This window comes from Equus quagga, unplaced genomic scaffold (genome assembly GCF_021613505.1).
Source record: "Equus quagga isolate Etosha38 unplaced genomic scaffold, UCLA_HA_Equagga_1.0 203_RagTag, whole genome shotgun sequence".
In the NCBI taxonomy this organism is placed as follows: Eukaryota; Metazoa; Chordata; class Mammalia; order Perissodactyla; family Equidae; genus Equus; species Equus quagga.
In genome coordinates this window covers 8950178-9236128 of record NW_025798627.1, presented here as the reverse complement: position 1 = coordinate 9236128, position 285951 = coordinate 8950178, and the positions used below count along the sequence as shown (strand labels likewise).

General features: G+C 37.2%; 5 protein-coding genes and 1 long non-coding RNA gene across 13 annotated transcripts; 4 read left to right on the top strand and 2 right to left on the bottom strand.

The window, feature by feature from the left end:
• Window positions 1-50092: 50092 nt before the first annotated feature.
• Window positions 50093-59544, top strand: LOC124233502 (asparagine synthetase domain-containing protein 1-like). Its single transcript, XM_046650647.1, has 5 exons — window positions 50093-50179; window positions 51960-52013; window positions 54686-56241; window positions 56530-56711; window positions 59193-59544. The coding sequence occupies exons 3-5, from the start codon at window positions 54778-54780 to the stop codon at window positions 59476-59478; spliced, it is 1932 nt and encodes a 643-aa protein (XP_046506603.1). The 5' UTR covers window positions 50093-50179; window positions 51960-52013; window positions 54686-54777; the 3' UTR covers window positions 59479-59544.
• Window positions 59545-62597: 3053 nt separating this feature from the next.
• LOC124233475 (ankyrin and armadillo repeat-containing protein-like) lies at window positions 62598-128716 on the top strand. Its single transcript, XM_046650591.1, has 23 exons — window positions 62598-62862; window positions 64676-65311; window positions 73733-74170; window positions 75966-76129; window positions 76772-76875; window positions 81678-81858; window positions 83219-83438; window positions 89512-89713; window positions 92302-92510; window positions 95417-95521; window positions 97192-97433; window positions 102378-102546; window positions 107685-107926; window positions 108098-108251; window positions 108335-108496; window positions 113630-113736; window positions 115659-115781; window positions 118794-118952; window positions 119661-119778; window positions 121930-122039; window positions 123790-123986; window positions 126612-126658; window positions 127929-128716. Exons 2-23 carry the CDS (start codon window positions 64711-64713, stop codon window positions 128174-128176), a joined length of 4302 nt encoding a protein of 1433 aa, XP_046506547.1. The 5' UTR covers window positions 62598-62862; window positions 64676-64710; the 3' UTR covers window positions 128177-128716.
• A 65-nt stretch (window positions 128717-128781) lies between these two features.
• Window positions 128782-141676, bottom strand: LOC124233473 (probable tRNA N6-adenosine threonylcarbamoyltransferase, mitochondrial). The gene is made up of 9 exons (XM_046650589.1): window positions 141317-141676; window positions 140326-140566; window positions 135778-136165; window positions 134755-134959; window positions 134530-134678; window positions 133582-133712; window positions 133391-133462; window positions 131822-131927; window positions 128782-129194 (listed from the first exon to the last, which is right to left on the bottom strand). The coding sequence occupies exons 1-8, from the start codon at window positions 141396-141398 to the stop codon at window positions 131849-131851; spliced, it is 1347 nt and encodes a 448-aa protein (XP_046506545.1). The 5' UTR covers window positions 141399-141676; the 3' UTR covers window positions 128782-129194; window positions 131822-131848.
• Window positions 141677-141745: 69 nt separating this feature from the next.
• LOC124233476 (uncharacterized) lies at window positions 141746-146211 on the top strand. Its single transcript, XR_006887062.1, has 3 exons — window positions 141746-141970; window positions 142213-142331; window positions 146199-146211. It is a non-coding gene; the product is annotated as an uncharacterized LOC124233476 (long non-coding RNA).
• Window positions 146212-149642: 3431 nt separating this feature from the next.
• Window positions 149643-161741, bottom strand: LOC124233474 (ORM1-like protein 1). Its single transcript, XM_046650590.1, has 4 exons — window positions 161613-161741; window positions 159766-159946; window positions 154443-154594; window positions 149643-151069 (listed from the first exon to the last, which is right to left on the bottom strand). Exons 2-4 carry the CDS (start codon window positions 159937-159939, stop codon window positions 150934-150936), a joined length of 462 nt encoding a protein of 153 aa, XP_046506546.1. The 5' UTR covers window positions 159940-159946; window positions 161613-161741; the 3' UTR covers window positions 149643-150933.
• Window positions 161742-161815: 74 nt separating this feature from the next.
• LOC124233514 (PMS1 protein homolog 1-like) lies at window positions 161816-245656 on the top strand. 8 transcript variants are annotated; one of them, XM_046650664.1, is made up of 14 exons: window positions 161816-161909; window positions 162676-162798; window positions 167803-167956; window positions 171171-171353; window positions 180429-180531; window positions 191076-191239; window positions 209147-209263; window positions 216469-216591; window positions 217155-217298; window positions 217482-218374; window positions 233785-234264; window positions 237141-237271; window positions 241941-242101; window positions 245294-245656. In XM_046650664.1, exons 3-14 carry the CDS (start codon window positions 167825-167827, stop codon window positions 245456-245458), a joined length of 2796 nt encoding a protein of 931 aa, XP_046506620.1. In that variant the 5' UTR covers window positions 161816-161909; window positions 162676-162798; window positions 167803-167824; the 3' UTR covers window positions 245459-245656. The 8 variants fall into 8 exon arrangements, 7 of the variants coding, with proteins under 7 accessions (XP_046506620.1, XP_046506624.1, XP_046506625.1 ...); XM_046650663.1 differs by having other exon boundaries at window positions 161851-161979; XM_046650667.1 differs by lacking the exon at window positions 161816-161909 and adding an exon at window positions 162105-162123.
• Window positions 245657-285951: the final 40295 nt, after the last annotated feature.

Sequence of the window (285951 nt, the reverse complement as noted above, 5' to 3'; positions counted from 1 at the left end):
GTAGTAAACTGAGAATAAAGTACTACAGTAAACAGTATCCCAGGTCTCACTTTAAATGATGTATTATGAGTTAAGCTGAAATTGAGTATTTTTTATTATCGTTTTGTTGACTTCTGAAACAGCCCTTATATGAGAATCTAGTGTAGCTCAATGGAAAGAGTTTGAATAATTTTGAAATCAGATGGGACCTCAATTTCAGCTCAGCCGCTTAGTAGTCGTTTGAGGCTGAGCAAGCTGGTTAAGCCGTTGGAGCCTCAGTTTGATCATCTGTAAAATGGTGTACCAACACCCACCCACCCCCCCGCGCCCAAAAGTGTTTTGAGGATTAATGACATAATGCACATGACAGCATCCAGCACAATATGCTCAATAGAACATAGTCAAGAAATGTGATAGTTTCCTCTTCTTCCTTTCTTTGGAAATCTTAAGTTGAAAGAATGGTCAGTAAGTAAAGAAAAATTAAATTAAGTAAAATGTGTTTCTTCTGGCAAGAAAATTTTATAGGATAATTTTAAGAATAAGTTAGCTTTCAGGGCATATACTAATGAATTTCCCAAGAAAAAACATACAGTATTTGACTCTGGCAATCTTTAGAATTCAGTTGTACTAATGCAATTGGTGCTGAGATTTATTAAGGCCTTAATGATCCATATATAAAAGTAGATTTTACATTCCTATAACCTGAATTATTTTCTGCAGTGATAACAACAAAAAACCCATAGTTAAATGAGAGAACAGTAGATAAAGAAAAAAAACATTTAACTTTTGTACTTTTGGGAAGAAACTGAGAGTTTCTCAGAAATATTTTGTCACCTCCAAAGCTCTAATAGAGATTATTGGGAGTGGAATGCTGGAAGAAGGCAGGTGAAGGCTTTCAATTAACTGTTGGAAATACATAACTTCTAGATCTTGGTTAAACAGCCCTCCTTCCCGCCCCCTGCACCCCACCCCCCAACCCTCCTGAGACCCAGCCTTCCCTGGAAGCCTCTGAAAAGGCCCGACAAGAGAAAGGAAAATGGAGGAAGGAGGAGGAGAGGAAGGAGACAGCTCTATCTCTTCCCATCAACCTAGACTATCCTTCCATTGCTGCTTTTGGCCGAGCCAGTATCCGTTTCCATTCAGGCCTCCTGAAGAGAGGAAATGGCTTTATTTCTTTTCTTCTTCTTCTAAAAAATTATGTTAGAAGTACATCTCCCTTATACCACCACAAAAGCAGAAGTATATAAAGCTGAATGTTAAAGTCCTACCTAATCTCACCTCCCAGATTGGACTTTTTGGTCTTTTTACTATGAATATCATTTAAAAAAAATAGATGATAGGTAGATAGAATATAAAATATATAGTTTTAAGGAGATCAAACTGTTCTATAGCCTACATTTTTCCACTTAGCAAAGCAAAGATATCCTTCTATATCAATATTCATTTGTTCATTTATTTATTAACACAAATTTATTGAGATCCTACTACATACTAGGCGCTCTTCCTGGCACTTGGAATAAGCATACATTTAGATCACTAAATCCTCACATCTAATAAAAGGAATTTTTTAAAATTCAAACTGATGAATTAATTGTGTCTTATTAAATTTTGTTTTGTTAACTTCAAGGACCTAAATTTTATTCTTACTTGATATGGGCCAGTGTAGTTTAGAAAAGGAAGGCTTCCTCTGAGGCCCTAGTGTCAACTAGGAATCTCATAGAACCATTGGCTTTAGACCCTCAGAAACCGTCTTGCACATCCCACTTCCACGAGCAAATTGATCTGGTTTTATCACCACTTTCCCCTAACTGGAGGGTCGGGGGGTAGATAAGGCAGATCCCTTGCAGCACTCCCAGCTCACAGACCTCACTTGTCATAGGATTTCCTGGTCCACCTTTGAATTCTAGAGACAAACAGGAGAGGAATTACAGTACAAAAGTTAAAACATTTGATTGCAGAACTTCAAAGCTAGAGGAGACATAAAAAAAAATCAGGTAGTTCCAGTCTTTCATTTCTATATAAGGAGACCTAGAAATGACACCAGCGAGCCTGATAATTTGCATATTCATTTAAATAGAGCCCTTGGCTTCTATTAAATGATTAAATCGTATTTCCTCTTTAGCCTTTATGCTCAAGATTACAGAGCAAGACAACTGAGACAGCGTCTAGCAATTCTAACCATACCCCACTGTTCTAGAAGCTATTCAGTGGTTGAGTTAGGACTTAAACCCAGACAGTGCAATTCCAGAGACAAGGCTCTTAACTAGCACTTTCTACTGCCACTTACAAATGGAGACCTTTGCAAATTGCACCTCCCTAAATCTCAGTTTCCACATCCAAAGAATAATTCTTTCCTAGAGAGGTTGTTATAATCATTGATCATGTGTGTATAGTACTTTGTCTAGAACTTTAAAGAACCTGGGATTTTACCCTACATGCAAGCTAACAAGTTAGTCATGGATGCCAGCAGAAGGCATGAGACTCCTGAGTCAGAGAAAAGGACAATTTATTACTCACGGCAATAAGAGTGCCAGAATATCAGCATTTGTACCAGTCCCTGGAGCCCTAATTCTGCAGGATGATGCAAAGAAGGCCAGGTGTCACCTACACTTGCAGTGGGTTGTATTATAGGAGAGGAAACTCAAGTTTAGTGAACTCAACTATTTTATGACGGGCAGTAAAACTGACTTCTGCTCTGGTTTTCTATGAGCATTTGTTTCCATCTCTCTTGGATAAAGACCTATAAATAAGACTTTTGGGACATATGGAAAGTGTATGTACAAATACCCTGAAGAGAGTCAGGAACACAGGCAGGCAGTGGCTCTGCTCTCGAGACATGCAGAAACATGAGATACGGGTTAGAAAGCATATAGTAAATGGTCAATAAAGAGCAGTCATTATTATCAAAAACATTATTGCCTAAGACTAGCCCTGGACAAACTATTAGAGCATGTATTCATTTTAGGGAAAGAATCAAGGATCTTGAAGGAATGTTACTTCCTACCTGCTTTCATTCCTCTAAGTTGCATGCATCATTCTATAGACATACCCATTTTGGATTGAAAACAAAATCTCCTAGGAGATCCCTAGGAGACAGGGAGTCAACAGATAATGCTGAGCGTGGTAATAGCGACTGCTTGCCTGACACTTGCCTTCGGTAACACTTCCCCACATAGAACTATGCAGTCAAGTGACAAAGTTGAGGACATCTATGATTACAAGTCACAAGCTTAAGCTCAAGCTGTGCTCATAATCAGCTGCCTGTGGACAGCAAGATTTTGCTCGTGCTCACGGAGCTCCAGCCTGCTCATGAGCTTCCATTTCTGCCCTACGGATTTTGGACATGCTTAGTCAGCCCCTGCAATTGTATAAGCCAATTTCTCGTAAAAGTCCATATATATGTATATCCACATACATACATAAATATATACACTACTAGTTATGCTTCTATGGCCAAACCCTGAATGACACAGAATTTAGTACCAGAAATGGTGCCAGGGGAACAGAATTTAAGGATTGGTTCTCTGAGCTAGTCCTGAGTTTTCTGGAATTGGTTCTTTAACCTAATTATATTTAAAGGCCCTAAAGATCCTACTTCCACTGGTAAAGTGGGCATGGGAAAAGGCTATGAGGAGAGGGTAGAGACGGAGAAGGTAATTCGGCCACTCAAGGTATGGACTGGAAACCGGAGGGGGTGTGATCACACAGACCTTCAACCAACCCCTCAATACTAGATTCATGCCTTACCCCACATTTTTCCTTCTCTGGTGCCTGCAAATCCTGAGTCTACTGAGGTTTGCAGCGTGAGATGGTTTGCTCCTTGAATCCCTCCCTGCAGGCACGTAAGCTGATAACCCTCCCACTGTTCAGTCAGTTACCATCCCTCAATCAGATTTCTAATTTCACAGATTGGTGACATCTCTTGTATTTTCTTCCAGTCTTATTATTCATTTAGTTTTAGTGGTATTCTGAAAGAGAAAAAAGATAAAATGTGTTCCATCAATGATGTTTTACTGGCATTCCAAATTCTTATTTTAGATGTGTGTCAGGACTAGATTCATTTTCTCATTAGAAGGTATTTATACAGAGATCCGAAGTTTTAACCACATTTCCAGTTGTTGGCTTGTTTTTGCATGCTGCAGTTACTAGGTGATTGAAGGTTTACACTATCGTGCACTGAAATTACTCGTCAGATGACTTCCCTGTATGTTATGTGAAGGAAATTCATTCAAAATAGACCCCAGAGCTGACTAGAGAGCAAGGTGGACCCATGTCCGGACCCTCAAAAGCTCACTGAGTGCCAGGCACCAACACTGTGGAAATATGATGTGGAAATTGTGCTCCTCAAGTGGTGAAGGACTGAGACAGCTCTAGAGGGTCAGAAAGCTTGGCCCGAGGGGACTCAGCACAGCCTCCAAGAGATGGGAGGACATGAAATCCAGCTGGATGGCTTCCTCTATGTTGTTTTTAAGGTGATATTGTCAAAATGGCAAAATGACAATAATTTTTAAGGTAGGAGATGGGTTCATCGGAACTCATTATATTTTTCCTGTGATGTGGATGTTTGAAATTTTTCATAATAAAAATTTAAATAATTAAAAGATGATGTGTGCTTCTCGATGAGAGGGAGTTAGAGTCAAGTGGTCATTGTTTTAATTTGGGACTAATATAAAACCTAAAGAAAAGTTGCATGAATATAGGCCCATGACCCGGATTTGCCCTCTTTTAACCATTTGTCTCTTGGACTTCCTTGCTCACTCACACTCTCTTTCTCTCTCTCTCTGTCCAGATAGATAGATAGAGAAATAGATTTTTTTAAACATTTAAGGGTAGGTTGCATATATCAAAGCCCTTTACCTATAAATACTACAGTTTCTATATGGTTAAAAAAAGATATTCTCTTATATACACACAGTACACAAACGACAATAAATTTAACATTTGCTATACAATTTTATCTATTGTTGCTTTCAAAATCTTGTCAATTTACACAATAATGTACACAATAAGGTATTTTCTTTGCCATCCAGAACGTGATCTAGCAGGACACTTGTATTTGGTTTTCATGTCTCCAGACATTACCGAAAAATTGTCAGAATCATGGATCAGCCACTGTGCTGGTCATCGCCATTCCAGGACCCCCTGTGTCCCCAGTGGGGCGCTGCCAGCCTGGGTGAAAGAGACCTGGTTCCTCAGACCCCCCTCCCCATGTCCCAGACTTTGTCTTTAGGGATGCATTTCATCAAGTCAGCAAGAAAGTCTTCCATCTCCTCTGAGAAGGAAAATTTCTATCCAAGAAATGTTTCTGTACAATTAGAAAACATTAATTAGTCCACATGCTACCACATGCTCTCAAGAGGATGGTCTCCATTCTCTGTTTCTCATCACTGAGGATATTTATTCTTTCCAAACATACTTGCTCTTCTAATATCCGGGTGCTCTCTTCTGTGGTGCTGTGTCTGGGATATTGTTTAGGGAATCTCAGCAGCTTGGGCTTGGAGGAAAGAAGCAGTCTTCAGCCCTTACTGAGTGCCTGCTTTGGCCTCTCAGAGGTGACCGGGGTCTGGGGAGGAGGCTGACCTTGGCTTTGCTCACCCTGCCAGCCCGGAGGTATGTACAAGGGTCACTTTCCACCACTGGCGTATGAATTGGATTCCAAGATTGATACACAAAATTGACTCCTGGCCTGAGCTGGCTCTCCCCACCTCTTCTCCACTCCCTCACAACCACACCAGCTCTTTTCCTGAAAATTGTGGCTTTTTTCATTTTAGAGAAGGTCTCCAAAATCACTGAACCCAGAGCTGTGTACACACTGGGTGGGGGTTTGTGCGGTGGGCAATACTGCTGTGTTGGATCCTGGGCTGGGTCAGGGCACAGCTTAAGATTAGAGTAAATTCACTTAAGAATCTGTCGTGTTTGTAGTGTTAATCTGTCTGGGAAGCAAATTTTAAAGATGACAAATAGGTCTCCCTCTGAAGGGGGCACCCTAGGGAAGGAAAGTCCCTCGCAACTGGGTCTCTTCAAGGTGCCCGATTTGATGACACATCACGAGACTGAGGTAGTAGCCTGCTATCAATGGCAGAAGTGTCCACGGTGCAGCCTTTCTGCTAGGGGAAAATGAGGCAGAGAGTGAGAAAATGGTCTGGGATTCAGCAAATAAGGAGAAAGGAAGAAGAATAAAAAGGAAGAATGATCCAGCTGGTGGGAAAGAAGGGGAATGTTCCCATTATCCCAACCACGTCCCTCCACACACATACACAACTTGATCCAGGCCCCACTTCTTTGAGGCTCATCAGGCACTGTGAACATACTGATGCCATCCTAGAGAAAATGTACAAGGACCTTGTCTTTGAGCACAAGATAACATTTATAGGAATATTGTCAGGCGTGACACGGTCCTCTTCCCTCTCTGGGGAAGGTGACCCTGATGTGTTCCTTCCAGCAACACTTAGTGATGATGTGCGGGACATGTACACAGTCTGATCATCAGGGTTAAAGTGCTGCCTCGTGATTTTCAAGCTCTTGGTGGATCTCTGGTAGATCTCCAGAGACACCTTCAGTTCATGCAGGACATGTGAGTCATATACCTTGCTCTCATCACTCTACCCAAGCTCCCAATTCATGTGCCTAGAACAGCAACCTTTATCTTTTACAGAGAGAGCCAGTCTTATAGAGGAAGCAAAGCCTACAGACCAGCAAGACTGATTCCAACACTTAATAATATAGCAAATAATACTGAACATCCCTCACCTTATTTTATTCTAATAACTTAAAATTCAGAGAGACGGAGTTACCCAATAAGTGAAAAATCCAGTACTAGAGAAACTCAGATGTGACCGCCATCGTGAGGATCTTTCCCATGAACCTATAGACCGAGGACAGCTAACTAAGGGCTGAATGACCAGTCTGGGGACACATCCAAAGTCACCCCTGGTCCCAAGATTTTTTCTTATCTCTAGAGATACACAGGCGATGAGGCAATCAGACAGGACTGAAAAACATAAGACGCTAGTAAGGAGGGATCCCTAATCTCACTCTGCTTCTCGCACCACGCTTCTCCTTTCCAAGATCCACCCAATACGAGGAAGAAGGAGGGCAAACTCATTAGCTAAATGTTGGAGGGAGAGATGAAGAGCTATTTCTCTTTTAAAATAAAGTTTTCAAGTACTTTGTGCCCAGAGCTAGTGCTCCTAGTGTTGCTCAGTTCCAAGGGTCATTGTTCACTTTGTATAGAGTTGTGCTCCAAGAGATGATATTGATATAGAATGGGAAGAGGGCCCCCTGGAGTTACAGGATCCCAAGCCCTACACCCCACACCTAACACAAGGCCAATCAAAATGTATGAATGGACTGGCAGCTTGGGGTGGAGTGGCTCTGGTGTACATATTTTTGGGGGTTGGTGTTTTAATGTTACAACGTCATAAATTTAACAAATTTATGGCAAAAAATGGTATGTTGGTGTTTTCATTTATAGTTTCCATAAGTTTACTGGCCATTTGTATTTTTAAATGAATTTCCTGTTCATTACCTTTAGCTTATTTTTCTATAAGATTGCTTGTTTTCTTTTTTTTTTTACTGTTGATTGGCAGGATTTTTAGAATTTTAACCTTTTATCTCTTACATGTTTCAACCATGTTTCCCAGTGTCATGTGTAGTTTGACTTTGTTTTCAGTCTTTTGCCATATAGAAATTTGACATTTTTATGCAGCAAGTCTGCCAAACGTTATCTTTTCTGGCACTGTTAAAAATTCAGATGGTTTTATATACCAGACAGATAACACAAACAAGTGAAACGGTCCAGGAGAGGACTAGGTGAGCTAGAAAGCAAGTTGTTTTTTCTTTATAGTAAGCAGACATTACTTATTTAAACTAAGCGGGATAACGCCGAGATTAAGGACACGGCTGAGCTGGTTTTCACGTGCTCCCTGAGCTCCGGCCAAGGTGCCACAGGCCTCGACGGAAGGCTGTAAACAGTCACACTGGGCTTGAGATGCCTGGAAAGCACACTGTGGCTCTGAAAGGAGCCTCTAATGACTGAACGGAAGAAGAGGTGACTTGCCGAGGTTGGGACTGGCCATTCCTCACAGGTCCACTTCGGTGAAGAAGCACTTTCTTGGTCACCCGGCTTTGATGCTTGGGAGAGCAGGCAGTGCAACACGAAGGTCGCTCATCACTAACTATCTCCAGAAACTGAGAAACTGCACTGAAGTCTGTCTGTGGTGATTATGAGTAAATACATTTTCCCTCTCTTTTATACTCAGTCTTTCACCCTTTGCCTAACTAATTTGTGCTCCTTCCAGTCCCATCTTAAGACTTCCTGTAAGCTTTCCCTGACCTCTCCCAGTCCACCCCATCTCCCCGTGCTTTGATGAGCCTCCTGTGTGCCCCATAGCAAACTGCACTTTCCATGTCACAGCATTTACCACTTCAGAAGATAAGGGTCTATTCACACGTCTATCTCTCTAACTACATCATATGCTACCTAAGGCAAAGACAGCTGCCTGGCTTGTTCATGATGATATTCCCAGCACCTAGCCTAACACGAAGGAGAAGCTAACACTTGTGTGTGGCATGAATCAACAGTGTGCTCATGGCTCTGTAGGAAGTACTGCATCTCATATCTCCATTCTGCACAGGAATTTAGAAGGCACGCTGGATTAAAGTGGTCGTCTACGCTGAGCCAAGAAACGCCTTCTGGCTGGGCAGTGACACAGCCTATGTCTCCAACAGAAATTTGGAGAACTATGAAAACAAACATGTGGTATTTTGAAACTATCTCCTCGTAATCTGGGGAGAGCTCAATTTTCATTCCAGAGAATTATCCCTGTTACTCCCATTGTTTGTTATTTTTTAACTTGAAAAGGAATCAAAATGCATGTTAGGAATACAATCCATGCTGGGAACACAAACTGCTAAACAACATCAGGGGCAGGAGCAGGGAGGAAGAGAGAGAAATAGAAAAACGACAGGAAAGTAAAGTGAATAAAACAGCATTTCAAAACATTCTTCGTCTGAGATAACAGGGAGCTATGTGACGCTGGTTCTCATGATGTAAAACATGTGATGTTAGCTGATCTTCAAGAGAAAAAAATAAAAGCCTTTTCGATTTGAATCTAGACTTTTCTTTGGATACGAAGTAGAAAACAAAGTATTATCTTTCTTTTTCCTTAGCAGGGATGTCCGCCAACCAAAAAAAGGAAAGAAAAGGAAAAAGACATCCTGAAATTTAGTTTTCATGAACAGGATTACACTATATAGGCCAAACATAAATACTAGGAAACAGCGAAAAGATAGGATGAACAGGACACCAGCTTCAGAATGAAAAGAAAAACTTTACCTGTCAATCTTAATGATTTTTAAAAAAATTTTTAATGCGTTTATGGGAAAAATTAGGTCCTTCTCTACTCGAGGTGAGTAGTTACTACTGTAGGCACTCCAGGGGTATCTGTATAGCTGACCCCTTCCCACTCTCCCTACCCACCCCTCCCAGCACACACATCTGCTACCACCATAGTCCCCAAAGGAAAGACAACTCTGAGACACCGTATGATGCCCCTCCCCAACCACAGCTGATTGAATCAGGGTAGCATCTTCCCCCACTACACCAATCAAGCATAGTCTCAATTTGAAGCGACAGACACTGAAGGCAATTTGGCTTTAATTTATTCCCCTTTATAGCCAGAATAAATTTCTGCTGCTCGAATCTCTAACTTAAATACAATTCCATTGCAATATAGCAAAGAAAGAACAAAGCAGGAGGAGAGGAGGGGGAAGGAGGGAAAAGAAACATACTAAGGATTTACACAGAGTTGAAATAAATGACACTAACCCTGGATATGTTCTCAAAGTGATTCAGTACATTTTGACCTATTGAAAGCCAAATCTTGTTATCGGGATTGGATACTTATAGATACTGAAAATATATACTTCCAAGCAATTCATTGGTCTTGAAATTTCTAAAATGGGTTTCACAGCTTCAATAGAAAAATTTGTACTATATCAGTCAGTCATTATAAAATTGACCATGAATTTTGAATTTAACTATGAATCAAGATGATAGAAAAAATTGAAATAACTCACTTCCTTTGGAAAATATAGAATAAAACTGAAGGCAACAAAGCGATTTCCAAGAGTATATAGCTATTTTTTAAATACAAAAATCGATTAATAGGTAATGATATAGTATACTTAACTGAATTCTAGGTAATCCATCACAAGTAATTACAAAATTCATACTCATTTAGTCAAGATTTATTGAAATCTACTATATGCCAGGCCTTCTCTCAGGCCTTCTACTGGCAGTGATCAAAATCAACATAAATCTCTGCCATGTGGAGCTTACATTCCAGAGGGGGAAGATAACAAGTAAAATGGATAAAATATGCAGCACAGTCTGTTATATGGTGATAAAAGTAATACGGAAAAAACGAAACAGAAAAGGGAATGGTCAGGAAAGTCCTCAGTGAAAAACTTACATTTCAGAAAAGATCTGAATAAGCCTTTAAATTTATCCATGTAGTCTAAACTTTTAAATTGAAGTGACACTTATTTTATGAAAACAAAAACATGAGGGGTAACTCTTCCTTGGTAAGGGTAAACTTTCTGTCCCCAGGGTGAGGAGACCTTCAAGGTGATGTCACTGAGCCTTTGTCCACCTGGCAGATGCCATCAAAGACCTGTGACACCATCCCAGACTCCCGGACTCTCTCAGACAGAATTAATCACCCCTCCTCAGCGGAGGCCTCCTCACTATGTACGTCTTCCCCAGTAAAGGGTGGTCTCCTCGAGGTCTTTTTTGGCTCCGTTTCCCCCACATGCAACACAGAACTTACTCGTTACAGGCACTCTAATTTTTTTTAACTGAACAGGTGTCCACGCTCAAAGAGTTAACATCAAACATAATTATAAAACACGCCACTCAATATTGGTCAGATGATCCCTGAATGAGAGAACAGGGAATTCCTGACTGGATAAGTCTGCAGGGGCTTCTCATGGTCAACAGGAAAAAGGGTTCAGAGACCTTAACCAGGCATTCAAGGCCTGCAGCAGCTGGGCCTTACCCACCTTCCCAGCCTCCTCTGCCACCACCACCCCAGTGCTCTCCTATTCTACTCATGCAAACACGCTTATCATCCCCTGAAAACCAAGTCTCTGAGCTTCTGCAGGGGCTGTTCCCTTTGCCTGAAGTTCTTGTTCTCCTCCTGTGTCTGGCAAATTCCTACTTCTCTTAAGAAGCTGTTCAATTTTGTTTCCTCTGAAAAGCCCTCCCTGACTTCCCCAGGTAGAGTTACTCTTGCCTCTGAGCTCCTATATTGCCTTTTCCATTCCTCACCACAATATTTATCACATTATGGTGAAACAGTTTCCTTGTCCGGTTTCTCCACTTGACTGAGAGTTCTTTGAGGGGACAGACCATTTTATTGATCTTTGTACCTTCAGTGGACAGCAGCAGTGCCAGCCAAGTAGTAGTTACTTAATAAGACTTGGTTGAGTGAATACTGAATAGATTTTAAACATTTGCCTAAGACCATCAGCTGGGTACTGTCAGAGAGAAGACAAGGAAAAGTGTACTTTTTCCTTTACTATACCATTCTGCATATTGGGTCACGCGGCTCACATTCTAAAAGCATGCAAATCTAAACCAGGCATGTCATTTACCTAAGAAGCACGGATCTCTGGAAGCCTTGATGGTAGAACACGTAGGATGTGCTATTTCATATGGCATTAAAGATTCAAAATACAGTCAAAATTAGCAATGTGAATAACTAAATGGAAGAACTTAAGCGGTTTTAACTGGGGATGCTTGGCAATGTCTGGAGCTTTTCTTGTCACAATTTGGGAGATGGAGATGCTACTGGCACTTAGTGGGCAGAGGCCAGGGATGCTGTTAAACATCCTACAAAGCGCAGGACAGCCCCCCACAGCAAAGAATTATCCAGCCCCAAATATCAATAGTGCCGAGGTTGAGAAACTCTGACCTAAGCCTTTTACTTCAAAAGACTATAATTCTTTTTACAAGCTACTATAATGACATTGAAAGTTATGATGGGCTCTTATATAGATATGACTGCTTCCCTAGTCAACTTCTAGGAGTGCACAACTTCTAAAAATAATTGTAAACGTTGTACTTTGAACTGAGGGACATGCCAATCTCGGGGAAAAGGGTAGGGCTGGGCTTTCATGTTCCACATTTGATCAGTAGCAATGTGAACTCTGCTAAAACAATTAGATCGTGATAATCATCATACCCAATATCAGAAACACTTGAGTGAGCTATTAAGAAACATTAATTAAAGTATTATTGCTGATAAAATGGATGAGACTTTGGAAAGAACCACATAGCTACTTAGCAACAAGATTACCAACCTTTGGAACATTTTAGCAACGCATACAAGACTAGAGTAGTTTAAAAATAAGGAAATACATCAAAGCAGAATCAGAAAATGTGACTCTATGACGACACCTCAGGGTAACTAGTCACCCAGCCCCCAGAAATATGTCAAGAATCTGAGGAGGTGGCAATACTCCAACCCTACCCACTTTATTCCAGTGACAGAACAGAAATGTGGTACAAAAGCAAATTTCTATTTCCGTCTCCAGCTTTTTGGTGACAATATTTTGATCGTCTAGAGGTGATCTTCACTTAGGTTTCCCATTGACATACAAAATCTAACATTTCAAAAACTAAGCTTGTCATTTTCCCATCATAAAATGAGAACTCTTGCATTATTTCCAATGGCATCACCCAACTTCTGAGCACCCAGCCTCACAATTCTGTCATCTTGCATTTCACCGTCTATTCTTCAGTCTCAACATCCAGCTATCCTCTGGATTTGTATCACACAATGTCTTTCAGATTTGGTCCTTTGTCCCATTTATTCTCTTTTTAAAGCCACTACCTTAATACCACTACCTTATCATTTATACCTAGGTTATCTGTAACAACCTGAGATGGTCTCCTATCTTTAGTGTCTCCCTGACTCACTCTGCTTCACATGATAATGTACTAACAACGACTACAGCCATACTAATGACGAATCTAGGCTGCTGTAGCTTGTGGGTTTATAGCTCAAGTCTGGAGTCAGAGCACCTGGATTTCAGGCACTTAAGTATATTAAGTCATTTAATCCTTAGAACAACCCTTTGAAGTAGCTATTATGATTACCCCCATTTTATAAATGAGAAAACTGAAGTGTAGAGGGTGGAAATCATTTGCCCGAGGACACACATCTAGTAAGCACTGAGCCAGGGTTTGCTCCCAGTCTGTCTGACTCCACAGGTTGTGCCCTAACCACTGTTCAACACTACCCATCCTCCAGCCTGTTATTACCCAGGGCTTGTTGAGTCCTACATCCACACACAAAGGTACTCTCCATACATCTATGTGTATAATGAGCTGGGTCCTATAAATCCAACTCATTTTCACTTTCCTTATCATTTTTTCCTGTAAGGGGCTAGTCGCCTCTATTTTATTTTGTATATGGTAGTAAATTGTTTTGCAACTGTCCCCAAGTGGCTCCATGTGTTTATATTTTGTCTCTTCACCTGTTTAAGTTTTTTAAGAGCTTGTTATTCTTCTACAGTCTTCCAAAGTACCTAGTATAATATCCACGAGTATTAAGTGCTTTAACACTAATCTTTTAATTACTTACATGAAAACCTTTTACAAATAAAAAAATATATAATGAATTTAGGTCAATACCTATTCTTGTATTATGAAGAATATAAAATCCAAGTTAGAGATTTCCTAACAGATAACCAAAGCAAACTAGATTTGGAGATCCTGAAAATAGTAAAATCTTAAAGCTTCATTTATTAATGCCAAATACAAGGACTGAAAAACCAAAGACTTTATTTTCCCAATTAGTATAACTGGTCTAGTCACTTCAGAATACTGCCCAGCTCAGGGTATAAAAGCTCCCAATACTTTCAATTCCCTATGCCACTAAATTGCAATCTAGATTGAAAGTCAGCAGTGGTGGACAGGTCTTACTACTTGTAAAGTGGCAGCATCTGGGCAAGAGTCTTGGGGAGAACAGAGACTAACATCTTGCTCCACCCAGGACCACCATCACCACTGTGGAATAATAGCTGCAGCAAGTCATTATCATAGGTCTTTGGTTGGGCTTGTCTATCTTCAGAAAAGGGAACGAGACCAGAGGCTTTACCAATTAATGTAAGCTTCGACCTGTTCATTGCTTTAATAGTTTAATATTTCTGTCTGTATACGTAGAAGAGACCAGGCTCATAGGCAATCAGTTTCTTGAATTAATGGATGGGTTCAGAAATTATATCGCCTTTACATAACAGTAATAACAATAATATGGATTGACAATAGAGCATGGTGATTAAAATCCAGCCTTCTAGAGTCAGACTGCCTGAATCTACACACCAGCTCTTTGTCCTTGGAAGAATTACTTAATTTTCAGACTCTTGGTTTCTTCACTTGTCAAGTGGGCCTCATAAGAGTAACTACCTTCCACGGGACTTCTGAAAGGATTAAAGTAGAAAATAAATGTTACACACTTAGTATAGTCCTAGACATCTTAAGCACTCTGAAAATTGTAGCTATTTTTGAGTGCCTACTTTACATCTACTCTATATTGAGGCATTTCTCCAGGGTTTCTCAATCAGTATAATTGACATTTTGGGCCAGGTAATTCTTTGCTGTGGGGGTTGTCCTGCACATTGTAGGATGTTTAGCAGCTGCCTGGTTTCCACCCACCAAATGCCAGTTAGCACCTCCCCTGTCATGACTGGGGAGCAAAATCAGCCCTGGTTGAGAGCCAGGACATTAAACTGAGCTCTTTACAAATATCTTATTGATTCCTCAAAATACTCTCACAAGGTAGTACGTCGTCAGTATTATCTCTATTTTACAAGGAACGAATGGCAGCTCAAAGATGTTACCAACTTGCCCAAGGTGACCCACCTGCCCAAGTTCAGGTGCCTGCACAGCCTTGGCCGTGCATTCCCCTCCCTAACGCAGGGGATGCTTGTCTTCAGGCCTCTCTCTTGGCTGCTCACCCACAAAGGCACTACCTGTGGGTAGAGGTCACAGGAGGACCTTCAGAGGATAATAGTGAAGCCCAACCTCATCTCCACAGGGGCATGAGACAATCTCAGGAATCCTCATCTCATGCCCATAACCCCCGAGCCACAGTATTTCTACACAGAGCAACAGCGTTTTGGTAAATCCCATCTGGAGTTGGTAAATAAGCAAAAATGGCATTATTCTAAAAACACACTTAAGCATGTGAACTAAAAATATATAAGGCCCCATCTTTAATTCCTCCCTCTTCCTCAGTTTCCCGGTCAAGTCCCTCTCAAAGTAATACAGATGCTCTTCCACTCAGCTTCTTCTTGTTTCTATGAACTCCACCTTATCCCCAGAGCCCATACCCCAAATGCTTCAATGGCTGTCCCTGGGCCACACTCCAGTTCATTGAGCATCCTGTTGCCAGACTAATCGTCTGCAGTAATTAACTTCACCAAGTTACTGCCCCACTATAAAAGCACTAATAAATCCTTATTCTCTGAAGCATCAGGTTTAAATTTCACTAATTGACATTCAAGGCCCTTGAAATGCTATTGCTCTTTACCTCTTATCATGCTGTCTCTCTAGCCCCCACCCCCTCCAAACTCCTCTCTATCCTGCCAGTTGGCTGATAGAGGTCCTTACTTCTCTGTGCCCCTCATCCTGTGGCTTCCAGGTTTGGCAATGTTATCCCTTCTCTATGCCTCTCTGTCAAAATCTTGGCCACTCTTTTAGGCCCAGCTCAGGCTGAAGCCCCTCCGCAAGGCATTCCCTGACTACTGAAGCCTCATCAAGACCTTTCTATTTAAAGGTGTTCACAGTCCTGACAGTCTATCCTATGCCACCTAGCACCTTAATTTGACTCTCTGGTATCTGCTAAAGTTTCACGCTTGCACAAACACATTATAATTCTGTTGCATACTGGTACCATATCTCACATTTACGAGCTGTGCTCAGAGAAGGTCCTCAGTGAGTCTTTACAGCTGACCCCATGGAAGCCTCCTGCTGCTGTGGGAATAGAGGCAGTGATTCACAGAAATGTGTGCCCTGATCTTATCTTTACATCTGAGCTCCAGGCCATAGGAGGTCACCTCATATGGTTCTCTGCTACTTGGAGACACCATCCCTAGCACACCTGCTTCTTGCCAACTCATTTAGAGCCTGAGTCTTCTGTTGGCCCTTAGCTTTCAGGACTCCTAGACTCCTTCTCTTATCAGCACACCTTGACTTACTTCTGCATCAAAATCTTTGACACTGACCTTCTTCCTTGGGAGTAAACCCAAATCACCATGCTGAAGTTAGTTCTTTATGGCCTCTTTACTGGTATCCCTGGAAATAGAAATTATTACATTACCTAAGCCAATGATTCCTGAACATAACTGAGGATAAGATCACTTGAGTGCTTATATAACATTCCAATTCCTAGGCCTTAACAAGCATCCCAGGTGATTCTTATGATGAGATGAGTTGAGGAGACACTGATCTAAGCTACTGGGTAATATTTTTCCAGCTGATCTGATGCAATATTTAGGTTCAATTGCCAATCAGAAGTTAGGCATCCTGGAGAAAGAAATCATTGATTTCAGGGGCTTAGCAGCATTCTTCCTTATCAATTTCCATTTTTCTAGCTATTAATATAAGGAAGCATGTTCTACTAAATGGACCACTAATATAGAAACCAACCATGTGACCTTGAGCAAGTCACTTAAGAACTCTGAGCTTCAATTTCTCTCTTATAGAAAAAAGGAGGGTTGGACCAGAGCAGTAGTTCTCTTTCATGGGTATACGTTAGAATCACTTCAGGAGTTTTTAGATCATCTTCTGCAGGGATTCTAATTTAATCGACCCAGATGATTATGTTGTATAATTGAGGTTAAAATAAAGTGAACTGGATGATTTTTAAGATGTCCTCCAGCCCTGAAATAACTCTGATATAATAACACTATCATTTTTTAATTCTTGTGTCAACTCTAGACATTTTTTCATGCCATATGTAAAAATATATTTACTCTTTTTTTATTCTACATTTTTTCAATAATATCTTTGTTAGGTATTTGATGTTCATGTGGGAAGGAGGCTGAATAATTCTAAAATATTCTCATGAGTTATTACTACCATGCAAAAAAATTCTGGAGTGTAATAAAGTCTTTTAAAATCTGTAGGCCCAGACATGTGAATAGCAACAACTCAGCTGCTAATTAAATCAAAAAGAGGGGTAGACCTACCCAATCCTTCAGTATTTCAAGTAATATTTATTTTTGAGTGCCTGCTATCTACCCTCTCCCCTGCTGGTTACTGGGGATACAGCCATATGCAAGAAACACAGTCCAAGTCCATGTAGAAAGATAAACATTGTACAAATATTACAAAGGTGATTAGGATCACAATGGCACACAGAGAGCTGTAAGAATCCATAAAGGGGACTTAACCTTCTCTGCGAAGGAAGGGCTTGTAGGAGATAGCGAGAGTTAAGGTGAAACCTGATAAATGAACTGGAATTAAGTGTATGTGTTGGGGCAGGGTGAATAGCATGTTGCAAGGAAATGGGGTGGAAAGAGCTCGGAGTGTACCAGGACAGAAAGAAGATCAAAGAGGCAGGAACTGGCAAGTGGAGGGGAAGGTGGCACAAGTGGAGGGCCATGTAAGAGAGTTCAGAATTTATTCTAAAATACCCAGGTAAGAGAGTTTAGAATTTATTCTAAAATAACCAAGTTCAAGAGTTTAGAATTTATTCTAAAATAACTCGTTTGAGAGTTTAGAATTTATTTTTAGAGCAGTGAATAATTTAAGTAGGGGGATGAAGTGATCTGACTTACATATTTTAAAGTCCCCACAGTGCTTGGAGTACAGAGACACCTGAGTGGGTTCAGGGGGAAAAGGCTATCGCAGCAGTCAGGGGAAACAGGGTGGACTAAAGTGATGTGAACAGAGAGGGAGAAAGGTGAACAGGTTCACGATGTCATCTGAGGAGACTCGGGGATTGGTTATGGATGGGCTGTGGGAGGTAGGGGAACTTAATGAGTCAAGGTTTCAGACCTGAGTAACTGGGTGGATGGCCATACCATTTACTGAGATAAGGAACCCTGGAGGAGGAGTAGACTCAGGAGAAGGACACAGTGACCATGAAAAACCTACAGAGGTCTTGATTAAAATGGGTCTGAAACTCAGTACAGACCAGGACTAAAGTTACAAATTGAGAGTTGTCAGCATATAGATGATAACTGAAGTCACCAGAGGTGGATGAAATCACCTACTATGTGCTGGGGGCTATGGTAGGTGCTAGGACAACAGATTCACTGTGCTCCAGTGAGTCGCAGTCCAACAAATGCAACTGGGTGTGACTAAGGGCTGAATTTTAGTTCAAGTGCCATGAAAACTACCCTGGAAGTCCCTAGTATTGATCATAGTAGGTATACCCTTCTCTGCTCTACTCCCTAGAAGCATATCTCCCAATTCAACCCCAAACTAGAAATTCTTCTAAAAGTACACTGGCCTACTTGTTCTAATCTATACTTTGTTGAAGTGGACTTCAACCGAGAATACTGCTTAAGTCACTAAGAGAATTTACTTAAATCTTAAAAATAAAATTTACAAGTTGAAATATATTTACATTTAATATCACACCCTTTTAAATATCATTGAATGTGAAAATCTAGGGAGCAAATTGCAGATTTTGTGCTTGGTCATTCTCATGGTGATGTGAACTTCACAGTTTACAGGGCTATGATCACAAAGCCCAGCGTGTGTTAGGCCTGTGCCACAGGTAAGTCAGGCCACAGTCTAAGGGGTTCTTGGGACATGGACTGCTTTTAAATGTACTTTGTAGCTTGAAAGAGCTCTGCACCCAGCAGCTAAGCCTTCTGTTCGAAAGTTCACTTGATACCGGGAATAATGACCAATAAACCTAATGGAGATTGACATTTCTGAGATCTGACCCTTCTCCAGGTATCCTTTTCCCTTCCTCCCTTCCTTTCTCTCTCTTCCCCCACTTCTTCCCTCCTCCCTTCCCTCTCTCTCTTCATTCCTTTAAGCCTCCCTCCCTCTTCTCTTTTTTTTCATTTTCCCTTATTTCCACAAATAGTTTCTGCCTCAAAGCTTTCATGGAATGAGACAAGGACTACATATATAATCCACACTGCACATGCAACAATGCAAAGTGGCTCCTCTATGCAAGGCACCTCAACAGAAGCACAGCATTAACATCAGAAATGGAAGAGACCTCATAGATCATCTAATCCAACTCACCCATTCTACAGATCAAGCGGAAACTTCTGTTCCTCTGATGCACTTGATAACCATCTTAAGGTTTATTTGGCCATCCTGTCAGCCTTCACACAATAATGGCAGACGCTATTCTGTATTATTTTATGAGTCAGCAGGCTTACGACTACACTGACCGATACTGTTAGCCACTACACACATGGGCAATTGAGCCCTTAAAATGTGTCAAGCCTTAACTGAGATGGGCTGTAAAATACACAATGGATTTTGAAGATAGAATGAAAAAAAAGAATTTAAAGTAGCTCATTAATAGTATTTATATTGATTACATGGTAAAATGACATGTTTTAAATAGATTGGGTTAAATAAAATATACTATTAAAATTATTTTTACCTTGTTTCTGTTTACTTTTTTCAATGTGACTACTAGAAAATTTGATATTAAATATGTAGTTCACCTTTGTGACTTGTGTTATGTTTCTATTTAACAGAGCTGTTCCAGAATAACTGTGCCTGTCCCATATAAAGTTGTTCGTTGGTTAGCTAACATTACAAGCCTTTATAATTTAAGTTTCTAAGCTCATCCAACGTTGACAGATTTAAAAAATTCATTCACATCCACAAAAAAATAGGTGAATCACACATCCCAGAGGGTCCATGCTGAGAATTTACTGGTCATAACTAAATAAGGCCAAAGAATTTAATGATTTGTCTAAGGTCACATAGCCTATTAGTACAGAGATGATACCAGGACCCAGGACTATTTGCTCATTGTCCTTTTATCATAGGACAGTTCAATGAACAAAACTGTGCAATGGTTTTCAATGGCTGCAAACTGCTTTCAGTTGAATTCAACAAGGATTTGAATGCCTCATAGGTGCCAGGCATCGTGCTAGGCAGCAGTAATTGGAGGGTTTCAGTTTTATCACTTTAATGTCTAACAAACTTCCCTTGAGTTATAAATGAAAAATAAAATTACTTTCATCATGTTTTTCTCATATTTATAACTTAAACAAGACTGCAACTGTGTGGGCATGTTTTCTTAATTTCCAAATTCCAAACTGAATATTTGATCAATGTAAAAAAGAAGCTGTTAAAAATTCCCTAGGGCCACCCCCGGTGCCCTAGTGGTTAAGTTTGGCTCTGCTTCAGCAACCCAGGTTCAGTTCCCGGGCATGGACCTTTACCACTCATCTATCAGTGGCCATGCTGTGGTGGTGGCTTACGTACCAAAAAAAAGAGGAAAATTGGCAACAGATGCTAACTCAGGGGAATCTTCCTCAACAAAAGAAAAAAGAAATTTCCCTAAAATGCAATTATATGTTCATAAAAAAAACACTGATTTTTACTTTAAGAAATATACATTAAAGGCATTACCAAATTTTTCCTAAAATAATCTTCTTTTGATTATAATTTAAAGCTTAAAACTGAAATGTACTATTATTCTTTCCATAAAGGGCCAGATTTTGACATCTATTGATATCATTATATGGCCATGTGGCTTATAAAAACTCATCTGTTACTAAATAGTAGATTTTAGGTTTTTACTATAGGCAATTCTTAGAAATATCCTTGATGAATTTATAATAATTGTGCTTTATCCAGAGTAATTCTTGGTTGTGAGTATACTAAAGGAACTACTTGCTTTAAACCTCTGGGACACTGTTGCTTGATTCTCTTTTTCTATTAACTTCTTGGTTTTGTCTATTTGTCATTTATGTCATCAACCAGGAAACTCAACCTTGTAAGCTTGCAATAAATTCTACTTTGCTATGGTCTTCTTCCAGTTTGGTGATGGATTCAAATTATTAATATTTTAGTTAAATTATTCATAAGTATTGGGGGGCTATTTTTTAAAAATCAGGTTTTGGTATTTAAACTATGCTAGCTTCATAAATTAGAGGTGTTCCCATAACCTTCTATGAATCAAACTAGCTCAAATACAATCAGACTGGTTCAATTTTGATTCATACTAGTTCAAAATTGTGCATCTTTTGTAGGTTAGGAAGAAGTCAGTAGTAAAATCACTCGGGCCTGGTGCCTTTTAAAATATATTCTTCAACAACCATTTCCATTTCGTCTATATTCATTAATCTTTTCCTGTTTTTTCCTTTTCCTGGGTCACTTTTATTTATTTATATTTTGCCAGAAATGGTTTTCTCTAGATTTTCAAATTTATTGCCACTGTATTACAAATAATATTCTCTTAAAAGATTTTCCTTCGATTTCCTTCATATCTCCATTCATATGCCCTTTCTCATTCCTAAATTTATATCTTCTAATTTTTTTCTTCTTTCCTTAGTCAGGCTTATTAATCTTTTCCAAGAATTCAAATTTTTATTTTATTTCCTTTTTTATTAATTTTTAAAAATCTGTTTCACAATTTTAAATTTTATCTTCATCAAATCTCTGTTCATACCTGCTTTGGGTTGTTTTGTTGCTCGCTTTTTTAGTCTCTTAATTAATGTGAATGTTTAAGTCAAAGCATTTCACTGTTCCTACTTTGAAAATAACTAAATAATGTTTTAAATACTCAGGTAGGGGAAGGAAAAGAGGATGATTAATGTTTCTTGTCTTTTATACTCTTCCATGTCATTTGATTTCTTGCCAAAATATAATCTTGCTTCTGTAGTTTGACAGAAAAACAAAACAATAAGGCATATTTGTTATTTGTAACTTATTACCTGAAGTCCCACAGAAATGGTGTTGAGTAGGCAGGGGAAAATCTTCATATCTTATAATCATTCAATAATGACCTAAACACTATAAAATTTTCTCTATTCAAAATCTCGGTCCCTCCTTGACCCCTTGTCCTCAATCATGAAAAGTTAGTCTCTGGCTAATGGTGGAATGTTAGAAATACCCAGCATAAATATATAAAATGACAATTAATTGCAAAGTGGTATTACTAAGGTTGCAAAGCTGCAAAGTGATGTTTCATGGACCACTGGAAAAGCTTTGACTACAGAGAAAATCAGCAAGGCTTACATATAGTACTATAGGTGACTCAAGAGACAATGCTTTGAACATCAAAACAGAGCCAACTTTGGGAAAACTGATGAAGTATGAAGTTCTCAAATATCTTTGCAAAACTCATATATTGTGATTTTTTCTTGCGCCTATAAAAACCAACACAATTCATTCTTTGTTCATTCTAAAAATTCCAGTATAGTTGTCGTGTAACCAAAATTTTGTTAAATATAAAATAATATGAATTTATTTTCATAACTTAGTTTCATTTTTCAAAGTGATATGATCCAAAGTTGTTTCTTTAAATATTTACTATAAAATTTCTGTTTTCATTTTAAATATATTCACTTTTAAATAAACTTTTCTATACCAATTATTCCATTTGAACATTTAGCAACCTTCCCAGAAACAATAAGAAAAACTACGTTTCCCTCTTCATATGGTGGAGTAAGAAGTAAAAAGGAATAAAGAGAAAAAACATCCAGAAGCAATTTAATTGCTTCCTAGTTCCTCCCAACCAGGCCTTCCGCACGAAGTTTTATTACTTGTTTTTAGCTGAATTCCCAAGACAATAGGCAGTACACCCTGATACCGTGATAGCATATCAGGAGTGTAGGTCCCAGAGCCAGGCTGCTTCTGTTCAAGCTGCACTTTGCTACTTACTGACCGCATAGTGTCAGCAAGTTAACAACCCCTCTGTGACCTTGTCTGTAAAATGGGAGGATACTAATTGCACTCACCCCTTACAGTGTTGTTATAAGGATTAAGTGAGTTAAAATATGTAAAGTTCTGAAATCAGTGCCTGGACTACAGTGATAAGTTCCCAATAAATTCAGCCATTGTTATTCACATACCTATGTTCAAATGCCAGGAACAAAAGCACATACCTTTAAACGTGCAGTTGGATTAATCATCCCTGACTGCTTTTGTTTCACTGGAGTAGATACATGAGAGTTCATTATATCGTTGCTTAAGAGTTTCATCATATTTTGGTTACCAAGTAGAAAAATTAACACTACATTTCCAACTATTTCATTTAGTAACAACAATAGATTATAACAGACAATTGATCTTAAAAGTAGAGATTATAAATAAATCTTTTTCTATTCTAACAACATCATCCCTATTACCTTTTGGTTTGTTATACAACTTAATTTAAATTAGAAAAACCAGTAATTCCAAAGAATAATAGAACTATCTGACAAAATTATATTATCTAACTCTCTCCACACTCAGAAAAGACCCTGAAATCTTAGCAGATACACAAGATCCTTTGCTATTAAGTAGTGAAACACCAGAATTCAACTGCTTTCCAGTTGCACAAAAAAAATGACAAATATGTTTGTACCTGTGTGGACTATTCCATTCCTTATGGTTTTTTTCATCCCTTATATTTACTGTTTTATTCAAATACATTAATTATCGCAACACAGAATTTTTTAAAGAAAACTGTAAATTACCTTTAAAATTTAGGTTATATTTTCCTAGAAGTCACATTGGTGTATCAAATCTATTCAACTGTACCTGAAAATGTTTTGGTTGATTATTTAAAAATACATCCTAATAATTTGTTTTAGAAGCTCCAGGTTCTCTCTGGAGAATTTTTTTTTTTTAATATATGCCTTCTTTCCCCATCAACATGCCTTTTTTCCAAATCCCCAGAGCTACAAGTATAACATTCTGGTTGGTTAGGAACTAAAACTATTCACCCATACTTCTGGTAAATATTTAATAGTGACATAGTTGCCTGACAATAGTCAGAGTCTCTGCCCTCATGGACATAAGCTAAGCAAGTAATCCCACAAATAAATGCACAATTACCAAGTGCTATAGATGAGAAAGAAGAAACGGGGCCTAATTTAAATCAGAAGGTCAGGGGGCCAGCCCGGTGGTGTAGTGGTTAAGTTGGCATGCTCTGCTTCGGTGCCCAGGGTTCACAGGTTCAGATCAGGGCACTGACTTAGCACTGCTTGTTGAGCCACGCTGTGGCAGCATCCCACACAAAACAGAGGAAGATTGGCACAGATGTTAGCTCAAGGCCAACCTTCCTCACAAAAAATAAAAATAAAAGTAAATAAAAGTAAATCAGAAGGTCACAAAAAACCTCTCTGGATCTAACAGTTAAATGAAAACCTGAAGAAAGAATAGGAGTTAACACCAAAAAGAATGAAAGAGTATCCTGGGCCAGATGTGTGAAGGCCTTGGGGTACTATCCAGGTTGGTTCGTTGTAAGAAAAAGACAAGTTAAACAAGAGTATAAGGAAGGAAATGAGTGGTGGAAGTTAGTCTACAGCTGTAGGTGGGACTTTGTAGCCATCTAAAGGATTTCTTAATTTATCAGAAGCCATTAAATGGTTTTCAGCAAGCAAAAACAATAAAAATAATGATAGTTAGCAATGACAACCATTTTCTAGTTACCATGCTCAGTGCTTTAAATGAATTATCGCCTTCAGTCCTCACCCAACTTTGAAGTAAGACTACTTTTACCTCCATTCTACAGTTGAGAAAACTGAAGTTCCAAATGGTTTGGTGATTTCCCCAAACTCACTCAGCTAGTGAGTGGTATGGGATATAAGTCAAGACCATGTTCTTAACCACTACTGTGGAAGGATTTTGATTGATTGATAGATAGATAGATAGATGAGCATATGGGATATGTTAACTCTGAGATACATGTAAGACATTTATGCCAAGATATAAAATGAGCATTTGGATGTACAGGTCTAAGTCTCAGAAGAGAGCTGTGGTCAGGCTCAAGTTGAGCAGTTGGCATTTAGACAGATTAAAAGTCACAGGAATGGATGAAGTCGCTCAAGACCAGGGTGTAAGTTAGGGAAACAAGAAGGCCTATAACTAAGTCCTAATTAATTCCAACATTTAGAGATTGGATACGGATAGTCAAAAATGTCTAATTTGGCTAAGAAAGCAAATAAGATAAGGATCAATCCAACCTATCACGTGATGTCTCTCTTTAATAAATCTGAAAACATTAGTGTAAGGCCACAAGCCCAGCTGGCCTAGGGCGGAAGGATATCTTGCCGAGAGACTGAAGAAATGACGACCCGAAGACTGCGAACGAGACATATAGGTTTATCGAGTCCTATTTACAAGAGCGTGTCCAGTGGCGGCCGGCTGGACAGAAGTGTGCACCCACAACCTCCCCCGAAGAGAAGCTTGCTTAAGTAGGCAGAGGAACAAAGGCTGCATGCTTGCCAAAGGGCTGTCCCTGGTAGACCAGCGTTCCCAGGAACAGTAGCTCACATGGAGGGGATCTGTGTCGCCGTAAGATGCGCTATTCTCGTGCAATAAGGGAGGATCCAGGCTGGCCAGGCCCAAATCCCGGTAGCTGGGCTGCCTGCCCAGAAGGGAGCCAGGAGGACACGCGGTTGCAATGGGCCTGGGGGTTTCTGCTGAGCAAGCAAGGCCCAGGCCCTACAACTGGCAATTACTCAGTTTTTACCTCTGACAAATCTTGGTCTGGCTACCTGTTTACTCTGGTTTAGACCTGATTAGGGAGCACAGTCTTCATGGAGGCACGTCAAGTACATAGCAGGAGAAAAGCACTACGCCACTACCCCAAGGCAGGCACCGAATGGACAGCACAGAGGGCAGCTGGATGACATAACCACCAATAGCTACCCCACAAGTGTAGCAGACCACCTCCAGTCTGCCTAGTGCTTACCTAACCTGCAGAGCCCAGAAACCACAACCAATAGCAACACTCAGAAAGTTTGCTTTATTAGCAGGGGACAGAGATATAAAGCAGTGTTTGAGCCTTAAAAGATCTCTTATTCCATTTCTCTTCCCTCTAAATTTCATCCCCCAGAGACTGGACTATGTTGCGCTGTTCCCTTCTTGGCAGTTCAGTATTTTCACTCAATGCTACTTACTAAGAGTAAAAGACTATGGTCTCTTACTATTTTTATTTCTCTTTAACACCTAGCATACCTTCAGCAGGGGTATAGAACTTTATTGTTTGTTTTGAGACTGAAATAGATGCTATTATTCCCATTTTATTTTTGAGGACACTGATTCTAGAGAAATTAATAAATTATCCAAGATCCCAAAGCCAGTAAAAAACTGGTCTGGAATTCAAGCTCAAGTCTAAAATTCTCATAGGGTATATTGCTATACTGTGCCCCATATGTAGGTGTATAGTAGTCAATAATCCCATAAATGATAAAGCAGTATGGTTCATAAAAGCAAAACATGCCTAAAATGATTAAGGAAACTGTGATATGACAATCTGGTGGCAGGTATATAAGCAAAAAAAACAATAATTATATGCACTACATCTATATATGGACATTGTTGGTACACGAAAAGTTTATATTAAAATCATTTCGTTTTTTAAAAGGCTGAATATAAAATAATGTGTGAAAACTATCTACAACTATCTAATTTATATGCTGTATAATTGTGTGTGTATATACATTCATATGTGCTTAGAACATGTTAATTAAAATGTTAAGGGGCCGGCCCCGTGGCCGAGTGGTTAAGTTCTCACACTCCCCTGCGGCGGCTCAGGGTTTCGCCAGTTCAGATCCTGGGCGCAGTCATGGCACCACTCGTCAAGCCACGTTGAGGCGGCGTCCCACATGCCACAACTAGAAGGACCTGCAACTAAGATATACAACTAGGTACAGGGGGGATTTAGGGAGATAAGGCAGAAAAAAATATTAAAAAAATAAAATGTTAAGTATTCTAAGTGTTAAGTATATAAATTATTTCTTAAAATTTTACACAAAAAATGAATCAAAGCATGGTTCTAACAGCATGTTGATAATAATTGAGTGACTATTCAGCGCCGGGTTTTTCAGGATATTTTTGATGCTTCCAAAAACACTATTAAGTAGGAGCTAATATGCCCATTTTCCAGAGGAGAAAATCTAGGCTTAAAGAGATTAAGTAATTTGTCCACGTTCACTCAGCAAGAAAGTCCACAGTGATGTCAGATGCAAATCTAGGTGTTTCCGTACCACAGCTCTCTTCACTTCCTATGCCATGTTGCCAGACGCGGTGCTACTTCAGTCACTGCTTTCCCATCTGCTAACTTAGGGCTGTATTAACATGCTCTTCTACCAATGTGTACATTCTCTCTCTCTTAAAATATTATGTTTGCATTATGACTTTAGTCTTGCTAATAAGAATACATCATTAGAATGCATAATTGTACGCCCTGAATATGGACATTTGCAAATAAAAATAAATAATTCTTCCAGAGGAAAATAAAAGACTTGACCCTCTTATTTCCTTGCAGTATGGTCTTCAATGAGTCATTAAATTTCTTTGAGCTGCAGATTCCTCAGCTATAAAACAAGCAAAATAATACCCTACTCACAGGATTACTGAAGATTAAATGAAATGGCATATGCTAAAATACTTGTAAACTAGAAAGTGTCCTACAAATACACATTTCTTTTTCTTCAACTTATCCAGAAACAATGGAAAAGTGTCTGTAAACTAAATTCCTCACTGGATAACATGATAGCATGGCTACTTTTATTGTACAGTTGAAAAAACACTTGATTTTTCTTCTGAAGATCTTGTGTTCAAGGTGTGGTTTCTAAACAATCAACAGTAGAAAGCTCATGGAAAATCCTTTAACTCTCAGCCTCAGTTTCCTGACATACAAAATAAAAATGATATCTGTCCAGTCAATTTTAATGGGTTGTCCTGAGGATCCAATAAATTAGTAGATGTTAATGTATAGTAAAACATTCTAGAAAGGCAAGCTATTATTTTTTAATAATGCCTTTTCTCTAAACCCAGCTTGAAAATGAAAATTCAGAAACCCACTGTGGGTGATATTATTTGTATTTTAATCTTAAACCTCTAAATTGAGGCACTTCTATAAGAAGGTCAAGAAGGGATATGGTATCGGTTAGCTCTTTTTACAGTGAAATGATGTGGCAAATATCTTCTGAACCAGTTAAATTTTAATTGCTTGTACATGGATGATTCTATAGTGCTTTGCTCAGATAAGTGCTTAATAAATGCTTGTGGAATTGAATTTACTGAACCAAAAAACATATTTCCTTCTAATAGACCTAGCAGTGTGACAATTACTAGTTCCACCATGCAGAAATAAATTATGATGCCTGTAAATAGCAGCTTCACATGGAATTGATGAAATAAAGTTCAGAATAAAGTATTCTATATCCATTTGTTATTGTTTCTTTGTTTCCTTTGTGTTCACTACAATACCATGAATATTGACAATAATTTTTATAATTTACCTTGAAGCTGATAGTTTTAAAATAGCATTTTACTTATTACATTTTCTCATTCCACCTTTCTGAAATTTCCCCAGTTCTTCAAAGCCCAAATCAATGCCTATCTTCTCCATAAAGTCTTGTATACATGCTCAGAATCACATTGACTTTTTTAATGCTATTTGACTATTTATGAATATATTAGTAGTAGTATTGGCATTTTAGTTTCCAGGATCATTATCCACTGTTTTTTCCAAGATCACTAAACTTTTCTTATTCCCACAATTCATCTCTTCAAAATAGCATTATAACAAGATATAAATACAAAAGACTTCACTTGGAGTTTAAAAAGCTATGTTGTGTTAAATATATAAAACTAAATGAGTAATTATTAAAACTAAAATAACTTCTGGATGTAATGTTCTCTCACCTAAACAACTTTTTAAGTTTTTCTGTAACATTTTCCAATTTTTATCCCTTTATATAAATAATTTTCACATAATTGTAATAATTTCACTCAACAGAGACATTTTATATCTCCACACTATTCCATGTGTCTAGATATCTTATTTTTAGTATAATGACTGCATAGTATTTCACAGAGATAAAGCCATAAATTATTAACCAGCCCTGATCTGTAATTTAACATTTAAAGTATTTTCAGTTTTTTGCAATTAATAATAACTCTGTTATGAACATTTCTTTACACATAGCTTTTATTTCACTTTTAAATTGTATTCTAAACAGTACACTGCTATGCTAATAATGTTTAGCAACTGCCTTCTGTGGGGTGAGGGCAAGGTGGAGTGGAAGAAACCCTGATTTGCCAATTTTTATGGTGTACACACTCCAACAATGGTCAATTTCAAGCTCCAATGGGCAATCAAAGATTGAAATAGAAATCAAGGCAAGAGCAAGAATAATCACAAAGTAAAATGTAAAACATACCAACAACCCGACAAAATGAACATGAGCCAAAAATTCCCCATGCCCTTTGACCCTTAATTCTATAACTGAAAATTCAGCCTTAGGAAGCGTGATGGCTAGAGCCAGCTCAAACTGGCTGATTGTTAAATTTTCAGGAATTTTATAAGCTGGTTGTTAAACGTGACCACTATTATAAATTAACATATAAATTTCCAATTAAATAAATTATATTTAAAACAAAGTGAATACTAAAAGCTCATCACGTGCTAATTTTTTTTACTATATTTTACGATTATCTATGCTCTTCAGGTTTTTACATCAATAGTGCGTGACTGCACATTTCCTCCCGATTCTGCATTCAGTGATCTCATGTTGGTGATAAAGAACAAGGTATTAATAATTATTTTCACTTGTCTAACTATTGAGTTCAGAAGTTTAGAGAATTGTCAATAGAGAGAAAGAAATTACTGTTTTCCAGTGGACTGAGACAGTGATCACATAGGTAAGGACGTAAGAAGGTGGTAGGTGATTTTCTATCCTAATAGAGCAGAGTTAGGTCTTTGGGGAACAAAATAGTAGAAGAATGATAATAGGAAGTGAGGAAAAATGTGACTATTTTGATGTTCTCAGAAAGAAGAATGTGGTTCTTAAATTCGAAGAAGGCTAACCTGGAACTGAAGGTATTGATAGGTCATGAATATTTCAATTGTCTATGATGATTACAGCAGCAAGATGGCAAGACCAGGGATTCCAGAACTGTGCACTAAGGTGCCCTGGGGTGTCAGACAGAACTCACGGGGCACCAGGGGATGTTTTAAATTTTTGAGGGAAAAAATAGTAATACGTGACATCTGTTGGACATGGCTTGAACTAGTTGCTCAAGGTATTCATAGTTTCAACATTAGATTGCACTATATTTCTTTTGATGATGTCATCTCTTTGCAAAGTTGTGTTTTTGGTGGTTGCTGGGATAAAGAACAAGCACCTTGTGAAAATCAATAAGGAACAGGAAATGAGGGTGGTGGTGTCCAATCTGATCCCAAGGTTTGAGAAGTTCTACAGTGCCCAACAGGCATACACATCCCATTAGTAATTGTGTTTATTCAAGAATAAAATTAAAATGTTATTTTCTAGGTCAATTTACATGGATTATTTTTTTTTCAAGTGGCCACTAAGTTGTTAAAATACAAATAGTTGTTAAGTTGTTTGGATCTAACTACTTACTGAAAGGAACTGTTGGGGTTTTTGTTTGTTGGTTTTGGGAGTTTTTCTGGCTTCAAGGACAAATAAAAAAATTATGGAGATGCTAAGGGTGCTGTGAACTGTAAAAGAATAGGAACTTCTGGCACAGGCATCAAACTCATCAAGAAGAAATGAGGTGGGGGGCTGGCCCCGTGGCCGAGTGGTTAAGTTCGCGCGCTCCGCTGCAGGCGGCCCAGTGTTTCGTTGGTTCGAATCCTGGGCGCGGACATGGCACTGCTCATCAGACCACGCTGAGGCAGCGTCCCACATGCCACAACTAGAAGAACCCACAACGAAGAATACACAACTATGTACCGGGGGGCTTTGGGGAGAAAAAGGAAAAAATAAAATCTTTAAAAAAAAAAGAAGAAATGAGTGGGATTCTGGGTGCAGAGCACCACAGAACATAGCCATATTAATTGCAAAAGATAAATGTTGTATTAAACATATGAAGAGGGATTAAAGGTCAGAAGTGAAGTGTAGGACAAAGAATAATAAGTAATGATGTATGCAGCACTACGTGTAAAAGCAAAAGAATGGAAACAACCCAAATGTCCCCAAATAGAAAGCTGACTGAAGCAACTATGGTCCAACACATGACGGAGTACTGGGCAGCTATAAAAACAAACGAAGAACATTGCTATACACGACTGTGAAATGATCTCCAGGATACAAATATTAGATAAGAAAATCAAAGTGGAAGAGAGTATGTATAGTATGTCGTAATTTACATAAAAGAAAGAGGAGGATATGAATATATACGTAAACATTTGCTCATAAGAAAAAATTAGAGAGAATTTTAAAAAATGATTATTAGACTTCAAGCTTCCATTTAGGTTGTAGAAAGGCCGACAGAAAGTCATTCTCCCACTTACAACAACAACAACAAATGGAGGATCTGGAAAATCACAACTTTTCTTGAATGCATTGGAGAACTGAGTTCACAGGGCAACTAACTAAGCCAAAATATAAGGCAAGTCAGGAGCCTTCACTGAGAGTCAGAACACAAGCACTTATCCGGGACACAGCCCACCAGACACCAGAGAAGCGGGGAGGAAGAACTCAGCTAAAGTTTTCGATGAATTGCTAAGAGTCAAATGTGCACTAGTGTGAGAGTACAGAACGTCTGGGAACCATAAATATGAGCAGAATTTGCAACCACTGACACTCACAATGAGGTGAGGCGAGAGGTCCGAGCAAGCCTTCCTCATGGCGCAGGTCTGGGAGAGGGACAGTCTCCCTGAAGACACAGACAAAGCTCGAGAAGAGACACACACAACCTGAACAGTGCTATATCTGTTAAAGAAATCGAAGTAATGTTTCTTTAAAAACCATCCAACAAAGAAAACTCCAGACACAGATGACTTCACTGGCAAATTCTACGTGATATTAATAGAAGAAATAATATTAATTCACAAACGCTCCCAAAATATAGAAAGGAAGGAACACTTCCCAACTGATTTTATGAGGCCAGCCAGCATCACTCTAACATCAAAATCAGAAAACATACACTGCAAGAAAATAAAGCTGCAGACCAGCAGCTCTCATGAACCTGGATGTAAAAATTCTCAACAAAATACTAGCAAATTGAATCCAAAAAAATATTAAAAGGTAATACATCATATCCAAGTGGAGTTTATCCCAGGAATATAAGTCTGGGTCATCATTCAGAAAGCAATCAAGTTAATCGATCACATCAACAGACTAAGGAAGAAAGTATCTGATAAAATTCAATATCCACAGGGCTGGCCCCGTGGCGCAGTGGTAAAGTTTGGCACGCTCTGCTTTGGCAGCCCAGGTTTGTAGGTTTGGATCCCAGGCGCAGACCTATACCACTTATCAGCCATGCTGTGGTGGCGACCCACATACAAAATAGAGGAAGACTGGCACAGCTGTTAGCTCAGGGCTAATCTTCCTCAAGCGAAAAAAAAAGAGGAAGGGGCTGGCTTGGTGGTGCAGCAGTTAAGTTTGCATGTTCTGCTTTGGTGGCCTGGGGTTTGCCCCTTTGGATCCTGGGTGCAGACCTACACACTGCTCATCAAGCCATGCTGTGGCAGGCATCCCACATATAAAAAAGTAGAGGATGGGCATGGATGTTAGCTTAGAGCCAGTCTTCCTCAGCAAAAAGAGAAGGATTGGCAGCAGATGTTAGCTCAGGGCTAATCTTCCTTAGCAAAAAATATATAAATAAATAAATAAAAATAAAATTCAATATCAATTCAACAAACTGTCAGCTTTTGCCATCTAATAAACGACATCTACAAAAATCCCTATAGTTAATGTCATACTTAATGGTGAATTACTGATCACTTTCTCCCTAAGATTAAGAATAAGGTAAAGGTGTGTGTTCTCACTACTCGTAGTTAGTACCATAATGGAGGTTCTAGACAGTGCAGTAAGACAAAAAAATAAAAAATAAAACTATCTGCTTACAGTCAACATAACTTTCTACATAGAAAGTATCTACAAAATGTTACTAGAACTAATAAGTGAGTTTAATAAGGTCACAAGACACAAGATCAATCTACAAAAATCAATCATATTCTATACACTAGAAATTTATACATTTTCTATAAACTAGCAGTGATCAATTGTAAAGTAAAATAACAACCAAAAAACTGCCATTTACAATAGCACCAAAAAACATAAAATATCTAGGTATAAATAGGTGCGAAGATATGTATTGCCAAATAGGTGCAAGATACTTATATGGAAAAGCAGAAAACGGTAATGACATAAATATAAAAAATACCTGAAAGATATACTGTGTTCATGGATTTGAAGACTCAATACTGTTAATAAGTCAGTTCTTAACATTGATCATGATCTATAGATTCAATGCAATTCTAATCAAAATTCCAGTAAGATTTTTGGTAGAGATCAACAAGCTGGTTCTAAAATTTATATGGAAAAGCAAAGAAATTACAATAGCCAAGATAATTTTGATAAAGAGGAACAAAATTGGAGAATTCATCCTATCTGATTTCAAGTCTTGCAATAGAGCTACAGTAATCAAGACAGTGTGGTACTGGGGACAGTACAGATATTTAGATCAACAGAACAGAATTAAGAGTCCAGTAACAGATTCACACATATACAAACAACTGATTTTTCACAAGGGTTTGAAGGCAATTCAGTGGAATATACATAGTTTTCAACAAATGGTACTGGAACATTTGGATTTCCATATGCAAGAAAATGAAGTTCGATCCATACCTCACTCCCATAACAAAAATTAACTCAAAATGGTTTATAGGGCTACATGTAAAATCTAAAACTATTACACTTCTAGAAAAAAAACAAATAAATTGGACTTCATTAAAATTAAAAACTTCTGCTTTTTGAAAGACATTATTAAGAATAAAAAGACAAGTCCTAATAATCACCAAGACAAAAACTAACAAATGTTGGAGAGGGTGTGGAGAAAAGGGAACTCTCATACACTGCTGGTAGGAATGCAAACCAGTGCAGACACTATGGAAAACAGTATGGAGATTCCTCAGAAAATTAAAAATAGAAATAGCATATGACCCAGCTATCCCACCACTGGGTATTCACCCAAAGAACTTGAAATTGACAATACAAAGAGAACTATGCATCCTTATGTTCACTGCAGCACTATTCACAATAGCTAAGACGTGGAAGCAACCCAAGTACCCACTGACTGATGATTGGATAAAGAAGATGTGGTATATATATACAATGGAATACTACTCAGCCATTAAAAAGACAAAATTGCCCCGTTCACAACAACCTGGATGGACCTTGAGGGTATTATGTTAAGCGAAATAAGCCGGACAGAGAAAGACAAACACTGTACAGTTTCACTCCTATGTGGAAGATAAGCAAACATACAGACAAAGAGAACAATTTAGTGGTTACCAGGGGGAAGGGAATTAGGAGGTGGGCATAAGGGGTGAGGGGCATATTTTTATGGTGATTGACAAACAATAATGTACAACTGAAATTTCACAATGTTATAAACTTTTATGACCCCAATAAGAAACAAGACAAGTCATAGACTGGGAGAATCTATTTGCAAATCACATATTTGACATACGACTTGTATTCAGAATGTATAAAGAACACTCAAAATTCAACAATAAGAAAACATACAGGCCCCATATAAAATAGGCCAAAGATCTGAACAGGCAATCACCAAAGAAGATATACAGATGACAAATAAACATATGGAAAAAAAAATGTTTGACATCACTAGTCATTAGAGAAATGCAAATTAAACCACAATAGGATACCATTACACACCTATTAGAATGACTAAAATAAAGAATAATAAATGGCAATAAATAAATAATAAATGGCTAAAATAAAGAATAATACTGATTGATGATAAGGATGCTGAGCAATTGGGACTCTCATACATTGCTGGTAGGAACATAAAATATTAGAGCCATTTTGGAAAACACTTTCTGATAAAATTCAACATACAGTTACCATATAACCTAGCAATCCCACAACTCAATATTTACCCAAGTGAAAGGAAACTTATATTCACACAAAAACCCTTTCATGAATGTTTACAGAGGCTTTATCTGCCATCCCCTAAAACTGGAAATAACTCAGATAACTCTCAACTAGGGAATATATAAACAAGCTCTGTTACATTCACACAATAGAATAATACTGAATAACTTACAAAAAGAACATTTTACTGATGTGCTCAACATCACGAGTGAATCTTAAATATATATTTCTAAGTGAAAAAAGCCAGACTCAAAAGACTTTACATGTACAATTTCATTTTTATGACATTCTGGAAAAGGCAAAACTATAGGGACTAAAAACAGACAAGTAGTGGCCAGAAGCCGGGGGTGAAGCACAGGGAATTCACTAGGGTAGAGGCACTTTCGCACACCCTGATTGAATGGTTGTACGATTGTATGCATTTGTTAAAACTCAGTGGACAGGACGCTAAAAAGTGTGAAATTGTGCTTTACTTTTAAAAAAGAAGGGGGCCGGCTCCGTGGCTGAGTGGTTAAGTTCGCGCACTCCGCTGTGGTGGCCCAGGGTTCGGATCCTGGGCGTGGACATGGCACCGCTTGTCAGGCCACGTTGAGGCGGTGTCCCATGTGCCACAACTAGAAGGACCTGCAACTAAGATATATAACTATGTACGGGGATGGGGGTGGGGGTGGGGGTGGGGGTGGGGGGGTTGGGATATAAAGCAGAAAAGAGAAAAAAGGAAAAAAATTTGACAACTGTCTATAGAGGGAGGGTGGGAAATAGAGTAGAATAAGCAAAAATAGGAGCTAAACTTCCCTGAATACACCCTTTTTGGTATACTTATTTTGAGACCATGTAAATTTTTACGTACATATAAAACAAAATTTTAAAAAGCAATATCTAAAACCTGTCAAGAGAAATTACGTTAAAGCACAGTAATTTAACTGTATGCATTTAGTGAGATATTCTCCAAAAGCAAAAAGAAATCATATTGTTGGTAGCAATGTCGGTATTTTTATTCTGAGACTATATATAACATTAGTGAGGTTAAGTTAAAACCCTATGGTCATGAATTGAATTGGGGGTCACGTTTTAACTTGGAGGTTCTTTGCTTCCATGAGGCTTGAGAGACATGTATTGTAAAAGCTGTCTTTCTGGGCTGCATATGTAAGACTATGTCCTTAGAGATGAACTGGGTCTTTGACTATAAAAGAGCTTTTAAAATTCTAATTCCTGGAAAGTTTATTAATAACTTCTGTTTGAGCATTCCATATCCAAGGGAGTTTCAGTGTTAGTTTATGTTTCTTCATTTGATCCTAGCCGTATTTAAGTAATCCTTTAGGGAGCTTCACAACAGTCCTATAATGCAGGTGCTTATTATTATCCTTATTTGTAGATGAGGAAATTGAGGCACAGAGCTCATGAAACTTGCTCAATAAATTAGAACTATCCAGTAAATTAGACAGTGAATCAGAACGATCTCAAACTTAGAAGCTAGGATTCCACTTTTTTTTTTATATAAAATCTTTTTTTTTTATTAATGTTATGATAGATTACAACCTTGTGAGATTTCAGTTGTACATTTTTGTTAGTCATGTTGTGGGTACACCACTTCCCCCTCTGTGCCCTCCCCCCACCCCCCCTTTTCCCTGGTAACCACCGATCAGATCTCCTTATCAATATGCTAATTTCCACCTATGAGTGGAGTCATATAGAGTTCGTCTTTCTCTGACTGGCTTATTTCGCTTAACATAATACCCTTGAGGTCCATCCACGTTGTTGTGAATGGGCCGATTTTGTCTTTTTTTATGGCTGAGTAGTATTCCATTGTGTATATATACCACATCTTCTTTATCCAATCATCAGTTTCTGGGCATGTAGGCTGGTTCCACGTCTTGGCTATTGTAAATAATGCTGCGATGAACATAGGGGTGCAACAGACTCTTGAGATTTCTGATATCAGGTTCTTAGGATAGATACCCAGTAATGGGATGGCTGGGTCATACGGTATTTCTATTTTTAACTTTTTGAGAAATCTCCATACTGTTTTCCATAGTGGCTGTATCAGTTTGCATTCCCACCAACAGTGTATGAGGGTTCCTTTTTCTCCACAACCTCTCCAACTTTGTCACTCTTGGTTTTGGATGTTTTTGCCAATCTAATGGGTGTAAGGTGATATCTTAGTGTAGTTTTGATTTGCATTTCCCTGATGATTAGCGATGATGAACATCTTTTCATGTGTCTATTGGCCATATTCATATCTTCTTTTGAGAAATGTCTGTTCATGTCCTCTGCCCATTTTTTGATCGGGTTGTTTGTTTTTTTGTTGTTAAGCAGTGTGAGTTCTTTGTATATTATGGAGATTAACCCTTTGTCGGATAAGTGGCTTGTGAATATTTTTTCCCAATTAGTGAGCTGTTTTTTTGTTTCAATCCTGTTTTCCCTTGCCTTGAAGAAGCTCTTTAGTCTCTTTAGTCTGATGAAGTCCCATTTGTTTATTCTTTCTATTGTTTCCCTCAACTGAGGAGTTACAGTGTCCGAAAAGATTCTTTTGAAACTGATGTCAAAGAGTGTACTGCCTATATTCTCTTCCAAAAGACTTATTGTCTCAGGCCTAATCTTTAGGTCTTTGATCCATTTTGAGTTTATTTTGGTGTGTGGTGAAAAAGAATGGTCAATTTTCAATCTTTTGCATGCGGCTGTCCAGTTTTCCCAGCACCATTTGTTGAAGAGACTTTCTTTTCTCCATTGTAGGCCCTCTGCTCCTTTGTCGAAGATTAGCTGTCCATAGATGTGTGGTTTTATCTCTGGGCTTTCAATTCTGTTCCATTGATCTGTGGACCTGTTTTTGTACCAGTACCATGCTGTTTTGATCACTGTAGCTTTGTAGTATGTTTTGAAATCGGGGATTGTGATTCCGCCGGCTTTGTTTTTCTTGCTCAGGATTGCTTTAGCAATTCGCGGTCTTTTGTTGCCCCATATGAATTTTAGGATTGTTTGTTCAATATCTGTGAAGAATGTTCTTGGGATTCTGATTGGGATAGATTGAATCTGTATATTGCTTTAGGTAGTATGGACATTTTAACTATGTTTATTCTTCCAATCCATGTGCAAGGAATGTCTTTCCATCTCTTTATGTCATCGTCAATTTCTTTCAAGAAAGTCTTGTAGTTTTCATTGTATAGATCCTTCACTTCCTTGGTTAAGTTTATCCCAAGGTATTTTATTCTTTTCGTTGCGATTGTGAATGGGATTGAGTTCTTGAGTTCTTTTTCTGTTGGTGTATAGACATGCTACTGATTTATGCACGTTAATTTTATACCCTGCTACTTTGCTGTAGTTGTTGATTATTTCTAATAGTTTTTCTGTGGATTCTTTGGGGTTTTCTATATATAAGATCATGTCGTCTGCAAACAACGAGAGTTTTACTTCTTCGTTACCTATTTGGATTCCTTTCATTTCTTTTTCCTGCCGAATTGCTCTGGCCAGCACCTCCAGTACTATGTTGAATAGGAGTGGTGAAAGTGGGCACCCTTGTCTTGTTCCTGTCCTCAGAGGGATGGCTTTCAGTTTTTGTCCATTGAGTATGATGTTGGCTGTGGGTCTATCATATATGGCCTTTATTATGTTGAGGTACTTTCCTTCTATACCCATTTTACTGAGGGTTTTTATCATAAATGGGTGTTGGATCTTGTCGAATGCTTTCTCTGCATCTATTGAGATGATCATGTGGTTTTTGTTTTTCATTTTGTTGATGTAGTGTATCACGTTGATTGACTTGCAGATGTTGAACCATCCCTGTGTCCCTGGTATAAATCCCACTTGATCATGGTGTATAATCTTTTTGATGTATTGCTGTAATCGGTTTGCCAAAATTTTGTTGAGGATTTTTGCATCTATGTTCATCAGTGATATCGGCCTGTAGTTCTCCTTCTTTGTGTTGTCCTTGTCAGGTTTGGGGATCAGGGTGATGTTGGCTTCATAGAATGTGTTAGGGAGTTCTCCATCTTTCTCAATTTTCTGGAACAGTTTGAGGAGAATAGGTATTAAGTCTTCTTTGAATGTTTGGTAGAATTCTCCAGAGAAGCCGTCTGGTCCTGGACTCTTGTTTTTGGGGAGGTTTTTGATTACCGTTTCTATTTCCTTACTTGTGATTGGCCTATTCAGATTCTCCATTTCTTCCTGATTCAGTTTGGGGAGATTGTAGGAGTCTAGGAATTTGTCCATTTCTTCCCGGTTGTTCAATTTGTTGGCATATAGTTTTTCATAGTATTCTCTTATGATCTCTTGTATTTCATTGGTATCTGTTGTGATTTCTCCTCTGTCATTCCTAATTTTATTAATTTGCGATTTCTCTCTTCTTTTCTTGGTGAGTCTGGAGAGGGGTTTGTCAATTTTGTTAATTCTTTCGAAGAACCAACTCTTTGTTTCATTGATCCTTTCTATTGTCTTGTTTCAATATCGTTTATTTCTGCTCTTATTTTTATTATTTCCCTCCTTCTACTGACTCTGGGCTTTGTTTGTTCTTCTTTTTCTAGTTCTGTTAGGTGTCGTTTGAGGTTGCTTATGTGAGCTTTTTCTTGTTTAGTGAGGTGAGCCTGTATTGCGATGAATTTCCCTCTTAGGACTGCTTTTGCTGCATCCCAAATGATTTGGTATGTCGTGTTCTCATTTTCATTAGTCTCCAGATAAAATTTGATTTCTTCTTTAATTTCTTCAATGATCCATTGTTTGTTGAGAAGCGTGTTGTTTAGTCTCCACATTTTTGCACCTTTCTCTGCTTTTTTCTTGTAGTTGATTTCTAGTTTAATAGCATTGTGATCAGAAAAGATGCTTGATATTATTTCAACTCTCTTGTATTTATTGATGTTTGCTTTGGTTCCCAAAATATGGTCAATCCTTGAGAATGTTCCATGTGCACTTGAGAAGAATGTGTAACCTGCTGTTTTTGGATGAAGTGTTCTATATATATCTATTAAGTCCATCTGGTCTAATTTTTCATTTAATTCTATTATTTCCTTGTTGATTTTCTGTCTGGATGTTCTGTCCGTTGGTGTTAATGGTGTGTTGAGGTCCCCTACTATTATTGTATTGTTGTTGATGTCTTCTTTTAGTTCTATTAAGAGTTGCTTTACAAATTTTGGTGCTCCTGTGTTGGGTGCGTACATATTTATAAGTGTTATGTCTTCTTGGTGGAGAGTCCCTTTTATCATTATATACTGTCCCTCTTTATCTTTCTTTATCTGTTTTGCTTTGAAATCTACCTTGTCTGATATTAGTATAGCGACACCTGCTTTCTTTTGTTCATTATTAGCTTGGAGTATTGTTCTCCATCCCTTCACTCTGAGTCTGTGTTTGTCTTTGGGGCTGAGGTGTGTTTCCTGGAGGCAGCATATTGTTGGATCTTGTTCTTTGATCCATCCTGCCACTCTGTGTCTTTTGATTGGGGAGTTCAATCCATTTACATTTAGAGTGATTATTGAGATGTGGGGGCCTACCACTACCATTTTGTGTCTTGTTTTCCGGTTTTCTTCAGTTTCCTTTGTTTCTCGTCCCATGGTTTAATCTGTTCTGATGTAGAGCTGCTACTCTCTGTTGTTGTCCTTCTACTTATCTCCTCTGCTCTTGGTTTTGTAGCCCCTTTCCTTTTTTGGATTTTTCAGGAATGAGGGTTTTCCTGAGGATTTCCTGAAGAGGAGGTTTGTGGCAATGAACTCCCTTAATTTTTGTTTATCTGGGAAAGTTTTTATTTCTCCATCGTATTTGAAGGATATTTTCGCTGGGTAGAGAATTCTCGGCTGTAGATTTTTGTCCTTCAGATTTTTGAATATATCATTCCACTCTCTTCTAGCCTGTAAAGTTTCTGCTGAGAAATCTGCTGATAGCCTGATGGGGGTTCCTTTGTAGGTTAGTTTCTTTTGCCTGGCTGTCCTTAGTATTTTCTCCTTGTCGTTGACTTTTGCTAGCTTCACTACTATATGGCGTGGAGTTGGTCTTCTTGCATTGATAAAGTTTGGAGATCTATTGGCTTCTGTCACCTGAAGATCCATCTCTCTCACCAGATTTGGGAAGTTCTCAGCCATTATTTCTTTGAATAGGCTTTCTGCCCCTTTCTCCTTCTCTTCTCCCTCTGGTATACCTATAATCCTTACGTTGCATCTCCTAATTGTGTCTGATAATTCTCGGAGAGTTTCTTCATTTCTTTTTAGTCTTGCTTCTCTCTCCTCCTCTGCCTGCAGCAATTCTATATTGCCATCTTCCAAATTGCTAATTCTTTCCTCCATATTATCGGCCCTACTGTTCAGAGCATCTAGATTTTTCTTAATCTCCTCTATTGTGTTCTTCATTTCCAATATTTCTGTTTGGTTCTTCTTTATCGTATCAAACTCTTTTGTGACATAGCTCCTGAACTTGTTGAGTTGTCGGTCAGAATTCTCTCTTAACTCATTGAGAATTTTAATGATGGCTGTTTTGAAGTCATCATCATTTAGGTTATATATCTCATTTTCTTTGGGATTGTTTTCTGTGTATTTGTTACTTTCTTTCTGTTCTGGAGATTTAATGTATTTTTTCATATTGCTTGATGTTGTTGATTTGTGCCTCCGCATGGAGATAGAGTTTAGTTGCTCCTTTCACTTGTTTCAGCTGCTGCGGTGGGGGAGCAGCTGTTTATACTGCACCAACCAGGAACCCTGTCCGCAGTTGCTAACTGGGCCTGGGCCCCTCCTCGTAGCCACAGTGGCCCTTTGGACTCCCTCCTCTGCCGTGGGGGCCATCACAGGGGGGCTTCAGGCTGCTGGTGCCTACTGTTGCAGCCCACCTAGATGTGCTCTCTCCTTAGGGTCTGCAATGGTGTTATGGGCTTTTCCAGCGGCCAGGGGTGGGATCACTTATATTTGTCACTCCGTTGCTGTCGGCACCCACAAAATCTCACTTGTCCTCTATGGGTCACAGGAGAGCTATTGGCATCTTCTACAGTCTGTGGTTAGTTCACCTAGCTATGCTGCTTTTGCCCTGGGGTCTTCCAGCCTTGTGGCTGGCGGCTGGGTGCCTTCTACTGGTGCTGTGCAGAGGCTTTCCCTAAGGCTGCTGTGAGCCTGTAGGGTTTCCCCTTAGGCTACAAAGCTGGGACTTTGGAACTCACCCCAGCCCCAGTCCTCTCCGAGATCTCCGGCAATCCCTAGTCCCAAGGGGCGGGCAACGGCAGCTGGGGGTCGCCCCACCCTCTGGGATTCTCTCCGGGCCTCTCCCGGAGCCGTGAAAGCTGGGCGTGGCCCCTCTGCTATTGGCAGACAGAGAGTTTTGTCTGCTGTCCGGGCGGAACTCCGGCGCTTCCCCTCCAGGTCGCAGAGCCAGCCTTTGAAACTTCCCCCAGCCCCGGTCCTCTCCGAGATCTCCGGCAATCCCTACTCCCACAGGGAGGGCAACGGCAGCTGGGAGACCTCCGTACCCTCAGCGACTCTCTCTGGGACCCTCTGGGCGCCGCGAACACCAGGCGGGGTCTCCCCGCGGGCTCAGGTGTGCAACTCCAAAGTTTCCCTCTGTGTTTAGGAGTAATTGCGGGGGGTTTAGGTAGGGTTCTGGTCACCTGTTTCCACCATCGCTCCTCTGTTGTGTGCTCGCTCCTGCCCTAGATGTGTGTAGATCCTCTGGGGGCGTCCGTTGGAAGAAAGCCGCTTGCGGGTACTAGGCTGCTCGGTCGGGGTCGGAGAGTTTTCACCTATTTCCACATCCTCCCGGAGGAAAGTCCGTCCACCTTCTGATGTTTAGTCGCGTGGGTATCTCAGACGTCCTGAGATGCTGTCTGGATATCCTTTGCCAAGCGATAAGTGTCCAAATAATTGTAGACTCGAAGGGGGAGAGACAAAGAGGACTACTCACGGCGCCATCTTGGATCTTCCTCTCTAGGATTCCACATTTTTAGACAAGAATTTACTTATCCTGGGGTGTTCAATAATTTCCTATCCATACAGAAGAGGAAACAATGGAATTCCATAGGATCTTTGTTGATGCTGTTGTGTTTTGTTTAGTTTATCAACTGCAATCAGATAAACATTCATGATGAGGCCTTTTAATCAGAAATTATAATTTTAGAATCAAATACAGCTAGGCATAAAAAGTAAAGAAGAAAAACTGAGATACTGTGGAGTTCAGAAACAGAACTTATCACTCTAACAAAGGGCTATAAAATAGTACGTCAGCTTCAGATAGCTGGTTTCAGGTGCCTTTAGTTCCCAGTAAGGACACCCTTTTGCCCACCAGATCTTTTGTAGTTCTTCCCTTAATATGTAACCTTCCTCGTGTATCAAAAGGAATATAAAGCTTAAGTTACTATGCTTAGGAAGTGCATGAAATAGTTTATATTTTTCAAGAAAACAGAATTTATTAATAAAAGAATTCCTGATCTGAATAATGAAAAAACGGTTCAGGGTCTTGGGAGTCTCATGATAGAAATTTTCATGGCTAGATAAAAGTTTCTTTAGTTCAACCAAACACTTTATTTAAACCACGTAGCTTGTAGAAGAAAGCCCAATTATATTCATAGGGAACTCTACCTAGTTGTATTTCCACTTGACTCTAACTAAAATCACAATTAGTTCAAATACTAGCACCAGTGTATGATGATAATTCCTGGTTCTCCAAACAAAACAGTCTGCCAAGTTCTAACTGCCCAACTTCATACTCTTTCCCCGCCTCCCTCTTCCCCTGCTCCGTAGATGCATTCCTTCTTCTGCAAAAGTTATCCTGTGGCCCTTGTTTCAAGAGGCCTCAACCACACAGGCTCAACTATAGTGGCAGCCACACCTATAATGATGACATTAAACCAGCAATAAGTACGGCTTTGGTCATCCAGAATTTAATCTCAGTCTTGCGCACTCAACTTCCACTATAAAATCACTGGGAGCCACAGACACATATCCATGTGTTGTCTTGTTTTGTTTTGTTTTAGAAGGGCAAGCCAATAACCACAGCACAGCAATGCGTTTAACACTCAAACAACAGAACCTACAAGCAAACCCAGGTAAAGGGAACTAACTTGCTTGCTTACACTGTGCTAAAACAAATAGCATTTTCCTGGCTAGTTGATTCACAAAGAAAAAACATTCAAGACATGAAAGAGTTATATTGTTGCCATAAACATATTTTGATTAATACCATTGTAAAATTTTAATAGCTAACAATCAGAACGGGGATAAAAATACCCAGCTACGAAGAGCTCTGTATTATAACGAGGGCATTCTATAAAGAAAAACATTATCTGAATATGTAACTATCACTAATACACCATTTAGACTTTATTTTTCCATGTTGATGCAATCAGATGGACACATTTCTGATTGTTTTAAAAGGATCTAAATGCCTAATCCCTCCTTGCAACACTTCAGATATTAAACATTTCATAACTTCATTTAACTGACTCAGCCATTCACTGCAATCTAACCCTCAGAGATGGTTATGTCTAATTTTGCTTCTTTAATAATGTAGACCAAAACTTTTAAGCACGTCCTTAGTCTTTAGGAAAGAGGTGGACTAAGGCACCCAGAGGACAGAAGTTATAGAAGATGATAAGATCATTTTAATCAACCATTTTCATAACTGTCGGATATGTAAAGATACATGGGCAGTATATGAAGCATCTTTCCCTGGTGTCATTCACAAGCCACACTGACCACTAGACTGTAAGACAGAACTACGAACAAAGGAAGTCTTCAAATCCAGTTGGTACAAGAGCAAGGCTGAGACTAGAGAAGGTGTATGAGGTACCTATGGTGGAAAATTTAAGGAGGCACTCACAGGACCCTAAGAGTGAGTGCATCCTTAAACTATGCACTCTAGGCACCTTATTTGCCTCACCCTAGTCCCTGTCCTGCACAAGAGCTCCAAGGTGATGTTGGCTGCAGGAGCCAGGAGTGCCTGATCTCCAAATTCCATAGCTGAAGCTAAGCTTCAGAACCAATCTTACTTCAGGTAGAAGGAGTTTTCCCACCTTCAGCCCAGTGCTTGGAGACTCAGCCATTTCCCTTAAGGGACCAAGACCAGCCTGGTGTGCTTCCGGATGAGGACTAAGACTCTGCCTCCTCCCTACAAGGCCCATGTGATAAGAACCCAGCAGTCTCCCTGCTTATATACACCAGCCCAAAATCTCGGGCCCTGACACCTCTGACAGAATTCCTGATGCAAATCACCTACTTAGATTACAATATTACTTCTCCCTTGATTTTACCTTCTCTTTATTTGGTCCCAGAATCCATCCCAGCTCCCACCACATGCAATTTCCAGTTCTGTCTGCTTGCTAAGACCACCCTGTGACCTGCTAGTCTAGGCTTCTTAAAAGAGTCTGTGGCTCAGTCTGTCTCTTTACAATTGGCTCCCAGTTAGTCCTACCCCATCAACGTTAACAGAACCATCCAGTTATTGTGACAACCAAAAGTGCCTCCAGCCCTAGTCCTGTTGAGAAACAGTGGAAGCAGACGAGAGCTCATATCTTCAATGAGAAATGGGCCAAGCATTTCAGAGCCTGGTTCTTTCCATGCCAATGGTTCATAAACCTTGCTTGTGTCAAACTCGTCTGGGGGAGCTTCTGATGTATCTATTTAACACACACTTAAAGATAGTGCTTACTATGTGCCTGAAGCTGCTGTAACACTCTACAAATATTAACTCACTTAATCCTCATAACAACCGTTTGAGGTCTGCACATTATTACTCCCATTTTACAGATCAGTAAACTGGGATTTGGGAGGTTAATGAGATACCCAAAATCTAATAAACGTAGAAGCCAAAATTTATTTTGGTTACAGGGTAAATGGTAAGCACCATGTTATGCAGCAAACAATCGTATGGTATCCCCAAAGATCTGATTCAGTAAATCCGGGGAAAGGACTGAGAAATTTGTACGTACCTGAACAAGATTTTCAGGTGATTTAATATACTGAGAAGGGCACCCACCTAATAACTGATATTTGGGAATCACAGCACTATTCTACTCATTTGGGACAGACAGGAGGAAACTTACGTGGCTAGAAATAAATCTGTTTTAGAGTATACTGAAAAAGCAAGGAAAAACAGTGGTTGAGGGAACTACTCATTCAAAACCTTAAGCCAGGCTAATAATACACATCGCTTCATAAAATGGTCAACAGTGAACTATGTATTGTTAAACAGAAAGGAATATATTAAGAATGCAGCATCAGAGGAAGAGTATAAATAGCATTAATAAACATGAAATTATCCTATTAAGTAGGCTACACAACAGCAATGGATTTAAATGAAAGAAGGAAGAACAGCCTCGTTAGTGGTTTGGGGGGCTGCAGATGGGCAGTCGTGAACCAGTTAGACAAGACAAAAGATACCAGGTAACCCTAAAGTGTGACTTCAAGCAATACAGGAATTATAGCAGCTGAAGGGGAAAATAGAAGCAATTGGATAAACATGAAAAAATAAGATAAAATGTGAAAGAAATTTGAAGACAGTTTAGCACCATGCTAATATGATTATCACCACTTTGCAATGTTATGTCATCTTGAGGGGCCCCTGTAAATACACAGAAACATCAGAACCAGGCAGAGCCATAAGCAACAACCCACTCCTGAAAGGAGGTTAACAGCTGTAGACCCATCAGCAGTGTTTCTAGCCACTCAGAATGGAAATGACCGTGAATCAAAGAGTCAATTCAAACATTAACCAGAGCTCCCACTCTGCCAGCCACTGCCATAGAAGGTGGGATACAAAGAAAACTAACATGCTGGAAGCTCAGTCTCTTCAGCTTTACAGACAAGCCTCACCTTCACCTCCAAGCACTAATTAAAGTGACATCCCCCGTGTCAGGAGACGTGTAGTCCTATTCCCACCAGCTCAATTGTAGCGAACCCTAAAGGTTTTGGCGAATGGAGCCAGGAGATGGGTTACCTGAATGCCAAATTTTAGTTTTTAATTAACACAATATTTGGCAGTAAAGTTTTTAAAAAACAATTATCTTGTGAATAAGCCTTCAAAACTGAATGTACTTTGCCAAAGTCTTAACGTATTTCAGTTTCTTTTCAGGGTCACGTATTATAAATCAAGGCAAATAAAATCCACTTTCATCAAACCTTCTCCAATTTGCTATCCTTCCTCAAGTTTCCTCTTTCGCTGTGCTTTTTTATATTCTGGAACACAGTGATACTTTACTCTAGAACTCTCTTTTTCTTTGCAAAACAAGACTCGTCTCATTACCTTGCATTCTCTGTTATTCTTGCCCCTAAAATGATTTTAGCCACTCATATTAGTTGTAACTTTTAACCAATTTGATAACTTCTGTTTCACAGAAAGAACTGGAGGCAGATAATTAAGAATTGTCATATGCAAGCATTTTAGCAGATAAATAAAGCTCATAAGTACATATAACACAACTGTCTACAGCCACACACATTCCCTTTACACCTTCTGAAAGTGGCAAAAATGAACACGTCCATTAACACAACCGAAAAGAACAGCTATCCTATGGCATATAAAAACAAGAAGCAAAAGTATACAAACTTAAAATTATGCTCTCATTAATCAGTGTTTCAGGATTCAACTTTTAAAAATAAATTACCTAGTTATCTAACAATTAATCATTAATTAACTCAATTTAATATTATCTCAAAGTTTTAATTACCTAAGGATTTTGGAAATGTTTAAACTTATGTGATACAAAACATAATTACTGTTGATCTAAAAAGTTCATCTGAATAACTACTCATTTTAGTGAACGCATATTTACATTTTTCATAACCTTAAATTTTCCGGAGCAGTAATGCTAGCTTATTTAATCAGTAAACCAATATACAGAGCTCAGGAAATTCCGATTAGCTAATCTCTTCATGAGAGAACAAATCTAAATGTCATAAAAAAGTACCTGTATTTTACTTAACATTGATAAATCATAGAAAAGACATATAATTGCCTTTTCTTTCTTAAACCAAAATTATTAATCCAGCCTGATTTCCCCAAAGACTCGCCTTAATTACATAAATTTGGATTCTTCAAATGTTTCTAGGACAGCAGTTTTTATAAGAAGGACTTTTTTTCTTGAAAGTCTAGCACACTTAAAGTATTAGAAATTCTGGGCTTTTTTTAAACTTGTGGATTTACACAAGTGCATATGTATGTCTACAGACCAATCAAAACAGAGAAACAGAGTTCCTTTAATTTAAGAGACATTACAATGGAATTCATCAATACCCTCCAGAAGCATGAAAACATTTTACATTCACATAGCAAGATACCAAAGCTATCCTAAACTGTAGACACACAGAGAGCTTATAGCTCCAGCTTTACCACCTCAATCCCAGGTTGAAAGTCAACACAAAAACTCACCAGCCCTTATCTCAAAAAGCTGTTCTCCTCCCCAGTGAGCACAAAATTCTTAATTAATTTGAGCTCATGAAGGACAAAGAAAAAGACTAAAAAACTGATTCATTGTCATCTCTCTTCTAACAGAGACTAGATCTCCATCATCCAACAGGTATCACCAAATCGTTAGACCATAAAACCAAATTCCCAATCATTGCTGCTACCAATGTTTAATAACTGAGCCATGCACAAATCAGAAACAAAAACAAAATTGTTAAAAATAAGTAAAAATTAAAAATAGACAGTAAAGGGGTCGGCCCTGTGGCCAAGTGGTTAAGTTTGTGTGCTCCACTTCGGTGGCCCAGGGTTTCACCGGTTCGAATCCTGGGCACGGACATTGCACCACTCAATGGGCCACGCTGAGGCGGCGTCCCACATGCCACAACTAGAAGGATTCACAACTAAAATATACAACTATGTACTGGGGGACTTTAGGGAGAAAAAGGAAAAATTTTTTTTAAATCTATAAATAAATAAAGTTTAAAAAAAAGACAGTAAACAGTTCTATAATCACTTTGGATTTACTGTAAGAACCAATAAAAGAAATGCCTGGGCTTAACCCATAAGGTACACTTCTTTTGCTATACAGTTTGGCTTCATCACGTATGCCCACTTGGGTATCTCCATGGAACCTTGAGATTTCTTATATTAAAGCATAATTTTCAAAAATGTAAAATGTCTCTCATGCAAATATAAAATGAACATATGTCAAATTTTTATTCAACTCTAATTAATGATGGAACAGGTAAGATGTTAGGACCAATCCAGAGATTATGAGAAGCTAGGCATATATAATAAAGAAATGTTAGGATAGGATTGCAGAGTTAGATATAAAACTGCTTAATATCTTACGGAACAACAAGTCATAACCTACAGGGTTATCTGGCTCACCAGATAGAAACTACTTGCATCTCTGTCAGACAAAAAGCTGTAAGTTAACCTCTGCCCCTACAGAATTGTAAAATAGCCCAGTCAATAGAAAGTCAAGCCCAGAAAAGCTCTGAAAGAACACTCAGTAATCTCTTGCCTATTTACAAGTTTTGGATAATTTTTCTCATTGGAGCGAGATATTGCAAATATTGCATGGGACATACACTGAAAAATCATTCATTTATCTGAAATGCATATTTAACTGGGCATTCTGTATTTATCTTTTAACCCTAATAAGTTAACAAAAACTTTACCAAATCTCTACAGCTCCGTTGCCAACAATATATCCCTTAAATCTGTGCCTAGCTTCATATCCTTGCCTAGATAATAAATATTAAGTGTATTTCTACCACGCCTCTCTTCTTTATATTTACCACTGGGGGGCGCATATAACTCACAGTCTACTGGATGCGAGGGACTGAACAGACCACAGCAGTGTTTCCACTTCTGATCCGCTAGGGGACCGTTCGGGAAACTCTCAGATTTCACACCCAGGTTCTGCTCTTGCGCGCCCTAAGCATCTGTGCGCATGCGCAGAACTGCTCCAACGCGAGATTGGGACTGCGCAGGCGCTCCAGTGAGTGTGCAGAACCTATTGGTAGGACCCAGGGTGCAGGGGAACCGAGGAGGTGGGGCCGCTGGGAGTGCGCATGCGCTGGGGCTGAGGAGGCTGAAGGCCGCGGGGCAGCCGAAGCTGTGCGTGAGTGGTGTGCTTCGCTCCGTGGAGATGCCCAGCCGGGGGGCGCTCCCGGAGGACGGCGCCGGGCTGGTGCCTACTGACAGCTCGGCCCCTCACAAAGAGGATCTTAGCAGCAAGGTGAGTGTGGCACGAGGCGGGAGGGCCCGCAGGCTCGGGACGGGGCGCCGCTCAGCCCCAGGGAAGGTCGCCGGGGCCGCGTGGACCACTCTCGGCTTTGTCCAACTCCTTGACTCTTTTTATTCGTCGCACTGGACAGGTACAGTTAAGGGAGACCCTGAAGCTTGCCCCGAAATTAGACCCAGGTGGCAGTGGGGCGGAGATTTGGTTAGGATTTTTCCTCTCTACGCTTTAAACTTTTAGAAATACTGCTCACCCTAGATTCGCTGCCGATACTCTCCATCTCAGGAAATGTCGCCACCAACCATCCAGTTGTCCAGGCCAGTGATTTGGGAACCATCCTTGACGTCCATCACGAAGTCCTATGGGTTCTGCTTCTAAGGCTCATTTCAAATATGTCGCTTTTTCACCGTGTACACTCTCACCATCCTAAACCAGCCACCGTGGTCCACCGTCGGGAACCCCGCAAAGACTACCCAACTGATCTCTTGTCATCCATCGTTACCTTCTTCCATTCTTTCCTCCGCATTAGCCAGAGCAATGATCCTAAAACTCGTATTTGATCGTCACTCCTCCACCCAAAAAAGGCGGGGGAGGGGAGCCAGTATAACCGAGATCTTAACTGCCATAAAAAGACAAAACCTTTAAAAATATATTGGAGACGGGGATGGTTATAGCTATTCAGGTATTAGATGTCCTACAGTCTACTTTGGCTCTGTCCCAAACTAACAGTGACATTTTGGGCAAGAGTCTAATCCCTCTTATCACAGTTTCATTGTTTGAAGTAAAGTGAAATGTATACCAGACATTCCTAAAGTGAATGGAAAAGCAGTGTTCAAACATAGCTCTCAAGGAGGTTATACATTCGGTTATGGAATGCGACTCAATCTGGTCAGTCACTGCCCTGTCAACTGGAGAGACACAAGGGTACACTCTTCTGGGGGGTGAATTTTCAAACCCCGCATAGCCCACTCTGGATACCACCATAGCAAGCCACTTAGACTGATGTATGACAGATCCCTGAGGCATGTGAGGTAAGACAAAGATTATAAAAACTGCTTTTAGAGGCACTGTTGACACTATGTAATCAGGCACGTTCAAAGAATAACGACCTTTACTGAAAAGAGTTGGAAAAAAACTTAGTTTCCGCTTAGTTGAGCTCTCTCCTACTAATGAAAAGTGAGGCCTAGTTGAGCAGTGCCAGCATTGTGCTGGTCTTTGAGATACAAAGGGGAATGAAGCAAACATGGAAAGTGATGGGTCTTCCTGCCCCAGGTAGGCATTTAGTACTACTTGCTGGTTCTGAATGTCTGGCTGCACCGTTTAGTACATAAATCGTGAAAAGCATTGCTATTTGTGGGGAAAAAAGTAACTAACCCCTCACTCCATTTGCTGGTTGTTTTTTGGGTTTTTTCCCCAAAAAAAGCTAAAACATAAAAGAAATCATTGAAAAACTAGTATTACTTTTGGTGCATCTTGTTTATTTTAAATAAAAGGTATAAACCTTGTTTAGTAACTTCGGCCCTTGCCTGGATGCTGGTTACCGACGCCAGACTCCCTGGCTGGGCTCAGTGGGCTGGCTAACCCTTGACAAGTCTGAGCACTGTTTCCTCCTCCAACTTTGCCCCACCTGCACCCCCACACAGACTGTGGTTGAAGGGAGTCTCTGAAGTCACAGACTGCCCATTATAGCCCCTTATCCCATCTCTAATTTTAAAGGGCCCTCACTGAGCATACTTTGAAAACCTCTGGTTTAAGATGTTTTTCTTTATTTCAATAGATTAAAGAACAAAAAATTGTTGTGGATGAACTTTCTAACCTGAAGAAGAACAGGGTGAGTTATTAGAGTAACTGAATAGTATGTGGGAGGTTTCATTATACCTTATTAACTATATAGTGAAGTTATAAGAATCATATGATTTATATTTATATTAAAACTTACAAGATTTCAGGGGCCGGCCCGGTGGCGCAGCAGTTAAGTTTGCACGTTCTGCTTCAGTGGCCCAGGGTTCCCCAGTTTGGATCCCGGGTGTGGACATGGCACCACTTGGCAAGCTGTGCTGTGTTAAGCATCCCATGTATAAAGTGGAGGAAGATGGGCACAGATGTTGGCTCAGGGCCAGTCTTCCTCACAGCAAAAAGAGGAGGATTGGCAGCAGATGTTAGCTCAGGGCTAATCTTCCTCAAAATAAATAAATAAAAGTGAAAAAAACTTAAAAGATTTCAGCATCTTTTTAGTTAAATTGCAACAGCGAAAAGCATCCAAGATTTTATAGATATATATATCATATAGATATCTGTAAATTAATCATAGTTGATGATATCTTTTCTCCATCATGTGCAATTCACATTACCTTTGAATCAAATGATACAGATTGTAGTATGGTGTCTTTGAGCTATAATCAATAATGTTATTTACTTTATACTGGAATTTGGTGTTTTCTTTTGAAATGAGTTTTATATTGAGAAGAGAGGAACTGTTTCTTTAAATGAATGTGGGTAATTGTTGAAAAAGCAAAAAGGATAAATACTTCCCCCCCCAAAAGTGTTTTACAAATCTTCCAAGTATTTAGCATAATTACGTAATGCCATTTCCACTAATGTATTCATAACAAGCAAGCTACTGCTTCATGTGTAGTTATATTATCAAAAATTACTTCCTTTTTTTTTTTTTTTTTTTTTGCTGAGCAAGATTAGCCCTGAACTAACATCTCTGCCATTTTTCTCTATTTTATATGTGGGACACTGCCACAGCATGGCTGCCAGGAAGTGTGCATCCATGCCTGGGATCTGAACCCATGAACCCACATGCTGAACTTAACCACCAGACCATGGAGCTGGCCCCAATAATTACATTTTAAGGTCAGGAAGAAATGATTTTGAGCCCTTTAAAGCATTTTAAAGATAATTTGAGGGGCCCGGCCCCGTGGCTGAGTGGTTAAGTTCACGCACTCCACTTCGGTGGCCCAGGGTTTCGCCAGTTCAGATCCTAGGTGCTGACATGGCATCACTCATCAGGCCATTCTGAGGCAATGTCCCACATAGCGCAACCAGGGGCACTCACAACTCGAATATGCAACTATATATTGAGGGGCTTTGGAGAAGAAGAAGAAGAAAAAAAGAGATTGACAACAGATGTTAGGTGTCAATCTTTAAAAAAGAGATAATTTGGTAGCTGACAAGTCAGACATTTCTGATACTGTCACTTGTGGAATATTAGAAATTAAGGCATAATTAATACAAATTTTCTAGAGGGAAAATTGGCAGAATGTCTTATTGAAGCCTTAAAACTTTGTAACACTTTGACCCAGCAGTTCCATTTCTAGGAATTAATACTTAGGAGAGAATCATGGGAATGCACAAAGATTTAGTTTCAAAGATGTTCATCACAATGTTGATTCATAGTAGTGAAAAGTTGGTGACAACTGTCTAAAACTTGAGAACTCACCAAATAAACTGTAATATGTTATACTCATATAGTAACGTTGCAAAAGAACACTACTGAGAAACAGTATTCTCAATATAATGTTCATTGATAAAAGCAAATTATAAGTCTATAGTTATAGGAGCAGCCTTTTTTGTTAAATAGGAACTGTATTGTAGTATATGCTATAGAGAGAGAAGAGGTTCACCTCAGTGTTAACAGTAGCAGTTTCTAGATGGTGGGGTAATAGATGACTTTTGTTTATTTATCTGCATTTGCTAAGGGATTGTTCTGAGCACGTTACTAAAGTTCAAGAATAAGCAATAACACGGTTCAGAGTTTGGACATCTACTTTTTCGATCAAATCGTGATATTAGCCTAAATTATGTTTTGCAGAAAGTGTATAGGCAGCAACAGAACAGCAACATATTCTTTCTTGCAGACCGAACAGAAATGCTTTCTGAAAGCAAAAGTAAGTTTCTTTGGTATATTATTTGGAAACACACAGAAAGTCTTTTGTAGGCTTTCTGTAGAAATTTATGGTAGCGCCTGAATTATACTATCTATATCTGAATGTTTAAATATATTGGGTGGTGTACCAGTTAATAAAATTAATGCAGTGGTTTTTCTTCCACTAAGCCTTCCAAAGATGAGTCTACAGTAAAAATAAAAGCAATTAAAAGTACATAAGATGCATTTAGAAAGCAGTAATTATTAACGTGTTTGGAGTCTTAGACAGATCTAGGTATGAAAAACTGTTCTACCACTTTCTACCTTTGTGACTTTGAGTGAATTACTTTGAGCCTCCAAAGAATTGTGAGATTTAAATAAGATGGTATATATATATATAATACGTAGCCCTGTGCCAGGGCCAGAATAACCATGAGATAAGCAGAAACTATTTTCCTACGAGGTAAACTTCCGTCATTAGAAGCTTGTTGTAAATTACTGTTCACACTAACGCGGTGCATATACTCAAGTGGTTTAGTCTTGGTAAATAGCCTATGTTGCCCTATGAATTACGTGGTAAAGGTCCAAGAATTTTTATTTTACTTAATATTTCTTCTCCCCTCCCCCCACAGATATATTAGATGAGCTGAAAAAAGAATACCAAGAAATAGAAAACTTAGAGAAGACCAAAATCAAGAAATAGTCAATTTGATTTCACAGAACAATGTGCGGCATTTGTTGTTCTGTAAGCTTTTCTGCTGAGTGTTTCAGCAAAGGTTGGAAAGAGGATTTGCGGTATAATCTTGAACGACGGGGACCCAATAGTAGTAAGCAGTTGTTAAAGTCTAACACTAACTACCAGTGTTTATTTTCTGGTCATGTCCTCCACTTAAGAGGTGTTTTGACTGCCCAGCCTGTGGAAGATGAAAGAGGCAATGTGTTCCTGTGGAACGGAGAAGTCTTTAGTGGAATAAAGGTTGAAGCTAAAGAGAATGATACTCAAATAATGTTTAATTATCTTTCCTCTTGTGAGAATGAATCTGATGTTTTGTCACTCTTCTCACAAGTCCAAGGTCCGTGGTCTTTTATATATTATCAAGCATCTAGTCATCATTTGTGGTTTGGTAGGGATTTTTTTGGTCGCCGGAGCTTACTTTGGCATTTTAGTAATCTGGGCAAGAGTTTTTGCCTCTCTTCAGTTGGCACCCAAACCTCTGGAGCAACCAGTCAGTGGCAGGAAGTTCCAGCGTCTGGTATTTTCAAAATTGACCTCAAGTCTACTTCCATTTCCAAATCTGTAGTTTTAAAATTGTATCCTTGGAAATGTACTTCCAGGGAAAATGTTATCAAAGAATGTGTTAATAGCCTGACTCAAATTTCAGCAAACTTGCAAACATTTGTCTCAGTGATTGCAAATGAAGCCAAACTCTGTCTTGAAGAACCTGTCGTTCCTTTAAATATGATGTTGCCACAGGCTCCATTTGAGATTCACTGTAGGAACATTTCCTGTCTCCCACCGACAAGAGAGACCCTTGAGGTCTTTCTTACTGATGGACGCAGGAAGGAAATAGTTCACCAGTTCATCGATGTCCTGAGTATCGCAGTCAAGAGACGTGTCTTGAATTTACCTAGGGATGAAAACCTGACACCAAGTGAAGTTTCCAAAACTTGTGATAGGAAAGCAAATGTTGCAATCCTGTTTTCTGGGGGTATTGATTCCATGGTTATCGCAACCCTTGCTGACCGTCACATTCCTTTAGATGAACCAATTGATCTTCTCAATGTGGCTTTCATGACTAAAGAAAAGACCATACCAACTAGTTTTAACAAGAAAAGTGGAAAACAGGAAAATCGTTGTGAAATACCTTCTGAAGAATCCTCTAAAAATGTTGCTCCTGCTGCTGCTGCTAGTCCTGATAAACAGTTCAGGGTACCGGATCGGATCACAGGGCGAGCGGGGCTGAAGGAGCTGCAGGCCGCTAACCCTTCCCGGACTTGGAATTTTGTTGAAATTAATGTTTCTCTGGAAGAACTGCAAAACTTCAGAACAACTCGAATATGCCATTTAATTCAGCCCTTGGATACGGTATTGGATGATAGCATTGGCTGTGCAGTGTGGTTCGCTTCTAGAGGAATTGGTCGGTTAGTGACCCAGGATGGAGTGAGATCGTATCAGAGCACGGCAAAGGTATGGCCCGGGGTTTCTGCTCGGAAGAATTTGAGACCTAATGTTAACCTTAAAGCTTTTACCATTTAGGTTGCCAGAATATAGCATATTTTAGTTCCATTTAAACTATAACACTGTATATATGACTTTTAAAAATTGGGCATATTTTACTATTTTGTGACTTTGTCCTGTGTTTTTTCTCTGGAAATGTTATCTTTGAGGTGATAATTCTTTAAGCTTTGCCTTTAGTTACTTTCCTCACTGGATGGAGCTAACCCTTCTCACGTGGCTTTCTTTCGCCCTTTCTAGGTGGTGCTGACTGGAATTGGTGCCGATGAGCAGCTTGCAGGCTATTCTCGTCATCGCGTTCGCTTTCAGACTCATGGGCTGGAAGGATTGAATAAGGAGCTCGAGATGGAACTGGGTCGAATCTCTTCTAGAAATCTTGGTCGTGATGACAGAGTTATTGGTGATCATGGAAAAGAAGCAAGGTAATTTTAATTATCTGAGTGTTACTGGGTAATTTTTTAAAAACAGTGAACTCTAAAAGGAGATTTTTAGGTTACTTTTTTTTTTGGAGACTGTTCAAATAATATCTTGGCTTTTATTACAAACACAGTCAGTCAGAAGCGAAGCTGCGGAGGATCCAGAGCAGCAGTTTTCCAGAACCCGTTCTCCAGGAAATGCCTTTTCAGTAATTTTCAGAGATGATACCATGATGTGATTGCTTTTAAGACTACAGTGAAAAAGACTGTAAAACTGAGGTAGTGAAACGCTGAGAGAGGGTATTTAAAGGGTTTGTTCCGTTTTAAATGTTTGCTTTCCTCCCAGTAAGGGCGTAGACCCTGTGCCCAGGCTGTCTCCTCCATGTTATGGAACCTGGCTTTGTCTCTAAGACGTTTCTGTGTGTGTAGAGCTATACTGACTTAAGTGGTGGTTCTAGTACTGGATTCCCGTCTGTTCAATGTTTTTGGGCTTTTTTTTTTTTTTTTTTATGAAGATAAGCCCTGAGCTAGCATTTGTGCCCATCTTCCTGTGTTTTATATGTGGGACACCTGCGACAGCATGGCTTGACAAGCGGTGCGTAGGTCTGCGTCCAGGATCCGAACCAGCGAACCCCGGGCAGCAGAAGCAGAGTGTGCAAACTTAACCACTGTGCCACTGGGCTGGCCCCTGTTGAAAGTTTTTTAAACACGGTTTAGTCATATGTTACAGATTACCCAGAACCTTCAAAGAGATCAAGGCGCTTTCATTACATATATTCTCTTTTTAATCTTGGGGATTTATTTTTACCTACAGTGTGTGTCTGAAGGTAGTAAACAAGTGCTTGAACATTGCTTTTTAAAGCATTAAAGGTAAAAGGAAGATGTGTCATTTAGTTAGAAAAAGCAGAAATTTATTGAAGTGGGTTAATCTGGTAAGTGGCAGTTTATTGCACGGGCCTGCCTGCTCTGAGACGCCACTGCTGCTGCCTCTGCGTCAGTCGTCCTCCTTCCACTGAACTGTGGCTGCTTTGCGCACTTGTCATTCTTAGGTTGCCAGTTCTGACACATGCACAGTTTTGTCTACTGTATCATTATTCTGTCATAATTTTCAAAATTTCTTTATAATGAGATAAATAATGCCCCAACGCAGTCTGTAAGATGTTTTCTCTTTTAAGGGTGTGTGTGAGAGAGAAAGAGAAATTAAATCCATTTCTTCAGCTAGGTCAGAGAAAAGGGGGTTTATTTTATTCATTAAAAGTGGCTAATTCTGCAGGCCCCGTGTGATGCCCTCAGGTAGAAATGCATATGAAGAATGTCTAAAACAGCTAATACAGAGTTGTGGTTTAACAAATGCCATTGTGGTGGCTAGATTTAAATAATCAATTTATTATGTATTTTGGCATACGTATTAACAGTAATAATAGATTACTTTTTAATAGATTTTAATAGATTATTATATGTAAATTAATTTGTTTTTACAATTAATTCATTTTTATAAAATATTCCATTTAACAAATACCTTTACCCCTTCCAATTGCTCTGAACTAGAATAAAATGTAATGAAACAACACTAATGTAACTGTATTTGCATTTTGATGAATTCGGGGGGTAGTCTTAAAGTATGTTAAACAAAAGAGAACAGAATTTTATTGGAACTAGGGAAGCCAAAAGGTCAAGAAGTTTGCTTTTTTTTTTTTCAGGAAGATTAGCCCTGAGCTAACATCTGCTGCTAATCCTCCTCTTTTTTTTTTGCTGAGGAAGACTGTCCCTGAGCTAACATCCATGCCCATCTTCCTCTGCTTTCTATGTGGGACACCTACCACATCATGGCTTGACAAGCAGTGTGTAGGTCCACACCTGGGATCCAAACCAGCAAATCCTGGACTGCCAAAGTGGAATGTTTGAACTTAACCACTGTGCCCTGGGCCAGCCCCAGAAAGTTATTTTTTTAATCTCATACTTTGTTTTGTTACACCGATTTGTCACCATTTAAATGTTTAAGTGTAATGAAGCGATTTTGATACCGTTGGTAAATGTTTCACAAGGTCAAGATTGTAGAGCCCTTCTATATTGGTTTCCTATCCCTAAAGTTCAGTTTCTTTGGACATGATAAAGAGCAGACAGAGACTGAATAATTCACTGAAGACCATGCTTGTTTTCAAGGCATCCCCAAAGGATATCTTGAGAAACAATTTGAAATTATTTCTTGACACCATAGACTTAATTTATTTATCTATTGAGGCAAAATTTATTTTGTAGCATATGTATTAAAATCAGTCACGTGTTGTGAAATACCTTTTTAATGTGATTGAATTTTAGCTGTAAAATTGCGTAAATAACCAGAATATTTTAATTGAGCAAAGTAGTGCCTCCCCAAAATTAATTTTTTATTGTAAATTTTAACATGTTGAATAAAATGTAAAAAAAAAAATCATAACACATTGATTTTATTTTTCTATACTGGTTATATTTATCTATTTATTTTAGATTTCCTTTCCTGGATGAAAGTGTTGTCTCCTTTCTAAATTCCCTACCAGTTTGGGAAAAGGCAAACTTGACTTTACCCCGTGGAATTGGTGAAAAACTAATTTTGCGTCTTGCAGCAGTGGAACTTGGTCTAACAGCATGTGCTCTTCTGCCGAAACGTGCCATGCAGTTTGGATCCAGAATTGCAAAAATGGAAAAGAATAATGAAAAGGCATCTGATAAATGTGGACGGCTCCAAGTCATTTCCTTAGAAAACCTTTCTATTGAAAAGGAGACTAAAACATAATATTTTACAATGTAACAACATTTACTGAATGATGATAATAGAAAAATAAAACACTGTGCTGCTTTATTATTGTATAATGTAGTGGTTTTAAAGTTCATTACGTGGCTTTTTACTTAACTATATGGTTTATTATAACCAATTTAGTCAAGTTGACACTGGAGAGAGAGAGAGATTATATTTGAAAGAACATCTTGAATATTTTAAACTGTAATACTGACATTGTTTTGAGCTCTTACATGGTAGTGTCCTGCCAGCAACACTAAAAGAAGGCAGCTTTTACTGACTCTTCATGGTGGCTACATCCAGAAATAATTTGTTATTGCTGTTGTCTGGGGCCTGGTTTAGGCAGGGCCCTATTTAACAGATAAGAGAACTAAGGTTTAGAGAAATTATACAATTGGCTTTAGATTCACACTCCTGAGCAATAATACTTGGTGCTTCTATTACATCTCTTTAGGCAGCTCATTTGCCCACTCTGAGAACTTTTGAAGACTGTTTTAAACATTCTCCTGTCGCACAAATCTCCAGCCTCTTCTTCATTGCCCCATTCTCAGCTCTTGACATGGGCTTTTCACAGAGAGATCAGATTCGTCAGGCCAAGAACTGCCCCCACTTTCCAACACCAGAACTTCTAACTGACCTGTAGGTAGCCCCAGCCTTTTCCCCCTTCTTGCCATTAGAAAGGGAAATGCGTCGATCCAGCCAACAAAACGCTGTGCCTCCACTTGTTCTCTGTATCCCAACCCTTCCTGCCTTTCAGGAACCTTATGATCTTCTCTCTCCAGTATCTTCAGCCTCCTCTCTGTAGAATCCTTCCTATCATCATCTAAAATGTTCTGGTCTATACCAATTTAAAATGCATGTCCCTGGTCCTACATCTTCTCTGCTTACCTCTCGCCTCCCATCCACACTCACCTCTCCACTTTTTCACTCTACTCCACTCCAACTTGACATCCACCCACGTTATTCAGTTGTGTCCACCATACCCAGGTCACTGGGATCTATCCCCAATTAGGGCTGACACCCTTTTTGGATCTGGACATAATCATAGTAGGAAAGGAATTTTAGGATACTGACAAGCCTGGCAAGACTTTCACATGCCCTGAATTTATTCCCCGGTAAATGTAATGTTCAAATCAGATTTAGATATTACCCGAATAACTCATCCCTCTACCTGAAGGCAAACAACTTCAAGTGTCTGTGTGATCCTGAGCACTAAATTGACATTGCTCATATCAGGAGCAGATAAACTAAGAGGTTTGCCCAGCACCATAGAGTTGAATATAACACTAGTTTTATAATAATAATATAGTTTAATTCTAAAAACAGCTATTATTTATATAGAGCTGACCATGTGCCCGGCACTATTCCGTGAGCTTTACATGTATTTAGTCAGTTGAACTCTAGGGTATCTGCTCCAGCAGGATACTCTCTCTGCGTGGTTTGTGTGTGTGTGTGTTTTTTTCAGTCGCCAGAGGGCCTGATTGTTTACAAGCTTCTGGCCATTCAATCCCATAAACTCTGGGATGAAGTTCTATGTTAATCCTTAAACAAAGGAACAATCTTGCCCAAGATTTGAGACACTTAGAACAAACCATCTGAGTACCAGAACAAAAACCTTTTAAGTAGAGGCATGTACACAGATTGTTTGTAAGGACAAACATGCAAATCTCTTAAAGAAGGCAGTGTCTTTTTGACATCCTTTGCCCTGGTACAGCAATCATAAATTTACTAATATTCAGTACCTCTATAGCAGGTAAAATAATGACATGGTTGGAGTAAGAGAAATTCTCCCCCCAAACAGTCACCAAAAACCTCCATGTTGCTAAATTCAGTGGAAAAGTTTCAGTTCTCACCTCCCTTGACCTAACAGCAGCATCCAAAGATGTTGGCCCTTCCCTTATTCGTGAGACACTTCTCTTGGCTTTTGAGACCAATCTTGGTTTTCCTCCTGCCTTCCTGACTGCTCACTCTGTCTTCTTTTTGGACACCACCCTCTCCATCTGACCTTTAAATATTAAATTTCTCAGGTCTCTATCCTGGGTTCTCGACTGTTCTCTGTTCTCTCTTGACTTCAGCCACTCCCCTGGCTTCAGTACCCTAAGCCTGCCCAAGTGTATACATCTAACCCAAGTTGCCATTCTTAGGCAGTCCTGTATATCTAAGGCATATCTGACACCCCTACTTGGTTTTCTCACAGGTACATCAAGGTCAACATGTCCACAGCTGAACTCTCACTCCTGCCATGACCCTCTGTTGCTCCTGACAGAAATTTGGGTGTCACCTAGACCACCACCTTTTTCAACCCTCCACCCCCATCTAACCTGTTACCAATAGGCCACCTCATTACTTCTCAAACCCATCCCCAGCTCTCCATCTCCACTGCCACCGCTCAGCCTGCACCTTGCCTCTACTGCCACCAGCCCACCATAAACTTTTAGAATAAAGTTCAAAACCATTAACCCAGCAGCCTGCATGAACTGGCCTTCACCTACCACTCCAGCCTAATTTTGTGCCCACATCTCTCTTGTTCTCTATCCAAGGTTTTCTTCACTTTCTCAAAAATTTCAACTTTCTTCTCAGCTCAGTTCATCACCTGTGGTTCCCTATCTCTGGAAAGCTACTTCAACTCTTCGCTTGGGTAGTTCTTTTTCATCTTCCAGGCTCGGCTTAAAAGATCACTTCCTCAGGGCGGCCTTTCCCGGTCCTTGGTCTTGGTTAGCTTTCCTTCATGTGCTGCCATTACATCTTACACCTATCATACTGTTTAAATATAGTCGTGTGATCATCTGTCTAATTGTCTGCCCTGTTGCCCAGGGTCTCCACCTCCTAGCACAGTGCCTGGCTCATAATAAGCGTTCCATACACGTTTGTTGAATGAAGCAATAATGATGGCGGCGGGATTCCAACTCAGGACTACCTCCCAGCCTGGCGCATTCGCCTCTGCCACTCCGTTTTTGTGTTTCCGCAGAGCCAAATCCTGAATGTAGAAAGAGAGCAGCACAGCGCAGGGAGCAGGAGGTGGGACTGAGTTCCCTGGGGAGGGAGGGAGGGGCATCTGTAGGGGAAGGTCTGAGCACAGGGGCCCCTTGGGGCGCGGCCCCGGGACCAATGACTTCGTCCCGCGCCCGGGCGGCGGTGGGTCGGGCCTGGCCGTGAGCCGCGGACGGCAAGGAGGCCTCCCCAGGCCCTCGCCTCAGGAAACCCCCGCTCGGACCTCCCCGCGGCGGCTCCCCGCCTCCTGCGCAGCGGGGCTCCTCACGGTGGGGTCCGGCCCAGCGAGAAGCCACTGGAGACGATTACTGTCCGCGGCCCCCAGGAATACTCCGGGGAGCAGCGTGGACGCAGCTTCCCTGTCCTAGACAAGAAAACAGTCGTTTCAAAGTAGGTTTCTTCCCTTTCCTTGTGCTTTCCCCTCTCCCGTGTCCGTGTGGGCACAGGTCTTGGACCTGAGTAGGGACAGACTTGGGTTGCTTCTGATTCTGAAGATGTGAAACCTTAGGCACGTTCTGCAGCCTTCTTAGTCCCCATCTCTGTGTCCATAAAGCGGGAATACCAACGCCTCTCTTTGAGCTGGGTTCTCAGAAAGTGCCTTGCTGAATTAGCAGCAGCGGCATCGCCTCTAACTTTTCAGAATTGCAAATTCTCTGGCCTTAACTCCAACCGATTGAATCAGAAACTCCAGGGTAGGGTCCAGCAATCTGTTTGAACAGGCCCCAGGTGATTTCATGCGAGCTAAATTTTGGGAGCTGCTGTATAAGGGGACAATTAAATGAAATAAATAAAATATTGTGTATAGAGAGCCAGGCAAATAGTCGATGCTCAATGAATAGTCGTTATAGTTATTGTTATTCCAGGAACAGGGAGGCATTCAGTTGCACAGAAATGGAAAGTTAAGCAGGCACTTCTTGTCCTTCCTTTTCTTTTAAGCAAGTCTTTTCTTGCTTAAAAAAACCCCTAAAAACAAAATAAACATGCAAAAAAGTCTCTCCAACAAAAAAGAATAGGTATGCAACAGTAGCTTCTCATATATAAACTTAAATTTCTTTTTGACATATTTCTTAGTATCTTTTGACTTCTGTTGAAAAGTAGGACATGATTAATGTTAACGACTTTACAGTTTTAAATGTTTTAAATCAAATTTCAACTTTCTTACGCTGCAATTAGTTTAAGATTGAAAAATGTAATAGAACTACATATGATCCCAGCAATTCCACTTCTGGGTATTTATCCTAAGAAAACAAAACCACTAACTTGAAAAGATGTATGCACCCCCATGTTCACTGAAGCATTGTTTGCAATAGCCAAGATATGGAAACAACCTAAGTGTCCGTCGATGGATGAATGGAGAAAGAAAATGTGGTGTACATTTACAATGGAATGTTACTTAGCCATAAAAAAGAATGAAATCTCGCCATATGCGACGATATGGACGGACCTTGAGGCATTATTCTAAATAAAACAAGTCAGACAGAGAAAGGCAAATACAGTATGACCTTAATATATAGGAATCTAAAAAAAAAAACCCAAGCTCATAGATACAGAGAACAGACAGGTGGTTGCCAGAGGCAGGGTTGGGGGTGGGCAAAATGAATGAAGGAAGTCAAGAGGTACAAACTTCCAGTTATAAATAAATGTCATGGGGATGCAATGTACAACATGGCAAGTATAGTTAATAATACTGTATTGCATATTTAAAAGTTGCTAAGAGAGTAAATCTTAAAGGTTCTCAGGGCTGCCGGGTGGCATAGTGGTTAAGTTTGTGGCTCCGCTTCGGTGGAGGTCATGGGGTTTGTGGGCTTGGAGTCCTGGCGTGGACCTACACACCGCTCATCAAGCCATGCTGTGGTGGCATCCCAGGTGCAAAGTGGAGGAAGACTGGCACAGTGGGGACAATCTTCCTCACCACAATTCTGTAACTATATATGATGATGGATGTTAACTAGACTCAGTGTGGTGATCATTTCAAAATATATACAAATTATCGAATCATTATGTTGTACACTTGAAACTAATGTTGTATGTCAATTATGCCTCAATAAAAAAAGTTAAAAAACAAAAAGTCTGAAAAATGTAATGGTTGACCATAAAAGAATTCATCTAATAAAGATGAAGGTACAGATTTATTTCTCGAGAGATCTAGCTTCATTACCATGGCAAATTTTATTGCTTGTCTTTTCCTTTTTTTTCATTGCAGAAACTTCAAAAAGGACACAATAGAATTAATTAGAAATGTTAAGATTGCCCAAGAAAGGATTACTTAGATTTGATCAAGTTCAAGAGGAAGAAACCTACTTGGAAAATTTAACAGTACAGAGAAATGCTTCTGCTTTTTTTGAAAAATATGATCGGAGTGAAGTACAAGAATTGCTCACTACTGTACTAGTTAGCTGGTTGTCTGCCAAAGAAGATGTCCGCTCTCAGTTTGACGTCCCCTGTGGAATTATGACTCAAATGAATAATGTCGGCTTTTCCACTGCAATCCTGCTGACTCCTGTGGACCCCACCGCCCTCTTAGACTATAGAGAAGTCCATCAGATCATAAGGGAGTTGGCTGTTGGAATTTATTGCTTAAATCAAATTCCTTCAATCAGTTTAGAAGCTAATTATGATCAGAGTTCTTCTTGTCAATTACCTCCAGCTTATTATGATACCAGAATTGGGCAAATTCTGATCAATATTGACTACATGCTGAAAGCACTATGGCATGGAATATACATGCCCAAAGAAAAACGAGCCAGATTCTCTGAACTGTGGCGTACCATCATGGACATCGATCCAGATGGGAAGCCTCAAACAAACAGAGATATTTTTGCAGAGTTTAGTTCAGCAGGTAAGAGAGTTTGACACATTTTATTTTTATTAGAAGCCATTTTTTAAATTTGAAAGTAATTTATCTGGGCTCAGTTTTATGTATTTAGCTGCATTTCTTAAAAGAGATCTTTTAAACTCCTAAGAATCTTTTCAATAAAATTTTAATTTTTTTCAGTGTCACCAAGAATTATATTTTAAGTCAAACATCTTGCCGCTTTCATCTTAATCTCCAGTTTCTGCAAAATGTATCAGATTCAAAATAACCTGATGGAGAGTTTTCAGTTTATATTTTTTGTCTTACAGGGCCTAGCTAGGAAAATCAGTAATAGAGCCAAGAGTAGAATTGGAGTGCAATGAGAAAAATCTCCAAACTTGAAAACAAAATGATTGCCAGATTGGTTAGCCATGCACTTTGCCGTTTTTATAAACCTCAAATGTGACAGATATAAAAATTGAAGTTAAAGATAGACATGCATCAGCAACCCGAGCTTTGGTTTCCTGAATCTTTATTCCTGATTCACCTAACTTTAATTCCTCCCTCCTGAGGGCCACACTTCTCTAAAGCCTGTAAATAAGCAATAGATACCATTAAGTCCTGGTGCATCTCCTTCAGCATATGTAAATTTTTTATTGAAGCTTTTTTAAAAAAGAAATTTCCCATAGTTCCTTGCAGCAGGCCAAGTGGAATGGGGAGTGAAATGGGAAATGTGTGCCCCGGACAGTGTTTCCAACTGCTTTCATTAATAAAATATATCTAATCACTTTCGAAATAGATTTCCAGAGTTTGTGGGCACAGGCTTAAAAATAAGCCTCAATTCTGGTAAAAATATATTGGAATGTCACTTGACTGGAGGAGAGAGCATGGTGATAGATTTTATATAGATTTTATTGTATCTGAAACTGAAAAAGGATGACAGCTCATCCTTCAGGAATAAAATGTCACCCCAATGGTTCCTTTCTTAGCTATTCTGAGAACAAATCTGTTTATTTGTGTAGTGCATGTAAATTGGTTGCACATTATGGTGTCGATATTCAAAAATATAATATTTTCAATCTTTATTGCACTTATTTTATATGTAATTTTAATACGGCAAGAAGCTTTTGCATAATCTTACTAAAGCAGAAAAGGATTAATATTCTCCCCTAATTAGCCAGATTTCCCTTAGCTAAATAGAGCTAATAGAAGCTTTTAATGTTAAATCAGGTGGAAATGAACCACATTTATCTGAAATGGACATATAATTGAGAAAATTATCTGAAAAAAAACTTTAGTTTGTCAATGTAAATCTGGTTACTGAAGAAAATACCTTGAAAACCAAAGTAGTTGTTTGTTACGTTCTCAATAAAATGTAGAAGTATTATGATCATTTGAATATTTAATGCAGTTAATATGGTAAGTTAGTATCATGGAATTGTTTAATGGTTTTCTTTCCATATTTTTTTCTTCTCTGTCATTGATAGCTAAATCAAAAATTATATACACACATGTACATAATATATGTTTATAAAGAACTCTGGATTGATTTATTCATTTTACAAATATTCATTTAGCTTTTATTTATTGCTGAGACACAAAAATAAGTCTGATGTTAAGAAAAAGTAAACAGTAATCTTAAGTGTAAGCTCCATGAAAAAAAGGTCCTTACCTGCCTTGTTTATCCTGGTACATTTAGTGTCTAAAACAGTGCCTGACACATAGTAGGCATAAACAAATATTTATTAAATTGCATTAAATGAATTGAATTGAATTAATGAGTAATTACATGGAGCAGGGGTGTCACACATCTTGAGAGAGTTTCTACCATTACCGGTGGATCACGTTGGAGATTAAGTCTAGCATGCGTGTCCCAGAGGAACTTTGTAAACTGAGGGAGCAGCCCTCAGCAAGGGTATCACAGGTAGATAATACTCAAAGTTTTGACTGTCCCCAAGTGTCCAGTAAGGATGGTGTCTAGGTACAATGGCCGCAATTGGGTAGTCCTTCCCCCACCACCGCCTTCAGCACTGCGCACTGTTGAGCACTTCTGAATCTTGGTTAGGACCTGAACCACAAAAGCGTCTGTTTGCCAACTATGCCTTTTACTGTTTCTGTGGCTGGACTGCTGTGAAGTTCAAATGCCTGAGAATAAGATTTGCTTGGTGACAGTAACACAACTTGACTCACCTGCTTTGGGTTGGGTTTCTAGATGTGTTATTTCAGGTGGCCTAAGTGTAGCAGCAAGCAGTAGTCTCTTGAAAATGGTACCTCTATGTCTCAAAGAAAGTTTAGATAGCTAATAGCTCTCATTTTCATTCAGGGTAAAGTAATCGACTTCTGTTGAGAGCAGACTCTAAGAGTGGTGAGTTTAAGGTAGAAATTCTTCTCCTCTGGGAGAGAATTATTCAATCTGTGGTGTTGGTGGAATCAGCACTAATACCATCTGGCTAGGTCCAGAGTTATATAGGATTGGAGGGTCCCTGGCTTCTAAAACAGTACGGCTGAAACTGGAACCTCATAAATCCTCTCTTGTTCAGGACTTTGGGGGTGATTAGGGTGAAGAAATGCAGAATATTGCCATTAATATCTGGTGAATTCTACTAATGACTGGTCTGGTAGTTCCCTCTTAAATGCCACTGACACTTTGGCATCATGTAGATGCATTTCTTGAAGAGAACATGGCATGGTCAAAGTCTTAAAGCATTCACCCAGAAATGCTATTATTGCTGTTAGTTTAGGACTTCCAAGGCTAGCTCAGGTCATGTAGATAAAATGTAGCTAAATTAAGAAGTCCTTTTAATGGTTGATAACCCTTCTATCCTGGAAGTTGTCCAGTAATCCATTTGCTTATCACTAGTAGATGGCAGGGAACATTGTACAAGCCAGGTGATGTCCTCATGTACTTGAATTGGCCAGGATGTCTCTGGAAAACTAAGTCTTGTGGTTTGCCCTTCCTGATCGGGATGATGGCAGGAGCTTTGTGAAGATCTGAGCTCCGTGGAGGTTAAGGATCAGCAGGAATGGATAGTGGTTTCCAACAATGTTAGAGCCTTGACAATCCCGACAAAAATTGGGTTTGCTTTTCTTCCTTTTTACAAAGATTACTTGGGACTCTCATTGGAGAGGAGGTGGGACAATGAACCATGATTCCAATCTGGCATGTGTCAAGCAAGGCCGGAGGTGACAGATTTGACTGGCAAAGAAACAAAGAGTTTTTTTTAGATTCAGATATCTAGGTGGAAATTTCCATTGTAGAAGTCAAATTCTGGAGAGTGATCAGGGTTAGAGGTACACATTGAGGAGCCTTTCACATATTAAGGTCACAAGATCCTTTGGATCATCCAGTGAGAGCATCAATAAAAACAAGAGACATGGCCATGGCAGGGGAGCACGTGTCCTGTTGTATAACTAAGGATAGAGGGCTCCTGCTTAGTTGATGACAAACTCACTTACATCAAGCAACTTCATGACCCACCATCTGGTCTATTGGTCCAAGCTGTCCATCATATCTGAGGCCATCCTCCATAAGAATTCCCTCACAGTGGTGCTCCTGGTTGAGGGGATCAGAGATGCATAGGAACATTCTAATCAAGATGTAGGTGGATGGGGCCGGCCAAGTGACACAGCAGTTAAGTTCGCACGTTCCACTTTGGCAGCCTGGGGCTCACCGGTTTGGATCCCGGGTGCAGACATGGCACCGCTTGGCAAGCCATGCTGTGGTAGGCATCCCACATATAAAAAGTAGAGGAAGATGGGCGTGGATGTTAGCTCAGGGCCAGTCTGCCTCAGCAAAAAGAGGAGGATTGGCAACAGTTAGCTCAGGGCTAATCTTCCAAAAAAAAAAAAAAAAAGATGTAGGGAGAGTGGGTGAGCACCCAGAAACTAGTGCTGTCTTCTTTCCATTGCCTACATTTTCAGGGTGATGTTTAAAATATTTAACCACCAGTGCAGCACGACAACAGAACAGACATCAGCCATAATGCTGAAACAGGGTCTCAGAGACCTCCTGCTTGTTATCTGTACCCTTTGCTGGATCATGGAGCTTTCTAGGCTATCCCAGGGTGGGGAGGCATTCAAAGAGCTCTGGGCTATAGCAGTTCAATTGACCAAGCAATGTGGAAGGCTTCAATATTTTAACAACCAGTGTGGCCATGTTGATACATATCAGATAAATATCAATCCTGGACATTTCTACTTAATTCTCCTTTCCTGGCTGGGAACCCATGTCTTGACTTTTGTGATTCAACCTCTAAAATATCTCAAAATCATCTGTTTTGGTTTGTCCCCACTGCAACACTCTGATACAGAACACTCTTTTCTCTAGCCTTACCCACTGCACCTGTCTTCTGACTGCTCTCTTTGCCTCACATCCTTTCACTGTATGTTAATGAAGCTGGAAATCTTTCCAGATCCACTCACTACACCACCGTGTGCCTTGGGACAAGTGTTGTGTGTGTTTACACCAAAGCACTTTGTGATATTGGCTGCTGGGCCATCAAAGATGAGCATCATACCAGGAGCAGAGACTTTCTTCTCCCTCCACTGCACTTTGGGAGTCTGCTGAAGAACCAGCAGCATCAGCATGCTTCAGGCACTGTAACAGTGGTATAGTGCAAACACTGGTAAATGACCAAGCAGCACACACACTAGACCTGTTAGAGCAAAAAACCCCAACAGAGGGAAAACTCACAGAGGTAGCAGCAGCAATAGGTACAGGTGCCCCATCATGCAACACACCTGGAGCATCACTGTGAAATTTTGCAGGGCCAAGCGCCAGACCCGGGGAAAGGGACTCAGGCCATGGAGCGTTTATGCTACATGATTAAGGAAACGCCAGGTCCAAGATGACGATGCAAGAGCAGTGTGTGTTATCCTAGGCTACCTCCCAAATTAGAGCCTGAACTGAGGACTTAAGTCAGGGTAGTTTATGGGAAATGACTCCAAGGAACAGGAGTGAGGGACAGGAAAAGTGACTAGACCAGGAGGGAACATCAATCCAGGGATGTACTGTTGAGCTTTCACCAGCTGGCCATCTGGGGTCCATTTTGCTTGGACTCTCTGAGGAGTCACATACAATAGACTTCAGAATTGTCAGCCAGAGGGATGGAAGAGGGGAGCCTGTAGCCAATGCCTCCTCTCCTCCGCTGTTCAAAGGTTGCATGGGGGTGAACTCCCTGGCACTTCAAGATTTGTTCGTGTATCAGAATGACTGGATGGGTTGCATCAGGAGTCCAACACAGCAGCGGCAGAGAAGCCCCAGGGGAAAATAAGGGCCATGTGGTGCATGAGAGGCAAGGTGCAGTCAGGTTATATCTGTGTGGAGCTGGCTGATTCATCAACAGCTAGAGTAAAAAATACGGTCTAAGAAGAAGTGAGGTAGGGAACAAAAGGTGTCTGATATACAGTGTGACTCTTGGAAACCTGGCTCCGGCTCTGTCCTCCCAGCTTAGTCCTTGTAGTTGCAGCTGTATGATGGCAGGCTAGCAGCAAGAGTCGCTATATAATTGTTCGTATTTGGGGAAACAGCACTTCCTCTCTTGGCAGAACTGGGAGACTGGATTTAAGTCTTGCAACTGACCATGTGATGGCCTTAAACACTGCTCCAGTGGATTTCCAAGGAACTTTGCAGGAGGCCAGCTCTTTTTCCGGGAGTGCCGACTACTGGGAATCAGTCTGGCCAAATTAAACTTTACCTCGCTGATAACTTTGCACTGTACAAAGCCAAAAGGAAACACAACTCTTCAAAAACAGTAGCAAAGGCAGTAGAGAACAGAGCACACTAAAAATCTGTTCATATCCAGTTTTCTGAGAGGAGATTTTAATTAGGGCAAGTCCCTTGATGTAAGTAATTCCTGGGTTCTTGGATTTGTTGCATGAAGTTTGGGGGATGAGAGAAAGAAGAAAAAGATATTTTTGTGGTAGCAAAATGGGGAAGGGGAACTTTTAGTTTAAATCCTAGAGAAAGATATGACCTTATTTAATACCACAAGCTGGTAAAGTGAAATGTTTATTTTTTATGCCCCTGTCCTTTACCTGAAATGTCCTTCTCCCTGCCATTCACCCACTCTTTCACATTCTTCCCCAGGTTATTGATAGTCATTTTCTGAGACTTGATTCAAAGACAGCCTCCTCTATTTTGTGCACACTATACCATTTTGTATTGAAATTATTGCCTTCACCTCTGTCTTCCTTATTAGACCCTAAGCTTCTGCTGGAAAGCACAGTAAAGTGTGTCTTTTTTATCTTTAAATTCTCAGCACCTTTTACGGAGCTTGGTACACAGTAAACTTTCAATACATGTACAAATTAAATTGTTAATAACAGATAGAATGTAAGAGAAAAGGAATTGTGGGAGACTCTGGTTTCTAGTTTTTGAGGAACTGATAGATAAATAGCACCATTAACTGTAATAGGGAATGAAAGAAAGTGGATTTTGGGGAGAGGAAAGATGAATTTAGTTTGGAAGTGCTTCTGTGACATTCAGGTAAAGATATTTATTAGGCATGGAGAAAGAATCTGGAGTTCAGGAGCAAAAGCAGGGCAGGAGATAAGACTAAAAGAAATTAGCATAGAGGTGAAAACAATGGAATCTTCTGTTTCCCTTCCCTCATCTTTCAAATTTAGTTATATCCAATTTTTGCTTAAATCTTTCCTCGTTTTTTACTTTATTATGACTTTGTACATCTTCCTAGCTGATTAGCATAAAGTGCTATGATCACACTTCCTTTCTTTAATAACTTTTTATTTTTCGTCACATGAACAATTGTGTCATTTTTAAAATTAACTTCGTTTTCCATCACTAACTCGGCCCCAAACTTTTGAACAGAAATACCGACCTCCTGTCAGTAAAGTGAACTCTCAGGAAGTGCACACAAACGTGTCTCTGGACACCTTCATCCTCCTGCTTCTGTCCGAACCCGCTGATTCTTCTCTAGGCACTTTCCTCTACTGCTCTCCAAATTCCATTCTCCCATTCCCCGCCCTCCCTCCTGCTCTCCCTTCCCCTGCTCCTTCTCCCTCCCTCTTCACTCCATTCTCAGTCTCTCCTCTGAGAGGCTTTCCCCACCTGCCTTCGGTCCTTGCTGTTTGTTCTCCTGTAGCAGTGAGGCAGGAGCAGGGCTTGCTGCCTAGCACGCCCTCACTGCAGGGTGATCAGGAAGAAACCTTACCTTTTCCGTCAGGAGCCCCTCCCCACACACTATATCTGTAGGTCTTTTCTCTTAGACTGGTCTGTTTCCTCCAGTCTCCTGCCTGGAGGGAGGGCGAAGACTGTGGGACCAGAGGAGGAGAAGGGGCTGTGTGTCTCCCCATTCAGGACACAGATTCTCACTTAACCTGGTCGTCAGCACACGGCTTCACAGCCCTTTTAGTGAGGAAGGGAAGGAGCTGTACTATCTGGGAATCTCCTTAATCAGGACTTTGAACCAATCCTTTTTTTTTTTTTTTGAATTCCAACACTGTGACTTGTTCTTCAGAGGTTCCAATTTCTAAGCCTTTCTGCTATTCTTTGGTGAGAATTGATTTGCTGCCCATTGGTTCCCACCCACCCAAGCCAGAAAGTTTTAGAGGTATCAACAATGCTATGGCTTATATTTAGATTTTTTTTTTAAGTCAGAAACATTCTAATTTCTTTATATTCTCGATAATTTAACTGGCTCTTTTGCAAAAGGGAGATGAATCATAGCGGCCATTTAAAAAATCCAAGAGTATGCTGGCTTTTTAAAAGAAGTAGATTTGAGGAAGAATGGAAGGGGCACATTGATGGATTATTTACACTTTAAGGCACCTATGTTACAAACAAACTCCACGTTTTCCACGAAGTCATATTTTATGATTCCAAGCAGTTTTCTCAAGTCTAGATTAAGGGTAACGTTGTAGATGTAACTATCTTTAGAAACACAATTTGACAACAAGAAAGTCCTTAATTTCGTCATAAATGGGAAGAAAATGTAACAGGAAATCTGTCATTTGTAATAGAGTAAAATTGTTTTGTTTCTTATGATTTCGTCATGCTTAGTGAGCAAGTAATTTCTTTGTTTATTGTATATGTTTAACTTCCATTATCAGCAAAAAGAAGAAATGTATAATACAGGGACTGAAAAAGCAAATTATGCTTTTAACTCAAGAAAGAAGCTGATTCTTTGCTTAAAGGAAGATCATATTTTCTTCTTCTTCCATGTTTTCCTTGATTAAAGATGGGACATGTGGAATTGTGGTTTTTTTCCTCCAAAGAAGGGAAATTTGTTTTCTTTTAATTCCACAAGCTTGCATGTTTCTTTACCCTGCTTTGTTACCACGCATCCATCTGCTTTTCATCTTTAACAATTATATTGCTGTCTCATTATTCCTTTACTGTCGTGTTAGGAGGAATTCAAGATGAAACTCTGTGTTCAATCTGCTATATTTACGTAGAAGCCAAATATGAAGTTTTCACTAGCTAAAATTTTTCTTTTTTATGTGAAGGTCTGATTGATATTACAAAGGATCCAGACTTTAATGGAATCTATGACGAAGACATGAATGCAGATCCGACATATAATCCCAACAGCCCTGAAGAAAAAGCTGTATTTATGAAATATGCTGAAAATATTTTGCTAAAGTTGACATTCAGTACCACACAAGTTCAACAATGTGAAAATGTTTTTATATTTGAAACAGCCTATTGGCTTACGAATGCTATAAAATATAATCAGGATTATCTTGATATTTGTACCTACCAGAGACTACAGCAGAGATTATATCTTCAAAAAAAGGTTATTCAAAAACACTTTGAGAAGAACAAAGAAATCAGAAGAGGGCTAGGATACCTAAAGTTAATATGTTTTCTGACTCCATTTCTACTGAGTTTAAAAAAGAAGATGAAAGTCCCATATTTAAATAGTCTGCTTCAGCCTTTTTCAGGTAAGAGTATCATCAAAATTCAAATTTAAAATATAGATATATGGGGCCGGCTTCGTGGCCCGAGTGGGTAAGTTCGCGCGCACCGTCCGCTGCGGCAGCCCAGGGTTCGGATCCTGGCCGCGGACATGGCACCGCTCGTCAGGCCACGTTGAGGCGGCGTCCCACATCCCACAACTAGAAGGACATGCATCTAAGATATACAACTGTGTACAGGGGGGGTTTGGGGAGATAAAGCAGAAAAAAAAAAAAAAAAAGATTGACAACAGTTGTTAGCCCGGGTGCCAATCTTAAAAAAAATAAAATAAAATATATATTAAATTTACACTTAAATTCAATTTTGTTTCCAGTATGCAGGTCTAACCATGTAACCTAGCTGTAGCCTGTTAGAAGGAAACAAACAAAATTTAATGTCTCCAAAGTAATTAAAAATACTTGGTATATGTACATAGTACTTGGTATATATTTATACCAATTATAAGGGCTGTTGAAAGACTTAAAACGAGTTCTGAGAAAATGAGAAACAGGCCATGTTGCTGGTGGGACAACATTGTGAATATATCATATCTCATCCAAATTACTCTTTAAATTCAATGCACTTCTACTCAAAACCTCTATCGTGTTTTTCATGAAAGTTTATAAATTGATTCTGAAATTAATATGAAGCACTAAAGGATCATATATGCTCTTACATTTCTGAAAAAGAGATGGAAACATATTTTAAAACTTTAGTAATGTATTGGCACTGTAATAAACAAATAGACTCATGTAAGTGAACAGAGAGCTGAAAGAGGACCATGTTTATATGGAATTTGGCACGAATGTAGTGCAAACTATTCCTTCCACTCAGATTAGCAAGCAATTTATATATTTTCTTTGGTGCCCAATGTAGGTTTATTATAGTGGGCTTTCTATTCAGATGGCAATTTTCAGTAGAAGTTTTGCAAATCATTTAATTAAATTTTGTATCATGAGAATACAGATGGTGAAGATTATCATCCATGTCTGTGAATTATTTAAGACTGGACTCACGACCATGCTTGTCCCACGTGCAGGTTGGGGGACAGCAGGTGTATGGAACTACCAGGGCCTTGCTTAAAAAGCACGTTAGGTATATGTGTAATGTTTTGTTACCTAAATTATTGAAGCAACTATGACTAAACGTTAATAGTTAATTCCAGATGGTGAGATTAGGAAGTTACATTATTCTTTGTAATTTTCTATACCTTTTATATTTCTCAAAATACAGTATATACTTTATATTGCTGAAACCACATTCTGCTAACAAGTCAAAATAATTGAACAAACCTAATCCTTACTGAGATTTTAGAAAATTAATTTTTTTAAATGTTATATGTGTGGTTTCATTACTTTTCAGAAAAATGGGCTGGTTATTTTTGTCATGTGAGAGATACCCCCCTATTTCTTTTTAATATCTCTTTTTACCTAAACTAGCCCGGGTGAGTTTTTGTTTATTTAACCAAGGATTCTTTAAGGCACAGTGTGTCAAATCTCTTCTGATAATCGAAGGTAAGATATTAATCTTGAGCTCACACATAAAAATCGGTAAGTAGCATGATGGTTTGACTATTTTGAAATGTTTGTACAATGAAACCTCAGAAAATGCTCAAAGCATTTTCTAATAGCATAAATAATTTTATAGACTGAAATTGCCCAGATTTTCATTTCGTGTGGATTTTTCCACTTTGTTTACGTGAGTGAGAATCTAGATCTCCAAAATATGATTGTTATGTGCTTTTTCCACTTTTTAAATAAAAGTTTGTTTTCATTTTTGGAGATGACAAGGTCAAGACAGAGCGAGAATTGCCTCCATTCATTTATGGACGAGATTTTAAATGCCAGAATTTTCACTACAAAGAGAATCAGTATTTTCATGTTCATGGAGGAATTGAATTTGATATCAGCACCCCTTCAATTGAGAATGCTTTGGAAGATTTTCAGGTTTAAATTATTGTTGTTCCTGGAATGTTTTGTCGTTTCACAACTCTTTTATCCTACTCTCCATCCAGAAAGAGTCTCTGGTGGTACAGGCACTTGGCAGCTCTCCAAATGATTATCTTCCCAACTCACTAATTTTTCCATACATTCTGTGACATACATGAATTAAGTCTAACTATTTCCAAGGTACTATGTTAGATGTCAAAGACAAAATGATAAATAAGCTAGATACAACTATCGTCCTTGCAGAGTTTACAGACCTCTAATGGACCATATTTGCCCTAGAATAGTTAACCAAAGAGTTCAGTAGAAATCCCTGAATATTTCACTACATGTTCTTCCATTTCCTCAAAGATTAGTATCAGAACAGAGATCCTCCAGAGTTTGGGAACAATAATTCTTCATCTGGAGTTTAGTATAAACATTATACATTTCAATTGTCATATTGTCTATATTGTATCTTTCCTTTTGTGTTTTTTCCTCACTCCCAAATTAGGAATTGGATACACGCAGTCATTATTAGGGTCTTGTGGGATTTTATGTTAAAAATTTGTCACTTACATGTTTAAAATTTTATCTAAAAGAAGTCATAATTGTTTAGATTTGTTTAAAGATATGTTTTTAGTAACATAACTCATATTTTAGAACAATTTAGAAAAAATACGGGATTGTGCTGCTAATACATTTGCAGAAGATTCAGGATACAAAGAATATTACTCAATACCAGTCATGGAATTTAACGGAAAAAGGTAAGGAACTTTCAGTAATTATTCACAGTAACTGGAACTTGTTGAAAGTTAGCAGAAAACAAGGAAAGTGTTGAAATGCAAAGGCCTACTTAAAACCTCTGTATGGAGATCCTAGAACAATAATATCCACCATGAATGATGTACAAACTCAACAAACTAAGTTATATATATATATTATATATATACTATAAGTAAATATATATACTATAAACATAACTGTTATGTTTATTACTTTATAAGGTTTGATACATTCTGTATAAAATTATAGTGATATAATTAGCTCTTACAATTAACACAGTGGTTAAATGGGGATGGAGGTAAGGATCAAATCCTATGGGCCCACTGAAAGCGGTGGACTCAGCACATACCCCTTCATTTCCATAAGGAATATGATTTAAAATCCTCTTCCTCTGCTGGGTCTTGTTATACCTGTCATCTTTTGAGCAATGTGTTTCTCTCAGTATTGCTAGGGTCCTTCATGTATTGTGTTCTTGGATTTTCATATCTTGGACACTGAAGTTTGGAAATATGGGAAATAGAGCTCAGAGGAGACATTTGGGTTGGAGGTAGAGACTTGAGATTTCAAAGCATATAAGAGAGGTTTTTGTTTTGTTTTTCTTAAAGGCATGTAAGTGTTTGAGAGGATAGGGCCAAGTCTAGAACTCTGAAGAAGAGCAGCTTTTAAATGGGGTAGGGAGAAGCAGAGGAGAGAGCAAAGGAGAGTGAGAGGAATGCTGCAGGCAGAGGAGGACCAAGAAAGTATGATAATATAGAAGCCAAATGGGGAGAATTTGAAAAATATGGAACTAATCAAAAGCATCAAATTCAATAGAGAAAAAGGCCAAATCAATTTGATACTGAAGAGAGCCCTCTAAATTTGGCAGTGACTTGGTAAGAGAATTTTAGTTGTGGCTATACAAGGCTGTATGTATTGAGTTGAAGGGTAAAGTTGAGGAGAGTCCATGGGATGTAAAGAAGTAAAGACACAGATTGCAAATTTCTTTCAAGATACATAGCAGTGAGGGAAATAAGAGAAATAAGGCAGAGGGAGAAGCAAGATAAAGAATGAAAGGTGGATCTTTCCATTGACTAGTGCCTGAATGCACACATGGTACTAGAGCTGAAGTCAAAGACCGTGTGGCTAACGACCTCCATGATATTGAAGACAATTAAGCAGCAGATCTCATGCCTCTGGAATGGACAGTTGGCATGCATCTCCCTGGAAGAAGAATCTCTCGCTCAGGGACCCAACACTATTGACATACCCCATGTACAGTCCTTCCCAAGCGTAATAGTGTCCGGGAGGCACCTCTGAATAAAGCTTTATTCTTCCAGGTTCTAATGTCTGGCTGGACACTAATGATCCTGGGAATGCAGGGAGGCAGCTGGGATGAACGCTGTTGGTGAGAGGTTGTTGTGAGTGAAGGAATATTGTTGGCATAAGCACATCGCCGTGGCACTGTAAGGGATCCAGTCATGTTGTTGCAATAGGATGTCACAGTGGAATCGTTTCTCTAGTTTCTGATTAATGCACAGCATTTGGTCATCGGTGTTGGTGAACTGTAGACAGATGGACTTGAATTTGCAGGCTTTCAAAACCAGCATAAGCTTGTTTCCCAAACCCAGCCAGCATACAATAACAGTAAAAATCTCAAGTGGAGTAATAATCAGTATTTTCCTGGCTCCTGTACCAATTACTAGAGAACATTCGGTTCCCTGTAAAATCCACCCCCACACAATTATTCCTAGGAATCTCATATGCCCATAGATCAGCTCTCCGAGGTAATATGAGACATCTTCAGTTTCCTCCTTTCATGCCTGAGCTCCCTGTAATGATCCACCACTGGGCCCCTAGAGCCCAATAGACACCATGAAGGCAACTCAATACTAACGCCATTGTTGTCTCTGGCACTGCTGCTCCTGGTTGTGGAGCTGGTGTCGCCTTGGGGCTGGCTCCTCCTGATCCCTGCTAAACAGCATGCATCAACTGTGACACATGTTGGAGCCAATCCAATGAAATAGGGAGAATTTCTTTCCTTACTTATTTTATTGGTTTCAAAGAAGTACTAATAATGAACCCCTAATAATTTCGTGCAAAAACATCTCTTCCAGTCATTTTGCTTTCAGTTGTTCCTTTCTGTAGTATAGGGATCATTCTATGTTGGTGCTGGACCAGAGAATAATCTGAGTGATGGAAAAACATGCCATCTCAAAATCTCCCTCTTCTTTGATTTTAGGGGCATTTTATTGTACCAACTACGTGTATCTTGATGTTCTCTTTCCTCAGAGTGATTTATTTCCTAGGAGACTCTTGGTTCCTTATGAAAATAGGACCAGTTCCACTGGCTCTCCAGGCATACCCAGAAACATCTAAACCCTAGATTCATTTTTGGCTCAGGTTGGGTTCTCCCACTGTTTCAGAATCAAAAAATAGGGGCCACAGTTCAGATACCCAGGATTTGGCTGTCCATAAAGGCAGAAGAACTCATGAATTATTAAGATGACAATGATTGAAGAAAATAGATGACTAAAATGTCCTATTTGGGGGAGAGCATACCAGCATCATGATACTGTTGTAGACGTTAGGAGGCAGGTCAGAATAACTTAATGTGACAGTGGCATGTCAGGGAAGTGTGGTATTAGAAGCTCCTCACCACGGTCCCTAAGCTGGGTGCAGAATCCCAGGCAGAAGAATATGGAGGGAGTTATTTTAAAAGCGAGGCCCCCTTAAAGTCCCTGCACTACACTTAAGGTTTGAGTAAGAACAGTGGTATGTCTCTGTGCTGTACTTGGATGAGGGCTCCCTCACAGTGCCGCCATCTGGGCTTTCTGGGCTTCCAATAATCATCTCTGCGTGGGCCTGTGTATCCAACCTTAGGGGTCACAGAATCCTGTGGTCAGAGACTTTCTCAGGGTACAGCGACTTTTACCACCTCCTTCTTCAGTTTCTAGGGTAGGACAGCACCCTGCTGGTTCTGGATGTTTGATGTACTGGATGACTAAACTGAATTTCCAGCCCACCTTCCCTTAGTATTTGGTGAATTTATAAGTCTGTTTCATTGCTTAAGCAGTGATCCAAGAGTACGTCACGGAGGACCAGGGCCCCAAAGGTAGTTAGTAGCTCCTGTTCTCATGGCCATTTAACACAGCCAGGGCCAGTTCCCTGAAGAAGTACGTGAAAAGACAGAGTTTGCTGGTGTTGAGATTCTGTTGGAGCAGGATGATACAGAGCCGAGCCAAAGATCAAAGGACATTCTCAGTGTGATCCTCGTGGAGGGAGTCTTGTGGGACTTGGAGTGTCTGTTTGTGGTGGCCACTCTTATCAGTGTACATAATACTAACGGAAGGTGAGCTATATTCTTCTAGAAATTCAGTTTCATTATCCAATACACATCAAACATTCACGTCTGACCTATACAGCTCCTTAAGGCCCTAGAGCCTATAAACACTGATTTAAAGCCTTCAAATCTGAGTAGGATTCAGAATACCTGCCCCTTGGTTTTGGAAGCTAGTATCTGGTAAGGTAGGTAAGTCTGCATTGAGGAAGGTGGCACCTCCAACAAGTCAGGACCCGTGGATAAAGTGACCACCACCTGGCCTGGCACTATACCTGCGAGATACAGGTGAATACAACCTTTAGATTATATTCTGGTGGTCTAGTTTCCTTTTGGGAGGAGGGGATGGTGGATAGGAAGAACGACAGCCTCAAATAAATGTGAACAGGTCCTCAAACTTGCCTCCATCCGTGTAGAGGTCTACTGTATTCAGGAAACGGGTTGAAATAAAGGTCAAGGAAAGGGAGTGTTAGCCTCTGACCAGTTCATAACAGAATGTTTCCTTAAGACCTTCCTTTAACTGACCCGTGGGGCTCAGTGATTCCCCCTCAGCTTCTGGGCAAGGAGTTTCCTTAGCACAGAGAGACTCCAATTCGCTTCCCTGGACATTAGTATGATGGAAGAAACTCCTCAGCACCCGAAGGAGAACGGATAGTCCCTGAGTAGCAGAATGAGGAGCCATAGGAGGGAGTGGCCACTGTCAAGAATACTGTATTTACAACAATCAACAGTTGCATTTAGAGCGGAAACCCAGGTAACATTAAGAGGCCTCCCACCGGCAGAGGTCGAGTCAGCTGCTGAGGCGCTTACTGCCAGAATCTGGGGATGGGAATGTACCTCATGGGCAGAAGTGGAGGAAGGCATCATTTTCTTTTACCTGTGATGATAAGCAACCCCAGGGAACAGAGTCACTCAAAATTTTGTCATTTTTCCATTCCAGTGTGATAGGGATGGAGGCCCTTGCCTACCTGTGTCTCAGGGACCTGGGGGTGGGGGTTTCTCTAGTCTACTGCAGCAGTTAGTAAAAGTCAAGGAGCATTGCCCAAAGCATCATTCCAGGTCAGACTCAAGGTAAACTCTTGAGCAAGCAAATGTAGACATAACTAAATAAAAAGTGTTAATACATAAATTTATAAGAAGAGAGTAAGCAAATGGTTAGAAGGTAAACCCAGAATCCTTCAGCCAGAGTTGGAATTTCCAGTCACTTTTAGACAGTGCCTCTTGTCACTGGCATGGGAAAGGCAGAGTCAATTAGAAGGACCAACACGGAGAAGACATTTGTTATACAATAACTCAATTAATAACAGTTGATAACCATGTTATTAAAATATTTACAGTCAACTTCAATTGAAACTACACTTTGTATTTAATTGTTATAGAAAAATAAAGTTTTGCCAGCATAGGAAAAGAAAGTAGCAAATCACTTCAAAGTCAGAAAAACTTATCTTTTTTCTTAATTTTTTATAGCTATTATGTGATTTATTTTGAATTGGAAACTTTCTATCAGCAACTATATAAGACACAATGGTGGGGAGCCATAAATGAAATAGTCAACAATCTGAGGCTGAAAAGACTTCCTCTGACAGATGCTCAATTACACGAACAATTCAAGAAAAAATTTGGTTTCAAAAAATCTATGAAATGCAAGGTATTTCAGTGGTTACCACATAATGTAGTGTAAGGAATTATATATTGTAAATAAATATATGTCTAAAACAAATTTTTATCTTAGGGACAAACAATAGGTTAAATAAAGTCTTCACTATGAAATGAAAATTCCATATTTTGGTGGCTGAAAAGCTGTACACTTCTGGATTAGAAATTTCTGGCAGAGTTACAAAACAAGCTGTTAATGAACTGGATTGTGATTAATCTTAATAATGGCTAATATTTATTGAATGCTTGTTTTGTACGCCGGGCCCTATTATAAGTCCTTTCAACCGAGTTTTCCAAGGCACTCGGTACTATTGTCATTCCTATTTTACACGTGAGAAATTTGAGGTACGCTGAGGTAAGGATCTTTCCCAAATCACAGAGCTGGTAAACAGCAGAGCCAGGTTTCAGTCCTGAGAACTAAACGTAAGGAGCACACTGGCATCCTGAGTCAGACTCCACATGGCTTCAAGGAGCCTTGACTTCCGGGATCTGGAACTGATAAATTAAGTGGTGAGCTCACCACTTTCAAAGGGTACACTGGTATCTACTTACCATTTACTTGTTTTAATTCCATAAATTTTAAAGTTTAATAACCTGTTAATTGAATTTTAAACTATTAAATAGAATGTCTCAAAGAAAGCGCAGCGTTTTTACCTCTCCATTTTGAGACCTAGAGCAAAGGAGACAAACTGTATTCCTAAAGTTATATATTTCGAGTTTCCAAACTTCTAAATGAGATTATTGTTAAATGAGAAAAGGAACCAGTGATATCCGGTTGCTTTTTTTTTTTTTTTAATATTGGCTCTGAGCTAACAACTGTTGTCAATCTTTTTTTTTCTTTTTCTTCCCAAAGCCCCACAGTACATGGGTGTGTATTCTAGTTGTAGGTCCTAGTTGTGCTGTGTGGGACGCTGCCTCAGCATGGCCTGATGAGTGGTGCCGTGTCCCTGCCCAGGATCCAAACCAGTGAAACCCCGGGCCGCTGAAGCGGAGCGCCCGAACTTAACCACTTGGCCACAGGACCAGCCTCTCCATTTGCTTTTAAAGTACTTCAGAAATATATTTGTCTACCCTGTTTTGTCTTCAAAGAAGGATCTACAGCTCCTCCTAAAAAAAGAAGAAGAAAAAACTTCCCAAAAATATTTTTTAAAGTTCTCAGTGTTTCTATATAGCTCTAACAAACTTAATCATTGCCCAGTGAGACACTTTCCTCATGGATTTTGTGAAAATTCTACTGTAATTGAGCACCAATCATGTCATTGTATTAATACATTTCGTTGTCCTTTTTTCCCCTTAAACCAAATTTTGGCGAATTTTGAAAAAACTAATTCTGGGCTTCTTAATAATTTTAGAGCATCCCATTTGGTATGAAGTCTGCTGTTGAAAGAGGATTATCTGCTGTTTTCCATACATTTAGCCGTAAAACCTCCAGCTCAACGATCAATGTCTCAGATGAGGCAGGTTATGCTATTTTCCATCATGCCGCTTTACATAACAGAGTTCCGATTATCTGCCAACTGTGCAAAGCCAACTTCAACGTCAACCAGAGACGCTTTATTATGTATAGCCAAGGTACCATAAAGTCTTTAAGTCTAAAATGTTTTCCTTTTACTTACCCCTTCCTATTCAGCATTAACAATGCATGCTGATTTTAGAGCAAGGTTAAAATTTAGTATTGGTACCTAGAGCAAAGGTGAAGTTTTTGTTTCATTTATCTCAGAGGAGCTCCTTTTAGTTTACTACGAATCCCCTATTGCTCCCTTATATAGTGTTATTTATTTGTTTATTGCGTCTCCTTCAGTTGAATATATGCTCCATAAAGGGCAAGGATGTGGTTGAATTTACCATGGTATCCTCATGTCCAGAGGAAAGCCTGGCATTAATGGGTGCTCAGGAGTAGATGTTGAGTAAATTCATGGATGACAAATGCAGAATAGCATTTGATAATCACTGGCATAATTAATATACAGTGATGTACTGTAGAAATTCAGAGAAAAGATAAATAAAGATCCCAGCAGAACATCCATTTCTTATCCCAGGGTTCTCAACCAGGGAATAGTTTCTTCACACTACATAAACATATTTAATAATAAAAAATTTATAATAATAATTTTTATGATTAATAACCCCTTAATTAGTTAATCTAGTTTAAACTTTAAAAGGCATTTTATCAAATTATTAGGTATACATACATATTTACATATTCATTGGACTAAATGTAACTAGTATGAAAATAATAAAGTTGAAGATGAAAGTGGAGAGTCTCCATAACTGAAGAGAGAAGTAGAGAGAGAGTATCAGGAATGGCTGATGCACCAATATTGGCAATGAGAAATGCGATTTTATGTTTTACTAGGTCAGCTATCTTAATAAGCTGTGCTAAATTTGCACACACCAAAACAAAATGTTCTGCTTTAATCCTATTCGCTAGTAATAAATTCTGTACGCTATCAGTATGATTAAAATGTTTTGATATTAAGATGTTTCTATCAGCTCAATTGAATATTCAATACAGAATGAACCTAGTTAAAATAGAGCACAAATTCAGTCAAATTTAAATGCAATGGGTAAACTGTTTTGTAAGATGTGTTATATTTCAAACCTTTTTGGTGTGAAAAAAATCTCTGGTAAATTAAAGTTTCTCATTCCTACTGTGACAACTTGGATTTCCATTTGCTGAGAATTGGGTAGATTTTGAAGTATGGAAAATGTACAACTCTACTGGCAATGTCTATGTGTCATTACTTAACTGACACAAAAATCACAGCCCCAGTGTGAGTTTTGACCAGCCACTTGAGAGGCAGCGTTTCCAGGTCGGCTCGGACGCAGGGTCAGGTGCACCATGCCCAGGTGGCTTGACTGAAAGTTGCACTCAATCCTATTTGATGTAATCCCGCCGTCTGTATCTAAATATAGTCATTTTGTTCCTATTCATGAGTCTATTTTGATTAATTTAGGAAACTGGATTATTATTATACTATTAATAAAAAATTATTTATAGACATAATTAAAATAAATACAATTATTGTTATATTAATAATCATACTTCTGTGTGTATTCTCTTTTAAAACAGAGTCATCCAAAATGGACGTGAAAAAAGAAAGAAATGGTAAGAAATAAATAAAATATTTGGTGCATTTTAGAAGGTTATTGCATGTATTAAAACTTTTCTTATAGTATATAATCTGCAAAATGCTCTGTTTCATGATAATGTCGCTTAATGAAGTTTGGTATACATTTTGAAGCAAAAATTTTTTCAACCAATGGTTCTTTAGTCATATTACTCTTAAGTTTTGGAGGTTTTCTTTCTTCCTTCCTTCCTTCCTTTCTTTCTTTCTCACTGTGGAATTTGCTGTCATCTCTACTTATTTTTATAAAATCAGGCTCAAAAGTGGGTTTTACACATTAAAAAAAAAAAGCAGTTAATATAATTTAGATATGCTGCCACCTAGTGACAGTAACAATCTGAGGTCTGAGGAATGAGTCACTCTTGACTGAGGTAAGAGACTTGACCTAAGTATTGGATATGGAGAAGGCAGAAAAATTTTAAGAGGCTATACCTCTTTTTTTTTTTTCGGTGAGGAACATTGGCCCTGTTGCCAATCTTCCTCTTTTTTTGTTTTTTCTCCCCAAAGCCCCAGTGCATAGTTGTATATCCTAGTTGTAAGTCCTTCTAGTTCCTCTATGTGGGACGGCAGCTGGGCATGGCTTGATGAGCGTGCTGGGTCCACACCCAGGATCCTAACCAGCAAACCCAGGGAGGAGAGGCAGAGCAAGCACAGTTGACTACACCACAAGGCCGGCCTGAGGCTATGCCTTCTATATCTCCATATCTAAGAGACTGTACCTTCATATTCTATGTAATTCAAGAACTTTATTTTATTTTTTTAGCTCTAAGCTAACTGCTGCCAATCCTCCTCTTTTGTTGAGGAAGACTGGCCCTGAGCTAACATCCATGCCCATCTCCCGCTACTTTATATATGGGACGCCTACCACAACATGGGTTTTTTGCCAAGCGGCGCCATGTCTGCACCCGGGATTCGAACCGGAGGACCCCAGGCCGCGAGAAGCGGAACGTGCAAACCTAACTGCTGCGCCACCGGGCCGGCCCCAAGAAGAGTTTATTTTTAAAGAAACTATTTACAAAGGCCTGAACTTTGTAAGAGGAGCCACCTTCCGTGGGTGGAGGAACGCAGCTAGCCTGAGATGACCTCAGAGAGGGAACCTCGGAGAGAATGAGTATCCTGACCTCATTCTCTTCCTTTCTCCAATCTCCTGCCAGGGTTCCCCATTGGCAGAGAATGACAAGCCAAAGGGCTGGGGATGCTAAATCTGCAGGGGAAGAAAGCAGGGAGGGTGCTAAAGGGAGGTGAGTGGACCTGGAGGGGAAAGAGGAAGCTTATCCCACCCACCTGCCCTGTAGGAATTTGCAGTTGAGTAACAACAGTGGATCTCCTACATTATTGCTCTTTTTTTTCTTTTCTAAGTATCACTTGTGGCAACCTTGGATAGTATTATTTATTTGTTTATTGCATTTCCCTCTCTTGAATATAAGCTCCATAAGGGCACGGATTTGGTTTACTGTGCCATGGTGTCCTCGTGTCCAGAAGAAAGCCAGGCATTAGGAGGTCCCATCAGGAAATAGCTGTTGAATGTTGAATAAATGCATGGCTGGATGAATGCAGGGGAGCACTGGACAATCACTGGCATAATTAATTTGCAGTAATGTCATATAGAAATTCAGAGAAAAGAAAGGTAAAAATGGCTTTCAGGTCCCAATAGAGCATCTATTCTTTAGACCAGGGTTCTCAACCAGAGAATAGTTTCTTCAGACTACGCCAACCCCTCCAGAACTTTCTTGATTCTAGCTTGTCTTCGGGCAGTGTTTCTCAGCTTCAGCAAGCACTCTTGACATTGGGGACAGGACAGTTCTTTGCTGTGGGGCGCCATCCTGTGCACTGTAGAATGGTTAGTAGCATCCTTGGTCTCTACCGGCTAAATGTCAGTAGGAACCCCCACCCCAGTTGTGACAACCAAAAATGTCATCAGACATTACAAATGCCGGGGAGGGGGAGGCACTTTATCTCACCACTCTGGGATAAACTTTTAAGTACGTAGGGACCACCCAGGGATCTTGTTAAAATGCAGATTCTGATTCAGAGGGTCTGCATGGGAGCCAAGATCCTGCATATCTTTAGAGCAGGAAGCGGGGGATGTAAGAATAGTACTCCTGCCCCTGGGGTGTGCTGAAATTTTGGGGGAGGAGGGTGGAGAGGTGAAGGAGAGGGCAGCGGGGAGGCTAGTGTGGTTTAAAAGAAACTCTTCAGGTCATTTTGATATTTGTCCTGCTGAGAGCAGCTGATCGCATTTCATTGATTGAAATGGACCAACCTGTTCTGTAGTCTTATGATTAGGTCTCAGTCTTTCAGAGAGCCTGTGGTATCGGACTGTGAACTTCGACCTGCTTCTCAGTCCATCCTTCCCCCTTAGGTGGGTCAAGATGGCTAGAGCGAGCTGAAGTTGGGTGGGTTAGGTTCTAATAAAACCGCAAGTTAGGCTCTCGTCAAATAGTTTCTCCTGAGGACAGACAGGCCTTGTTAAGAGAGACAGAATGCTCTGGTGTATTTCAAAATGCTTCCTTTTCCCCGCCCCCTGCTGGAAACACGAAGGAATTTTTCTCTGATAGTCACTGTGAGGACCTGGTTGAGCTCCTGGAGGTAAAACTCAGTGAAATATGGGGGTTTCCTGTGACTTGGTCCCCCTGGAGGTTTAACCTCTCAGACTTGCCCACGCTGAGCCGCCAGCAATTTGTCAATTACAGTTCAGGTTTTTCTACACCAGAACTGGTTTCTGTGGCGGTTTCTGCTGCAGTAAGTTGTGATTCTCAGCCTGTTTGTCCCCTCAATTCTGGGGACAGCATTTTTGCCCTGTGACCTTGCTTCTCTAACGGATCTGAGAAAAGTTGTTGATTTTTCGGTTTGCTCAGCTTTTTACTTGCTGTTAGGATGGATTAGTGACCTTTAAGCTCCTCTCATGCCGGACCAGAAATTGGAAGACTAAGCAGTAATTTTAAATAAATAGATTTGGGTCAGGTGTTATAGACTATCGAAGGTTATGATATAAAATTTAGACTACTAAGGCAGGCTGGAAGCCATTGGAAGTTTCTGAGTTGGGAGAAAAACAGTGCTTCACTGAGGAAGTACCACTTTTAGGCCGAGGAATGAATAACAGTTAGCTAGTTCCTAGCTGGGAAGTGCTTTTTGGGAGATGGAAGCTTTCAGACAGCTGGATTAGCCCGGGGTGACCGGATAATTCATCATCCAAATCAGGGGGTTTTGAAAATGGAGGGGGCACTGTTAATAATTATGCTGGGGCGACAGGCATAGACCTGTACTTACCTGGGCAACCTGGGATAGGTGGTCGTACCCTATGTTTGAGGAGCAACAAGAAGGCCTATATGAAGAGAACAAGGTGTATAGGTTGTGGGGGCTTGTGGGGAGAGGGGCAGGTAGCTGGGGTTCAGGTTACGTTGGAGCCAGCAGATCCTTCTCTTGTACTCATGATCAGATGGCCTTCAGAAGCCACAGAAGAGTTGTAAACAAGGAGGTGAAAAGATCAGATATACATTTTGAAAAAATGGATTGGGGAAGGGCAAGAACAAAGGGGGGGATATCAGTTGAGAGGTAATTATGGCTTGGAGTAGGGTGGTGGCAGTAAAGATGGGTTCTAGAGATATTTAGACTTGGTGATAGACTGGTTATGGAGATGAAATGAGAGGGAGTTGCCAAGGAGTCTTTCAGGTTTCTGGTTTGTAGAACCGGCTGGATGATGATAACCTTCCCTGATTTAGGGAGCAGTGAAAGAGGACCACGTTTGGAGAGAAAGATAGGAGTTCAATTTTGAATATGTTAAGTTTGAGGTGGTGCAGGGAGATGCCCCGTGAGAAGTTGGAAGTCTAGATCTGGAGCGTGGAGAAGAAAGCAGAACTAGAGAGTCACCAACTTGCAGATGGTAAATGAAGCCGTTGAGAAGATAAAAAGGCCCAAGATAGAGACTTAAGGCTCATTTAGACATCGGAACAATGAGAAGGTCCCAAAGGAGACTGTGAAGTGGTAGTCAGAGAAGTAGGAGAAAAAGGGGAAGATATCATATCACAAAAGCCACGGGAAGAAACTATTTTAAAGAGGAAGAAGTGGTCACCTTACTGGTGAGAAGTAAGTAAGATGAGAATTGAAAAACACCCACTGGATTTAGTGACATAGAGGCCTTTTGTGAGCATTTTTTTTTTTTTCAGTTTCAAAGGATCTTATCTCCTGCTACAAAACATCTGAATAAAATGGGGAATAATTTAAACAAGAAATAGTTTATTTCATCACAAGACTATTTTACACCTTGACTTAATTTTTAAAATATTTAATATTTTCAATGTTACTTATTCTTAACTTATAAAGAAGTATTGATTTGTAATGATCAGACATCCCGACTTAAATAAAGAAGTACAGAATTGCTTAAATTAATTCTTTTAGTGCTTATCTTGGAGCTATTATTTCACATAATTCTAAGCTCTGTGGTTGGATGTCAAAAAAGCATGTTTTTTAGGAATGTTAAATCTTTGACCCCGGAAGTAATTGTCCATCCCTTCTAGGTCCAACACCTCTACACCTGGCTGCGCAGGCTTGCTCATTGGAAACAACCATCTGTCTACTCTGTTTCAAAGCCGATTACACACTTTCGGAAAAAAGAGGCTGGATGCCAATTCACTTTGCTGCTTTCTATGACAATATCTGCATCATCATTGCCCTCTGTAGGAAGGATCCTAGTTTACTAGAAGCTGAAGCAACCGCTGAGTAAGTTATTAAGCATTCATAAAAATATAAATTTCTGCTTTCATGGCTTGCCCCAAATGCTGACACTAAAAGGAATGGTTATTATGAATGATTTGGGAGGCTATGTAAGGCTTACTCTGCTGTCCTTTCTGGTTGCTATCTTCTCTATCACTTATCTTTAGAATTTATAAAAATGGGAACTTCTATTAACCTATGCATGTTTTCTGGAAGAATAAGGAGTATGGCCTAGGAGGTTTGTCCCAAACTTTTCCCCATAGTGTGGTGCTACAGATTAGTTTGTCAGGTTTACCACTTAGTGCCATGAAAGAAGCCTGAGACTAGGGAGGAGAAAGTTGCTCTAAGTTGAACCCTACACAACCAGGAGGCAGTCCAAGGGCTCCAGACCACAGTAGATAGGCCTTAGACAGCCGGAGAAATATCCAGTGCTATCCAGAAGAGAAATATATTCAAAAGAAGAAAATAACTTTGCAATAGGGAAATATCCCAGTCTTCTGTTCGACAGTTTAGCTGAGTACCAACCTTTAGGGAAGAGGTATAACTTCTCCTGAGGGTGCATTCTTGGCTAGTAATCTAAAGACCAGCTTATTATTTTGACTATCTGAATCTGATTTATGCAGAGTTTCATTCAGATATTTCTGCCTCTTCGTGTAACCTGTCTATCCTTATTCAGTGAAGAAATTAATCTTCCCTCTTGGCTGAGGCAGAGATATGTGTGGAGAAAGCTTCTGGAAAACCAGGGTCTCTGGTTAATAGATTCTCTGACTAATAGATTCTGGAAAGATCCGTGGAACGTGGAGATCTGAGTTCAACTCCTGGTCCTGTCGTATTTTGACAGTGTGTCTTTGAGCAGTAGGGAGCTAAAGGACTGGGTGGATTGTAAAAGATGAAAGAATTGGATGTCAGAGGTAGAAGTAAGAAGCTATCTGTGACCATAAGAAAGAAGCAAAGGATTAGTGGAGAGGACAATTACCAAGGTTGAGATCTATGTGGACCTAATGAGGAGTGTCACCATGCTGATGTGTACAAATATGGAGCATAAATGAGGGTATGACAAGGAACTGAGAGATCAGAGCACCGATGGTAATTAGCATGGATGCTGAAGTCATTGACCATAGGAGGAGGCATGTTGGTGAGGTGATACATGAACCAGGATGGTGGAAAAGGACCCAACTAGGAAGGGGACAATGGCAATATGGAGCTGGAAAGGGTAATATAATTTATTTTACAGCATATTTTTCAAATGAGGAAAATCAGAGTAATGGTGTTAGAAGTAAAAGTGGTCTTTATTCCTACCACTGAGTAGGAGAAAGCAAGCAAAGGGAGAACGGTCTTGTTAAAGTAGAAAAGATAGATAGTGAAGAGACATTTACTCAGAAAGGAGAGTTTCCCCAGGGCCCAGGAAAAAGTAGAGGAGAGGCTTGGGGCCAGCTGGATGGAGGTGAGACTTCAAGGACAGGCAGCAAGAGAAGGAGGTTTCCTGAAAAGAGGAAGGCATGAGTATAAGGATAAAAAAGTAATGTTTGAGGCAATCTGATATGGTGAAAAGAGAAGGAGGAGGGAACTATTATCAGGACTGTGCTAAGCACCTTGTTCATCCCTTACATCAACAGTCAGCTGATTGCTGCTACCCTCATTCTTTTGCAGATGAAGGAAGTAACCCAGTTTGCTTAATTAAGGTCACATTGCTAGTCAGTAGATCTATTAGTTAAGATACAGGTGAAGCTGCTGTGACAAAGAGACCTAAAGAAATTTGTAGTTTAAACAAGGTAAAAGTGTAGTTCTTTTTCATGAAGTCTGGGTGGGTGGTCAAGGGCTGGCACAGTGGCTTGACAATATGAGGGACCCAGACTCCCTCTTTTGCTTTTTCACATGTGGTTTCCATATCCTGGTACAAAATGGCAACTCCTGCTGTCATTATGCTTGTTTTCCAGCCATGAGAAGAAAGAGAGAGGAAAAGTAATGACACACACCTTTTCTCTTTTAGGGAGTTGCCAGGTAACTTCTACTAACATCACACTGGCCAAACTTAGTCGTGTGGCCACACCTCTCTGTGAGGGAAGCTGAGAAATGTAATCCTTGGCTAGATAGCCACGTGTCCAACCAAAAGTTCTTCATTATCTAAAAAGCAGATCGTAGGTTTTTGAGAAAAACCGTTAGTTTCTGCCACAATGAGGAAGCTGGGATTTTAGAACTGGACATGAAGTATAAAGAAATGGGTTGGAATACTACCTGAGCCTCAGTTTCATCATTTGTAAAATGGGCTGATAATACTTGCCTTGCTTTTTCCTTCGCTCATAAAGTTGTTGTAAGGATTGGGTGAGATATTGTGTTCTAAGAACTTTGTGCGTTATCAACTTCTGAACAAAGTGTAAGGCATGATAACTAAGTTGGGAGGGAGGGTCAGGACAGCCCAGGCAAGAGAGGCAAATCTATTGACATGGGGAATGTACAGAACAATATACACGTAAGGAGGAGAAAGTGATCGTACAAGTCAGACTTCCTCTAAGAGCAATTTGGGTAGTTTTACAAAGAGTAAATCTGACACTATGTGTGTGCTCAATTATTATGACATGTTCCTTCATTTTTAGGAATCAGTGTACACCACTCTTACTTGCTGCCACTTCAGGAGCACTGGACACTATTCAGTACCTATTTTCTCTTGGTGCTAACTGGAGAAAAACAGACATTAAAGGAAATAATATAATTCATTTATCAGTGCTAACCTTTCACACAGAGGTCCTCAAGTATATAATAGAGTTAAATATTCCTGAACTCCCAGTTTGGAAAACTTTGGTAGGTGAGTATAGAACACATAATCTCTTCATAAATAAATAATCTGATTATTACTCAGTTTAATTATTGATACTTACTCTGAAATAAAGCAAATAAAATAATACGTGCATATATTTTAAACATTTAAAAATCATAAAATAAACATTTTTGAGTTAAAACCAGAAATGCAAATCATACTGAACCATTTTTGTGTGTGCAAAAGTAGTTTTATTTCTAAATTAAAATAAAAGAATAATAGGCCAAAGAGACTATATTTTACACAATTATACTTATTTTTATTTTTCAACTTTCTCCAAAAGGATATTAAAATTATTTTTTCCCGAGGAAGATTAGACCTGAGCTAATATCTGCCAATCCTCGTCTTTTTGCTGAGGAAGACTGGCCCTGAACTAACGTCCGTGTCCATCTTCCTCTAGTTTATATGTGGGACGCCTACCACAGCATGGCTTGCCAAGCAGTGCCATGTCCACACCCGGGATCTGATCCAGTGAACCCTGGGCCGCCAAAGCAGAACGTGCACTTAACTGCTGCGCCACTGGGCTGGCCCCAGGAAATTAAAATCTAAGTGGAAAAGACTGTGTCCAATTTACTCCTCACCTCCTAATTTTAGAGATAGATCCAGCAACATCTTTCCTAGTATTTTGATAAATCTTTTGTGAAAAATTCTGTTCAAGATTTTTTTCCGAATTTGTGTTAAATCTAGTCAGATATATGGTAAAGGTAAGGGTTACTAGGCCAATTGAATGGACACATCTAATTTTGCTCCCTTCCAAGACCACACTAAAATTACATGGAGATTAAATAATAATAACACCAGCAGCAAACAAGCATTCAAGAGAAAACAGGAAAGGATGCAACAGCAATAAAATATTGGAAATAGATAGGCAAGTCTTAGGATTTAACAGACCGGAGAAATCATTGCAAGCTAACAGTGAGAAAGCTGAGAACCTCTCAGACTCACTCCATAAATCTTCAACAGGCTCAAACACTGGCTGTACCGGTCAGGAGTGCTCTCTGCAGAGGCTCACTTAGGAAAGACCTGAAGATGCTAATGGGGGAATTCTCCCCAACAAACCGGATACTGGGAGTCTGACCCAAGAGAAGAGCAAAGGGAATTTCAAAGATGGTAGATAGCAAAGGGAAATCTCAGAATGGAAATTGTGTGTCCAGACCAAAGAGAAAATGTAGGAGGAATTACCAATAGGTACAAAGAAACCTAAGCAGATGAAATAAAATAAGGAAATTCTTACCTCCAGGAAAAACAAAAGTAAGAAAGGAGACACAGCTGTAGTAGGCTACAGTGCTTAGCAGTGAGTAATATCTGTGTAGGCTTTGTAATTAAGTATTGGATATTCACTTGACTAAAACCTATAAATATGGGGAAGGGGAAGCAGAGAAAATAGCAGAGCAGTGTTAAAAGAGCTAGTTTCTCATTTACCACAACATGAAGTCAATTGATGATGTCTAAAAGTGATATAGCAAAAGATAACAGTGTATATAAATATTTAGAAATATGGAGATATGTAAATCACAGAAGGTCTAGCGAAAGAGTCCAAAGTGATTATATCTGGAGAGATGAACTCAGAAGAGTGGAGAGGATGGGGCAAAGAACCACTATATTTTGCTACAGGCCTTTTAGTAACACTTAACTCTGAATCATGAGCATGTGTTAACTTAATGAAATAAAAACTAAAGCAGAAAATGCAACAAATTGGAGAACGAGAACTGATATTTTCCCCAACAACTCATTTTAGGATGGGATAAGATATATGTAAGATTTTCAATCCCATTCTACTGATTCAAGTCTGAATAACTGGTTTCAAAACTGGCTCAGTAACTGATTTTGCAATTTACTGGGTACTGGGAACACATTCCATGTATATCAGCCCCAAAAGATATTGGAAGGTGTGTTCAAGGTCTATTTGTGTGCATACATATCATTATATCTTAGTCTTTTTAGGAGGAACTAAGAAGACCATCCTGTTACTTTTAATAGAGTAACACATTTGAAATACCTTTCTAGTAGGCAGCTCTGCCCTCCAGTGGGAATAGCCTAATGGCACAAAAAATTCCTGACAGCCACTCCTTCCCACAGCCATTGTTGGGAAGTCCTGATAATGACACAAACACAACAATGACCAGTGAGCATCTGGCCACTGCTTCTTTGCTCCCTCCTCACACTGCTAATTTCCCCTATTGGTAAAAGAAGAATTAGAGTTTATTAGAAGTTCACAGGATTATCTCTTGGAGTGGAAGCTCAGTTTTAGAAGAGAGTGCCATGGAGTGATCTAGCCAAGGTTGGAGTTAGACCCAGACTGGTTATTACAGAGACTGGGTGAAAAAAGATGAGGAAAGAATACTTCTACATGGTTTTTCTTGCACCATAGACATTGTTTAGAAGCAGGTGTATTTGTATTATCTCCTGACTAGAGTGTAAGTTCATTCAAGATTTTTAAAAACATATCTTCTTCATGCTCAGGAAATGTATAAATCCTCATATATGATTTAATGGATATTGAATTTTTATTGACAATAACGAGGTTTACTTTGCCATCCTTGAAAACTCATATTCAAATTTTATTCAACAACTGATTTCAGGCAAGAGAGAGGTGTACTATTTTCCAAGTGAATTTGAACCATGTGACCAGCTGATCTAAGTCATTCAGACCAAAGATAAAGAATTTCAGGATTTTTCGTACTCATTATATAGATTCTAAACCTCCAAGATCATGGGTGTATGTAATCTGTTCAAGCCCCTCACATGCACAGAGGGGAATTTAATGAATGTGGTTGGTGGTGAAGGTGGTGATTCAACTCATGGCTTCATTTGGCCTGTACAGAAAAAGCAGCAATCATTCCATTCCCTCCTATGAAATTACAACATGTATTTTTCTGTTGGATACTTACCAGAAATGTTGCAGTGCGAAAGCTATAAACGAAGGATGATGGCCGTCATGTCCTTAGAAGTAATTTGCTTAGCAAGTGATGGATACTGGAAACATATTTTGGATGCTGGTGATGTAAAATCTATTAACTATCTTTTGCTTATGATATTTTATAGAGAGCTATATTATGTTCAGTCATTCACTTTAAATGTATTTTTAATTGTGAAGGAAACTTCCTAGTTGATTTAAAATTTCTAGTTTTCTTTTTTCTAAGATCACTTTCTTTACCTGTCAATCTTATATTTTATTTTTCATATGAAAGCTGCATATCAAAAGACTATATAAATTCCATTTCTATAAAAGTTTTCAAACTAAAATATGCTATTAAATTACTTTGCCATACTACCTCTTATATTTACTTTCACTTAGAAATTACCTCTATTCCGTATTCACACAATTTAATTTATTAACAATAACAGTTACCGTGTCAGGCCTGGGTTTGTAACTAGCTCTGCATTTAGAACTTAGGCTAATTGCTTACCCTCTCTAAGCCTAATTTCCTCATTAATAAAATGGTTCCTACCTCATAGCATTGTTTTGAGAACAGCACTGTCCAATATAACTTTCTGAAATGATGGAAATGTCCTATATGCACTGTCCATTATGGCAGCCTCTACTCTAATGTAAATATTGGGCACATATGAGGTGCTTCATAAGAGATTCATTCATTCATTTGTTGAATGAGTAAATGAATGAATGAAAAATTATTATAGGTAGCCCCCTAATGTGTTCCCTAAAACGTGTACAAAAAGCTCTGTGTCCAAAAAGTGAACCACAGATAAATAAGTCACAAGGGAGTTTCATTTCAGGTAGCTACATACATACATATATACATGTGTACATACATACAGCCCTAATTATACACACTATATTTTCCAGTGTTTTGTGTGTGTTCTATAATGTGCTCTTTTCTTTTACATTGAACTGATGTAAGTGTAACAGCGTCCAACTGAAGCCAGATTTTCTATTTTTACCATGCCCAGTGATTTCCATCTTTGACCAGTTGTAATTAATGAGGCAAAGGTTGCTTTTTACCAGATTCAGCACTTTATTTTTTTTATTATTATTATTTTTTTAAAGATTTTATTTTTTCCTTTTTCTCCCCAAAGCCCCTCTGGTACATAGTTGTATATTCTCCGTTGTGGGTCCTTCTAGTTGTGGCATGTGGGACACTGCCTCAGCGTGGTGTGATGAGCAGTGCTATGTCCGCATCCAGGATCCGAACCAATGAAACACTGGGCCGCCTGCAGCAGAGAGCGCGAACTTAACCACTCGGCCACGGGGCCAGCCCCCTCAGCACTTTATTTTTAAGTTGCTTATTTAAAATATGGGTAAAATATAATAAAATACTCAAATAATTACACAAAGAATGCCACACAAATTTGATGCAATAACCAAAACTGAACTCTACTATATAGTCGCTCAAAGAATTTATTTTTCAGTTATCTTTAGCCAAAATTCAGTGTTTAAAGGTAGCTTTCATAGGTTACCAATATGAAATGTATGACTGTGTGCTGTGTGAAAATCAAATGTGTGAACAATGAGAGCTGCCTCTACTGCAGACAAGACAGAAAAGTGCATTCATGTAGTTTCAAATGATAATTCTATAAATATTTTATAGAATCATTTGCTAATTGTTTATATGGCAATGCCCATGAGCATTATGTAAATCTTACCATGATAAATTGACTACAAATGGTTACAAATAATTCATGCTTTTTCTTGATCTCTTCATTGCAGGCTCCATTCCTGCCTTAATCAGTCTATTAAAAGGTTCCAAAATAAAATTACAGTGCAAAACAGTTGGGTTATTGAGTAATATCTCCATCCACACAAGTGTAGTGCGTGCTATAGTAGATGCAGGAGGCATTCCAGCTCTGATCAACCTGCTGGTTTCTGATGAACCTGAACTACACTCTCGCTGTGCTGTCATCCTATATGATATTGCTCAACTTGAAAACAAGGATGTTATTGCCAAATATGTAAGTTCTTTTCATAGAACATCATTTTGACTGACAGACATTCCCCTTATATAGAAGCTAGAAAGAGACATACTCATGTTATTATGCAGTGGCAAAACTCTCAGGGAAGAACTCCAATCTCAATGAGGATGGTGAAGAGGAAACCTGCCACAATCCCATGAGTACCAAAAGTAAACAAGAGCAAGACAGTACAGAGCAAGCACAGCGAAGGGCATGAGCTTCTGCAGAGTTGTCCAGTTCCCTGTCTGCAAGTCTCACAAGGGGACACGGTGGACCCAGATGGATGCTACCTGCACACTGGGTTTGTGTCACATCTGAAGAACCTTGAGCTTAAGAAACCTATCACTTTGGTAGTGACCAGTAAGCGAGCCTGTTCTTTGTATGGAGGGAGACATAACCACACCTTTCAAAACTGCTAGCTACATAAAAATCCTGAGGAATGGCCCAGGTGAAAGAGCTGTTACAATCTTGATACACTCACAATACAGGTAGGAGTGCAAGAGGCCCAGGGAGGACTGTTTCTCAACAAAAGTACCCGGGATGACACGGAAGGCAGGCCAAGTGCCTACTTAGCTCTAGAGGATGTGGTTGCTTCTTGCTGTTTATGAGAAGATATTACAAGAAACACTACCATTTTGGCTATTTCCATTCTGGCTGGGAAATGTCTAATTGTGTACCAGAAAGAATTAGAAGAAAATTATTTTTTGTGAACACTAAGCAATCTTTGCAATGCTATATTTCCTTACATAAAATCCATCTTATTATGTCTGCTAATGTTTTATTTAAGATCTTCTAATATCTATTTATAAGTAAGATTACTTTTATAGTTTTATTCAGGTGATACGTCTTCATTATGGATTGAGTCATTTAGCACTATAAAATGTACCCTTTTTTTAATTTTCGAGGAAGATTAGCCCTGAGCTAACATCTGCCGCCAATCCTCCTCTTTTTGCTGAGGAAGACTGGCCCTGAGCTAAGATCTGTGCCCATCTTCCTCTATTTTACATGTGGGATGCCTACCACAACATGGCTTGCCAAGCAGTGCCATGTCCGCACCTGGGATCCATGTGCACACCTGGGACCCGAACCGGCGAACCCGGGGCCACCAAAGTGGAAGGTGCAAACTTAACCGCTGTGCTACCGGCTGGCCCCTAAAATGTACCCTTTTTGTCAAGTGTAATACATGTGCCCTGAATTCCAGCTTGTCCAAAATTATGTTTGTGATCTGTTTCTTTTATGCTCTCATGTTTAATTTGGCTTTGCCCATCCTTTTCTTTTTAACTTTTCTGAGTCATTTTATTTCTTGTTGGTTGATTTGGTATCAACCATTTGGAAAATATATTAGAAATATAGACACCTCCAGACCCACTTCCCTAGTTAGTCAGTTAGTCTAATTCATTTAGATCTTATAATCTGTAATGATTCTGATAATTACCCAGAGTTAGGATAAATTTGTCCCTTGTATACAGTATATTTAAGTTTTGCTTTGTCATTCACTTTTTATTGAATATAGCTGATTTACATTTATTGATGTGACATGTTTCATCTTAGTTCTGTCATTTTTTCTTGTTGTTGTTTTGATCTTTTACTCTTTGATCAGTGTTTTCTTTCTCTTTTTTTTCTTTCTCTTTAAAGTCTGGGACTTAGACATCAATGTTACTTACCTATTTTTCCTGAGACTTGGTGTAACTTTTCAACATGCAAATTCATCTTCTTTTATTTTTGGAATGTTTTCTTGAATTCTATCTTTAAATATGTTTTTTCTCTAGTATTCTTTCAGTTCATTCATACAAGTACTTTGTGAGAGTTTACCATATGGCAGATGCTATTCTAGATGCTGGGGTTATAGCAGTGAACAAAACAGCCCAAATCCCAGCCCTCGTGGAGCTTTTATTCTAGTCAGGGATAACAAGACAATAAACAAGGCAAATAAGCCAAGTATATAGTATGTTAGATGAGAATAGGTGTTAAGGAGGAAAATAAAGCAGGAAGAGGGGAGGGGAGAGCTTGGTGAAAAATACTTCACTAAGAAGTTGGCATTTGAGTACAGACCTAAAGTAGATGAGGGAGTGTGCCATGTTTTTCTGTTGGGAAGAAGTAGGCAGAAGAAATGAAGTGAATGAAAGTAAAAAAAGTAAATGAAGTGGGAATGTGCCTGGCATGTTCAAGGAATAGCAAGAAAGCAAAAGTAGCTGAGAGGAGAGAAATAGGAGACACTTCTAGCTGGGTAATGGTGGACCACATCATGTAGGGCCATGTGGGCAATTGTTAGACACCCTGGCTTTTACTCTGAGTATGTTAAGCCATTGAATGATTTTGTTCTGGGAAGTTCCATGAAGAAATTTACATCACTCTATTTTCTGTGTTGCAAGGGTGGATGCAGCAAGACTAATTAAGAAGCTAATGCAGTAATCCAAGTGACCGATAATGGTGTCTTGAAATGGGGTGGTAATAGTGGAAATGGTGAGAAGTCATCATATTCTGTATTATTTTTTGAAAATTGAGTCACCAGGATCTGTGGGAAAGTTGAAAGATCTGGAGGGAGCTCAAAAGAGACTAAGAAAGAATGGCCAGTGAGGTAAGAGGAAATCTGAAGAATCTGTTATCCTGTCAGCCTAATGAAGAAAGTGTTTCAAAGAGGAGAGAATGGTCAATAGTGTCATATGCCCTTGTAAGACCAAAGTCAAAAATTGGCCATTGAATTTATTGATTACTGAATTAACTGACCACATCTCTTTGGGAACACCAATTATTTGTGTATCGTATCACCTTTTCTTGCCTTATATAGCTATCATTTTTCTCTCTAGTCCATTTCTACTCATTGTTTCATTTTATTTCATTTTTTCTCAATCCTGTCCTCCTTGTTCCTTGCTATGTTTTTTAGCATTGTTTCTTTTTGTGTGGATTACAATTTGGCTTTTCTTTCTCTCCATATCTTTCCTGAGCTTTTCCAGCAAGTGTTTCATCTCCCCTTGTCTCAAAAAATCTTCCTTGAGCACTGGTGTCTCTCCTGTGCACTTTTGTTTTATAGAGGTGATAGCTTCATTAATTTTTTCATTGATAATAATATACCACTCTCGCTTACAATTTTCTTCTACTTTGCCACAATGTTTGTTGGATGAGCATTCTCCATCTGTCAAAAGCTTTTCCTTTTTTTCCTTATAATATGTTCGGATAGATCCTGCTCTAGTTCCTTTTAGACCATTATCCATCTTTGAATTAGGTGAGTTCTTTCTGGTCCAGCTATTTGCAGGAAGTGTATGTGGGAAAAGGCCCAGACCCATGTTCTAGGCTAGCAAGAATATGACTTATGCCACAGGGTTGTCTGCAGGGGTCCTTTCAGCTGTACTTTTCCCTAGCCAGCCGAGACTGGTGCATAGTACCTCACAGTGTAGATTCTGTTTCCTCCACAACATGAAGTCCATCTCTTCCTTTTTACCTCTCAAATAGACTACTCCTTCCAAACATATCTTGTTGGTATGATTCCTTATTCATCTTTGCCTTCCTTAATTTTTTAAATTTATGCCAAATTGGTCCACAAAAGAGTCTGCTGCCGTCCTATTGTTCCAGACAGGGAATTGTGTGTTTGTTTTTCTGCCCCTCAAAGTAGAGCCTCTCATTTTGGAAAACGGTGCTCTGCCAGCATTTCCTGTGGCCAGTGGTCGTGGAAGATCTCTCTCATCCCTGCTGGAAACTCATACACATTTATTACGATTCATCGTTAAAGATGTCTCCTAGCTTCATTGAAAATGTACGTTTCTGCTTCTTATCTTCCTTAATAGTCTCGCATTATTTCTGTTAGTAGGGATAAATGCCATCTTTGCTCCATTTAAAATTTAAAAATTATTTGTTGTTAGTGCCATTAAGTGGATTCTGAGCAGAGTGGAACCCTGCCTGGTCTTTTTGTGCCATCCTCGCACCTTCCGGTGCTATATCAGACAATGCTCTGCTGCTGTTCTTAGGGTTTTCATGGCCAATTTTCTCAGAGTAGGTGACCAGGTCCTTCTTCCTAGTCTGTCTATTCTGGAAGCTCAGCTGAAACCTGTCCGTCATTTGAAATACCGGTGGTATTTGAAATACCGGTGGCATAGCTTTCAGCATCACAGCAACACACAGCCAACACAGTATGACAACCGACAGACAGGTGGTGTGGTTCCCTGACTGGGAAGCAACCCCTGGGGCGCAGTGGTGAGAGAGTCGGATCTTAACCCCTAGACCACTAGAGTTGGCTGGAAATTATATTCACATTTAAAAATAATATTTTGTGTTGCACAAATATAATTAGCAATTACCACTGCAATGTCTACAATGGCAAATATTTCCAAATGGGCATTGTATTCAATTGATCTTACTCAGTTGCTTCACTTTTTAGGCATTTATTAAATGTTACAGTGAACTTGCAGCTTCAATTTATTTTGGCAGAAAGGAGGTTATTTTAAAATATATTTATAGGGGCTCGCCTGGTGGCACAGCGGTTAAGTTTGCACCTTCCGCTTCTGTGGCCCGGGGTTCGCCAGTTCGGATCCCGGGTGCATACATGGCACTGCTTGGCAAGCCATGCTGTGGTAGGCGTCCCACATATAAAGTAGAGGAAGATGGGCACGGATGTTAGCTCAGGGCCAGTCTTCCTCAGCAAAAAGAGGAGGATTGGAAGTAGATGTTAGCTCAGGGCTAATCTTCCTCAAAAGAAAAAAAAAAAATATATATATATATATATATTTATAGAATACTTACCTTTATATTAAAGCATAAGATATGCTTCAAGTTATATTAGCTATCATTTAATGTGCCATATCAGTAGACACATTTGTTTGTGGGCATTCATTCTCTCCTAAATAAGCAGATATTTAAAGTAAGAAAGATTATAGACTTGTGTTTCTAAAAAAAAAATTGCACACATCTTAAATAAATTCAATTGTAATTAATTTTTTTGTTTATTTTTAGAATGGGATCCCAGCTCTGATAAATCTCTTACAGTTCAACATAGAAAATGTGTTAGTAAATGTAATGAACTGTATACGGGTATTATGTATAGGAAACAAGGACAATCAAAGGGCAGTGAGAGACCATAAAGGCATCCAATATCTTATCACATTCTTGAGTTCTGATTCAGGTGAGCCTCTATTTCTGTATTATTTCAATGTGACCAGGTATATTAAGTGAAGAAAACACAGGTTTGGACTTGTCCTATATGAATAGATGTCCTGGATTTGTCTTAGAATGGATCTAGACACATGTAATATTACCTAAATATCTGGAACGCTTAAATTTAAACTGCTGGGCTTATAAAAGGAATTGACTCTCATAGTTTTTAAAAGATATTTAAGTAGATATTTTTATAAGTGGAAATATCAGCATGAATAATGAAAATAATGCAGTCAATATGCCCCGGGACTCGAGTAGATGTCTCCTTGTGTGCATAATACACATATTGATCATTGGAAGCTATTTTTCACGTTCCAACAAGGACTTCAGATTAGATATTTGATCTGCTATTAGATATTTGATACCAAAATTCAAGGTCATCAGGTCATTAGGCTAATTATCAGATCCTGAAGTGCCTATCAGTACCAAGAACCCCAGAAGCTCCGAGGTAGTTTCTGCAGCCACTGCAAATGATTTGCTGGATTCTGTAAGAATTATCTCATTCCAGGGAGCATGCACATAACAGTGTAAGCTTCAGATCTATGGTTTTCCCCACATTCGGAGGGATAAAAAAATGGGAGATAAGCTCATCTGTTTTTCTTCCTGCTCAGTTTATCATCTGTCTTTCTATTCCAGTTCTCTAGGAATAAATATGCAATAAATATGTTGGTTAAAATGTAAGACAAGCTTATGGATAAGGGGATTATTTCAGAGCACTTTCTTTTACTATAGAACTTCAAATTTAAGCATCTTCTAAGAACCACTATAATGTAGTAAATCATTTGAAAGTCCTTTCCCTTCTTTACAAATTCCTAAGGTTATCTGCTCTAAGGTTCCCTCCATTATTAACTATGCCCTACTTTATCATTTAAGAGAAGCGTTAGAGAGAGCCAGCTTGTATGCATATTTTAAGCATAGACGTTTTACTTGTTTATAATTGTTGTTTATTTTATTCTTTGTGTTTTATCTCCTTAATCAAAATTTAAAGACAGGGACTAAATTTTCCCTATCGTTTGTCTTCCTCCCAACCTCAGATGCTTGAACAAATCACAAATTATCGAGGCAATTTGAATAAATAAACAATAAATGAATTCATGAATCATTTCTTTTTGGGGCTCTTGCCTTATCTGAAACCTAAATCAAAGTGATTTATCCTATATTGTAATTTATATTATCTTCTCACTCCAAGGAAGACAAAAAACTCAATTTTGAAAAAAAATTTGTTTTTTCTCTCCATTTATAATTTATAAATCCTACACTTACAATTTTAGTGCTTTAACAAAAAAGTCTCTTGAATGTTAGCTGAGTTGTTAAGTGGTACAGGATCACGAAAGCATTTTATTAATTCTAATATCTTCTTAACCATTCTGAACTGCTCTAAGATTTTATGCATTAAGGTAAAATGGCCCCAAAGCAGATTCACGTGCAATTTCTTGAGGCTATAGATTTGTTAACATCTCCTTAGTCTTAACCCCTCTCTCCAGGGGTTCCTCAACCTTTGCCGAGCTGGGATGGTTTTAGGGCTCTGCTTCACCCATCTTTAGCTGCCTGTTTCATAGTCTTCCACAAATGTCTGCGCACATATGCATGTTTCCATTCCTACAGTGCTTCTGACTTCGTCTTTTCTGTGGCACACAATTGTCCTGGTCTGCGTTATTAACAAAGGTTTCTATGATACCACCAGGGAAATTCAAATATTAACAGACAGCATACAGAATGCATTTCAGCTCCAAACCATCTGAGCAAAACTTAAAGAGCCCCCTATCCTTCTGAGAATGATTATTCACACATTTTGCTGCAGAAATGTGTTTTCTCCAGACTCTTTGGGTGTTATATAATATAGCATATCTACTCATTAACTTCTAAAATCTGAAAACTTTGGAATTCTGATCCCAAAAGTTTCAGATAAAGACTACCTCCGTCATTAGGCTTATTCCACCCAACTCTTAAAGTTGGAGTTCCTTGAGCGTCTATCCCAGGTCTGCAGTGTTGTTTTCACACAGCACACTGTCCGTAAGCAATCTCACTAATTCTTGAGAGCTTGTTATGGTTATAATCTGTTCTTCCCAGTTCTCTATCCAAATCCCCGAGCTCTCCTCTGAGCTTTGGGGCTAGTTTGGATTACTGAGGTGCTAAGTAAAGACAGCCCTCTCCCTTTAGAATTTGGATCCATTTGATAAATAGACGCAGAAATCAAATAGAGATCAAAACTTCAGCCTTATTACTGGAAAGCTTGCTTTAAGAAAATGGCAAAAAATGCCAAAAAGAACCTAAGCCATACATTTTCAATGACTCATTCTTCAAACTAAGAAATTATTTAACTCACTATTCCTTTTACGGGAGGAATGAATAAGTTTCCCGAGTGGGAGGTGAGAGTAGGAATTGCTACTTTTTGGACCGATGCAGGAATATGGGGTAAAAGAACGGTTCCTCCAACACTCTTAATTTTGTCAACCTATCGTGCTTCACAGCGTTCCAAGTATTACTAGAGTGATCTATCTAAAATGCAAAGTTGGTCATATCTTCCCCTCCTTTAAATTATTCAGTGGCTCCTTATCACCCAAGATAACATCCAGATTTCTAGCATTGCCTATAAGCCCTTCTAACCTTCCTACTGCAAAAGGAAATGACCTGCCTATCACTTCCTTCCTCTCTTATTTTACTCTCAAGTAATATTGAACTTATTGCTATTTTCTATTTCTGGCCTTTGAGCTTGCTCCACAAGGTTAAGAACTTTATATTGTTGGTTGGCCACTGTCTCTTAGTGCCTAGGACAGTGCCTGGCATGTAGTAGCTACTCAATAAAATATTTGCTGAATAAATAAATAATTGAATGAGGAAAATATTCACAATAAATAATTAATATATTTGATATAAAGTAGGTATATAGATTGATATGAACAGTAAGGCCTTAATAGATAGTTAATCTGAATAGATAGTCTATGAAAGAACAAATGCTAGATTTAGAGAGTCTGGCTGCTTGAATCTAAAAACACCTTTTTTAGCCAGCCCTGATGGCCTAGCGGTCGAAATTCGGCTTGCTCTGCTTCAGTTGCTTGGGTTTGGTTCCTGGGCACAGAACAACACCACTTGTCTGTCAGTGGCCGTGCTGTGGCGGCGGCTCACGTAGAAGAAGCAGAAGGACTTCCAACTATAAACAGCTATGTCCTGGGCCTTTGATGGGGGAGGGGGAAGGAAGGAAGGGGGAAAAAAAAGGAGGGAGATTGGCAACAGATGTTAGCTTAGGGCAAATCTTCCCTGCAAAAAAATAAAAATAAAATAAAAGCACCTTTCTTTTATAGTTTTGACTTTTGGAAACATATTGCTGTCTTACATTTTAAAAAAAACATTAATTCTACAAGGCCACAAGGGGGCAACTAAAATTAAAAACAAACAGAAACAAATGAACCCAATTGTATTTAAATGAAGTAGATAACTAGATTTGAAAAAAAAAAAGAAAAAAATACAAATATCTTTTGAACACAGTGCTTTTCTATATTTCCTCAGTCTAGGGGAGAAAAAAACCCTGCAAGCATATCTTGAATCTTGAATTCTTCTTATTAGATTTGTATTTCATACTGATATGAGTGAAATAGCTCTGAACCTGTATTATAACAAATGAAATGTTATGAACAAATGAATAATGTGTTGATACTATTGGGTTCTCACTGTGAAAATGTACAGAATGTGGGAAGGTAATAAAGAATCCTGTGGGGTTGGACTGGAATTGGAAAATTGGAAATCTATGTTTTCCTAGACTTGTCTGCTAAGAGAGTCTAAAGCAGTCATACTCCAGAAGCAATGAACACACTTAGTACCCAAATCTTGATTTCTAAATACCATTCCTCATTAAAAGAAACCAGAGCTTCTTGGAGAAATGATTGATTCCAGGGCTGGGGCAGAGCAGGTATGTGGTGAGTCTGAAACATTGTATTATGACAGAAATTAAGAAAATGCTAAAAAAAAAAAAAAAGCAACTCTGATGGAGGTATATCTAAAGGACACATGGGCCAACTTGAAGGACTCCACTGGCCCTTCAAGTTGCACAGTCTTGGACACTGGCCAAATCTTGGGCAATTTGAGTATCAATACAAATAAGGAAATTAATGGATTGTCACTCATTGAATAAAACAGAAATCCAAGAGCTCATATGGATAATTAGATAAACAAGAAAATAAATAGGAAAGTAGGGAGAGCTCTTCTTTATAGTAGAACGCCACCTGACAAATGTGAAGGGAGTGGTAGATTTGGAAAATTGATATTTTGCAAATATCCTAGTAAAGATTGGTTTGAGCAAAAATTGTTAATTGTTGCTATATCTTAGAGGCGTTCTCTGACTTATTTTTGTAACTTTTCTGTAAGTTTTAAAGAGAACAAATGCAGCTGGTTAATAAGCATATATGATAATGTTCAGACTTGCCAGTAATCCAAAATACAAAATAAAATGGCACCATTTTTTGCCTATCAAATTAGTAAAATTTATTTATATATTTATTATTAATGATAATATTTATACTTGAAAAGATACAGTAACATTGATACTCTCATACTCTGATTATGGAAGGGTAATATGCTATTATCAGTTTTGGAAAGCAATCTACTGAAATGTATTAAGTTATTACAGTAACCCCTAGGACTCTATACTAAGGGAAAAAGAATACAGACAGGAAGGAATGCCTTATGTGCCAAGATTTCTCCTAAGCATTGTTTAAAATAGTGAAAAGTTGAGAAACAACATATATTTTTAAAAATGTGAATGGCTAAGGAAATGTGGTACACCATTAATGGAATATTTAGGAGACAGTGATGTTCATAAAACATGGGAAAGTGTTTTACTGGTAAATTGAAACACAGGATATTGTGTTTATAGTACAACTATACTAAATATGTCTATGACACTATCTAAATCTATAGTCATAAAAAATAGTGTGTGAGATTAAATGAAATGTTTGTGTTTGAGTGGTGAGAATCTGGACAGTTTTATTTATTTTTTCTATATTTTCTAAATTTTCTATAAACTCCATAAATTTGATTTTATAATATGGGAGACTAGTGATAATAGTCTTTTTAGAGATTTATTTAACTGGTTCTTGAATTCATTTGAAGACATGTTGAAGGCTGTATCTTCCGCTACAATTGCTGAGGTTGCACGTGACAATAAGGATGTTCAGAATGCTATGGCTATGGAAGGAGCCATCCCTCCTCTGGTGGCTCTCTTCCAAGGGAAACAACTTTGTGTCCAAGTGAAGGGTGCGATGGCTGTGGAATCACTGGCAAGTCACAATCCTTCTATACAGAGAGCATTTCTGGAAAAATCGTTAAGTAAATATCTTTTAAAACTCCTCAAGGTAGGAATTTTATGTTTACTTGTCATTATTCTTAGATCAAATATTCAATATTGAATTTAGTTAAGTGAAAAGAAAGCTAAACCAATTCTAGAATAAACATTTTGTAAAACACGCATTCCTACAGTGTTCACTAAATGCTCATTGAATGAATGGAATATATTTCTTCAATAGGCGTTTCAAATAGATGTGAAGGAACAAGGAGCTGTAGCACTTTGGGCATTGGCAGGACAAACACTGAAACAACAAAAGTATATGGCAGAACAGATTGGGTACAACTTTATAATAAATATGCTTTTGTCACCATCAGCGAAAATGCAGTATGTTGGTAAGTTATTTTCTATGCATAAATCTGCATAATATAGAAAGGGCATTGGAGTATCAGACGTGTTTCTTGCTTTTCTTTACCAGGAGGTGAAGCAGTCATAGCTCTAAGTAAGGACAGCAGGATGCATCAAAATCAAATATGTGAAGGGAATGGAATTTCACCATTGGTTCGCTTACTAAGGATTAGTAAGATAGCTGAAGGCACACTTCTGAGTGTCATCAGAGCAGTGGGATCCATTTGTATTGGTTTGTAAATTTATTCTCAATTTTTAAAATATTGATAAGATATTTCTCTTCCCCTCTATCCCCACTGTTAGAGCCCTAAACCATATTTAATCTATAAAAGGCTATTATATATATTTTTTATTTCTCCAAGATCTGAATGGGTAAAAGTGGTGTAATTAAGAATTTTATAGCGGTCTTGCTCTTGAACTCTGGTTAGAAAGGGAAATGAGGACAGTGAACCTTGGCTATTTTTACTTAAAATCTCATTTTTTAAGTTTCAGAGAAAAATATTTCTTCTTTTGAACCTCAAGAATGATATGTTTTTGAACATACAGAAGATTTTCTAATGCTGGGGTACATTTTTTTTTTTTTTAAAGATTGGCACCTGGGCTAACAACTGTTGCCAATCTTCCTCTTTTTTTTTTTTTAAGGATTGGCACCTGGGCTAACAACTGTTGCCGATCTTTTCTTTTTTTTTCCTGCTTTATCTCCCCAAACCCCCCCTGTACACAGTTGTATATCTTAGTTGCTGGTCCTTCTAGTTGTGGGATGTGGGACGCTGCCTCAACGTGGCCTGATGAGCAGTGCCATGTCCACGCCCAGGATCCGAACCCTGGGCCGCCGCAGCGGAGCGCACGAACTTAACCACTCGGCCACAGAGCCGGCCCCCATGTTTTAATTCTAGTCTTTCTTTAATCATTCTTTGTTCACAAAGTGACCACTAAGGCTAGTCGTTCCTTTCATGGCAAAGGAATTAACATTTTGGGATATCTGAAAAATGTGGACTTTTCAGTGATTGACCTACCAAAAATAAAAATTTGTGTTCTTTGCTGACCTTCATGAATGTATAGGGCTAATTGTAGACTGCTTCTTATAGACAAGAGAAAAAAAATCTTTATTTCTAGTTCATTGTATTTTCTCAAAAACTAGTCTAGCTGGATAAAGAATGTAGGAATTTGTTCCAAAAAAATTTTTTTCCCTCCTTGCTTGAAAAAGCTACTTTGCAGAAATTCATTAACTGTACCAAGGCAATCAGTCAGATAAAAGAATGTTTCTTTTTTTTAGCCAGATATTACAGTATAAATTATAGATATTTCTAAAATTCTAGTAAATGATAACATATACACAAAGATACCTGATATATATGTATGTACGTGTGTGTATTCAATTTCTTCTCATTAGTTCACTCAAAGCTGTCCACATTTGCTGTAGACAAGGGGTTCTCTGGTAGAATTACAGAACAAAACTCTTGCTTTCAAATTCACCAGCTTAGAATGTTGCACAAACACACACCCCTTCCTTTTTCTTCCTCATCATGTGCATGTTTTCTTCAACTTTCTTGAACATATGAGCATGTTTAAAATAGCTGTTTTAACATCCCTGTCGCTAGCTCCTGCATCTCTGTCATTTCTGGGTCTCTTTCTATTGGTTGATTTTTTTCTGATTATGAATCATATTTTCCTGATTTTTTGCATGCCTAGAATTTTTTAAATGTTGGGGGTTTTTTAGTTTTATTGACATATAATTTACATGTAATTAAATAGTTAAATAAAATAAGCAAGAATAAAATATAAAAAAACATTGAAGGGTACAGTTTGCTGAGTTTTGACATATGTATTCAGCTGTGACACCATAACCAATTAAAAAATGAATATAATCATCACTCCCAAAGGTTTCATTGTGTCCCTTTGTAATCCCTCCCTCTTTGCACGTCTACCCCCAAATAACCACTGATCTGTTTTCTATCACTATAGATTACCTGCATTGTCTAGAATTTTAAGTAAATGGGATTATACCGATGTACTCTTTTTTTCTTCTTTCACTCAGCCTAGTTATTTTGAGATTCATCCATATTATTGTGTGTATCGATAGCTCACTTCTCTTTTAATGCTGAGTAGTATTCCATTGTATGGTGTGATGGTTAATTTTATACCTTATGATATATATACATACATATGTATCCTGTTGGTTCTGTTTCTCGGGAAAACCCTAATAAATATGAATATATATGACTTGTTTATCCATGCGTACACTGCTGGACATTTAGATTGTTTCCAATTTCTTGCTGTTATAAACTTTTATGAACATTTGAGTACAAGTCTTCATATATACCCATGTTTTTATTTCTCCTGGCTAAATACCTATTAGTAGGATTGCTGGGTCATATGGCAGATGTATGTTTAACTTTTAAAGAAAATGCCAGACTATTTTTCAAAGTAGTGTTACCACTTTGTGTTCCTACCAACAGTATAAGAGAGGTCCAGTAGCTTCAGATCCTTGCCAACACTTAGTATTATAATTTTAGCCATTCTAGTGGATGTGTAGTAAATGTCGTTGTAGTTTTAATTTATATTTTCCTAATGATTAATCATCTAGAGTATCTTTCCATGTACTTATTTGTCATTGTATATCTTCTTTGGTAAAATGTCTGTTTGACATTTTGCCCATTTTTTAAATTGCGTTGTCTTATTGAGTTGTAAGCATTCTTTATATATTCTAGATATAAGTCTTTTGTTAGACATGTGTTTTGCAAATATTTTCTCCTAGTCTATGGTATGTCTTTCCATTTCTGTAACAGGGTCTTTTGAAGAGCAAATGTTTTTAATTTTGATGAAGTTCAATTTATTGATTTTTAATTTTTTTTAGCTTTTTGGTTTTGTGTCCTCTTTAAGAAACTTCTGCCAAATGCCAGATCATCAAGGTTTTCTGTTTTCCTCTATATTTAGATATGTGATCAATTCTGAGTTAATTTTTGCATATGACTGAGATTCTTTTTTTTTTTTTTTTGCATATGGCTATCCAATTACCTCAGCACCATTTATTGAAGAGATTATCTTTTCCTCCATTGAATTACCTAGGTTCTTTTGTGCAAATTAATTGACTAGCTATTTGTGAATCTCTCTCTGGACTCCACTATTCTAGTTACCTATATGTCTATCTTTATGCTATACTCACTGTCTTAATTACTATAGGTTTACAATAAATCTTGAAAGCAGGTAGTATAAGTCCTTCAACCTTACTATTCTTCTTCGAAGCTGTTTTGGCTATTCCAGGTCCTTTGTATTTCCATATTATTTTAAAAATTAGCCTGTCAACTTCTGAAAAATATCTCCTGTTATTTTGATTGGAATTGCATGAAATCTATAAATAAATTTAGGGAGAACAGACATCCCAATAATATCAAGTCTTCCAACCCATAAACATGTTATATCTCTCCACTTATTTAGGTCTTCTTTAATATCTCTCAGCAAAATTTTATAGTTTTCAATATACAATTTTTGCACATATTTTGTCAATTTTATCTTAGGTATTTCATATTTTAAAATCATGCATAAGAAATTTTGATTAAATGCTGGACATTGTGAGTTTTAATTTGACAGATGCTGTTTCTTATTTTCCTTGAAAGAGAGTTAGGCTCTGTTCTGGCAGGCACTCTCCTTGGGATCAACTTGATCCTTTTGCAGTTTGATCCTTCTGCAGTAGCTTTTAAAGTTTGGTAGGACAAGTCTAGGGCAGACTTTACTCTGGAACTAACTTAATCTCACTGTTAAAAAGATGATACCTTTCCGAGGTCTCGATCCTTTGTATAGCCCCTTGTGTTATAAGGTATCTACATTCTGGCCAGTAGGAACACAAACCATCTCTAGCCCTGTGTGAGCTCTGAGAACTGTTCAGCCTACTGCTTGTAGTGGTTCTTTTCCCAACTTAATGGAGTTTCATCCCATTATTAACGTGAAGATTCAGTCAGAGATTTGAAGGTATTTTCCTTATACCACCACCATCATCATTATCGTAAACATTATTATTAAAAACACTCATTTTTTTTGACCCCACCTCTGGCACATTCACCCGTTGAAATCTCCCTACGTATCCTTTTCCCACCTACTCTGAAGTAAGCACTCCTTCTTCGGCACTTCAATTGTACTTTTCTATACCTCTGTTAAAGCACTTATTGCACGGTATTGAAATCGTGTATTTAAATAGTTGCTTCCCCTAGAGAATATAAACTCCTTGAGGGCAGAGATTCTAATTCCTCTTTTTAGCCCTACTTCCTACCTCAGTGCCTGGTGCTTTAGGCATTCAATACCTGTCAGCTGAATGAAGAATATTCATGTAATCAGTGTTTGTGTACATCGCCAGGTAGCCAGCAAGGGAGTAGGGAACAAGGGAAACAAAAGTGTTCTTTGCTCCCACTTTCTTCAAACTTCCCCAGATCAGAAGTAGGTGGCTTCTCTTCATTATTCATAGAGAGGCCCAATCTTGTATTTATATTTAAGTACATAAACCCACTGTACTTATGTTGTGACATTTCTTGGCAATAGAACAGAATTAAACATTAAAATTAAAATTGGTCATACATATCCACTAGAGAGAGATGACAACGTTTCTTCATTGAGATTAGGCCTACAATTTAAAGTAGTACATTATAAAAAGAGACAGTAAGATTATCTTTTTAGTATGTTCATTTAAGGAATCCAGAAATTTTAACCAGGTGATTTGATCTAGTCATTTTTATAAAAATAAAGTTTCTATGGAAAACAATAGAAATTATAAATTTAAGTACTTGCACATAATAATTCTTCAATAAATGATAGCTATTATATTGTTATTCCTCGATAGTCTGGCGTTTCTAATTTCCTTGTTTTGAGACTATTAGAAAACCATTCATACTACTTTTTTTTTTTGAAGATTGGCACCTGAGTGAACATCTGTTGCCAATCTTCTTTTTTTTTCCTTCTTCTTCTTCTTCTTCTTCTTCTCCTCAAAGCCCCCCAGTACATAGTTGTATGTTCTAGTTATAGGTTCTTCTCATTATGCTACGTGGGATGCCACCTCAGCATGGCCTGATGAGTGGTGCCATGTCTGCACCCAGGATCCAAACAGGCCTAAGTGGAGCGTGCGACCTTAACCACTCGGCCATGGGGCCGGCCTCGCATCCATACTTCTAACAGTAAATTTTCCATGTTTATTCACTTTGCCTTTGAAAAATTAATTCAGGTAAAATAGTGTCGATATAGCATTTCCTTTTGCAATTTACTAAGCATATTACGCTTGACACTTTATCAACCAAAAATATCAAAAACAACCAAAAATAACTTTACCATTTCCAAGATGGAAAAAAATATTACCTGATTGACATGTGAATTCTTACAGGTGTTGCCCACACAAGCAATCCCACTAGTCAACAATTTGTTGTAGAGGAAAATGCCTTTCCAGTACTTATTCAACTACTGAGAAATCACCCTTCTCCTAACATTAAGGTATATATAAGGTTTTAAGATTTTGTTCTGATACAGGAAAAACTAACAGAAATATCTTTTTAAGAATAATTGTTTCTTTATGCAAATTCACAAGTATAAAAAATATTTAATCTTTTAAACAAAATCTTAGAAGTTTTAAGCAAAAAAGCTGCTACAATGATAGTAGTAAATTTTATTAAAATATGATTTCTTCAAATATAGTATTAAAGTCTTATGTCCTTACTTATCAAACACGTTTTATTTCTCAGATATTTGATTATTCACAGAATTTCTTCCAGGTATTGGTTGCTAAAACTGGGTGCGGATAACGAGGATGTGTGATTTATGTAGCAACACTTGTCAAATGTAAGGGAATCCTGACAGCGCTACACCATCAAAACAGCCCTGCCTTCTACCAAGCAGCCTGTGTTGGCTGGCAGCGATAGTTTTCTCAAGGGTGGACATTACAAAGAATTACTGTGACTTGTTGAAGAGTCCTTCACTCTTCCATTTACTTCTAGTAAAATGTCTTTAACAAAATGACATTCACATCTATTCAAATCCTTTAACCAAGGCTTTGGAAATTCAGGACATCTACAGTTAGCCAGGCAGGAAATTATAACAACAAAAAATAAATTTTCTCTTCAGAATTTAATATAGGTTCTGTTGGAAATGAGAAAATAGAAATAACATGGGAGGAAAATATGTAAGTAAACATAGCATTATTTCTTTTAAGGAATATCTTTGTTACATAAAAGATGTCATACATTATGTGGTTTTTCTGCCTGTGAAAGAGATTATTTTATTACAGGAGTTGATTAAGGAAACAAAAGGAAGGAGCATATGCTAGCAATTTTTTTGGCTTGAATTATATGTAAAAACTACACTGACTTTGAAAGTACAAGTAAATTTCATAAGACTATGGAAAATGCTACGTAAAAATACATTTTTATTTTAAAATGCACATTTTGATGGCAAAAGTTTACTTCACTTGCATCCACCTATATTTCAGTATGTTTTCACTGAGTTCTTAAACTTGTTAGAACATAGATACGTTTCAATACTTTTCTTCAAATAAGATTCCCTACTAAACAAAATATTTTTGCAATAATAATGCTTTTCAAATTCATAACATTTTACATAGAAATGCATAACGTAGTACTTAAAAAAACTTATCTGTTGAGTCCCAATAGTAAACAAGTTTCATTTACTCCTCGAAGGACTTAGAATGTGCATTAATGACTCCAGAACTACGTGAGGGAAAGCACTCTTCAGTCCTACTCTCCAATGCTTTGCTTCAGTTCATAGGCGTCCCATTAAAGCCTTACAACTCAGTGGTCAGCAGCTAACAAGATGTTCACAAGACCTTCTTAACCCATGACAGGGAATTAAAAAATAATTTTTTTAGATGTGGAAGGGATACAACTATGCACTTCAGATAATACATAGATAATACCTCACATGTCCTGCTGGGCCTGGCTGCCTCCCCCCATGCCCTCAGATGCAGCTGTGTGGTTGTGCTGGCACACAGAAGGATATTTTCCCAACTGTTAAAAATTATAAGGGACACTCCTCCAGAAGTTGTGTCACTCTAAATATTGGTCAGAGAATTGGAATCAATGGATTTTTTTTTTTTTTTGGTGAGGAAGATTCACCCTGAGCTAACATCTGTGCCAGTCTTCCTCTATTTTGTATGTGGGATGCCTCCACAGCATGGCTGATGAGTGGTGTAGGTCTGCACCTGGAATGTGAACTTGCAAATGTGCGTCACTAAAGTGAAGTGTGCGGAACTTTAACCACTCGGTCACAGGGCCAGCCTCCCTCAATGGATTTTATAGTGTCTTGGAATTAGAATATCCCATATAAATGTTTGTATAAAGAAATATGTCATTTGATAAACCATGGGTGAAAAATAAATTAATTTCTGAAAACTACATATTTAGGTTGAAGTGGCATTTTCCCTGGCATGCATTGTCCTAAGGAATGATGTGTTACAGAAAGAATTACAAGAAAATGAAGGATTTAAGTATGCTGATGTCCTTTATCTTCTTCACTCACAAGATAAGGTAATATGTTTACAAAATGTTAAAGCTCATTTAGAAGAAAATGGTTTTTAGACCACAGCCTCAAATTATCATCAAGTCTTTTTCACGGTAATATTTAAATGTATTACTTAAGAAATGTAAAATCTCCTTGTTAGGGCCTTAGTTTGTAATGAGGGAATAATATTGTTCCATATTTTTCATAGTTGTCACATTCCATCTTTAAAATATAGCAATTTTCATGCTTGGTGAAGAGCCAAAAACCAAATCTCTCTTGGATAAAATTTTAACCTAATTTTATGACCTTTCAATACTCAGCCATCTGCTTCTTATTTTATTAAGAATATTCTAATATCTTATTCTAGAGTGGTGCTCCTCAAAGTCTTTATTATGAAGGAATAGCTTTTTCCCAGCAGTGTGTTATGGGGAGATAAATTTTTAAAAACCAAACTTTAAATTTTGAAATAATTTTAGACTTTCCAAAAGTGTGCAAAAATAGCACAGTGTGTTCTGACATATCCTTTGTCCAGCTTTTCTGGATGTCAACGAGGAAATTAAAATGGATACAACACCATTAACTAATCTGCAGACCTTATTCAAATTTTGCCAATTTTCTCCCCAATGTCCTTTTTCTGTTCCAGAATCCAATCCAGAATCCCACATTGCATCTAGTTGTCATGTCTCTTTAGTCTCCTTCAGTCTGTGAAACTCTGTCCTTTGTCTTTCATGATTTCAAGTCTTTTCATGATTTTGACATTTTTGATGAGTCCAGGCCAAGTTATTTTACAGAATGTCCCTCAGTTCGAATTATCTGATGTCTTCTCGTGACTACATTGAGGTCATGGATTTTGGCAAGACTACCAGAGAAGTGATGTGGTCTTCTTTACTCACCCTCCCAGTGCATCATTTCAAAGGGTACATGATGTTATGTCTCGTAACTGGCAATGCTAACTTTGGGTACTTGGTTAAAGTAGTGTCTACCATATTTCTTCACTGTAAAGTTACTGTTCTTCTCTTTGTAAGTAACAAGTATCTTGAGGTGAGACACTTGGAGACTATGCAAATATTCTGTTTTGCATCATACTTTTGCTCACCAATTGAGCATCCACCGATGCAACAGTGATTACTGCAGCATTTGCCTAATGGAGATTTTTTTAAAAATTCCCTTCTTCTTCCTTCTACATGTATTAATTTGTATTTAACTGTAAAGAAGAGCTGTTTCTTTTAAATGCTTATTCTCAGTTTCCGATTGTCAGCCATTTTGTGGATGGTCACTGATCCCTGGGCCACACTTTGAATAGCACTAACCCTGAAAAAACTCAGGAACTTTTGTTGTCTACAGTGCCTTTAGCAATCGGGGAAGGAAATTACAACTATGTCTCTCTCAGTTCTGGGAGATTTTGCAGGAAGAAAGGAGGGTTACAAGAGGAGAAATGAAGTCATTGCATTATTTTTTTTTAATAGAGAATTTTACTCTACTGTGGTACACAAAAAGATGGAGAATTGCTGAGGTAATTACATGGGGAATAATAGGTTGAGGACGCTGAATTCATGTCTGACTGACTCTCTGAGCCACCTTTCTTCCCTCTCTCCTCTTCCTTTCACATTTTACTCTCACTACCCTAGTCCTCAGGTACACGCCTTCTTCTCCCTTTTCTTCTACTGCTCATTCCACACTCACTCATTCTCCTTTTCCTCCCAGCCTCTTACCACCGGCTTCACTCTCTGGCCCTATTCCTTTGACTGTACCTAATACCTTTCTTCTCGCTTATGGCCAGGTGACTACTTTGTGCGTACTTAATTTTATTACAGAAAATTTCAAACATATATAGAATGAGAGAGTAGCATAATGAACTTAAATATTCCCATGACCCAGCTTCAGCAATTATCAACTCATGGCCAGCCTTATTTCATCTAAATACCCTCTCACTCTCCTTATATTATTTTTGAAGCAAATCTCAGGCATCATATAATTTTATCTGTAAATATTTCTGTATGTACATATAGCATTTTTCTTTTTTTTTTGAGGAAGATCAGCCCTGAGCTAACTTCTGCTGCCAATCCTCCTCTTTTTGCTGAGGAAGACTGGCCCTGAGCTAACATCCGTGCCCATCTTCCTCTACTTTATATGTGGGACGCCTGCCACAGCATGGCTTGATGAGCGGTGCCATGTCCACACCTGGGATCCGAACTGGCGGACCGCCCCCCCCCCCCCCGCCGCCGCCAAAGCGGAACGCGCGAACTTAGCTGCTGCGCCACCGGGCCGGCCCCCGTATAGCATTTTTATATAATGATTAGTAGTGGCAGAAGAAAACTCACTAAGATTAGTAGTTCTCTCTCTCTCTGTACTATACTGTTCAAATAAAATAGTGAAAATAAGATTTAGTGATATAATTCTATCTTTTGGATCTTTCTGGAAGACCTACCATACGTGTTCATCTTTGGCAAGTAGGCTGACTCTAAGGGAGAATTTGGTTTTGCTCTATTTACCCAGTCCCAGAATGTTAAAAGGTGATTTTTAAAAGTAAATCATTTTTCTTTTATTCCCTGTTAGAATATAATAGAATTTTACAAGTGATCTTATATTAAAAGATGATAGAGATCATCCCACAATGCATAAAATACAACATATAGATAGCATGCTATACAAGGGAAGTTTTGATTTATCAACTCTACTTTGAAATGTTGAAATGGAAATAAAAATATGTTGAAACAAAAAAGTTGAGGGTCAATGAAATTATGGAGTTTCCTGTTACTGTTTAGGTATTTATCCACATAATCAGTAATCTAACATTCCCTTTGAAAATTAAAATTTTTCCTCTTTTCTTCTTCCTGATATCACAACTAATTATCTATTTTCTCTGTTCAGTAACATTCTGGGGTAAGTTTATTATCTGTTTTTACTGATAATGTCATCCTTTACTCCCAGATATAGGAATGCAATATATTTTAATGGGCAAGAATTCAAAACCTATTAACTTGAGCAACATAAAAAAGAAATAAGTTAAAGATAATGCATGTTTCTCCTATTTCTAGGATATTTGTTTAAGAGCAGGCTATGCATTAACCCTTTTTGCCTTCAATAATCGCTTTCAACAATACTTAATACTGGAAAGTGGAATAATGACCATATCAATTTTTGAACCTTTTCTTGAATCAACAATTGAAACTGAGAAGGTGATGGCAGCATTTCAGGTATAAAACTAGAGGTTAAAACTTCAAATCAATAACTATCTCTTTTTAGTGAAAACTTAAAAATTAGAAAAATTTTTAGATCTGGAAAAATGTTTACTGGTTTGTAGAATTCACAGTAGTTTTTACACCAACCCCCTCAACCTCATAAAAACTCTGTTATCTATGCGAATTTCTTCATTTATATAGAATTTTACAAGTTACAAGGAGCTTTTGCCTTATACCTCATCCGATGCTTATTACAACCCGGACAGTTTGATAGGCAGACCGTAGTATTTTCCTCCCCCACCTCTACAAGGAAATAGGTAGAAAAACATGGTAGCTTCCAAGCAAGTTTTCTAACTGCAAATCTTTAACTGATCACACTGATTCTTCAACCTGCGACAACTATATGTATCCGGGTTCTTCTTAGTCATATTCTTTCTCTTCTGTTTCTAGCCTATGACCTTTAGAAGTATTTTCTATGAACCCACATGTCAAGGACGCAAAAGTTGCAAACACTGTAAAAAGAAGAATATGGCCTATTATAGTTACTGCAATGATCAGACAGGGACAAGTACTCTAGCTCCTCCCCTCCCACCGGCTTCTCTTCTATTGAATCATAACCAATTACCCCTCCTAGCTTCCTTAGAAGTACCCCAAAAACATAAAAGCTTAATAAGAGAAGCTGCGTAGAAAATGTTCAATGATTCTATGCTTTTTTGTTTTTAGATTATCATATTGGCTAAAGTCATTATAGATGTGGACCACATTACTTTGTCTGCAAGAGGTGTTACTATTTTAGTTGACAGCCTGTATTCAGCTCATTCTGCTACCACTGCCTTGACAGGTAGGAAATAAGTAGAAGCTAATTGTATCCACATAAAACTATTTTCAAAAAAATGTTTTTTGTAATATGAGCAATGACAAAATAATAAGCCTGATGCTCTGTCACACGGTTTGAAGAATGAACTCACGTAAGCCCACATGGAACTCCACAGTAAGTCTACATGGAATAATGGGAGTCTACTCTGCGCCCCAAATAGGAGCAGAGTTAACCCAGAACATGGCCTTTTTGATTTCCTAATTACTTTTTCAAACGCTTATCATTTTTTCCAGAATACAAAATAAGAGTTCAACTATGAGCTAACAACAAAATTAATTTACACACTGATTTATAATAGTGGCAGATTTATACTGATATAGCTCTGTCTTGTTTCCTTTTGACCAATTGTGCACATTTTGCTAACATGTCAGAGTTCTCTGCATTGCTATGTAATATAACAAAGCAAAATGGCCCAATAGAGTTCTTGACACACTTAATGCTAATTATGTAACTGTCTACTCCAGACCTGACTCTCCAGATGATCAATAAGTTAACTAACTTGATATATCACTCTCAGCGCAACAGAAAACAGTATCAAAACGACAACCACGTGGAATGACTACCACCAAAAAACAAATAAATAAGGTATTTGTTTTTTAACTGAAATGGATCACTGAAGGCAACAAAGGAAATTGAAGGAATGAAATGGAAAGAATTGAAGCAAGTGGTATTGAAGGAAAATTCAAGCAAACACAAACTTTCTGATGAAACTAGTTGGGAAAAAGACATTTAAAAGTAGTTATTACCTATATTTTTATCTAAATAACATTCTTAATTCAATGTCATAGTAATTCTATGACTCCGAAAAACAATTATAGTGGGTTAAAATTTTACTCCACAAACTCTTGTGTGCAAGAAATGCCATATTATACTAGTTTCCAAAGATTCATTTCCCCAGGCTGGTAGGAATTGAATCTCAAAAATTACTAGACTTTCTTGGCACTCCACCATCAGAGTCATATGCATGTCCGGGCACCTCAAGCAAAGCAGGATATTCAGGCCACAGGTATGATGTAAAACAAACGACGTGCTTAATGTCCAAGCTGACATGGTTCCCTGAAGAGGCTCCAAAAACACAGAAGTTTTGCAGAGACAGGGATTTATGTTGCCAAGTGTCCAGTTTTCCTATGTGCGCCACTTAGCCATTCCCACTCAAAGCACCTGTTCCTGCTATCTCCTTCCTAGTCAGATTCTCTGCCCTCCTCCATTTGTTCCCCATTTCTTACTCCCCATCTTTAAAGACACCTCTCTCCCCTCCTCCTAGCATAATGCCTTCTATAAACTCAGGCTTTTGAAAATATAAGCCTGAAAGAAAGGTTATCTTTAGACAATTTTTGCTCCAGGTCCTCCAACCCAGCCCTCCCCAACCTGAGGCAATCAGTACACAGGGCTTCTTGGCTTATAATGGAGGCTGGAAAAAAATACAAGAAGAAAAACCCAGTTAATACCTCAGTAAAGTATCCACTCACAAATGTAAAAATACATTAAAATTTGTGTTACATTTATTCCAACACAGCAAGAATATTGTGAAAGAATATCACATGAGAGTTCTAAAAGAAAATCAGTACGAATGAAATAGTTTTAAGTCGGCAGCTGCACATTTACTTAATTACTGGATCACTTTATTACTTTCAACCCCCAAAACTTCTTTTTACAGCAAGAACTTCAATAATTTTAAACTTCAAAAAGCAATACATTGCTTGGTTTAAAAATACCATTAACCTCTTCATAACTCAAAGCCATCTGAACTGCAAAAACGACATATTAAATTTTCTAAGGGTAGTTCAGTCATTATGTTCATAGTCATAAAACTCTAAAACCTCAAAACAAAATATATTCTGAAGCCATGGGGAAGAAAACCTGTGATTTTCAAAATTCCCCACTCTTAAATAAACCTATTTAACTTTTACTGTTTGTGACAGAAAACCAAACCATAATTTTGGGGCAAGTTTATTCTACATTTAACATATACATGCTTTTTCTCAGCACTTCTTCATTAACAGAGATGTCTTGTGACTCAAACCTTTTTAATACTATGTGCAAATGAACAAAAGCACAGTATGTCAGTTTATATCCATTAAATAACACAAGCATTTTTTCTTGTTTAATTTCTAGGGAATTTAATAGCTAGCCTGGCTCATTCTAGAGCTGGTATTCCAGAAGCATTTACCACATTAGGGACAATCCAACGGCTCTGCTATCATTTGTACTCAGAAAAAGAAGAGGTAAAAACAAAAGTGATTCTAAAATTGAATGTCCTAAAAATATAAATTTGCCTCTCTCTCACTTCTGTGGGCTAATTTCTCCAGAGGTTGACTGTGTTATGTAATAGCTCATGTTACTAACTCAAAATTAGATGATTTTTCTTGTACTACATCTGCCATCCATAATTTTGGTACCCACAAAAATGTGCACATTTGTTTTAACTTGAATATTGAAGATTCAATCTACAAATAATTACATCGATGATACAGAAATTTCTAATTAAAATATTTATAAAATATCTCACAAAAGCTGGTTAGTTTTTGTAATCTCACTAAGTCATTTCTCTAGTTCTTTGTAATGAATGAAAGTGGAATCCCTTGGACAGTTGTGTGAAGGCCAGGCTGCCATGGTAGTGGTTTGCCTGAGTGCTCCCCTCTGCTTTTCCCTAAGGTCTGAGGCAGGGTTTCTCTAGGGGACATCGGAATCACCTGGAGGTGATTGCTGGGCTCCATTCCCAGAGTTCCTGATCTAATACATCTGGTGTAGGTCCAAAATGCTTGCATTTCTAACAAGTTCCCAGAATCTAAATCTGCTGGTCCAGGGACCATACACTGAGAACCACTGTTCAAGCATGGAAGATATATGGGCATATACAGTAATCAGATGCCAACGTAAAGACCAAAATGTCAACCTTCTGGTACCCCGCATGGGATGTTCACTCTATGACATTTCTTAGGCCACCACTAACAGATTTTCCCAAGAACTGCCCAGGAGTATACTTTAATGAATCATATGAACAACCTAATTACTTCAGGGTCACAAGCAGAGGGTATTTCCTTCAAAGAAGGAAAAAACTACTTTGTTGGAGTCCTGTGGCCTGATACCTGTCCATGTTTCTTTGTTTTTGCAAGTGGGAAATTGAGTTCTTTGCTGGGTCTGAGTGGCCTTTTTTTGATGAGGAAGACTGGCCCTGAGCAAACATCTATTCCCAATCTTCCTCTTTTTGCTTGAGGAAGATTGTTGCTGGGCTAACATCTGTGCCAATCTTCCTCTGTTTTGTATGTGGGACACTGCCACAGCATGGCTTGATGAGCAGTGTGTAGGTCCATGCCCAGGATCCAGGCCTGCAAACCCTGCCGCTGAAGTGGAATGCATGAACTTAACCACTATGCCACCAGACCAGCCTCATGAGTCATATATTCTTAACTTACTTTTCTCCTATAGTTTCTTACTTGGTTTCCTATTACAATCACCTGAGCCGTTTGGAAAAATCCCGATGTCCGGGCTGCACCCCAAAATAGAGTTTCTAGGGGTGGAACCCAAGCGTGAGTAATTTTCATAGCTTTTCAGGTGATTTCAATGCACAATCAAGACTGAGACTCACTGTCACAGTACAAGCTCAATGGTTCTCACCCCGGCTGAACATTAGAATCACCTGTGACACTTTAAAAACGATACAGACGCCCGCATTCTACCCCCAAGAGTCTGATTCATTTGGTGGACTTTCTCTTCGTTTCTTTTCTTTTTTAAACTCCTGGTGATTCTAAAATGCAGTTGAGACTGAGAACAACTACTAGGAATGGATAGCAGTTGACAGCCCTCTATAAAAATATAGTCAGGTTTCCACCTGTGGATTGCCATCGGTTGACATACCTATCTGCTGTCCATAGCTACAGAGACTTTCCTGCGAAATATCTAATGAGAGCACTGGGCTAGACATTTTACGAACAAATCTCGTGGTTAAGGAGGAACTGTTTCTTTTTCATTTAGGTTCGCACAGCTTGCTCCTGTGCTCTTGGCTACTTAACTTACAATGCAAATGCTTTCCGCATCCTATTAAAGGAATGCAGGAATAAGCCTAATCAGTTCCTTCGTATAACAAATAATATCAGCAGAGATGCAAGTATTAACCCAGCATTTTTAAAGGAATTTCAAATGCAACAAAGAGTGGGACTTCCTTCCTTAAGGTATTGTGCTTATATTTGAAGTTGCAGTAGTGAAATTATTGATAGAGGAGCTTTTAAGGAAGTTTAAGGAACGTCATTGAAATGATATGAATATATGCCTTCTATACCAAAGGATAAACTTCATTCTAAATGTTCATTGCCAAAGCCTGTTTTAATTCCAACTTAGCAACAGAATTGTGAGTGCAGACAAGAATACAACCAGATCTTGGGGATCCTGTCCGGCCGGGATTATTCACATTTCAGGAAAGTTTTTGGGAAACTGGTTGCCTCCAAGTCTGACCCAGGGAGCCATTTTGGGGTAGACTGGGGTACATTTGAGAGTTCTGCGCTAACCAGGAACACCATAACTCTGGCATCAAATAGGACTTTCGGACTTGATCCAAAGCTAGGCCACACTCCCAGGGGGGGAGACGGCTAAATCAGACCCGGTGGCTGGAGTAATGGGAAACGTTGCCAGGCATTTATTCAGTGTTGTAGTTTCATCATGAACTTAAATTTCTGAAAAAAGAGAGAAGATGAGAATCTCATTACAATGGGCATACTTTCTCTTCTTCCATAGATGTAGCTGAATTACAAGTCTTTGCAGTAAATAGTGCTATTAATATATAGGAAACAGAGCTACTCAAGATAAATTATTAACTCTACGACAAGAGAACAGGATACAACAGCATATCATAGTTCTATAAATCAATTTTAAGTACAGAGAAAACTGAGTACATCTTCAGAGTCACTTTAATTTTAATTCTTTGAAAAACTGAAAACCCCAAACTGATTACCTAATTTTATATAATAAGCCTGGGAAATCTACATTATAATTGCTGTAATTGACAATGTTAAAAAATAATATTTACTGGTTCAAAAAATTAATTTAGGATAAATAATGGAAGTATTATTTTACACAGTCACTCCCACAGCTAGTCCATGTGGCAAATTTTGGGGAATTAGAAAAAGGTGCCCCTTCCTCAAGACTCTTTACTGACATGTACTGGAAAATGGTTGTAGTAACTATACAAATCTACGATGACTATGAGGTGAATGACTCCCCTGGAGTTGTGAACACCCAACTTTCAGGATTATAAGCAGTGACCAGTGGTTAGTAAACTTGTAAGAATGGGTACCAGGTGAAGTGGAACTGGTAAGCAAATAACAATCACTCCCATAATTAAGAGTGCTATGCACTTTCCTTAGAGCATTATACGGACTATTCCTTTTAATTTTCATAATAATCCTATGAAGGAGTTTGGTTTAAATGAAACTACAGGAAAGATTATTACGATAAGTTTGGAAATTTTGGGATAGATAACCATATCCTTCCACAAAATATTTCTTGATATCACTACTGGAAACAGAAAGTAGATTGACTGTGGCTGGGATCATAATAGCATTTTTGGGGGGAGTGTATACCACTTCTCTATCCCCATGGCCCCATCCAGCCCCAAGAAGGGCAGATTAGAAGGGTCCGTGGATGTGTAAGTTTTGAAGTATGCAGACAGACATAATTTTATGGGTGTTAACTGATCCTGCATAAAATAAAAGTAATCTGAGCCTAACACTAGGCTAGTTTACCCTATATCCATGATACTCCATAGCCATGAAGTTGGCATATGAACAGATTGAAGCCGGAGCCTCATTAAAGTTGTCAGCAGCAAATGTTCCTCTTTAAGTTAACCAGGAATACATTTGTGATAACCACCTTTAATATATTAACTTCAATCAAGACTTATATTTTATTACCAGGGAAATTTTGTAATAATTTATTTATATATTACATGTATAGGATGTTGATTAAAATAATACTTCTTTTGAAGACACACATACATACACACACACAATATTCACTTAGGTACATCTTGCTATTCTTTGCCTTGAAATAGTTCATTAGTATTCCATTGCCTTGAAAATAAGGTTTTAAATTTTCTTGTTCTTTTTTTTTGGTGAGGAAGATTGGCCCTGAGCTAACATCTGTTGCCAATCTTCCTCTTTTTGCTTGAGGAAGGTTGTGGCTGAACTAACATCTGACCCAATCTTCCTCCACTTTGTATGTGGGATGCCACCACAGCATGGCTTGAAGAGCTGTGTGTAGGACCGAACCTGGGATCCCAACCAGTGAAACCCAGGCTGCCAAAATGAAGTGCATGAACTCCACTCAACCACTGCGCCACTGGGCGGGACCACTCTCGTATTCTTAATACATAAAATGACTTGATCTTTATTCTCCAACCTTATCACCCATCATGCCTCCAGATGCCTTTAATTCCAACACCAGACTACTTAGTGCCCTCTGAACATGCTATGCTGTTTTACAGTACTGTAACTTTTCATATCCTATTCCCTCTGTATGGAATACCCTCCCCCCACATCCATTTGAAGAACTATTTTCTTCAAAACCCAGCTGAAGTGTCTCTTCTTCCCTGAAGCTTTCCCTGATCACTTCAAGCAGATTTAATGTTCCAAATGTTCTGAGTGATTAAGTGAGTAAATGAGTGACTATAAAATACATACAAGTAACATGCACAGTTAGTACAGGTAACATGTATAAATTAGCCTTAGGCATTGAACATGGTACCTGGGTGTACTAAGTCTCATATATTTCTAGTTTTTGTAATAAAAATGTTTTCCTTTCAGTCTGGAGAAAAATGGAGGGCCATGCATAATTCCTGTCTTTAAAAAAGGTAATTGATTTTTCTTTATCCGTGAGCTCTGAGATACCTTCTAGCCCTGAAACTTTATAATTCTGTGTTCCATTTCTAAAAATCCAAAATGTCCAGGATACCAAAAAAGAAAAGTTTAACTGTGAACTTTTGCTATTGTAATTCTGTATACCTAAAATATCTTCTCATTTACAAGCCCATGTTAATCAGTTCTTTTAAGGTCTTCCGTACTAACATCACTTGACAGAAATCCCTTCTTTGTTTTTTCTCACAAGCCATGCATAGAAATAAGTCATTATTGAAACATGTAAGTATGACTTAAATTCTGATCTTGCTATTCTTCTGTTTCATGTATAACTCGTCTACCCCGTAAGTTCTCAGGGCAGAGACCATGTTTTCTTCCATGGATGCTCTGTACAGTTTGCACACAGTAGACAGACGATGGCTGAGTCGCCTAGGCCTGCAAGATCAGAGTCAGATCTTACATGTTACTCATCAATTCCTATTAGACATGCAATAGAGGAGATCAATTACTTACTGTTTCACATATATGCTTAGTGCTTGCTCATGTGCGCTTAGTGTAGGACCAAGATCAGTCTTACTTGGTATACTGTCCTATAGACAAAAGCAAGGATAGAACCATTCAGGCACAAAAGGAAAGGTAGAGAATAGGGAGAGACATAAAGGGAGAGTAAAGAACTTCAGTTATTCAGGGAGTATATGGGGGAGGCTAGATTTCTGAATACATGGGTAGAAGAACGTCTGGGGTTTTTTTGGTATAGCTTCTTTAGTATCAGAGTAACTTACACAAAAGAATAGTCAGTCCCAATCTTTCTTCACTTTAATGCTGGTTTCTAAACAACAATCTGTGTACCAGTAATGGTCTGATGAAGTTTTCACAGGTTTGTGGTAGCATAAGAAAAAACAAGGACAATGTAGCAAGTTTCTGATAAAGTTAATTTTATTCAATATAACGTCTGTCATTTTGAGATAATGCCTTTGACACTTTCCCATGGTGTTAAACTATCCCTTCTTTTACAAAATGTTTAAAACAGCTGGCATCTGTTCTTTTATTAGTGCCAACATGGCATAATAAAAAGCTGGCAACCATATATTGGCCCCGACAAGCTTTTGCTCTATGACATCTAAAAGTGTGGAAGCTACTGATCTGTTCTCTTAGTATGTTTTGGTGATGTGAAGAAAATAGAACTATACAGAACTGAAAGCAATGAGACTATACTTAGAGCTCTTAGGCTTAAGAGAGATTTAATTGTGGTTCTCTAATTTCTAGGAAAAGAACACCGAAGAAAATTAAAGCCTAAAATTCAACCAAGGGATTCTTTGACTTTAATACCTCCTGTAACTAACTTCATGGGGCTCCTCAAAACAGTAGAAAAGACGACTGTTTCTCATAATATTTTTTCCTTTTCATCTGCAATTTTATCGGATGTCATAAAAGTATCAAGACCAAGAATAGTGTTTTTGAGTCAACTTGGGAAACACGTACAGAAAGCTAATCCTGAGCCTGCAGAAGGCTAATAAAAGCATTTTAGAATGAAAGGATTCCTGAGCAATCTTTTTAAAATTTTTATTTTTAATTGTGATAAAATATTCATAGCATAACTGAATAATCTTTTTGAATGTAAGTTCTTGATATTGATACTTCACAGATTTTCCTTAACCTGACTACTGAAATTTAACATCAGGTCAGAATTGTGGTTTAAAAAAATAAATAGAATTTTCTGTAATAGAATGCCTGCACTAAAAACTATTAAAACATAGCAACTGACATGAGCAGCATAATTAGTATATTTATCAAGTGTTAGAAACATTTTTAAATTAGTATGCTGAGCTAAAGAGGCCTGATTTAAAGTAGGCCACATGTTAACACTCACTATAATACCTTGAGATATTTAATAATAAATACTACAAATGCATGAGGCTTCTAAAACCTGAAATGTATACTTTTAAAACATTGTATTTCAAAAAAATGTAAGGGCCAGCCCCTTGGCTGGGTGGTTAAGTCCACATGCTCCACTTCAGTGGCCCAGGGTTTCTCTGGTTTGGATCCTAGGTGTGGACACAGCACCGCTCATCAAGCCATACTGGGGCGGCGTCCCACACAGCAGAACTAGAATGACCTACAACCAGAATATACAACTATGTACTGGCAGGCTTTGGAGAGAAGAAGAAAAAAAAAAGATTGGCAACAGATGTTAGCTCAGGGCCAATCTTTAAAAAGAAAAAGTGAAATCATTGCTCATCAAGTACAAAAGTATGGTTAAAAAATGTGACCACCAGTGTTGACCATTCTCCAAACTTAGAGAGTATCTTTGGTTTGTAGCCAGAAAGGGTGATACTCTTTGTAGCTTAGAATCACAGGATGTCGTTGCCCAAGAGTAGTGTTTCCAGTAGGTCCAAGTTTTGATGTATGTCTGCTTCTTCTATTTTACAGCAGCAGATAGATTTGATACAAAAGCAAGCTGGGCTTCACTGTGTCCTTTAAAGCCCCTCCTTTTCTCTGTCCACTTTGCTCAACTGTCTCCATACAGTCTACCTGGGATGCATTGAACATATATATTAATTAGCACTTATTTTCCCCAACATGCTTTAACACAACAATAATGACAGTGATGATAGTAGCTACATGTTCTTAGGGCTTTCTATGCGCCAGAGTCCAAAGCCTGTGCTCTTAACCACTGTGCAATAAGAGACCTCTTTGATCTTCCAATTCAATTCTAAATTAGCTTAATTGCTTTGTGTCACAGCCTTCTGGTTGATGGACTAAAATATACGAATTGCAGGGGGAAATGGCATATTTTATACTAGAAAGGGATAAATAATTCAAATGATAAGAAACTGTCATTTTTCCAGCACCATTACGGATAAGAATTCATATCAATGAAAATAACCTCTGTAGACACAAAAAAAGGCCTTTACACAGCAAAGTTTGAAATGGCTAAAGACTATTTTATGAGTATTTTCAGGGTTGAGGATCAGGGTTTCTTTGTATTCAATAACATAGACATTTCCTGAGTATCTTGGCTTAGCTAGACCATCCTACCACGCATAAAACTTACAGTATTTCTCCTAAAGTATACACCTCTAGTAAAGATTTTTATTACCCTGCATTTTATTTTTATTTTTAAAAATTATATATAAGATGAGAAAGGCCTCAAGATACAGAGGGTTTCAGCAAATGGCCTGCCTTTTACATGTACCATAAGCTAACTTTGGCACATATGCTTGCGAATATAGAGTTCAATGTTCTTCCTTCATCTTCCTTCCCATCTTTCTCTCTCTCTTCTTTCCCTTCCTTCCTTCCTCATGGCTAAGTACTGAAAGGCCTAAGATATGGAATGCTTACAGAATTTGCTCATTTCCTTTATCTGTAGGTTCCCTTATTTATATCATGAACTCAATTTTGAAATGTGTGCTTGTAGCATCTGGAACAATTTTGATACTTTGAAATTTTAAGAACTTAGATTATAGATATCCTTATTTTATAATATTTGTGATAGTGAGAAGACATTTTGGTCAGTTTTCTTACATAGTTTATATGCACTCTGATTGTAATAGCCACAAGAAATAATTACACTTCTCTGTGAACTCAGATTCACATGATACAGAACATAAATCCAAATGTAAAACGTGAATTCACAGTTTCTTATAAATGATATTTACAAGCCAATTCTATTACACCTATACTTCAACATCAAAGAAAGCAAAGCTTTATAAATATTGGCTGTTTCTATATGTTCCCTCATATAAATTATATTTTCTATTTTCAGGATAAAATGGATGATCATAAAGCAATACTCTATGATCATAATTCTAAAAAAAAGAATTACTTATAGAATTTCCCAAAAGGGAGGTCACCTTAAGGTAGAATTAAAATAAGAAATCTTTTCAGTCTGTATTTTAATCCTTACCCCTAGTTTCTCAATAAAGCAAGTCACTAATCAAAAAGTTAACAACTTGGTCCAGTATGGATGACATAATATAAATCTCTACTGGTAAAATCTCTCAAAGGACATTAAATAGTCAATAGCATTGGCCTCATATTCAAAGGACAGTACATTCAGTTACTTTAGGCAGAAAAAAAGTGATAAACTGTCATGATATCTGCAGAACTAGGTTTCAAATTTGTAGGAAATTTGAAACAAAGGAAATTATTTTAAAAAATCCTTTTCATTTATTTTCATTGAGTAAATACAATTTCTAAAATAATGCACGTGAATATATGTGGTCAACTGAAAAGTGCAATACACACTTGAGGGATTATTTGCATGTCACATTTCTTAAAATCTTAGATAGATTTTTTCATGTTATTTATTTACTTATTTTGAGGAAGATTAGCCCTGAGCTAACATCTGCCACCAATCCTCCACTTTTTGCTGAGGAAGATTGGCCCTGAGCTAACATCTGTGCCTATCTTCCTCTATTTTCTATCTGGGACGCCTGCCACAGCATGGCTTGATAAGCAGTGCATAAGGTCCGTGCCTGGGATCTAAACTGGCAAACCCCAGGCCGCTGAAGCAGAGTGGGCAAACTTAACCACTATGCCACCGGGCTGCCTCCTTAGATTTTTTTTTTTAACCACTTTGAGGTATAAAATCTTAGCTAGATTTTAAGAAATGTATAGACATGCCATTTGCTTCAAGGAAGATACCTAATAACATATTTTTATAATTAATAACATACATTCTGTTAGAAAAAGTCACCTTTTGTCTTGATTTAGACTTCTCTGATTTGACATGACTTTGATCTGGCTATCTTTCTAAAATTGCTCTCTCATTAGAAAAGTGAGACTAATGTTTCAGCAGAAGCCAAAAAATAGCTCCTACTATCTTGAGATGGGAACGAGGACAAAGATCTAGGCCTGTAACATATGGGGCCAGGATGCAGCAGAATTACTGTATTCCTTCCAAGGTTTTTCCTTCTACTTGCCAATATCAGTACATTCTTATCCCCACAAGATGTTTTACTTTGATTTTTGATAATAAAAAAATCTGTACTCTCTTATAAGACTATAACATATTATCACAGTCTCTCAGAAAAGCAAGTTAAATATCAAACATGAGAAAAGGAGTATTAAAAGAAAGTTTTGTTAAACAATTAATATTATATATGTCTTCTACAATTTGATATACAAAAAATCAAAACTTATCATTGAAATACTACCTTTAGGGATTTTATGAAAAGCAAAAATCAAATCTTCATGTTTAGTCGTGGTACTTTGATGGCAGCTTCTCCAACTTCTTTTGATATATCTACTCCAAGAGGACATCTGCATCATAATCAGACAAATCACATTATTTCAAATATTTGCTTCCTGATCTGTCTCTAGTTCTGCGGACTATTTGCTTAGAATTCTGATAAACAGTATACGTATCTAATGTATAATTAATCATATGTGGTGATGGTTCTTGAATACCTACAAATACAGTGGGACCTCAAACCAGAATAATGAGTGAAGGAAGACCAGTTCCATTAATGAGAAATCTAAATTTGGAGATTTTTTTTTAACCACCTTGAGGTATAATTGACATGTAAAAAGCTATACATATTTAAAATACAGAACTTGATGAGTTTGGGGATTGAGATGTTTTTGAAAGAAATAGTTCTATTGCTCTCAAATACTGTAAATAAATTAAAAAATAATGAAAAATGTCTTATAATTCTCTACAAAGCTAAAAGGATAAAAGCAGTTTACCATACAGCTAAAGTCAAACCTGCATCCATTCCTACTTTAGAAATTCCCCAGGTTGCTATTGATTCTTCTCTGAGGTTTCAAAAACTAGCTTGCTCCTTTTCTACCTTCCTTTGTCATTATTCGAAGGAGATGTCTTGGATCCTACCCTTTTTCTTTGTTCTTTCTCAGTAAATACTTTGGCCTCAGATTTCTGTTTTTTTACAATGTTGCCCAATATAAGAATTCAATTGGACGCTAACCTGAAACAGCCATCATTTTCAGCCTTAAGGCTGCCACAAGAAGGTACCACTGGATCAGACAATATATTTTACCTGAGGATAGGCCATTAACATAGGGGATTCCTTCTGCCACTACTAACTAAACTCTGTTCATTTATGATCAGTCTTAATAGTCTGTGGTTCATGTAGCTATAGCTATGGACTAAAATTGCTGAAAAGTTTTAAAACATCAGATGAAACAATGTTGAAAGTAGAATTATGTTAGATTATAAAACAATCATCCTTTACTATTTTTACAATTCCAGAATTAACTTAGATCAGAACTTGGTAACAAATTGAAAAACTGTGCTATTCCTTGGAACTTTGATTTGGGAGAGGAAATAAAGTTTGCAGAAAACAGCTTATCTTTTGGCCATTTCTCAGCTGCCTGTGGAGGAACATACTCACAATCCACTCTCACATCTGAATGCTCTTTGCACATTTTCCTTAAGTTTCCCTTCATACCAGCTGGTCCTGAAATGGTCCTGATACTGCAAAAGTCTAGGCCATGAATATAGTTTCCATTCTGGTCCCAAATGAGGGAATTCATCACCCTTACCCACTGCCTGTTTCCAAAGTATGATTTGTCAAAATTTTTATAATTTGATACTGTAGTAGAAATATTTCTTATAAGGTATCTATCTCCTAGGTTCATGAAAGAAACTAATGTAACCTTTCTTCAGTACCACCAGAATATCAATGAAAACTTCTTATATAAAAACAAAATCTAGGTTCTGACTTTTATAATGCAACTTGCATAAAGATTATGGTACCACGTACTTTGGTTCATAGCGGATGCCTTCTGTGTCATGTAAAATGCCCAAGCCAGCACGTAGTCTTTCAATACCATTCCTAAATAAGAATCATTAAAATAAAAAAATAGCACAAAATTTAAAGGAAGATTTAGCATGATGAAATGGCAACTAATATTTCCATTCTTATTAGTGATGCACATACATCCTGTGGCTTACCATGCAATCATAATGCCATTGTCAGTACACAGTTTGGGAGGAGGACACAACAAAGTGCATTGTGTTGCATTTGTTACAATTTCCAGAGCTTTTCGAATATATAAGTTACTTGCAACACCTCCAGATACAACCTGAAGGAATTGAGAAGACCAAAATTAGCAAATATCACATACCAATATGAACCAAGCTGTTAGCTAAACCTGGGGAAAATATCAGCATTATACAATCAGAAAATATCACATTTTGATGGATGGGTAATGAGCAAGTAATATATCTGTATAATAAAAATCTGGAGAAGAAAAAAAATCACCAACAATTTCAATATCAGTATACAATCACTACTATTATTTTTGAACATTTTCTTTTAATCTTTTTGCAATTTACAATCATCATACAATATTTCAGACCCTGCTGTTTTTAATTATAAGCATTTTTTATTTTACATAATTCTTAAAAAACTATTACGTTTGATATTCATGTAATATTCCCTTTTGTGAACCTCCCATTTAAATATTTTATCACTTTATAGTTATCAAAAGGATGAAGTTTAAGATACAGTTAAACAAGAAGTTTATCAAGGCTTTTAAGCACAGTTAAGGGGATTTCACCAAAGGAACATAATTTTGAAGGAAACTAGCCTATTTTTCTAAAAATAATGATAGTCATTACTGCATTTCATTTCTTATTATAAACTTTCTTTTAAAGTCAATGAGAAGATGCAGTCTTGGACTTTTTTGCCACACAGGCTGTACAGATGTCCGATTAAGTTGCCATACATTTACAAGAAATGGCTATTAGTCTTTATTCTGCATAATTTCATACTGTCAGGGCTGGCATATGGCAACTAAAGACACTTTCATCCTATGTACAGGGTCAATCAACTCTTAAAAGAAAAGTAACATACTGTAAAGTGTTACTACTATCCTAAGGTGAGATGACAAAACTTACCAGTACTGCATTACTTTGGCATAACAAGTCTCTCTGCTTGCAAAACAGAATGGCACGATGTGTTCTTTTTGCAATGTGGCATGCTGTTGTGTGCTGTACTGCAGCAGCAATGTCTGCAGCTGAAGACAGGATTTGCCCCTTCTCAATACCTGCAGAAATGAAAAAGTATTTTTAGGCACAAACCAGGATTACTTATTTGTCCAACTTTACTAATTAAAAATATACCTTCCTCTTTTTCCTTTTGCATTATTATCCTATCAATAACATGTTGAAGTCCAGAAAAAGAAAAATCACAATTTTTAGCACGTTGCATAGGAGGTTTGAAATCAAAATGCAATTTATTTCCTTGTTTGGCCAAATGTTCTATAGCCTTCCCACCACTCATGGTGGAGCACTCTGGATGTTTTATTAAAGAAAGTCTTCTTGCTACCTATCAAAAACAAAAATTTTTGTAATGAGTCATAAAATCGCAAATTTTGAAGCCAAGATGCAAAGGAAATGAATGTTACTAAAAAAAACAAAACAACCTAGGTGAATAAGATATGCTATACTTTTACAAATATGGACTATGGCTGGTGGTCAGTAAAGATAGACAATCTTGCTCCTTCTGATAACCTGGTCAATAGTGGCCAATCACAGCCTCCCTATCTACTTTTGCTTATCTATTGGGGATGGAAACTAGGTTTGAAGTTGACAATGATTGCTTAATGATGAACTTCAAAAGTAAGAACCTGTCCTATTTCTTCTAATCCTTTCAGCTATTGGCAGCAGGTTTTTTTTTTTTTTTTTTTTGTATATGGCAGTAGGCTCGGTAGGATTCTAAAACAAAAGAAAAAGAAATCTGCTTGTCAGTGGTATCAGCAATTGTGACATTTAATCATAGAATTTGGGCATCTTTAATGTCCTTATGTTACCTTTCTATATCCTCTTATTTCACATTTTTACAGTACTTTACACTTTACAAAGCACTTTCTTTTGATTAAAAATATAACTGCATCTGCAAACTATTTGAACCTTTATGTACTGATGTAAACCTCTTACCATCTTACTTGGAATGGGTAAGAAGGAATCTTTTTAAAGCTATGTACTACTATTTTTCTTTTTTTTCTTACTGCAAAAATTTTTTTCAGTCTAATATGATATTATTCAGAAATATTTAGATGAACGATAGTAGTACACATATTACTATTTAATTGAAACAGATACTTTAACAAAAAAGAATGGAGAAATTAATTCTTAAATAATTACCTTGTCAAGCATGTCACCTGGTGCTATGTCCAAAGACTTTCCAAGAAGCAGAAAATCTGAAACTCCTCTAACTAATGCCAATAGACAATGACCTCCAGAAATTAAAAGAACTAAAAAAGGAAATTCTACTTTATTTGTCAACCTAATAGTAAGTGCATGAGCCTCCATATGATGAATGGGAATGAAGGGCTTTTTTAACTGGTTTACCAGTTGTAAGCTAAATGATAAGCCCACTCCCAAGCTTAGAGCAAGTCCTGGTTTTGTGGTAGTTGCAACTGCTGAGAGTTCACTTGGAGAGACTTTACTGGCAGAGAGAGCTTCTTGCACTATTCGTTGAATATTTTCTCTGTGAAGCTGTTGAGCTACCGGAGGAATAATCCCACCTGTTCTGAAAGAAATAAAAAAAAAACAGCTTTTTATAATTTTAAGATTGTAAAAATAGAGGAAGAAAAATTATACATTACGGCTGAAGGCATGTTTTCAAATTAATCATTATATAGCTAAAAATGTTAGTAAGTCAAGTATTTTCAAAAATGTATGCCTTATAATGCAGCACACTATAAGAACTCAATATGCAGAGAATAAGGGTAATGTCTCTAACTTTTAAAAATTGTGCATGACAAAGTCCTATGGATTTGTTTGCTGATGAATGAAATCACCAAAATAATCTTGAGAAGCATTCTAGGGAAGAAGTGTTAAACAAGGAAAGGAAGAGATAAAACTGGACTTTAGGAAAACTAATCTCTCTGCAGACAGGGAGATTTTTAAGAGGTTATTGCAAAAATATTTGTGTAAGGTGATTACATCTTAAACTGGGTGATCATGGGAATGGGAAGAAAGGGACAGAGAGCCTTGAAAACTATAACTAAGCGGATATAAGGAGAAGGGGGACCAAGACATCAAAGATGATTCAGATACTGAGCTGGAGTGACTGGAAGAAAAAAATACTAACAGAGAGAAACATGAAGACAGTTTTGTGAAGAAGATGAGTTTATTTTTAAACACGCTGCACTTGAGGTCATGGAAGGACAGCAGACTGCCTGCAATCCTGAAATAAAGTTTGGGAATCCAGGGCTCAGAGTTGGTAATTTTGATTTCTGGTCCGTGTAGGACAAGCAGTAGATCACTACTCCAAATATCAACAATTAGGAGGCAAAGTTGCAAATTTGCCACAGTGTGACTGATTTACAGAGAAGCAGAGCAATAAAATATAGGGTCTGCAAGATGCACCTCTAATCTAAAAAAAAAAATCTTCAAATATTTGATGTTGCAAGATCTGCTAGTTCTACACACAGAAATGAAAATCCTTGGTAGGAGCATTCAATGAGTATTTATTTAATAGTTAAAATATGTACTGTGTCAGGCAATGAGGGAGATATTAAAAGAAATAATCTTATTTCAACACATCCACCTTGTAATACCATTTTCCTTAATTCTTCAAAGCTATTTTCCTCTTATATTCTTCAGTTCTGCTAATGGCATCAATAGCTTCCTAATCACTTGCGTTTCAAGGTTCATCTTTATCTCCTTTCTTTCTTTCACTTTCCACATTTAATTATGTTTATCACCATTCCCACCAAGTTCAAAAAGCTCTCATTATCTCAATCTATTCAAAGCCTTCTAACTGTACTTCCCTAGATACATTCTCTGATCTGTGGAGTCCATTCTATATTGTGTTGCCAGAAAATAAAACACGGTGCTGACCCCATCACTCTCCAACTCAAAAGCCTGTACTTTCTTGGAATTTGGGAGATGTTAAATCCAAATCCTTTCCCTCCCACTTATTTCTTCCTTCTCCCACTTGCCTACCTCCCCCCTTCCTTTCTGTGCCTCTTCTATATACGTTATCTGCCAAGGATTATGCTAAGCACCGGAGACAAAAATGATGAATAAGATCATGGCTTTCTTCCCAAAGAATTAATGAGCATATATTCCTGTCTTACTTTGTATACAGTACAGAGACTAGGTGATTAGGGAACAAAGCTAATACAGAGACAGGGAGGGGCCGGCCCCATGGCCGAGTGGTTGGGTTTGAGCTCTCTGCTTCAGTGGCCCGGGATTTCGCCAGTTTGGATCCTGGGCGCAGACATGACATCATTCATCACGCCATGCTGAGGCGGCGTCCCACATAGCACAACCAGAGGCACTCACAACTAGAATATACAACTATGTACTGGGGGGCTTTGGGGAGAAGAAGAAAAATAGAAGAAGATTGGCAACAGTTGTTAGCTCAGGTGCCAATCTTTAAAAACAAACAAAAAAAAGAAGCAGGGAAACCATTTAGCCTCAAGCCTGGAGCCAAGAGTCCAGGCAAGAAACAATGAGGGCTTGAACTACATCAACGGACAGGGAGAGGAAAGTTTCAAGAAATATTTGGGAGGTAGATTTACTATGACTGGAGGACTGATTTGGATAGAGGGGTGAGGGGGATATCAAGATTACCCTTCAGGTTTCTGACTTGGAAGAAAGGAGTGCCCTCCCAAGCAGTTGTCTATTATTGCACTTTCCATGCTGTCTTACAATGACCTGTTTACCTGTCTTTCTTCATTTATTTATAGTAGTGATAGAAGTACTATTATTACCAATAATAGGTAGCTTTCACTGAGCCCTTGCAATTGGTCCATAACCAAACTAAATGCTTTAAAAGAATTCACATTTAATCTTCACAACAATATTATGAGCTAGTTGCCATTTTTATTTCCATTTCACAGATAAGGAAATTGAGGCACAGAAAATTGTGCAAGGTCTCAAAGCTAGTAAGTGGCTGAATCAGAATGTAAATCTATACTCTAAACCACATTATATACTAAGCTGCTCAGAGGCAAACATCATATATCTTAGTCATATTTGAATGTGCAGTGCCTCAAATGTTGCCTGGCAATTGTAGGTATTCAATAAACGCTAAGATGAGCTGCGTGGATGGCACCACACAGGCTATTCACCTGTGCATTCCTCTCAAGTGACCTTTGTGTCAGCTAAACTGAATGTCTGTCCAGGACTTTCTCACCTCTCTGCCTTTCTGATGATGCTCACTCAAGCTACAGTATCCTTTCCATCTCCATTCATTGAAGCTGAACTATCTTTCAAGGCCACTGAGCACCGGCAACGTGTCAGATGCTGTGCTGGGTGCTAGGCATAGTGTAGTGATATAGACACAGTCCCTGTCACCGTGGAACCTACAGTCTATTGGAGAAAGATTATATATAAGTAAACAAATGTATAAATTATGAAAAGGATTATGAAGAAAACATGCAGAGTATGGTGATATAGAATAAACAGGGTGGGAGTACCTAATTTAGATAAAGTGGTCAGGGTAGGCCTTTCTGTGAAGTTAGCATTTATATGTTCAAATGTCCACTACACTCAGAAATACTGAAAGGACTGTGGAACTGAGGCATGGTAATAATACTTATTGTTGGCACCACTTGTTGATGCTCACTTTACACTGCCTTGCACTGTTAACTTTCCTTGTAGGTCTATGTACCATGTCTCAGAGATTAGGTTAAGCTTCTTGAAGGCAAGGGCTTTCTAGTACTTCACTATGCCTTATTAATGCCTACCACAGTCCCTTCCACATGGTATGTAACACTTAGAGGCCTATTCCCCCTCTTCACATATATTATTTCTATTTCTAGTATTCTGTATTATTTTTGTTCTCCTCTCCACAATCGTATAAGGCAGGTATTATCATTCCCATTTTACAGATGTGAAAGTAGAATCAGAGAGGATAAGCAACTTGCCTAGTAAGAGCCAATACCAAGTGCCTAATCATGATTCAGATACAGGTCTGTGATCTCAAAATACCAACTTTTTCACTATTCAGATGTTGTAAATTGATGGCTTGAAGGCATAGTTGATCTGCACAGTATTTTAATATATTTTGAATTAGTACTAATTGTAAAAATCTGGAGATATTACAGTAACATTCTGGATTTCCATTTTCTTTTGAAAATTCTAATGATCAAATAACACAAGGCCTACATTCCTGCATCACAACAGCTGGCAGGAGCTGGGTAGTGACCTCTTCCAGATATTTTCCACTTTATATCCAGCCCACTTATTTATGTAACCTGCCCGGTGGTCCTCTGGAAACATCTGAGTTTATAAACCTTGCACCATTCTGTGCTTTAATTCAACAGTATATTATTATTTATGTAAGTGCCAACGTGAATAGGATCTTTTTTTCAGTGATTAACAGGCTAGAGGTTGAGTCATGCTTTGCTAGGACTTCAGTTGAGACCATGAAACATACAAGTTGACAAAAGACGAGAACTCATTATTAAGGGGAAATCACGGATAAATACTGGAGTCAGGAATGAGCTTAGCTTCTTTTTGGCAACAGGATTAGCTAAGGTTGGGACCTTATTATGGAGAGCTTATAAGCCAGGTTGAGTGGTTTAACGTTTTCTATAGCAGTTATTAGAAGCTTTTGCACAAAAGAAGAAATTGGCTCCTAAAATTTAACTTTTATATATGATAAATACAAAAGAATTATTTCATTTCACTTCTTTCAAAAAAGTGGAAACTACCAAGATAATGTCTACTTACTTTAAATGAACTTCAGTTTGGGAATGTATTGCTTCTCCCAAAACATTTCCAGTTTCATCCACCACAGCAGCTGCTGTATCATCACAACTGGTTTCAATTCCCAAAACTAGTTTATGAAAAAGTCGTTTTCCAGGATGAAAATGAAAACTTCTTAAAAATTCACAAATTTTCCTTTTTGATGGCGTAGAAAACACTCTTGCTGTCTTATTTAATATTAGCATACTTACGCTATAGATAATTCCTGGAAGAGAATTAAAGAAGCAAACTTACCATTATTTGGAACTGACATTAGCTACTAATCCATTCAGTTAAGCAAAATTCTGAAAACTTGGTTTATTTTTCAATATATAGTTTTATAAAATTGTAGGAAAGTTTTGTAAAAACAAAAATTTTTTTAAAGGCTGTAGCATCCTATTAATATAAATAACAGTATACATGAATATAATGCTCTTTAAGAGGGGAAACAAAGAAGTAAAATACAAAATTTTTTGGTATTACTATTACTTCCATGCTGTTCTTACCAAACTATTCATTATTCTTTATAAAAACAGTTCATATAACAGTACAATAGTTGCATAAATAGTCCTCCAGAAAATGCTATTTTTCGATAGCTAAAATTAAGACAAAATATGGCTTTAAAAAATCAGACGATAAAGGCAAAACAGAACAGATAATATATGCATTCCTATTTCCATTTGGTTGGAAAACAAGGGTTCACATGAAACACAGACACAAGATTCAGTCGTCTAGTTTAGTAACGTGTTCTCACAAAGCTCACCTTAAAAGAATCACATCTCGACTAAGACGACTGCAAACTAATACCTATTTTATCCATTAATGACCATTTCTTGAATTAAATCTCATTTTTGGCAGGTTTATCATAACGGGGATCTCCCCAAATCCTCCCCCTTCCCCCCAAATAGCAGTCTCTCAATAAAGCACCCTGGTATTTTCACACTGCCAAGTATCTGGTTTCATGCCCCCAAATCACCTGTTCTAGAACTTTCTGGATGTTTAAGTAGACGCTTTCCAGACCATGCTAATGGACAAAATGGAAAAAAGAGCGAGTACATATTGGAACTTTTATTGTTCCAGTGGGACAGAGAGCATCCAGGGATTAGAGACGAGTGGCTTATTCGCAGAGGACAGCTGCGGGGCGTGCAGCCGACACAGGCACACCCCGAGAAATTAGATTTGCAGTCACTCAATCTAGGCAAGGCAGCCTGTGCAAAGCACTTCTCTTTCGGGCTAAGAAGGCTCCCAGGACAATGCAGGGGACTTGGCCATCGCTGGTCTCTGTCTGCTCTAAGAAGGCAAAGGGCTCGGACTGGAACCGCTTTTCCAGGTGAGCGAAAACCTCAGTGGGGAGAGAGGTGAGCCATTTCACCCACCTTCCTCGTGAACAACAGTAGCTAGAGCTCGGCTCCTTTCCCTAGCAGAGTCGACCAACTGCCCTTCCTCAGGCGGGGAAAGCCCGAGCCTGGCGCCCTGGAAGTGACGTCATCAGCACGGTGCCAGCGTCGGGTTGCCAGGGCCCGCAGCGATTGCCCTAGACAGCGTCACTCATCTCAGGGTAAACATCAGCACGAAGGCTGCCTTTGCTAGCCGCCGTGTGTGCGCTCACGCATTTCTCCCAGGTTTATAGGTAAGAGGCCTTCTACAGCGTCACACGGCTGGTGACTGATCTAGCTGAGGCCGAACACAGATTTGTCTGACTACACAGCATTAAGTTCTAAACACTACGCTACATTAAAAGAAATGGTTTTTGCCTTTGGCTGGAATTTGGACGCCACTGTGAGAAAGGATGGGGTAATTATTCGTTATTCCACTTTAGAGGAACTATCACCAAATCTAAAGGTTGTGACCTGAGATATTTAACACTTTCAGAGACATCGAGTGGAAACTAGGGACGTCCCCAAGGACTTGTACACGGTTCCGAGGAAACGGAAGCGCTTCCGGTCGGACAGTCTAAACCGTTACTGCCACTTCTTCAGTTGGAGCATAAGGTGTGAGGATGGCCCGTTTCTGTGCTAAAGATAAAGGGAGGGGGTGGTGGTAAATATTCCCTTATCTTAAAGAATTATCCTATTTTCGTAATGGGTTATATGGTCTTTGCTTACTATGTATGCAACCTTCAGCATAGTGTATACTCATTCTTGCACCTCGTCGTCTTTTTTTTTTTTTGCTTTTATTGGTATGTAAACTTGTTACGATTTCTTTGCATAGATTTATCCCAAGAGTCTTGCTTCTTTTCTGCTAGGCTTTACGGCTTTACTAAGCAAGGACCTTATAAATACAAGGTTGGACAGGGCTGGGACATACATCTGTGCCTTGCAAGGTGTGAAGCTCTTGGTATAAGATGAGTAAATCACAGTTAGGAAGTCACAGTTACAGTCTAGTGGTAGATACAGATATGCAAATTTGTAATTAACAAAATAGAGTTTAGGTGGAATTTGTTTTTCAAAAATTTTATTTGTGTGACAATAGTTACTCATAACTAACAATCAATTGGCGCTTACTATGTGCCAGGCACTATTGCAGTTAATTTACTTAATCCTCACACCAACACCACGAGGTAATTACCGTCCTCATTTTACAGATAAGGCAACTGGGCCACAGAGTTTGGGTGATTTGCAGGTCACATAGTTTAATTGCAGAGCTAGGATTAGAAGTCAGGCCATCTGGCTCCAGAGTCCGTTTTCTTAACTGCCAGAAGATAAAATAACTCATATTTTCCCTAGGGTGTGTTGTTGACCCAAAAGAGGAAAAGGAAAAATTAAGACCTAAAGGTTAAGAAAAATTAGTCATCCTGTCTGATTGCATGTATGTCACAGGTTATTTTCTGTTATACACTGGAATCTAGCCTGGACATAAAACCTTTCACATCTGGTCTTGTTCATCTTGCAACTTGAAATATGTTCAGCAGGTGTGTCCCAGTGCTCTCCTGTACTGTCAAGTTATCCCTGTTGTGTGTGTCAACGTCACTGGTAGATTCCTCATCTAGACACTCTTGGCTGGTGTTGAATCTAAATGCTGCGTTATGTGAAACAGCACAACTCTAGGACACATTAGGAAGGAATTTCATTCTTCCTTTGATTGAGTGCGTGTGAGTAGTAGAAAGAAGTGGCACGCACACTAGTCCTACATATTTGGCAAGTGAAGGCCCAGATCTTCCATGTTCTTTACTGTACCAGAGGAGGAGTTATTAGGGGAAAGGCATGTGTGCTCTCTGGGGTCTGTCTGGGCTTTCGTGGAGATCATGTCTTATGGTTTGAATGACACTCAGGCATTCTCAATGAAATATGGCCTAACCACTGTAACTTCAACTTGAATTGAGAGTTTCAAATGAATCTAAATACACTCATTTTGTCTTTGCTATTGCCTGTCTAACCCTCCATTTGTAAACTTTAGAGGAAAATTATATACAGAAGAATCTTTACAAGACTCATTCCCTAATTGTCTTACTAAATTGAATTTTATTTTCATTTATTGGTTTCTTTCCTTTGTGCTGGGAACTTTGTTAGTTGTTAAGGATGATAGGTAAGATCCACTACCTATCTTCAAGGATCTGAATCTAATAACAGGCAATTGCAATACAGCATTATGGAAAGTGTGCAGAGAGAAGTTGCTTGGGGAAGGAGGTATAGGCTTGCCACAGATGTATCCACAGTCTAGCAGGACCTTGGTGTGACTACTGGGTTTCAACATTGGATTCTTTTCTAGGTTTGAAATTGGTGTATAAGATCTGGAAGTGACTGGACTCTGGGGTGCTGAGTCACACACTCAATTTGCTAAGACACTGCTATGTAAAAACCATAAAACTAATGTACTAATTTATGAGAAATACAACAATGAAGGAGCTAGGATAGTTGAGTTTGCTGGTCTGGACCTTCTCTGTGTTGACCAAATTACAATGAAAGCCAAATCCAAATTATTTTAATCAGAAGACCGTTTGGTAAATAGGGAATGGAGGCAAGAGAAATGAGTTTGTTGCCTTTAATGGCTAAGGTTTTAAGCCTGATTCACCCCTTTCCACTTGAGTCACAAACCTGTCGTAACGTTCTTCGTAAGTTGGATTGCAGTAAAAATACACTGTCATTTGCCTTTCTAAGTTTCTTTGCTGACAAATATCTCTTTTGATGTAGAACATCCTTTCATCAATGGTAATACTGTTGATCAGATCTCATCATTGGAAGATATTTTGCTTTTTGTTTGCTGAGCCATTATACTTATTTTACAAATTTAGTCTCAGATGATTTTTCTTTATTGTGGTAAAATACACATAACAAAATTTATCATTTTAACCATTTTTAGGTGTACAGTTCACTGACATTAAGTACATTCACATTGTTGTGCAACCATCACTACCATCCATCTCCAAAACTTTTTCATCTTCCCCAAGTGAAAGTCTGTATCCATTCAACACCAACTCTCCATTTCCCCTTCACCCCAGCCCCTGGCAACCACCATTCTTTCTGTCTTTTATGACTTTGACTACCTCATATAAGTGGGATCATACAGTATTTGCCCTTTTGTGACTGGCTTATTTCACTTAGCATTAATGTCAAGGTTCCTCCAATGTTGTAGCATGCGTCAGAATTTCCTTCCTTTTAAAACTAATATTCCATTGTGTGTATATACCACATCTTTTCTATCCATCCATCTGACAATGAACACTTGGATAGCCTCCACCTTCTGACTATTGTGAATAATACTGCTATAAACATTGGTTGTACAAATATCTTTTAAAGTACCTGATTTCACTTCTTGTGGGTATATACCCACGGGTGGAATTGCTGGATCATATGGGAATTGTTTAATTTTTTAAGTAATTGCATACTCAGATGATCGTTTTTTTCTTTGCTGAGGAAGATTAGCCGTGAGCTAATATCCATTGCCAATCTTCCTCTTTCCTTTTTTTTTTTTTGCTTGAGGAAGATCAGCCCTGCCTAAGCTAACATCTGTGCCAATATTCCTCCACTTTATATGTGGGTCACCACCACAGCATGGCTGATGAGTGGTGCAGGTTTGCACCTGGGATCCAAACCTGTGAAACTGGGCCACTGAAGTGGAGCATGCTGAACTTAACCACTATGCATGGGGCTGGCCCCTTAATTTTTTTGAGTAATTGCCATACTCAAATGATCTTATTTTTCAAGTGTGTGGGCTCTATGTGTGTTTTGGCAGGGGATGGAGAGGGTGAATCTCTCTGTTGCACCCATATAGTCCCTATGAGTGTTAAGTGCCATGATAGAAGCATATAGTTTGATAAAGCATAGGAGGGACAAATGTTTCAAAGCAGGATCGCTGTATCAGATTTTCAGGTAGTAGGTGGTATACTGTAATTTTCCCAGGCAATGGCCAATAAATCATCTGGCTTCTCTGTTCTCACTTAAAAAATTATAAAATGAAGAAAATAATGCATGCTTATCTTCTTGATAATATGGTCAACATAAATATAGAATTTTTGCAAAATTGAAGTTTAAAAAAATTGTCAATAAAAATAACTACAAAATTAAAAAGTCAGAAAATTTATATACTATAAAATTCCTCATATTTTATATTTTAAAAAGAGTTCATTTTACAGTGTTCATGATGTAGTTGCTTTACTATAGTTCTTGTATTTGAGAAGAATGCATTTTTATCAACATAATTATGCAGTTAAAGGACATAAGTGATAAACTTTGCTTATCTGCTAAACTTAAAATTATACAGAACTTTAGAGCTGCAGATTGAGTCACTTCCATAACCATTAGTTTTTTTTATCAAGGGCTTGAATGAGTCAAGAAATGAAATAAATTACACTACTATGCTGAACATAAAAATCCAAATATATTTTTACTGAATTATTTTTTAATTATGAAATATTTCAGATTATGAAGCAGTATCAAGAATAATGCAATCAACTTCTGGGAACCCAACACCCAATTTAAGAGATAAAACATCACCCAATACTGCTGAAGGCTTCTGTGTACTGTATACCGAAGATATTCAGTATTCTAAATTTGATGTTTATAGGTGTCATGTATTCAAATTTTAAACCTTATAACAAACTACCTGCTGAATCATTTTTAACTGGAACTGAAATTAGGGAGTAAAATAAAAACCTGAGACATCTCACTACTTTTCTTTTTGCTATCAAGCAAAATGAAGGAGAGTTTATCTTTCCTATTCTCTTACTTGCATTCCTTCCCTGTCCAGTGCTACTCCCAACTTCCTTTTAGAGTATTTTACCTAGATCTGTTTCCCAAGAACTGAACCTGTTTACATTTCCTACACCAACATGTAGTAACCATCTAACTGTTTTGGGGATTACTGTTTTCTATCTGTCCTGGTAGAAAGATTATTAAACTGCATTAGTCTATACTGGGTTGCTGCATGTCTTCTTCAGGATTAGCATGAAGGTATGGTGGGGTCATATTTACTGGTGACATATATTAATATGGGAGACATAATATAGGAGAAATATATTGCATGACAATCAAGATTCAACTTGAGGTAGACAAGATGAATCAATAGGCTAAAATCTAACAAGATGGGGTTCTATACTAAAAATAAGAAATCTTAGAGTTTGGTTTAATAAATTCATTAAATAAGTATATGAAGGGAAAGCCATCATTTAACAACACTACATGTTGAAGACTTGAGGTTTTAGTGAGCATAAAGTCAATCAGTGATATGTGGTTGTCAAAATAGCTAAAATGATATTAGTCTGCATTAAAAAAAAGTATTCAGAACAAGGGAAGTTGTACTGTTGTACTGACATCACATTCTCAACCCCTCTTTTATTAGCTCTAGTGCTGTGTAATAATAAATTGCAACTGAGAGCAGAATTACCAGGATAGCGGGAGAAATTTGAAACCATATCATATGGAAAATGGTGAAGGCTCTGGTAATGTCTGTTCAGTTGTGCTAAATTTTGCTATGAAAAATGGGTAGTGTAGACCACTCTCTATGGCATTGACTCCCTCTTCCTGATGGCAATAATGTCTTCTATGGAAAAGTGCCTTCTTTATCCTCAAAATATTAATAAAAGTAGCCTGGAAATGAGCTCGGTTCAAAAAAAAAAAAACCTGTTGATAACAGTTTAAAAGTTATCTTTAAATAGTTGAAGAGTTATATAGAATCAGGATTAGATTTTGGCTCAATGTAAAACGAGTTATAAATTCCACTACAAAAGTGCAGCCTTGTACGTTCTATTTGTATCCACCTTTATTAGTGCTAACACAGAACTGAATGAAGGAGTGGTGGTGAATGAAAATTCAAGCTAAGGTAGGGGGTTGAATTACATAGCCTCTAAGGTCTTTCCAACTCTTAGTGTCATATAGCTCTCTAAGGCTGATTTACACAGATATTTGTTAAGGACATATTGTTACACCCCACAGGATTTTTATAGTTTAATAGACAATGGTGCTATAAACCTAGAAGATACAGGTCTATGCTTATAAAGAAAAGAGGACAGCGCAGGTCAAAAGGACACAGGAGTCAACTTGGAAAGTTCCATTGGGAACTTTGGCTTCCAACAGTCAAAGCTGGAGGACAAATTGAGCAACATATTAACAGTGATACTAACGGATTACAAACCAAACAATAAAATATTCATGAGTCCATAATAATGCAAAGATTGAATAAATAAACGGAGGAAAAGGGAAAAATCTTCCTTACAGAAGAATTGCAAGAAATAAACGTAGAAGGAATGAGGGAAATAGAAAACCACCGTTGGAAATCCATAGTAATAATTGCTGCAGGAAAGATTCGCCAATGAAAGCTATGTCTCTTGCCTTGAAATTGGGAGCAATGATAGCATTGCAGCTGATTTTGTTCCAAATAATAGTCACTATAGATTTTGTTTTTAAAAAAAAAACCCAGCTTTGTTTTTTTTTTACATTAAACAGTACAAATTTGTGAAATTGAGAACAGTTTCCATATTTAACACAATCATTCACCTAGATGTTAAGGCCAAAAAACCAGGAGTCATTTTAGTTCCCTGCTCCCATCCCGCATTCAATACATCAGTGTCTTGTGAGCCGTACTTCCAAAGTATATCCCCACATCTGACCAGCTATCTCCCTAATCTGAGCTATTTCTTGCTTGTAGTAGCTTCCCAATTATTCTTCCTGCTTCTTATTCCCTTACAGTTTGTTCGTAACATTAGCCAGTAACCTTTTATTTATTTTTTTTTTGAGGAAGATTAGCCCTGAGCTAACTGCTGCCAATCCTCCTCTTTTTGCTGAGGAAGACTGGCCCTGAGCTAACATCCGTGCCCATCCTCCTCCACTTTACACGTGGGATAGCTACCACAGCATGGCATGCCAAGTGGTGCCATGTCCACACCTGGGATCCGAACCGGCGAACCCCGGGCACTTGTGCACTTAACCGCTGCGCCACTGGGCCGGCCCGCCAGTAACCTTTTAAAAAAAAATCAGATCCCTTTAATTTCCTGTGTAAAACTCTCCAATGGCTTTGTCAGGCTTAGAATAAAATTTGCTCACTACCTTGGTCTATAAAGTCCTGTATGATATGACCCTTATCTACTTCTCTGACCTCATTTGCTACCATTCTCATCCTCCTTGCTTACTACTCTTTTCTAGCCCGAGTGGCTATCTTGTTTATCCTCAAACATGCCACCCTTATTCCTGCCCTAGAGCCTTAATATTTGTCATTACCTGTGCTGGAAGCCTCTTCCCCCAGATCTTTGTACTGCTTGCTCCTTTATATCAGTAAGGTCTCTGTCTAAATGTCATCTTAATTAGGATCTTTAGGGAAGACCCTTCTGAGGTAGGCTCCTCTGCCTACATGAAATAAATGTGTTTACTCATTTTTTATCTATTCTCCAACCTGAATGTAACCACATAAGGGAAAGGACTTGGTTTGTCTTGTATACAAACTGAATCCACAATACCTAAAACAATACCCACAGTAGAGTGGGCCCCCAAATATCTACTGAATAAATATTTTTAAAACATTGAAGGGCAAAAAGTGGGGAAATATAGCAGAAGGTGTGTATCAGAGGCAGATTGCTATCTCTGAAAACTGTGCAAGAAATATAAGCCTTTTGAGATAAAGTGTTAACATGAAGAAAAACAAAGGGATATTTTTAACTACCTTAATTTTACAAATTCAGTTGCTTAAAAAAAACTTGAAAAATGTAAGTCTAACTTTGATGACTGAATTTGGAGAGCTTTTGCAATAAAAAATTTTATTGAAGTATAGATTACTAGTTATTTAAGAATACATGGGAAAAGACACACATACAAAGGCATTATCATACAACTGATTTCTAAACTCAATAGTTTGGAAATACAAAACAATGATCATTACACCCAAAAGTCAGTTTATTGAAAGAAACTGATTTTTAAATTGGTTTATAACTTTCACTCATTTTGTTTACGCACGTTACTTTGTTTTTCAGTTTCATCCCACATCAGCTTTGTTTTTTTGACATGTTTACTTCTCCAAGTAGTACACAGTTATTTCTTGCAATTAATGTCAGCAACTAATAGGAAACTTCTCTAAGTCACAGGAATTCAATATGGTTGCTGCTTTGGAAATAGTTACCATTTTGGGTTATTTACACTAAGACTCATGTATTGAAAGGCAAAATATGAAGATTGAGAGCAGGAGGACTAAGAAAAGACGATGTTATCTTTTACTGCAGACCTGCTAAAAAAGACTCCATTATTTACTTCGGTACTATTGCTAGAGAAGCAGTTTCTGCCAGACCACAGGTTGGCTATACAGTTGTCCATTTTAATATTTCCTTTTCTAAAGAATGGTAGACTTTAACAATTAGATTGCTCAACCAATAAACAGAGACCTTTAAATTACCATATACTTTAACTGCATGAAATAAATTATTTTCTTAATTCATTTAGCAGCTTTGTGTCTGGAAAGGCAGCAAAAACCACTTTGTTCCAAAATTAGAAGGCTGACTCAGAGGCTGTTTGTAAGGTGCCTGGCTATCTTCTATCACCACTCAGTCATGAAAGTGGACCTTCATGAACTCAGTAACTTAATAAATGTAAAAATGACCTCATCTATCAACACACAATGTTGAGCCAGCAAAACCAAAAAATACACTCACAAGTTCGGAACTGGCCTGTATAAAACAAGAGGGTACATATCCTCTTATATAAGACAAGAGGAATATGTATGGCAATAAAAACAATCTATAATAAACTTGAAAAGAGATGATTCTGGTTTACATGTAAGTCTGCTTAAACCGACTATGACTGAATGATTGGAAATTTTCTTCTCCTAACATAATGCCCATTCATTCTAAGCTCAGCTGGTCTTATTTTCTTATAAATCTCTTATTTCCTTGGATTTATCTACTACTCCCCTCACTTTATAGCCATTTAACTTATAAGCTGGGCCTGCCCAGCCTGCCTATAAAGCCTCTCTTCAGAAATATATCAGATGCATTAAACAGAGGCATCTTCTAGTAAACATCTGCACTTTAAGACAGCATATGAAGAACCAGCATTTGGACCTCCAATGTAAATACCTCTCATTTCACATTATCATAGAAACCGTGCAGTTTACTAACCACTCCTTCCTTACAGGAAACTCAGTACCTGCAAAAATTTTGGTCAGTTTCAAAACATTTCAATACTTATTAATTCCAAAGATCCGAACACCATGTAGCTGTGGCATTTTGGGAATTAACACACTCAGGAGAGAAGCTGTGTTTAGGATGAAGTGAGTTGGATCATACTTCGTATAGAAACTTGCCAGAAAATATCTGTAGAAATAAAAGTTAAGAATGTAGATAACATCTGAAAATGAAATTACTTAGAATTTTTAAAAAATTTAAAGGTAGAAAAAAGGCCACTGAAACATAAATACCTAAAGCAGAACTATTTTTGAGCATTAAAACAAGAGGAAACATTTTTGTTTGGGGCCCTAATTTTATTTGGGATTTAAAATTTTGTGTAATGGAGAGGCATATATGTACATTTTGCATTTCTGCAATTATATTAAATGCATTTAATAGAATACGTTTGCTACCTGGCATCTTTTAAACCATGAGGCTTTCAAACTAGAATTTATATGCTCACTGAAATTTCAGGTGTAGTTTTGTATTTATGTGGATGTTTCTGAAGAGAAGATCCAGATCCAAAGTAGCCATCATATTCTCAGTGTTTTGTGACTAATCAAAAGGGTTAAGAACCACTGCTGTAAAGCTGTGAAAAATGGGGTTTAGTGCATTAGTACAATTTAGTATCTTTGAAAGAAAACAAATACTTTATTGCCCTTCTGATGTTCTCATTTCTATATTATAGTTAAACAGGTCTATAACCAGTTTAACTAGAAACTTGAAAGACACTATTGTAAAATTCCAGCTGTTTTGCTATAATTGAACATATGTACATATTCAAAGACATCCAACATCTGAGAATTTGTTTTAACAAGCCTCAGCCCATAAATCATCGAGTTGAAATGTCTAGTTTTACCCAAGGGGATAGCAGAGTGCAGACACATCATCTCGCCACTAAAGAGTATTTTAATATAGATAGGATGTAAAGAATAAAACATCAGACCTTACTTCATCATGACTAAGAAGTTAGTGTGCATATGGGTGTTGGTCTAATTAGTACTTTTAAGAGTACACAGGAAAGTATTCTAATAGTCTTTCCTCCAAGTAACACCATTAGTTTCTCATAAGGGGAGATAAACATCTTGTGTAATATGGTTAGAAAAGAATAGCTATTTTCAGATACAACTAAAAACATCACAGAGCTATATACATCATTTTCTGAACCATCTAAATTGAGAAATTCTATCATCTTCCACCTATTTCACAAACTATAGTCAGAAAATTCTTTCTTGAGAATAAACTGTATTCCTCAATCTTTACCTAAAACACTTTCTTCCTACTTTCATATACTTGAAGACTGTTTTCATACTTCCTTCACTGAGTAAGACAGGTTACTACTTGAATTTAGTACGCTCATTTGATTTCCCATCATCATTATGGGTTTAACCTATAATCTGATATGTTGGAAGTAATACACCTTCTTGGAATGGCTTCTCCTTATCATACCATACCGTATGTCCCCTTTATGTCTTTTAATGAAAACCAATTGTGTGTGTAGATTATGTGAAAATTACTTGACTCTTACAAAAAACTGGACAACCCTCCAAGGGGATGCAAAACCCAGGTGGGAATCAGTGTGATGGTGTTTATTGGCCAAAGGGTATACTAGAAAGAGACGTGTATTAGAAGCCAGTAGTTTAGAATATAACCTGGGCTCTTGACTCCAACTATCTGGAGCAAGGTAATGCATTTGAGTCTGTTTCTTTATCTAAAAATCTGGGATAATACTGCAAGCCCCACCTACCTGAAAAATGGTATCACATAAGAAAATGTGAAAGCACTCTGAAAAGTATCAGTGCTATATAGATGACTTTAATGCTGTTTTTTCAGTTATGTAAGAAATTTAATCACAGAATATTTGAAATCATACCTGTGGGTCAAAAATATATTTTTAGAAATATGGATGTTGTACACAGGTACATCTTAGTTGAACTTTTTTTGTGATAGCTCTCATTGAAAATTCAGTATACGTCAGGCTTTTTACCTGTATTATAATGCAATCCTCAACATTTTATAGATGAGGAAACTGAGGCTTTCAAGAAAAAGGCCAAAAGTCACATAGCTGGAAAGCAGTAGAACTAAAATCCAAATTTAGGGCTGTTTGAATAAGCATTATTCTTGTTATTGCATTTATCTTTGTTACACCATACAAATCATTTTTCTTTTGATGTTAATTTTACGAGACTAAAACAATTAAACATTTAAAAAATTTCCTCAAAGTGCCATAAATATAAGGAAAAAGAAACCTACTACTTTATTATCAATGCCTTCCCTTACTTGAACATCTATCTGAAACATCTCCCTTATGTCCCAGTTTAAGGAATTCTAATGCCTCCAAGAAATCTTTCTAGCTACTCCAGACTGCACTGATTCTATGATGTATATATTACTATGTATAAGCTATGTGCTATAGAGCGTTTGACTAAGATATATGTAAAACATCTATGATATGCAAGCAACTGTACTAAGTGAGAAATTCAAAGCAATCTATGCACTTATAAAATCTTTGCAGAAATAAAATAAAACATTTATAATAACAGAGAAATAATACAAAGTGGCATAAATGAGGGATGTATAACAACTACTATGGGGGTTCAAAGCAGACCATTATCATTGAAGGATGGGTGCTAAGGAAAAGACCTCACTGAGGAAGTAGAATTCAAATCCTGAAAGAAGAGTAAGGCAGGTAAATTAAGAAAGGAGAAGCCATTTCAGGTAAGAGAAATGATTTGAACAAAAGCATAGAAATAGGACTATACCTGAAGTAACCAAGAAATGCTGCTTAGAAGAGCTTGACATGGTAGGAGTTGGGTGGGGGTAAAATTCACATAAAGGCAAAATGAGGTAATACCATTTTGTGGAGGGCTCTGAATATCAAGTAATAGAAAGAAGTTAGATACCAGATACAAGGTTAGATGCTTTACAGATAGATTTTATCTCATTTATTTCTTACAGCATCAGATTGAGTTAGGTACCACTGGCTAGAATTTTATTTATGAGCAAACCAATCTGGCTGAGTGATGGATACAGGATTCAACCCAATGTTCTACAATGACGGCCTAACCTCTCTTTTCTCTAAACCATACTATACTGTCTCTCCCAAGGAGTTTGAACATCCAAATGGTGCAGGTGGAAAATGAAATTTACCTGCAATCATCCAAATCCTTGTTTAGGGAGATTAATCTGATAGTCGAATATAGAATAACATTATGTGTTTAGTTTGCTTGTAAGCCATTTAAGGACATGAACCACAATATATTTGACCTGTATATCCTAGGATGTCCAGGCATACTGATGAGCATGTAATGTTGTCTCCATATGTTATTGACTGAAGGGAAAACTGGTTTATTACCAGCTTGTTAAAAATTTTGCCTGTATTTTATACTCTGTCTGAGGTAGCTATTTATTGATAGAGCTTTTCAACAAAATACTCTGTTTCTAATTCAAATTCATTCTAATAAAAGGATAGCTTCCTTTCATCCAATCTTCCTTATAGCTAAAAATTTCCACCACTTACAGAATTATTGGAGAAATTGTGAAAAACTTCCGTGAAGATGTAAACTGTACTCCATAGTCCAGTTGTTCCCAGTGAGTTAGGAGCCTTGCTTTACCCTGGTCAGGAGTTTCAAAAGGTGTTCCTTTTACTGCATGCAAAAATACATACATCCCCTGGAAAACAAGCAAGGGGATAGATAATCAATATTAAATACAAAATTAGTATTTGTCATTAAGCATTAAGATAGTTCCAGTCTGTTTGTGACAAAGGATGTGATTTAACTTAACGAGCTTAAGTTTTAAGGTTTCATATTATTGTGAAAGTCTGTGGCCAGTTTCTTTGTAGTAAAATAAAACTTCCAGGGGCATATAAATATTATTTGGTGAAAACCAGTAAAAGGTCAACCAAAAGTAACCGGTTTTATCTCTTATTAAATTGAAAATAAAAAGTAACATCAGGGTAGCTTCACATCAATACATTACATCTTTAACACCTTTCCTATTAGGAAACAGGATTACCTTCCCCAATGTCTAGCAAAGTTTAGAGTGTCATATTAGTAAATCTGATGATACTTATAAAATGATAAAAATATACAAATTGATAAATAATAATAATAAAATAAAACCTCTGTATCAGGGGAAAAGGGTTTTGAAAATATTTAATATTAGGACCGTCTTTGTCTCACTAGTTCTTTTCCAAAACAACATAGTTTGATGTAATAGGTATAATATTCAACTCAATTCACTTTTAAAATCAGCTCTGTGCCTCAATAGTGTTTCCTTTAAATTAGTTTTTACAAATCAAAGTAAAAACATTACTAAAAGCCATTCTATCCAGTGATATATTTAAACATCTAATTTTGTGGTTAACTAGGGGAAAAAAAATGTATACTAGATTTGCTTTCCTTGGGATTATAATGCCCACTTAGATTGATAGGTGGTGATTCTTTGCACGATTACTGTCTGAAGCACTGGTAACAGAATAAAGCCTAAATATCATCATGAAACAGTTTTTCCCACTTGAAGTCAAGATGTGATGTCATTTTTCCCCCTTTAACTTTTAATAAATATATGGAAAAAACAGAAAAATTAGTGATTTGAAATTTTTATATTATTATACTAGGTTAAGAGAGCCCTTCTTTTCAAAGCTTAGTTTACTTTCTAGTTATTCCATTAGGCAATTCAAAAGTTGTTTAGCTGCAATAACACCTAAGTTATAGAGGAACAGATTCATGCTCAATTGGATTTAATTCAACAAACATTTAATAAGTGGCTTTTATGTTCAGGACACAGGACATGAATGCATATATGAAACGGAACAAGATACGTCAACAGCCTTGAAAAAATTCAATCTTCTAAGAGATTGTAAGGAGAAAAAACATGCATAAAAAACTAGAAGGTAGGACAGAACTGCTATCAGAGGTACATTCAGAGTACTCAGGAAATGCAGAGGAAAGAGACATTTCTCATTGCTGAGGCAAAAGCCTTCATTCTATCTTGTCAACTACCTCATTCTTGAAGGTTCAGCTCAAATGACTCCTTAGTGAAGCCCTCCTCATTAGTAATAATTAACCTTCTGCCTACATGCTTGTATAGAATTTTATTGAAAATATTTTTATTATAGTACAATATATTGTGATGGAGTTGTTTGCATAATGTTTGTTTTCACCTTACACTGAATACCTCAGGAACAAGGCCTGGTACATAGCAAGTATTAGATATTAAGCAATGATGACGTTAAGCCAAGGAATGTTTATTCTGTAAGCACAAGGAAAACATTTTCCCATGGGCTTTAAAGGAAACTATGAAACAGATATTGTATGCTTTCAAATTCTCAGGAGTATGTGACCCAAAAAAAGTTAGCAATCTCTACTCCAGACCACATATGTGCTAGAATTATCAAAGAGAAGAACAATTCTCTCGTCATTTCCTTTAAACCACATGCACTTGCCAGTGTTTAGAATATAATATTCAGTTTATTTCATATATCCTTTTCAATGAAATAGAATAAAATCTTATCTGACCATGTATCTTCCACTCCATTGTTTTCATTTTTAATAGTTTTTCTATAAAATTTTAGTGATGGATGACTTATACCCACACCAAAAGAATTAAGAAAAAAGGATATAGCTCATGTTTATTTAGGCCTTAACAAATATTTACTGACTCAAAATGAAGAGAATTCTCATTTATTTTAAAAGCTAGACTAAGACTTTTGTCAATATTAATACCTCTAAGTGTAAACTGTAGCACTGAATAAAAACAATCACTATAAGTTTCTACTGTATGGTTCAGAAAGGCAAGGACTATTTTTTCTAATTAGGGATAACAATTAGATCTATTTTCCCCTATTTAAAAGCATTCGGTATGTATTTCACATTTTTAATTGGTTTAATGTAGGCTATCTTCAAAAGAAACTTAAATTTGGAGTCATGTAATTACTACATCTGTGGCTGGTTAGTTAGGTTCTTAGTGTGGTGAACTAATAAGCTTCCCTATGTTGTCAATTACCTCTCCTTTGTCCATGGCCAGAGACTGTGCCTCTATCTCAGTCAACCAACTTGAAACATGAAGGGGGCCAGGAGAGATGACTTCTAAAGTACATTTACTACATATGCCATTGGAGAAGAGAAAATTATGTGACAATATAGACTAATTTATTCAGCAAACATTTAAATAGGTCTTTAGAGAGAGAGAAATGAAAAAATAAAAAAGCTATACTGCTAATTATAAAACTATGGTAAACACATGATAAAAGAATGGAGCACGGGAATTTTGTAGCTTCCTGGAGGAGCTGATACTTGAGTAGTTTTCCTGGACAAGCAAGAATCAGCCAAGCAGAGCAGGAAGGAGGGAGGGGTATTAAAATAGTGGAAGAAGAGCTTAAGTCAAAGCAGTAAGGTGAGAGGAAGACGATTTTCATTACTGTTAGAGCTTAGCTTGTGTGTGGAGATGGGTTGAGATAAAACTGAGTCCTTTGCTTGCCTCTGCACTATTATCAACTGGTCTTGTATGCCACACAAGTAACTTAACATTTTATTATGAATGCAATGGGGAATCATTGAAGGACTTAGGAGTGTGACTTGAGCGGACACACATTTTAAAATATCACTCTGCCAAGTTGGAATGGAGAAATAGAGAAGGGGAGTATCAAGGAGACCATTTGATCTATTGGGGTAATCCACCTGAGAAAAAAATAAGGGTACAAATTACAGCAATGCCAGTGGGGATCAAGTTGAGAGACATTAAAGCAGTAAACAGACAGGGCTTTGACTAAACGTATGGAATATAAAGGAAAAGGAGTTACTCTAAGACTAGGGTGACCATATATCCTAGTTTGCATGGACAGTCCAGATTTATACCTAGCCTCGTGGAGCAGTTATTACTAGAGCCCCCTTTTACTCTCAAAACAGTCTCAGTTTGGATGATACATTATATTCATCATTTTACCTTTGACATTGAGCTATCTGGCTTGGCTTACTGGGCAGACAGTAGGACCTTTAGATTAGATTAGGAACAAAATCAGAGGGATAAATTATGAGTGGTAAGGGATCAGAAGTGAGTTCAATTTATACTTGTTTGGTTTAAGGTGCAAGGTGATCTCACAATATTAATATGGGCATCATAATTCTACAGGGAGAAACTGAAAATACGAATAGACACAGTAACCTAGATGGAATTGATAGCACAAGAAGAACTGAAGAAAAGAATCTTGGGAACAGTGGTAAAAGAGTCTTAAAGACAGGAAAAGAGAAGGAAGACCACGCAAGAGGAAATACAAAAGGAAAGATCAGAAATATATTTAGGAAAAAGGGAACCCATGGAAGCCAAAGGAAAAGAATTTCAATAAAAGGGATAGGATTAGTGTCAAATACTTCAGAGAAGTCACTACTATTTAAAAACAGTGTTTGCCCTATCAAAGTCTATCACATAAAAAGGACTCAATGGACATTCACTTACTTCTACCTACCATATCATTCTAGTCCTACTCGAGTCAACTTTAAAGCCTTTCCAGAAGGTATAATATAAATAACAATTTTTAAGAATCTATTTCTCTCACATTTTTCTGTCTTAATGTTCTAAGTTCTTCATTTTTTGGATATCTTTAAACAAATATATAGTTAATCTGAATTCAACTAAAAGTCATAATTAACCATATTTCTTGCCTTTCATTTTATTTTAATAGGCTGTTAAAGACAAGAAAAGTCAGTATCAAGGTTTTTTGTTTTTTTGCTGAGGAAGATTTGCCCTGAGCTAACATCTATTGCCAATCTTCCTCTTTTTGCTGAGGAAGATTCACCCTGAGCTAACGCCTGTTGCCAAACTTACTCTTTTTGTATGGGAGCCACCACCACAGCATGACCACTGACAGATGAGTGGTGTAGGTCTGTGCCCGGGAACCAAACAGAGGCTGCCAAAGTGGGGCACACCAAACTTAACCACTACTCCATTGGGGCTGGCCCTGGTATCAGGGTTTTTTTTAAATAGGCAATTTCCAGGGCTGCATAATATGGTTAGTGGAGTCCATTAAACTCCTGATACTTTGTAGAGCTATCATATAATAACACAACAGCAAGAGTCAACATGAAGAACTTAAGGCACCATAAGATCCTGAATCACATAAGATATAATTGAGCTCAGAATTTCAATACTGAAGGAGGAAAGTATGCTTATACAATTTGGAAAGACTTAAGAAGGATTAAAACCAGATGTCCCTATTAGACTCCAGTTAGCCAAAAAATATATTACTTCTTCTGAAGCATTATGGTTAATCAATATATTATAGTAGCTTCAATTACAGTCTCTTGTAATTTTTGCTAAAATGACCTATATTCTAGATTCTATAAAGCAATAGAAGGAAAAAAGTCTTACTCAGAAAAACGGCCCAATGTTTACATATAAAGAGTAATAGAAAAAAATATAGTCCTATCCCACATTAGAATTCTTCAAAATTGTCATATATACTAAAAATCACTGAACCGTACACTTTAAATAGTGAATTTTATATTATGTGAATTATATCTCAATAAAACTATTAAAAAACTGTCATGTGTTTTTCTTCTTTATAACATAAAACTTTAAGCTTTTTAAAAAATTGTTTAAAAAATACACATAACATAAAATTACCATATGAACCATTTTTAAGTGTACAGTTCAGTGGTATTAAGTACATTCACACTGTTATGCAACCATCCCCACCATCCATCTCCAGAACTCTTTTCATCTTGCAAAACTGAAACTACACCCATTAAACAAACAATAACTCCCTGTTCCTTCCTCCCCCAGTGCCTGACAACCACTAAACCTTAAGCTTTTAAGTGTTTAGTATAAGGTGAAATTCTTACCAGATTATGTATAACGTTTGTTAAGGTCCAAGCAACAGGAACACTGAAGAAGGGAATGCTGAGTAAGACAATATGAAGCAAGCCAACTCCCAACGCATATGTCAGCCACATACCCCGGCTGTTCATTACACGGGTATTTGGATTCACCTCGCTGTGGGCAACTCCAACATTCATGTTTGCTCTGTAGGAAAGCAATGATATGAATCAATCTGGTATAACTAGAAACCTAAATTCTCCTAATTATGACATGACAAAATGAGTGTGTTACTAGGTTTTTTTTTCTTGGTAGTTCTGAAATAGAACAAACACACTCTCCAGAATATGCTACTTGCAGATGCTGATGAAGTCAGTAAAGAATTCTTAACATCTGACTTTACGGTAAGACAAACAAGACTTATTTTTTAGGGTTCTCATTGGAAAACATAAACAGTTAAAATCCCTTTCCTAAAGCGTGTCTTCTAGCATACTGGTTTTACTAAATGAAATAGGCAGGAAAACTCACACTGAAAAAGAAAACCTACATTTCCTTATATCATGAGAGCAAAGTGAAATCTCAGGAGCTTAATCTACCAACAGAATAAACTAATAACAAAAAAGCAAAGCTGCCCCAGCCAGTGTATCCTGAGTAGCCAGACTTTTACATCTAACATAATGTATCCATAAAGAGTGGTGAGAGTTCGAATCACTCCTTTCTGAATACTGAACCTGGGAGGAACATAGAGTAGTGGAAAATTTACACGGTCAAGGGATAAAGTTTGTTTCTCAATCTCATGATACAATTAGGTTGAAACAATGAGTCTTCTCTATATTTTAACTCTAGTCAACTCCCTAAAACTTTATTTATTTTTTTAAGGTTTCCCTTTCCGTTTTGCATTCAAGATGAACACGAAAGAAGAGCTAATAATAGTTCGCAGTTTTTTTTTTTTTAATGATGATGTTTGCTTGGGTCTAAGAATCCCTTAACAAAATAAAATTGTCCTGAAGAATACCTAATCATCCTGGTAAAAACCAACCAGTGAGACTGGAGGGGGAAAACAGGGCTAGATTATAACTGGAACAGCTCTGATTTAAAAACACATAAACCCTTTCTTACAGAGTTGACCTGAGAGAGGAATTTCTTATAACTACATCCAACAAGTGTTTCCGGAGCACAATGTCCTCTTCTCCCCCCAAAAACCTAGGGAGCACGCATCAAAGCATCAAGGCTTACGGTGATGGAAGTTGACTACACTGGGGAAAACTCTCAAATTTACACGTGTAAATATTTCTTCTAAACATCCACAATGTATCATTTTTATATGCTGTAAATAATACTTAGTACATGCCACCACTCAAGATACTCTTCCCACTTTCCACAAGATGGAAAAAAAAAATGTTCAAAAGAGGCTTAAAATTTACATCTGAGCTGGAAGGCAAAACTGGCGCGGTACTGACCCTGCCCCAGTTCAGAAAACCCTTCCAGGGCGTCTGCCGCGCCACTTCGGGACTGGCAGACAATGACTTGAGACAGCGAAGGACCTCCTGGCTCCGCGGCGACCCCCCTGGGGACTCCCCCGCCCGCCACGGGCAGCCTTCCCGGCGCCCGGAGCTCCCGGCCAGGGGAAGCTCAGCGACAGCCGCGGCTGCTACTGCCGCAGCGCCTCCCTCACCTGCCCCTTCCTTCGCGGAGCTGCACATCCCGTCAGGGCCGGGGCACTGCGACGAGGCTGGGGGGCTAACCTCGGGGGTCCCTTGGCCGGCACAGGCACAAAGGCCACTCTTCCCGACCCGGCCACCCTTTCCCCCTAGGCCGACCCTGGCCGCAGCAGCTCCCCACCGCCGCAGGCAGCAGCACATCGCACACTCACCGGCCGCCTCGCTCCCAGCAGCCGTCTCCGAGCAGGACCAGCCCGGCGGCGACGGCGTCTCCTCAGGGCCGAACGCCTGTGCCGGCCCCGGCGCAGCGCGGCACTGCTTGCGGAAGCTTTCCTAGCCGGACGCGCGGCCAGGGGATTGGCTGCAGGCGGCGCCAATCACACGTTCTCCGGCAGGGCGGGGCTAAGGGCTGCGCGCCCGCTGCCCGCCCCGTCGCGCGCGCGCAGGGCGAGTCTCTGCAAGGCCGGGCCTGGGGTCCGGCGGGACCCTCGCTGCTCCAGTAGTGCATGGTACGTGCCCACGTCGCGCGAGCAAGAAGGTGGTGTCGTGTGGCTGACGAGCCTTCATTCTTAGATTCTCGTAGGTTCGAGGGCCCCCTCCCTTTCACTTGGTCGCGGTGGGCGGCCCCTCCCCCTCTGCGGGCGGGAAGCGGCGAGGCAGGTCTGGCGGGCGCGCGCACGTGGAGAGCGGGCTGCCGGCGGGGCTGCGTCCCAGGAGCGGCAGGTTCGGCCTCTCCCGACTGTGTGTGTTTAGGCACAGCCAGTTCCCCGGGTCCTCTGGGTGCGGGACTTAAAGTTGCCGTATGCCGGGCGGACACTTGAACCCCTGACAGCCGTAACTCGTCTTGTGAGTAGGTGGCATTTTATAACGTTATACGTGTGGCATCGTCCAAGTGGGGCAAGCAAACTCTTTTCAGCTAACCATGATTTTTCTGGGTTCATTCACAAGCCAGAGACAGGCACCTGTGTTACATACTGAGGAAATGTGGATTTCAAAAACTGCTTATTTGAGAACGGGGAGGAAAAGTCAGATAATTTGGCGTCATCTTTGAAATCGAATTTCGTTGCCTTGGAGAACACAAAGTTTGTGATTTCGAATGCTGAAGTAATTTTCAACAACATTTCCAAATTGGCATAAGAGAACGTTGACTATATCTTGCATTTCTTTGGGCTCTATGAAAACAATCGGGTTAGATTTATTATGTTCTGTAAATAAATCATTTCCTTGTGTTTTCTCTAAAGTCTATGAGTTCTCTGATGTCTGTCTCTTTTTTAGGTACTCTGTTGTCCTTATCTGACTTTCCTGGTCCTCAGTACTCTTTCAGGAGTATTTGATTTCCCTCTCAGGAAATATGGAAGACTGATTCCTGACGTTCTCAGACGTTCTATGCTGTGACTTGTAAGCATGATATCAACCATTCTACTTTTCAGGAGATGCCGTTTCATACACATACAGTAGAATGCTTGCTGTGTTCCAGGGGTTATGCAAGGGATATGAGATGAATATAAAATCTCTATCCTTAAAGAACTCTGAGCCAGGAGGAGGGGACAGAAAAGCAATAGTTAGAATAACCTGTGAGGAATTTTGAGTTGGAAGTAAGGAAAAGGTGCTATGGGAGTACAAAGGAAAGAATGCATAGAAGTCATAGGTAGAGAAAGGGAACCTTGGGAGCTAGGAAAGGAGTGAGTGCCACCTCATTAAGAGAGATGAGCTGTATAGTACGACTGGCCTAGTGTGCATTTGAAGAATAATAGGATGAGATTAGAAACATAGGCAGAGGTCCAATTGTTAAGGAGTTGGGTCTTTACCTGGTTAGCAGTTGGGAATCTTTATAAAATTTTAAGTAGGGTAGCAACATGATGAAAAATAAATTACAGAAAGAACCCTATAGGTGGTTGAGATTAGAGATGAAATATCAGGTGGTTATTGCAGTAGTTCAGGGGAGAAATATTGAGGGGCTGAACAGAGGCAGTAGCTATAGGTATAGAGAGGAGAGACCAGTTTGAGAAATATTTAGTAATAGGATAGATGAGACTGGGTAGCAGGGTGTAGAGAGAGAGAAGAATTTCTAGGATGGCTTCAAGGTTTCTAATTTTGCCTTGTGAGACTGCATGAACATGGCCTTTGGCGTCAAACATGCTAAGGTATGCAAGTGTGCATCTGTCACTTACCAGTTTTGTAATCTTGATCAAGTAGCAAGCTTTTAAATCTCATTTGTGATAGAGGAGTGATAGTATACATAGGATTGTTGTGAGGATTAAATGGGGTAATATATATAAAGTTGCTTATGTTAGCTATCATTTTTATTATAAAACAATAAGTATAGGAATAAAGTTAGAGAAAGATTCTGAGATCGATTTGGGACATGTTAAGTTTAGGGTGCCTCCAAGCCATCTAAATGATTTTATATAGAAGGTAGTTGGAAGTAAGGCCCTGGAGTTCAGAAAAATGTCTGGTTAAGAGATACAGATGAGGTAGTGGATGATAGAGAAGTTAGTTAAAATAGAGTATATAAAGGGAAGGAGTTAAGGCAATGGTGACTTGCTGGGAAGGAGGATGCTCTTGCTAATGTTTACATTGCCATGAGGAAGGTGCTGATAAAATTGTTTTTTGTGGCCTTTCATTAATACTCATGAAGTGCTTGCCATGAGTGAAGTACTCTGATTATTCTGTGTTGCATCCAGAAATATATAGCACATGATTCCCTGGATTCAAAAGTTGTATAGGTCAGGACAGGACGGGATAAGTATCCCGTGAGGGATGTAAGCCAAGTTGTTTAGGAATGTAGGGGGAGGGAAGAATCATTCCTGGTTGGGTGATCAGAAGGGACATGTTAGAAATGTTATTGGAACTTGGTCTGGAATGATAATAGGATTGCATTAGGAGAAGGTGGAGGTGCAAATAGGGTGGGATTGCTGGCAAAGGAGTATTGAAGTTTTTGACCTTGGTCACAAAAGACAGTGTTATTAAGAGAAACAGCAAAAATTAGGTGGATGGCATGAGGAGGGGAGCAGGAAGATAAATTCTGTTTTACAAATATTTATTTTGAGGTAACTGATATTAATGATTAGAAATGCTTGTCTTAACTTGGGGAGAGAGAGATCATTGTTGAGGATGTAGATTTAGATATTATTGTGTAACTAAAGCTTTGGGTTTTAAGATATCTGAGAAGAGGAGAGAGGAATTGGGCAATGCCCACATTTCTGGGAAGAGAGTGAAGAAAACACGAAGAGATCAAAGAGGTATAGATGGAAAGATTCTTGAGAATTAGGGGGTATCATCAATGTTATGTGCTTCAGGTATGTCCGGGAACATGAGTCCTGAGAAAAGAATTTGATGATGTAAGAGATCATTGGTGAACCTGAGGAGAACAGAATCCTGACGGTGGTTTTGGTATAAGCCATTTTGCAAGGGTTTTAAAAATAAGTTGGTGATAGAGAATTGGTGACAGTGAATATAGGTTATTTATTCAGGTTTGGCTATGTAAAAAAAGAAGATAATCATTGGGGTAATAGGGTTGAGGGAAGAATTTTTTGTTTGTTTTTGCTTCAGGCCAAGATGCCTGTGGGACGACTGGATAAAGAAACTAGATGTAAGTGTGCTATAGCGTAGGAGGAAGAGACGTTGACCTGAGCCTGAGGGAAGAAGAACATGGGTAGAAGTGCAGACATTTTAAGAAACCAGAAGACACGATGGGGTGGAGGAGCTAAGGTGTGTGTGAAGATAGAGTTCATGCTGTAGACTTGATCTCGGTTAACTAGAAGAATGAGAGAGATTGGGATGAAATTAGGGACTTGAGGGGAAAAAAAATAGACGACTTTAGAAGAGGGATCGTAGAGAAAGAGACAAAGATGATGACATTAGTAAGGAGATTGCCCAGAAAGAATGAAGGTTAAGGTGAGGCTAGGTTTATACCCCAAGGCTTCATTGATCAGTATTTTTCTCAGATCCTTGGGATTCTCAAACAAAGGTAGAAAATTTCTTGAATGCAAGCCTAACCTCATGCCAGGCCATGGGTTAGCCCCTTTGGGGACAGGGGTTAGAAGTGGTGGGGAGTTTATTCATTTGGGAGTTTGGAGGAACTCAATTAAGTCCAAGTATCCTAGGATCTTTTAGCATGTGTGTGCCAAACATTGTAATCAATTATATACATTATCTTATTTACTTCTCAGCACAACCATATGTTATTATTATTATCCCCATTTTGTAGATTAGATGATTGAGTTTTAGAGTGTAATTTTAATTTCCCCAGCATTATATAGTTTTAGTGTAAAGGCTAGGATAGAACCAAAAGCAGTGTGATTTCAGAGCCTGCTTTTTTAACTACTACTTTATCCAGTGCTGTCCTATGGAACAATGTAAGCCACATATACGATTTTAAATTTTCTAATAGTTACATTAAAAAGAGCAAAACAATAAAGTGAGATTAAGTTTAATAATATATTTTATGTAAACCAGTATATCCAGAATATCATTTTATCCTGTAATCAATGTAAAAAAAAATAAGATTTTGTATATTTTTATGCTGAGTTTGAAGTCCAGAGTATATTAGCACATCTCAATTTGGAGTAGCCACGTTTCAAGTGCTCAATAGCCATGTGTGACTAGTGGCTACCATACTGGACAATGCAGCTCTACAGCCTTACCCTTGAGGCCAGTCTGAAGCTTGGGGAGAATACAGAGGGTGCCTTTTGTTTATGACAGCACTAGTTTGTGTGAATGTTACGACAGTGGAGCAGCCTGACTGTCTACTATTTTCCTGACTTATTGGGAAGAGCCTCCCAGCCCTTGAGAGCCACAAAAACTCTTGAGAAGTAGTTGTTCACAGTTACTCTCCTTAAAACTAGGTACCCCAAAACTAAATCAAATATATAGATTAATTAGAAAGTAATTGTTAGAATTAAAAAAGAATTCCCAACATTTCTTTACATAGTCATCTCTCATCATCATAATGTACATTTTATATGGCCTTATCATTTACACAACATTTTACGTGTGCTTTCTTTCTTGATCCTCACAACAGACCAGTGAGGCATTATCTCCATCTATCCAGGTGATGAATTGATTAGAAAGTGATTTAAGTCATTTGCTTCAGTTTACATGTAATAAAGATGAACCCCAAAACCTGTTCTTTAGACTCCAAATCTGGTATGTTTTTCCACTGTGCTAATCAGCTTTGCCTTGTACAAAGCAAAATATAGTTATATTTATGAATTGTGAACAGTTAACACCACTCAGAACTCAGTATATTTACCTCTTCCCAGAAATGCATCCCTTAAAATCCTGTGTGATTGTCACAGTGGCTATACTCCATTTCTTGCTCAGTTACTGACTCTTACTTTAAGTGACTCTGATTGTCTTATATCTTATGTTGCCTGAGAAAGAATCTTAAATGGACACCTTTTTGGTTGGTTTGTTTGCTTGTTTTTGGCATTGCTGTTTTGTTTGACCCTAGATTCCATAGGATCAAATCATCTTGTGAGCATGTAACTAGTCATGGTAAATTAAGGAAGTATCTAGGGTCTCCCCCCGCGCCTTTATTTGTCAAAGGAAATCTTGACTCTATAGGGGAATTACATGTTGTCAAGCTAGCGTTTTTTTTCTTTTCCTGAAATCAGACATTAAGGCAGATGCAAACCCCACTCCCTGCATATTTTACATGAGAGATTTCCATGTAAGATTTTTTGTTTCTTTGTTTGAAATAGTTTCAAACAAAGGGTTTCATGGCTAAAACAATCACTGGCAGAGAGATTTTAGACATACAGGTTGGATCGGCATGTAAAGGACCTTGAATACTATCACAGAGATTTGAGCTTTATTTTATTTAGGCTTTAGGGAACCACATGATTAGAATAATGTTTTAGATAGACTAGTGTAGAGGATAGTTATCTGATCTATCTGGGATCTGGCTAGTTCAGATTAATAGTAATTCTAGGTTCTACATATCCTAACTCCAAAAGGGCTAGATAATTGAAAAAGACATTGTAACTCATCAGAACGTGTGGATGACTAATAATGTTTAAGTGAGACTGCCGTTAAGGCACATAACTGACTGACGTCCACATCCCAAGGTGACAGCACCACTTGGTCATTCCTAGCCAGGCAGAGCATATATTACACTTATTATAGCACAGTAGTGCTTATTCTTCAGTTATTACCATAGTGTGATTTACCAACTAACTTCTCTGTGCCTTAGTCTTATAATAAGGAGATGATAATGGCATCTATTTCAAAGAGTATTTGTAAGAAATAAGTGATTTAATATTGTGCGTGCTTACAGTAGACCTGCTCAATACACTGAGGCTCAGTAAATGTGAGCTGCTCTTATTATTGCTGTTGCTGTCAGTTCTGTTAGGAATGTTTAACGATTTTTATTTTTACAACTCTATTTTTATCTTCTAGCTACTGCGTGGTAAAAGCTAGAATGAAACAGTTGCCTGCAGCAACAGTTCGCCTCCTTTCAAGTTCTCAGATAATCACTTCAGTGGTCAGTGTTGTAAAAGAGCTCATTGAAAACTCCTTGGATGCTGGTGCCACAAGCATAGATGTTAAACTGGTGAGAGTCCCTGAGGAGCCAAATACCTTTAAAGCAAAAAAGGGCAGGACAAATGTTTTCTCCTTACAACTATTACCTTTCTTTTCTTTCTTTGTACCAGTAAATTATTCTTAGGACATTGGACCCTTTGGTTTTGTTTGTTTGTTTGTTTTTAGCACTTTTTTTTTTAAGATTGGCCCTGAGCTGACATCTGTTGCCAATGTTTTTATTTTTTTCCTTTTTCTCCCCAAAACTCCCCAGTACACAGTTGTATATTCTAGTTGTAGGTCCTTCTAGTTCTGCTATGTGGGACGCCGCCTCAGCATGGCTTGAGGAGCAGTGCTAGGTCTGTGCCCAGGATCTGAATCAGCGAAACCCTGGGCCTCCGAAGCAGAGTGCAGAACCCCACCACTCAGCAACAGGGCTGGCCCCAGGACGCTTTGTTATTTTAAGAGTAAATTCTTAGAAGTAAATTTTAATTTGTGAACATTAGTTGATTAGTTTAAATCCACATTAGTAACACTAAAGGAAATTATAAAAGCAAACTTATTTAGTGCTCCATCACCTAAAACATAAATTTAATTTATCTGTATTTTCTATTAATATCTATCCTTGGTTATTCATATTTACTTGCTTTATATATTCTCCTTTGCACCTTTTCACCTAATCGTATTTTAAAACCATTTCCCATGTTGCTTCGTAGTTTTCACATTTTAAAATTTAAGTGCTGGGGCCGGCCCGGTGGTGCAGCGGTTAAGTTCTCACATTCCGCTTCAGCAGCCCGGGGTTCACTGGTTCGGATCCCAGGTGTGGGCATGGTACCACTTGGCAAGCCATGCTGTGGCAGGCATCCCACATATAAAGTAGAGGAAGATGGGCATGGTTGTTAGCTCAGGGCCAGTCTTCCTCAGCAAAAATTGGAGGATTGGCAGCAGATGTTAGCTCAGGGCTAATCTTCCTCAAAAAAAAAAAAAGTGCTATGTATTAAATAATTTGAGTTAATGTGACCTATCACACTCATTATGATTTATTACAATTAGTTTGTGTCTCCCTCCCCTGTTATAAATTACTAGCTGATAAAATAAGGTCTGTATTTTTTCCAGTTTTGTGTCCACTATACCTGGCCAGTACTTGGCACATAAATGGTAAATAAATTTGTTTGAGTGACTGTAAGAATACTTTTTTTGGTAATCATTTAATTATCAGACATTTATGTTATTTCTAATATTTCAGTATTAGAAATAATAGTGATACAAATATCTTTGTAGGAAAGAAACCTATGCATTTTGTATATATGTTTGTATATATAAAATCCCAGTTGCCCCTTATAAAAACTCTGAGAATTAGCTACTACTATACCCATTTTACAAATAATTAAGGTTCTGAGAACTTGTTCAGTGATATAATTAGTAAGTAGTGGAGCTGAGGTTGGAATTCAGGTCTTTCTGACTCTAAAGCCCAGTCAAGATCTTTCCTCTATGCCAGTGTCCTCACACTGTTTGGGGGCATTAGAATAATTCAGAGAGTTTGTTAGGGCAGTTACTGGGCCCCAGAACTTCAGATTGTAGGTGGGGCCCAAAAGTTTGCTTCTCTAACCAGTTTCTAGTTGATGCTAAGAATCACTGTTCCATACCATATCAAATCTGTATTTTGTTTCTAAATAAGTTTTATAAACATGAAAAGTACTTATTAAACCCAAAGAAAGACAATTTTTCTTAGACGTTTCATATAGTCAATTCAGTCTGATTAGAATACAATTGGTAATAATTAAACAGGATTAGGTAGTTATATCTGACAGATTTCACTTAAGAATCTTAGGTGGGCAAATATGTATCTTGTTCTCAAAGTTCTCTGAAGAAAAATAGTTTTTTAAAATAGTGTTACAAAGCAAACAGAAGTTCTCCTATGAAAGTAAATTACACCTTTTTATCTGGCTATGTATTTTAATCTCTTGACGTTTTTCAGTTTCTCTTTCTCTGCTTTGTAGAGTTTTAAAGTAAACGACTGTGTTGCTTTATGTATTAAGTCCTGTTTTATTTTGCTTTCATACAATAATAACTACCCTGACTAGGAATATTTTCATGATTAGTTAAACAGGTTGGTATTATTTTACACATTTAAACTGATCTTTGTGTTATTTTAGTCAGATGCCTGGAGTTCTTATTTATGTTGGAAGATTTGCATTTCTGCAGTTAATGATTTTTCTATAAATGAAGCAGAGAAGCTATTCCAAGAATGTTAACTTAATTTTAGATTGAGAGAGAGATGAGGAACTAAATCTTAGGCATCTTCCCCCCAACACCTTGTATATCTAATTTGTCTAAAAAGTACCAACACATACAGTATTATATAATTTTAGGCTATTAAAAGGATGTGATATTACTTTAAATACTACAGTCATTGTAATTGTAAGAAGACTTTTTCTCCCTTTATGACTTACATAAATGGCCACACACATAAAACTTTGTGAAGTCAAGCTTATGACAAATTTACTACCAAATTTAGAATGTAGTATTCATAGAAAGTGTGATCACTATAGGAATTTAGATTTTATTTTTATTATGTTTGTGTATGTTTAGTATTAGACTGCAAATACTAAGCTATGAATTGAAGTTTGGTTTTTTTCCCTTGATTCCCAAGTTAAAAACTCACTGAGATTGCCAAATTAGTTGTATTTTCTCAGCAGTTGCCTGTTAGGTGACTAGTTGCAGAAAGAAATTTTGAGTTATAATGTAGTAAATATTAAAATTTCTTGTGAAAGCAGTAAATAGTTGAAGGGAGGAATTATTGAAAGTCAGGTTGAGTAGTGATAATTGCTAGACTCTTGGTGGGAAGAACTAGGTGGTGGTTTTGGTGCTCATGGTATCCTGTTTTATTTGTTTGCAAGATTACATATACAAAGGTATATATCATTTAGAAGAATTTTTTTAGTCGTTTAAACATAAATTTAGACATAAATACCTATGATACTGAAACAATTCAAGGGAACCTTAAAGATCAGACCAACTTCCTTATTTTACGCTTGGATCTGAGTCCAGGGAAAACAAGGGACTTCCCCGTTGTACCATAACTAGGAATGAGTAGACTTAAGAAATTCAACTCTTGCTTTCTTAATGTTAAGTTTCCATAAAAGATAAATAGATGACAAAATTATTTCACTTGTGTTTCTTTCTGTTTCTAAATGTTGTAAGTTTAAAGCCATTACATAGTAAAAGTATTTTTTAACTTTTTATAGGAGAACTTTGGGTTTGATAAAATTGAGGTGCGAGACAATGGTGAGGGCATCAAAGCCATTGATGCACCTGTGATGGCAATAAAGTACTACACCTCAAAAATAAACAGTCATGAAGATCTTGAAAATTTGACGACTTACGGTTTTCGTGGAGAAGCTTTGGGCTCAATTTGTTGTGTCGCTGAGGTAAGGTAATTTATATAGACTGTTTTAGTGATTTTATAATCACGGAATATTAGAATTAAGAGAAAACCAACCCAGAATTTGGCAAAGAGTGTGGGGTTTTTCTTGTGGTACATATATATAACATAAAATTTACCATTTTAACCAGTTGTAAGTGTACAATTGAGTGGCATTAGGTACATTCACATTATTGTGCAGCCGTCATCACCATCCATCTCCAGAATTTTTTTGTCATCCCAAACTGAAACTGGGTACCCATTAAATAATAAGTCCCCCTTCTCCTTTCCCCCTATCCCCTGGTAACCACTGTTATGCTTTTTGTCTCTCTGAATTTGACTTTTCTAAGTACCTCATTTAAACGGAATCATACAATATTTGTCCTTTTGTGTCTGACTTATTTCACTTAGCATAATGTCTTCAAGGTTCATACTTGTAACGTGTATCAGGATTTCATCCCTTCTTAAGGCTGAATAATATTCCATTATATCTATAAGCCACATTTTGTTTGTCTAGTCACCTGTCGACATCTGGGTATATTTGGATTGTTTCCACTGTTTGGCTATTGTGAATAATGCTGCTATGAATATGGGTGTACAAAGGTGTGTTTGAAACCCTGCTTTCATTTCTCTTAGGTATATACCCAGAGGTAGAATTGCTAGGTGATTCTGTTTAATTTTTTGAGGAACAGCAAAATGTGTTTTGTAGTGTTAATGTTTATAAGAAGAAATAGTGGTTTAGTGGCCTATTGTCTTGGAAAAAATGTATTAAATAAAATTAAACAGATATCTTACCTATAATCACTTTTCAGAGCCTTTACTAAAGTCTGTTGTGAATCTCTAAGGTTGGTGGTTTATAGTAGGTTCATTTTCTGCACCTACTTGACTATGAAACCCTTTTATTGAGAAACATATCACTGTTTTTTTCTTGTTTTGTGCAACAACTTTGGAAATACCACTCTAGTCAGTACAGATTATTAGATTGTGCTCTAGAGATGCAAATTGACTTGGCCTACCCTCTAGCTAGTTAGAGGCTGATTGGGTCCTAGAACTTTGCTCTCTTGACTGCTTTTTTGGTGCTTTTAATGTCTAAACCCCTGAGTTCAGTGCCTGACGCACTCCATCGTGTAGTATCAATTATACTTCACTGCCTCTGCCCTACATTATATAACTAGTTTGTGGCAAAGCTCATCTAGAACCTTGATCTCTTCATTTCCATCTATTTCAGTTATGTTTTATCCCATGACTCCATACTAGTTTCTTTGTGCTGTTCTGTTTCTCTGTGTATGTTAAGCTCTGTATTATAGTGTGATAGTATCTGTGTCCTAGTGAGTGACATGGTAATTGTGAGGGTCTCTTTAGCTATCTAAGTTTGCCCGGTAGCTGTATAACCCTTCATTTGTGCTTAGTATGGCAGACTCTAATTAGGTGAGAATGCTCAGATGCAATAAATAAAATGGTAGGATTTTATACCTTTTGTCCCAGAAAAGTGGCAGGGACATGACATGTTAGTCTCTCCTCATCTGGTCTCTGGACATCTATTTAGTAGCCTAGTCTCCCCAGCAATGATACATTCTTCAGGCTTATTGTGGTCCTTTGCTGAGTGCTGGCATAGTGTAGGGTTTTTCCTTCTTTTTGTGAATAGGGTCCCAACTCGGTATTCATTTACTCTTTGACTTTGCGGCTCTGTAAGGTGATGCCTAAGCAAGAAAGAAAAATTGTGGGTTGAGGAGGAGCTGGAGTTTCAAGTGGGCGATTTTGCTGTTTTAGCACAGAGGACTAGGAGCCCTCCCTTGTTAGAATCTAGATGTTCAGACATCACTAAAGGAGGAAAGACCTTGTCATTCCTTAAGTGCACTTGCTTAAAACCTTTGTGCAAAAACTAGCACACTCTGTGCTGCTCTTACCTTTCTCAGCACTTGCTTTATTTAGAGTTCACTGAGTCTCCAAATAGATTTTAGGGAAGAGTGACTGGAGGGTACAAGGGGGCATTGCCCATCTTTCTCCCCAGGGACTGTACATGGGAACCTATGGCCCTAGGCTCTTGTAGAGTCTGTTTTTAACATGGGATGAGATGTGTATCGGAACCTGCAAAGCCCCCAGTACTGGTACTATTATATGACCTCTCAGTGGCTATTTTAGAAATCATATAATTTGTTAGAGAATGTATTTTATTTTTTAGCTGTTGTCCAAACTTGGCAGGTAAATCTTTAAGCTTTATTTTGGCAGTGTTTTTGAACAATATATAGTCTGGCATTTCTATGTTTTCTAAGATGTGTATAACCTTTCAGAACTGAAATTGGTCATTATCAACTTTGTCTGCTAGGTGGCAGCACTACACTTAGTCTTCTAAAATATATTGTACATAAGCCATATGATTCATCCAAATCTTCACTATAGTTCTCATTTTAGATGGCAGTTTTGCAAGTCCTTGTCCAGTGGTACTCTCTGTTTCTTTATTTGATTAGTTAAACCTGCGTGATAACTAAGTTTATCATTTTGTCTTTTGTTTCATTTTTGAGGCATTTGAATGCCTTCAGTATAAATACATAAAAGAATTTTGCTCATTAAAGTTACAAAAGGAGTAAAAGAAATGTCAAAGTATCACAATAGTAATAGGAAACTATAAACTTTAAAAAAGTTATTTTCGATTTAAACATTGCAGTGTCATTTGTCAATCTTAGAAAATATTAACAGCACTTTATGTACTGTCTTATGAATCTCTGGGAAAATCACACGTAGATATATGTGTGTGTGCACACACACACAGCGCAATGAACTTTTATATCTGTATACTCCAGATCCAGATATGGACTATTGTCAGCACCCCTGAAGGTTCTTTATGCCCCTCCCCATGAGTACTGGGAGGTTCTCTCATGCTCCGTCCCAGTCAGTCAGAGGTAATAGCTATTCTTACCTCTATCAACGTAAATTAGTTCCACCTGTTCTTGAACTCGCTCTAAATGGAATCTTACAGTAAGTATTATTTCATTACAGACAAATTGTTTGATGATTTAGGTTTGATTGTACCTGAAAGCCAAAGGAAGTATAGAACTGGAAGCGACCCTGGTAGTAGTAGTGGACCCTGGTGCACTGCCCAGATCCCCCACTTGGGGACTGAACACTCATTCCCCCAGCTGCCAAGAGTATTGGTGACTGAACACTCACAGCTGAGTCTCCCTCTGGAGATTGCCCTTACGTCAGCTGAAGAGAGTTACCTTACTCTCATCATCCAGCGCAACCTGCATCCAATGGCTGGTTGACGAGGGGTTGTAAGGTCTCTGTTCCAATTCAGAACAACTCTGCTATGCTTTGTCTGCTCCAGACTGTCCCCCCTTGTAAGTGTGGCACAGCCCCACTTCTCTTTCTGCCCTGCCCTCACAAGTGACGATCCCAGCAGCACTCCCCAATAAATATCCTGCTCACTAGTCTTTGCCTCAGTCTGCTTCATGGGTAAGCCACCCTGCAATAGGTCTTCTAAGGTTCAGTCTCATGTTACTGATGAGGAAACTGAGGTCTTGTGAAGCCAAATGCCAAGTCTTCTCACTCCAGCTTCAAAACACAGTCTAATAATCAGTCAGCTAATATTTCACTGTCTACTGTATGCAAGTGCTGTGCTAAGTAGTTTACTTCAGAGGAACTATGCACAGTGAAGTAAATGGAATGTGAAAATTGTGACCTATTTAGGGACACATAGTATGTCCATGGTAAAGCCAAGAATTCAGTTCCAATTTCATGCCTCCCAGTACTTGGTTTTTCACAGTAAGTTAGTGCCTTCTTACTAGTATGGTTAGAGAGAGATTTATAATTTAAAAAGGACCTCATTAAAACAGTAAATATACTCAGGCCTGCAGTGGTAAGCTTAATAGGTTATCAAGCAGTAGTCAAGTTGAAACTTACGTGGGAAGATTTCTGAATAGTATTTCAGAAATACAGAAAGTAATATATGCTTGTCAAGGTCAATTACATTTAAAAATAAATATTATTGTTATTCAGGAAGAGTTAATGTTTTGAGGGGGAAAAGCTTCACTTTTGAAGCTTACTGAATATTCTTCACCTTTCAGAAAGAATTGAACTTTCATGTAGAGTAGAAGGTGCATATTTATTTTAAAGGCTCCAGTTTATTTTGAAAACTCTGGATGGAGATTGCCGTTACATAATAAAAATTAATGATTTGGCTATTTTATCTGCCAAACTAACTGATGCAGATAATTTTAAAGTCATAGAGATGTAAACCATCTCAGGCTTAGTATAGTGATGATGTGTAATTGGGATATAGTTTTGTCACACTATTGAAACAGCCGTCACCCAAAACTCCAATTGTTGAAATTATTTTTTGTTAGATTATTTAAAGATGTTAATAATTTTAGTTATAAAAAGAAAAAAATTAAGTAGACTTTCAGCAGAATTAGCTGGAGAAATTTAAAATATATCTATTCTATATTCTTTATTTATATACTTTAAAAGAATGGGCAGTTTCCTAATTTGTCAATTATGAAATGACTTCCAATCTTAGAATTAAACACTCCAAAGGAGTAAAACATTCTTTTCATATCTACAAAGTATCCTATTGATATTTAAAAATAAATTTCTGCCTCCATAATCTGTGATGAATGTATCTGTGACTGACACAAATTGACCGACATGGCTTTTTTTTTTTAAATCATATCATCAAGCATAACTTCTCTTGAAATTTATTATTTGTAGAGCAATAATTTGGGGATATTTGTCGTTCTTTGATGTTAAATTCCTCATGCTGATTACTAAGCATACTGACTAGAGTGAGCTAGAAATAGTGAAAATCCTGTTTTGACCTGTTCATAAAATTTTTTCTGAAGACCGTATATATTGTTCCTATCACATAATAAAATACCCATAATAAAATGTTTTGTTTCTTTTTAGGTTGCTGTTTTTTATACGTTATATTAGAAATTATCTTTCTCCTTTCAAAGAAATGTTTAAGAAACTTACATAAGTTTTTTGAACTGGATTTTAAATAGAAGCTAAATTATACCTTAGTTTTAGGAAGATTACAGAATGGTTTTGTTGTCTTAGAATCAGAACAAACTTTGAATGAGGAGTCAGAGCCTAATTCTCATTCCCAAGTGTTTGAATATGAGACTTGACCATAAGACGGGTTAACCTTTCTGAGTCTTTTTTTTAATGTCTGTAAAGTGAGAATAATGATTTGAGGGTCAAATGAAGTAGTACATATTAGAGTATTGTGAATATTATCATGTGCCATACAGATGAATGTTATTTTTACCCCGGACTTGAATGTGAAAAGTAGTGTGCGGCTGTGTCATACAGGTGATGATGTCATCAGCTTACCCATTCCCTTTTCAGCAAGTGGTTTTTCACCTCACCTTTCAAAGTTCATGCAAACTCCTCACCATTTTGGGAAAATCCTTTCTAAAATTTAACAACCATTCCTAGGTAAATTCCTTCTGAGTCTCACCAAAGGTCTTTTTTCTATAGCATATGTTTATTTTTTTCTCTTGTTTTTTCCTGGGAAGAATTAGAAGAGTTGCCAGCCATCTACTGCATAATACTCATGTTTATTGATTCATTCATCCAACATTTTTACAGTGGTTACAGTGCACTGGGTATTATTCTGATCTGTCAAGTTCATTATACATAATTTTGTGATGAGATTGTATGGGGTCTGTAGATTTATTGTTGTTTTACTTTACATTAAACCTCTGTGGCTTAAAGTGGGCGGAATGACTAGCTCATTCTGTTTTGAAGATGGAAGTTGAGATTGTCTTATTTGTGGGCTCGCATATCTGTAAAAGGGTAGGGGGAAGCCCCCAGCATTATTCTGATGGTCCCTGCCTCCTGCTCCAGTGTAGGGGACCTCTTCTGTCTCTCGTAGCCATGTGGTTAAGCACAGGAGTTTTTGAAGCATCTGGGATATCTTGCTTCCTAAATGCAGTCTCCTCAGAGGTGGTAGAACTCTGTTGAGAGGAGAAAAGCGGGGACCAAGATCCCCTGTTGCTAGTCTCCCACAGTGGAGTATCAGGGAGAAGGTTCTGAAGTCAGAGTGCTTAATATAAGTGTTCAATTGTGTGCAGGCAGGCAGGCATACTCATACGCAGAAAGGAAAAGACAGTTCAGTCATCCAGGCAATATCCATATTTCACCTGAATCTTGACAACCGTTAGTTTTCAGACTCTTGTTTCTGTGCCCAAGTGTTCATCTAAAAGTTAGCAAAAAAAAGAAACAATTAAAAATCCCTTTAACATAATTATCTAAAATGAATTTTTGTCAAGGGAAGATTTTTTTGTATGAATTTCTAGGATATTTCCTAAGTTTTTAATTTACTTTTTATCTAAAACATTGAGAAAAATTGTGCTTATCTGAAGTTTAAATGCTTTTATGTAATTTTAACTTTCTAATAGTATTATAATTTCTTGAAACTCAGTAACTGGACCAGAGTCAGTTTTTAATAACTGATAGCTAATATAACCTCTAAGGTTCTGTAAAGACTTCTAAAACTTCTTTTAAAATAAACTTCTCTTTTCAAAATTCTTTAAGTTTCTATTTCTTCTCTTGACACACTGGACTCACTCACTGTCACAGTTCCTCACTGTCTCTGGTAGGAAGCACCAGTAATAATTTGCAGTATTAGAGATGCTTCTGATGGAGGTACTGCAAGTTCAAATGCTAGCTGCTGCACAGCTAAAACATTCTGAACCTGTGCCTGGTCCAAAAAAAGGTTTCCTGCCCAGGACACAGGGTCATATGATGAAGTGAGCTCTTGAAATACAATTCCTTCCTCTGAGGAACACACTGTATTTCATGAATTTGTGAAACATGCTTATGCGTGTTATCCTTCACTGTCTTTAGCAGTGAATTGCAAAGCATTTCCGATTTAAATAAATTTTCATGGAGCTCTATACATTGTAATTTAAAAAATTTTAGTGTTGGAAAACAATATTGTGTTCTATATTTTTTTACTTAACATAAATATTACACTGTAACCACTAAGGTCCTCTTTTGCCTTTTAGTACTTCAGTTTGTTCATCTAAGCTGCAGTATTACTGTTCACTAATGTGTTTAAAGAATGAACAAGTTAGTATCTGTAAAATGCTTTGAAGTAGTTACAGCAAAAATCCATGTAACCTTATAAAGTATTAGCATCATCTTCATCTTATCATCACCCTCCCCTTAAAGATGATAGTGTAATCATTTATTCAGGACCATCGAGCAAATCGCTGGCAGAGTTAGTACTAGAACTCAGAGTTCCAGGGCTGCCTTTGCTCAGTGACACCAACTTTAAGTCAGGTGGCTGGCTCTTTGGAGAATAGAAATAGAATTCAATTGACCTTGGCATTTTGGAGAAGTGGTTGGTTAAATGTAGAATTGTTTTTAAAGGGACAATCATGGAGTAATTAAATTAGAGACAGGAAAGGAAATCTCTAGCAATTTCTGTCCTCTTTTTTTTGTACAAACGTTACTAGAAGAAATCACTATTTGACACAACAGAGTTGGGATGTAGTAGAAAGATTAAGGTTAGTTATCAAGCCAACTTTTTAAATTATACAACTTTTGATCCACAGAGTATATTTTTGGAAGAAGTAGAATAATCACTTAAGAGTATACAGAGGCTCACAACTTGGTTTAGGTACAGCTTTTTTGGGGAGTAGTTATCACAGAAATAGTAGGTTGAGGCAATATCCCTAAAAAGGATTTTATGGATGTCACCCTCAGAGAGAATCTACTAGACTCTACTAGTACTGTGAGCTAGAGAAGCCATATTTTTTCTTGGTGATTCTGGTAATTCTCTGCATGGTACCCGCATCTTCCATAGAGCCATATGGCCTACAATAAATCAGTGAATGGTTAAGACAGCGTGACAGAATCATCAAATGTAGACCCAACTGGACCCAGGTGAGTTCCAGCAGTAGAGCTGGGTCTTTGCAGCTTCTTCCTAAATGATACAGGTTGATTTTAAGATAGTCAACTCTGCTAAGTCCAGGGATGGGCAAGAAAGGTTGCTCCCAATTTTGGGTCATCGTTGCTCACCAGAAGTGTGAGGAGGCTACCTTTTTCTGAGTCCACCCTGCTTTCCTTGCCAGCATCCCCACTCCTCACCTCTGGTATTTTCTGACAATGGTATGGTTTGCTATTATATTCTCCTGCTAATCTCATGAGGTAGGGAAACAGAAAGCTGAGGGTAAGGGTAGCGCAGAGTACACACATTCCGAATTTTATATTTTTATGGAAACATTTTCATGCTGAATGAAATCCTTTCTTATACTTACGTGTTCTAATGCTAAGGTTTTTTTAATTAATAAAAAATTTATGTTTAAACAATGAGTTCAAAGCTTGGATTTAAGAAAAAATCACCCATAGATATGTATGTGTATGATTGATATTTTTTTATTCTTTTGAACCATTAACTTGAAATACGTAAGTGCCGTTTTATACAGAATGTAAAGGAGGGAATGATTACATTACAAAAGGATTATTCAGTTTACCAGCAAATTTATGGGAATTGTCTTGGGGCTGGTCCAGTGGCCCGGGGTTTGTGGGTTCAGATCCTGGGTGTGGACCTACTCACCACATGTCAAGCCATGCTGTGGTAGGCATCCCACATATGATGTAGAGGAAGATGAGCACGGATGTTAGCTCAGCACCAGTCTTCCTCAGCAAAAAAGAGGAGGATTGGCGGCAGATGTTAGCTCAGGGCTAATCTTCCTCAAAAAAAAATTTATGGAAGTAGTCTTAATGGCAAGCTGCCTTAATACAGTTGAAGTATTTGATTTTACAGATGTAAGTCATATAATAAAAATAGTGATTTCGGGTATACTGATTTGTGTAAGTGTCTTAAAATTAAAGTGAAATACTCAAAACACAAATCAGTAATTTGCAACAAAAAAAGTAGAAGCTGGCCTATTGCTTATTAGTGTAACTCTAAGGAATATTTCAAGAGAAGTGGTCATAAGAACTTATCAAGTAAAACTTTTAAAAATCTTTAATAAATATAGAATGATTATTTTAAATCTACTTTGATAATGAGCCCACTGCAATTTCAAAAATCATAATTTTATTAGAGGTTTTTTTTTTATTATTCTAGGTCTCAATTATTACAAGGACGGCTGCTGATAATTTTAGCACCCAGTATGTTTTAGATGGTAGTGGCCACATAATTTCTCAAAAACCTTCACATCTTGGTCAAGGTAAGAGGGTAGCTTTGTGGTGTTCTTTGCATTTTCTGTCTTAATTGCTTATCTAAAAAAATTGTTACTACTTAAATTCAAATGTATTGCTTCAGGCTCGGTCCTAGTAATGCCTAGTTAACTTGCAGGTGAACATTCACCCTTTGCTTTAGCCATCAATCTCGTAAATACTTAGAGTTGTTCTCAAGAGGAACTGTGTGGAAGACTTTGGACAACAGCATGGATTAGTTAGTCTTCTGTAAAAACTGTAAGAGCAATTATTTTACTATTGCTAGATCACTAGTGTCTTTATGTATGACAGATAATATTTTATTGAAATACGTAAAACATTTTTGATTTGGTAATCATGGTAATAAACCATAGCATCAAGATATTATGATTAAATAAATAATTTGAAATCTATTTATTTGTGGAAAACTTCAAACATATGCGTAAGTAGATGGAGTAGTGTAGCCGTCACTCAGTTTTAACAATTTTTATTAACTCGTTGCTAATGTTGTTTCAGTCTAATACTCTCACCCACTTCCTCCTTTTCTGTATTATTTGAAGCAAATAAATATATTAATTAGTGTGGCTGTTTGTCATTTAGTTTTTTAGTGTTTTATACACTTATGTAATTTTATTGTATTTTAATCGACGTCTTATATTTTTAAGTTCCTCTACTGTTTACTTCCAAGGGAAAAAATATCTCTTCAGGCTTGAGTTTCACATATCTCCTTTAATCTTTTTCATACTGCTAACTTCTGTTAATGGGATGTTTAAAGTTGAGAGAATATTCAAGGTATGACCTCTTTAGAGTCATGTTCAAAAGAATTATTAGATCTGAAAAGGGACTTGTGTTTTGTTGTTGTTTGCCCTCTTCTTCTCCAATTTGTACTATAAATTTATTTTTAATTTTGTAGTCCCTCATTGTAATTTATCAAAGTACTGTATTTTTTCTGTGGTTTCTTCCCTCCAGTTTTAATGTTAAATTATTGGATTTTTTCCCAAATGATTTCTCTTTTTCTTGATTGAAATTTATTTTCTCCTATCTTAATACTGATACCAGATTCTCTCATTCTTTCTCTTATTTTATAAATCCTCAAATTATTTACTGATTACTTTTGCCTGTTAAGAATTAATATTTTGGTAACCACATAGGGGAAAGAAAATAATAGGAGCTCCTAAGAAAACACACTAACATTTTTCTCATTTATTCAGTTAATAAAAATGAGTTCATCTAATAGCTGTTTAATTTGATATATAATAATATTGTGCATATTTTAATTAATATAATAGATTATGATTATTTTTCTTTTTTATGTATTGAAGGTTAAGACAAAAAGAAGGCATTTTTAAATGTGGTCCCTCTCCAGGAATGTTCTGACCCCAGTTCTTAGGAGTTCAAATTAGGAAACCATTAGGAGATATTTGGGTGGATTTCCCATAGAATACTTTGAAGTAATTGAGTCACCTTATCAAACTTAAATGTATTTATTTTTATCTTAGTAGTAGCCAGTCTAATCTGGATGGCCAGTGGTTCTGCATCCCTCATATGTCTCATGCTTTTCCATATTCATCTCCCTGAGAACTATAAAGTAACAATCCTTAAATATAGAGTCCTTCTGATATTTGCTCGTTTGCTGATTGATTTTTCTTGCTTACCTAAGTCTTCTGCTTTTAGTGAGTGAGACAAGTATGCTTATTAAGGAATTTCTACAGGCATTAAATGAACTTTATTTTCTTTAGCATATTCCTTTTACCTTAAGAAACAACATACTTGGAAGGTCAGTAGTTGTGAAACTAGTAATTTCTTTTGTAACTGACTTTTTTCTCCTAATTATAGTTGATTGGCTAGGAAAACAACAAAAAATCAATCTCTTAGTTTTAGAATGCTCTAAGTGGACTTACAGAAATCACAAACACTTTCCAAAAGCCTTTTACATTTATATTGCCTTTGTGCTGATAGTTTTTTGAGTGATTGAATCACAGACTCACATTTCACCACCAGCTGTCATTCAGCTTCCATTTAAATGTTTTCTGTGTAAGATAAAACTGCAGTTCAGCCATCCTAATTAATACCTGTGCATTTAGGGTTCTTGTAGATTAATTTCTGCTGTGGTGTGAACATCCTTGCTTAGCGGTTACTCCTTTATCGTCTGATAGGATGACACCTGTAGACTGCCTGACTGTAGGTGCAGAGACAGCTTACCACAAAATCTTTTGTAGGCATTGGAAAATTTGTTACTCCTTTAAAAAACAGGTTTCAAAATGTTTAAAAAGAGTTTACTAGAGATTCCCATTCTGGTTTTTCGTGGTGTAGGTATTGGTTTTATGGATTAATGTAGCCATTTAAAATGACTTATGTGTTTAACAATAGGTCGTTTTAAATTACCCTGATCTTCTGTTCACTTCTATTTTAAGATATTTAAAAAATTAACAAGAAAATTGGGGCTGGCCCCGTGGCCGAGTGGTTAAGTTCGCGCGCTCCGCTGCAGGCGGCCCAGTGTTTCGTTGGTTCGAATCCTGGGCGCGGACATGGCACTGCTCATCAGACCATGCTGAGTCAGCGTCCCACGTGCCACAACTAGAAGGACCCACAACGAAATATGCAGCTGTGTACCGGGGGGCTTTGGGGAGAAAAAGGAGAAAAATAAAATCTTAAAAAAAAAAAAAAATTAACAAGAAATGTAAGAATAAGTCTCCAGCTTTTAAATTCTTTTGCCAAGAATCCTGACTAAATTATTTTAGGTGATATGTTTTTTCAGTCATCACTTTTATCCCTTTACCCTAATCAGTTTTTTTTCCTTCTTCTCCCCAAAGCCACCCTGTGCACAGTTGTATATTCTAGTTGTGAGTCCTTCTAGTTCTGCTGTGTGGGACACCGCCTCAGCATGGCCTGATGAGTGGTGCTAGGTCTGTGCCCAGGATCCGAACCAGTGAAACCCCGGGCCGCTGAAGCAGAGTGCGCAAACTTAACCACTCAGCCATGGGGCTAGCCCCTAGATAATCAGTTTTAAGCTTTCTAAATTGATTTACCCTTCTGGACATATTCTTTTAACACCTCCAATACTTCCTTCCACCTTAGGAATTTCTCAGATATCAAAAGTGGTATATTTAAAGTACTCTGATCAAGATATTTCCTTTCCCTACCCTATTATTAAAGCAGAGAGAGCTTCCTCTTCTTGGTAAATCCCTGCTATGTGTGATTGTGCATGTATTGAAAGATTTTTTTCATCTTGAGAATGGCACTTTTTCATTAAATAGTTTAGGAAAACTTCTATATATTCAAGCCACCATACCTCTTTACATTAGGAATATAAATAAATAGCTCCCTTTATAAATGGCATAACATAGGGTCCTGTAAAAATATAACAGAGCATATGACAGGACAGCAATTTAGTTCTGGTGTTTGTAGAATGTGCTAAAGTTAGAGAGCTGAGCACTTCTCTTGTAAAATATGATAGGACGCTAGGGCCTTCTCCCTACTCGCCAATATTACTTGGTACTTTTTTTTTAAGGATACACATTTTGTTTGGAATCAGTAGTTTTCCATCATTAAATTTTATTCAAACATATGTAATTCTTGGCTTATTGGTAATTCTCAGTTTGCTCTGAGAATACTTTTAGCTGCTGAAGAAATAATTTATCAGTTAATATACAGATTAGGTGTAGTGTGGTCTTTGATACATAACATATATTTGAGAAGCAACATGTATCTTTTCCTTTCATAAACATGTTTATATTTTGCCCTTGTGGTTTCTGCCTGCCTTCCTTCCCACCTTCTGTCCACAGCTATGGTATATATCATATTTGTTGCACACTGGTGGAGAACACAGATGTGTAAAAGGAACTCACTAGTGAAGAACACAGATGAGTAAATAAGTAATGATAGTAAAAAGAAGCCACCGGCTGCCAAAAGGAAGGTTAGTGAGTTTCAGAAAACAACATTTGAGTTTGAAGATGGTAGGTAAGAAGGAGTGAGAGTATACCCTTTCAACAAGAGAAGAATGATGGATGTAGATTTCAAGAGACCATTGCTCTCTAATGTAGTGATGAGGGGACAAAACACATAATTTTTAAAATTTTCAGTTTTAAAAAACCCATCGAAAAACTGTGTCACAAAGAAGTTTTAAATGAACTAAGTTAAAGAAAAAGATGACCCCTTCCTAGACAAGAAGAGACTGGTGGCCACTTGCTTCCATGGGAGTATTAACTGAGTCTGGAGGCATAGGCAGGCAAAGGAGCAAGCCTGCTATAGACAAGAGCTCTTTTATGGCCCTAGGAGAAACCAGCTGAAGTTTTGATAGCCACATGTGAGCTGATGAGACAGTTGGAAGATGGGATCCTCAAACACAGAGCTCATTCACCCCAGATGTCAAATCTCGACAGGAATTTTGCTGAGTAAACAGTGATGAAGAAAGTTGGGACTGAGCTAGAGAAAGAAAGATCTTAAAGTCTTTCAGTGCTTAGGTCCCAAAGCCTTAGTAGAGGAAGAGACCTGACTCCATCCTCAAGACGTTTGAAACTGGAAGTTAACTGAAACTGAATAAAGGAGCAGCTCAGCTCCAACCCAGTTAAACTCCTAATTATGTTGAAGAGTTTCATTTGTCACTCTAGCTGCTTGACAGAGAAAATGAAGTGCCTTCTCTGGCGGAAAATAATATCTACTTCAGTATCTATTGCTCTTTTATATACAATGTCTGGCAAAAATAAGAATGTTGAGAGGCATGAAGAGAGGGAAGTGAGATCCATAATCTTGATATAACCAAACTCACAGATGACTTAGATGTTTGAATTAGCAGACAAGAACTTTTGAAACAGCTGTTTATGTTAAAGAATTTAGAGGAAGGGATAGTCTAAATCAGTAAGAAGGTGGAGAATTTCAGCAGAGAAATGGAGCTCTAAAATAGAACCAAATGAAAATTATAGAATTAAAAAAGTACTGTGTCTGGATGGGCTTAGCAGCATACTGGTCATAACAGAAGAAAAGATTCGTGAACTTGAAGTCAAGTCAACAGGAATTATGTAAATTGAAGGAGAGAGGATAAGATAGAATGAAGAAAGACAACAGGGCATTAGAAATCTGTGGGACAACATTAGACAGTCTAACATATGTGTGACTGGAATCCCAGGAGGAGAGAAAAGAGAGAATGGAGCAGAAGAAAAGTCTGAAAAGAAAACGTGAGAATTTTCCAAACTTGCTGAAAGCTTCAAGCCACAGATCCAAGGAACTCATTGAACCCCAAGAAGAATAAATAAGAACAGAACCACGGCTAGGCACATCATGATCAAATTCCTGAAAACCAGAGGAAATCTTAAAGCAGCTAGAGAAAAAAATACATTCAGGGGAACAATAATAAGAATGACAACTGACTTCTCATCAGAAACAGAAGCCTAAAGAGAATGGAATGACATCTTCTAAGTGTTTAAAAAAAATTAACCTAGAATTTTGTATCCAGCAAAAATGTCCTTTAAAAAATAAGGACAAAATAAAGGCAATTTCATTCAACTAAAAGCTGATAAAATTCATTGCAAGCAGACATGCACTACATGAAACTATAAGAAACACTAAAGGAAGGTTTTTAAACTGAAGGGAAGTGATTCCAGATGACAACCTGAAGCTGCAGGAAGAAAATAAAAGCACTGGAAAAGTTAAATATGTGGAAAAAATTAAAAGACTAAATTTTTTAAAAATTTATTTTACAAAAACATACAGAACAAGGGGCCGGCCTGGTGGTGCAGCAGATAAGTTTGCGCGTTCTGCTTTGGTGGCCTGGGGTCTGCCGGTTCGGATCCTGGGTGCGGACTTGGCACCGCTCATCAAGCGATGCTGTGGTAGATGTCCCACATATAAAGTAGAGGAAGATGGACATGGATGTTAGCTCAGGGCCAGTCTTCCTCAGCAGAAAGAGGAGGATTGGCAGCAGATGTTAGCTCAGGGCTGATCTTCCTCAAAAACAATACATGTATACAGAACAATATGCTGTGGAGTTTATAATGTATAGAAATGCAGGACAAAATATTACAAAAGACAGGAGAGTAAGTGGAATTACATTGTTTCAAGGTTGTTACATTGTGAAGTATAATTCATTTTATGGTAATTAAGGTAGACTGTGATACTTTAAGAACGTATATCATAATCTCTAGAGTACCACAAAAACAATACAAAGAAGTATAGCTAAAACCTCAATAAAGTAGATAAAAAAGGCACACTAAGAATGACGTAGAGTTCAGTGACAGCGTTTGGAGGTAGTAGATGCAGGAGATTAGGTTAAATATGATAGCTTGGATGTTAGATTATGAAGAGCCTGTTATATTATGCTAAGGAGTTTGTATCTCTTGCAACCAGCAGTGAGCTATTGAAACTTTTTAGGTAGAAGATGAATATCATGTTATTTACAAAATTAACCTGTAGAACATTATGACTCCTACCATAAATTTTGTCTTACTGTGTAAGAGATGTTATGTTGAATTAAGGTTTGAGGGAAGGGAAGAGACTTGACATAGATTTGAGATTTCTGAGGTAGAATGGATAGACCTAGATGACTTACGCGATATTGACAGTATGAGGTAGAGGGATGAATCAATTAAATCTAGAGTATCTGCCTTTGGAAGCTGTTGGATGTCAGCGTTATATGAGAAGTGAGGAAAGGTGTGGTATCAGACTGAAGGAGGAAGATAGTGAGGTCTGGGTGTGATTGATTGGAGGTGTCTTCGGGCTGTGAGGAGGGCTGATGATGTTGAATAAACATCTATATGTAACTCGATGCTGGAGGTCTTAGATACATATCCTAGTCAATTCTAAGATGCACCTTTTGTCACATTTTGACATCCCTAAAAACAGTTGTGGCTTATAATTAATGGCCTCCCCAAATCTGTTTTGGACAGGGAATTTTCTGTATTACTGGTGATTTATGCATTCATTGGAGGAATAAACAATTTCATATTTTCTTGCAAAGCAACAAACAAATGCTTATGAGACCCAAAAAAGGGAAAATAGCCACAAGTAAATAAAGCTGTGTTACGTGCAAAAGGATTGCTATCAAATGCCAAGTGTTGGAATTGAAGAAACCAGAGAAAATTGGAATATCTGTGGGGCTAGATAAAAGAAATTTCAAAAAGATGAGAGGCTGGTATGACCAGTTTATGTGTTTCAGAAAACCGTGTTAAGGCGTTGTGTCATGGTTTAATTGGCATGTTTTTTTCTTTTTTAGAGGTTCATGAAAGTGTGGTGTTTCTTACAGCTTTGATAAAAGAATCCTTGGCATATGGGTGGTAGTTGAAGCTGTGGCAGCGGAGGGGATATCTAGAGAACATAGAGTGAGATGAGAAGAAGGTGTAAGAGAGCTCTGAGAATAGTGTCTAATGTGGATTCTGGTGTGAGTGTTCACTCCTGTTTAGAGTGCATGCCTCTTCTGATCGCTGAGCGCATGCACTCCTTGACCTCTGTCAACTTTACCTCACAGCTTGACGGTGACCTATTTACTTTCCTAAGGCAGAGAATAGTAGCACCACAGTGTGACCAGTGAGGAATACCACGGTGTTCCAAGGACTTTAGTTCTGAGTGTGGAAGTGACGTGTGCACTTAGGCCAAGGAAATAACCTACATAAAGCTGGAGGAAGGCAAAAAAAATTTTGTAATTGTTGGTAATGAAGCACCTGATCAAGAGAAAAGAAGCAGAAAAACATCATGTGAGCAAAGTAGAAATACAGCTTTACCTCTGGTCCTTTCCACAAATATCTTTTTTTCCCTTACCTTGTTTTATTTTTTCTATATTTTAGTAAATTCTCTTTCAAAATTACAAAAATACCATGTATCCTATAACTAAATACAGGGTTTATTCTTATTACCTATTTCTCTTGTTTTTGTTCTTCTGTGCATTCATTCATTTGTTCATGTATTCAAACTTTTTTTTTTTTTTTGGTGAGGAAGATTGGCCTTGAGTGAACATCTGTTGCCAATTTTCCTCTTTTTGCTTGAGGAGGATTGTTGCTGAGCTAACATCTGTGCTAGTCTTCCTCTGTTTTTTGTGGGATGCTGCCACAGCATGACTTGACGAGCAGTGCTAGGTCTGCACCCAGCATCCGAACCTGCGAACCCCATGCCACTGAAGCAGAGCGGGCTAACTTAACCACTACACCACTGAGCTGCCCTCTCAAGAATTTTTTGTTACATGCCTACAGATTATTAGTCATTGTTTGAGGTGCTGGGGATGTAATGGCAAACATGGTAGACAGTCACTTGCTCTCATGCTTCTTGTGTTCTAAGAGGGGAGGCAGATACAAGTCTTTTTAAATATTGATAATTTATAGGAAGAAATAAAACATGGTTTCAGTTTGGGAGAAACAACCTTTGATAGACCATTCAGGCATGGATTGTCTAAAAAGATGATGCTTAGGTTGAGATCTGAGGATCGATAAAGGAATTAGCCACGCAAAGGGTAGGGGAAAGAACATGTGCAGAAGCCCTGAGGTAGAAATAAGTCTGGAGTGTTGGAGGAGCAGGAGGAAGGACATTGGTAGGAAAGGAGATTGCCGTAGTCAAGGTTACATAGGGCCCTGTACACTTTATCTTGTTTTATTCCCGAGCCCGATACTCCAGTTGTCCAGTATTAATTACTACTAATAGTTTAAAAAACATTGAGTTCCAGGCTATTGTTAGGCTTTTCCCTACATCATCTCTGTTTCATTTCAGGAATCCTTATTTAACAGTTACATTGCAAATGCAAGCCACATTGTCATCTTCTCTTTACATTTAGCTCTTAAGAGTCTTTGTTTGTGAAGATTATTTTCTCATCTTCTCTTGTCATGAAGTCTGTTTTCATGTAATTGTCATTTGGTTAGTGTTCATCTCCACTATTTTCATCAGATATACTTGGGTGATTTACTTCGGAATCCTTGCAAGTCCAAAAGTGTGTTCATTTTGCCCTTGTACGTATCTTGACTGGGTGTAGGTTTCTTAGGTACCCCTCAATAGTTTGTAGACTGTCTTCTGGTGTTATAGGTAAGAAATTTGGTGCTGATCTTTCTTCACAAGGAACTTTGTTCTGTCTGGAAGTTTGTACAATTTTTTCCTTGTCCTTAAAATTTAGGATTTCCAGTGAAATGTGGTGCCTTTTTTTTTTTTTTTAAATATTCCTACTTGTAATGCAATAAGCTCTTGGAATCTGCACTCGAACCTTTAACTCAAGAGAATTTTCTTCTGTTATTTATTTAATTACATCTCCATTTGTTTCTTTTTCTCTTCCTGGAACTCCTGATTTTATTCTAGGCTTTCTAAGTCTTACATTTCCTTCATGATTGCCATTTCTTTGTGTTTTTTCCACTTTGCTGTTAGCAGATCACAGATTGACCTATTGTAGCAACTTTCAGCCTTTTTGACTCTGATTCACAGTAAGAAATACATTTTACATAGCAACCCAGTTTATACAAAGCTAATTAAAGCAAAAATTTCGTGAAACAACATATACCCTTACTATAGGGTATGATGCACCCTATTTTCTATTCTCATTTAGTCTATTCTAGACTTTTTATTTTATTTTTAAAATCCTAGTTGCTGTATACTAAATCAGTAATTCTCAACCGAGGGCAATTTTGTCCCCTAGGGGACATTTGGCAATGTCTGGAGACATTTTTGATGGTTACAGCTGCATTACATGCTACTGGCATCTAGTGGGTAGAGGCCAGGGATGCAGCTACACATCCTACAATGCGCAGGACAGCCCCACAACAAATGTCCATAGTGCCAAGGTTGAGAGACTCTATACTAAATTGATTTTTTGACTCCTCACTGCTTTGTTTCTAAACGCTGGCGGTACATTCATTAGAATCACATGAGGAGATTGATTTAATAAGTCTGGATTAGCTGGTCACTCGTACTTTTAAGAGTTCCTCAGTGTTTGAAAAACACACTTATGATATATGGCCATGAGAAAACACCTAGTCCTAATTTCCTGTTTTTTTTTTCAACAAGACCTAATTATCAACCTGGTATTTAAGCAGTGTAATTTTTAAACCTTTATTCAACTTTTTAGTTAAATAAATTCACAATTAAAAAAAGACCTTTGGTTAGATTATCCTGTGTTTTGAATATTTGTTGTTGTTCAGAAGATGAGGATAAATTAAACCAGGCAATTAGATATTACTTCAGATAAGGATTTTTAGTGGAATAATTAAGGTTAACACATATGTTCTGTAGCCTTATGCCACCTATATATTGTATTTTAAAGTGCAGAATAAGCATCATCCTCAGGTGTTTTGAATACCAACATTTCTTAAGATATGCATTCTGGTGAGCCTGTGTTTCTCTGCAGTGGTAGAAATGAAGGTTATTCTTGTAGACAACATAGAAGAGACCATACTTAGCAGATCAGTCCTGTTAGAGAGAGAGGAGTCTAGCATAGGATCGGAACAGCTTGCGAAATTGAGTCTTCTTTGGGTTCCCAGAGTTGGAGGAGGACTGACCTTTAATGACAGAGGGGTTAATTACTGATTGTGTCTGGTTTAAAGATCTGTGAAGTTCCTTTCACATCTAAATGTGCTTCCCTCTTATCTGCCAACAGGTACAACTGTAACTGCTTTAAAATTGTTTAAGAATCTACCTGTAAGAAAGCAATTTTATTCAACTGCTAAAAAATGTAAAGATGAAATAAAAAAGGTCCAGGATCTCCTCATAAGCTATGGTATACTTAAACCTGACTTAAGGATTGTTTTTGTACATAACAAGGTAAGCATTATTGTACTTCTGTAAGATTTTTTTGATATATGATATAAAGGGATAATGTATTTTATCTAAATCAGTTAGATATGTAAAGAGTCTTCTTTTAAAAATTTGTCCAGGGGCCAGCCCGGTGGCATGGTGGTTAAGTTTGCACGCTCCACTTTGGTGACCCAGGGTTCATGTCTTTGGATGCCAGGCATGGGCCTACACACTGCTCATCAAGCCATGCTGTGGCAGCATCCCATATACAAAAAATAGTGGATGATTGGCACATATGTTAGCTCAGCGACAGTCTGCCTCACCTTTAAAAAAAAAAAAATCCACATTTGTTTAGTTTTATCTGTATTATATAAAGAGTATCTTTACTTTGTTACCTAATATCTATATGACATCTAATTGAACCTTTCGTTTCTTAATTTCTAAGGTCAGTGATTCAGCGAACAGACTTTCCCATCTAGGAAACGTTTGATTGCTTTCTAAATATGAAAATGAATAAGATTGTTGTTTTCCTTTAAGGTGTTCACAATTTAGTGACATTTTCACCTTCTTTTCTAAACTGTTTCTTCTTTGCAAGAGCTTTTTTGTTTGCTTTTTGAAGGAAACTCTACCTCATTTCTTTCCATTTTCAAAGCACGGCTGATAAATTCTTGTTGCTTGATAAATCTTAGGGGAAAGACAGGTTTACATATTTTCTGATTATTCTCTTTTTATAAAATTCCACATGTGCACTTTGAAACATTTAATGGAAGGAGAGCAGAACCACACAGCAGAAGTGTGGGAACCTGAAGGGGAGTAAGGAGTTAACATTTATTGAGCACCTATACAATGCCAGAACCTATGCTAGGTGCATTAAACTCCTGTAATTCACAGCAGAACTGAGTGAAGTAGACATTACATTAGTTTTGCTGTCGTCCTCTGACCTGAACTCAGAGAGGTTTAATACATTGCTCCATGTTGCACAGCTAGTAAATTGTCGTGATGGGGTTTGAAACTTAGCATGCCTACAGAGTGCAGGTTGTTTACTGTCTGCTGTGTTGTCTTCCCAATTTAATGCTATGGTTATATGGTTCTTTTCCAGGTTTCAGAGCACTTAGAATAACTTTGTGAGTTAAATAGCATTATCTCTATTTGTGTGGGAAACATGAAACTCAGAGTGATCAAAGGAATTGTTTTATATTTTACAATAAGAAATAGTGCTGAGGTCATAACTCTTTTTCATCCAGTTTTTTTCCTACTCCGTGTCTTTTTACTTCTTATTGAGAAGCTTCTGTATTAAACCAAGCTGTGGTGGAATATTTATGATCAAAAATCTTTGGTCATCTTAAAAAAAATAAAAAAGAAAAAAAAACATTAAGAATAGTCAGCCACCTGTTCCTGCTGGCATAGAGTTCAACCAAATGATACCTTGAGATCCCTTCCAGCTCTGCCATGCTATGATTCCTCAGGATGTTGATGGATGGAGGCTCATCCTGCTAATATAAATAACCCTATGACCTCTTGATCCCAAGGACAGTTAGTAATTAAAAGTTGAATGTACCCAAGTTAAGAAAAGATCAAGGACAGAAGAAACAATGAGCAGGAAGGGAAAACAGATGGAAAAGGTAAAATATGAAGGTAGGAACTGCATATTTATAAAAGAAAAGCAGGTATAATTAAAGGGAAGAGTTTTGAGTAAGAGAAAACATAATAGAAGAATAAAACAAGATTATTGCCTCATGTAATGGAAGTATTTAAATTTAAAGTCAAATGTATATTTTCTAAGCTTTGGATAAGTTTATATTATTTTCCCAACCAGTGTAAAATCATCAGTGTAGGCATTTTCTTTTGAGAATGGAAACAGTATTTTGTAATATACTACATTTTATTATTTTTGGAGGATACTGTATCTGAAGTTATGTTGAGCAAACACAAGTCTCTTGCTGGCCTTCAGTAGTTTCAGATGCAGTTCAAGTCCTGGAGAGTATGCTGAGAGTGTTATACTAAGAAGGTAATGTAAGACGATCGAAAGTCTTGTAGAAAAGTGATTAGCTCTTATTACATAAGGAAATCATGGACTGAATTAGAACAAGCAGCCTTTATCGTCAAGCTTTTTTCTCTTAGTACAAATTATGTTTCTACTTTTCTACTTCTTAATAGTGCTGTTGTGCCTCAACTGTTCAAATATATTGTTAAACCTCCCAAAATGGCATTGACACAATATCATAAATCTTTTTGAACCTTGAGTCCTCCTCTGCTCTTAGCCTTTTTCTTTTAAACCTGCTTACTTTTATCATTCTTTGTCTGCTTTTCTGAAGAATTTTTTTTTTTTGCCTTTGCTTAAAGTTTAAATATGACACTGTTGGCTTCTTTTCTTTTTTTGAAATTTTTTTCTGCATTAGAAACAAACAATCATATTGCACATAATATGAGAAGTACTATTGCTATTTTGACATCTTGGATTAGATAGTGTTCCTTCTTTTTATGAAGGTTTAACCTGCCAAGACATTCTTTGAATACTGATAATGTTGATGTTCTTGCCAGTATGGTTATGTTAGAAAGAGGTATTTTTCTTCTTTCATCACCATGTTCCTTGAAAGCATATTGAATAATGAGACAGCCAAAGAGAAATAATTTACAAGTGGATTCAGTGAGTTTATTTAAAGTAGATATTATTTGGAGAAATGCTGGAGCCATTCCTTAGATGAGCACTACGGTTTTCGCTTTAGTTGTAATAGCTGAATCCCTTTGAGGTCCTGCTGTGTATATTTTCATTTATAAAGTAGTTATTTCCCAGAATTAGTTTTTCTTAATGTGATAATATCTGAAACAATTTAGTATTCTTAGCTATTTCATATGTGCATGAATAATTTTGTAGACCATCAGTTTGGAACATAATGTTAAATGTATAATTTCAAGTAAGGAATACTTTCGTACTTCATACTTGTCGATTTTTGTGAACATTTTCATTTGCCTAAAATATCAGTTGTGGTTTTAAAAATTGTTTTGAATTGCATTTTGTCTTTATAATTAGAGGCCTACTGGTATTGCAAAAGCTGACTTGGATATCCTTGATATAAGGAGGTTTTAGCTGTTGCAAAATAGAAATAATTGAAGGAATGACTTCCTGCCCACCCCACCTCCATGTTACATGAGCGTTAAGGCTTATTGGGATCAGTTTGTTTATTTTGAAGTCTGGAAAAATGATGGCACAGCTTTGAAGAGTTGAATATCTCTGGTTTCAGTCAGTCTGGGAAGAGGCAGGGCCTTAGCTGGGAACAGAAACCCAGAAAACTGGCCATGGCAATTTGGTAGTGAGTATGGTGGCTCCCTCTCTAGTTTTCTGGGTCTCTAGAAGGATTATCTTTTGTGGCGGTGGCCATACAGTCTCTTTGACAACTATTCAGCTTTGCTGTTGTAGCAGGAAAGCAACCATTGACAGTAAAACGTAAAAAAAAACAGGCAGTGGGCTGGATCTGGCCCTTGGGCTGTAGTTTGCTGACCCCTGTTATAGATGATCTGACCCACTTTTGCATCTGATCTCATTTACTTCTTTCCTCTTGCTCACTTTGCTTCAGCTAAATTGGCCTCCTTGTTGTTCCTCGAACCTGCTAGTCATACTTGCAACTCAGGACCTCTGTATTTGTAATTCCTCTGCCTAGAATATTCTTCTGCTGTAAATCTGGCTTAATCCTCATCTTTGGGTCTTTACGTAAACCTTCTCAGTGAGGCTTTCTTTAGCCACCCTAAAATTGCCACCATTTCCCCTGCCCCATACCTTTTCTTGCTTTATTTTTCTTCTTAAAACTTAACACCATCTACTATACTAAATATTGTACTTATCTTGATTTATCGTCTCTCTTTCTCTGAATATAATTTCCATTAAGGGAAGGATTTTTGATTGTTTTTTCACTACTGTATCCCTAGTGCTTACAGTAGTACTTCATGTCAGGTGCTCAGAAAATATGTGTTAAATGAATGAGTGTGATCCAGGATTCAGAGCATGGAGGACAGGAACACTGCATCACGTTGATGCCACTAGCCCATACTGGATTATGAGCTTAGGTGTTAAAGCACCTAAGATACAGGGGCAGATGGTGTCACTGAGGATTCGAGATAGCAACTGGAACAGAGAGGTGGCAAAACAGCAAGTATTAGCTCTTATACTCGAGATCTTCCCTTTCCTTTTGGGGGACTCATAGAAAGTCACAGAAGAGGGAGGGCTGACTTTGGCCAGTTGGCAGGTGGGTGTTACTGATTCAGTGGAGTAGGATCAACCTGTAAAAGTGATCTCACCTATGACTTCCACCCCCCTACCCCCCCATAGGTGGGTTATAGGGGGATTCTATTACAGTAGAACTTGGTAATGTGGGAAAATGGATCAAGATCATCCTAAGTAGAGAAATCGTATGAACGTAAAAGATGTAGGTAGGAAAGCGCAGAGCACATTCAGAGGCAGTGAATAAGTCAGTTTACGTGAGTAGGTATTTTGTATAAAGGAATAGAGGAAGATAAATCCTAAAAGATAATTTGAGTCTAAACTATAAAGGATCTTGAACGCTAGGCAGAATCTTTCTTTTTTAAGTAAAAAATTGGGAGTAGGGAAGTGACTTGATAAAGGTGTTACCTCTGACAGTTTGGCAGTAGTGTGCAGGGAAGAATTATAGGAGGCTATAAGCAGTGACACTAGGTAGGAAGCTATAGCAAAAATCCAGGCACTAGGGGCCTGAATTAGGATAAACATATTGGGCGTAGAAAGCACAGTGTGTCTGTGATAGCTCTTACAAGGAAGAGTCAATGAGACTGGTTGGCTCAACTGCATGTAGAAAATGGAGAACAGAAAAGATTTGAGGATATCTGATTTATTTAACTTATATGCCTAGGAAAATGGTAATAACACATCCCCTTTTTATCCCTGGATGGGTGCATCTGACTTTCTTCTATAATATGTAGTTACCTTCATGAATTACTTTGACTTAATTTTGATTTCACTGAAAAAAAAGAAGCTAGTAGAATCAAACAAAACTTTTAAAGTGAAGTTATTGTTACCTCATCAATAGAAAGTCTTTGTTAATTAGTCAAGTTAGGCTGGGTATTGTTATTTGTTAGCCTTAAAATTTGTTGCTTGTTTTTTTAAAAAGGCACAAAAATTAGAAGAATAAAGAACTATAAGGTTATCATTGGGATGTGTGCCTGAATGAAATAGGATGTATGGGAAAAGGAATAGTATCAGGGAGCCAGCTGATGGGACTGTTAGAAGCTTAGGGTCTGTGGGTTTTTTTTTTTTTCCTCTATTATTATAGTAAGAATACTTAACAGGAGATCTTCTCTCTTTACAAATTTTTAAGTGTACAGTATTGTTGACTAGAGTTACAGTGTTGTACAGCAGATCTCTAGAACTTATTCATCTTGCTAACTGAAACTTTATGCCTGTTCATTAGTAACTCCCTATTTCCCCTTCCCCACAGTCCCTGGGGACCACCATTCCACTCTTTGGTTTTATGAATTGGACTATTTTAGATACTTCATGTAAGTGGAATCATGCAGTATTTGTTTGATTCTGTTAGCTTTTTCAGTGACTGGCTTATTTCACTTAGCGTAAAAGCCTCAAGATTCTTCGATGTTGTCATATATTGTAGAATTTCCATCTTTTTAAAGGATGAATAATATTCTGCTGTGTGTATACACCACATTTTCTTTATCATTCTTCCATCAGCAGACCTTTAGGTTGTTTCCACATCTTGGCTATTGTAAATGGTGCTGCAGTGAACATGGGAGTGCTAATATTCAAGTCCTTAGCCCGTTTTTTAATTGGGTTACTAAGTGTTATTGCTATTGAGTTGTAGGAGTTACTTATATATTTTGGAGATTAATCATCAGATATATGGTGTGCAAATATTTTCTCCCATTCCGTAGGTTACCTTTTCACCCTGTTGATTACTTCCTTTGCTGTACAAAAGCTTTTTAGTTTGATATAGTCTCACTTGTCTATTTTTTCTTTTGTTGCTTGTTCTTTTTGTGTTATATTCCAAGAAATCATTGCTAAGACCAGTGTCATGAAGCTTTTCTCTTATGTTCTCTTCTAGGAGTTTGACAGTTTCAGGTCTTATATTTAAGTCTTTAATCCATTTTGAATTGATTTTTGTGTATGGTATAAGATAAAGGTCTAATTTCATTCTTTTGCATGTGGATATCCAGTTTTCCCAGCACTGTTTGTTGAAGAGACTGTCATTTCCCCATTGTGTATACTTTTTTTTATTGATGAGGAAGATTGACCCTGAGCTAACATCTCTTGCCAGTCTTCCTCTATTCTGTATGTGGGATGCCACCACAGCATGGCTTGATGAGCAGTATGTAGGTCTGCACCTGGGATCTGAACTCGTGAACCTTGGGCCGCTGAAGTGGATCACATGAACCCAACGGCAACGCCAGTGGGCCAGCCGTCCTATTGTGTATTCTTGGCACCCTTGTCAGACATCAACTGACCATATAGGCATGGTTTTATTTCTGGTGTCTCTATTCTCTTCTCTTTATCTTCAGGTCTGTCTTTATGCCAGTACCATACTGTTTTGATTATTGTAGTTTTGTAGTATTTTTTGAGTCAGGAAATGTGATGCCTTCAGCTTTTTTCTTCTTTGTCAGGATTGATTTGGTTATTTCTGATCTTTTGTGCTTCCATATGAGTTTTAGAATTGTTTTTTTCTATTTCTGTGAGAAATGCCATTGGGATTTTTGATGGGGATTGCATTGAATGTGTAGATTACTTTGGGTGGTATGGACATTTTAACAAAATATTAAGTCTTTAAATCTCTGAATACAGGACGCCTTTCCATTTGTTTGTCATCTTTAATCTCTTTCATCAATATTTTGTAGTTTTCAGTATACAAGTCTTTCATCTCCTTAGTTAAATTTTTTCCTAAGTATTTTATTTGTTTTGGTGCTATTGTAAATGGAATTGTTTTTCTAATTCTTTTTCAGATAGTTTATTTTTAGTATATAGATTGCAACTGATTTTTGTATGTTGATTTTGTATCTTGCAACTTTACTGAATTTGTTAGTTCTAACAGGTCTTTTTATGGAGTCTTTAGGGTTTCCTATATGTAGGATCATGTCATCTGCAAACAGTGACAGTTTTACTTCTTCCTTTCTGATTTGTATGCCTTTTTTTTTCTTGTCTAATTGCACTGGCCAGGACTTTCCATACTATGGTAATAGAAGTGGCAAAAATGGGCATCCTTGCCTTGTTCCTGATCTTAGAGGAAAAGCTTTCAGTTTTTCACCATCGAGTATGGTGTTAGCTATGAGTTTTTCATACATGGCTTTTATTGTGTTGTTACTTCCTTCTATTGCTTGTTTGTTGAGAGTTTTTAATCATGAGATGATGATGAGTTTTGTCAAATGCTTTCTCTGCATCTTGTGAGATGATCATGTGGTTTCTTTTTTTTTATTGAGGTAAAATTGGTATCTAACATTATGTAAGTCTCAGGTGTACAACATTATAATTCGACATCTGTATATATTACAAAGTGATCACCACGAAAAGTCTAGTTAGCATTCATCACCAGACAATTGACCCCCTTCAGCCATTTCACCCAGCCTTCAACCTCCTTCCCCTCTGGTAACCACCAATCTGTTCTGTGTATCTATGAGTTTGTTTTTGTTTTGTTTGCTTGCTTATTTTGTTTTTTTAGACTCCACATATGAGTGAAATCATACAGTATTTGTCTTTCTTCATCTGACGTATTTCACTTAGCATAATACCCTCGAGTCCATCTATATTGTCACAAGTGGCAAGATTCCTTTGTTTTTTATGGCTGAGTAGTATTCTATGGTGTGTCTATGTATGTATTTATATTTATATACCATTTCTTTATCCGTTCATCCATTGATGGGCACTTAGCTTGTTTTCATATTTTGGCTACTGTAAATAATGCTGCAGTGAACATAGGAGTGCACATATCTTTTCGAATTAGTGTTTCGTTGGATGGAATGTTCTGTATATACTGTTAAGTCTTTCTGGTCTAATGTGTTGTTTAAGGACTATTTTCCTTATTAATTTTCTGTCTGGATGATCTATCCATTGATGTAAGTGTGGTGTGAAAGTCTCCTACTGTTATTGTATTGCTGTCAGTTTCTCCCTTTAGGTCCATTAATATTTGCTATATATATTTTGGCGCTCTTATGTTGGATACATGTATATTTATAAATCTTATGTCTTCTTGCTGGATCAACGCCTTTATCATTATGTAATGCCCTTCTTTGTCTTTTATTACAGTCTTTGTTTTAAAGTCTGTTTGTTCTGTTATGAGTATAGCTGTACCAGCTTTCTTCTCCATTTGCATAAAGTGTCTTTCTCCCTCCCTTCACTTTCAGTCTGTGTGTGTCCTTACTTCTGAAGGGAGTCTCTTGTGGGCAGCACAGACATGGGTCTTGTCTTTTTTATCCATTCAGCCACTCAGTGTCTTTGGAGAATTTAGTCCATTTACATTTGAAGTAATTATTAATAGGTATGTACTTATTGCCATTTTGTTTATTGTTTTCTGGCTGTTTTGTAGTTTCACTCTATTCCTTTCTTCTTCTCTTTTTGTCTTCCCTTCTAATTTGATAGTTTTCTTTAGTGTTATGTTTAGATTCCTTTCTCATTTTCTTTTATGTATTTACTGTAAGTTTTTGCTTTGTGGTTACCATGAAGTTCATATATAACTTATGTGTATAAGAGTCTGCTTTAAGTTGATAGCAACTTAAATTTGAACACATGCCAAAACTTTACATTTTTTCTCCCCCTCCATGTTTTATATTTTTGATGTCATGTTTTACATCCTTTTATTTTATGCATCCCTTAACTAGTTAGTGTCATTTTAGTTAATTTTGCTGTTTTTGGTTTTGTCTTTCATACTTACTTTGTAAGTGATTTATACACTACCTTTACTATATAGTTTCCTTTTTCAGTGAGATTTTTTGCTTTCATATGTTTCCTTCTTATTAATTGGTAGTGTTTCTTTTCAGTTTAGAGAAGTCCCTTTAACATTTCTTGTAGGGCTGGTTTAGTGGTGATGAACTCCTTTAGCTTTGCTTATCTGGAAAACTCTTAATTTGTCCTTCGATTCTGAATGATAACCTTGCCAGGTAGAAAATTCTTGGTTGGAAGGTTTTTTCCTTTCAGCACTTTGATATATCATGCAGCTCTCTAATGGCTTGCAAAGTTTCCGCTGAAAAATCTGCTCATAGCCTTATGGAGGTTCCCTTGTACATAAAAAGTTGTTTTTCTCTTGTGGCTTTTTTTTTTCTTTTTTTTTGAGGAAGATTAGCCCTAAGCTAACTGCTACCAATCCTCCTCTTTTTGCTGAGGAATACTGGCTGTTAGCTAACATCTGTGCCCATCTTCCTCTACTTTATATGTGGGGTGCCTACCACAGCATGGTGTGCCAAGCAGTGCCATGTCCACACCTGGGATCCGAACTGGTGAACCCCAGGCTGCGGAAGCGGAACGTGTGCGCTTAACCGCTGGGCCACCGAGCTGGCCCCTGTTGTTCTTTTTTCTAGCTCCTTTTAGGTATGTAGTTAGGTTGTTTATTTGATATCTTTCTTTTTTAATGTAGGTGTTTATCACTGTGAACCTCCCTATTAGTACTGTTTTTGCTGCATCCTGTAAGTTTTGGTATGTTGTGTTTTCATTTTTATTTATCTCAGGGTATTTTTTTTTTTTTTTTAAGATTTTATTTTTTCCTTTTTCTCCCCAAAGCCCCCCGGTACATAGTTGTGTATTCTTCGTTGTGGGTTCTTCTAGTTGTGGCATGTGGGACGCTGCCTCAGCGTGGTCTGATGAGCAGTGCCATGTCCGCGCCCAGGATTCGAACTAACGAAACACTGGGCCGCCTGCAGCGGAGTGCGCGAACTTAACCACTCGGCCACGGGGCCAGCCCCTATCTCAGGGTATTTTGTAAGTTCCTTTTTGGTTTCTTCTTTGACCCAATGGTTGTTCAAGAGTGTGTTGTTCAACTTACACATTTTGTGAATTTTCCAGTTTTCTTTCTGCTACTGATTTCAAATTTCATTCCATTGTGGTGAGAAAAAATACTTGGTATGTTTCAGTCTTCTTAAATTTGTTAAGAGTTGTTCTGTGACCCTACATATTCTCTATCCTGGAGAAGGATCGCTGTGAGCTTGAGAAGAATGTATATTCTGATGCTGTTTGGGGGAATGTTCTGTATATGTCTGCTAGGTCTCTTTGATCTATAGTGTTGTTCAGGTCCTCTGTTTCCTTATTGATCTTCTGTCTGAATTTTCTATCCATTATTGCTCTTGATCTGAAAAGAGAACTAGAGAACTATGTAGAGGATGGAGTTGTGTTGTAGAAGAGCTGGCTGGGGTAGCTTCATTTAGAATGAGTTAGGGAAAAGTAATACCAAGTTTAGAGAAGTCTCATGAAAAACAAAACTAATAGATAAGATGTTCTATTAAGTGAAAATAAAGAGAAAAGCCTGAAAATGTTGTTATAAAGCAACAGCATCTTGATTTGCAAATAACCTTTTCTGTAAAGTTGAATATGAAGGGAAGTAATGATTCCCTAAAGTTTCCAAGATTAAAGAGTTGACCAGAAGGTCTGATCTGAAGGGTTTTCTGTAAACACTGTTGACAAGTCTGGGTCATCTGGAGGCAGTTATTAGACTCTGGTTAGGTTCAGAAAGGATTTTCAGAGGAGGTGGCCTTAGAACTGGTTCTTGAGAAAGACTAGGTGAGCAGAGGTATTCAAAACACATGCCAGCTCAAGGAGTCATTGGAGGTCAGAGAAAGCTGAAGTAGGAAACTAAGAGATGAGGCTAGAAAGGTTGCTTGCATCTGAGTTCTAAAGGACCTGTATACCTTACATGGGAATAAGGACTTCTTACCAAGTGGCCAGAAGGAAACAAAATAAGGAGTTTCAGTAGGAGACTAACTAAATAAGATAATTCTAATGGCAGTTGCAGGATGGCCCAAATTATGTTTAGCAGTTGTGTAATTGAAGAAGTCCAGGCTGTGGCACAGAGCATGGAGCAGAGGGTCTAGACAAGAAAAACATTTGTGTTGTAGATAAGACAAGATTTGATTAGCAACTGGAAATAAGCTTTCTTGTTTTAAAGACCACAAAGAATGAGTCTCTGCAATCTCCCTTGAAAGCTCTGCAAAGATTAACTTTATGTTTTTTAATTTTTGTTTAATTTTTTGAATAAATCATACCTTTCAATCTTTGAAAAACCAGAATGTATGAAAAGGTAGAGTGAAAAATTTACTCTCATCTTTCTTCCTCATCTGCCTAGCTCCTATAAGCCTCCCTTCCGTGGGTAAAGTTACTGGTACTAATTTCTTTGTAATCTTCAGGAAAATAATTTTGCATACTCTATTCCAAAAAATGAATATAAGATAAAGTAAGAAACATTTAAGTAGAGTAGAAGTAAGGATAAGAGATTTAAATTCAGAATTTTGCTGAATAAATTTTACTAAGATAGAATCCTTTTTTAAAGTCTGAGGCTGCTTATTAACAAGAATCAAATCACATTAATGCTTATTATGTTAATAGAATGTGATGTTGTTTTAACAATAGTATTGATATTGTGATGTAATAATCCATAATTTTATACTGGTTTGAAAACATTTAGTAATGTCTTAGTGATAGGCTTCTATAGCTAATATTGTTGTCATATTGCCCGTGTGGGAGAAAATTGCCTTTTCTTATATTGTGTTTGTGTTCCTGCCCTTCCTTAACCAGAGTTAGTACAAATATCTATCCAGGAGTAGCTAGCAATAGATACAGATCTAGTTATATCAACTTGTAAGACCTGGGAAGTAGTTGAAACTTCTGACTTTTAAGAAATTCACATGTGAGCTGCTTAGTACATCTGTGCATATAAAGTTGCACAAAGTTTAGTTGTACTCTAGGCCAATATGTATACTTTTTATTTCGTATTCTAAAAGGAGTCACTTTTGCTCAGGCAGTCTTATTATTATTAGCATTGCACTTTTTAGTTAATTGTGCATCATCTGTGTGCAACCTCCTTTTCTCCATTATCACAAATTGCCTTCACACCTGAGGTTTACTAATTAAATACTGAATAGTCTCATCGAGCTTCATTTCTTTCAAATAGGGTATGTCAGTGAAGTAGGAACAGTGGCAAGATATATTTGGCTAACTTCAATCAATTACGTGATGTGCATGTAATAATATATTTTTGATTGAGGTGTTTTTGCACTGTCATCATACTGACTGGAGTCAGATTCTTACTTGGCACATCCAGATGCTCCAACTTGTGTGACCTAGATAGAAAACATATGGGGATATGTGTGTGTATTTTTAGCACATGTTAAGCTTTCAGCCTAAGGGCAAAATATATGAAAAATTTCAGGAAGTAAAAAGAAAATCTCTATTTTAGAAAATAGTATAGGATTGATGCAATGGTAGGGACAGCAAATTAAAAACTATTTGTTGTAGAAAATGTAGTATTTAAAAATTCAGTTTCTTCTAGATTTTAAATTTTTAATTACCACATTTTATTGTTTAGTTCTTTAATAATGCATCCTGTTTTGAAAATGAATTTTAATTGCCTAAGTAATAGTGAAGATTTAACTTGTTGGCAGACCTCTTTATCATTTATTGCTAGCCCAACTGTAACTAGTTTAGAAAATGCTCCTGAGTTAGCTCCCTTGGTCTGATGCAATAATTGCCTAGTGTGAAATAATGCTCCAGCACTACTAGCAGTATTTACTTAAAAAAAAATCACATTTAATGGTTCTCATGTTTCACAGCTTTTTTAGAACCTATTTTCTTAAGTGATCTTTTTGCAATTCTGTATATTAGCGATTCAGCAGGTCACGCAGTGAAATAGCATCTTTGCATTAATCAACAGCCAAGATGTATATCTTAGGCATCACCTAAGATTGATGGCCACTCACAAAAGATTATTTATGTATGATTCCATTTATATGAAATACCCGAAGTATTCAAATTTCTGGAGAAAGACAGTAAATTAGTGATTGCCTAGGGGGAAGATGAGAGGAAATGGGGAGTGACTGCTCATGGGGATAGGGTTTTTTTTTTGGAGTAATAAAATCGTTCTAAAATTAGATTATGGTGATAGTCGCACAACTCTGTAAATGTACTAAAAATCATTGAATTGTACACTTAAAATGATTGAATTGTATCATGTATGAATTATATCTCAATAAAACTATTATATTTAGAAAAATAAAAGAAGGCGAAGTTGGCTTTGGATTTCCTAAAGTAGTAGACAGAGGCATTATTTCTAACCTATGTAGTAGTATGCCAACCAGCAATCATAATCTCTAAAAACAAAGAGCTAGTTTTAAACTCCACTGGCATTACTTTTCTCTAGAAAAATGTATTCATTTGCTCACTCCTTCAACAAATTAGTGTTTATTGGGCCCTACTGAGTACCTGACACTGTTGTTGGTACCAGGAACTCAATTATGTTCCTGATTCTTCTCCTTTTCTTCGTCTCCAAGTGCAATCGCTCACCAGGTCACATCAAGTCTATTTGATATCATTTAGTCTATCCCTGTGTTCTCTTTCCTGTTTACCAATGTGCCTGGTTCCTTTACCCAGTCTGGTGATTCTCAGCCACAGTGTTAATATTAGTAAAGTACCAAAGTGTGCAGATGTTTTACCTTAAAAAAAGTTAGAGGAATAATCTTGTAAATGTCACTTTCACTGACTTGCATTCCACTGTATTTTTGTGAGTGGAAGAGAAAGCAGTAGCATTACAGCTAGTGTGCCAAGAATTGCACACAATCCTCAGTGCCTATGGGAATATATTGTGAATGTGAACCTCGTCCATTTTGCATGTCCTCAGTAAACATTGAGAATCTCTGAGTTGGATTAATACAGTCACATTTTTAAAAAATTCGTATTGCTCTAGTTTCAGTTCTCATTAAACCATTTTTACGAAAGATATTCCTTTTTTTTAATTGGAATATAGTTGACATGACATTGTGTAAATTTATAAAGTGTACAGCATACTCATTTGATACACTTATATATTGTAATATGATTGCTATTGTAGCAATAATTAGCACCTCTGTCATTGCATAATTTTCATTTTTTTAGTGGTTGGAATAATGAGGTGCTATCTCTTAGCAAGTTTGATGATTTTAATATAATATTGTTTATGTTTTTCTATACTGTGCATTAGATCTCTAGGACTTATTTACTACTTGTTGCAAGTCTATATCCTTAAACAACATCTGTCCTATCCCCTAAGCACCATCCCCTGGTAACCACCATCTTACTCTATTTCTACGAGTTTGTCCTTAGATTCCACCTGTAAGTGATATTATACAGTATTTATCTTTCTCTGTCAGTTAGCATAATGTCCTCAAGATCCAAAAATCTCTTTCTAACATCCATATCTGATCATGGCATTTTCCCAATTAGGTTTCTCCAGTGACTCTGCATTGCATGTGAGAGAAACTTTAAATTTCTTTGCATGATATGCTAGGTCGTTCATGATCTTGCTTCTATCTTTCTGTCCGCCTTCATCTCCAGCAAGGCATAGCCTCTCTGCTTCCATGCCTTTGCATGTGCTCTTCTGTCTGTCAGGAAGGCCCTTCCCATGATTTGTGAGTGGCAAACTCCTTCTTTCAGGTCTCTCCACTCTGTGAAGTAGACTTGAGTTTCTTCTGCAGTGCTCCCACTGTGTTTTGTAATAGCACTTTTCACGGTTCACTATAATTATTTAATACGTTGCTTTTCTTTTATATTTTTAGCTCCTTGAGAACTGGTACCTTGTCCTTTTATCTTTGTATTCCCAGCTTTTACCATAGAATCTGGTACAAAGTAAATGCCCAATAAATATTGGCTGAATAAGTTTAAAATGAGTTTCTCCAAAAATAGTAATTTTTCCTGAGTGTTTATATATTACAATACATGATGAAATTAAGGATTAAAAATACTTGTGTATTTTATATCCTTATAGAATATTTATATATTCTATATCCCATGTTTCCTGGAGCAGTGCCAATTTTAAATAGTCTAGTGTATTGACCTTTAAGTATAAATGTAGTTACTAAAACATAGTTACTAATTCTTTGTTTAGAAATATATGCAGTGAACTCAAATCTTAATTTTTAATTGTTTACAATTTATTTTTATATTTTGATTTCATGTACTTTATGTCCTTTTTCTGATTCAGATCACTTTGAAAGCAGTAGATAGTGAAAAGTTGAAATTTAGGATAGAATAATACCTAAATTGTTTTTCTCCTTCTCTCATTTTGCTGTGTACTTTGGGACTAATTACTGCATATCTGTATTTATAACAATTATGGGATTTTTAGAAATCTTTAGGTATAAGGAGATCTGCATAATAAAATTAAGATTGGTACCAAGAGCTGCACTCTCCAAAATATTCTGACTTTAGGATGCTAGGATAGTAGTAGCTCCTGATCTTTTTGGACTTCTGTTATTCTGGTGTGGTTTCTTTGATTTGGGGACCCGAATTTTACCCCTTGCCCTTCTTCTAAAGGTAAATTATCTGTAAATCAAATAGATTAAAAATAATTTTGTTTTGAGAACTCATTAATACCCTCAAGCTAATTGGAGTTTACATAGCATATCACATGGCCATGGAGGGTAATCATACATGAAAATGCATGTCAGAGACACTCTGAGAATTCCCAATCAGGGTCTGGAATTGGGCCTAACTTATTACTGTCTTCGACTAGAGAGGAGAGAAGTGTTAGCAGAGTAAAAACAGTGAGGGTTTGGAGCTAGAAAGCTTGGGGTATAAATCATGGTTCTGTGACCTACTATCTATGTTTCTTTGGATAAATCAATCTCTTTGAGCGTCAGTTTCCTCGTCTGCAAAATGAGATAATACCTGCCTGAAATGGTTATGAAAATTAACAGTAATTTCTAGAATAGTAGTGCCTAGTTAAGTTCTTCATAAATTGTAACTCCTATTTGATTAGTATTAGTAAAACCCTGGCAATAGGTAAAAGGTTTTTCTGTTACACTAAGTATTGTGTAATTTGTCTTATTGAGTAGTTGTTATACTGTTTCTTGTTTCCCAAGCAGGTTGGTCTTTGAGATTGGTTTACAGATGACACAAATCAACAAGCAGAGTCAATGATTATTGTCACCTTGTCCAGAAGACCACATTCCTTCACAGCTGTCCCCTAACATTCCAGTTAGAGGACAACATGAATCCGTGTGCTTTCATTTTATTATACATAATCTTGTTAGTACTTCTTCCTGCCTACACAGGTTCCTGGTCATGTTAAGGAGTTCATTTGGCCAGAATTCCTTGGTCTAGTCACTCTCAGTGTCTCTCTCTTTCAAACCTTCTCCACAATCTGATATCTGAATTAGAGTCTTTTCACTCACAACAAATAATCTTTCTACATTACAGGAAAAAAAAAAAAAGAACAAAGAGGAACTTTACTTTCTTAACCTCCAGCCATTGAATCTACAAACCTCCTTGTTTGTTGACCCCCTCTTCCCGTACTGCTTCCTGTTCGTGTGTGTCATATTAAGACCCTCCCTTGATCCATGCCTGCCTCCAGTTACTGCTCTGTGTGCTTTTGCTGTGCAGGCAAACTTTCTGAAAGAGCTGTCTAGAGTCACTCTTCTGTCTCCCCCCCAAGTCACTATATCCAATCGCTGAATTTGAGTTTGTTTACTCGACTTGCCTGGAACTGTGCTCACCCTCCTGATTGCTAAATCCTGTGGCCACATCTCTGTTCTTACCTTGATCTCTGGACAGTGGGCACATAGGACTACTTATTTCTGCTTACTTCCTTGTTCTGTGCACCATACTCTCCTGTGGCTCTTCTTGCCTCTTCGACCACTCCTGTTCAGTCTCTTCTTCCTCTACCTGCCCCTTGAATGTTGATGTTTTCTCCTAGGCCCTTTACACATTTTCCTCAGGATTTAGGAAGTGCTAAGTGAATATTTGCTGAATGAATGAATTTTGTCTGTGTTTATGGTTTCTCAAGAGATTTGACTGTAATTGGACCTTATTAACTGAAGAAATTGTGATATATAGTACCTGATGTTGCACTTCACAACCAAACTGTAGTCTAGTCTCTCTGAACCATGATTATCTTAAACTGCTGTACTACAAACGTGCAGTGAAAAAAACGGAAGCTCATTGTTCAGTTTCTATGTCTGCGAGTTAGCTTTTTCTAAGTTCTCTGTAAATAAAAATTACAAAGGTAATTTTAAAGAGCTACATTATCCCAGTTTTTTTTTTTGGTTTTTTTTTTTGAGGAAGACTGGCCCTGAGCTAACATCTGTGCCCGTCTTCCTCTACTTCATATGTGGGACGCCTGCCACAGCACGACTTGACAAGCGATGTGTAGGTCCACACCCGAGATCCAAACTGGTGAACCCCAGGCCGCCGTAGCGGAATGTGTGAACTTAACCACTGCGCCACTGGGCCAGCCCTTCATTATCGCAGATTTTTATACCAGTTTGATAGTTTACAGATATCTTGTAGCATAGCTGTCCATCCTCAATAAAATACCTTATTTGGAGTAGCAATTTAATTTAAATATGCTCTGAAATATATACTCTGAAGTTTAGGATTAGAAGAGGGAGGAGAATTAATATTTAATGAAACTATTTTATGCCAGACACTGGCCTGTCTGTTTGCCTACATTGTATGTTTTCATCTTCCAACAACTCTGGGAGATACACATTCTTAGTTATCTTGAAGAGGGAAGAAAACGAAGGTTAAGGGAGGTTGAATAGATTGTAATTGTAACATACAGCTACTAAAATTCAGAACCAGAATTCTCTCAGACTTTATAGCCCATGCATCTTTTCCAAATGACACTGAAAATATGGGCTGGAGATGAATGCTAAATATAGAAATAAGTGGTATAAGTACTTGAGTTTAGTAAATCTAAATTGTATTAAAAGTTGTGTGTGTCATTTTGTCCCTAGGCAGTTATTTGGCAGAAAACGAGAGTATCAGATCATAAGATGGCTCTCATGTCTGTTCTGGGGACTGCTGTTATGGGCAATATGGAATCCGTGCAGTACCACTCAGAAGAATCTCAGGTATGCAACAAAAGTGTTCTTTAAAATGTCTCATTTACCAATGAAACTCTTAAACTAGTTTGGGGCATTGCGATGGCAAGAGGTTTTTCTTTTAACATTTTTATCAAATATGTATTAGGTAAAAAAGAAAATAGAGAGCTTTTATAGTAAACCTCTCTCCCCAGCCCTACTTCCCTTTTTGTCTTTCCTGGTTTTGATTTTTTTTTTTTTGAGGAAGGTTAGCCCTGAGCTAACATCTGCCGCCAATCCTCCTCTTTTTACTGAGGAAGACTGGCCCTGAGCTTACATCCGTGCCCATCTTCTTCTACTTTATATGTGGGACGCCTGCCACAGCATGGCTTGCCAAGTGGTGCCATGTCCACACCCGGGATATGAACCAGTGAACCCCGGGCTGCCGGAGCAGAATGTGCCAACTTAACCGCTGCGCCACCAGGCTGGCCCCTCTTGTTTTAAATTTTAAGTATTGTGCTTACGTTAGTTTTTTTAATGATTTTCAATTTAGGATATCATCTATTTATTTTACACGATGAAAGAAAAAGAGTTGAGTTCTCTTACCTTTGTTTTCCCTTTCCCATCCTAAATAAATACTCTGTCTTCCTTTTCTTGAGCTAGCAGCTTCAGACAGAACTTCTTAAGTCCTTATAATACTGGATGAGGTTATTAACACTCCCACTCTTTCTTCTGCTTGCCCTTTCCTCTCTCAGTCATGTCAGCTTTACTTTTATGTTATCAAGCTTAATATAACCTATTTTCGTATGTAACCATTTTTTAAGTCTTCCATCTTTTATTTGAAGATTGATTCTAAAAGTTGAAAACTTATATGGAGCGCTCATTGTTATGACTATAAATAATCTTCATTGCAAACACAAGTATTGTGCTAGGATTACATTTTCTCTCTAGGGATCCAATGTTATGTCTCTATGTCATACAAATGAGAATATTCCTATTGTCCCAATTAAATGGAATCTCCTTTTTTGTTCTCCCATCAATTGCTCAGAATTTGTCATGTTTTTCTTGCTTTATGTATGGGCTTTCTTACATAGTTTTCTGCTTTTCCAAAAGTTTTTCTTTTTTCCTTTTTTGAAGTGAAGAAACTTTCTTCATCATGTCAGCAATAAAATCCAGCTCTTTTAGTTATTCTAGCTAAAACTGGTGATCCATTTCATTCCATTCTTTTTGAAATCATTGTTATTAGAACCCACATATTTCTTACTTGGATTGATTTCATGTCAGGCGTTCTGCACAACTCTCATCCTGGAATTTCTTTTCATAGGACTACTGGTTTTGTCCACCATTTTTTGTTTTTCATGCCACCTTCTTTCTCGGTATTCATTCTCATTTTTCTGATAATACATCTTTAAGTAACTTCCACAGAAAGTGGACATGAGAGGTAGACTTCGGTGTCTGAGAATGATTTTATTTTGCATTTTCTCTTGTTAGTCTGATTGACGTAGAATTCTAGATTGACATAATTTTTCTTCAGAATTTTGAAGACATTATCTTTGACCATCTGTTGTTGCCAATAGGAAGATTAATGCATTCCAGTTCTTTTCTTCTAGGTGATGTGGTTTTTTTCCTATCTGAAAGTTGTTAGAATCTGTCCTTCATCTTTGTGCAAGGATGTGTCTAGGTGTGTATCTTTTATTATTTATTTATTTATTAGGCTGAACACTTGGTGTGAGACCTTTTGAATCTGAAGACTCATTGCTATTTCAGCGCTGGATTATGTATTTCCGTCTGTCATAACTTAGATAATTTCTGGTGTTTTGTTTTTTGTTGAGGAAGATTCACCCTGAACTAACATCTGCTGCCAATCTTCCATTTTTTTTTTTTTGCTTAAGAAAGATTAGCCCTCAGCTAACATCTTGTGCCCTAGGAAATTGATTTCATCTCTTTCCCTCCCCTCCATTATTTTTCTTCTTCTTTTTCTCTTTCTGGCACAAAATTAAACTGTAATTGGTTCATGACAGATTGTCCTTATTCAGTTTCTTTATAGAACCACCCATTTGTTTGTTGTTCTTATTTATCTGGCTTTAAGCCTGAAGGCTTTCGGTTCTACTGGTCAGTCAGCTTTCTGTTCTACTCTTCTCCTTTTTCATGATTTGTTGAAATCTCTTTTCTGCTACTGGTTTCCCTCCTATTCTCTTTGCAGTACTGAATTCTTAACTGTTATCATTTTATTAGAGTCTTAGATGGGAGCTTGTGGTCAATTAATGTGTCAAGAGTTCTTTCTGCCTGAGGAACAATTCAGGCCAGCCTTTGTGCCCAACTGTAGTGCCTGGAGCATGGCTGTGATCTGACATGGGTCCTGTCTTTCAGAGCTCCCTTAATAGTTGTTTAATAGTTTTGACACACCTCAGTGCCTCCTTAGACTGGTTATGGTTCCATGTGTGGATGGGGCTATCACATGAGTCAGTCTTACAGTTGGGAATTTTTTTCTCTGATCTGTATTGATATGTGTTGCTACATCTATGCTTACCCATTGATTTTTTTAATTTTCTCTTGAGATAGAATTGCTTAAGGGCTGCTGGTAATCTATCATGGATACCAAAACTTTTGCTGCACCTTCATGTGGTTATTCTTGAGTGGAGGAATGGGGGACTTTGGGAAGCACGTGTTGCTGAGTGGTTCCAGTTCCGTGGGCTATCAGAATGATAAATTGTTGAGTGTCTCTCTAGTGAGAGTGATTGTCTAATTAAATCCTCTCTTCTGTTCATGCATTGTGTTTCTAAATTGCTGTTGTACTTATGTTGCCATCAGCTACCCATCACCATTCCATGCTTTCTGGGCTTGTAAGGAGAGGTGGCCTGTATCAGAGTTTCTTTGACCCCTTCTCATTCCTGGCCCAAAGCAATCTTAAGCTGTTTGCTAACTGCCAGTGGTTGTCCCTTCTCACCCGTTTTCTATCCCTTTTACTTACCTTCAAGTTGTGAAACTTGGCCACTAAAGCCCCTTCGCTGGACTGGGATGGCAGATGCATAGGCCATTGGGAACCTTGGGTGTAGAGAATCTTTATATATCTCTTTCCATTAATGTTGAGGGTCCGTTTTTAATCTATAGGGCCTGCATATGGGAAGAATCTCCTATTTATGGATGGTGGTCTCAGCTGCATCACTGCTGTGGTGGCATTTCTTAGGAGTTTCCCAGTGTTAATTTGTTGTCTTGATGGAGCTCCTCAAGTTTGTTTGTTTATTTATTTATTTATTTATTTATTTATTTATTTATTTTTGACATCTGTCTTTTCTTTGATATTTTTCTCTCTGCTTTACTCCATGCAACATTCTGGGTGAATTCCTCAGTACTGCCTGATTTTTATTCCCAAGCTATATTATTTTATGTCCAAGATTCAGAGTTTACTCATTTTCCTATTCTTCTCTTCTAAACTTGATTTATAGCTACTAGTTTTGATTTCTTTATCTTTGAGGGTTTTTTTCCAATGGATGTTATTTTTATTTACTCTTTTAAAAGCATGGTACATATACTAATTTCAAAGTCTTTCTTATATTAGTCTATAATTTCTACTTTCCTGAGAGAATATTCTCTCATTCTGTGGTATTTAATATGCTTTGAAATTTTAATTTGCAGAATCACCTTGAATACAGATTTACTGTTCTTGTTTTACTTTTTTCTTCCCTACGTTCCCTTCCCTCCCCATGGTTCAGCAGATATCATTCTGCTCCCAGTCCCAGTTCAAAACCAGGCGTTATATTAGTTATGTATACATATATATTTTAAATTTATATATATAAATATATATCTATATATTTATATTAGATATATTTGTATTATAAATACATAAATATATATTTTTATATATTTATATATGTGTTATGTTATATATATTTATATATATTAATGTTATATGTATTTTTTATATATATATAGTCTGCCAAGGTTTTAGAGACCCTTTTTCCTAGCTGACTTGGCTTAGTCTTATTCTTGGTTTGGAGTTGTCTGTGCTCTTTCTTGTGATCCTTGCAAGCAGCTCCAAGCAGTGGTCACAGTATTTTTTTTTTTTTTTTTTAAAGATTGTATTTTTTCCTTTTTCTCCCCAAAGCCCCCCAGTACATAGTTGTATATTTTTCGTTGTGGGTCCTTCCAGTTGTGGCACGTGGGACGCCGCCCCAGCGTGGTTTCATGAGCAGTGCCATATCCGCGCCCAGGACTCGAACCAACGAAACACTGGGCCGCCTGCAGCGGAGCGCGCGAACTTAACCACTCGGCCGCGGGGCCAGCCCAGTGGTCACAGTATTTTTAAGCATTTGGAGGAGGGGGCTGTCTCAGTCTCTCATGTCCAATGGAAAGACTGATTTCAATCCCCTGCCTAGTATGAGGTGTTTTCTATCCCTATTTCCATACCAGCATTTAATTTCCAACTGACACAGCTGGTTTATGATCCTAGAGCACATAGAGCTTTTGACTTCAGCCATCACTCCCTGTTAGGTTTTGCATCCATAACATCTTTCTGTTTGTCTTATTTTAAATGGTTAGGTCTTTCAAAATTTTTGTAAAAACTGATTTTATCTATCACTGCAATGTATTTGCGGTTGGGCTGGGGGAGAATAGAGTTTCTGCATGACTTATTCTACTATCCTGAACAGAATTACTTAAATTATTACTTTAGAAACATAACTCCATGGTATTCCAAAAGTTTACTGAAAGAGGAGAAACACTAGTGTTAGGAGACACCAGTCAGAGTTACTTCAACAGAATCAGGGTAGAAGAGGAGATGGGTTTGACAGATTTGGGTAGGTGGCACAGCTCTTTATCGTGATAAAGGAATACAGAGCCTATTGGATAGCAGGCTAGAAGTGGGATGAAGTATCAAGTTTTGAATGTGTTGAGCTTGAGATTTTTGTGACAGTGAGTGAAGAAAGTAAGTATTTGGGGGTGAAAGAAGTAGCATCACTGGTGTATGTGTATAGATGTGAATGAAATTACTCAAAGGGTATAGAGCAAGAAAAAAGGGCCTGATGATGAAACTCAAGGGAATCATCCTCATTTATAGGGGTTAAGCAAAGGGAGAGATATCAGCAAATCAAACTAAAGAGGAAGTATCAGAGAGGAAGCAGAAAGACCAAAAGAGAAGGCTGAAACAGGTTCATGCTTCCCAAAGGAGAGATTGGCATTGGTGTCAGGGTCCGCAGAGAGTCAAACAAAAGGACTGAGTGCCCAATGGAGTTGGTCATTGATGTAGAAGTCAGATTAAAGGAGGTTGAAGATGTAGGGAAGGAGAGAGGGAAGTCCATGATTGAAAAGCAAAAAGAGGGCTAGTATTTGTTTATGTTTTTTCTTTGATTTTTGTTTTGCTGTTGAGGTTGAGGAATACTAGGGTACTCCTTTTAAAGTCTAATTTTTTTATTTTGTTGCACTGATTCGGTCTCTTACATTTTTTGTTCATAAACGAGCCTGATGTTAACTTTTTATAGCATTTTATAAGACTTTGCTGTTTGATTTTACTTTTCCATATAACAAATAATAGTTTGTTCTTTTTTCTTTGAGGAAGATTAGCCCTGAGCTAACTGCTGCCAATCCTCCTCTTTTTGCTGAGGAAGACTGGCCCTGAGCTAGCATCCATGCCCATCTTCCTCCACTTTATATGTGGGACACCTGCCACAGCATTACTTGCCAAGCAGTGCCATGCCTGCACCTGTGATCTGAACCTGAGAACCGTGGGCTGCCGAAGCAGAACATGCGCACTTAACCGTTGCGCCACCGGGCCAGCCCCTATAGTTCGTTCTTAAGGTTATCTCAAGACATTTTTAAAGCTCAGTGTTTGGAAGTAATAGTAATTGTTCAGTGGCCAACCAAAATGGTGTGAAAGGAAAAGACTACCAATATTACCAATTTTTTCTTCATTTTATTCTTCATTCTTACCTATTTGGGGCAGATTTTTTTCCTTTTTTAATTCACAAGCCCAGTAAGTCTTTCAGAGACTAAACAGGTTCTCCCTGATGCTCAGCAGGTGCTTTAAGAGGGGTCTCATGTTACCTGGTAAATTATACAACCATTTATAAATGCTGTGAAGTTTTACAGTTAATTAAGTAGTATCATTTTGTAATGGATTATCCAGCTTTATTTATTTTTTTAAAATTGGCACAATTTGGCACTGTGACAATAATGCACTTAGCGTTCTAAAACTGGTAATGCATCTCCTTAAACACTTATTTTCGAGGGTAGAGATAGCCATAGACATAGGTGGCAGCCTACAGGCTTTGTTGATAAGGAGCCTCATGGTTTCTGCTTAACTAAAAATAGCACCCCCACTGACTCTCTCACTTTTCTAAACCTAAGCTGAAATTTTATCAGTGTTTCTTAACAGGTTTATAACACATCTGGTTCCAGTTGTTTTAGCTAAGAGATTGTAGGCCTTTATTTTAAATAACTTGACCAAGATCACATAGCTAGTAGTGGAGCTAGGATCTAAATCATGTCAGTCTGTCTCTATTCTGTATTCTTAACAGTTCTCTATATTATCTTTAAAGGTAAAAGTAGGAGCATTTCCCAGCCTTCTGTTCCCCTCAATCTCTCTCTTCTCTCTGTTTTTCCCTACGATCCTTTGTTTTTTCCCTCCTCTTCATGCATTTGTAAAATAGAGAAAGATAGCATAAAAATCATTGGTTTGTCTGTAGAAAAGTTCTCTAGACAAAATGAAGATAAAGTACAACACTGCTATTAGTGTCAAAGAGTAAAAGAGATTTTTTTAACTCAGAAATGAAAACCCAGTCACATTGACTTCATAGCATACTCAGAATAAAGACAGAAACAGCTACTTCTTTGTAGGAAAAGGTGCTTAAAAAGTAAAGGACAAACAGCTGGAGGAAAGTCACAAATAGGAAGAAAGAAATTTTTAAAAGTTCTAAGATAGGGTAGAGCACAGAGAGAGCAGTATTTATGCTGTGTGTCCTATAATGGTAAGGTATATGCCCATTCATGAAGTTTATGAATGCCAATTTTTCCTTAAAATAGAGTTGCAAAAAGAGAGAGGCAGCGAACACCAATTTAACATGCTTCAGTATTTTGTTTAAGGTCAGTGCTCAAAAGAGTAGTCATCAGGAAATAAATGGCTCTTTATATCTTAAAATGAAAAATCCACTTGTTTATTTTTCTGTACCTATTAATGTACTGTATATAGCCAGACCCGTGGAACCACATTTATTGTTGACATTGCATATCAATTCTATAATTATTTATTACAATTATAGATTTATCTAAGTGGATTTCTTCCAAAACATGATGTGGACCACTCTTTCACAAGTCTTTCAACCCCAGAAAGGAGTTTCATCTTTATCAACAATCGACCAGTACACCAAAAAGACATATTAAAGGTAATCTGTTTTAGAAAAAGGTATCACTTGGATCAGAAATAAAAACTAGCTCTGTCATTCGTTAACTTGTTACAAGGACTGTTTCCAAGAATTTGCTCTAAAATGATTTGGAAAAGGAGAAAAAGAGATGCAATAACATTTATTAAGCATTGTGCTAGGTACCTTACATATGATGTCTCTGACTTTTCACAAAAACTGTGATGAGTTGTTATCCTTATTTATAGTGTAAAAACTGAAATGTTACTGACTTTCTTAGAGCACATAGGCAGGAAGTAACAGAGTTTGGGTTGAACCTTGGACTTTCAAACATCTATGATACTATGATCTTTTAACCATGAAGACAGTTGCACTGGATATTTATACATCTTAATGAATACTTGTGCTTCATAAAGGTTCTGGGCCTCTAAATAAGTATTACTATTCAGGTACAGCTTTTTGTAATAAGCAGTTGTATCCACTCAGTTTCTCAGTTAAATATGCTCCGTTTGGTGGTATTTTAAGGATGGCAATACTATCTTTATTTACATGATATTTTTGTTTTTTATTCATTACATATATTTTAGTTAATCCGACATTATTACAATCTGAAGTGCCTAAAGGAATCTACTCGTTTGTATCCCATTTTCTTTCTGAAAATTGATGTACCTACCGCTGATGTGGATGTAAATTTAACACCAGATAAAAGTCAAGTATTATTACAGAATAAGGTAACCTTTTTCAGATGCTTTTTGCATTAATTTATAAAACTATTGCTATTTACAAACTTACACAATCCTAACCGTTTTTGTGTAAAAAAGATTTGCTTATTTATACATTTCTTAAAGTATTTTAAATTTGTGTATTTATTATTTTCATAATTTCCCCTAACATTTGTTAATTTGTATTTTTAGGAATCTATTTTAATTGCTCTTGAAAATCTGTTGACGACTTGTTATGGATCACTACCTAGTACAAATTCTTATGAAAATAATGAAACAGATGTTTCTTCAGCTGACACGGTTGTTAGTAAAACAGCAGAAACAGATGTGCTTTTTAATAAGATGGAATCATCTGGAAATAATTATCCAAATGTTGATACTTTAGCCATTCCTTTTCAAAATGACGTGCATAATGATGAATCTGTAAAAAACACTAATTATTGTTCTGATCCTCAGATACATGTTGATGACCATTATGATGATCATTTTAGTAGTGAAGATTCTAGCATTGATAAGAACACTAGAAATTTATTTCAGGAGATTTCAATGAATAATTCATCATGTGAGGACGCCCAGAAGGAATATAGTGAAACTTGTTATGTAGATTCTGTTAAGCATGCCCAATCACAAAATGGTAGTAAAGGCCATATAAATGAGAGTGGGAAAAATGAAGAAGCAGCAGTTCCTGAGAAGTCTTTGGAAATTTGTGCAGATGACTGGAGCAAGGGAAATGTACTTAAAAATTCAATGGGAGAAAACATTGAACCTGTGAAAATTTTAGTGCCTCAAGAAAGTTCAGCATGCAAAGTGAGTAATAATAATAATCATCCAAGCTCTGAACAAAAGAATCTCAGTGAAGGTGCCTATAACAAAAAATCAAATGTGGTAGATAACAAATCTGGACAGCTTACAGCTTATGATTTAATTAGCAATCGAGTAATCAAGAAACCCATGTCAGCAAGCGCCCTTTTTGTTCAAGATCATCGTGCTCAGCTTCTCACAGAAAATTCTAAGACCGGTTTGGAGGATGCAACAGTACAAATTGAAGAACTGTGGAAGACACTGAGTGAAGAGGAAAAACTGAAGTAAGTTTCCAGAGCTTCCATCAGGCCTGAATGCCCAGCTATTTCCATTCTATATGACTCACTGGGTTAAAAAAAATTTTTTTAACTTCTTATTTATGGAAAAGCAGAATGGAAAATGCCTCTTGGCTTTAGGGCTAGAGTAGTAGCTTTTTTTGGCATCATTTTCTTTCTTAGGAGTTTTCAGTTTTGGAGTTTTGTTTTTTGTTTTGATACAAGCCTTTAACTGCTTTCTCATTTAAGTTTATAATTAAAAGTTTTCCATTCTTATGAAAACTACCGTTTTCTTCTATTTTTTATTTTATGGTAAAGAATCTTTCTATGACAAAACTTTTTCTTTTTTAAGCTTATGCATTAGAACAATTATAACAGTAGGGTTTTTAAGAAATATCTTGACTATTTCCTTTGGTTAATTGGTCTCCAAAATATATAACACAATACAAAAATTGTAACATCATTGCAGATTTAATTTAGTGGTATTGATGCTGTCCTATTCAGGATAACTCAAGGCTTCCTTCTAAAAGCTTTTATTGGGGCCGGCCCGGTGGCGCAGCGGTTAAGTTCGCACGTTCCGCTTCTCGGCGGCCCGGGGTTCGCTGGTTCGGATCCCAGGTGCAGACGTGGCACCGCTTGGCACACCATGCTGTGGTAGGCGTCCCACATATAAAGTAGAGGAAGATGGGCACAATGTTAGCTCAGGGCCAGGCTTCCTCAGCAAAAAGAGGAGGACTGGCAGTAGTTAGCTCAGGGCTAATCTTCCTCAAAAAAAATAAATAGAAGCTTTTATTTATTTATTGGCAGCTTTTAAACTATGGTGATGGGTTTTTTTGTAGGTAAATAGATGGTTTAATCTATCTTTGATTAAAATAACTACATATTACTTGTCATCTTTAGATCAGATGATACAAATCAATATTTCAAAATAATGTGATGAATGTTTCTAATTGACTTAGGGCACTTACTATGAATACAAAATACTATGTTTTGAGTGATATAACCCACCAGAAAATGAATGAGTGGAATTAGGCTTCCGGTCACATATTATTATCTAAGACGTCTCAATACTATCTCAAACATCTGGAAAAAGTTTAAATGTAACCTATCATCTGGAGTTTATATTTGGTGATAAACTACATAAATATGTGATTGATTTATTTTTCATTTTTTTATTAGCTTGTTCAGTCTTATAAAGACATTATCAATTTAAAATAATAAAGACCTCTATTAACACCAATAAGTAAAACCTCCATAAATTAACTTTTCTCTTCACCTTTTTTTTTTTTTTGATGGAGATTATTGTGTTTTCTTTTTTCAAACATATGGAAAAGTAGACAAAACAGTACAATGAACCCATCACCCTATTTAACCAACCATCATCTCGTGGTCAGTCTCACTTCATCCCTACCTCCACTCATTTCACTTTCGCTCTTTCACCATTATTATTCTGAAGCAAATCCTAGGATAATATCATCTCTTTCATAAATATGTTAGTATGTATCTGTAAAAGATAAAAGTATTCTTATTTTAAATAGAGCTATAATACAATTGTCATAACATTTTTTTTTTGCTGAGGAAGATTTGCCCTGAGCTAATGTCTGTTGCCAGTCTTGCTCTTTTTACTTGAGGAAGATTGTCCCTGAGCTAACATCTGTGCCAGACTTCCTCTGTCTTGTGTGTGGGACACTGCCACAGCATGGCTTGATGAGCAGTGTGTAGATCTGCACCTGGTATCCAAACCCGTGAACCCGGGCCGCTGAAGCGGAGTGCACAAACTTAGCTACTACACCACTGGGCTGGCCCTTGTCATAACTTTTTAAAACATGAATTCTTTAATGTTGTCAAATATTCACTGTGTAAATTTCTAATTATTTCATGAATGTCAGATTTTTTTTGAAGTTTGTTTATTTGAATCAGGATGCAAATAAGTTTCACAAATTGTTTGTCTTTAGTTTTATCTAAATGAGACAACTATGCAGTTTCAAGATGAGTACACTTAACTTTTAATACAGCAAGCCCACAAAAGTTGAATTGCAGTGACCAGGGAGGTGATGAATTGAGAATTGTCTGAGTTCTTGTGGAAGTAGTGACAGTGTAACAGCTTAAGATAGCCATTCCCTTGCAGTCTCACAACAGCAGATATTGTTTCAGTTGTCTTTTGGGGAATGTCAGCATTGTTTCTCGTTGTAGGCCCCAAGGTGTCAGGATTATGGTTAATAGGCCTCATCCAAAACTTTGTTTATTCTCAGGCAGTAAGTATTCTGGAGTCCAAAATTTTCTCTGTCTTATTGCCATAAGGTAGACAAAAGAGGCATCGTTGGTCAACAGCAGACCTCTGAAGCCACACCTGGGTTCTAACCCCAGTTCCTCTCTTTGCTAGCTTTTTGTAAAAATGTGTGGACAGTATCTCCTGGATTGTTGTGAGGATTAAATAAGATATCGTTTGTTATGATTCAGGATAAATGACCAGCACATAGTAAATGATTGCTTATAATGTTAATTAGAGTTTTCAGTCTGAAAAATTTCTCTGTTGTGATTGACATTATTTTTCATTTCCTTAGGAAAGCTTACTATATGTCAAAAAATTGCTATATTAGAATCTTCCAGAACTAGGGGTCTTGGGACCATGATTGACTGTGTCCAAAATCATGATTAGTGAGAAGGTATAGCAAAAATTATATCACACTCAAGACTCACACTAACTACCACTTCTCTTCTAGTCTTTATCTTGGGATTCTTTCCATGATCCTAAATTCTACAAGGAGTGCTGAAGGATATGAGAGTAGACTCTTCTTCTACAGATAATCAGTCTTTCCATCCATCCTTCCTTTTTTTCCTGTTCTTCCTGTTTCTTTCCCTTCTGTCTTCCCTCCCTTATTTTTTCCCTCCACTTCCATCTTCCCTTCCCTTATTAATTGACGTCATTCTGTGTACAAGGCCCTATGTACTCTAACTAGTTGCTTCAGATACAGTGATAAATAAAACATACTTCCTCTACTCATAAATGGGGTAGTCTAGTGAGGAAGACACAATTTAAACAAATAGTAATCATAGAATATGATGAATTTTAAAATAAATATAGAAAGTTAGAAAACTCTTAGCAGTTGGGCTTAATCTCATTTATGGGGCAGGAAATACTTCCCTGAATGGAAATCAATCAGAAAAGTGTAGGGAATTTTTTAGGTAAGGGAACAGCATGTAAGAAGTCCCAGAAGCTAGAAGGAAAATGATGTTATTGAGGAAATAAAAAATGCCCTCTGACAGGAACAAAATATAGGGGAGTGTGGTAAAGAAAGATGGGGGAAGGTAGGCCATGGAATGTTCTGTAATCTGTAACAAAGAGTTTGAGTAACAGCTAGGATCAGGGTTTTCTGCTGACAGCTTGGACAGACTTTGGGGTAGAGAGGACTTTCATTTTTTTAGTTCTTCCTTTCTGGATTTTTTTTTCCCTCTCCTTTCCTCTAGTGGATTAGAAACCAGATTTAGGCTATTTGCTGTGCCACTGGGGTCGTAGTGAATTGATGTTAGCTTTAACAGTAGCTATGAACATATTTCTACTTAAAATAACTAAGAGTGATATTGTAATTATTGAAATGGTATGTAAAGTTTATAATTACATGTAATCTTTAGTCACAAAAACATCATTTGAATTGATCACTGGTCAAATCAGAATATTTTCCATTCAAGTTACTAAATCCCTTAATGACAGTAAATCAAAGGTAGCAGCTGTTTTTACTTAACATATACTTACTGTTCCTTTGGACATAACTTTTTATATTTACCAAGGAACTAATTAAATTGACTTCTGGAGTAAATCAAAAGATTAGTACCATATGTGAAAATTAACACATTATAATTAATTATTAAACGGTGACCTTCATCTTGAACTTATTTTCCACTGTCAGGGAAAAATCTTGAATTTGAATGTCCAAGAGCTAAAAAATACTTATTTATAGAACCTATTGAAAGTAAACTGTATTGAAAGTCATGTGTTTTATATAGCTAATCCAGAAGTCCAGATTCTAAGTAGAAATGGGAGAAAATAATGTAAAAAATTATGAATATGCTATAAGTAACCAAAAGAGGCATTTTTCATCTACTTTACAATGAAACAAGGTCTTTTTTACATTCTCATTCAAGAAACATTTCTTTATTCAACAAGCATGTACTGAGTACAAACTACATGCAATGATCTCTCGTCTCTTAGTCTCACTTTTAATCTTTAATACAGTTCTCCAAACAATATCATTTTTATTTCTTAACACATCTATTCAAATTTCTCCTTAACAATGTGATATGTGTATTACCTACAAGAGAATTCAACCAGTTTCTTGAGTTTAAGACTAGAAATAATAGTAATTCTCTCGTCTCAAATTTAAAACTGCATTTAAAAAAATTTAACAAGATTGCTTGAATAATTATCAACCCTTAGTCAATCGCGTGCCCCATTCATTTTAAGATATGTTTCACTATTGAAAATAGTGATAGCACACATTTATCACTATTTTAGTATGTGCCAAGCACTATTCTAAGTACTTGATGCATTTTAGCTCATTTTATTCCTCCCATCAAAACTATGAAATAGATATAGACTACCCATATATTACAGATGAGCATATGAGGCACAGAAAAATTAAATAATATATGAAGGTTTACAGAGCTACTAAGTGGCAGGACCAGGCCAGTCATTCTCTCCAGGGTCTGTGCTCTTAACCGCTACACTTTGCTGAGCACATAATAGTTTTCAATTCTGGGTCTACATTAGAATCACCCATGGAGCTCTTTAAAAACAATACTGCCCAACCTGGACCTAGGCCTGGAGAATTAGAAGCTCAGAGGGGAAGACCTAGGCATCTCAACTTTTTAGAAAAGAGTTGATATAAATACTATGCTGGACTGTCTTTGGCCCTAGAAGTTTCATTTTACTGCTGTTATTATTATTATTTTGTTTTTTGTTTTGAGGAAGATTAGCCCTGAGCTAACATCTGCTGCCAATCCTCCTCTTTTTGCTGAGGAAGACTGGCCCTGAGCTAACATCCGTGTCCATCTTCCTCTACTTTATGTGTGGGACGCCTACCACAGCATGGCTTGCCAAGCTGTGCCATGTCCGCACCCGGGATCCAAACCCGCGAACCCTGGGCCACTGAAGCAGAACGTGTGAACTTAACGGCTGCACCATTCAGCCGGCCCCATTACTCCTATTATTAACCAAAAAGAAAAGACTTCAACTTTTACCCAGTATAATTTTAAAACATCCATTATCTTGTTCCTTTGAAATTGAATTGAATTAGATGGTTTGGATATGTTGTTTATTTGAATTTATTTTTTCTTTGATGACTCGAAAGAAATAGCAAATGAAAAAATTAACATTTAGCTATGAAACCATTATAAGTTTAATTATATAATTTTTATTTTGCATGTTATAGTGATTTTAATTTTACTTGTATCTAATTAGTAAGTGGAGTACTAATGTATGTAAATTTTCTTTTGTAGTACTCAGGGAATTGTTTATTCCATGTTGATGTTACAGCAAATGTATAAGGATCTCTTCAGATCTGGAATTGACTCTTTATTTTATTGAATTATTTCTTTGTATTTTTTTTTTTAGTGCCTGTGCCTTCAACACTTTCTTAAAATAGGTTTTTAAAATGGTTTTTGAAATTAGTTTTTAAAATGGTTTTTAGAATAGGGTAAAATTTAGCTACTGTGAAATGCAGAGGTCTTAACCATATATATAGTTCAGTGCATTTTCATATGTTTACACCCATATAACTACCATCTCCCCCAAAATGTAGAGCATTTCCATCACCCTGGCAAGCTCGCTTATGCCATCTACCAGCCAATCTCCATACACAGCCACTATTTTGATTTCCATCACACTAGCTTGATTTTGCCAATTCTTGGACTTCATATCTATAAAATCATATGATACTTATGCCTTTTATGTCTAGTTTCTTCAACAAAATATTTTTGTGATTTTCTTCCATGTTTGTTGAGTGTATCTGTATAGTTCATTCTTTTTAATCAATGAGTAATACTCAATTGTATAAATATACCTCAGTTTGTTCATTCAGTCTCCAGTTGATGGACATTTGGGTTGTTTCCAGTTTGGGACTATTGTGAATAAACCTGTGTTATTTAGTTTTCAAATATTTGGGGTTTTTACAGATACCTTATTGTTGTCAATTTCTAATTAATTTTGTCATGGACAGGCAAAATACCGTGTTAGATTCCAGTCTTCTGAAATTTATTGAGAATTGAGTCTGGCATATGGTCTATCTTGATGGATGTTCCATGTACATCTAAAAAGAATCTGAATTCTGCAGTTGTTAGATGTAGTAGTGTTCTAAAATGTCAGTTGAGTCAAAGTAGTTGATAGTATCGCTAAAATCTTCTAAAGCTTTACTGATTTTTATTTTGTGGTCTAGTTCTGTCAGTTACTGAGGGAGGGTTATTAAAGTCTGCAACTATGATTCTGGATTTATTTCTACATTTAGATCTGTAAGTTTTGCTTCATATAATTTGAAGCTCTCTCATTAGGTGCATACATGTTTGTAATTGTTACACCCTCCTAATGGCCCCTTTTGTCATTATGAAATTTCCTTCTTTATGTGTGGTATTGTTTCTTATTTTGAAATTTCCTTTATTATTATTGCTGCTCTGACTTTCTTTTTTTTTTTATTAATGTTATGATAGATTACAACCTTGTGAGATTTCAGTTGTACATTTTTGTTAGTCATGTTGTGGGTACACCACTTCCCCCTTTGTGCCCTCCCCCCACCCCCCCTTTTCCCTGGTAACCACCGATCAGATCTCCTTATCAATATACTAACTTCCACCTATGAGTGGAGTCATATAGAGTTCGTCTTTCTCTGACTGGCTTATTTCGCTTAACATAATACCCTCGAGGTCCATCCACGTTGTTGTGAATAGGCCAATTTTGTCTTTTTTTATGCCTGAGTAGTATTCCATTGTGTATGTATACCACATCTTCTTTATCCAATCATCAGTTTCTGGGCATGTAGGCTGGTTCCACGTCTTGGCTATTGTAAATAATGCTGCGATGAACATAGGGGTGCAATGGACTCTTGAGATTTCTGATATCAGGTTCTTAGGATAGATACCCAGTAATGGGATGGCTGGGTTATAGGGTATTTCTATTTTTAACTTTTTGAGAAATCTCCATACTGTTTTCCATAGTGGCTGTACCAGTTTGCATTCCCACCAACAGTGTATGAGGGTTCCTTTTTCTCCACAACCTCTCCAACATTTGTCACTCTTGGTTTTGGATGTTTTTGCCAATCTAATGGGTGTAAGGTGATATCTTAGTGTAGTTTTGATTTGCATTTCCCTGATGATTAGCGATGATGAACATCTTTTCATGTGTCTATTGGCCATATTCATATCTTCTTTTGAGAAATGTCTGTTCATGTCCTCTGCCCATTTTTTGATCGGGTTTGTTTTTTTGTTGTTAAGCAGTGTGAGTTCTTTGTATATTATGGAGATTAACCCTTTGTCGGATAAGTGGCTTGTGAATATTTTTTCCCAATTAGTGAGCTGTTTTTTTGTTTCAATCCTGTTTTCCCTTGCCTTGAAGAAGCTCTTTAGTCTGATGAAGTCCCATTTGTTTATTTTTTCTATTGTTTCCCTCAACTGAGGAGTTACAGTGTCCGAAAAGATTCTTTTGAAACTGATGTCAAAGAGTGTACTGCCTATATTCTCTTCCAAAAGACTTATTGTCTCAGGCCTAATCTTTAGGTCTTTGATCCATTTTGAGTTTATTTTGGTGTGTGGTGAAAAAGAATGGTCAATTTTCAATCTTTTGCATGTGGCTGTCCAGTTTTCCCAGCACCATTTGTTGAAGAGACTTTCTTTTCTCCATTGTAGGCCCTCTGCTCCTTTGTCGAAGATTAGCTGTCCATAGATGTGTGGTTTTCTCTCTGGGCTTTCAATTCTGTTCCATTGATCTGTGGACCTGTTTTTGTACCAGTACCATGCTGTTTTGATCACTGTAGCTTTGTAGTATGTTTTGAAATCGGGGATTGTGATTCCGCCGGCTTTGTTTTTCTTGCTCAGGATTGCTTTAGCAATTCGCGGTCTTTTGTTGCCCCATATGAATTTTAGGATTGTTTGTTCAATATCTGTGAAGAATGTTCTTGGGATTCTGATTGGGATAGCATTGAATCTGTATATTGCTTTAGGTAGTATGGACATTTTAACTATGTTTATTCTTCCAATCCATGTGCAAGGAATGTCTTTCCATCTCTTTATGTCATCGTCAATTTCTTTCAAGAAAGTCTTGTAGTTTTCATTGTATAGATCCTTCACTTCCTTGGTTAAGTTTATCCCAAGGTATTTTATTATTTTCATTGTGATTGTGAATGGGATTGAGTTCTTGAGTTCTTTTTCTGTTAGTTCATTGTTAGTGTATAGACATGCTACTGATTTATGCACGTTAATTTTATACCCTGCTACTTTGCTGTAGTTGTTGATTATTTCTAATAGTTTTTCTGTGGATTCTTTGGGGTTTTCTATATATAAGATCATGTCGTCTGCAAACAACGAGAGTTTTACTTCTTCGTTACCTATTTGGATTCCTTTTATTTCTTTTTCCTGCCGAATTGCTCTGGCCAGCACCTCCAGTACTATGTTGAATAGGAGTGGTGAAAGTGGGCACCCTTGTCTTGTTCCTGTCCTCAGAGGGATGGCTTTCAGTTTTTGTCCATTGAGTATGATGTTGGCTGTGGGTCTATCATATATGGCCTTTATTATGTTGAGGTACTTTCCTTCTATACCCATTTTACTGAGGGTTTTTATCATAAATGGGTGTTGGATCTTGTCGAATGCTTTCTCTGCATCTATTGAGATGATCATGTGGTTTTTGTTTTTCATTTTGTTGATGTAGTGTATCACGTTGATTGACTTGCAGATGTTGAACCATCCCTGTGTCCCTGGTATAAATCCCACTTGATCATGGTGTATAATCTTTTTGATGTATTGCTGTAATCGGTTTGCCAAAATTTTGTTGAGGATTTTTGCATCTATGTTCATCAGTGATATCGGCCTGTAGTTCTCCTTCTTTGTGTTGTCCTTGTCAGGTTTGGGGATCAGGGTGATGTTGGCTTCATAGAATGTGTTAGGGAGTTCTCCATCTTTCTCAATTTTCTGGAACAGTTTGAGGAGAATGGGTATTAAGTCTTCTTTGAATGTTTGGTAGAATTCTCCAGAGAAGCCGTCTGGTCCTGGACTCTTATTTTTGGGGAGGTTTTTGATTACCGTTTCTATTTCCTTACTTGTGATTGGCCTATTCAGATTCTCCATTTCTTCCTGATTCAGTTTGGGGAGATTGTAGGAGTCTAGGAATTTGTCCATTTCTTCCCGGTTGTTCAATTTGTTGGCATATAGTTTTTCATAGTATTCTCTTATGATCTCTTGTATTTCATTGGTATCTGTTGTGATTTCTCCTCTGTCATTCCTAATTTTATTAATTTGCGATTTCTCTCTTCTTTTCTTGGTGAGTCTGGCTAGGGGTTTGTCAATTTTGTTAATTCTTTCGAAGAACCAACTCTTTGTTTCATTGATCCTTTCTATTGTCTTCTTTGTTTCAATATCGTTTATTTCTGCTCTTATTTTTATTATTTCCCTCCTTCTACTGACTCTGGGCTTTGTTTGTTCTTCTTTTTCTAGTTCTGTTAGGTGTCGTTTGAGGTTGCTTATGTGAGCTTTTTCTTGTTTAGTGAGGTGAGCCTGTATTGCGATGAATTTCCCTCTTAGGACTGCTTTTGCTGCATCCCAAATGATTTGGTATGTCGTGTTCTCATTTTCATTAGTCTCCAGATAAAATTTGATTTCTTCTTTAATTTCTTCAATGATCCATTGTTTGTTGAGAAGCGTGTTGTTTAGTCTCCACATTTTTGCACCTTTCTCTGCTTTTTTCTTGTAGTTGATTTCTAGTTTAATAGCATTATGATCAGAAAAGATGCTTGATATTATTTCAACTCTCTTGTATTTATTGATGTTTGCTTTGGTTCCCAAAATATGGTCAATCCTTGAGAATGTTCCATGTGCACTTGAGAAGAATGTGTAACCTGCTGTTTTTGGATGAAGTGTTCTATATATATCTGTGAAGTCCATCTGGTGTAATTTTTCATTTAATTCTATTATTTCCTTGTTGATTTTCTGTCTGGATGTTCTGTCCGTTGGTGTTAATGGTGTGTTGAGGTCCCCTACTATTATTGTATTGTTGTTGATGTCTTCTTTTAGTTCTATTAAGAGTTGCTTTACAAATTTTGGTGCTCCTGTGTTGGGTGCGTATATATTTATAAGTGTTATGTCTTATTGGTGGAGAGTCCCTTTTATCATTATATACTGTCCCTCTTTTATCTTTCTTTATCTGTTTTGCTTTGAAATCTACCTTGTCTGATATTAGTATAGCGACACCTGCTTTCTTTTGTTCATTATTAGCTTGGAGTATTGTTCTCCATCCCTTCACTCTGAGTCTGTGTTTGTCTTTGGGGCTGAGGTGTGTTTCCTGGAGGCAGCATATTGTTGGATCTTGTTCTTTGATCCATCCTGCCACTCTGTGTCTTTTGATTGGGGAGTTCAATCCATTTACATTTAGAGTGATTATTGAGATGTGGGGGCCTACCACTACCATTTTGTGTCTTGTTTTCCGGTTTTCTTCAGTTTCCTTTGTTTCTCGTCCCATGGTTTAATCTGTTCTGATGTAGAGCTGCTACTCTCTGTTGTTGTCCTTCTACTTATCTCCTCTGCTCTTGGTTTTGTAGCCCCTTTCCTTTTTTGGATTTTTCAGGAATGAGGGTTTTCCTGAGGATTTCCTGAAGAGGAGGTTTTGTGGCAATGAACTCCCTTAATTTTTGTTTATCTGGGAAAGTTTTTATTTCTCCATCGTATTTGAAGGATATTTTCGCTGGGTAGAGAATTCTCGGCTGTAGATTTTTGTCCTTCAGATTTTTGAATATATCATTCCACTCTCTTCTAGCCTGTAAAGTTTCTGCTGAGAAATCTGCTGATAGCCTGATGGGAGTTCCTTTGTAGGTTAGTTTCTTTTGCCTGGCTGTCCTTAGTATTTTCTCCTTGTCGTTGACTTTTGCTAGCTTCACTACTATATGGCGTGGAGTTGGTCTTCTTGCATTGATAAAGTTTGGAGATCTATTGGCTTCTGTCACCTGAAGATCCATCTCTCTCACCAGATTTGGGAAGTTCTCAGCCATTATTTCTTTGAATAGGCTTTCTGCCCCTTTCTCCTTCTCTTCTCCCTCTGGTATACCTATAATCTTTACGTTGCATCTCCTAATTGTGTCTGATAATTCTCGGAGAGTTTCTTCATTTCTTTTTAGTCTTGCTTCTCTCTCCTCCTCTGCCTGCAGCAATTCTATATTGCCATCTTCCAAATTGCTAATTCTTTCCTCCATATTATCGGCCCTACTGTTCAGAGCATCTAGATTTTTCTTAATCTCCTGTATTGTGTTCTTCATTTCCAATATTTCTGTTTGGTTCTTCTTTATCGTATCAAACTCTTTTGTGACATAGCTCCTGAACTCGTTGAGTTGACGGTCAGAACTCTCTCTTAACTCATTGAGAATTTTAATGATGGCTGTTTTGAAGTCATCATCATTTAGGTTATATATCTCATTTTCTTTGGGATTGTTTTCTGTGTATTTGTTACTTTCTTTCTGTTCTGGAGATTTAATGTATTTTTTCATATTGCTTGATGTTGTTGATTTGTGCCTCCGCATGGAGATAGAGTTTAGTTGCTCCTTTCACTTGTTTCAGCTGCTGCGGTGGGGGAGCAGCTGTTTATACTGCACCAACCAGGAACCCTGTCCACAGTTGCTAACTGGGCCTGGGCCCCTCCTCGTAGCCACAGTGGCCCTTTGGATTCCCTCCTCTGCCGTGGGGGCCGTCACAGGGGGGCTTCAGGCTGCTGGTGCCTACTGTTGCAGCCCACCTAGATGTGCTCTCTCCTTGGGGTCTGCAATGGTGTTATGGGCTTTTCCAGCGGCCAGGGGTGGGATCACTTATATTTGTCGCTCCGTTGCTGTCGGCACCCACAAAATCTCACTTGTCCTCTATGGGTCGCAGGAGAGCTATTGGCATCTTCTACAGTCTGTGGTTAGTTCACCTAGCTATGCTGCTTTTGCCCTGGGGTCTTCCAGCCTTGTGGCTGGTGGCTGAGTGCCTTCCTCTGGTGCTGTGCAGAGGCTTTCCCTAAGGCTGCTGTGAGCCTGTAGGGTTTCCCCCTAGGCTACGAAGCTGGGTCTCTGGAACTCCCCCCAGCCCCAGTCCTCTCCGAGATCTCCGGCTATCCCTAGTCCCACGGGGCGGGCAACGGCAGCTGGGGGTCGCCCCGCCCTCTGGGATTCTCTCCGGGCCTCTCCCGGAGCCGTGAATGCTGGGAGTGGCCCCTCTGCTAATGGCAGACAGAGAGCTTTGTCTGCTGTCCGGGCGGAACTCCGGCGCTTCCCGTCCGGGTCGCAGAGCCGGCCTTTGAAAGTTCCCCCAGCCCCGGTCCTCTCCGAGATCTCCGGCAATCCCTACTCCCACGGGGCGGGCAACGGCAGCTGGGAGACCTCCGTACCCTCAGCGACTCTCTCTGGGACCCTCCGGGCGCCGCAAACACCAGGCGGGGTCTCCCCGCGGGCTCAGGTGTGCAACTCCAAAGTTTCCCTCTGCGTTTAGGAGTAATTGCGGGGGGTTTAGGTAGGGTTCTGGTCACCTGTTTCCACCGTTGCTCCTCTGTTGTGTGCTCGCTCCTGCCCTAGATGTGTGTAGATCCTCTGGGGGCGTCCGTTGGAAGAAAGCCGCTTGCGGGTACTAGGCTGCTCGGTCGGGGTCGGAGAGTTTTCACCTGTTTCCACATCCTCCCGGAGGAAAGTCCGTCCGCCTTCCGATGTATAGTCGCGTGGGTATCTCAGACGTCCTGAGATGCTGTCTGGATATCCTTTGTCAAGCGATAAGTGTCCAAATAATTGTAGACTCGAAGGGGGAGAGACAAAGAGGACTACTCACGGCGCCATCTTGGATCTTCTCTGCTCTGACTTTCTTAAGCTTACCATTTGGATGATGTATTTTTCCATTCTTTTACTTTCAAACTATCTGTGTGTTTATATTTCAAGTGTAACTCTTACAGACACATATAGCTAGATTTTGCCTTTTAAATTCAATCTGACAATCTCTGTCTTTTGGTTAGAATATTTAATCCATGTAATGTAATAACTGATATGGTTAGGTTTAGGTCTACCATTTTCTTTCTATTTTTCCCATCTCCGTTTTGTTCCTCTCTTTCTCCTTTTTTGGGGGTGGGGGCAAGAGGCAGCCTTCTTTAGGGTTAAAAGAATATAATTTAATTTTTTATTTTAATTCCTTTATTGGCTTTGCATTATTTTTGCTTTGGGGATTACATTATCATCCTTAATTTTCATAATCTACTTAGAGTTAATAGGGTACATTTGACATAAAATATAAAAGCTTTGCAAGTATAATTCCACTTACAATCCCATCCTTTGTGCAGTTGGTGTGTCATATATTTTATGTCTACATACAGTATATATCTGACTTTAAAAAGCTATTATTTTTCTATTTAAACAATTATCTTTCAAAGAAATAACAGAATTTTTTAAAAGATCATATTTTCCTATTAACCTACACAGTTACCATTTTTGGTGCTCATCATTTCTTCCTACAAATCTGAGATTCCATCTAGTGTCATTCCTTAATAATGCAATTATGCTAGCAACAGATTCTCAGCTTTCTTTTATCTGAAAATGTCTACTTCATCTTCATTTTTGAAGGACATTTTTGCTGGATATAATTGAATTCTGGATTCTTTTGACAATTAAAAGATGTTATTCTCTGTCATCTGGTTCTACATTGCTTCATTGCTTCCGATGAGAAGTTATATTCATTTGTGGTGGTGTTCTTTTGTAATGTCCTTTTTTTCTCTCACTGCTTTCAGAATTTTATCTTTATCTTTGGTTTTCAGCAGTTTGATTCTAATATACTTAGCTGTGGATTTCTTTGCATTTATCCTGCTTGGGGTTCCCTGACCTTTGTGGATCTGTAAAATGTTGCATTTCTCCAAATTGGCTAAGTGTCAGCCATAATATCTTCAAATGTTTTTTTCCCTTCACTTCTATATTTTTTTATCTGGGGCTTCAATTTCATACGTGTTCGGTTGTTTGCTGTGCCATAGCTCACTGAGGTGTTCTTTCAATCTTCAGTCATTTTTCTCTCTGTTGTTCAGATTGGATAATTTCCATTGACATGTCTTCAAGTTTACTGACCCTTTCTTTTGCCATCTCTGATCTGCTATTAAGCCTATACTGTGAATTTTTCATGTCACATATTATATTCTTTAGTTCCAGATTTCCATTTGCTTCTTTTTTATAATTTCCCTTCTCTATTGAGATTGCTCCTTCTCTCATTATGAGCTTTTCCTTTAAGTCCTTAAATATTTATAAAAACCTATTTTTAAATGTTTTTTTGCACATTCCAACATCTGAGTCATCTTGAGGTTGGCTTCTGCTGACCACTTTTTCTCTTGAGCATGACTCAGATTTTCCTGTTTTGAGTGATAACTTTTGATTATATAATGGACATTGTGGGTAGAAACTCTTGGATTCTATTATCTTCTCCTGAAAAGTATTGGTTTTTGTTCTACTAGGCATTTAAATAATTGACAGATCACCTTAAACTTATGGAGCCTTTGTTTTACACTTCTTAGGGAAAGACTGTTTAAAGTTTGCCCTTAGTCCTAGGGCAGCTTCCTTAGTTCTAGACCATAACTTTTTTCTCACCCTTAAGATGTAGTCCTCCTCCAGTTTTAACTGAAAGTCCAAAGTGTTTACCAAGCCGTCTAATTATGTGGAGTTCAAACTCCAAACTCTATTTCCCCTGCAATGGGCAGCCACTGAAATCTCTGTTTAGCTCATTTAGCCTCTAGTGGTTGTTTTCCTCTAGGCTCCCACACATGGGATTTTCTGGGACTGTCTCCCTCAATTTCCAGTTGTTTTGGAAGCAAGGAGCTCTGTGTTCTGGTGACTAAGGCTAATTTAGAGTGCAGCTTTCTGAGTGAGTTCTTTTCACTACCCCTTAATGCTGGGGACTGCCCTCTGGGTAAAAGATGTATAAATGTGAATCTTTTCTCTTCAGGGATTGAATCCATGCCAATTTCTGCCTGCTGTCGGTTGTTCTTCAGTGCCTATTTCAAATGGTTGATTTCTAAGTTTGTTCAGATTTTATCATAGTTAATATATGGGAAGGTTAGTCCAATACAATCTCCTTTGTCGTTACTGGACCTGGAGTACCAGCTCTTTATTTTTTATAAAATTTACTTCAGATGGTTAATATATTTCTGATTATCACTTCATTAGTTCTGTTTTATCTCTTCATAGATATGAAGAGAAGGCTTCTAAAGACTTGGAGCGATATAATAAGCAAATCAAGAGAGCCATTGAACAGGAGTCACAAACACCAATAAAAGATGGCAGAAAAAAGATAAAACCCACCAGTGCATGGAATTTGGCACAGAAGCACAAATTAAAAACTTCGTTAATTCAGCCAAAACTTGATGAGCTCTTTCAGTCCCAAATTGAAAAAAAAAAGGACCAAAACATTAAAGTAGTTCAGATCCCCTTTTCTATGGAAAACTTACAGAAAAATTTTGAGAAACATAAATTTGACTTAGAAGAAAAGGACGAACTTTGCTTGATCCACAATCTCAAGTTTCCTGATGGGTGGCTAATTACATCCAAAACAGAGGTGATGTTACTAAATCCATATAGAGTGGAAGAAGCCCTGCTGTTTAAAAGACTTCTTGAGAATCATAAACTTCCTGCAGAGCCCCTGGAAAAGCCAATTGTATTAACAGAGAGGTATGGTGAAGTAATATGATTTTTTTATTCTAAAAACATTTATTAATCCATACTAGATTAGAAATTGAAGGTAAAAAGTTGAAAGTATTTCCTAGTAAGGAAAAGTGGTATTTATTTAAAGAAGTCTTTTTAAAACTTGATTTTTAATCTTCAGTGGGATTAACTGCTTTTAAATAAATAATTTTAGAATGTTCTACATAGCTTCAGCAATTAATAAATATCAAGCTCAATTCTCCTGTACAGTGGTGACTTCCCTATGGTAATTTTGAAGTTAGGTCACCATGACACTTTCATTGCACACTCTTTAACATTTCAAACATACACCAAAATAGAATTACCCAATGAATGTCCTTATCAACAGTCATCAAGATTTTGCCACTTTTGCTCTATCTGTCCTTTTATGTATATACACACACACACATTTTCTTTCCTTTGCTAAAGTAGCTTAGAAATTCCCGCCCCTGCATCTTTCAGTATATCTGTCTGAAAGATATCTATTTTCTTACCTAACCACAATGCCTTTTTCATACATCATACAATAATAATTCTTTGGAATTGTTCCTCATTGTTTCAAAATGTCTTTTTTATAGTTTAAAAATTTTTAAATTTAATTTGTATCTAAACAAGATCCAGCCATTACAGTTAAATCTCTTCTAATGTCACACCATTAACTTATTGTTGATACTGAGTCACTCGTTCACTGGAATGTCCTGTTGTCTTGCTTTGTCTCTGCTTCCTGTGGTGGTGTTTAACTTGTTTTTCCCTCTCCCATATTTAAATGGAAGTTAGCTTAGGAGGATTGAATAAATTTAGATTCTGCCCACCAGTAAGACTCCTTAATAGGTAGTGCTACGTGAACTTAACCACAAGGCCATAGGACTGGCCCAGTCTCTTTCTTTTTTCATTCCTTTTTTTATTTATTTTGAGGAAGATTAGCCCTGAGTTAACATCTGCTGCCAATCCTCCTCTTTTTGCTGAGGAAGACTGGCCCTGAGCTAACACCTGTGCCCATCTTCCTCTACTTTGTATGTGGGGTGCCTGCTGCAGCATGGCTTGACAAGCAGTATGTAGGCCTGCACCCAGGATCCGAACCAGTGAACCCCGGGCTGCCAAAGCAGAACATGTAAACTTAACCACTGTGCCACTGGGCCAGCCCCTGTCTGTCTTTATTTAAAAAAGAGCTAGAGCGTATCTGAAATTTTAAATTTGATTGCGTTTTAAATGATATTTGTAAGCTTTCATTTAGATCTCAAAAATCTTTTTGTGCTTGTACAAATTATGAGTTAAAAAATTTTTGTCTGATGTTCTGTTATTCAAAAACAAATACATTAAAAACTATTATTTGGGGCCCATACTAGCCTAAAACTAAATCTTTCTTATTTGAACATGGATAGCAGCAAAGCCTATTTCAAAACTTTCACTTTCTTCTGAAATGTGACATCACTGTCACAATTAGTAGTGCAAGTTTTTCAAAACTAAGTCTTGGACAGGATAATTATGGGTTTCACCTGTCTTCTCACCAGAGTTCTAATGCAGGATGTGTAGCTTATCTCTGAATGAAGTAATTTAGATATCTATGAAATACAAAGTAAGATCTCAGTAAAATAACAACAATGGCTAATGTTGATTGAGCACTTACTGTATGATAGGAACTTTAGTAAGCCCTTTGCTTTCATGGTCTTATCTTTACAACAACCTTATGAAAGGTAGGTACTATCATTATCCACATTTTATAGATGAGGAAACTGAAATACAGACTGTTAAGTAACTTACCAAGGCTAATACAGCCCATGTGTAAGCAGCAGATCCAAGATTCCAATCTAGGCAGTAACAGTAGAGCCTGCATCATTCATTGTTTTACTACATCATCATCATCGTCACCACCACTGGGTCTCAGATTGATTTTCTGAATATTAGTTAGACCAGACAGAGCACATCTAATATATAGCCAAAGCTTTCCTCTCTGCCCTCACAGTAAGTGGGTCCTCAGCCTTTCCAAGGTGATAAGCAGACATCATCTATTCATTTACTTTTTCAAGGAGTACAGGATTGTAATGAAGGAACTGCAGCTTGTCATCCTGTGCTGGAACGTAGAACAGTAACTTGCATACCTAAGACAGTACTACCTACCAGATGGTAGACACTCAAATATTCATTGAATATGTCAATGGGGAAATGGTAACCACTCACATGTCAACCTCAAAAGACACCCTGCTGTAGTAACATGTTACGAAGCATCCTGACCAATCCTAAAACCAACATGAAAGGTTAATTTGTGCCCTAGATAATCTTTGCCTACCTCAAAATTTTGTTTAGGGTCTGCACCACTCAGAACCATCTCATATGCCATCTTTGGCAAACATTCTATGCCTGCAGTCAACTGAAGAAAGCTCTCCCAAGCTCTGAATTACTAAATTGAGGAGTTCCTGGGAGAAAAGATACATGCTTATCTTTTTATTATTGAAGAAACCTTGACTAGCAATTGAAAATCACATCGGATGGACCACTTAAGTAACTTGTGTATTATTGTATCTGCTTAAAGGTATAAAATGGCACTATTTATAAATAAAGTTTTCATTTGTATTATATAGAGAGAGCACATTTTTTAATTTCACATTTGGTTTGTAACATTCCAGAAGATAGAAACTGTCTGTTATGTCTATTCTTCCTCCTTTCTGTACACTGTATGTGGTAGGTCTTCTATAAAATATTAACAGAAACGTAAAAAAGTAAAATTGCTCACAGGGCTACTTACACCTTTGTATTTTTGTCACTGATGATAACACTTTTTAAAGGTCCTTTGGATTAAGTTTTTTCCATAAATCCTCTTATTTTACCTACTTAATAAGTTAAAAGGGCCATAATTTCTTTTTCAGTCTTTTTAATGGATCTCATTATTTAGAGATTTTATATAAAATGACAGCAAATGATCAAGGATACAGTGGATCAACTTACCTGTGCGATCCTCGTCTTACAGCAAATGGTTTCAAGATAAAATTGATACCAGGTATGATAATGTGGTTTAATATTTCTTGACTTGGAAAAATAAATCTTGTTCCAAGAGTTACATTTGGGTTTCATAATATACAGATATTATGGTATATTTTTGTCTCATCAAAAGTACAATGTCAGTTGTGTAGAAGCAGTCATATTTCAGAAAGGTCACCTGTGCCTGATAAAGCAAGTTTGGCATCTCATGCCTTGAATTTTCATATTCATAACTTAGTCAAGTAGTTTTGTTATAATTTTTGCCATTCTTTGTGACAATATTCAAACTGCCTGCTTTGTTTAACTAAATTATTAAATACTCCTTTAGATGATGAAACAAAAGGATACTGGAATGGCCTAACAACAAAATGGACATCTCCTTTTCTTTTTTAAAAGCATTTACTTGTTTTGCCAATTAGATGTGTAACATCAGCAGTCTTACTGTTTCTAGGGTGGATGATTTGATTTCCATGGCTTTGCTAAAAAGACTGTGATAACACTATTTGCTTAGTATGAAAATTCACTGGGTGGGGAGAAAGAAGTTCCATCTGGCTAGACTTTAGTATTCTTAGCTGGCCCCTTCTCTGTTCTTTCATAATTTCCATACTCAACTACCTTCTGCCCTAGCTTCCTAGGCTGGTCTCCTATTACTTTCCCTTCATCTGGTATCAAGGGGCACAAAGACACCATGAAGAGTGATTCCGCTGTCCCCTCTCCTGCCTGTCCCTAAATTTTTTCATGACCAAAATGTAGAAAAACAGTGTTGAAGATTTTGTTTGTTTGTTTATAGTATAATGAAGAGTTCTCTTTTTTGGGGAGGGGAAGATTATCCCTGAGCTAACTACTGCCAATCTTCCTCTTTTTTTTTTTTTTTTTTTTTTGCTGAGGAAGACTGGCCCTAAGCTAACATCCATGCCCATCTTCCTCTATTTTATACATGGGACGCCTACCACAGCATGGCTTTTGCCAAGCAGTGCCATGTCCACACCTGGGGATCCGAACCAGCGAACCCCAGGCCACCGAGAAGTGGAACATGTGAACTTAACCACTGTGCCACTGGGCTGCCCCCTCTTTTTTTTTTAAGTATGCTTTTTGGTGAGGAAGATTGGCCCTGAGCTAACATCTGTTACCAGCCAAACTTTGTTTTCTCCCAAAGCTCCAGTACATAGTTGTATATTCTAGTTGTGGGTCATTCTAATTCTTCTGTGTGGGATGCTGCCACAGCACGTCTTGGTGTGCGTTGCATAGGTCCACACCCAGGATCTGAACTGGTGAACCTGGGGCTGCCGAAGTGGAGCATGCGAACTTAACCACTCAGCCACGGGGCTGGCCCCAAAGATTTTTAAAGGAATGTTTTACTGACACATGAAAAGAAAATAAGTAAAAGCAATATCCTAAACCATGAAATTAGATATGTGCAGAAAATGCTGTGGTTTTCCAGACTTTAACTAACTTTACTTGACTTTTGCAGTTTAAGGATATGTACCCTAAACTTCTCACCTTCTACCTCAATCATGGATATTTAGATTTGGAGTGAAGAGAGTCGAAATCCTAACTTTGCCATTTAAAACCAGTGTGTTCTTGGGAAAGTCAGTTGGCCTTAGTGTTTCCTTATCAGTAATAACTTTAGTAATTATTGAATAGTTATTATGTGTGGAGCACTCTTCTAAGTATTAAATGTATTAATTCATTTACTCTTCCTAATAGCCCTATGAAGTAGGTTCTATTACTGTCCCCATTTTATACATGGAAAAATTGAGGCAAAGAGAAGTTAAGTTTGCTTAAGGGTACACAGTTAATGGTAGAACCAGGATTTGAACCCAAACAATCTGCCTTTAGATTATTATATTGCTTCCCTATTAGAGTTCAACTTCATGAAGCAGTTGTGAGCACTACATAAGATACTTATATAAATCAGTTAGCGTAGCGTATAGTACTTAGCGATCATAGGTGTTCAAATATTCTCTTTTCTTGCCGTCCTCCAGCCCCCCTCTCTGACATGAACTGACTTGTAGTCATTTCTTTTAGTCCTCCTAGAAATCTTTCTTCCTTAGGGCCCCTGGCATCTTTTTAATTTGTTTGAAGTGTGAAGCAAGGGGTGTGTGTATGTGTAGCAAAATATTTTTTCTTGATTTAATCTGTATTTCTAATTATGTGGCACTAGTGGCAGGTGCCATTTTTTCATGAAAGATGTTATCACAGCAGTTTGTTTTAAAGGTTAGGATAACTACTCTGTTCCAAGAGCATGTTTATTTTTCAGCCACCCAGTAAGATTCTGTCTGACAGATGCTTTCAGCTCTTAGCTTATAGTGTTTTTTAAGTCCTGTTGAATACTAGGTACTTTGCATGGCACCAAAGATGTAAAAATGAATAAGACAATCATCTACAAACTGACTTGATTTGATTGCAATTTACTTAGATTATCATCAGCATTATTTCTCTTGTCAATAACATCAAGTTAAAAACATTCATGTTTTGGGGCCAGCCCTGTGGCGCAGTGCTTAAATTCGCATGCTCCACTTCTGCAGCCTGGGGTTCGCCAGTTCGGATCCCGGGTGTGGACATGGCACCACTTGGCAAGCCTTGCTGTGGTAGGCGTCCCACATATAAAGTAGAGGAAGATGGGCACGGATGTTAGCTCAGGACCAGTCTGCCTCAGGAAAAGAGGAGGATTGGTGGCAGATGTTAGCTCAGGGCTAATCTTCCTCAAAAAAAAAAAATTTTTTTAAATTCGTGTTTTCTCCACATTTTTTTTTGCCTTTTTTTCCTTCATTAATTTTTAGTTCATTTTTTTTTTTTAATCCCCCCGGCACATAGTTGTATATCTTAGTTGTGGGTCCTTCTAGTTGTGGCATGTGGGATGCCTCCTCACCGTGACCTGATGAGCAGTGCCATGTCTGCGCCCAGGATCCGAACCAGCAAAACTCTGGGCTGCCGGAGCGGAGCGCTCGAACTTAACCACTCAGCCACGGGGCGGGCCCCATAGGTCATGTTTTCTTAAAGACCATTTCTCTTTCTTTTACTGAGAGTTTTGTTGTATTGGACTAACTTTGGATCAACATTTTGCTAGTTGTCACAGAACATCTTTGGATAAACATAAGGCATTTGAAAGAGAGGAAGAATACATCCCTCTGGCTCGAGGGAAAAGATTCTGAATGTGACCCTAAGAACTTGGCTTGTTAATGGGAATAGCTTTTTGTTCTGCATCAATAAGAATTCCATATTTTAGGAAGTGAAAACTTGTCAAATTATTCATCACTTACTCATTTGAAATATTTTCCCTCAAAACTGGAAAGCATTTCACAGAATTTTATGGAAAGTTCTTGAAAGTTTATTATTATATGGTTTCAGATATTTCTGAGTTTTCCATATCTGAATTTTGCAAATACAGAGATTAAAATACTGCCCAATTTCCTCATCTGCTGTCAAATACCTTTTGCCCATACCCACAAGTAATTCTCTGAAATATGTATAATTTTCCAGGGCAAATGTAGTTAGCGTTAGACTTTTCAATCTAATCATACTGTAAAAGGTATAGAACCAGCAATAGTGAATTTTATATTTTTGTTTCCTAGGAAGAACATTAGGATGCCTGCTCTGTTTAGTGTACCATCATTGCATCTGCCAGCCAGGTCAAGGAACTAGTGTGTAATTGGAAACAGGTTAGGGATAGGATCATTGACATCTCAAGGTCTGAAATTCAAGCTACCTCGCTCCTCTCTTTAAATTCATCCATTGATAGCAAATCACTTATCCAACATTGGTCTGTCTCATTCTCTTTACTCCTAGGTAACATTGTGTGGACTTCAATATTAAGAACACTGTTACACAGATTTAATCAAAGAAGACAAATCTCTGCTGTTTTCCAAAATCATAAAATACATTCTAAAGCCAAATTTGATGCTTGAGAATGTATGCTGTTATCGGTATTTTACCCCATTATATATCCAGACATGTAGCTAGTTTTTAGTTTTATTTTTAATCATTGTTAGTTACAGTAGTTTAAATAATATATAATATATCAATTTTAAACATTATTCTAGTAAAATATTTTGAATAAACATTAGTATTTCATTTCCTCAAATTAGTAATACATTAAGTTACTATCGTGGTAGTCATTTTGCAGTGTATGTGCATCAGATCAACACTTTGTACACCTTAAACTTACACAGTATTATATATCAATTATATCTCAATAAAGCTGGAAAAAAATAAGTAGTTACTATGTGAGGATTTTTATAATTTGTTAAATTAAAATAATCATAGAAATAATTCAGGGTTTTAGATTAGATGTTAAACCAGTAGGATCGAATTTGTACAGCAGCAATTGTTAAAACACTTAAACTAGTTTTATTTTAATAAATATCATGGGATTCCATTTTCTTTCCAAAGTAAGAACTGTTCTAAACAAATGTAGAGAACAGAACAGCAATAACTGAGATTAAATTAAATGATATAAAGCGCATGTGGTGTCTGTGAGCACTTATGACTTAATGTGAATGTGAAGTCCTATGGGAAATTACTATTCTCTAACTAAGGAACAAAAGTTTGTCCTGACTATATTAAATTCTAATGAAGGTTCACTAAATGTTTTAACAGTGATTTTGTTTTTAATAGACATTTTCTGGAATATAATTCAAACAAAACTAACTGTATCTATATGTGGTTTTATTATTTTTTTCTTTTAGGAGTTTCTATTGCAGAAAACTACTTGGAAATAGAAGGAATGGCTAATTGTCTCCCATTCTATGGAGTGATGGATTTAAAAGAAATTCTTAATGCTATATTAAACAAAAATGCCAAGGAAGTTTATGAATGTAGACCTCGCAAAGTGATAAGTTATTTAGAGGTATGCATTATTAGATTATGTAGGTTGGCTAGGTTTTGAGCTACTTAACTGTTCTTTAATAAAATAGTTAACCACTTCAAAATAATAAAATTTCTATAAGGTTTATTATGTTTGCAAGAGGAAATACTATTAAAAAAGAAAAACCCGTTAAAAGTCTTACATCATAGACTGGTTGTGATAAACACTATCACAGATCCTTACTATAACATTATTTCTTGAGTATATTGAGGACGAGCCTTATACATGAGATACTTTGTAGTGAAGTTCTTTTGTTTTTTTTTTTAAGAAGGATTCAAAATTGCTCTACCTTTTTATCAAATCCTTGTCTAAAAAAACTGTAATGTGATTGTAAGCCTTGATTCTTCAAGAGCAAAAGAGGGGGAGGAAAGTAAAAGATGTAGATTATTGAATAAATGGAAATTTTAGCTTTCTATCAGTATCTGCCACAAATGAGAAATGTAACAGTGGGTTCAAAAAATAAATTCAAAACTAATAGAGGATGGAGGAAGATTGCAAACTTTTAAATGTCCAAGTATAGGATAATGGTGGGAAAACAACAGTAATTGTCTCTATATTTGAGGTTCTGTCCTTCAAGGTTGACTGGTATTATTTTGAAAACAAACCTGAACTTTAATGAAGTTTATTTCCTCCCTTTTAAAAAAATGAGCCATTTTTCTTTAGACTATAATTGTGGCACGCCCACTACATTCTGAGGATCAGACTTCCTCAACAGGGAAAGTCTACTTTTTACCCTTTCTGAAGATCGTATTCAGCACCATTCTGTGAGTCCTTCAAGAGCTTTGTCTTGTGGAACTTCCCAGCCTATTGTCGGGGGTGCAATTCAATACTGATAGTTTTTAGGGACTTCAAAGGAATCTTTCCTTGTGAAAGAGCTAGTATAAACTTAAAGGTTGAGTGAGTGGTGGGTAGTGTTTTGTGTATTGAAGAACCATGTAGGAAGAAATCAGATTTCAGAAATAACAGAGAAAAAAGTGGTTGGGATTAGATATAAATATTTTTACTGATAATATGCCTCTCATTACGTTAAGGCAGTAGTGGATATGATTAAGGAAGATAGTCTAGGAAAAAAAGAGAACTTGTATCAGAACCACAGGAATGCTTCCATTTAATGTCGAAGTGAATAAGATGAACCAGAGATAAAGATAGAGTAAAAGAAGAACGAAGAGAGAGGTGGATGTAAAAGTCAGAGGAGGAAAGAAATTTAAAAATAAGTAAGTAGTATCATGTCCTCTATAGGGTAATAGTTGCTAGAAGACCATCAGATGTGGCTGCTAGATGGCAGTAATAACCTTGAAAAGAGCTGTAACGGAAAAGTAGAAAAGATGAAGACATTTGCCAGTGGTCAGAGAGCGGAAAAGTGTAGGCAGCAAGTCACCTGGTGGTGAAAGGGGGAAAAGAGATTAGCATGTTTGTATTGAATTTGGTGGAAAAGATTGACAATAAATGATTGGAGAACAGATGTTCCAAAAGAGGCAAGAAGGAAAATGGGATAATGATACAAGCTTTAGAAAAGAGAAACCATTCTTTCAATCAAGAGTAGAAGAGAAGAGGGAAAGTAAAAGTAAAAATATTTTGAGGTAAACTTGAGAGAAGTCATGTATGATACATGTGGTAAGGGAGTAGGAGAGGTTATCTGCTAAAGGGAAGAGGCTGAGGAGGCAGTGGCGAATTGAGTATAGTGGAAAAGTTCTGAAAATAAGAGCTGTAGGTCCTGTAAGAGAAGGTTGACTATAGAAGAATAAGATGTTCAAATGGCCTTAAGGACTCATAAGACCTAACACTGGTATTGGATCCAGCCAGAACATTTTTGTAATTCTCCAAAACTGAGCTTGGTAGAATTTATCCAAGGGTAAGATTAGCAAGACAGATATGGAGGAAGAACAAGAAGGTGCGTGAGAATATTTGAACACATAATACATGCAAGAAACTGTATTAGCTCCCAGAGGGATATAAAGGTGAATTGGATTCTAGTACCAATCTGCGCTTAGATTCTAGTGGGAATCTAAGAGGAATGCAGGAAGCTAGAAATAGTATCCTTAATGTCTCACTCACTATTCCTACCTTAGGTAGGGGAAGATGACAGAAGGGTACTGATGGGCCAGGAGAATAAGGAGAGAGAGGAGATTAAAGGTCAAAGTGAAGAATAAGAATAGATTTAGTTAGAATAAAGAAGTAGGATGGTTGGAAAGAGAATGGGAGGGGGGTGTGGTTACAGAGAATAATGTTAGGATTCAAGATCTTTCAAGTACAGTTCTTTTAAAATATCCTAAAAGAAGCCAGCTTTGCTAATACTATTTTACTCCCAAACTCTGTCTTCCCTATCTCAGAAAACAGCATTACCATACCAAAAATGTGGATGTTATCCTTGATTCTGTGTCCCTCGTAACCAGTCTATCAGCAAGTTTTGACTCATGTCAGGAGTCTTATATCTCCCCCATCTCCACTACTATCAGCCAAGTCAAAAACTCTCAACTAGGACTGCAGTGATGGCCTGCAAGACTCCCTGCTTCTCTTCTTGACCTGCCTCAAACCATACTTCACTCGGCAGCCAGATTGATTCTTTTACAATGTGAAACAGATGTCAGGGTCTCCCTTAAAAACCCTCTGGTTACTTCCTGTGCATTCAGATTAAACCTCAAATTGCTCCCTCTGTCCTAAAGGGTGATATGACCCCTGCCTAATTCTCTTTGTTGTTCCTCTCCCCTTTAGTGTCTGTGCTGCACCCACACTGACCATTTGATTCCTTACATTCCCTCTGCCTGAAATGCTTTTGTTTCCCCATGATCTTTGCATCATGGTGCCTTATTTAAATTGAAACTTAAATGTCACCTCAAGGGAGCTTTTCCTAACCACACAATCACTCTCTAGCATGTTGTCCAGTTTAATTTTGTGCATTATTAGTCACTGAAATGTTCTTTGTCTTTTTATCTGTTTTCTGTTTCTCTGTACTAGAATGTAAATTTCACAAGAACAAGGATCTTGTTTATCTTGTTCTCCCCTGTATTCCTGGAACCTACAGTAGTGACTAGCACATAATTGGTGTTTAATATTTGTTGAGTGAGTGAATAATAAAAAGAATGTAATCAATTTTCTGTCTTACTTCTTGCCAAGAATAACATGTTTTCTGCTTCAAGATATATCATGGTAAAATGTATGGCTTTCTCTTCACAGGGAGAAGCGGTGCGTCTATCTAGACAGTTACCCATGTACTTATCAAAAGAGGATGTCCAAGACATTATCTACAGAATGAAGCACCAATTTGGAAATGAAATTAAAGGGTGTGTTCATGGTCGCCCATTTTTTCATCATTTAACCCATCTTCCAGAAGCTACATGATTAAATATGTTTAAGAAAATTTGTTATTATTGAAATTGATTTGGTCATAAAATAATGAGTCAGTTTTTAAGCCATCTTTGTACTATCATGTGTTAAATGGTTATTTTATAAGTGAGGATTCACTGGCTTGTTTGTATATTGAAAACAATTTCAAAAGCTGTAGAAAACTTAAATAAACTAATATAGACTAATAATTCATTTCATTCTCAACAACTAGCCTTTGTAATAATTATTGGTTGTAAATTCCAAATTGGAAAATACCTAGTATTCTTGGGTGGTTGATTTAATAGGTGCTATGGACTGAATTGTGTCCCCAAAATGTATATGTTGAAGTCCTAACCCCTAATGTGATGGTATTTGGAAATAGGGCTTTTGGAGAGGTAATTAGGTTTAGATAAAGTCATGAGGGTGGGGCCCTCATGGTGGGATTAGTGCTCTTACAAGAAGAGACACCAGAGAGTTTGCTTTATTCTCTCCTTTTCTCCTGCTACCCACCATATGAGGATACAAGAAGGCGACCCTCTATAATCCAGGAACAGAGCTCTCACCAGAAACCAGCTGTGCTGACACTTTGATCTTTGACTTCTAGCTTCCAGTATGAGAGAATTAATGTCTGTTGTGCATTTAAGCCACCAGTTTATAGTATTTTGTTAATAGCAGCCGGAGCTGACTGATACACTGGGTCAGTCCTGTGCAGGAAGAAATCACACAGACCCAGCTGGCGTATGTGACGTAAGTTGTCGTTCTTGTTTAAAGTAGGATGGAGAAACACAGAGTGGGAGAAAGAGAAAATGAAGTTCAGAGGAAGAAGAAAGAGCATAGCTTTGAAAATCCTGCCATTTATGTCTATTTTGGGGGTATGGTTTAGAAGTTGCTGTTGTTGTTGTTGAAATTATTGGGCTTTTAGCTCAAAATTTGTCAGAGAACATGGCAAGATCCAGATTTTTAACAGGAAATTTAGGTTAAGATTATTTGTTGTGCATGTGTCCTTTCAAAAACCAGGTCCCACAGTGCACCAAAATACTTAATTTACAATTAGTTGAAACATGATTTTAATGAATATCTTTGTTGTATAAAGTAAAATGTGTTATAATGGATACAAAGTCTCCACACTGACACCATTTCCCTTAATTCTCAAGGAGAATTTCTTAATTCTTAAGACCCATGCGTTAAGAGGTACAAACTGTGATACCTGAAATTCTGCCTGTAGCCAGGCTTTTTCTCCTGCCAACATTGTCCGTTTCCCATAACCCAAATACTATTTGTTTCCATTATCCCCTTTAAAAATTTGGAGCCCCTCTCTAGGATGCCTTTCTAGGAGTAATGCCTTTTAATTTACTGGGTAAACTGAGGAAAGAGAAGCTCACAGAGTTATCCAGATTGATGAAATTTGCATCATGTTTGTACCAGCCCTAAGCAAAATTTTAGACTCATTTTCTAGCTGAGAGAGTCTATTGTTGTAGTAGGTCGTACAACGCCTTCTTAAACTTATTTAGCTTTTTCTTTCCAGTCCTGGATTCTGCCAAATTGTAGTAATGATGGCGGGATTTACCACTTACTTGCTAGATACACTACGCACCTACCTTTTAGGATCTCATTTAATCTTCACAACAAATTTAGGATCGTAAGTACTATTGCGACTCTAATCCCAGAGCTCGTGTTCTTTACCACTGTTGTACTGCCTGCCTTGAGAAATAGGCCCTAAAGGTCATTAGGGTCAACGTAATTATTGGGGGGAAAAAGAAAAGTATAAAACACTCCCTCACTCCACTCTAAGGAATGCCAGATCAACTTCCGGCTGCCACGTTTTTCTAGTGGAGTCTGGTGGGCGGGTCAGGGATGGTTCCGTTGAGGCCCCGCCTCCTGGCTCCTGAGGAAGCCGCGAGGCCCTGCCCCTGACCCAGGCCGCTCTCTCACTCCCCACAAACCTTTGCGGCAGCGGCGGCACCACAGAACAAAATGGCTGCAGCGGCCGGCAGCTACGGCGAGACCCTGGCTCATGGAATGGAGGTAACGGCCGCTGGAGTTTCGGATGCTGGTGCTGGGGGTTAAGGGCGAGACAAGGAGATCTGGAGGGAGAGGAAAGCCTCTCCCTCAACTTACCCGTTTTTCTCACTCCACTGGAGCCTGGCTGAGGAGAGAGAGAGGATTGAAGGTGTGAATCTCCGGAAGTACTCCTGAGGACCTAGAGCCCTGCTCGGGATCCCAGCCTCGGCCGTAGCACAGGGGTGACTCCCAAGCCATATGGAGGTGAAGCCTATAGACCCCTCTTGGATGCACCTTTTGCCTTGAGGCCAGCTGTGCGTGATCCAGCGATGCTTACAAGGTTTCAGATATTTAACGTACTGAAAAATGTTAGGCTTGAAGTCAGATGGAAAGATTTTTGTTGTTTTCGTTGGCTATTTGATCGTCTGTGATCTTATCCTGATTTTGTAGCTCAAGAATTGCAGTCCATCCCACCACTGGTTGGGGGCCATGCTGTGGCAGCAACCCACATACAAGATAGAGGAACATTGGCACAGATATTAGCTCGGGGAAAATCTTCAGCTAAAAGAGGAAGATTAACAACAGCTCAGGGTGACTTCCTCAGCAAAAAAAAAAAAAAGTTCCCTTAACATTCTCAAGTCCATTTCTTTTAGCACATACTTTTTCATCTCTGCAATAAAGATGTTGAACTTGACCCCCAAGTGCACAGTCACTTCTAACATTCTGTAATTTTGTTTCTTCCTATTTTTCTTTCAATATTCATTAGCAGGACCTGGAATGACCTCTTTTTAGTTAATTATCACTGCATTGCTATTGCCCGTACTTAAATGCCTCTGAACTAGCCCACTTTATCCATAAAATCTTTTCAACTTAATCAGTGGGAGGGAAAGTAGATTTATTCCATCCTACTCAAATTGGACTTAAAGTCATTATAACAAGCTCCCCCATCTCTGTTTTAGTTGTATGTGTTCGTCTGTTGAGTGTCACACTCAGTGCTGAAAACAGAATACAGAGAGACATTCCTTGCCCTCTAGAGGAGAGAAATTATTGCAATGTAATATGGTAAGTGTTAAGAGGATATATAGTAGGTACTATGGAAGCATGGAGGGGCACCCACTCCCCACTTGGAGAAACCTATGGAAGAAACTAGTAAAATAGTGAGTCTTAAGATTGAAAAGGAATTATCTGGGAGAAAAAAGAAAAGAAAGGTATTTCAGGCAAGGGGAACAGCATGTGCCAGTGCACTGGTGAGTGCAAGGAATTCTGCATCACTGGATCTTGAGGAGTAAATGGAGATTGCGTTGGAATGTTAGCCAGTACCTTGATTATAAAGGGTCTCATTAGCCTCTAGGGTTTTGGGCAGTTTTATCCTATGGACGGTGAGAAGCCATTAACATTTTTAAGCAGGAAGATACATAATAAGGTTCAGAACACTTTAGCAGAATTAAAAGCAGATAGAGCAAGTTAGCAGGCTACTTGAGAACTGGGACAATGTGAGTGATCCAAATAAAAAGAGGTAAAGGCTCGATGGTAACAAATAAGAGTCTGTTTGACAATTTTTGAGGCCCTCGATACATAGCCGTGTGGAGATTTTCAGTGTAGATTCTGTGGGGTGATGCCATTATAGAATTAAAGTAGAAAAGAGGTTTCTCTCCATTTGGCAAATTCATGGTGATAACATTACTGGAAGAGTGGAGGGTCATTTGCCTTTCCTTTCTACACAAAGAAATTGGTACTATTTCAGCTAATCCTTTTGAGTTCCTTACAGACTAGGAAAATCAATATCTTTAAAAAAAATTATTATGTTTAAATTTTAATCTAGGCTTGTATCTGGGGCCTTTTGGAAACCAACCTAAAGTTTCTAGTTGTTCCTTAAATGAAATCGTTTTATTTATAAAGACTTAAATATTTAAATATAATTTTCTAGATGACATTTACATCCAGATCTTTAGAAAGACAAGGTAATGGCTGGCAGATTTAAAATTATTTTTAATGTTGAACTTGTTTGGTTTTTAAGAACTTTCTCAGGCATTTTAATTATGTTTTGTAATTTAGATCATAGAAATGAATGGCAAGTTAAGAAGAAACAGGCAAGAAATTGTGAATGGATTGAACATATTTTTGGAAGAAAATGGTATGTTTTCTAAAGTTCATTTTATTTCTTTAAAAAGAGCATTTTTGTTTTAAAATTTCCTTTCATTTTATCTAAAGACGTTAAATTACAGCAAGTTAACTTGCAAGACAGTGATGCTCTTCTACCCAAAAATATATTCTAAGAAATTCACTAATAATAGCAAAAAATTTTTCCATATGTCTTTACATATAAATAGCTAAACGTATGTAAGGTCATTATCTATTTTGAAGTTCTTTATACTTTTTTTTTGGTCTTTTCCCCTTAGCTTCCCTAGTCATATGAAAAAACTTACAGATCAAACATTTTCCAATATACACAGTGATAATTCTTGATGTCCTAGATACAAATGATTTCCCCTCCACACATGCAGTTTCTAATTTATCAAAGATTTTGTAGGAGCAATCAAGTTTTCTACTTAAAACCAAAATAAAATGTGCAGTCCTTCTCTGCCCACAAAGTTGGAAGAAGAGTACTTCATGTTTTCTAGGTTTCTTCAGATGACAGGTTTGAAGATACTCTGAATATACTAGTATATGACTAAGGCCTAAATTAGCACTTCTCAAACTTTAATATGCATATGAGTCTCCTGGGCGTCATGTTAAAATACATTTCTGATTCAGTAGGTCTGGGGTAGGGTCTGACATTCTGCGTTTTTGACAAGTTCCCAGGTAATGCTGATGCTCTTGGTTCAGGAACCACACTTGGGTTAACAAGAGTGCACATAATCCTTTGGCCAAATACTAGGTTTTTGAAGTGGAATACAGGTATATTTTTAATCCAAATATATACTGAAAATAAAATAATCAGAATTATGAGTGTGTTTATGGCTCTCTATTCTTGCTGGGAAGTCAGATTTGGGTTTTGTTATGGGACATCATTCTTTATCTAAGAAGTTGGATTTATATATTCTCAACAATGTTACTGAGGTAGCTGGCTCCAAAATGGCCACCATCAATTCTTATTTTCTTGTACACACAAGCCATTCCCCAATCAAGAGGTGGAGTCTATTCCTCTGCTTCCTTGAATCTGGGCTAGTTTATGGTTACTTTGACCATTAGATTATAACAGAAACAATGGCTATATGCCTTCCAAGGTGAAGTCATAGAAGACTTGCAGCTTTCATCCTGGCTCTCTTGAAAGAGTTTCTCTAGGGAAGTCAGTCACATCATAAGAAGTAGATCTACCCTAAGTCTGCCATTCTATAAATACAAGCTAGCCAAGTGAAGAGGCCATATGGAGAAAGAGATGCTTCACTGCTTGGTTCCCAGTTGTTCAGCCATCCTAGCTCAGGTGCCAGTTTGTAAAGAAACAATAAATTTTTGTATGTTGACTTTTTATCCTATAACTTTACTGAATTTGTTTATTAGTTCTAACAGTTTTTTGATGGAGTCTTTAGGGGTTTTTATTTATAATATCATGTCATCTGCAAATAGTAACAGTTTTACTTCTTCCTTTCCAATTTGGATGCATTTTATTTCTTTTTTCTTGCCTAATTGCTCTGGCTAGGACTTCCAGTACTGTATTGAATAAAAGTGACAAGAATGAGCATTGAATTGAGCAAGAATGAGCAAGGATATTTTCCTCACCTTAGAGGAAAAGCTTTCAGCTTTTCACCATCATATTGATGTTAGCTATGGGCTTGAGGTATATGACCTTTATTATATAATAGTTGAGGTACATTCCCTCTATACCTGCTTTGTTCAGAGTTTTTATCATAAATGGATGTTGAATTTTGTCAAATGTTTTTTCCACATCTATTGAGGTGATGATATGATTTTTATCCTTCATTTTGTTAATGTGCTGTATCACATTGACTTATTTGTGAGTGTCAAACCATCCCTTTATCCCTGGAATAAATCGCATTTGATTATAGTGTATGATGCTTTTAATATATTCTGGAATTTGGTTTGCTAATATTTTCTTGAGGATTTTTGCATCTGTGTTCATCAGGGATATTGGCCTGTGGTTTTCTTGTGGCATCTTTGTCTAATTTTGGCATCCGGGTAATCCTGGCCTGGTAAATGTGTTTGGAAGAGTTCCCACCTTCTTCTCTATTTGGAAGGATTTGAGGACAATTGGTGTTAGTTTAAATGTTTGGTAGAATTCACCAGGAAAGCTGTTTGGATCTGCACTTTTGTTTTTTGGGGAGGTTTTTGATTACTGATTCAATCTCCTTGCTAGTAATCAATCTGTTCAGATATTCTGTTTCATTATGATTCAGGCTTGATAGATTGTGTGTTTCCAGGAATTTGTCCATTTCTTCTATATCTTCCAATTTGTTGGCATATAATTGTTCATGGTAGTCTCTATGATACCTTGTATTTCTGTGGTATCAGTTGTAACATCTCCTCTTTCATTTCTGATTTTGAGTTCTCTTTTTTTCTTTGTGAGTCTCCCTAAAGGTTTGCCAATTTTTTTATCTTCTCAAGAACAAGCTCCTATTTTCATTGATTTTTTCTATTGTCTTTTTAGTCTCTATTTCATTTATTTCTGGTCCAATCTTTGTTATATCCTTCCTTCTACTAACTTTGGTCTTTTTTCTTCTTTTTCTAGTTCCATGAAGTGTAAAGTTAGATTGTTTATTTGAGACTTATTTCCTGAGGTAGGCATTCATCACTATGAACTTCCCTCTTAGAACTGCTTTTGCTGCATCCTGTAGATTTTGGTACATTACAATTTCCATTTTTGTTTGTCTCAAGGTATTTTTTTTATTTCTTTTTTGACTCATTGGTTATTCAGTAGCATGTTGTTTGATCTCCACATATTTGTGAATTTTCCAGTTTTCTTCATGTAATTAATTTCTAATTTCATACCACTGTGGTTGGAAAAGGTGCTTGATATGATTTCAGTCCTCCTAAATTTATTAAGACTTGTTTTGTGGCCTAACATGTGATCTGTCTTGGAAAATGTTCCATGTACACTTGAGAAGAATGTGCATTTTGTTGCTTTTGGGTGGAATGTTCTGTAAATATCTGTTGAGTCCATCTGGTCTAATATGTTGCTTAAGGCCAATGTTTGCTTATTGATTTTCTGTCTGGATGATCTATCCATTGATGTATGTGGGATATTAAAGTCCACTACTATTATTGTATTTGCCGTCTATTTCTCCCTTTAGGTTTGCTAATATTTGCTTTATATATTTAGGTGCTCCTATGCTGGGTGCATAAATATTTACAAATGTTATATGTCTTGTTGGATTGACCCCTTTATCATTATGTAATGCCCTTCTTTCTCTCTTATTACAGTGTTTTTTTTAAAGTCTGTTTTGTCTGATATAAGTATAGCTACTCCAGCTTTCTTTTGGTTTCCATTTCCATGGAATAACTTTTTTTATCCCTTCACTTTCAGTCTGTGTGTGTCCTCACATCTAAAGTGTGTCTCTTATAGGCAGCATATAAATAGGTCTTGTTTTTTTATCCATTCAGCCACTCTATGTCTTTTCATTAGAGAATTTAGTCCATTTACATTTGAAGTAATTATTGATAAGTATGTACTTATTACCATTTTGTTAATTGTTTTCTGGCTGCTTTTGTAGTTCCTCTCTGTTTGCTGTGTTCCTTTGTGGTTTGATAACTTTCTTTAGAGGTATGCTTATATTCCTTTCTCTTTATCTTTGCTTTATTTATTATAGGTTTTTGCTTTGTGGTTACCATGAGGCTTACATGTAACAACTTAGAACAGTCTATTTTAATTTGATAACAACTTGTTTGATAGCATTCTAAAGGTCAACATTTTTACTCCCCCCACCACATTCTGTTTTAGATGTCACATTTTCTATCATTTTATCTTGTGTATCCCTTAACTAATTATTGTAATTGTAGTTTTTAAATTCTTTCGTCTTTTAACCTTCATACTAGCTTTATTAATAATTAATCCACTACCTTTACTATATATTTACTTTTCCAGCAAGATTTCTCCTTTCATATGTATTCTTGTTATTATACTTTCCCTATAATGAGATTTTTTTAATTTACAGACCACACTTAAAAACCTTCTTAACCAAAAAGTGCCAATTACAATTTAGAAAATTTAGACACAAATGTAAAATGTTATTGAATATTAAATATTAATAATATCTCAGTAGTGAAAATTTGGACTAGGGGTCAGAAACAAAGCAGTAGACTGGCTCATGGATTTCTGTGAAGCCACCAATCTGTCCATCGCAAATATGTACTTCAAGCAACTGAATAGATGACTGAATACATGGACATCACAAGATGGCCAATATAGAAATCAAATAGACATAATTGGAAGCAGGAGATGGAGAAGCTGTATTCTCTCTGCCAAAACAAGACCAGGAGCAGATTGTGGTACTGACCACAAACTGTTAACATCAAATATCAAGAGTAAAGCTGAAAAAAAGAGCACTAAAAGAATCGTATTGCTGGGACCAGCCCATTACTGTAGTGGTTGGGTTCATGCACTCCACTTCGGTGGCCCAGGGTTCACAGGGTCGGGTCCCGGGTGCAGACCTACACACTGCTCATCAAGCCATGATGTGGCAGCATCCCGTAGACAAAATGAAGGAAGACTGGCACAGGTGTTAGCTCAGTGACAATCTTCCTCAAGCAAAACAAGAGCAAGATTGGCAATAGATGTTAGCTCAGGGCCAATCTTCCTCACCAAAAAAAAAAGAAGAAGAGAATTGTAGTGCCAAAATATAATGTGAACAACATTCCTGCTGAATTTAAAGCTCACATAAAAATCAAATTTACATTGTTAAACTTAATTGACTAAGAACTAGAAAAACTATAGACTGGAACCAAAAATATTAGTAAGGAAGAATGCGAAAAGACAATGCTGGAAGTAAAAAGAAAAGAAAAATTGAAATGGATAACAGAAGAAGCACTAAAAATTGTTAAGGACAGGCAAGAAACAAAAGTAAAAGGTGACGAAAGTAGGGTTAGAATCCGGAACGCAATTTTTCAGCAACTATCAAGTAGAGAAAAAGAGAACCACTTAATGGCCAATGCAAAGAGATAGAGGAAAACCACAAAAAAGGAAGAACAAGAGGTCCCTTCCAGAAGATTCAGGAAATCAAAGAGAAATTTAAACTAGGTTAGGAATGCTAAACTACCAACAGCAAAGTACACTATCTGATCAGGAGAAAATAAAGGGAAAGTGGAAACAGTATACTGAAGATCTAGACAAAGGAGACAAAACAGTGACAGATTCTTTTGAGGAAGATTCCTATGAGGAAGAACCCATAATTTTATTTTTTTCACATCTATCTAGAATACTTTATTTATTTTTCTTTTAAAAAAATTTTTTTTTTTTTATTGAGGTAACATTGGTTTATAGCATTATATAAATTTCAGGTGTGCATCATTATATTTAGATTTCTGTGTAGACTACAACATACTCACCACTCAAAGACTAACTATCATCCATTACCGTACACATGTGCTCTGTGACTCCTTTTCCCCTCTCCTCTCCCCCTTTCCCCTCTGGCAACCACTAATCTAATTTCTGTATCTATCTTTTTGTTTATTGTTGTTGTGTTTATCTTCTACTTATGAGTGAAATCATGTGGTATTTATAAGTTTAGAAAGTGAAGTGAAAGCTGCCCTGAAAGTTCTGGGAAGAAATAAGTCACCAGGGGTAGATGGGGTATCGATAGAATTATCCCAAGCTACAGAGACTGAATCTGTCAAAATCCTAACAAGAATATGCCAACAAATGTGGAAAACAAAACAAGTGCTTAATATATATCCCAATCCCCAAGAAAGGAGACGCCAAGGAATGCAGTAACTTTAGGACCATTGCTCTAATTTCCCACACAAAGTGATGCTCACCGTGCTGCAACAAAGGCTTTCACCTTATATGGAACAAGAAATGCCGATATCCAAGCTGGATTTCAAAACAAGAGAGGCATACGAGATCTAATTGCAATTGTCTGTTGGCTACTGGATAGCTAACTGGAGCACTGGAGCGCTCCAAAGAATTTCAGAAGGTTAGTCTATGTTTTATAAACTACAGTAAAGCCTTTGATTGTGTGGATCATGAAAAGCTATGGGCTGCACCGAAATAAAGGGGTGTGCCTTAGCACGTGATAGTCCTGGTGTGTAACCTATATTATAGACAAGAAGCCACTGTCAGGACAGAATATGGAGGGACAGAATGATTTCCTATAGGCAAAGATGTCAGACAAGAGTACCTTTTATCTCCCTACCTGTTCAGTGTGTACGTAGAACATATCATATGAAAAACTGGGCTAGACTCAGATGAAGGAGGAGTGAAAATTGGTGGAAGAAATGTCAACAACGTAAGATATGCAGATGACACCACTTACTGACAGAAAGCAGCAGTGACTTGAAACAACTTCTGATGAAAGTTAGGGAAGGAAGTGCCAAAGCAGGACTGCATTTGAACATCAAGAAGACAAAAGTCAGCTTTAATGTAGACCAGATAGTGAAATCATTAAAGATTTTGTTTACCTTGGTTCAGTCATCAATTTAAATGGAGACTGCAGCCAAGAAATCAAGAGAAGACTTAGATTTGAAAGGGAATCAATGAAAGAATCGGGAAAAATCATCAAGTGTAGGAAAGTGTCATTTAGAGACTGAGGCCAAAATTATTCACACCCTCGTATTCCTAATTGTTATGTTGAGGTGCAAAAGCTAGACAGGAAAATAATTGATTCATTTGAAATATGGTGTTGAGGAAAAGACTATGGATACCCTGGACTGCCAGAGAGATAAACAAGTGGGTCCTAGAGCAAATTTAGCCTGGACTATTGCTGGAGGCAAAAAGAGTAAAACCGAGGCTGTCCTACTTTGGGTACATCATGAGAAGGCAGGATTCTTTGGAAAAGACAATAATGCTTGGAGAAGTAGAAGGCATCAGGAAAAGAGGAAGACCAAACATGAGATGGATTAACTCCATAAAAGAAGCCATAGGCATGAGTCTACAGAAGCTGAGTAGGGCTATTGAGGACAGGACATTGGACATCACTCATTCATAGGGTCACCAGGAGTCAGAGCCGACATGATGGTACGTAATAGCAAAGTGAATTCTAGTCAACTAAGAGAACAACCCTAATGAAAGAAAAAAACGTTGAAAGAGGAAAGAAACGGTGACTTGAATACTGTTTATTTCCAAAAAGGATTTACAATGGATTACAGTTAAAGAACAAATAAAATGAGAGCAAAACTGTTAACAGAAGAAAATATTCAGGTTAAATAGTAAAGGAAAAAGAAAATGGAAGACTACAAAAAAGACTAAATGAAAATAATCTGAGTGGAGAGCTATGGCCAGAGTCAATAGAAAGAAAGGAAGAAGCCCTAGGGTTGGGGGGAACCTGTGTTGTTTGATCACCACAAAATTTCTGCCCTCATTCTCTACTCCTCACTCATACTTTATAGGCCTCTGTACTAATAATTAATCTCACTGCCTGGACATCCTTCAGCTGGCCAAAATCTTTTTTTTCCCCCCAAAGCAATGAAGTAACTCCTATACCCTGGCACTTGTATTTACCATTCATTCATTGCTTAGTATACTTAGTACTAAAGTCACTGAGTATTGTGACTTTTTTTATGTACAGTTTTACCTCTATCTTTATCACCCGGCATAGAGTCTATCCCAGAAGGCAGTCTATAATTATCTGTATAGTTGAATGATGGCATTTTATTTAGCATTATCTCCTTTCAATTCTAAATCTGCAGGTATTGACAAACCAATACTGGTCATCCAGTATTGATCGGTCATCCACTATCCAAGGGAATCGTGGGAAATGAGATTGAAAGTTCATTTGGAAGCATATTTTCAGGGGCCCTGAATTTCAGGCTAAAGATTTTCAGCTTGGGTAAGAGCAACTAAAAGTTTTTGAGGAGATATGTAACATAATCAGAACTGTGCATTAGGAATATTAGTTTAAAACCATGTTGAAGTGAATTGGAATGAGTAAAAATAGAGATGGGGAAGTCAGTTGAAAAAATCTGCTAAAATTCCATTTATGTTGTGTCTAAGTGTCTTAGTCATCTCATGTTCATTGTGTTCGTTCAACATAGAAGTTGTTTCTTGGGGCCGGCTCCATGGCTGAGTGGTTAAGTTTGCGCGCTCCGCTGCAGCGGCCCAGGGTTCGGATCCTGGGTGCAGACATGGCACCGCTCGTCAGGCCACGTTGAGGCGGTGTCCCACATCCCACAACTAGAAGGACCTGCAACTAAGATATACAACTATGTACCGGGGGGGTTTGGGAAATAAAGCAGGAAAGAAAAAAAAAAAAAGATTGGCGACAGTTGTTAGCCCAGGTGCCAATCCTTAAAAAAAAAAAAAAAAAGAAGTTGTTTCTTTAGAAGAATTTGATCTTCTTGAGGTATAAAAATATATTATTTTTAAATTTAAATTCAAAGTAAAATTTTAAAGCATGTATTTTTATTTTCCTTTTTCTAGTTCTAATATCCACCAGTAGAATGTATTAGTGACTTTGGAGAACGACAAAAACCATACTTAACAAGAATGTTGAGTTTACAGTGTATGTGGACAGAAAGATGGTTTAAATTTATTTAATCTCATCATGCTTTTCATAGCAGCAAATATTCTGATTTTTTGCCTGGGGAAAAATCTATATTTTTTTATCTTTCTTTGTAGACTTTGTAGGTTCCTTATACTTATTGCTGTCCCTGTACTTTCTCCTGCATTCCACATGGGCCTAAATATTTCCAGATAACCTCTTTTGTTCTCTTTCCCAGCCACCAATCCTTTTCCCTTAATTTAGTTGATACTGGGTAAGTGTTAAAGGAAAAGGAATTAGATTGAAAGGGATTTATATCAATGTGAATGATATAAAGATGGATTCTGTCATAAAGGAGGGAAACTATAAGGTTATAAGGTGAACGACTGGAATATTTGGATTTTAAAAGGAATCAGTTGCCCTGAATTAATCTTTGATTGAATTTCAGGCAGTTTAGGGATATACGTTTTTGGGGAAAACTGCCTACTCTCATATACATGTTAAGAGTGGTCCTAGTATTACATTTTTCTTTTCCCCAAAGGAGGAAAAAACAGAAAGTATAAGTGAAGGATGGTAGTTCAAAAGAAGCACATGATATGTCAATGAAATATACAAATTTCTTTTACATTTATAACTTTTATCCAAACATAAGGCATACATGTTCTATATTTAAGAATCAATAATACAGTATAAGGTAAGGCTGTGGGCCTTGGAGTTAGACAGCTTCAGGATTAAATTCCAGCTCTATCCATCACTAGCTGTGTTACTATAGATTATTTTACTTTTGTGTGCTTCCTCAATGTTTGGGGGGTGATATTTTACTTTGCACAATTTTGTAAAGACTAAGTGAGAGGAAATATAAAGCAACTAGTAGAATGCCTAGGACCTGGTAGATACTCAGCGAATGTTAGTTCACATCCCTTATCACTTTTCACATATTTCTTAAGGGAATTTTACAGTTAAAAAACAAAGCATTTTTAAAATGCTTAGTCTGTTACTGTGCACCTAAGTATAACAAATGTTTATCATTTTTGGTAAGTTACTCATCTTGACAGTATGTTAGAATCAGATACCATCTTAATGATTAGATACTGACAATAATTCGATACTATGAATTTACAGTTAACTTTCTATTAAACTGATGAAAATTCGTAATGTAGTTAAAAATAATTTATATTTTCTTTGAAGTTTGCTTTAGAATATGGATATTTTTGGTCTGATTGTTGACAGTTCTTTAAGGAAAGTAATGAGAATATTTTGAAGGTCCAACTGAAGCAACTCTGGAAATTTATTGAATTTCTCTATCCTTTTCTTCTCAAATTCTTCTCTTACAACTCCATTTTAGAAATAGATTGCATTAACTCTCAGTGACATAAAGTATCTTTCTAAGGCAGATCTGAAACCACTGTCACTGTAGGTAATACCTAGTTGGGGTGAGTAAGTTTTATATATTTCCTGGGGCAAATAAGCAATTAATGAAAGCTCTCATTCTGATTTCTCCTTGTTTTGAATAAATAGATCATCCTTATTTCAACATTTTAAGTGGATGACACTGTTGAAGAATTTGAAAGTTATACATATCCCAGGGATTCTGGCAAATCCTCTTTAGAACTCACAATCAAATGAAATAGAAAAGTGAGAATAGGGACTGAAACTCTTCTCTGGGTCAGGGTAATAATAAAAGAGCTAACATTCTTTGAAAACTTACTGTTTACTAGATGCTGTTCTAAGCCTTTTATGTATATATTAGCTCATTTAGAGAATTAGGCATTGCCTGAATTCTAAGTACAGCTTATAGGTGACTTGAAATGAAAATGGGGATTGCTAAAAACAAGGCATTCCCAGAAACATATTTTCCCAGCTACTTCCATCTTCTCTGTCACGCACACATTATGTATACTTCGTTTTGTATGAAGGTTCCTTTCCCATCTTGCTTTCCTGTGTGCCCACATGCTTCTCTACTCACATCTTCTTTCACTCTTCTATATGTGCTTTCAGTACACTTCGATCTGTATACGTATAATCACTATTTCACAATCCACTCAGTTTCCCAAGTCAGGAATATGGGAGCCACTTTAACATCTCCCTGATTATCTTTTCAGTTCTACTTCCTAAAAGCTCTTGAGTCTCTTTCCTCTGTTCAGTCTCTAAGGCCACTAGTTCAAGCTCTAATCACTTTTGGCTTCGTTTTAAAAGACCTTTAGTCCCTTCCTCTAGTCCTACCCACTTTTTATCCGTATTTCATGTTACCACTAAAAAATCTTTCTCAAATACAAATCTAATCAAAGTGCTCTCTTGCTTATAATAATTATTACAAGTCAAATTTCTTAGCATGTTATATCAAGCACTTCATAGTCTGGCCCCAATGTGCCTTTTTAGCCTCATTTCCTATCATTTTTTCTCTTCTGCCCTGAACTTTGACATGCTAAATTGCTTCAAGTTCTCTGAAGTAACCCTTGTTTTTCCTGCTTTTCTATACATTCCTCTCTTTAGAATGTGTCTCTAACTTCCTGCGACCTAATCCCTCCTGCTCTACCCCACATCAGTCCAGGGCCACCCATCAAACTTTTACTTATCCTGAAAGACTCAGAATTACTGTGAGTTCTTGAGAATTGATTCTTGATCTCCCTGAGCAAATTGAGCATTGTCTCCTGAATGTGTTTCCCTAGCATCTTGGGCATATTTTACCATTTGTGCCACCTCATTTATTTTCACATTATACCCTTCATTGTACATATTTTTTATATACTTTTATGCATTTATTTATACACCTCATTATACATACATAGTTCCTCTCTCTGAATACATATCTTCCATCTTTTTCATGACCATACTTTTTTCTCCTGTATAAAAAATATAGATTTCTAAATATGTCAATATTATTTATTACATATTTAATATTATAATGTATAAGATATAAATTAACTCTATGTGTCTGTCTTCTCTACTAGATTTGACACCTTGAAGGGCAAGGCCATCTTTTGTTTTTATCTTTATATCTCTTACAACATCCTGGTATACGGGAGTCACTAAATGAAATTTTACTTAGTCGTTTGACAGATACTTGTTGAGGGCTTTTATATACCAGGAGCATTCTAGATGCTGATGAAATAGCAGAGAGCAAAGCACACAAAGTCCTGACCTTCATAGACCTTATATTCTATGCTTAATGGTTGTATTAATTAATTAATGTAAACTTCCTAAACCCACTTCTTCAAATACAGAAAAAGTCCATTTATGAAGCAGAGTTTGTTCTTACTGTGAGGTCATTTACTTATGTCACTCTAAATATTAATCTGAATTATTATATTCTAGATGTTAATCTGAATTAATGCTATTATATTCCATTTTTTTATAGTGTAAGAACATCTCAAAAAGTGTCCCTCAGGAGTATCTCATCAGTGACAAATGAAGAGGTTATGATTAAGTTAACTAAGAAATTTGTCAACTTGTAGGAACTAGATTATAAAATAGTAAAATTTTTATTAATTCACTATAAAATAGTTTAAGAATTTAAGCTACTGTCCTGACATTTTTCTTAGAATCCCAAATACTTTCCTTATTTTCATATGTGTTTGTGTATTTCTAAATATTATGTGTCACAAAATGAGAACAGCCTTAAGCAGTATATATAGTTAAGAGAGGGATTATTTACTTCTGCTGGGTGGCACTTTATGGAAACTGCTAGAATTTCTCTTGAACTTCATATTTATGTATGAATTATTTCAAATATACAGAAAATATTTCTTTGTGCTCACCACCTAGGTTTGATTAAGCTAGCCATATTTATTTAGATCAGAGGATCTAAATTATGGTCCATGGCCCAGCAGTATTAGCATCACCTGGGAGCCTATTAGAGATGCAGAATCTCAGCACCTTCCCCACCCACAGTCCTGTTGAATCAGAATCTGCATTTTGACAGAATACTCAAGTTATTTGCAACTTTGCTGTAAATCTTTTTTAAAAGGAAGCTATATATCCAGCTAAATCTCCCCCTCTCCCTTCCTGTTCATCTCCCTCCCTCCCAACATGTAATGGCTACCTAAAGTTGGTATGTACCCTTCCTGTCCATATTTTTATCACGTAGGTTTGTATCCTTAATTACATACACACTGTTTTTAAACTTTATATAAATATGTAAATACAACTACAGCTATTTTCACTGTGTTTTTGACATTTATCCATGTTTTGGTATCTTAGTCAAGAAATTCTTACTTGCCCCAGTGTTACCAAGATTTTTTGTCACATTTTCTTTTAACAGTCTTACCACCTTGCTTTTCATATTTGTCAGAGGCACCAGACCATTAAGATGATTTTATTCAGGCTATTACAATAGGGACGACATTCCTTAGTGAGGAACATCTCAAAGTGATAGAAGGAGACTTGAGGTTTTATAAAGGCAGGTAAACAAGGAAGTCGTACTCATTGAGGAAGGCTGGAGGTGGGTCATATCTATGGGAGAGCAGGGTAGCCTTTTGCAGTTAGTCAGTTCTGGAAACACGACAAGCTGGAGGGATTATTAAATTATCACTCCTTTCAGGTGACACAGGGCTCAGGTAAAGTTGGACATTGTCACACTTAAGAATTGAATTAATCTAGAATTTATTTTGTGTATATTAAGATATTTTTCTTCTTACCATATGGATCATCAGTTTTCAGTTATCCTAATGATATTTATTGTTATAGAGGTCGATCGTTCCTCCACTGATTTCTGAATTTCCTCTTCTATTTCATTGGTTTGTTTGTCTACCTCAGAGTTAATACATAGTTTTTAATTATTATAGCTTTATAAAATAAATCTGTTCTAAATGTTCTTGAAAAGAATATCCAGTCCTTGGGTGCAGTTACACACACACACACACACACCCCTTCATTAAATCAAGTTTGTTAATTGTGTTGTTAACAACACAAATATGCATGATTTTTTTGTTTCTTTGTTCTGTTAGTTATTGAGTATTGAAGGAGGATGTTAAAATCTTGCACTGTGACCGTGAATGTTTTTCCTTCTGGTTCTGTCAGTTTTTGCTGTATGTATTTTGAGGCTATGCTATTAGATGCACACAAGTTTAGAATTATTTTGCTGATTAATGTCTTATGTAATAACTATTCATAGCTAGAAACAAATTTTGCCTTTAAATCTATTTCATTTGATATTAGTATAGCTGTAACAACTCTTTTTGTTAATATTTGTGGGAGTTTTCCATCTTTTTTCTTCCAACCATTTCTGTGTCCTTATATTTTAGATGTGCAGCTGGATTTTTGTTATTGTTAGGTCTGATAATCTTTTTGTTTATTACTTGTAGTAATTATGGATATATTTAGCTTATGTGGAATTATATTATTTTTGCCATCTTATTGTTGTACTTTCTGTTTGTCCTTTTTTTTGTTTCTGTCTCTCTCTCACTCTAACTTCTGTGGATTGATTAAAGTTTTTTATTTCTTTTTCTTCTTCCAATGGGAGATTTCTGTTTGTTTTTGTCCTGTACTAATTTGAAAGTTATGCTCTGTTTCTATTTTGGTTTTTCCCCCTAAAGTACCTAGGAAGCATCGGACATGTAGATATCTAGTAAGCCATATGTATCTATGGCTTGGAACAGAGGATAGAGGTGAAATTGGAGACTTGACATAATAGTTGTATAAATGAAGCCTTGGGTGTAGATAAGTTATTCAAAGAGCACATTGAGAGGGAGAAAATCTAAAATTAAATTTATTTAGAAAATAAGAATGGAATCCTAGCCAACACATATATTTTAAGGAATAGTATGCACCCATAAAGATTGTTGAGAAGAGGCAGCCAAAGAGATGTTGCAGAGGCAGGGGAGATCAAGACACGGTGGTCTCGGAAGCCAAGGGAAATGATAAGTTCAGGAAGAAGGGAAAAGTCAGTATTAAAGCTTAAGAGAGATAAAGTAAGACAAGAATTGCAAAATATCCTTTAATTTTAGCAGTTTAGAGATCATTGGTGACCTTAGCAGGAGCACTTTCAGTAAAGCAGAAAGAACAGATATCTTATTATAGCAAGTTGGCAAGTTTAGGAGAAACGAGAGAAGAATGTACACATGAAGCATAATATAATGAGGATAGAGTGTGTTAGCTAAAGGGATGTGAAGCCAAGTGAGAATTTTTGTTTTAAACATGAAAAAAATCTTTATATGTTAGGAAAGAGGCATAGAGAAGAATGGGCGAAGGAGAACAAGAGAGAGAATCATTAATAGAATGAGAGAGCTGGGAGCCAACGGGATAGGAGGAGATAAAGATACAGGCTGAAGCAGGGAATGGAGTATTGAGGACCACTTTCTATCCAAGGCCAGGTACATACATTAACTTTGTTTAATTGCAGAGTGATGTACATCATATAGGGCCTTTACTTTGGGGAAACATTTTAACTGCAGGTAGAGGAAGAACAGATTTCAGCTTCTTTTCTTCATTTTCTTCCTGGCTGTCTAGCTTCTTTAGAGTACTTTCAACTATCCCTCACTGTGAGGAATGGAGACTTCCTTTTAGATCTCAATCATGTAAGATTCCAAGAAATTTGGATATGCTTCTCAATTAGACCCTGTTTCAGTGTACCCAGGTGCCCATGAACATGAAATCTACAGTGGCTCTAGATGATCCCATTGATTTTCTTTATTTTTTGGTAAGGAATTGGGGCTTACCATATATAAAACCCTGCTTCTGGAAGTTTAGGGGTCAGGCTGAGCTGCCGCTGTTTTATCATTACATATATTTCATATTGGGATGATCTGGGTTTTTCTTGGAGACTTTTTTTTTTTTTTTGAGGTAGATTAGCCCTGAGCTAACATCTGCTGCCAATCCTCCTCTTTTTGCTGAGGAAGACTGGCCCTGAGCTAACATCCGTGGCCATCTTCCTCTACTTTATACGTGGGACACCTACCACAGCATGGCGTGTCAAGCAGTGCCATGTCCACACCTGGGACCCAAACTGGCAAACCCTGGGCCACCAAAGCGAAACGTGCGCACTTAACCACTGTGCCACCAGGCCGGCCCCCCTTGGAGACTTTTTAATTCAAAGGAGGTAAAGGAGTCTATAACATCTACATCATATCTTCAGTGTCAATTCTGCATATTTGTTCTACCTTTTCCAATTTGAAATTTTTATATAGCAAGAAAAAGGAAGCAAAATAGAAGCTCACCTGTGTTATTTTGTGTCTGTCAACTTCCTGAGAGTTACATATCATTTGAAACAAATACGCCTTTTTTGTTCATCATCTTGCTCTAAGCATATCTAAAAAGTTTCTTGCATTGCCTCAAGTATCTTTCATAAGGCAGTTCTCATTCTGGGCTAACTTCAGTGACTCAATTTCTATGGATTCGTAATATGATTGCTGTAAATCTAAGCAATTTACAAAGTACTTTCATATGTATTGGCTGAATTATTCTGTTTTGTGTTCACTTTTATGTGATCTTCTTTCCTTCATATAGATTCTTGGAAAATATTAACTCATGTTTCCTAAGTTGACACATTGTTATTTTCATTGAGATCATTGGTGACTATGTTGTCAGAAATGGGTTAATAAATGATTTTTCGGCCTCCACACTTTTTTGATCCATAATGTCTTCGATGATCTTTGTGGCTTCAAACCTATTTCTGTAATAATTTTGAAATCTTTTTTCTACAGTAAAAACTGTATGTGTTTGTTTGGCTGTTGCCTTTTCTCGTCCCTGTTATCTGTGGGTCTACTGTTTCTATTTTTTCTTCATATGTTACACCTGAGCTATTACCTTCTTTCTCTTCCCTCCTTTATAACCTGTTAACCTAAAAGCATTATCTGTATTTTCTTCTCTACTTTTTACCTCCTGTTTAGTTTTTTAGATTAATTTATGAATTGTGTGAGTGTTGCTATTTATTTTAGAAAAGGTAGAAAATTCAAAACAACAAAAAGGAAAAAAGTTATCTAAATTCCCACCCAGACCCAATTTCTATCCTTTTAGATTATTTTTCTGTGCATGTACAGTGTTAATGAAATTAGGGTGGTATTAATCATGCTGGTCTGTATCTTGCTTTTCTTACTTATCAATAATTATGAACACGTTTCACGTCAGTAAATATAGATTTGAATCACCATTTTAATTGTAGCATAGTATATCATTATATAGATTTGCTAGAACTTATTTAAACAGTATTAAATTGTTGCAGTTTAATTTGCTTCCAGTTATTTCTCCCATTATAAACAATGCAGCCTGCAAACATATTACAAAAGCTTATGGCTGTTTGTTGATAAATTCATAAGATGTGAAACTTCTGGATTTGACTTTTTAAAACATGTTTTACACATCACCACATTTACCCCCAAAAAAGATGGTAGTAGTTGACTCTCATATCAGCAATAATTGTCAGGGGGATTTTTACCACACCTTTGTCAACACCTGCCATCTCTGCTCATCAGGCAAGTAAAATACCTCACTATTATTTTAATATATATTTCATTGATTACTGGTAAATATGAAAATATTTCATATGTTAACTGGTCTTTCTGTTTCTTCTCTTGTGAATGCTCTGGTTGGTTCTTTACCAATTTTTTTCTATTTAGAGTGTCAGTTTTATTATTTGTAAGAACTCCTACATTGGAGAGAGTAAAACTGTTCTAGATATTGAAAAAAATATTACCAGTTTATTATGTGTATTTAATGTAGTGGTGGTGTAATTTGCCACTTAGATGTTTTTGGGTTTTATGTAACCAAATAAAGCTTTCTTTTATGGTTTTTGTTATTGGTATTCTGAAACAAAATAATCATCATTCAAAATTATATAAATATGTATGTTTTTTCTGGTACTTTTAAAATTTTAATGAAAAATCTTTTATACAAAGTTCATTTGTGTAAGAAGTGACATGAGTATCTACTCTTTTTATCTAAAATGTTAGCCAGTTGTCTCTTGAACTTAATAAATAATTCATGTTTACCTGAAGTGCTGCATTTATCATATGCTAAATTATTATATACACTCAAGTATATTAGCTCTGTGCCCTTGACTAGTTACTTAAGCTCTGCACTTGTCTTTTCTCATCTGTAAAATGGAGATAATTAACTTATAAATTTATTGCAAGCACTATATATAGTCACTAAATAAAATGTAAATATGAATAAAATATTTATTTAACATAATGACTGACCCATAGTATATGCCCAATAAATGAGTTATTATTGTTATTTATTTTTTTAACAACATTGATGAGTCTATTTTGTTGTCAGAACCATACTTTTTATAATTATTGCTATGTAATAAATTTGAGTATCTGGTAGGGCAAATTTTCTATCTTTATGATTCTTTGAAGCCTAGAAGATTGTATTCAACTTTCCCCATTAAAATTTCATCTATCTTTATTGTTTATTCTCTACAAGTTATAGAAATGTATCTGAGACTCCAAATATTGTTCTTAATTGTCTTATCTGTTGTTTTTTTTCCTGAGAATTATTACTAGGTATATTGTCTTTAGTTATCTTTTGTTTCCAATACACTAGTTTCTTAAACATATCAAATATTTACTCATACGTTTTCAGAGGCTTAATATGAGAATTAGGAAGTTTGGTGTAATTACAAATGAAGAATTCAGAAAATCACCAGGAAATTCTTGGTAATTCCTGCTTTTCTAATTTAGAATCTTTTTTTAAAAGGCAAAGTCTGAAATATTTTCTACGTTAGTTGTATAATTAGAAATTTCTCATAGAGCTTTTCTTTTTTATTTTTTCCTTAAAGCTTTGGATTCAATATGTCAACTGGTATGTACTGTCACTATTAAACATATTGCATGAGTGCTTGTAGATAATGCTGTTCAAGTAAACATGTATAGGACATAAACACTGTCTATAAGTAGTAGGTCTCAGAATTATCCTTTTGTTGCTGGCCATGAAAAACCCTTACTTCACTGTTCAACTTTTGCTATCTTTTTTTTTGCGACTCAGAATTTTTCCTTGAATTTAGCCAATACGGAAGACTAGTTAGTAATAGGAAGTTTATCAATTTTACTGCACAACTTGGCAACATATATTTTCTTCCCTTTTCATTGTTCATGTGCGTTAAATATGATTCTTTGTTAATGATCTTTTAAGGAGATGATGAGATAAACTAAAGAGGAAGAAACTGACTAACAGTTGGGAGATGAGGAAGGAAGGGTTAAAGGACAGATATTAGAAGATATTTTAAAATAAGCTTTTCAAGGATCTTAAGTTTAAGAAAAATCGGAAGTGTAAATATAGAGGAAACATTTATAAATGGAAGATGAGAGAGTAAAAGTTGAGCAAGATAACTATATACCTTACATAACTATACATTCTACTAAACAATTTTCTTGAAAGATATAAAAACTTTAAATACTGAGTATGTTATTAGATTTAACTTTAATTATGGTAGGAAATTATAGGTTGATAAAATTATTCTAAAGTACTATGAACAGTATGGAAGGTAATATGATTACATATATTTAACTTATGTTAAATACATTCATAAATTAAATTCCTAACTGTTATGCTTAGATAGCTGAATTATTGTTAAAATGCTGCACAATAATTTATATTCATAATGATAAATTCTTAGAACAAGGCAAAATCTTGAATTTTTTTTTAAGATTTTATTTTTTCTTCTTCTCCCCAAAGCCCCCCGGTACATAGTTGTATATTTTTAGTTGTGAGTCCTTCTAGTTGTGGCATGTGGGACACTGCCTCAGCATGGCTTGATGAGCAGTGCTAGGTCCATGCCCAGGATCTGAACCCGCAAAACCCTGGGCTGCCGAAGCAGAGCGCATGAACTTAACCTCTCAGCCACTGGGCTGGCCCTTGAAGAGATATTTTAGTCATTTAAGGAAGATTATTATCTTTTCATTGTAGTTTGTGTTAAGTATATCTTATTCATTATATTTTAGTTCTTTGAGAATCAGTAATAAGCATCATCACTGTTAGAGTCAGTAAATATTTGCATGCTTTTTATATGTAAACATTAAGTTAATTCAGATGGTTGGAGCATTCTGTATTGGAAAAGGGGAAGATACATTGCCTGTAAAGATAACACTTCAGATGATAAGGTAGCAAGACTGATTATGTATGTAACTTGTAGAAAGTTAACTTAGCATTTTATAGTCATTCTTTGTATGTAAAATTTTTATTTACAAGTATTGTGAGAGTGATATTTAAATGATTATTCAAACTTTGCTTTCTTTGATTTATGTACAGTATTTTAATAATACTTCTGTGGCTTAAAATAAGCTTAACTATACTTTTTATTGAATGATGATTAGTGTGCACATTAGGAAATACAATGAGCAAATCAATAATTCTGTTGCTTTACATTTATATAGTGTTTGATGCCTTACAAATTGCCATCATACACATTTTTGTGTAATCCTTACAGAAGTACTGGAGGTCATTACTCTGTTTTGCAGATGAAGCACAGTATGTTTAAGTGACTAACCCAAGGTTTGTCCCTAGCAAATCTGTTTACTCTTAGTTTACTTCTCTTCTCACCGTGCTAGCATTCTACAGAATTGCTTACAGAATTATAATTCCATTTATACTTTGCTATAAAGACAACTATTTGTTTCTTTTAGTCATCTCTGAATAAATTAAAGTTGTTAACACAGCATGGGAAAAAATTACCTAACTGGATTCCTTAATGTGAAATGTAAAACAGTTTCCTAGTGAGTCGTCTTGGCCATGTTGAGGACAGACCTGTTTTTTAAAGTGACTTTTGGGAAAAGATATTTGAAAAGAAGGAATGGTTTTCTAAATCTTTGTGCAGTATGACACTAGTGGACTTCAGTCTTTAATCCTCACATTTATCCAGCCTACCTTGAGAGAAAATATGGCGCAGAAGAGATGATTTTGTGTATTACAAAAAACAGTGAATCTAGAGAGAGACGGCTTGTGTTCAAACTATGACTCTGGTACTTACTACTTCAGTGACCTTAGGAAAATCATTTATCCCCTTTGAACCCTGATTTCTTACTCAAAAGATAGGCAAAAGATACTGTTATCATCTGACAAGATTATTCAGATGAAACAAGATCATATATGTCAAAGCACTATATAGGTATTTTCATTTATTGCTACTAAAAGAATATATATATATGTATGTATGTATGTATCTCTGTCACTTTGTATCCAAAAGACAAGGATGGGGTTAAATAGGCCTCTTTGATTCTAAAACTCTATCACCAATAAGTAAGATTTACAAATAAATACTTAAATTTGGAAGTGAAATTTTCACCTGAAAGAAAACTTGACAAAGTCTTTGATAAGAGTCAGATACATTCTGTAATATGATTATTTCGTAACTTATTCTCAAAATCTGCATTTTTAGTCTTTTGAAACTAAGGACAGCTGCAGTTGTATTTTTTAAGAAGTCAGTGCTTTGCTTGCAATACACAGTGACCTAGATTTCCATTTGTCTGATGCTACTTAGAGAAATATTTTGAACTTTTTTATTATTTTATTTTAAAGGTGTAAAAACTAGGAAGTTTACCTCAGTCGGGCCTACTGAATAAAGGATACAGCTAGAAGTATGTAGTTGGGACACGATTGTTATTCACAATTTCCCTACCTGCTATACACATCAAAATCTGAACCTCATTTTATGGGAAAAATCTGTAGCAGATAAGGTAGCTTTAGATTCCTCTAGTGAAAGGAAATTTTTTCTTTTGTCTTCAAGGTCTACAGTCTATACACTTACCTTGAATCCTTGGCCACTGATTGAAATTTTAGGTGTTTATTATGTTAAAAAGTGCTTCCTCTCCCAATTGATAGTCACTTGATAATTATCTGTTAAATGAGTCAGTACTGCTTATGAATTTCCAAGCTCTCATCAGCAGTGGGAAACTGCTTTAATTACTTTCATTCAGCATCCGCTTGAGCAAAACGGGGCTTAAGAATTCCTCTCTAGCATTTGCATTCAGCTTCAGGAAGAGAGTTTTTTACAGCAAAATTTAAAAATTTCTTTCCACTATTAGAGAAAACTTTAGGCAGGCAGATGCCCCAAGGAAGGAAGGTAGCAATTTGGTTTGCCTTTTACGTTAATTTCAGAGTGATATATTTTACTCCGTTTTGAATTGGATTGCAGACAAAAGTGAGTGGGGTGAAAGAGTGAATAAAATTTTTCACTCGTGTTGAATCAGGTCTTCATGGTAAGACTTTGCATTTTACTTGAAATTTGAATTCTTAGACCCTCACGTTTTCATATTTGTTTAAACATATTAAGCATTTAATATGTTAGAAACTGTGCTCACTTGAGTGCAACTCATGCTTATGATCTTTAGAGTCATTCTTCGAGGATGGTATTATCTTTATATTAAAGATGAGGAAATAGATATTAAGAGAGAAATTAGTTCAAGAAACAGCTGGTTAGAGTTATAGCAGGTATTTGAACCTATTATCTTTCAAATGTGTATATTCCTTAATTTTTGCAAATATAAAATAATTATTTAATTATAAGATTAATTCCAGTTCACTGTAGAAAATTTGAAGAGTGCACAATACAAAAAAAATTACCCATGATCTCACCACCTGGACATAACTTTTTTTTTTTGGTGAGGAAGATTAGCCCTGAGCTAACATCTGTGCCAGTCCTCCTCTATTTTGTATATGGGATGCCTCCAAAGCATGATTGATGAGTAGAGTAGATCTCACTCACCATCCAAACCCATGAACCCCAGCCACCAAAACGGAGCGCGCGGAGCTTTAACCACTCAGCCAGGGGGCCAGCCCCTAGACATAATATCTTTATATATTTCCTTCCAGTGTTTTTGATACATATTTCACATAGTTGGGAACATTTGGTATACACAGTCTTATTCTGCTTTTTGTGCTTTTTGTTATATAAGCATTATCTTGTGTTTTAAAAATAATTTTGTGTTATTTTTTAGCTGCATAATATTCCAGCATACAGCTTTATGACTGTTTAAACATTCTTTTATTTTTTAACATTTAGGTTGTTACAGTTTTGTCAAGTTTTTGATTTAGTGTGTCTGTATATCATTTAACACTTAAATAAATTTACAAGCATACAAGAAACCAAGAAAAATATTTGTTGGATACATAATTTCTATCTTTTATGAGAATTTTCAGTTATATGAAAAATTTTAATTTCTCATATAAGCATGATACTGAACTGTACACATCTTTTAATCCCAATTATGTGGATTATACAAACACTAAAATGTACAGGAAAATACTAAAGGGAATTACACTGAGTCTTAATAGCTGCCATCATCCCTCACCTGGATTGTTAAAACAGCCTCTTAACGGACTTCTTAATTCCACTTTTACTTCCTTATAATCTATTCTCTACATAGCAGCCAGAGCAATCTTTAACTCCAAAAATCATTTCAAGTCTTTTCTCTGCACAGAATTTCCACTGGCTTTGTCAGAGTAAAATCCGGAGTCTTTACTGTGACCTACAAAGTCTTAGATTATGTGCTTCTCATCCCCCAACTTTCATTTTGTCTCTGATTTTAATACTCTATCTCTGACTCCATTTTTCATTCCTCCAGCCGCACTGGCCCCTTAGATGGTCCTTAAAAGTGTCATGCATGCTCTTTTCTCAGGGTCTTTCCAGTTGCTTTTCCTTTTAGAACGCTCTTTCTCCAGGTATCTGCAGCGTTTGTTGCCTTGCTTCCTTGAAGTTTCTGCTTGCATTGTCATCAGAAAGGGTTTCCCTAGTCACTCTATAAAAAATAGCATCCCTCCCTTTCCATAATTCTGTCCTACTTATCCTTATCCTATTTACCACTGACTTTCTAGTCTGTGTTTAATGGTTGGTTTGTCTCTCCTCACTAGAATCTAAACTTATGAAAGTAAGAGTTTATTTTAGTCGTTGCTGAATCCCAGACACTAAAACAGAGCAGGGCATGTAATCGGCATTCAGTAATTATTTGTTGACTATATGAATGTTTTTTCTGTAGTGGAATTTTAGGTAGTTTTAATTTTCTCCTGTATACTTCCCTATACTTTTTTTTTCCTATATTGAGAAATTATTATTTGTATAATCTAACAACTTTGACAAGTAACAGTTTCATTTAGAAGAGCCCTTTTCTATTCCAATATCAAATATATTTTCTATGCAGTTTTGTTCTTTGGAGTTTTTACATCTGTCCTTCATTCATCCCCCAAATGTGCCCAATTGTCTGACTCGCTTCTCAATACCTTCACGCGCATCATGTAGTCTATCATTCTTATTTTCTTGGAATCACCTCACTGGAGGCTTCTGACCTGCTCTACTCTGACTTGGTTGTTCTCTATGCCTCATACACAGCCATTCTTCAGGGATCTACCATCACTTGGGGATTCATTTCACATCTCTCTTGAGTTTAATCCTGCTTCCTGGGTCCCATGTCTTGCTCTTTCTTGTTTTACTACCTTATTTTAGTGAAGCACATCTTTCAGTAGCTTCCTGAGAAATGGAGCATGAGAACTAAGTTTTTTGACACCTTGCATACCTGAAATCACTTACATTTGGACTGCTTATACTCAGCAGTATATAAAATTTCTGGTCTGGAAAAAAATTTCTCACAGAACTTTAAAGGCAGTACTCTTTCTGTCTTAGCTTCTAGTAGTGCTATCTGAAGCCACTTTAAGTCTTGATCATTTTTGTATGTGGCTTGTCTATTCTCTTCGGAAACTTGTAGGAGCTTTTCTTTATCCTAAACATTCTGGAATTTCATGATAATGGGTCTTGGTGAATATTTGATTTTGTCATTGTGGTGAACAGTCCATGAGCCTTTTCAGTTTTAGATTCATGTTCTTTAGTTCTGAGATATTTTCTTGAGTTATTTTTTAATTGGTTTCTTCCTCTGTGTTTTCTCTGATTTGTTTTATGAATCTCCTTTTGGATGGATATATATAAACACACACACATACGTATTTATGAATGATCATTTTCTATCTCTTTGCCTTTGCCTTTTCTAGGTTTCCTGAACTTTATTTTCCAACTTTTTTTCTGTAATGTCTGCTAATCTATTGTTAATATCAAGTGCTCATATTCTATTCATGGTTGCAGTATATTCTCTTTTCTCACTGGGGATGTTAATGTATTTTTTCAAATAATTTATTATGAACATTTTTAAACATATAGAAAAGCTGAAAGAATAGTATTATAATTACCCATATATTCATCCTCTAGATATGTCATTAACATTTGCCGTATTTATCCACACGTTTGTATTTTTTTCTGAACTGTTTGAAAGATGTAATCATCATGACACTTGATCTCTAAATACTTCAGGATGTGTCTCTTAAAAGAATGCATTTCCTAAAAATAAGAACATTCTTTTTCAAAAATAAGACTAGTGTCACATGTGAGAAAGTTAATAGTAACCTCTTAAATCATCTAGTATCCATCCATATTCAAATTTTCCCAATCCAAAAATGTCTTCTAGAGCTGTTTTTTAAAAATCAGAATCCAATCAGATTCGCGCACTGCATTTGACTATTGTGTGGCATTAGTTCCATTTCATATTGAACAGTTCTCTCATTTTTTATTTTAATTACCTTTTAAAGAGACCAAGAAAGTTGTCGTGAGGAAGGAATCGTATTCTGGATTTGTCTGATTGTCTTCTCTTAGTTTTCTTTTACCTGTTCTATGTTCTGTATTTCTAAATTCTAGCAATTTGATTAGATTCTGATTAAACCTTTTTGGCAAGAATACTTCATAGGTGATCCTGGGTATTTCATCTTACATAGTAATGGAAGGATATAGTATCAGGTTGTTCCACTCTCTGTGATGCTAAGTTTGATCATTTGGTTAAGGTGGTGACTACTTGATCTCTCCTTTGTAAAGATAAGCTGTCCCTTTGCAGCTAACAAGTAATCTGTGGGAAGACACTTTGGCATTGTGCAAAATATTCTAAATCGGTTATTACATTGGGGGCCTACAGAATGGTAATTTTCTAATTCTGTTGTTCTAGGGTAAAAAAGCCATGTTGAATGGCTAATTCTTGAATGTTCACCAATTTTCACTGTAAAAGTGATGTGATAGTCATCTCTTGTGGTGAAGTGTTTTTTTTTCCCTTTCCCTTTGACTGATACTATAGATTCTTGAGTGTTTCTTAATTCACTATCTTACAGTCAATTACAGATACTCTCTTAACACTAAAATTGTCCCAAATCTGGCAATTAAGAGTCCTTCAAGCTGGCTTTGTGTCCTTTTGACATACCCTTTTATAGTCTGAACACATCAGTGTTTTTTTCACATATATTATGTCCCAAGCTCATCTTGTACTTTCCCTGCCTCTGGAAATTAGCCATTTTTTTCTGGTTTCTTTTTGTCAGAATGGCATATAGAAACTGATGCCAGGTGTTTTAGATGTACTCATTACTTACTGGGGTGATATTAGTAATTCTGGACTTTCTCAATAGCTACAGCTAGGATGGATGGAGATATATGTATATATACACACATACAAGTATATGTAATTTTTAAGGAAAACCATGAGTTTAAATATATATTTCTAACAAGTTAAATATTTCAGGTTTTTCCTTTACTGCTTTGTTTTTATATTTTAAAAATTTTCTTTTATCCTAAAAATCTTGGTCCTTATAACATTTACATATTGCTTCATTTTATTTTACAGTATATGTAAAATAGCTTTAATAAGTCAATACCTAGGTTATTGCTAATTACAAAAGTACTGAATGAAATTTAAGATTTCTTTGCATGTTTTGTTTGTCTTTCTATCTGAAAGTCAGTATTCTAAGAATATTTGGTAAGCATTTTGTCAGTTTTACTGATGGTTTGTTACATAGTTTGGGGATTTTTGTTTGTTTTTTTGCTTCAGTTCTCAGTTTCAGGGCTTACTTTTTTTAAATTCTATTTTAAGCTATATAAAACATTTGTATAATGTTCAAAGTCAAAACCTAAATTAAAAGATTTGTTTAGAGAAGTCTTGCTTCCATCTCTCTCCCCTCTACCATCCCATTCTGTTCCTATTTCTTATAGACAATCATTTTTATTAGTTTGTATTTTTTTATTTTTTCCTTTTACAAAAATACCCAAATACATACGTATATGCACACACATATATAATTTCTCCCTACTTTATTAGACAAAAGATAGCATATTTTATTAATTGTTCTGCACCTTGCTTTTTTTCATTTAACAATGTATCTTGGAGATTGCTCCAAATCAGTACATAGAGAGCCTCCTTGCTCTTTTTTATGGCTGCATAGTATTATATGGGTATCTTATAGTTGATTCAGTTAGTACCCTAATATGGTCATTTATGGTCTGGTCTTTGTTACTAACCTTGTGCATATGTTGTTTTTTTTACTAGTGGAGATGTATATTCAGGATGGATTCTGGAAATAAGATCTCTAACTCAAAGGGTAAATGCATTTATAATTTTGTTAGATATAGCCAGATTCTCATCCATAGGGATATACCATTCTGCTCTTCCATCGGTCATATATGAGCATGCCTCTTTCTCTGTGGCCAGTGTGACTTCTGAAGATTTCATATCCCTTTGTTCCCTCCAAGTTTCTCTTTCAGTTTTTCAGTTCAGTCTTTTTTTTGTTGTTTTTTGAGGAAGATTAGCCCTGAGCTAACTACTGCCAATCCTCCTCTTTTTGCTGAGGAAGACTGGCCCTGAGCTAACATCCATGCCCATCTTCCTCTGCTTTATACATGGGACGCCTGCCACAGCATGGCTTTGCCAAGTGGAGCCGTGTCTGCACCCGGGATCTGAACTGGCAAATCATGGGCTGCCGAGAAGTGGAACGTGCGAACTTAACTGCTGCACCACCGGGCCGGCCCCCCAGTTCAGTCTTTTTAGGTTCTTTTCTCAGATGTCTTCTGATCCTTGGCTGCCTGTTTATACTAGGAATAGAGGCATTAAATAGCTAGTTGGGTGGGTTGTTTATTGAAGGCTTCATTAATAGGTTATCTGACTGACTGTTGCTTTGGGGGAACCCATTATGTAAGTATTTTAAGGCCTTTTCTTTGGGCTGGTCATATTCCCAAGGGAGGAATATTTCAATCTCCTTCCTGAAGAGTAAGCCTGGCTACTAGCATTTTAGAAACCCGGTAAGACTGGGAGATCTTAATATTCGGTATAGATGATGGTCTTTTGGTGTGAGGAAGGGGGAGACAGTAATATTTTAGAAGAGAGTCCATACCACCTTAGGCTTAAATCATCATCCTGTTTTATGTGGAAGATTGAAACCAGATGGCAACACAGCTTCTCTCTACCTCCAGTCCTTTAGTAGGATTGGGGATGTAGCTTTATTCATCTCCTTGACAATATGATATTGTTTGCTAATGGGTGAATTTAAACAATTACATTTATTGTGATTACTGATCTGTTTGAACATGTTCCCATCATCTTATTTTGTGCTTTTTGTTTAGGAGGCCTGTGTGCGTGTGTGTGTATCTTTGTCTGTATCTTTCTTCCCTCTATTGATGCTTTCTGTTGGAAATAATGAAATTTTTCTTTTTTTAAAGATTGGCTCCTGAGCTAAGATCTGTTGCCAATCTTCTTTTTCTTCTTCTTCTTCTTCTTCTCCCCGAAGCTCCCCAGTATGTAGTTGTATATTCTAGTTGTAGGTCCTTCTGGTTGTGCTATGTAGGACACCTCCTCAGCATGGCTTGATGAGTGGTGCCATGTCTGCCCCCAGGATCCAAAGCGGCGGAAACCCTGGGCCAGAAGCGCAACACGTGAATTTAATCACTCAGCCATGGGGCTAGCCCCGAAAATAATGAAATTTATTTTCCCTTTTTCAGTCTCCCCTGATATGGAAGTGGTGGGTTATATTTCTGATTTTTGTTTCAGGGTGGTGGTGGTGATTTGTTTGGTTTGTGTTTTTAATGGTTACCCTTGAATGTTTAAAATATATTCTTGACCATATACTTTTTTAAAAAAATTATTCTGCATCTCTCTTCTTTAACTTTACCTATAGAACCTCCAAGGCAATTTCCTGTTACATTTATCTAGAATTTTTAAAAGTATTTTATCACAAAACTTAGTAATGTTATGTCTGTTATTAAATTAACCAACCTTGTATCAGTTTCTGTGTTTATCATTGTTTCTGACAACTTTCTTTTTCTCTCTGAGCTTTTTGTCTGAATCTTTGTTTTTTTCTCTGAATTTGATTTTCTTAATTCAAACTTTAATCTGGAAAAATAAATAGGCAACAATAGCAAGTATAGAAGTTCGGGCCAGGTAATAATTATATAGTTTCAGTAAATAAGACAGTGAATTAACATGAGATTAAGCAGATATTGATGGAATGAAATAGATGGCTCACATTTAACTTTGAGAATGAAAAAGCAAGTGCTATAAATCATTGGGGAAGTAATGGATTATTCAGAACCATATTCAGGCATTATATCATTAATTTGGACAAAAAGACTTAGAATTCTATCTCATGCTATATTTCAAAGTTAGAGGTGTATTATTAAATTTTATATATAAAATGTCAAACTAGAGCAAAACTAGTAGAAAATAGAAATGCATATCAGACTTCTAAGGACTTTTTAAGCATAGGAGTTATTGGTTGAAATGGATAGTTAATATGTAAATGTACCTTTAAAAACAAAGGATATATGAATGTGAAATTTTTTTGAAAAGCATAAAGCCTTACAGATAGAAATTATTTATGTGTTATAGGTAGTGTATATGGTGGTGAGAGGTGAGACTTTGAAAGCAAACATGACAATTACCTGCTTTGCAAAGTCAGAGCTCCATCCCCAGTAACTAACACTGAGTAAAATTTGTTCAACATATGTTCATTGAATACAGTTTGAATGAGCCTGTCTGGGGCAATTTCCTCATTTGTATGGTGACCACATACTGTAGTTTTCCTAGAACAGGCATGATTTACGCCTATTCTCCTAGCATAATTATTAATAATGCCCCTTGCCTTTATTCTCAGAAATATACCAATTTTGTCATTAAATCACATGGCCACCTTATTTATAAAATTTGGAAAATGCCAGTCATCTAGAGTTGGTTTAAAGGTTACAGATAATGCCTGTAAAGAGTTAGACGCAGTACTTGGCACATAGTAGGTGTTCAGTAGTAGGTAGTCTTCGTCACGAATAGCATAGATTGCTTGTGCAAATACTGAGTTTTTTCCTCCCGGTTTTTAAAATTGAATATCTGGCAATATTTTAATATCATTTGATTTCTGAATTACCTTTTATTCTTAGGCAAAGAAGTCAACACTGACGTGGTAAGCTGTAATATTTATGTACAAAAAATTTGAATTGATATTTTATTAGTGGTTATTACTATGTTTTCTCTGTACCTCAAACTCTTCATGAATAACTACTGATCTCAATAGTAATAATTATAATAATTTACATTTAGAGTTGTGTCAAGGTGTTTTTCAAGTATAAAAATGTTTTCTATAACACAGATCAAATATCTAGAATAAGAATGTTTTGCTTTAGCTCTATGCATGGATTAGCTTCCTATGTATATATTATTCTGAAATTAGACATATTTTGAATTTAGCTTTAAGATCCAAATTTTATTCATTGAAGAATTTATCATTTTAAATGGATAGGGCAGACATTTATCTTTGAGTTATGAAATTTTGTTAAAAAATTAATATGCAAAAGAAAGAGATGTTTTAGTGACTTTAGAATAAATATTAAAAGCACTGTTTGCATAAAAGCCGTGTTAATTTATAACATCTACTTTTTACATAGGAAATCTCTGAGAAAAAGAGAATGTTTTTAGGAACTAATTTAATAGGGTTAAGGGTAACAGTTGTAGCCTTATATCATTAGCATTGGATACAGCGTGTTTCTTTATTGTAGTGTTTTGTTTTCAGGCTTCATAGTATGGCAAAAGACTTGATTCACAGTAGTGTTACATTCATCTGAATACTCTCCTGAAAGTCAACCTGGGCAGGCCAATCTGGATTTAAACCGACAGCTCCATGCCCAACCATACTTTCCTAATCAATTGTGGTCTCATAAGAATTTAGAATGTATGCGGAGATGGCCAAACAAAAAAATGTTTATTCCAAGATCTGTGTCTGTTCTCCATCTCTCTCTCTTTCTGTCCTTCCCTCTCCCTCTCTTTCTCTCTCCCTGCCCCCTCCCCTTGACACCCAAACTAACGTATTGATGATCTTCCAGTTTGTGTAAACATGTCATAAATATGTATTTGTTACTAGTTTTGGAGGAAATATATCAGTTTTTGAGGTTGAAGTAGGAGATACATGCAGTAAGATTATTGAATTATGAACGAGATTTAGAGAATTTATTGATCTCTTACAATCCTAAAATTTTCAAGCCGCAGCTATAACTCTAGACTGCAGTGACTACTAAGTGCTGTGTAATGTAAACCCTTACCAATATCTCAGGATTCTGACCATGCTTATATGTACTAGAAAGAGTCAAGAATTTCGTATAGAGATTTGACCAAATTTAATTTAATCTAGAAATTTGACTAAATTTATACAACATGGATTTTTAAAATTCAGTAGTTTTTGGTTATTACAAACATCCATCCTGTAGTTTCTTTAAAGGCTGATTTTTTTAAAGGCTTTAAACTGTCGTTCCTACTATCTTTAATGAATTGACAAATCATTTTGTCTATTGGTTGCCATTTTCTCTTATTTTTCCCTGAATTAGTTGAATTAATTGCTTTAGCAAGCGTTGTGTTAAAAACTCAGTTTTCTAAGGGACCCTCTATTTGTTTCTTTCCACTCCTAGTTTTTCTTTTATATTTACCTCAACTATTTCTTTTTTTTTTTAAAGATTTTATTTTTTCCCTTTTTCTCCCCAAAGCCCCCCAGTACATAGTTGTGTATTCTTCGTTGTGGGTCCTTCTAGTTGTGGCATGTGGGACGCTGCCTCAGCGTGGTTTGATGTGCAGTGCCATGTCCGCCCCCAGGATTCGAACCAATGAAACACTGGGCCGCCTACAGTGGAGCGCACGACCTTAACCACTCAGCCACGGGGCCAGCCCCTCAACTATTTCTTTTAATAATACAAATTGGTTAGTCTCTCTTTCCTTATGAACATGACAAGAATGCAAAATAAGTATATAATGATTAGAATACACAGTCATGCATTGCTTAACAATGGGGATCCATTCTGAGAAATGTGTCGTTAGGCACTTTCGTTGTTTTGTGAACATCATAGAGTGTACTTACACAAACCCAGATGGTATAGCTTACTACACACTGAGGCTATATGATACTAATCTTGTGGGACCACCATCATATATGCGGTTCGTCATTAACTGAAACGTCATTATGTGGCACATGACTGTATATGTGTATCCAGTTATAGTGAAAATTAAACAATTTAATATAATCTTATATGGGGAAGGAATTTAAAAATTTTTTAAAGTGTGCACTGTACTTTTTGTAGTTGGTGCACTGCAGAATGTACACAATTCCAAATAATAAACCCTTTCCTTGATAATTAAATAATGATAAAAGTTGAGACAGCTTGGATATGTGGTTACATATAGTAATTAAATTTATGAAGACTGAAGGCCCTATGAAGTACGTATAAACAACTCATGAGTTTCTGTATCATATGATTTGGATTCTTGACTATATCTTTTGTTTTACAGATCAGGAAATCCTGTGGTGTGTTAGTAAGGTAACACGTTATACCACATTATAGGCAGGGTTAAGCTTTATTAGATGCCACAATAAAATTGGTATTTTTCTTTATTCTTTTGATGTAAAAAATTACCTCCAGTGTTTCCTTTCAAAACTTAAGCAGCAAACTAATAGAATTTTCATTGATCATAATTTGTTTCTAGAAGGACCAGAAAAACTATTGTAACCAAATCACCTGGCTGAGAGCACTTGACTGCAAAGCTGTGGACTATTTTATTTGAATTTAAAATCATCTACACCTTGGCTAACGAAGAAAAGGAACTATTGGGAGAAGGTGTGAATGCTTTGTATAATCTTAAATAAGTGAAATGTATATATTTTATATGTTTTTACTCAGATGTGTATCTCAAAATATAATAGTCTCAAGGACTCCTTAAATGTACATTAGTAAGCCTTTTTTCCTAAAGCAAATTTGACAAATGTCTTTATTTTAGGAAAAGAAAAGAAAGCGACTGGAATGCTTTGGATTCCTTTGATGTTCTCCCTTAACTTTTCCTGTTTTATATATTAAAGTAAATAAAATGGCCAAATTAAGATATTTCATAGTGTTTTTTCTTATTACCAGTATGTTAATATTTTCATTGATATTGATTTTGTAATTGTCTTATAATGTCACTGTTATAATTTATAAAATTAAAAAATTCATTGTCAGGTTTATTAAATGACTAGAATGGAGTCAGCTTTTTTTACTCAGGAAGTTTTAAGTTGATTGTGGTATATTATGTTTTAAAAACAAAGAAAAAAACTCCCACAGAACTATATAGTTAGATTTATGGTGTTCACAAATTTTGGCTACTTTTACATGCTTTAGATGAGTGATTATTGAGAATTTATTAGAAAAATCTTGAATTTCCTCATGGTAGCTTTGGATTAAATACATATGGCTACAGATTAGCTGAAGTACTTGTCAAAATAAATTATAAGCTCAAGCTTCATTATCATTTGTTGTTTAAACATAGTGAATCTGATACAATGTTAGTTCATAATTTTGATGCTCTTTGCAGTAAATTTGATATAGAACAGTTGCTAAAGAAGCCCTGTTCAAATGTGTGACCATTTTTATGAAAAACATCTGGGGTAATTATAATTAGTTCAGGATGTGTACTGTTTAAAAATAATCTTGAATTCACAGAGAAAGAAGCGTATCTTTTCCTCAGTGACTAGAATAATCCAAGTTAGTATAAAAACATTCTTTAAGTTATTGGTAGCTGTGCTTAGAGTATAATTTTAGAGTATTCCAAAAGGAAATAAGAAGTAAGTTTTATGTAAAATGCCAAATTGGCACTTTACACCTGTTAGTGTGTTTCGTTTAGAACAGCTGTGTCTTTTATTATCAGTAAACAGATGCAGAAAGTAATGGAATGTTTTAAAGCAATATGTTAATCCTGTCTTCCTCTACTGAACTGTCTCACAATATAGTGATTAAATATTGACCGTGCAGCTGTTACTTACAATTATAGAATTTCTTAGTTAATTTCTCCTTCCCAGGCCCAAATGTTTTAATATTTAGAGAACTAATTTCTAATCTTAAAGTGTTTTTTAATGTAGTTTATTACAATTTGATCTCTAAAGATGTTATTTGTTATGGAGACAAATTCATATTTTTATAAAATTCATATTGTTTCTTTGAATTGACTAATATTCTGGGTGAGATAAACAAGTTTTTTAAAGTATTTTAAAAGATAAATTGTTCATGAATGTGAAGATGATTAAATATAATAATTTTGTTTCATTTTATGCTTGAAAAGTGCCATCAATGAGCTAAAATGAAAATTATGTTCCTTCATCAAATATTTATGGAGCAGACTGCGTAATGCTTTCTTAGAATAATGACCACATTCAGGCAAAACACCCTGCAAGTTATTTGAATTCTAGTAGCCCTTTTGCGGCTTAATTATGTTTTAATCTTTACATCTCACCTTGTCAGAAAAGGTATTTTAGAAGCCACTTCAGCAGTTATCACTTTTTTACTTAAGCTTGGGAAGAAGTTGTGTTAGCTAAAATTATTATTAATAACAGCTAACACTGTGCTCTTAATATCTGAAAGGTATTGTGCAGAGAACTTTATATGTATTATAATATTGATGCTTCTTTTTGTAGATAAGGAAATTCAGTCTTGGAGACGTGAAGTAAATTAACTGAGGTCTTACAGCTGGAAAGTGGTGGAGACTGGATTTAAACCCAAGCATTTTCACTCTCAAGCTTCTTGTTCTTAACAACTTTGCATTTTTCCTGCCTTTAGCATCTAATATCAACATTTTACAGAAGGAAAATTATGTGCAAAGTGAACTTGACAGTGTCCTTTTTTTGAAGCCTCTATGTGCACCTCAAAGTGATAATTATATCATTTAGTCCTCTTGCCTAGAAGGAAAACACAGTTAAAACATGCATGCAAAGAGGGAGAGCTCCAATGCTTGGTATCCCGCCACACAATGACTGTGTCAGTGCTCTTCAGTGTCATCCGAAGTGTCCTGTAACACAGATATTGTGACATAGTCTTCACTAGAAAGGATTTTCAAATACCCTCTTATAATTTTACTCATAATTGTGCTACTTTGTGGTGACAATTCCAACAATCTGTTCACCTTCCCAAAAAGAACCTTTCTTTGCTTCAAGAGATTTTACAGAGCAGCATGATGTAGTTTCTACCTATGTTATATTATTTATGCCTTGACCTAGAACTATCAGTTATATTGAAACTTATTAAATGACTGTTCTCTGTCAGATATGATTACTAACTACTTCTGTACTCTTACTTTACTTTGTCATTTCTCATAGGAAGTATCCCATTTTTTATACAAAGAAACAGACTTAGAGATATTAAATAAATTGATCCAGATTACAACTAGCAAATGATGTTTGTATACATTTGATTTTTTTTTAAATATTGGCACCTGAGCTAACATCTGTTGCCAATCATCTTCTTTTTGGTTTTTTCCCTTCTTCTCCCCAAAGCCCCCCAGTACATAGTTGTATATTCTAGTCGTAGGTCCTTCTGGTTGTGCTGTGTAGGATGCCGCCTCAGCTTGGCTCAACGAGTGGTGCAGTGTGTGCGCCCAGGATCCGAACCGGTGAAATACTGGGCTGCCAAAGTGGAGCATGCGAACTTAACCACTGGGCCATAGGGCCGGCCCCTGATATTTTTCTTAAAAAAGAAAAACATTAGAAATCTAAAAGTGTACAGCTAATTATTTTTGTAGAGAGTTTTAAGATTTCCCTCTCTAACAGATGGTTACTTCGTCGTAGTTTTCCTTGACACTGATGAGAATGCTTATAAGATTAACCAGGGTCAGCAATGTCATGAGATATTGCTGGAAGAAATTTAATATAGTAGAAGTCCATTATAAGGCAGTTCTTAATAGGCAAAATGTTTTTTCATGCAAACTGTCTGAAATATCAAAAGATGAATAGACATATCTTTTTGCATGCAATAATATGGAATGTCATTTTTCATGTTATCAGACTTTTAAATGAATGAAAATTTCACGTATTTTGCTAAATTTAATCTCAGCTATCCTATAGTTATTCAACATTACTATTTTATTCAAATTATTTTTTATTAGTGTCTCTATCAAAATCCAGCACAGAGATTATAATAGTGTCTCTATCAAAACCCAACATAGAGAATATAAGAGATAAACAATAAAATTATCATTTTATGTAGTACAGAGATGTCCCAGGGAGAATTATTTGGTAGTTTGGTTTTTTCTTTATGTTTTTGAAGACTTTTTTAAAATGAAAATTTATTTTGAGATAATTGTAGATTTACATGCAATTTTAAGAAAAAATAATACAGAGAGATCCCATGTACCCTTTATCCAATTCCCCTCAATGGTAACATTGCAAAATTATGTAGTATAATATCCCAACTAGGACATTAATGTTAATACAGTCAAGATACAGAACATTTCCATCGCAGACCCCTCACGTTAACCTTACACAGTGGCATCTACTTCCTTTCTACAGCCTTTCCCTCTGACAAGAACTAATCTGTTCTCCATTTCTGTAATTTTGTCATTTCAAGAATGTTATATAAATGGAATCATACAGTATGTAGCCTTTTGGGATTGGCTTCTTTTCATCATAATTATCTGGGATTCATCTAGTTTGTTGCATGTATCAGCAGTTTGTCCTTTTTTTTGCTGACTAGTATTCCATAGTATGGATGTACCATTTGTTTAACCATTCTCCCATTGAAGGACACCTAGGTTGTTTCCAAAACAATGTGAAATCTAGTTTCTTCCGTAGTACTAAATATAAAATGTAAATATAGTGTTTACATTTTATACCTAAGTCTATGATTGATTTTGAGTTCATTTTTGTATAAGG

What these genes read in the sequence shown, in the direction of transcription:
- LOC124233502 (XM_046650647.1), top strand. Translation starts at nt 54,778, where the DNA reads ATGTGCGGCATTTGTTGTTCTGTAAGCTTTTCTGCTGAGTGTTTCAGC. An exon ending in CGTATCAGAGCACGGCAAAG is followed by an intron (nt 56,242 to 56,529) that starts GTATGGCCCGGG and finishes CGCCCTTTCTAG; the next exon opens with GTGGTGCTGACTGGAATTGG. An exon ending in GATCATGGAAAAGAAGCAAG is followed by an intron (nt 56,712 to 59,192) that starts GTAATTTTAATT and finishes TATTTATTTTAG; the next exon opens with ATTTCCTTTCCTGGATGAAA.
- LOC124233475 (XM_046650591.1), top strand. Translation starts at nt 64,711, where the DNA reads ATGTTAAGATTGCCCAAGAAAGGATTACTTAGATTTGATCAAGTTCAA. An exon ending in GAAGCTGAAGCAACCGCTGA is followed by an intron (nt 89,714 to 92,301) that starts GTAAGTTATTAA and finishes CTTCATTTTTAG; the next exon opens with GAATCAGTGTACACCACTCT. An exon ending in GAAACATATTTTGGATGCTG is followed by an intron (nt 95,522 to 97,191) that starts GTGATGTAAAAT and finishes TCTTCATTGCAG; the next exon opens with GCTCCATTCCTGCCTTAATC.
- LOC124233473 (XM_046650589.1), bottom strand. Translation starts at nt 141,398, where the DNA reads ATGTACTCGCTCTTTTTTCCATTTTGTCCATTAGCATGGTCTGGAAAG. An exon ending in TCCAGAAAGTTCTAGAACAG is followed by an intron (nt 140,567 to 141,316) that starts GTGATTTGGGGG and finishes ATTCTCTTCCAG; the next exon opens with GAATTATCTATAGCGTAAGT. An exon ending in GGCATCCGCTATGAACCAAA is followed by an intron (nt 131,928 to 133,390) that starts GTACGTGGTACC and finishes ATTATGATGCAG; the next exon opens with ATGTCCTCTTGGAGTAGATA.
- LOC124233474 (XM_046650590.1), bottom strand. Translation starts at nt 159,939, where the DNA reads ATGAATGTTGGAGTTGCCCACAGCGAGGTGAATCCAAATACCCGTGTA. An exon ending in CAAACGTTATACATAATCTG is followed by an intron (nt 154,595 to 159,765) that starts GTAAGAATTTCA and finishes CTTGTTTTCCAG; the next exon opens with GGGATGTATGTATTTTTGCA. An exon ending in ACAATTTCTCCAATAATTCT is followed by an intron (nt 151,070 to 154,442) that starts GTAAGTGGTGGA and finishes TTATTTCTACAG; the next exon opens with ATATTTTCTGGCAAGTTTCT.
- LOC124233514 (XM_046650664.1), top strand. Translation starts at nt 167,825, where the DNA reads ATGAAACAGTTGCCTGCAGCAACAGTTCGCCTCCTTTCAAGTTCTCAG. An exon ending in TTGTTTTTGTACATAACAAG is followed by an intron (nt 191,240 to 209,146) that starts GTAAGCATTATT and finishes TTTTGTCCCTAG; the next exon opens with GCAGTTATTTGGCAGAAAAC. An exon ending in AAGTGATAAGTTATTTAGAG is followed by an intron (nt 242,102 to 245,293) that starts GTATGCATTATT and finishes TTCTCTTCACAG; the next exon opens with GGAGAAGCGGTGCGTCTATC.